General features: G+C 28.5%; 5 protein-coding genes across 16 annotated transcripts in view; 1 reads left to right on the top strand and 4 right to left on the bottom strand.

The window, feature by feature from the left end:
• Positions 1-2,385: 2,385 nt before the first annotated feature.
• LOC129972203 (CD9 antigen-like) lies at positions 2,386-96,087 on the top strand. Of its 2 annotated transcripts, none has more exons than XM_056086238.1 (7): positions 2,386-2,579; positions 86,886-87,077; positions 88,495-88,569; positions 89,695-89,793; positions 91,795-91,998; positions 92,680-92,763; positions 94,818-96,087. In XM_056086238.1, exons 1-7 carry the CDS (start codon positions 2,514-2,516, stop codon positions 94,875-94,877), a joined length of 780 nt encoding a protein of 259 aa, XP_055942213.1. In that variant the 5' UTR covers positions 2,386-2,513; the 3' UTR covers positions 94,878-96,087. The 2 variants fall into 2 exon arrangements, with proteins under 2 accessions (XP_055942213.1, XP_055942212.1); XM_056086237.1 differs by lacking the exon at positions 2,386-2,579 and adding an exon at positions 85,915-86,064.
• Positions 96,088-96,886: 799 nt separating this feature from the next.
• Positions 96,887-174,872, bottom strand: LOC129972810 (CD151 antigen-like). 3 transcript variants are annotated; one of them, XM_056087088.1, is made up of 9 exons: positions 174,791-174,872; positions 174,441-174,691; positions 142,624-142,718; positions 125,509-125,721; positions 122,480-122,554; positions 118,638-118,733; positions 105,182-105,379; positions 98,469-98,552; positions 96,888-97,283 (listed from the first exon to the last, which is right to left on the bottom strand). In XM_056087088.1, exons 3-9 carry the CDS (start codon positions 142,687-142,689, stop codon positions 97,239-97,241), a joined length of 777 nt encoding a protein of 258 aa, XP_055943063.1. In that variant the 5' UTR covers positions 142,690-142,718; positions 174,441-174,691; positions 174,791-174,872; the 3' UTR covers positions 96,888-97,238. The 3 variants fall into 3 exon arrangements, with proteins under 3 accessions (XP_055943064.1, XP_055943063.1, XP_055943062.1); XM_056087089.1 differs by lacking the exon at positions 174,441-174,691 and having other exon boundaries at positions 96,887-97,283; positions 174,791-174,813; XM_056087087.1 differs by having other exon boundaries at positions 174,441-174,859.
• A 19,716-nt stretch (positions 174,873-194,588) lies between these two features.
• Positions 194,589-209,461, bottom strand: LOC129972773 (uncharacterized). The gene is made up of 4 exons (XM_056087025.1): positions 209,326-209,461; positions 203,682-203,838; positions 201,092-201,555; positions 194,589-194,777 (listed from the first exon to the last, which is right to left on the bottom strand). The coding sequence occupies exons 1-3, from the start codon at positions 209,335-209,337 to the stop codon at positions 201,098-201,100; spliced, it is 627 nt and encodes a 208-aa protein (XP_055943000.1). The 5' UTR covers positions 209,338-209,461; the 3' UTR covers positions 194,589-194,777; positions 201,092-201,097.
• A 16,784-nt stretch (positions 209,462-226,245) lies between these two features.
• LOC129972922 (uncharacterized) lies at positions 226,246-232,612 on the bottom strand. Its single transcript, XM_056087241.1, has 4 exons — positions 232,492-232,612; positions 229,983-230,136; positions 227,464-227,707; positions 226,246-226,404 (listed from the first exon to the last, which is right to left on the bottom strand). Exons 1-3 carry the CDS (start codon positions 232,501-232,503, stop codon positions 227,487-227,489), a joined length of 387 nt encoding a protein of 128 aa, XP_055943216.1. The 5' UTR covers positions 232,504-232,612; the 3' UTR covers positions 226,246-226,404; positions 227,464-227,486.
• A 5,825-nt stretch (positions 232,613-238,437) lies between these two features.
• Positions 238,438-243,793, bottom strand: part of LOC129972271 (uncharacterized transmembrane protein DDB_G0289901-like) — a 23,459-nt gene continuing 18,103 nt past the window's right edge. For all 9 annotated transcript variants that reach the window (XM_056086341.1, XM_056086342.1, XM_056086345.1 and 6 more), the window contains 2 exons: positions 242,635-242,700; positions 238,438-238,770 (listed from right to left, as the gene is read on the bottom strand). In XM_056086341.1, the coding sequence (XP_055942316.1) occupies positions 238,517-238,770; positions 242,635-242,700 (320 nt within the window). In that variant the 3' untranslated portion in view covers positions 238,438-238,516. The remainder of the gene's footprint in view (positions 238,771-242,634; positions 242,701-243,793) is intronic.

Raw genomic sequence — 243,793 nt, 5'->3', positions numbered from 1 at the left:
ACAATTGCTGTCATTATCAAGAAAGTTGAATCCAAGATTAGAATTTCAAAGTCATTGCAAAAAATGTTAATTTTTTTTTTTCATTTTTTTAATATATATAAAACGTAAAAACATGTTTTTTAAAGCAGTTCGTAGCCGCAGAGAGAGGACACTTCGAATTTTTAAACTTTTATTCCGAAGCGGGAGAACAATTTACGTACAAGAAGCGCGGACAAAACTGTCGTCCGTTCACAAGCCCGAAATATTTATCCCCCATGATTATATACAATGAGATTCTGATAGGGATTTCAGTACACTTGTTGATTCAGGATAAGGAAATCTAGGTACCTTTTAAAAAGAATTCGATCAGCTTGACGATTTTTTTATCTCTTCACTCGGATCGTGGAAACCATTACAGAGCTTCTGTAGCATTAATTACATAAAAAAGATGGAATGGGATCAGGAAATAAGAGAACATTTTAGAATGAAGTTAATATGGGCTAAATTAAGATAAAGCTGGGAATTAAGTAGGATTTAATTTAGATTTAAAAATGTTATCACACACACACACATATATATATGAATCAATCAGGACAATAATTTCCAAGTGAATTTGAAAATACGGCGCATATCTGAAGAATAAAGTTCTGTTTAATATAAAATTCTGGAGAATGGCTGTTTAATTTGAATTTGAATATGATTGTATAAACAGCCCCTCTTGGATTAAACTTCCGTCGGGCGCAATGCAAATCCTAACACGATCGGGCGCAATTCATCTAGGAGATTAATGTACTCAATTAATGCAATTTTTGAATGTATGTTAAAAAAACATATTAAACAGAACTTTTCACTTACATTTGAGTATATTTAGTATGAGTATTTGAGTATATATGAGTACTCAATTAATGTGACTTCATCTCACAGATTAGTTGCGCCCAATGGAAGGTTAAACGAAAACACGAAATTAGATTACTCTAAAAATGCCACAAAATGCCCACAACTTTCTCGCATACTCTCTAACAAAGGTGTTATATCAGAAAATGCCTTGCATAGCATTGGCGTAGAAGAGTTAAGAAATATTAATCTTTGGCGTGAATTTCGCATTTTTATAGAATCTATAGTATTATCCTTAGCGAGTTATTTGGCGATTAAGCCTTCATGCGGTTAATAACACCCGAAACCCGAATTTGTATTTTTGATGCGCTTTTTCCCAATCTATCGAAACGAAAAAGTCTACACTTGTAGTCGCAAATCCTATGCCAGATTTAATATATATGACTCATTGCTTTTTTTGAGTTATCGCGTTTATATGTTTCTGAAAGTAGAGACAGACAGACAGATGGTCAACTCCTCAATAGATATGGCTCAAAATTTGAGAGGTATCTAAACTATAGCTGTTAAATGTGTGTACCGAATTTTATCCATGTAGCTCTCCCCGTTTTGTAGATATATTGTTAACTTATATTCGAACAGCCAGACAAACAGACTTTTCTGAACGGATTTTGCTCAAAGTTTGATTGAAAATATACACATTTAGTGCAAACAAATTTGTATACAGTATACCAAAATTCCTCCGCTTAGCTCAAATTTTTTTCCAATTCTTTGTCACAGGCAGACAGACGACATTTTCCAAAAATGTGTTTTTCGAACTCAAGGTGGTTTAAAATGTAGAGATTCGTCAAAATTTCGAGTTCGAATTTTTTGACAATTAATATACTTTCTCTATACTATGCAACTACTAAAGTAACTTTGGAGATTATTACTATTAAAGTAAAAAAAATCTCAAAATTAAAATTTTTAAAGTTGCCTACTTTGCCCATCTGTTAATTCAGTCCTGTAGGAACTGATTCGCTAACAGTTTTGACAAACCTGGTCTGTATTTAAATTATTTAAAAAGTTTTGTAATTTTTTACCACTTTATGTAAAATTAACTTTTAACTTTTTATAAGCGATCTTCTAAAGCCAATTCTTTTTAAAAATTTCATTTTGTCATAATAATTATTACTTAAGAGCTTTTTTATTTGGAAATTGAATTTAAAAAATCTTATTTTGACAGAAAAGGAAGGGAAAAGAATAGTTTCCGAAATTTCTTTTCATGTTTATTCCTTTTCTTTCTTCCTTTTTTTTTATTTTGTTAAAAAATCGTCAAAAGCAGAAATACCTCAAATGAAACTATTTATCTTAAAATCTCTGCATTGCGTATAAGCATTATTTTATACTACGCATAGAAAGGCTATTCCATTCATTTGATATTATTTACAGTTTGTTCTTCCGATTTCTAGACGTTTTATCGTTGAAATTTGAAAACATAGATGGCAGCGCGATCGATGGTGTAGGCGGTAACTTTTCTTCATTGCCAACCAATGGCGGTTCAAGGTAATCTGCTACACCCGCGCTTCCTAGATGCTCGGGACGAATTCAGCTCCCTTTGCCCGCGTCTTTATTGGTTCCGGCGACATCGTTGGTTAAGGTTTGTGTTTTCTGTGCACACGTGCTATTGTTTTGATACCTCGGAGATAACGTAGTGATCCATCATGGCTGTGAAAGGATGTCTTGCGTGCATTAAATATGTGGTCCTCCTCATCAACTTCATATTTTGGGTAACGTATTTTAAATAAGATGTTTCTTCAATTTTGATGGCCCTGACCTATATAGATCTTAAATTTGCTATAATAATTGTGCCAAAAGAAGTAATTATTTCGATATTTAATGAAAATTCCATGATCGTAATTCTTTTTTTCTAAATTCCAAGTCATACCACTGTTATGTCAATTTATATATAATAAAAATAATTTAAAAAAATATCGGTCCTTATTTTAATAAATTTGTTTTTGGTAATTGATTTTAATATGAATATGAGTCTATTAATCTATCATAAATGAAAGTTTAATTTCCTGCTTTAATAATACCTTCTTTAACCCTTCCCAAGTTTTGACACTTTTAAGAATAAATATTTTAAATATATATTTTATTGGATTGTTTCGAAACTGGATTAGATATTAACTAATCTATGTTACACTTTAATGAACTGTTGCTTCAATAGTGTAATCGCTGTCTACTTTTTGTTATTAATTTTTTTAGATTTATATAGTTTTTTTTTTGTTGTTGTTGTTGTTTTCACCTCATTCGGATATAATTTCGGACATGTTAGTCCATTCGATATTCGCTCGTTGATAATTACTGGTATTCAAACTGTTATTCTTTCTTTGAATTATTTAAAATGTGAACTGTTTAGCTTTTACTTGTATTATTTTTAGTTCAACTTAAAAACTATTTCTAAATTATTTATGATAAATAAAGATAATCATTAATCGCCAACCATTTCAAAGAAGCCAAAAATTTTTAAACTTCCCCGTACTTTTAATTGATTTCATAATGTTCGAATTTTTCTACCCCCCCTTATTAAACTATATATTATAATTTTGGAAACCTTGATGTTTTCACCCGTCTATATATTTATTATGTTTTATTTTACACACTGATTATCTGTTAAATAATTATTTAAAAATTTTTGTTTTAATTATATTATTTCTTTACAATTTATCATAATAATTAATTGCTTCTCTTTACTAGTAAGCTAATTATTAACTAATAATTTTGTTTATATTTTTTACAACATACCCATTAAAAATAAATAGATAAAAACATATTTTCACAAACATAAACCTTAGCTTTACTTGTAGCTTTTTAATGGCGATAGTGGTTTTCCTAAAACGTTTTCGCATATTCTCCAATAAATGTCACCTCCTTGGAATTATGGATTTTAAGTAAGGCCGCATTAAAAATATTAAAAATATATAGATTTTTGGCGTGAATCGAGCATATTTGTACTGAACCTATCGTGAGATCCACAAGTAATAGTTACTATGCTTAATCATAATAGAAATATTCGGTATTTTTATTTAAATAATTGCGTTTATATGCATGTGAAAGTGCAGACGTACGGACGGGCAACCATTTGACGGATTTACTTTGATAAGTAACCATTTTTTAGATGCTAAATCTGTGTACCAAATTTTAACTACATAGCTGTTTGCGGTTTTGTAATTATCGGATTCGCTCGCACTTGAACAGGCGGACACACTTTCTGCGACTGGATTTCCTTCAGAATGTGATAGAAACTTACAACTTAAGTCGTAATTCCATGTACCTAATTTCAGCCATCTCGCTCTAATCGCTTTTAGTTTATCCTGTTCAGAAGAAGACAAACAGACGTAATGCCAAAAATGTATGAAAATCGGACTTGGGATGGTCGGAAAGTGGAGATTCGTTATTATCTCGAGTTCTAATTTTTTAGAATATTATAATTTTTCCTCTATATTTCATACACGAAAAAGTTAAAATGAGCCTGAAGAAAATCATTAGTAGGTTGATTAAATTAAAATGGATTGAAATGTGTAAATAAATTGGCAATTATTAAAAAGGAGGCACTGCATGATCCTGAAAAATACCTCAAGTCTTTATTGTTTATATTGGTTAAATTTTCCAAAATATCGATTATTTTCCTTTCTGTTAAATCTTTTAGTCGATCATGTTTTTATAACCTCACTAAGCCAGAGCCAATTGGCTCCAAACTACGTAGTGAAAGTATTCTGGCATAACTTCTTTGCGGAAATGTTTACACAGGTGGCTATAAAAGTTGCACGTACGTGTGCTGTTTGTCTTTAGCGTACTTGGTTAACGCATTCAACGAACTGGAATAGACTGTCTAATTGTGTGTAGCCGTCAGAGAAGATAAGAATCCATGTAAAATGAATCATAACTGCATGGTTTAAATAAAAACACTATTATCTCTGTTAACTGACAACACCAAGACTACGCCTGGAATATGGGGAATTTTTTCGGGTAATTGGATGCATGTTTCTAGACCTGAGCTGTTTGTGTTTCATGATATCATCTATAAATTCTACTGCATATTAAATCCGTTAGTCATGCTCTTTTATGTAGGAGCAACATTAAAATCAATAAAATGGAAAATTATACAGTTTATTTAAAATTATAAACACATACACTAAGTGTGATTGATTATAATTTCGAATGTCTTCTTGCTTTTTTTTTTTTTTTTTTTAATCTTTCGTTAATTTTTTCAATTTTTCTTGCTTTAAAAATATAAAGCTTAACAAAAGTTAAAATTTACATATAAAGCTTAACAAAGCCATTTTTACTTTCTCGTAAATGGAGTATAGAGAAAATATAGTAATCGTCAAAAAATTCGAATTCGGGATTTTGACGATTCCCCATGTTTTAGACTTTCCTGAGTTTGAAAAACACATTTTTGGAAAATGTTCGTCTGTTTGTGACAAAAATAACTATAAAACGCTTTGAGTTAAATGATTGAAATTTGGTATACGGTCCTTACACCAAATTTGCAGATTTCTATCAAATTTTGAATAAAATCTGTTGAGAGAAAGTTTGTCTCTCCGACTGTTCGAATATAAGCTAACACGATAACTACAAAACGAAGAGAGCCAAATAGATAAGATTTGTGTACCTGTGAAAATTTGAACCAAATCCAACTACGGGTTGATTGTCTGTCGGTCTGCCTTCTATTAACATGTTAACACAATAATTCAAAAACAAAATGACTTAAATGTATCAAATTTGGTATGGGAATATTTGACTACAAGTGCAAGTTTGTGTCAAATCTTCTTTTAAATCGTTTGAGAAAAAACGTATCTAAAGCACGAATGGGCATACTATTAACGAACGGCATGCCATTGATTAATCACCAAATAAAATGGCCAAAGCTGACACGATAGATTTAGTAGTAAAAATGCTAAATTCATCCCAAAAATTAATATTTCGTAACAATTGTACACAAATGCCATGCAAAGCGTTCTCTGGCATGACAAGTTTATTAGAGGGTATGCAAGACAGTTTTGGGGAGACAGTTTTTATTATGCTGGTTTTAATACATTTTGGAAGGAAAATGAACATTCATGAAACTTCATTAGTCAAGATGAAAAAAAAAAAATATGTTTTTTTTTTGACAAGATAGTCGTCGACGTTTCAAAGATTTCATTACATATATAGAAATAAGTTTTACATATTCATGCGCGGAAATAAACATTGCTTAGGAAGTTTTACGAAGTTTGTAATTCTTCATCTACGTCCTTCCAAATAACTTTCTCATTCTCCTCATCTACCCCCCCCCTTTTAATTGATTATTTCGTCATCATCAGGGGAGTGTGGGATGGAAAAAAAATTTGTTGATATCCGTACTAACCTGCAATTCTTTTTTACTAACGTATTACAATTAAAAAATATATATACTTAACTATTTTAAAGTGTTTTTGATATGTTTTTCTCAAATGCCTAACTTTTGTATTAATATATTCCCTCTAAAGACTACTGGTTAAACAGGTGTTGGTCCCTGGAAATTTTACTCTTTTCTGATGTAAACATTGCTGTAGTTAGCTTTATGGTTCCAGACATACTTTTTTCCCTTTTTCATCATATTTACCTAAGAGAAAGTGAAATAATAATAAATAATGATAAAAACATTTTGTCATTGCAGCCTTTCTGAAGGCTTTTTCCCTAGGGCGTCATTAACCCTCTTGTGCGCCGTTCGCTACGCCCTAGCATTACTGTTTCTAAGAGAAAAACTAAACCATATCATTCGAAGTCGAGCTTTTATCAAATGGGATAGTTTTTAGATAGTCGGTGTGGTAACATCTTGAAAGTGTTTTTTTTTTCATTGACTAATTATATGTGTATTTTGAAAATGTTTTGCTAATAAATTGAGAGTTCGTAGGTCATTTTAAATGCAAGTGGATTTTATGTAATTTTTTTATATACTTATATATTTTTTTGTATATTTTTATACATATTTTTTAATTTGTAAACTTAAATATAAGATTTATATTTATGTTTACAAATATAAATCTTATATTTGTAAATTATTTTATTTGTAAGCTTATTAATTAATAATAATTGCAATAATGGATTTTCACCCCACCTCAAAATTAAAAAAAAAGTTACATTTTCAATGATAACAATTTCTTTGCCATGTAATCCCCCCCCCCACTTTTAATCAATTCTTTAAAAATATTTTGAGCCTATTTTACTACAAAATGTTTCATTGGTGATGGGAAACTCAAATCGTTTTCATTGTCGCTACTTTCTGTTTCAAGAATCCTTTTAATAAAATGTTTGAAATTTGGTTTTTCTTTTAATTATGGTTTAACTTCCTAAATAAGCAATTATGATATGTTTTTAAAGTGCATGAATTTTTTGAACGCAATTACACTTTTAATAAAATTGGATACATTGACAATATATTTTTCTTACTGCTTGAAAATTGTTTTCTTCTCTCAGCACATTAATTTTTTGTTGTTGTTGAATCAACGAAATTTTTATTAAGAATCCTCTGGATTATGTTACAAATATGAAAAATATTCTGTATTATACATAAAACTTCGAAGTTGAACAATTTTATTTCTTGACTCTATATTTTTAATTTGTTTAAGTTCATCAAGAAAGTTTTTGTATTAATTAAAGTTTAAAACACTTCCATGTTTCAAATTATAGCTCACTTTGCATTGCACAATGAACCGAATAGTTTAAAGTTTTTAAAACGATATGTGCCTCATTTATTTAAATTCTTACAAATTTTAAATTTAAAAATTCTTTGTATGATTCTACGTAAAATTTTAATTGAAAAATTTTACAACTATAAGTAAGTCTATTCGAGTCAGTCGCATAAGGCGGCTATTAAATTAATAAATGTATACGTGCGATAATATAGCATGCATGGTTTGACTACCTTTTTCACATTCAACAGTTTAGTCCACAATTGAATATGATTGATTGGGATTCTAACAATAGAATTCTATTCTCACATCATTTTATCAAAGCATAGTATCAGCTTTTAAGTAACAAATTTTCTGAAGTAGTCTCATTTGTAAGTTGTATCATAGATTGTTGAGTTTTTTCATTTTATCTTGTATTTGATTTATTTAGCTTCGATGTAAATTTGCATTAATTATCTAACACATCGCGTGGGAAATGGGCCGGCCAGGAAACGCAAATCATCATTTTATACAGCCATTAATCAACATTTTGCTCGGTTGAAGTAATTCGAATATTCATGCGATGCATTGTCACGAGATGTAGTTCGATTTTCCTGCCTTTCTCGAGTTGCCCGTTTTGAATTAATTTCCAACCTGTATGTGCGTTCGTTCTTGGCACTGCTTCGCTGTTTCCTTTGTTCTTCAAGTATCTACAGAAACGTTATTCATTCACTATCCAGTTTTTCTTTTTTCCATTTTTATTCACTATTCAATTTGATATTTTATTCTGAATGGATTCGTGAAAAGATTTAAATACATCATTTTCATTTTGAGTGGAAAATTAAATTCTTTGTTCTTAGTATAAAAACACAATACATAATGCATTTTATAAATATTCTTTAGCTGTAACCGCAAATGCGCACTTTATTGAGTTTAGAATGCCATCAAGTATCGTCTGCGTTTTGTGGCTGAAAGAAAAATAAAAGAATTGGAAAAATTATTTATTCAATGTTTATTTATTTATTTTAATATTCTTTACAATTACTCACTCAGATTGAGAATACTGATTGTTTTGAAATTCAGTATTACATTGAAATTTATTTTTTAATTTCATGGATATAAAAAATTTTAAAGGAAATCTATTGCGAAATATCATAACATAATAATGTTTTAGGCTTCATTAATTAATTTTATTTTATTCTAAAAATTTATTCTTAAATATATAGTTGTGATAATATCATGCATATCAGCTCAACACGCACGTGTAACGACGTAGTCATTAATACAATGAAAACTATTATAAATTGTACTTTAAATTATTTTTATGTAAGAAAAAAAAATTGATATCGCTAAAAAGTTAACTTTTTAAAATGTTGTGAAATTGGTTTGTATGCTATAATGTGTTCCGAAGTTTTTGAGGGAAAGCATTTGAATTTCATTGAAATTTTAATTAATAATAAAATTAATTAAATAAGAATTTTGAAAAACTCCTTTCCCACTGAATAAATATTTCTCAAGAAATAACTACTGAGAAATTTTGTAGCTCTAGGCTTAAAGATTTGCTCTATTAAATTTTTTCCGTATCGTAATTTATAAATAATATGGCAGACTATAAACATGCTAAAATAATTTATTTTAATGATAATGATAAAAAAAATAGAAAAAAGTTTCCATCAAATTAAATAAAGTTGTTTTTTTGTAATAGATTTTAATTATGTTAACATAATTTATAATCTGTATTGAATGTTTCTGTGCTTTTGAATTTTAATTGCATTAATTGATCGTTCACTTTCTCATAAAATAAATGAATTATTTTTTGGCTTTTCATTAATTTCTGAAAGAGTAAAACAATTAATCAGTAAAGAATGACCAAATTAATATTTTCTCGGTAATTTCATTAATTGAAATTTCCAGGTTAATGAATTACGCTGTCAATTGCATAAATTTTCTAATTTTTCTAAAGTGAATGAAGGGTGAATATTCGTTAACGACTATGAAATTTTAATTAATATTTTGGCGTCGTCGCGAACCGTGCATGGATATTAGGTTGGATGTTACTAATATTTATATTGACTGAACACGCATATTACTGATGCCAATGTATTGTACTAAATACTTGTGATAAAATAGTCCATGTAACATGTCTAGCTCATGCTTAAATTATGTTGGTTCAATTTTTTTCATTCATTTTTTGGCTTGTGTTGCAATTCATTATTAATTGTGGGGACAGATGTCAGTTCTGTTTGATGGACTAGCGCCCCATTATGGAGGCGCCCCAGGCGATCGTTTGAAATCACCTAATAAAAAAAAAAAAATTGTTTTTGCTACTTCGCAGTTTGAGTCGTCTAGTCTGTGAATGGAAATGTAAGCCAGCATTGTTATTGAGGCATAGATAGCGTTAGTTAGAATTATAATGGCCTCTGACAGTTAATGTAAAACAACTAGCGGATTTTCTTTTTTCTCCTCTTTCCCCAATCCTTTTATATCTCTTAATAAAAATGTAATGCATTTTTAAAGTTCAAAACGTTTTAGATTCGAAAGAATTTTCCTGTCGAAAAAATTTTACTTCCCATTTAGTTTGTTGTTTTTATAAGATTCAGCTTTCTTTTTTTCTTAAATTATGTGTGAACATGTTGTTTTGGTTTGAGATTTTTGAAGCCACAAAATACACGGGTAGAAAATTGGCGATTTATGGCTTTTGATGCATCAATTTTTCGCGTTTAGGGTTATTAGAAAAATAATAATGGAGTTTATTACATTTGGCGCCTTATCGCCAAAAAAATTATAACCTGGCGCGAATGTTGGCCGAGTACCCGATTCTCTTATCTGGCCAATAAATGGCGAGGTCGTAAGAAGTTATCGTCCGAAGAATCACAAAGAAAACGGGGATCAACATAAAATATCGAAAGGTGTAATATATATATATATATATATATATATATATATATATATATATATATATATATATATATATATATATATATATATATATATATATATGATAATAATAATATATTTTTTTTTAACTGTGATTTTCAATTTTTCTTGCTGGCAAAAAAAATTTTGGAGCTTGAGAGATTTTTGAGACGGGGGAAAAAACATCGCTTTTCTAAAAATTAACTATTGTGCAATACAATAGTCAAGTGATTATTCCAAACCAGTTTAAACCTAATATTCGGAAGGGGAAAAAGAAAAAAAAAAAAATCTGTCCTGAAAAAGTTTTCAAGTTCGATCGATTTTAAAATAAGGACAAAAAAACAAAAAAAACAAACATCGTTTTTCTAAATATCGACGAATGAATAATCTGATAGTCGCATGATTGTTTCAAACTGTTTTAAACTGGTTGATGACTTAAATTAATTAAGTTAAGTAAGACAAACAATGACTTAAAAGCCAATAATGTTCTCACATGATAATTTGAAATCTGCGATAGCAAATTTCAATTTTCTATTTTTTTTCTCCTTTTTTCCCTTATTTAAAATTCTGTTGCTGCATATCTATTGTTCAAGTTAACACTGTTATTGTTTGGAAATTTCTAACTTTGTGTTCACTTCCAAAGCAAGTTTCTTCTCGTTGTTTAATTTCATTTTTTAAACTGGAAATTTCTTTCATCTGAAAAACGAGTTTTGCAATAGTTACAAATACAGTTACGAAAGTGTTTTTCCATGAAGAAAGGCGGAAGAATGCATTTCTGTAATCATCTTCATGACACACCGCACGGCTTGTTATGGACGTCAACTTTATTCATATTATATTTAAATACAAACAGTTCGATTGTGTTGATTTTCAGAGAAATGGCTTTAAAATATCGGAAATTTCATGTGTTTCAGTAACGGAATGGAAATTTCTGGTGTTAGAAAATTTTGTTATGCTGTAAATGAAATTCGTACTTTAGTATGATTCTCTGGCGTCTCGAGGGAGATGCTTACTACTTTGAATGACACATCACAAGAGGAGTGTACTAAAATGATTTAACAACTAATTTTTATTTTCTGTTTTAGAGTTCCGTCTTTAGAAATGCTTTATAACTTACTTTGAAATCTTGAATATTTAAAATTTAATGTGTTGCATTTCGTGCTGGAATTATTTGATATTAAAATTATATAGGTTTTGGATTTTCTTAAATGGAATTGCTTTTATTTCACTACAGAAGGGAAAAGTGAAATAAAATAAGAGATTCCAAGATCAAGATATGATAATATTTCAAGTTTGTTTCCTTTCTATTTTTCCTTTTTCATTTTTAATACTTATTCTTAATTATATAAGACATGTAACATGCACACAAAAAAAAATAAATAGATTCTGTATCGTTGCCATGCACGTGAATATATATCAGGTTCCTAAAAAAAATATATATATATATATCATTGTAAAAGATTGTTAAAATATTTTTTATAATTTATTGGAGAAAAATAATTTTACGAAAATAAAATTGGTGCCACTGAAAAGCTTAATTTACTTTTTCGTATACGTAGTATAGAGAAAGTATAATAATCGCCCGAAAATTCGAATTCGATATTTTGTCGAATGTCTACGGTTTAGACCTCCTTGGGTTCCAAAAATATATGTTTAGAAAGTGTCTGTGATCAAGATAATTCAAAAACGCTTTGAGCTAGATGGATGAAATTTGGTATATAGTCTTTACACCAAATTTTCAGATTTCTATCAAATTTTAAATAAAATTTGATCAGAGGAAATACATCTGTCTGTCTGTTCGAATATAAATTAACACGATAAGTACAAAATGAAGAAAGCTAGATAAATAAAATTTAGTACACAGATTTATCATCTATAGTGTAGAAACCTGTCAAATTTTGAGCCTTATCCAACACTGTACTTTCTGTAACATGTAAACGCGATAATTTAAAAACACAATGATTTAAATATACCAAATTTGGTATGGAATTTTGTGGCTACAAATACAGTTTTTTGCTAAATTTTTTGTTTCCAGCGATCGAGAAAAACGTGCCTAAAATACAAGTTTGATTTTTCATAGTATTAATACATATCCAGGATGAATCGCCAAATACCTCGCCAATGATGAGATGCAGTAAAAATTCGAAATTCACTTCAAAAGTTAATATTTTGCAACTATTGTAAGTCAATGTCTTGCAAGCCGTTGTCTGGCATGACGAGGTTATTGGAGAGTGTACGAGAAAATAGTAAGATATCATTCGATCTGGATTTGAAATTTGGTTTTGTACAATGATATGCCTCAGTGTTTTGATGAAGAATATCAAAATTTCATAAAACCACTTTCTTAATGAGCATGTAAACACAAAAGTAATTATATGCCTAAATTAACAAGTTTCCAGCTCTTAATGTTTACGGTCTAGCCTTAAAGAGCGTTTGGAATGATTTTAACTATTTATCGATAGGATATAGCTTATGAATATCATCGTGTTTAAAACCCAAAGGAGTAGTCTTCCCAAAATTTTCTCGCATACTCTCTGATAAACTTCTAATGTCATAGAACGCCTTACCAGGTATTGGCGTTCAATAATTAAGAATTAAATAGTTGCCTGAATTTAACATTTTTACTGAATCTATCGTGCCATTCTTGGCAAGTTATTTGGTGAGTAATCCCAGACATTCGTTAATAATATCCAAAAACCTAATTTGTATTAGACACGTTTTTCTCAACAGATTGAAACAAAATATTGACACCGAATGACACTTGTAATCGCAAAATCTCGCACCAAATTTAATATCTTTCAGTTCGTTTTTGAATGATTGCGTTTACTTATTTCTGAAAGGACAGACCGACAACTCGTAGTTGGATTTGGTTCAAAATTTGACTGGTCTCTATCCTATGGATGTTAAATCTGTACATTGAATTTCGTTTATCTAGCTCTCTTCGTTTTGTAATTATCTTGTTAAATTATATTGGAAGAGCCGCCGGACTTCCTCCAAACATATTTGCTCTAAATTTGACATAAATCTACAAATTTGGTGGAAAGATCGCATGCCAAATTACAACGATCTAGCTCAAATCATTTTTGAGTTATCTTTGTTGCAAACAGACAGAAAGACACACTAGCGGATATATTCCAAAAATGTGTTTTTGGAACTCAAGGGAGGTCTAAAACGTGGAGATTCGTCAAAATCTCGAGTACGAATTTTTTTAATGATTGCTATACTTTTTCTATACTGGGAATACAAGAAAGTAAAAGAAATAAATGTCACTTTTCCCTTCAAAACATGCTCTATACGAGCTCAAACCTTAGATGTATATGATTTTATTTAACCTCCTAATATCCTGTAATATCTTATATGAAATTTTTAGTGAATTCAGTCTATTTATTAATATAAAGAAACATTGATTAATTGTTTTGTTTTATTAATATATTTAAATATAAAATTCTGTTTCTCAATGGACGAGTCAGATATACCGCTGAATGCAATGGTATTAATGTTTATATTGGACATAATCTACAACTATCGACTTTCTACCCACGTTTTCACAAAGACATTTTAAAATACCTCAGTCATTATAATTTTAAAGCTTTAAATCTTTATCAGCTGTTTATTTGAAAGTCGTTATCTTTTTCATTAGTGAAATGTGATATCTTAATGGTTTATAGTTTGGGTAAGGCTTTTGAGAGAGGATTTCCTGTTCAACTTTTGCGTCTAGACTAGCAATTAATTTATACAACCCAGTTTGTCTTGTCTGTTATAAACTTGAGTCGGACTAGAGTGGGAATGTTTAAGATATCGATATGTGGGTTAGGTTGTTGTTCTTCGTTCAGTTTCATGAAAAAAAAAAAAAAAAAAAAAAAAACCTAGCCGATATACCCACGAGTCTTCTAGTTCTTACTTATTTTGTGCGTAAGAAAAAGAACAACGTATATAATTTTAGGTTGTACAGTTTTCTAATTTTTATATCCAACCCCTTAAGTAATTTTAGAAGCTTCAATCTAAATTTGAATAGTTTTATTGCACAAAAATTTTGAAAAATTAAAAAAAATAGTTGTAAACTGAAATTTATGCCTCTGAAAACTTAATTTTTTAGATTTTAAGACAGTGTAAAAATAGTTGTGTTATGATACGTTTCGAAATTAAGGCTATAAAACATAAAATCACTCTACTTCCAATATGTATGCAAAATTTTGTTTGATTCTGCAAGGGCTGTGGAATTGTATAAGATTCAAACAAACGGGCATCCCTATATATGTAATGATATCTTTTAATTAATTTTCTAATTTTTATCATTTTGGCCCATATTAACTTTATTCTAAAATGGTCTCTTATTTCCTGATCCAAATCCTCCTTTTTATTTAATTAATTCTCCACGCGTTCTATAAAACTGCTGGTCTCAGCATTTTCTCACGCTCCGAGTGAAGGGATAAAAATCCTTAATGTTTACATCATTCTTTTAAAGATACCTAAGATTCCCTTTCCCAAATCGACACGTGTCAAAGAAATCATTATCAAAATCTTACAGTAAAATCACTGAAGAGAAAAATTTTGGTCTCTTCTGCTCTGGTGTCGCGATGTAGACTGAAGTATTTCTTATCATTTATTCTTTGTACGTAAATTTTGCTTTCCATGGTGAAATCGAAGTTTTAAAATTTTAAGTTTCTTCCATCTGTTCGGCCATGCAACTGTTAAAATATGTTTACATATATATAATGTAATATAGTCATTAAACGATTATAAAATGCATGAGTTTTGAGTGGTTTTTTTTTATGAGTTATTAGAATAGCAGGAATTAGACCGGCACAACCAAATATTTAATGTCTGGAAACATGGTTGAATTTTCGTTAAGGTTTTCAAAAATTTTGCCCTATGAAAGATCAGCTAAATTCATTCACATTCTTTTTTTTTTCCCTTCTTTTCTTTTTGCATTCTTTATTTTTTTTTAACTTAAAAAGAATTTAAGTCTGTATTTTTAATTTAATGTATTTTGAAAAAAAAAAAATTTTTTTTAGAAAATTAATCATAAATATTTGTTAATGATTTATTTATTTACAAATTACAGCATTTAATCATTACAAAGATGGATTTAAAAAAAAGATTCAAACACACGTACAACATAATCGCAACACAAACAAATAATAATAATTCGAATTAACAACAAAGCAATAAACAAATATAACGTTAAAAATAATTATTTTACACGACCTTTCAAATAAAACATAATCCCTATCAGTTCAAGGAATAATTAATATTTCAATACATTACATATAAGAAATTATTGAACTTTGATTTATTTAATGATGGTTTTAATTATTCAGGGTCAACACACATCGTAATCCTAATGGTTTATAATTTACATAATTTGTATTTTTTTAATAAATTTATAGATAACTTGGCTAATAACATTTGTTTTGTAACTGACCAGATTGCGGCCGAACCTTAGCCCAGCAGCCTAAGGCATCTGCCTGATTTTCCAGTCAAAAATCTGTTAATGATTTCAAGCATAATGAAAGATAAATAATCATTTTAAATTTACCATCATTCATACCTAAAAGGGTCACAGTTTAAATCCGGAAAATCAGAATCATTTCTTCTTAATTCTACGTGTGTATACAACGAGGATAAAAACTGAAATCGTGTATCTTGCTTGTCAACGGAAATTCATCAACAGTTTATTAATGAATCGCCAATTGCTTATAAAGAAAAATTCGTTTTCTTTTAATTTGCAGTGATCGAACCTTATTTCCATTTTCGAAACCTCGTGGAGCCGCAAAACATACTTATATAATGTCGTCAAATTTTCATCGGTGACCTTGACTTTAAATACAATAAGGAATATGTGTAGCAGATCCCTGTGGAATGTTTACAGTTGGTGGCGCCACTGCATTGGCACAGTGTTTAATGTTGTCATTCCGCATTCTAACAAAATTCGTTATCATCTCTACAAGGACGCCCTCCCTCACGTGACCACCTCCTCCCGGCACCTAGACAAGTCTATGCTCCTTTTTTCGAGTTGGAGCGCCTTGGAGAAATAAATAGTCCCGCGTGTTCCCTGAATGTAGAAAGTTCCGAAATAGCTAATCCTTGACTGACTATCTTCCTTCCCTAATGATCGCTCTCTTCTGATCCGTGAAGCGAAAAACAGCAACAACAAAAACATTTAGAAAAAGAAAAAAGGGCAACAGCAAAAATATCGTTTGCTGTGCAAGAAGATGAAATCTGGGTTGCCATATTGGCATTTTTAAGGCCAAATTTTGGAAATTGGACCTTTTTATGAAATGTTTTGGTCTCCTAAATTTTTATTTGGTCATAAATGTATTTTTGATTTATTTCTGTTTTATTTTCTCTAATACTCCTTTTGTATTATTTTATTAATTATTTGTAGCCTTTTATATAATTTCGTTGCTTTTCTGTATTTTTATTCTATTCGATCATTAGGCTAGCATTCAGCTAACAAATGAGACTAATTACGATTCTTGAAAGATTCTTCTGTTGAATTTCGACGTATTTGCTGCCATTTCTCGGAAGGTGATCGATAAAATGATTCTGGTTTGTGATTCGCCCACTTTTCTGTTGTTCATCCAATGCAGAGTTTCTTTAAAATCTTTTTTTCAGCTGCGACATCATTTCTAGGAAATAAAATTTTCACTGAAAGGAATGCTCATAAAGACAAGATATAAAACACTTATAGAAAACATTAAATGAAAATAAGTGAAGTTCTGTGTTAATAAATATTAATGCATTTTCACGATATAGTTTAATTCAAATATTAGTATATCTATCACATTAACAAATTGGTTTAATACAAAATGTTCTGAATAATTTTTGATTGCGACATTAAGCATGGATGAAAATTTGTATTTAACAAAATGGTTTAAGTCAAATATTAGTATATTTTTATGAAATGATTTAAGTCGGATATGGTATATTATAAAGAAATGATTTAGCTCAAATATAGTAAATTATAAAGAAATGATTTAGCTCAAATATGGTAAATTGTAAAGAAATGATTTAGCTTAAATATGGTAAATTATAAAGAAATGATAACTCAAATATAATAAATTATAAAGAAATGATTTAACTCAAATATAATAAATTTATAAAGAAATTATTGAACTGAAATATTGGTACATTTTAACAAAACGGTTTAGTAACAGCTATTGATTATTGGTAGTCTTTAACAGAACGGTTTAATATAAAATGTTCTTCTGAATTATTCATGTTGCCACTATATGCATGAAAGAGAATTCGATTAAGTTCGCACCGGTTCATTAATTTTTTGTGAACATTTTTCTCACGAATGTAATGTATATACATTAATGATATAACGAATTTAATATTTATAATGTCTAAATCTAATTAATTACTTAATATTTAATCTTATGTCACCTAAATCTTATATTATTCTAAAATCTTTAATTATTCTAAATTGATATTCTAATCTTATATTATTCTAAATTTTTAATCTTATATTATTCTAAATTTTTAATCTTATATTATTCTAAAATTTTCTCTTATTTTCTGATACAAGTCCCACTTTTATTTATTTAATTAATTCTAACACGCGCTCTAACATATTGATTATTGCAGTTCTCATGCAAGCGAAGGGATAAAAAAAAAAAAAATCCCTAACGCCCACGACATTCTTCCCAAAGATATCCAAGTTTCTTTTTCCTGAATCGTCGTCACTTATAGAAGAAATTTTTATAAGAATAACTCAGTAAAAGGAAAAAGCTTTTCACACTTTTCTTTTGCATCCCGATGCGAACAGAGTGCCCTACCAATTATTCCCGTGTATAAATCATGCCCTCCCGTGGAAAAGTAAATTGAAGTTATATCCACAGTTGTCTTCTTTTCGGCCTGACGTCTGCGAAAATGTTATATATTCAGCGATTCATTTTAGTAAAAACCGTCTTATTACTAATGAAGATTTAGTGAAAAATGAGAATTCATAAAGTGACCTGACGTACATGATTTTCGACTTGTTCCCAAATTCTGACCATTATTATTTTGAATAGTATTTTTATAGTATTTTTATATATAATAATACTAATTTAATATAATAATAATAATTAATATAATATTTTTTATATATTTTATTTCACTTCTTTTATTTTTGTATTAATTTTTTTTCTCTCTCATTTCCTTACTTAATGTGCCAGATTTTTAACACTTCCAACGCTACCGACGAGATATCTCGTCTTCCAGATACTTCCAGTTACAGGTTTCTGTGGGCTAAATTTTGTTTCTTATGCCAGTTTGGATAGGTTGAACATTCTAATACATATCTGAAGAATACCTTTACTTTTTTTCATTTATTTTTTTGTATAAAAAGTGTCACCGGAAGAATTGATATTTGTCTTTTCATGGAATTTTTATATAATTCATCCTTAGGAATAATGTGTTAAATATTTATATTAATTATATGTATTAATGTATTCTTGATTTCATTATATTATTTTAATCGTTTCAAAAATTAATCATTAACAGGAATTTTTATTAAATTTTGATTCCATACAAAGACACCACCTTGTAATGAATTTGAGAATTCATTTGGGATTTTATTATATTATAATAATGAATCATAAGCAAGTTTGAAAAAATAGAAAATAATTTAAACCAAAAAAAATATTCTTTTTAGTAGATTAATAATTGTTTTCAAAACTTACTTTTTTTAAATGTATAATTTATAAGTAACTAATTCGTATTAAAAATAAAAATAATTGAACGAGACTGATTAAAAATGATATACATATTTCTTTAATTCTATACATTGGATATATCAATTAGAAAAAAAGATATTAATTAAAGGACAGTGATCTTGAACTCAAGAAAACGTGGGACATTTGAGTAAAATTCTAAAAAAAACTTGGAGCCATTGAGTAAGATAGGGAAAAAAAAAAAAAAAAAGAACTGCGACACTTGAATAAAATTCGAAAAAAAACTTGGGGCATTTGAATAAGATACGGGGGAAAAAAAAACCCTTGGGACATTTACATAAAATTTGGGGGGAAAAAACAAACAAACAAACAAAAAAAAAACTTGGGGTATTTGAGTAAGATACGAAAAAGAAGGGAAAAAAAAAAAAAAACCCTAGGACATTTGAGTATGATTTGAAACAAAATATATTTTACGGCTTTTCAGTAAAATTCGAGAAATTCTGGGACATTTATTTAAAATTCGTGTAAATCTGGATCATTTGATTTAAATTCTGGAATATTTTATTAAAATTTGGAACAAATTGGAACATTAAATTACGACGAAGAACGAAATCGTAATGCCTTTTCAATCAAGCCAAAATTCAGGAAAAGTCCAAATAATGCGGACACCTAATCATCTTATTGAAAATCGAAGTTAATATTTTCAGCTTCATTTTTGAAGAAAACTGGCATTATTTTACCATTCTAATCTGGCAACCCTGGAAGAATCATTCTCGCTCCACGGGCGTGTGGTGCCTTCCTTTTTCTGTTTTCCATTTTTGTAGTCCATTGTGGCCTCCCCATTTCGGATGGATGAGCATGGGCAAGAACTCATTCCGAAACGCTTGCTCGTATCTTTGACCTACTGCAGCAATTTGCTGCTGTTCGTGGTGGCAGGTAAAAAAGGTCCTTCATCCTGCGTGCTTCGATGTGTACAATTTTCTTGTTTTTTTTCCTGGCCCCATTAGAAGCTTTTCTGTTCTTACTGTTTCTCACCTTGTTCAGGTGCTTAAAAATGCACGCTTTGAGGTTGTGGAATTCTTAGGGGATTCATTAACCCGGAAAGGGATGATGTTTGATTTAGCATTTTGTTCTTCCTGTGTTAGTACCAACTTGTGGTGGAAATGTATATTATTATGCAGCGGCGTTTATATTTAAAGTAATTGAGTAGCAAATAAAAAAAAATATTAACATGTTCCCTGATTAACGCCAAGCTATTCTGCATATCGGTACCTTTTCAAAATAGGTTTTTGCACAGAAGTTTCATATCCCCTGTTTGTGTACATTATCAATTTTAAAGGTTGTATTAGTTAAAAAAAGTATATTTCTTCTTTATTTATATATCACAAAAATATTATAAATTACCATGCATTTATATATTGCAAAAATATAATATAATAGTTAATGTTTAAATTAATTTATCAAAACATATATCTGTTAGCGTTGCGTTTTATTTAACTTTTTTTGAATTGATAAAAAATATGCATTTGTTGTTAATTTGATGCACTGTGATGTTACATATCAGATTGCAGCAATCTAAATTATGATTTATAATAAAGATAAATGCGACTGAACGCAAAATTTAACACTTTCTGATGGTTTTTCTCTGAATATTTTTGAACTGATACTCAAGTTTCTACAATATTATATAATCGTTTATTGAAAATCATAATCGTATTTTTGTTTTAAATAAATTAAAAACTATAAATTAAGTACATTTTTAGATTCAGAATGAAACAGGAATCAGTATAATCAATTCTTTTAATGCTTGCTAAATAAAGCCCTGATGTTTTTCAAAAAAAAAAAAAAATAGTATTATGAAATGAATTAATTATTAAAGTATAATTTTTTTTATACTGAGCCGCAGTATATTGGTGGTAGAATAAAATTGTAACATTGCTTATGGCACCCCCGTGAAAAAGTTGGGGTTTTCCTTTGCGCTGTGGGATTTAAAGTGCTCTAACTGTTCTGATTTGAGAAAATCATAAAATTTAGAATTCAAATAATGTTAATTTGAAATTAATTCGTACATATTAGTTAAATAATAATAACATAGAGCTTAGAATAAAATTTCAAAAGTAATATATAGGACATAATATATAAGATAATGGTTCCTATATATTATTTGGATAGTAATAATATATAGGACAGTGGTTCCCAATCCATAGTAGTCTGGTCTTCAAACCCAGAAATTGACTCACTTGCGGACCATCTCCAAGTTAAGGGACGAATCTTCCAGGGAATAAGAGAAATTTCCGCCGGCGAAATTTTCCCAAAGAGGGTGCAAATATCCCCTCTGAAAGTATTTGAAAATTAGGATTAAAAAAACACATTTTGGTACCTGTTATATGTTTTTTTATATGTTGTAAGATTCTCTCGCGTACCTCTCTCAGGTTCTTACGAATCATCTATGGTCTTCGGACCATTGGTTGGAAATCACTTTTGAAGAACCTAACATCAGTAAAGTTTAAATATTTAAAAAATAAGAAGTGAGGATTCGATTCAAAATAATGTAAATAGATAAGAATTTAGAACATGACATTAACCTTTCCGCCCTTTTAGTATTCAGAAAGTAATTAGATGCTTATAATAATTCGCTAGTCGCATTTTCTGGTGAAATTCCGTAAAAGGCCTTTAATTAACAACTAAAATTATATAGCTGCGATCCCAATAAAAATTTGCGGATATTATTTAAATAAAAAATATATGTCTTTTAAGCCTAAATTTTGCATAGAACCCTATGTCATTGTAACTACACCAACAGAGTGTCGAAGGTTAATTTAGAGCTAATTTATTTTATAAAGATAAACATCGAATACCAGTGTTTGCAAAAGTAAAGAGCTCTTCAATCCAGTAAATGCGTCACATATGCAAATTTCTTGACTTTAAATATTTATATCGATAATAATAGTCCCCCAAATGGGGTGTAATGAGCGGTAGACGTTGTTGACATGAAAGGTATATGAGTCTGTAATCAAGTTAATTGAAATGTTTCAATGCACAATCAACCTAATTGAAATGCTCCCTGGGGGAAAATGTCATGGAAAACGAAGGAGGCTCTCTTATGTTATTAAATGTTTTCCTCTATTTTTATGGTTCATCTTACTTCGTGACTGCAATACATTTGTTTGTGCATTGCTTGCTTTTTCTCTGTTATCTAAAAACATACGCAATATATACGGTGATTAAAAAAATAAAATGCTTTGCTATTATTATGAGTTTTGAGAATCATACCGTTAAAGAAAAGGAAATGAAATAATGGATGCATGTATTTTAAAGCTTATGCTAAAGAATAAGATAAAAAAACTACAGTTCAAATTTCCTAGTTGCGGTTATAGTTAAGTATCATAAATTTCAGTTGACAATGTTTTTTAAAATCATAGAGAATTAGAAAGAAATTTGAGAAAATTAGAAAATGAATTATAGTAAAAAAAAACAAAAAAAAACATGACTTTAGAACGATACCGACAATATTCAGAGGCTAAGAAAAACTTACCAACAATGAAAATCCAATCGAATTCTACTGCGGAAGAAATAAAATGAATGCTAAATATTCTAGCTGTATTCTGTCTCATTTTTAAAAATAGTAACTTTCGTATGATCTTATTGAGGTGAATTGTCAAAATTGGACATAAAAGCTTACACATCAGATATTTTTAGGATTTCTATAAGAAACTTCTTTATGTAAGACGTAGGCAAGTATTCCAGCATTTTAAACATGTAAATATAAATCAATTCAGTGAATTAATTTCATTCTTAAAATGTATACTCCATTTAAAAATAAGAAATTTAAAAGTACTTGGAACATTGAATTTTTATTTATGAATTCATTATTATGTAATTTTTAACTTTTTTGTATAACAAAATATTGAATGAGTCCGATTGACTCCATAAATTTAATGTTAAAAAACTGCTTCACAGCAACTTGCCTGATATTCTGGGGGAATTATTTGTCGTTTTAGTTTTTTATATTCTTTTATTTTACCATTAAATGTGTAATGTAAATAATTGGGTGTTTGGTTTGTTTCAAGTTGTAGTAGGCATTTGTTATCACATCATTCTGTTATTACACATTGTTCATTTTTGTTAGTTCACGTTGTTTGTACTGAGTATTTGTTTTCGGAGTAGACGTACGGAACATAATCAACAAAACGCTAAAACGGTAAACAATTATAAACAACCGTTTAAATAATAGGTAACATTAACATGTTATTTGGTCCGTCTAGCAGATGTCTGGAAGTTCTAAGTGCGCAATGGCGTTTCATCGCCTATTATTTGAAAAGTTTTATCAAATAATCATGACGTCATCAAGCAAAATAAAGAGGCGTATAGACATTGGCATCCAAAACGAAGAGTTACACAAAATGGGTAGATATTCTTTCAGCGCAAAACTCGTTTCTTGGCCTAAAAAATATAATTATTCCAACTTTGATTGTATAAGTTTAGTTTTTTCCCCTCTTTCTTTTCCTTTCAAAATATCATGTTTCGCAATAGAATGTAACGTCCGTGAAAACTAATCTGCTACCGCAATCCTTGTGCGTGAAATTATGAGTGGGCGACAACCGTTGAAAAGAAATTGCAAGTGTGTGTTAGCGCGCTTCTTTTTTTTCTTTTCTCTTTGTTAATGCAATCATAAGTCTTCGAAACATCTGTAAGGTGTTACCTCTCCATCCGTGATGACTCTTCAGTGTGCCTAATTACATTGTATCCCTATTTTCTGTGTGTTTTAAAAAGATCGTTTGATGTTCTGTATTTGTTGTTTTAATAATACGAAACGATTTTCATCGTTTTCGGAACGTTTTAAAATGAGACTACTTTTAATATTTTGATCAGTTGTAAATTTTATTTAATAAAAAAAATGAAAAAAAAAATGATACAGATGTTTAGTAAAATTTTATTTTATCCCGTAATCTTATTTATATTTTTTAGTATAAGAATTACATAAAGAAAGTAATTCATGAGATTTTGATAAATTTTTTCATTTTAAAATTCTGTGAGTCAAAAAACTTAACATTGATGTTATGTTAATATGTCCCTGAACATAATTCATCTGGAGGGTTTAAATAAATGACTTTTATTGATGATTTTCGTTTATGAACGCCAAAATGTCAGAAATTAGGTAGATGATATTTTGGTGTAACTTTTTATCGCCGAAGTTATAAATGTATGCCAAATTTTCGACCATATCCATGAAATGGTCTAGTTTAGTGTTATAATTCAAAATAGAAAAAGCGTGATCAATAAAATCTGGCTCGGAGTTTTGATACCAAAATTGCAGAACTGATGTTAAATATTGGACTCGGCATTTTGTCAAGAAAGAGTATCCAATTGCATGCCTGATTTTGTTGATTAATTATTAAGTACCTGGGAGCCCGTGCTTGGTTTATTAAATTTTTTGTAAAATCGTAAATACAATCCTACACAATGGCTCATTTTAAATTATAAACGAAATCTAATTGAATTGCAAACGCGAGATCGAACATGAGAAAAAAATGCACGGGAGTTCGAAGTCCTAACCACTACTCCATCTCTGATACGCTTATGCAGATCATATATAGCCACATGCCAATATTTAGTTGTAATTTTTTTGTGTGCAAAATCGCAATTTTTTTCATTAAGTACACCTACATAGATAAACTTAAAAAGCAAAACCTTATTCTAAATATAAAATTTCATCTAATTCATTAGAGACATTTCCGAGATACACAAAATTAATTTATATATCTGGGGGCACGGCAGTGCCCCCGCCAAGTCGAGCAAAAACAAGCGGCACGGCCGTACTATCCTTTTCTTGAAGCAGTTCAGGCCATTTTCAACCCACTATAACTTCGTTGTGGATAAAACTAGAAGCCTGAATTTTCAGTAACCAAGCAGGCATTATATAAACACGGTATATTTCAAATTTCATTAAATTTGAACCAGTAGTTTAAGAATTATAACTAGTCAAAGTTTGTAAATTTTGTCACTGACTGACTGACTGACAGATCATCAAAACTCTAAGGCACTTCTAGCAGACATAGAAGCTTCAAATTTAGAATACAATTAGTGTTTAGTGTATAAATCAAGGAAAAACTAAAATATCCATGTAATAATGGACGGATCGATAAATTTTTCGAAGTTTCGAGCATTATCCATTTTGTCGGCAAATTCGTCGCCAAGTCGCCAAATGGTCGCCAAGTTTGTCACCAAGCTCTCGTATCACTGGCTCGGCATCCGGCAGCATCCAATACAGATTACTGTAAAACGGTCTTTCATATGATGACACTATTCTCGCTGGGAAAAATTAATTAAATCTCAAAATTACAGGTTTCTAACAATATCTAATTTGAAATAATTCAATTTGAAGCTGTGGAAGCTGCAAACGCAATGGGTGACTTTCAGAGAATCAATCTGGTAGAAGAAGAGCAAACTGATCTTCAAAGTATGATCGCAAAACAATGCCGATCAAAAAAGAGTCTTCGATATGATCACAAATAAAATGGACACAACCGATAATAACGCTGACGTTTTACGCTGTTTTGTGAGTGGAACTGGTGGCACTGGAAAGAGCTTTTTAATAAAAACTCTGAAAATTTGGGTTAAGACTTATTTAAACAAAAAAAATGGCAGTTAGTACTCCAACAGGAATAGCTGACTATACATAGAATAGATTGACTATACATAGACTATTGCAACTGCCTGTAGAACACAAGCAAATACCGAAGTACAAACAACTTTCTGATGAAGTGCTCCTTATGAAATCAGATTTGAAAGAAGTAGTGTTGTTTATAATAGACGAAGTGCCGATGGTATCCAATGTTTAACATATATTTACTTAGGCTTATCTGAAATATTCGACACAAGAGACGATCAGAATGGGTAGTTTGGAAAAAAACATCTTGTAGTTTTCGGAGATCTCTTACAGCGTCCGCCGGTAAGAGAAAAGTCACCTTTTGAAAAACTCTCAACTGCGGAAACTAACAAGTTATTAGGTTCCCTCAGTGTACCGAATCTATGGACTGAACTGTTCATATACGATGAACTTACAATTAACATGCGACAGCTCAATGATTTTGACTCTGTTGAAATGCTAAATAGAATAAGATTAGGTGTGACTACACAAAAAGACAGCGACTTACTCTCGACTAGATTAATAACTCCCAAATCCAATTCAAATGAAAACAGATTAATTGAAATAATTGAACACCTCTCAAAACTTCCTGATGATATCGTTTGCTTATTATCTACAAAAAACATGTGTCAACAATTAAATACTGCAATGCTTAAATCTCTTCTACATCCCAAAATAAAACTTACAGCTGTAGATAGCATAAATTTCCCCAGATACCTAACAATGCTTCTATGACTGCAGGCCTGGAAGAGAACATAATTATAAAAATAGGAGCAACAGTCATGTTAAGGCGAAATATTGACGTGAGTCTTGGTTTAGTTAATGATTCTATCGGTATAGTGCAAAGAGTAAAGGTTGATCAGGAAAATACAAAAAATAATTAAGAAAATATACATTGCATTTAATAAAGAACATGTTTACGAGCTTAGTCCGGTCAAAACTAAATTTGAAATTATTAATAGAGCTTATGTTCATCGCAAACCGTTTCCCATATGTATAGCCTATGCTATAGCTATACACAAAAGTCACGGTCTGAGTCTAAATAATGCACTGATGGATATTGGTTCTACAGCGTTCACATCCGGTCAAGCTTACGTGGCACTTCCGAGAGTTACAAGTCTGGACGGCTTACATCTAATAAATGTCGACTTTGCAGTATTAAAGCGCAAGAATCCTCAATTTGTGAATACAACAGACTAAGAAGCATTTACCGTCCAGACTTGTCAAAAATTGTAACATCAAAGCTTACGAGAAAAACCCATAGAGACAAAGACTGGGCTTTGAGAAAAACTGTGGCTGAATCTCAAGAAGTAGTACCGGAAAAGAAAAAGGGGAAGACTACATACAAAAATAAGAAAAGGACTATCTACAAAAAGAAATGAGATGCCATCAAAAACATAACTTGTAAAAGAAACCAAGTCTCGCAACTCAGTTCTTCTATCGTAAAAAGTTGTGAGATCCATGTAATACCAAGTCGGTCTATTTATTCAGTCCCTACTTAAGGGTCCTTCTGTCTTAAGTTATTACGTAATTAGCTAACCTAACAACATCTTATGGTGACCATATCAATATTAAAAATCTTTTATGGTTTAAATAAATAGATTGACTTGGCAATCGCACTAAACAATCTAATTTAATATAATATGTTAATGTAATCTAATTTAATGTAAAGATACATTGTGTTTTCATGCGATGGCCAAGTCAATCTATTTATTTAAACCATAAAAGATTTTTTATATTAATATGGTCACTATAAGATGTTGTTAGGTTAGCTAATTACGTAATAACTTAAGACAGAAGGACCCTTAAATAGGGACTGAATAAATAGACCGACTTGGTATTACATGGATCTCACAACTTTTTACGATAGAAGAACTGAGTTGCGAGACTTGGTTTCTTTTACAAGTTATGTTTTTGATGGCATATATATATACAAGAATTGCTCGTTTAAAGTTATAGAATGTTGTAGAATCTGACAAAGAACCATGCTATACAAATTTTCACGTTTTTAGAATTACATTCGACGAACTTATTTGAAGTCAGAGCTCATAAAAGTAATTGTTGGTATGATTCAAAAATGTATCAGGAAAGTTTGGAAATTTGTAAGATTTATAATCTGTTTTATTTCGGAAAGATCTTATGAAATTTTAAAATCGTTTGCGTTATTTGAAACAATATTTATTGCTATTAAATTTTTATTATTTCATTTTATGAAATTTTAAAATCGTTTGCGTTATTTGAAACAATATTTATTGCTATTAAACTTTTATTAGTATTTCATTTTAATAAGTGGCAGTCTGGTCGTCTTTGTATCAGATTTAGAGTTGGATGTCAGTTTCTCTTTCTGGTTGATGTGTCTACTGTATATCACATATTGCAAAACTGTCTGCGCAGCGTACGGATAACCGTATTGATATTCCAAGGTCACATTCTTATCTCTTGACCACGGAATATTTTTGAATAAAAACGTCTGCTTGCATTGTGAATGAAAACAATTCTCGAAGCAGGAAGTGGCGGCAAAATGGTAGAAAGTGACTCGAGAGATTTATGAGACAATGTTAAGTGCACGTACTTTCAGTTAGAAAGTTTCATGTGAAAAGGAACTGGACTTCCCTGAGTCGCTACTGTTCTAAATGATTGCTAATGGTTTGGATATTATTTGTATGAAGATAGAAATCAGATGAAAAGTTAGTAACAATTTGTTTGCAGATAAAAGAATATTTGTAAATATGCCCTTCATTTATGAATGCAAAATAGATAAATAATTTACATTCACGGTAAAACAAAATATGAGCATTCTGCTTAATTTTTACTGATAATCACAATATATTGATATTTAATTTTATTTTATTGATAACTGAGTAAATTGAGCCATATTCTTCTGCTAGTCACCTTTTAATCTCGATATCCTTTATTTAGAAAACTATTTAATTTAATGTCCTCTCCAAGAACAACAATTCTTTTTCCATGATTAAAAAAAAAACACCGTAATAATATTTCAAAATATTTACTTTTTCGTTAAATTTAGCTAAAAATCACCAAATTACCTTCATCTTTCTCTGTATCGATCTTGGTTTATAAGCTTTCTTAATAATTTTGCTTAGTACCATTGTGGTGAAGCTTTAATGATCGTCATTAAAAATTTATTGCAGCATTAAGATAATTTACAAGCAAAGACTAAATTAATTTCGGTTTTGAAAATAACCTTTGATATAAATTCTCATAAATATTTGTACCCATTTATATAATTTTCTGACAGTAGTTATTTTTTAAACATTTTATTAAAAATCTAGATGATTAAATAAAAACCTGAGAAAATTTTGGGTTAAATGATAATCCAAAAAATATTGATTCTTATTTTAGGTCATAATTTCTTATTAATTTGGAAATTTTTATAAGTCACAGTATCAAATCCGATGTGAATACTAAGATTGAATAAAATAATTTCTGGTACTTTTGGATTATCGAAACCCGTAGACCTGTCAACGCTCGCGAAAATGCACCAATCTTTTCGCTACCTTTTGGCGATAATATCGGGTTTGGCGAAAATAGTCGACGGGGTAATCCCAAAGTACCAATTTTTTCCCCAAATTTTTTAATATGAAGAAAGGAGAACCGTATAATAGATATTTTACGGTTGCTAAAGATTTGAAGTTTTGATTACCTCCAGCGGTGATTTCTGTGATTGAAAGAAATTTAATATCTGCTAAGCTTTGCAATGCCAATAGTACTAAAAAAAGCAACCTTTGTCCTAACACCGCTCCTCGGCGAAATCTGAATGACTTCTTTATATTGGCAGGAAATCCTGTATCGTTTGGATAACTTCATTTGAGGAAATAGCTGCCCAGCTTGCAATTATAGCTTTTCGCCTGCTTCGAAGTATTTCTTAAAAGGACAAAAACATATCTTCACTTCCAAATTATGAAATTTGGTTTGTTTATACCGATTTTTCAATTCTTAATATTATCTTAAAAAATTGGAAAATACACAGACAAATTATTATTAATATCTGAAGTTCATTTAGATGACCCGAAAAGATTTGGAGATTTATTTTATATCATTCTCGTCTAGGTACAGGGTGTCCCACAAGGTATGCAGCGTCTAATATTTATAAATTCGAATAGAACACGTCAAAACGGATATTTTGATTTATAAGGTGTGGGGTCCCCGAATATAGCGTCATAGTCTGTTTAGACTGTTACAAATACATCAAAATATTCGTCTTGACATGTTCTATCCGAATTTGTAAATATCAGACGCTGCATACCTTTTGGGACACCCTGTATTTGAAGGATTTTGCTATGGCTTTAAAATATAATGTTTATGAAATTAGCTAACATTGCATCAAAGTTAGCAAATTAGATGAATTTGATTTGCATTTTAATCTTTGTTTTTATAATTTGTTCGATTTTTCTTGTAGAACATTAAATTTTCTGAATCCTTTCATTCTAAAACATCTGAAATTCTTGTACTTTACCGAATTGTGAATTTTCCAGAAGGAAATTTGTGCAGCATTGTAGTGCCGTGAGAGTCTCATCTCCCAAGTTTCTGTATACTCTTCTGCTAAAGTCCGCGTCATCTATTTATATCTTAACATTTATCTATATTTTATTGTTTGATTTATAAACAGATTTATGTTATTGATGTGAGGACTATATACCAAACTATTTAATTATTAGCTCTAGCTCCATAGCTATTAAGCTCCTAGGTCAAACGTTGTGGCCGGTAAACACACACACACGCACGCACGCACACACACACACACACACACACACACACACACACACACACACACGCACGCACGCACGCACGCACGCACGCAATACATCTTTATTATAAGTAAAGATGAATGATGATCTTAAAATGTGCTTTGCCGCCTGCTGATTAACCGAAGAATTACCAAATTCTTTGTATTAAGAATGAAAAGGAAAGCTTCAAGAAAGAAAATAAAAATCGGAAATAAAATAGAGCGCGAATTAAAGACACTATATGACCTTGCAGCGGAACGAAAGCGAGTCATTTGCCACTGTCCAATTCCTTTGTTATGCACATCGTTTCTGATTGCCTTGATGTAATTAATCATTTAGTTACGCATTTATTATTTCATCGAGATAATTGCATTCATACTTCCCCTCCAGAGTTATGTGTCATCTGGGAAGTCTGCCAATACAACCCGGCAGTACTTCCTAGAACTGTCTGATCCCAATATTTGAGTCAGTAGATCTGAATCTATTTACCAAAGATTACATTTATGTATCTTCCCTGTTTGTTGACCATCCCCAGAATTTAAAATTTATGTAATTCTTATTTTTCCTGAATTCGAATGTGGAAAATACACCATTTAACATAATGGGTGGGAATGTTTACTTCTTATCAAGGATGCAACATGTGTCACTGACTTGTCTTGAATTCTAATGAAATGCTTCCGATTATTCCAAATTTTTAATTAAATTTCCCGGATTGTCCTACATTAAAAAAAAGTGTCCCAAATTCTATTGTATTTTAATTAAATGCTTCAGATTCACCTAAATTTTAATTAAACGTACCGGATTGTCCCAAATTTTGATTCAATATACCGGATTGTCCCAATCTTTTTTTATTTAACGCAGCGAATTGTAATTAAATGTTCCAGATAGTCCCAGATTTTAATTAATTACCCCCACAATTGTCTAGATGTTTGGGGGCGTTCGGTTTTCGGTTTGATCAAATATTTCCGAATGTATCCAATTCTAATTAAGTGCTATTTGTTTGCCCTGCATTTTACATGCAAGTGTGTAGGTAATAACAATAATATAACACTATTTAATTTTTGAAAAATTAAATTTTAAAAAGTTATTTTCAAATCTTTTACTATGCATATAAATGACTAGACTTGCCGGATCAGGTAGAAAACTCCTGGCAGGTCAGTCTTAATTTTTGACTATTTGTTCTGATAGAAAAAAAAAATGTTTTTGATTGTTCCATTTTCATTTTATCTTGAAAGAGATCAGACAGAAAGAATGAAACTTCATTCATTTTTTAAAGTAGCTTCTTTAGAATTCTCCCTATTCGTTTAGTGCAATTGAACCAAATCTGATTCTTGCGCCATTAAGCCACAATAAACCAAAATAAATCAATTGCTGAATTTTCATTTCTAACTTTCAGTATCATAACTGTTGTATTACATTGTCAGTATCATTACATACCATAATTATATTAAAACGTCGTATTTCAAATTTATTGATGTTAAACATCTGTATCTAATGTCAAAATGTGAGGTATGATGTTATCATAAAACGCTATATTTTGCTTATGGTTGTTTACACAGGTTTTATTTCACATGTCTTCCTTGCATCATTTTTAGTATTCACATATCTTGTTTTATGTAGCTTTAGTGAGACTGACTTCAACGCATTGTATTTATAAATTTTGTTTACTTACTATTTTAATAAACTCATATGTAAAACAGCGTCAATGATTGAACCATAGTCATTGATTGATAGCAGCATTGTCTTTTACAAAGTGATTGTTAGTCACCGCATCATTTTCATGCTTCTTGATTGAAACCAATCAGTTCAATTATTCGAGTCGGAAACTAACCATGATGCATCATATTTAGATTTTGTTTACTGTTTGCTTTGATAAACTCATGCGTTAAGTATGACTTCCCAAAATGATTATTTCAGACTAACCATTTTCATGTATCTTGTTAGAAACTAACTCGAATGCATCTTATCTACAGATATTCTTTAATACTTGTTTTAATAACCTCATATCGAAATCAGTACTTTCGAAATTGATTATTCGAGGCTAAGCATGTTCATGTATCGTATAAACCAATCAAAATTTTTTAGATTCACAGCTTTAATTTACTACTACCTGGTACCTGGCGCGTTGCTGCTTCAAAAGAAATAATTTTGGAAATATCGTTTGAAATTAGAAATAGCTATTTGATTAGGAATGATTGGAAGAATGATATTTATTTTATTGAATGAACACATTCATAAAAATTGAATGATGTATAAATAATATTTATTCTAATTTTTCACTATTATTCAAGTATACTTTAGGGTAGACAATATTGTTTGTTTTTCGTCAACAGCAAAAGCAAATTTCTTGACTGTCCGACTCGTCAGCATCCAACACGTTGACAAAGTATTATCGCCACCGGATGAACGGTATGGCAGCGCATAAAATACGAAGAAACAAAAATTCATTTTTATATATTAGATATAATAATTGTACTATGCCTATAAATTTCGTGCAAGTGCAGGCAAAAAGTTGGTTAAAGTTGGTTGGTTTATCGCCACCGGATGAACGGTATGGCAGCGCATAAAATACGAACAAACAAAAATTCATTTTTATATATTAGTTAACAATTTCAATTTTCCGCGTAGAAATAAGCAAAATGCTTTACATTATCAAATTTTGTTTAATATTTATTTCAACAAACTTATTCTTTAAACAAAACTTAACGTTAACTTTGGTATCATAAACCTTAAACAATACTTCCCAAGATAATCATCTTCACCAAACCGTTTTTCTGTATCTTGATTGAATTCTGCGGATTGTATTGTATTCACAGACGTTGTTTCCGTATTTGGATATCTTGATACAAATACCCCTGCAGCGGGCAGCATCCATTGACAATTGGGCGAGATGGCACAGTTATTTCTCTCGTCCCCTTGACCTTTGGAGGCTTGTTTTCGGTCATGGTTGGCCTGGAGAGCAGAGAAAAAGGAACCTGTTTCTCTCTGTAAATGACTCGTCCTTCGCCTACGCAGAGATGCTGATCTAACCCTTGATGAGCTTGCTGCAGATTTGCTGGCCCTAACTGCCGGTGATAAGAGCACCATGATTGCATGGGGCTGAAACTTGGAACGATTTACTGGGGGGGGGGGGAGAGAAGTTTTTTGTGAAGAGTTTTCATTGCTTTTTATTTTTCTTTAGTTTTAAGTGTTGGAGAGATAATTGTAGATACTTTTTTTTTCCCTCTTCGTCAAGTTAAGTAATTGTTTTGTAAGATTTAGAGAGGATTTACAATGGTGTCAATGCATGTTCATGTGATACATGTACAGTGTGCCAGTACATTTTTTCATGCGCGTCTTACTGTTCTTAACGCTACAATACATAGAGCTACAGGTTATACATTTAGCTACAAGTTTTTATTTCCATTTATAAGCTTCACATGGCTTCTCAAGAAAGTGTCAGTTCATGTTCATGGAATACATGTAAAATGTTTCACGACAGATTTGCTGACCCTTACTGCCGGTAATAGGAGCACCATGATTGCATGCGGATGAAACTTAGGACGATTTACTGAAGGGAAAGGAATCTTTTTTTTTGTGTAATTGTTTCTATTACTTTTTATTTTTGTTTAGTCGAATGTTTTAAGTGTTGGAAAGATAATTTTAAATTTTTTTTCTCTTCATCAAGTTGAAGTAATTGTTTTATAAGATTAAGAGACGATTTACAGTGGCGTCAATGCATATTCATCTGATATATGTAAAGTGGGCTTCTTATTGGTCTTAACCCTACAGTGCACCGAATAACTATTTGGCTACAAGTTTTTATTTCCATTTATAAGTTTCACATGGGTGTTCGAAAAGGTAACAATGAATGATTGGAAATCCCTTTTTTAAAATGCTTTTTGATAAACATTTGTAGAAGAAACCCTCCAAAAAAGGAATCATAAACATGATTAGATTTCTAATTGATCATGGAGAACTGTTCCAATTAAATTAACCCTATCGCTTTTTATGGCATCATTTTATACACCTCTCATTTTATTCTTAATGTATCCTTAAGCCCCCTCAAATAACTAGTTTTTATTATATTTTCACTCATACTGTACATTATCGTGTTCATTCAGTTTTGTTGTACTCCCGATATTTTTCATTTTAGTTTTTATCATTTCTTGTTATATTATATATATTTGTATTTATTCATTTTTTTGTCAAATTGATTGTTGTGTAATTTTTTTAAGAATAAAGTTCACTTACAACTGTACCAAACCGGAAAGGGGCCACATGAGCTCTAGAAACGGATATGTGGTGTGGTGTTAAGAGTTAAGTAGTGGTAATAGAATAAGATTTAATTTAGAAGGTTGAAAAAATACCAAGATGGCTGTTGCATGAATAATTCTACCATTAAAAATATTAATAAAATATTTTTTCTTTGTATTGTAAGAAATATATCGATAAAAAGGAACTTCATTTTTATTGCAGAATTCTTATAATGTGATTTGTGTTATTGGGATATTGTATAATTCATAATGTAGTCATTTGGCGCATTTTATTTTTTTTTAATTTCACAAAAATAATAATTAAAAATTTTTTAAATATCTTTATTGACTTGTATGCAGTTATTCAAAACACACATATTTTTTGTAAAAGAAAATAAAAAAATGCATTCTAGGGTTAATTCTAAAAATATTTTTGCTATATGTATTTTGTATATTTTTTTAGTTTATCTTTTCTTTAGCGTTATAATGTTAACTTTGGAGGCTCAATGCCCAGCACGCTAATGCTCGCCTGATGAATTGCATAGTAATCCTCCCTGATTTGCTGTGCAAACCCTGCTCACTTCGTTCATTGCCATAAGAATACACCGTCCTAGCACAATTATTGTAAAAAAACAACTATGGTTTATCTTAATTCATTGACTTATAACTCATTAATTTAAATTAGAATTGAATAAAATTTTTTGGGCATTGGAAAAAGTATTTCTCTTGATTTTTGTAAGTATTTAGAAGATGTACGAAATTAACATAGAAAATGACAAAATAAAAGACAAGAGTTTCAGAATTATTTAAAGAGAACTCTGAAAACAAAATTCAATTTAGTATTTTTGTGTTGTCTTCACTTTTATTAATACAAAATAAACATTTTAAACCTTGAAAAGGGCTGTGTTATAAAGACAAATTCAACTGATGAATGAATATTACAGAAGTTTAAGACAAAATGCAGAGCTAATTTTTCAAAAAAAAAAAAAAAAAAAAAAACATGTTTGCAATCACGTCAATGATTTGTTGCAACATTGATATCTCATAGAATTTTGTAAAACAACCAATAGGTAGTCACGGAATTAATACTGCCATATGTCAAAGTATAAACTGCTCATTGAGCTATCTCATAAGAGTCATATGAGTGTTCACAGTATCTTTCTATAAACAAAATGGAACAAATCTTTGGTTAGAGAGGTTATTGTAATGCATTCAAATCATCTGGTCCTAGACAAACCACCATTTAAAATACTTATTACAGCATCCATAGATATGGAGGCTAATACTGCATTGTATTCGCGAATATGTAGCGAGTCATTACGGGATGCAGGTGAATCGGAGCATAAAAGCACTTTCATCAACTCGGTATGGTATGGTATGGTATTGTGAGATTTAATGGCGCAAGAGCCAAATATGGCCATACTGCGCCAAACAAATGGTATTAATAAATGCCAAGTACAATTCAGTCATACAATTTAAAATTAAATTCTCGTGATAAAATGAAAGACATGTAGTAATGAATATTAGTAGTGGTTTTAAAATTGCAACTCGCATCTCAGAAAGTAAATTTTTCCAAAAATGTTAAAAGATTAAAATACCAATGAAATTCGAAAGGTGCAACACTCATAACATTAAAACAAGTACAATAAGTTACAAAACCAAGTGAAAAAAAAACATCATTGTAACCTTTTGATCCTATGTTTCTTCAAGTATCTGTTATGAATGGGGGTACTTAAAGATTCACAGTGGAAATTTTTAAGATCAACCCATTGAACTTGACAGTCTTGGGGACTTTGTTTAAAAACAGTTTTATCAATTGTGATGGAAACGATAGAAGATCATGGATCAGGCGGAGTTTCATCAATTGTTTTATGAGGGTTATATTCAATTGCATTATCTGATTCTGTATCACTGTCGGTGTTACGATTGGACATATTTGTGGTCATGGTTTTATTATCTTTAGGCTTGGAGTTTTTCTTATATTTTTTCCTGTTAATAACGGTTTTGAAACTAGCTACGTTTTGTGAAGTATCAGGAACTTTACACTGTGGGATATCTTGAGAAGTGTCTTCCATAGGAATACTGGGTGAAAAGTCTTTTATAAATGATTCAGATTTGGGACAAATTTCAGAGGGTGCATAAGATGGTTGAAACGGATTATTATCAACATGCATGATTATAGGCATTATCTGAGTGCCTCTTGTTTCCAGCGTTTTCTTGGCAACATTAGAATAGCTGGATCCATCAACATGTCTACGAGCTTTCACCATTCTCTTTGTTTCCGGGTATGAAATGCCTTTCTTCACCTTTTCAGAAATCACTTCCTTTTCCAATATCGACGAGAAAAGGACGTGTGCGAACCTTTACAATTGAAGCATTTTTCCGGTGCGGTACAGTCAGTTTTCATGGCCTGTTTCTGCACAGCGGGCGCAAGTTAGAGATCCGCGGTAAGAAGCTTTGGAGTGACCAAAACGCTGGCACTTGAAACATCGCAAGATATTCGTCATATAAGGCCGGACTGCCAATTTCATATAACCAGCTTTAATGTATTCCGGTATTTTAGACGAATGAAATGTTAGTATCAAATGCTTGGTTTCAAGGAGTTGTCCATTTTTTCGTATTGTTATACGACGGACATGTTTCATCAACTCGGAGATGCTCGATAATACCGGAAGCTCACTTGCCATCGTAGCAGCATTCCATATATTTATTCCATTTTTCTTAAAATCAGCTCTACAAAATTCATTAGTTTTTGTCGTTATTTCGACAGTTTTCTTTAACCTCAATGCTTTGGTTATCCATATATATGCAAGCATATTGAGCGTTTTCTTGCAAGCATATTGAGCTACTTCTTCAGTGCCTTTCTGAACTTTTTTTCAGTTGATTCGCTTGCTCGTTGTATTCGTCTTCGTCGTCTTTCATTATTTTGTTAATACTTTACATTATGACTGAGGTTCATTTTAAGTTAAATCGATAAAAAATCGAAATAATCTTTAAACCAAAACTCACGTTTAACACTTCGGAAGAGAAATGACATAATCAAGTCTGAAGGTGTTGACAATCTTATCTCTAAATAAAGTATTTTTTTGGGAGCCACTTACGAGAATTATTTATATAGCTATTTTATAATCCGGTATTTAAGTTTATTATTCGTTTTTAATAAATGTCTGTTTTGTAACTTTCTTTGCTGATAAATATTAGAAAGAAAATATCCCTTTTCAATTTTTGTATTCAGAGACATGCCAGAAAGAGAATAGATTTTAAATTAAGCATTTTCCAGAAAGCTTTCTAAACCGAAAATGTCATTATAATAAATCTGAAAAATAAAATATATTGGATTTTTTAAGTATTTAAATATTTTTATTTTACCGAGAATGTTTTTTACAGTTACTGGTAAATAGAACCATTTAATGTTTATCAAGGACAGCTAAAAAAATCTCTAAATGCAATAAACGAAAGTGCATAAAATGAATTTATTCATTTACTGTAATGTAGATTTCTGTAACATATAATAAATATATTTAACATATAATAAAATATTTAATTCTTTTTCCTCCCATCTTCTCTTCTATTGCTTAGATTATTTTTATTCCAAATTTTTTTAAGAACAATACATTTTATTGAGACCTTCACAATATGATTTTCCTGGATGAATTATTCATTCTTTTTATTCATCCAATTATTTCCGCCAGTGAATCATTTTTGGCATTTTATCTAACACAACATCACAACCCATCACATGACTAAATTGTTTAAAATGCATTTGATGCTCTTTACATAATCTAATTAGCCATTCGACCTATTCTATAAGACATATCCTGCGTCAGAATAGAAAGATGGTTTAAACAGTTTGCTGACAAGTGAAAATAAGCTTAAAACATAGCTCTATGAAGAGCTGAGGACGTATGATCGCTGCACTTTTGGCGTAGGTTCAGAACTTACCTTGGAAGAATGGCCGAGGGAATGTGTTTTCTTTCATAAAGCTGTCACCCGGAATCTAGTTAACTTTTCCAACCGCTTCTGTGTCCTTGCCGATCATTGTTGATCAGGCAGAACTCGATTGCGCAATCTTCATGCGCATGGATTTCTCAATTATGAATGCTATTAAAACTTATTTGACGTGTATCCTTGACAGGTGTTTAAATCCAAATTAATGGGTTTGACTTAAGAAATTTTATTTTGCAAGTGTCGTATTATGTTGTAAAAGCTTTTATTTCAATTGATTGAATATAAGTTATTAATTAGTGCTAATGCATATTTTACACTTCGGTGCCATACCATTGTCCTTCAAAACTCAATTTTTGATATGAATTTTACTCAAATATAGAACACGATGATTAGAATCGAGAATTTCATCCATAACGGAATTTTTGTTCGTGTTTTTTGAACTTAGTAGTGTAAAATTCCTTTGAGGCTATTTTTTAATGGTTTACATGTTTTTTGACAAAAAAATCCTTTAACTGTTAATACTTATGATTTTTTTAAGGATGTAAATTAAAACTTTTTTTTTTTGTAAGAATTCAGATGGATTATTATACATGATAGAGAGAAGTTTAATTGAAGTTTTAAATCTGAAGTATATTTTTAAAATACAAAGCTATATTTGGAATCAAACTGAAATAATTATTTATTTAAAGATGACAGATGTTTATTTATCTAAGATATTCATTCAAAAATTCATTTACATTATGATCAAATTTCTTTTTAATAATTTATGAAATAAATAATCTTTCATTTAATTACGTAAGAGTTATAATTGCTTGTACAATATCAGCAATTAATAAGCTTATTATTACATAATTGGGAATTATAAATAGTTTTGTTATAAAAACATATTTATTATATAGTGAAATCTGTTGTCATTTTAAAGTGTATGATTTTTATTCAATGTTCTTATGACACATATCCGTTGAAAATGGCGAAATATATACATCCATTTATTCTTTTTATTAAAATTTAGTTTGTTTTTTCTGCTAAATTTTGGGCGGCCCTTTTATGTGACATTCTACTATTGCTGGAACAATAGCCAACAAATATTTCACAGATTTCAAAAAAGGCACGAATTTCGCATGAAACGCCAACGCATGTCTCGTATCACTGTCTGTTCAACCTGGGTATTGCAGGCGGTTCAACATTTTGTCCTTCGAACGAATTTACAGCAGGAAAACAACAAAAAATAAAATAAAATACATTGTCATTGTCATATTTTACTCATCCACTCGTGCGTTTAATTTATGCTTGGCTTAAAAAAAAAAATTCTAAATCAATTTTCAACTTTCTTCTCAAACAAAAGATTTCTACGATGGACAATAAATTGATGCTATCATCACTTCCGTAGCTGCCATTGCTTCGTAATAAATTCTTTCGTATTGTTGTTTATTCCTTGGAATGCACTTTGGTGTCATTGAAAGTTTTATTACCTTAAAAATACTTTTTGTTATTGGCCATTTCTGTTGAGAATTTTTCTCTGGCATTTGGCTTTTGGCGCGTCATTTATCTCCGTCCATTTATTGGCGAATTTCAGAAAATATTACTGTTTTATTGTAACTATGAATTTTATAGCATTTATGATGGATATTTGAATGTTTTTGAATTCTCTCAATGATAAACAAACGATATTTTTTTTTACTAATATTGAAAATTTCATTGCATTTATTCCATTAATGAAAGCATGTATAAAAATCGTTTTTAAAGATTTTTTAAAAATTAAAAATAGATTTTGTATCGGTAATTGTCATTAGGTAATTCATATGAAAACAATTACGAATTCATAATAATAAATACATTACACTGAATAATAATGATGAATGAATTCAATAATGAATACATAATTGTATTCTACAAATTTAAAATAGATGTTTCCCACGCGATATTGCAAGATTTTTCAGCGAGATATTTCAAATTATATTTAATGAATGTGAAATAATTTAAAATTAGAATAAGAAAGAAAAAGTCTTGTTTTAAATGTATTTGAAAAAGTTTGAATGCCATTTGATTTGTTTTTCATGCCGAAAAAAATTTATAATAGTAAATTATACTAAATAACCGGTAACACATAACTTAATTAATATTTTTATACTAGTTTATTATTTAGTATTGTGTTATTCAAATAGAAAGATCTGGAATATGTTTTAATTAAAAAATATTTTACAGCACTATTTTTTTGTACAAAAACACCTTTTATATTTATAAACAATCTATTTATAAATATAATAGTTGTTTTTATATATCAAGACGTGAATCATCTTATAACCTTGTACCAATTTAGTTTTGCTCTAATTTACATTCTTACGTCCATTAAGTGTCGTTAGCAAATTCATTCAATAAAAACCTTGATATGACGTGTGAACCTTGAAATGAAATTCATTTGATATTGCCGTAGTATTTTGAATCAGAATAGAGATTTGGTTATTATTTCTTCTCTATATAGAACATTGAAAGAAACTTTTTTATGTTTTCAATTAGGTTTGTATATTTACCATGCGATAAAATTTTTGAATGAGAAAAATAGATCTATAATTCATCTTTTAAATAATTTATCTAAACCATAGAAAAATTATTTAGAAATTATATTTTCATGGCTTAGATATTTTTTTTATTAAATAAAATATTTTTCTTTTTATTCTCTTATTTTAGCACATTTTATATTTGCCATTGTTAAGATTTGAAATTGATTTTTCTGGTAAGAATAAAATAAAAAAATATGTAAATTATTTTTATGTATCTAGGATTATTTTTGCTCTGATATAATTTTTAAGTGTTGTTGCCATGACATTTGTTTGACAATTTTAAGAAATATTAATAATTGATTTAAGATTCGTTGTTAGCTTATTAAGAAATTGAAGAAATAGTATAAGTAGTAACTTTCAATTATTTTTATGGAATTAAAAAGAGGGAAAATACTTTGATAAATTCTTATTTTGACAGAAGAAATGCGATCCATCGAAAATGGTTTGTAAAAGAATAAGTAGTTGCTATCCAATTAAAGAAATACTTAGGTGCTTTCTCCCTAAAAATAGGTAGAACTTTGGGTGTTACTTGCTAGAATAACATCACGGAACGTACTTTTAATCTCATATTATAGAAAAGCAGCAATTATCTTGAAAGAGTAAAGACTTAGCAAAGTATTTTCAATTAGAGAACTTGCATAAGATGCTTAAATAGAATTTTTCATGCAATTCTCTTATGTTAAAAGACTAACTTAGTAGGATTATATTGGAAATGGGTTTTTAATTAAAAGAATACTTTTGTTTCATTGTCATACGGTTTTTTTATTGTAATTAATTCGTTTTTAAATTAAAAAAAATCGGGCATGACAGTAAATTTTTAATTATCCAGCTTAATCGAGATCAACCTAATTCGGATAATAGAATATCCGGCTTATTGGATTATTGAGGAAAAAAAATGAAATTTGCATATGTTGTATTATTTTAAGATGATTATGTTTACATCTTGTTTATTTATGATATTGTATTAAAATATCACTTGCTTGAACGTACTGATGCTTCACTGTCTTACCTGTTTTTGTTAAAAAAAAGTCCTTTTGCGAATATCCTTTTTTTTTTTTTTTTTTTTTTTTTCTCAAATTGATGTTACTAATCAGAATTTGGACAATTGAAGCTCTGTTATATTACATTCCTGCATCCGTTCTTTAAAATTACATGCTGCATAACGAGAAGATGTTTTGCCACCTTTCTTTAAAATCTAAGTGGCGAACCATTTTTTTAAGAATCGACATGGATAATTATTTGCCTCATCGTTTTGTTCATAATTACAAAGTAGAAGCTACCATTTACAAACATATTGAGAGCAGCTGCTGAATTGGATTTTAATATAAATATTATCTTTTGGTTGTATGATAATAAAGAGTGTTTTAACTCTTTTCAACTATCAAAGAAAATATTTATAAACAATTTTCGCATCATTTGAATGTACATGAAGATTAAAGAAGAATTCGATAATAAAAAATTAATAGTTTTGCTTGTTTATACTTATTCTGTAACGATCTCAATTAATGTGAAAGTTTTCTTAAAAATTATTTTAAAGTTTATAGCATTTTCGATTTTGAAGGATTCCTGATTCATTTTTATTTTGAATGAAATGATTCATGCCCCAATTTTTCTAAGAATGAATGGGATTTCTTTTTAATTCCATCTTTATCTATTGCCATCTGCAGCTGTTTATATTTTACAATTGCAGCTGGAAGTTATGAAAACAAATCATTATTATTGCCAGAATGAAAAGACAAAACATCAGCAACAAATACATTACTTTGTTGAAATTTTTTTAAAAAAATTCATTAGACATTTTGTATTGAAAAATTACTATTATTTCATTATTTATGACCAAACTTGGTTTATATTATTAAATTGTTGGCTTTATTATTACAATAAACTTCATAAAAGGCTGGCTGTAATCCAAAACATGTCTTCATATTGAGAATTGATATTTTACAAGGTACGAGATGTAAATGCGATTATCGTTTACTTTATTGGATGATCTCTAAAAATACATAAAATTCCATGTAAAATTTCGTAAAAAAGAAAACTAGATTTTACCTCCCCTTTAATTTATATAAAATATTTAAAGAAAGTCTTACATAAGTAGAAAACTCGGCGAATTCATTCTAGAACATTTGTTCAAGCGTTTAACTCAAATGAACATTAACATTGCCTTTCCTATAAAGATAAGATAAATCTTGAATTGAAATTCATATAACATACAATTTTTAACAGAATTTTTTGAAATTTTGAAAATGAACATTCAGGCATTTGGTTAAAAGGGGATATGGTTCATAATCAGATTTGCTTTAAATAATCCCTTGCTTACAAAATGTTGTCATTTTATCTAAATTTCAAATGAAGTCTTAAATATTGATTTAAATCTAACATCAGTTAGGACCTTCAACAAGTTAGTAGAAATTACCATCATGCTTTAATATCCGTGTTTTGCACGTCAGATAATTGATCGATGTCTTTGATGATAAATCACGTCCTTCACCTTATCTTGGATTTCTGGATTTGAGCTATGCGTACATAAAATTTTGACTTCAATCTGACGCAACAAGTTTATCAAAGCAATAAATAAGAATTGTATATTTTGCTGAGTAAAATTTTAATTTTTCATTGAGCATTTACAGAGCCTGGCGTGAAATAAAATATAAAAAGCAAAAGCTTATTTAACATTTTATTATCAATTTGAAATTATGATCTTTATAAAATTCAAAACAAACCAACAGTATTATAAAAACCATTTGGAACTTTCTTGCTAATTCCATATTTTCATACCGAAGTAAAAATTTTCAGTTAATCTACAACGTGCAGCATTTAATTTTAATTGAAAAAAGAACTTGTATAAAAATTGATTCATAATTTAAATATTATTCCAAATTTTTTGTGAATGAAATCGTTTGCTTAAATAGAAATAAAATAATTCTAGTTAAGGAAACGATAAAATAACTAATCGTTTTTCTTTTCCAAATTCTTATTACTTCAATTATTCCTTTTCTAGTAAAGTTTATTTTGCGTTTTTTTGCGAATCTAATGTTCTTAAAAGAAATTTTCTAATCTAAATTTGAGTGAAATACTATAAATTCCGCACATACTATAAATATGCTTGTAATAATTGGATGTTTATTTTTAAATGCATTCTTTTATAAATGTTTGGAATTTTTAACCAAACGATAAACTTCTTCAGAAAAAAAGGCATCATATAAATTCATTTATTAAGCATTCAAAATGTTTATAAATCATCATAATGAGAAATGTTTTTAAAGAAAATATGAAACTATGCAATGTTGAATTTCAAAATGTCTGGAATGGGAAGTAAAAATGAAAAATCGCATTACTTTCTATACAAAATAATGAAAATTCTTTTCAAAACGAACTTAAAATTCCATCGTTCCATTCAATTAATCTCCGTCGTTTCAGACAAAGAGCAAAATATTTTAGCCCTCTGTGACCCAATTGCCTGTTTTTCTGCGCCCTGGCAGTAAGCCCCGGGTAAGAAGAAAGAAAGGAAAAGAGGGCAACGGTGGAGTTTAAAGGAACAAATTTCTTTTTCTTGTTCTTTGTATTTAAGCGTCACATTAATGAAAACCGAGATCGATATAAAAGGGTGCCTTTATCCTGTCTTTATTTGTTTGTATTATGTTATTTGAATATTGTTTAGATTGAAGTAATACAAAGAAGTGCTTTATTTCTTAAATAGAAGTTTATTCTCTGAAATTAATAATGTAAAAGGAATTAAAGATTAAAAAAGAACGGAGCATTTTGATATTGTGACTGGAAAATATCTTTCAATAACTAACTGCTTTTGGATGAAATTTCTTGATTTTAGTTTGTTTTCAGCAAGCATTAAAGCAGTTCTTAAATCAAATGACTGGAAAATATCTTTCAATAACTAACTACTTTTGAATGAAATTTCTTGATTTTGTTTTGTTTTCAGCAAGCATAAAGCAGTTCTTAAATCAAATAATAAGAGTTGTGTGCTTAAATCATCGACATTTTTGGCGGTTGTATAATAAGTTACATAAGTATAGTTGTTGAGAAAAAAAAGAAAAGAATTCAAGTGTTTGTTTCTAGATTTAACTAAAATAATTAATTTTGCAGAAAATGTGTTTTTCTCAAGGTATTTTTTCAAGACAGCAGTTTGTTTAAAAAAGGATTTACACCTTTTTGTTGTTTCTGAAAGAAGTAGATTTTTTTCAACAAATATTATTATTCGAATTTCTGCAAGCTATGCAATGAATTCTAAAATTAAATTACTACTATTCATTTGAAGTGCATCACGTGAGTTCGAGTTGAATCCATCAACCATCTGTTAAAGTTATCTACGATTTAACTGGATTAAGGAGTTAAGATGCTACCTCTTTTAATAGTGTTGATAATCAAAAAAAAAATTTTTTTTTTAAAGTTATAAATATGAATTTAGTAAAAAATAACAACCTGATTCATCGCAGGTAGAAGAGAAGATAAAAGATTGTATTCAAATATTGATGTGTATTTTAAAACTTTATTCAATTAATTTTTTTGTTGATGAAGAATTCATTTATTATTATTTTTTCTTTGTATTGATAGTTCTAGATAATATAATTTAAAAACTGGAAATATAAAAAAATAAAAATATAAAAAAAAACTGGTGGCCCCTTTCCCGAGCAAATTGGATCAAGAAGACAACTCAAAAAATTAAATTACGGTTCCGTGTAAACTGTTTAAAAGTTATTTTTAGTTGTTGAATTTTTTTAGTCATTTTATTTCTTGGTTTCATTGTACTGATGTACTGATAACAACAACAAAAAAACAACAACAACATGAAAACGGAAAGTTTTGAATATGAATTCATGTCAGAAAAAAATATCTAAAGAAAGAAAAAAGAACCGAAATGATCGGATTCGGAACACAACAAAACAAATTCATTATTGACCAGTTTAAAAAACAAACATTTGTCATTCTTTTAATGAATGAAAAAAAAAGCATTCAACACTACAAAACTATCATATCTTTGACGACTATAAAGGAATTCATATGAGTTTTCTAACAAATATATATAAAAAAAATCGCTAACCATTGGTTTAAAGGTTAAATACATGTTGGTAGTGTAATAATTTTTTATTGTTTTTTTAAAAATAATTTGCAATTTATTTTACAGTATATGAAAAGAATCGGTTAAAATTAATATTTTGCTCGAGTCGAGTATATTATTTTACTCTTAACTGAGTGAAAGGTCATCGTTTGTTGTTTTAACTGGGACAGATGCATTCTTTTTTAAGACTAGAGCAGAAATCTTGTCTTACATCAACCGTTTGTTGTGAATTATGCAGTTTGTATTTAGACCACCGAATGTCAAAGTCATCAAGGTCAGAATCTATTTTCTTGTACAAAATAAATGGAACAAAGTATCTATGATCTGTTTATGGTTTGTTTGTGACGAATACTTCTCGGTATTTTTTTTTAAAGGATAAAAATCTTAAAATATTTCAAATTAATTTTAAAACAATGGCTTGCAATCTGGAATACGCTTTTTCGATGATCTTCACCTTGACCTCATTCATTTGTTCGAAATAGCTGAGTTAAGTAATTTGTTATCTCAAGTCACTTGAAATTAGGAAGTAAAATAATGAAAGATTGCTATCAGTATTTATTTTCTTAGTTGTGATAATCTGCCTACTCACTTAATTCAAATTGCATTTTAAGAAGGTTCCATGAAAACAATGTTCGTTTAGTGTTCATTGTCTGTTTTTGGAATATATTTATGGTTTCTATTTATTAGTTTATATTTTTACAGACTTTTATTTATTTTGTTTCCAGCTTGTAAATATGGAATTTTTTTTTCGTTCACTTTTTAATGTGTATCGAAGCTCTGAAATTTTGTATTTTTCTTTATCCCATATGACATTATAATATTTTCAGCTTAATTAGTAGTTGACCTATTAATATTTAATTTTATTTTGATCCCATACAAACTCGCCATCTAGTTGTAGAATTGGGAATTAATGATTGATAATGAATTGTTAAATATATTATTAATGATTATAAATAGAAAATACGATTTTGTAAGCATATTGTTAAGTAGAAAATAATTTTTTACTTCTTATTCGAAGCATTCAGAAAATATTATAATCGTCAAAGCATCGAAGTCCTGATTTTCACGAATATCTACGTTTTAAACTTACTGAGTTATAAGAAAATATCTTGGAATTATATATGTCAATAGGTTTGTCAGCATGGTAACTCTAAAATGCTTTGAGCTAAACGGATGAAATTTGTTATATGGCCTTAACACCAAATTTGTCGATTTCAATAAAAACTTTGAGCGAAATCCATTCACATTAAGTCATTTTGTTCGGCTGTCCGAATATAAATGAATACTATAATTTCAAAATGAAGAGAACTAGGTAGTTAACAGCTAGATAGTGCCTTTAAAAAACTTTTTTGTAGAATTTAAATGCTACTTAAATGAGTTATATGCTGTATAGCCATGATTCAGGTAAAGCCAGCCTGATTTGATAAACATAATAATTTTTGCCATTTTTCTATTCTGACATGAATATAATATTTCAAACATTTGAAATACTAAAATACAAATTTTTGAAACTAATTGAAAACATTTCTTTCTGTTGGGAAATGTGAACGATAAACATATGAAAGGAAATGTGGAATGTACCTTAAAATAAAATCTTGCAGCACGATGTCTCGCAAGTACTGTTTTTCTTTCTTAACCAAACATTGCCCACTTTGTTTAAAATAAAATAGATATTCTTTTTATTAAATAATAAGCTTTTTTTACTATGCTTTTTGTAAGTAATTGTTATTTCAAAATGTACCCATATAATAGTACTATCATTTATTAGAAATATCAGATCTGTAAGCAAATAAGATACATTAAAGTTTAAAATTAAATTAGAAAACTGTTTGGTGTGGTTTTAACTTTAGACATTTATTTACAAAGGGAGTAGCTGTATTAGTTTTTATTTTATATACGAAATATATAAAATTATTTTAATAATTTTCAAAAAAAATTTTTTGACGAATCTTTACATTTTAGACCTTGAATGCGAGAAAAACAATGTCGATACAATAATTCAAAAGCACTTTTAGCTAGAAGGATTGAAATTTGATGTATGGTCATTGCACCAGATTTGTAAATCTCTATCAAATTTTGAACGAAATCTATTCAGAGAAAGTATATCATTCCGGTAATTAAGTTAATTCGATATTTAAAACACAAAGAAATCTAGACAAATTGAAATTTTTACACAGATTCTGCTACTAAAGTGTATTTAACTATCAAATTTGGGCGAAGGATTGATCGTCTTTCGGTCTGTATCTTCACAAGCATGTAAACATGATATATCAAAAATGCTGTGAGTTTAATATATGGATTTTGGCATACTATTCTGTGGTTACAACTCTGATTCAAATTTTAGTTTTAATTAGTCGGACTAAAGATGTCCAAAACACACATACAATGTATTCAGGTGCTTGTGTACTAACCGCATCCAAACGATTTATCGCGTATGATCGCACTCTAATAATTCGCAACTATTGTTAACTAATGACCTGCAATTAATAATATTTATTAGAGAGTATACGAGAAAATGTTAAGATGTTAATTTATCTGTACTTATTTGGCAAGCCTGTTGACTACGAATGCGATAAGAATATTTTCATTCGAGTGTTGAAAAAGAACAGAATATTTAATCGCAGAATCAGACATTGTGTATCCACCTTTTGAATGTTAAGCTTGAATTGTATATCCGCCTTTTGAATGTTAAGCTTGATAAATTACTTGCAGTGGCGATAAAAATAATTTATTCAATAATATTGTAATCTTTTTTTTTATTTTTACGTGACGAAGTATGAAAGTATTGTAGACATGTAAGAAAATATTTTAATATAAAAAAATGTGATATCGAAATTTTGATCTATCTTCACATTTTGCGAGAGAGATTTTTTTAAAAAATAATGTCCGTAAAAAAATTAAAAAAAAAAAAAAAAAAAAAAAAAAAAAACAGCAAGAGTTGAATGAAGAAATTCACAACCTAGTCTTGATTCTAAAACTATCGATCTGTTTTAAATTTTAGAAGAAACCATCAACCACCTATCAATGTGATGTGAACACGATTATTCAAATATGCTACCAATTAGATAGATAAAATGTATTTAATTTATAATTAAAATGTAATAAATTTAGTAAATATGTATTTTAATATGTATTTAATACTACATTGTTTAGTTATTGATATAAATACTATTCTGAAATGGTCTGTAATCTACTTTATATATATTGTGCTGATAAGTTATAAATATTCCCTTTGTTGTTATTATTAATTTTTCAGCTCATATATGCAGTGACATCTCTTAATCTAATTTAAATCCTAATTAATTTCCTAATTTTTATCTTAATTCAGCTTATGTTAACTTCATTATAAAATGTTCTCTTACTTATTGATCCAATTCCACTTCTTAAAAAAATTTAATTAATGCTACAGCGCTCTATAAAACTGCTAACATTTTCTCAAACTCTGAGTGAAAGAATAAAAATCCTTAATGCTTGCAGCATTCTCTTAAACACAACTAAAATTCAATTTCTTAAATCTACACGTGTCAAAGAAATCTCTACCAATACCCACAATAAAACTACTGAAGGGAAAAATTTCGGTCTCTTATGCTCCTGTGTCGCGATGTAGAGTGACCAATTTCTTACCACTTATTCTTTGTTCGTAAATTATGCCTTCCGTGGTAAAATAAAAGGAAGTTAAAAAATTCAAAAATTTCTTTAATTTGGCTGCTCAGTTGCTAAAAAATATGTTTACACACATATATAATGTAAAACACATATTTTTGAGCAGGCCGAAAAGAGAAGACACTTTTGGAATTTTAAAATTTCGCTTTCATTCCATTCCTGGGAAAGCATAATTTAAGTACAAGCAAGAAGCGACGAGGCATGTCAGTGTACATAACAACACAAGAGCGGGAAGAGAAAAAAAAGCAAACGAAATATTTATCCCCATGTTTATATGCTGTGAGATTATGATAGGGATTTCTTTCCACGTGTCTATTTAGCTAAAAAAAATTATGGGGATTTTTTAAAAGAATTTGTTTACATAGACGAATTTTCATCCTTTCACTCGGAGTGTGAGAACTGATTTACGCATTTTTACAGATCCTTTGTAGCATTAATTAAATAAAAAAGGTGGAATTGGATTAAGAAATAAGAGGATATTTTAGAAATTAATTAAGATTTAATTTATATATATACTGACCGAATATCTTACACAGTTTCGCCTTCAGAAATGGTTATGGATGAATAGCGTTTGTTTTGAAATATTACGTGATTTCATTTACATTTTTTGTCAGTGGTAGTTAATGTCAGATTTTATAATTTATGGCACAAAAAATTCATCGCAATTTTTGATAATGGAATTTTTTTCTTTGAAAAAAACACGATATATACACGGTTCGTTAAGTCATAATTCTGTTGAAAATAGCGTAGTGTGTCTTCCTCCAATTTCTGGAATCACACACCGTGTAAGAAAATCTATATAACCCACTGTAGCGAATCTTAAAAAAAGACAGATAGAGAGAGCAAAAGAATAATAATAACAACAACAAGAAAAGTAGAAACACGTAAAGTATTTTGAGAAAGTGTTCTTTTTGACAGTCAGTCATTCGAAAAAGCAAAAAGTGAATATCGTACATCATGCAAAGAATTTTAAAAAAATCTGTGAAGCATCCTAAAACCAACCTTGTTTTAAGTGTTGCACAACTAATTTCTTTTGGCCCATTTCCTCTCGCCAACATTAATGAATAAACAGAACACAATGTTGCTCCTAATGTAGAATTTTGGACTGCTTATATGCTCGGATAAAGCCCAGTTAGGTAGTGCAAGTAGGCGTGGTAGTGAATGGAGGAATACACTGTGACGTCAAGAGACCGGATCTGGGCCTGGCTGAGTTGCAGGTGGCCTGCTGATGTCAAGGCAACTGTTTTTTTTACCCTGGAACAGCAATCCTTTTCAATCTTTCTTTTTTTCATTGAGAAAAAAAAAGGGTGTTTTCTTCCTAATAATGTATATGTTAGAGCATCGGCAATGTGCCAGAATGATTATTACCTGTTGCTTCGAAAATGGAAGCAGCTTTCATCACGATGGATTGTCAAGTTTCTTCGAAATCGTGCAGTTGGTTCTTCCAGACATGTGTGCTTTTACTGACTGTTTGGTATTTGAAATGAATTAAAGGCATGCATATAAAATATATTTCCCATGGTTGTAAACAGATATTTGTATTAGAAAGTTGGTAATCGGTGCTTTCAATAATTTTCAAAGTTCATTGCTTTATTTGTTCATAATGCATCTTAAAGTCATCATATACAGAGTCAAGTGTTTTTTTTTAATATGTTTGCAATGCTACTAATCTTTTTAGTCATATGAGAGATTTAATTTACAATAAGTCGAAAGTCAGAAATGCCATAATTAATTATCTTTCTGGCATTAAACAAAAGATTTATTTATCTGTACTATTGAAAGGCTTGAATCTGCAAGTGATATCATTTTACTTTCTCGTCCATGTAGTTTAAGAAAAGTATAGTTTCGCCAAAAAATTCGAACTCGAGATTTTGATGAATCGCCACGTTTTAGAACTCCCTGAGTTTGAAAAACACATTTTTGGAAAATGGCCGACTGTCCGTGACAAAGATAATTCAAAAATGCTTTGAGCTAAACGGATGAAATTTGTTACACAGTCTTTATATCAAATTTATAGATTTCTGTTAAATTTTGAACAAAATCCGTTCAGAGGAAATTTATCTGTCTGGCTGTTCGAATATAAATTAACACGATAACTATGAAACGAAGAGAGCTAGATGGATAAAATTTGGCACATACATTTAACATCTACTGTGTAGACACCGATCAAATTTTAAGTCAAATCTGTCGGTCTGTACTTCTAGAAAAATATAAACACGTTAACTCAAAAGAGCAATGAGTTAAGTAAATTAAATTTGGTATGAGATTTTGTAACTGCAATTGGAGCTTTTTGATGTATTTTTGTTTCAATTGATTGGGAAAAATGTGTCTAAAGCACAAATTCCATTTCCGATAGTCATAACAGCATGCTGAGGATTAATTGCTAAATAACTCGCCAAGGATCACATAATAAATTCATTAAAAATGCTAATTTCACGCCAAAGATTGATATTTCTTAACTATTGTTCGCAATGTTATGTAACGCGTTCTCTGGGATCACTTCTGCCACTTCTGCAGAAGTGACTTCTAAACCACTTCTGCTGATTTGACTGGGTTATGCTCTTATTGTGTTGCCTCTGAATGAAACATTAATATTTAAATTCCTTTTCTAAATTCTTTTTAAAAGCAAAAAAAAAAAAAAAAATCTAAATTTTCCCCAAAGACAAAAAGTTATTTTAGTTTAAAGTTTTAGGCCAGTTAATTCTTATCCTGTATGTGCAAAATGTTTCAAAATCCATATAAATCAATATTGTAGTTAACTTGTAACTACAATAACGCAATATTTTATTCTTAAAATATTTGATAAGCTTTCTTTACATAAACTTAATTTTTGAGTCGAATGTTTTTTATTTGCCGTATCAGTCACTTCCTTATCACTCTAAAAGGAAAAACAAAGGCTGTGAAACGTTTTTCTCTGCGTTCAAACCGCTCTAGCAGTAAAGTAATCATTCCATAGTATTGTAATTGCGTACTGAAGTATATCTCAACACTTCAAATGCCACACAGACTTTTTTAAATATCTTTTATTAGATAAACTGATAATTAAATCCACTTTTCTGCCAAATTTTCTGGTTTGGAGATGATCATTTTTAGAGTTACAGACACATTGTTTCCTTCTTGGTTGGCAACAGTAAGCTTTTGCTAAAGTCCTAGTAGTTACAGAACACCAAATAAAATAATAAATAAATAAATAAAGGTAAAACTTTTTATAAACAAAAATTTGAAATAAATTAAATAAATTTTCGCCTATCAAATTCATTTATACTATGATTACTATTATATTCAGAGAGATCAATCATGTTATTTCTAAATGCCAATTCGGAACAATAATTTTTGTCTATCATGAAATTCGTGTTCATTCTTGCATTAAACGCACATTAATAGTGAATAAAAAATAACTATAAATTCTATTTATTTTAATGTGATTTAGGTAGTAACCAACTTAATAAATGAATAAAATAAAGAACATTCTTTTTAACCAACCTTTCTTTCAGTTTTCATGACCTTTTCGTGAATGCGTTATATTTTTAAACTTAACACGAATGAATAAATTAGCGTTTATTTTTTAATGTGTTAATAAACTTCGCCTTTGACAACTATAATCAGTATCGTATTTCTTAGTTATCAATCATGAAGTAATTTTATTTATGAGTATCATTACAGTTAAGTTACTTCGATGTTCTTATAATTTATATTTATGTGAGAACATAACTTTTGAGACAAACGATGCCACTAATGTAGTTGTAACTTTTTATTTTAATCCTTTTTATTGCTGCCGATTCTTATGAACATTTATTTCAGATCTTTTACTTTCGTTAGTTTTATATACAAAAAAGTTACTGATATTTTTCGAAAAACCCGAGTATTTAATGTCTAAGTGCTAGTTTTATTTAACACTGAAAGTGTTAATGGACATTTTGATAATAATAGTATAAATTAGCCACATGGAATTAATGCAAACAATGATTTTTCGTAATATTGTGTTATATCTAATGAACAAATTTAGAATTCTAGCTTAACTCTATGTGCTATAGCTGTTTTTAATTTAAAACCTACTTAATATAATTTAATAAAAAGATAAAGAAAGATTATCTTTTCAGTAATGAAATAAAGAATTTTATTTCATTTTCTAATATATTAACTATAAATCATTTTTTAAAAATTTGTCTCTTTTTCAAGACGGATCCGAATAAAAATACGTTTCTTTAAGAATTTTTGTAATTTTTTCTGAATTTTTACGAAGTCTTCTCTATTTTTATTTGTGTGTGCTTGCGAATGTGATGTTTTGGTATCTTTTAGATGAAGTTTGGGGAAAAATTTAAATCTCAAAACAATTTTTTAGAATATGAAATAAAAAAGATATTCAAAAATTTGTATTGCTTTCTTATAAAAGTGCTTTTTGCCTGTAAGTAGTTGATGTTATGTGGACGTTAACAGGGGAGGAGGTGCCAGCTCAGATGTCGTACTCATCATCTGCCTGTGACAAAATGATGAAGTTCTTTCCAAAATATCAATGTAACAAAAACTAAATTAATCTGCTCAAAGCAAAATATTCTATTCGTTTGAATAATATTAGTTAAATAACTGCATATTCATATAAACAACAATATGGTGAATTCTAATTAATAACATCATTATCAGTATGTTATCATAATTAGCCTATCAAATGTGCACGGAAGTGAATGATAAACTGTTTAAGAATATGCTATTATTAATTTATTAAATCAAAAATCAAGGAATCAAAACACAATTGCAAAAATATAAAATGCTTGTATAAATATTTGAAGTATAATCATATGATTATTAGTTTTTAATAAAAGTTTATGAATTTCTTAATCTTATTCATCGTGGCATAATTTCGTTTTTAAGGAACGAGTACAAATACTTCACGATTCATCCCTGATATCGGCAATCGAATCGGTAAATTTGTTATCATAATTGATTTCATACTTTTTCTATTATTTTTTGATTAAAAAAATCTATAAAATATTTTTTAAATTCATTATTTTCTAATTTATATTTTAAATTTATAATTCATTATTATAAATTTTATATAAATTGTTATTCTATATTTACTTAAGTTCGTAACACAACCTATCGCTATGTGTCCGGAATCAAAATTTGATACAAGTTAATCGATTAACTAATTATTAAGTGTAACTGAAAATATTTAACTGTGAATTGTTATCGAGATCCAGAACTATACAAAGTTCAAGAAATCACACAGTTCAGAATGTAAGAGAAAAAAAAAATCTTTTGCTGTTTCCAACTTCACATTAAACAAGTCAAGTTAAAGGTTTATAGCAGACGAAATAATATAGAAATACTAAAAGGGGAATCAATGCACGTGTGGTTGAGGAAATTACTGAAATGTTCTTTACAATTATGATTGTGTCATATCCCCTTAACTGTGCAAAAGCAGTATTATGCTTTTGTTTCTAATTAATAACTATTGTCTGAAATTAATCATGAAACCGGAATAAAAAGAATATTGTGATTATAATAAGATTTTCCGACTGATTTGATTTCACGGAGATAATATTAAGGACGAAAATCTAATTAAGTTATATTTTTTCAGAAACTGAGCCATTAATTCTTATTTCTTCTAGAAAAAAAATTTGATCCCCTTCTAGAAAAAAAAGATCCTAGTTCTTTCTTGTTAAAAATATTGCAATTTATTTCTGAAAATAATCCATTAAATCATTTAAGCACTTGATTAATTTTAAAGACATATTTTAAAGTTTTCTTATATTTTGGCAAAACGTTGATGGAAAAAAAAAACAAAAAACATGCAGATTTGAGCTTCAAAAAATCGAGATTTTAATTCAATTTTGTGCATTTTTATTTAATTATATATTTAATTAAACTTGTTTCATGTTTGTAAGGATGAAACTTATAATCGACTTTTTCCTCGCATTGTAACGTGCTAGAGTTTTCTAATTTCATATTTTTCTAATTTTGGATACTAACACTTCTATTTAAATATTTCCGAACTTAATTCTTAGTTAATCGATTAATTTATTTCAAATTTTAGGTTCTATACAAGTGGCGCCATCTAATGGAGAATTCGAGAAAAAATTTCAAAATTCTATAATAATTATTATAATACATTATAAATTAAATACTAAAATGTTGAGAATGATTGATATAAAAAATGCTTATTTATACGCTTATCTGTTTTTATTTAATGCTTCTCATGCAGTGCTTTTGATCTGTTTCGAGTGTGTATGGAATTTTTTATTGTTTTTCGCTCTTTTCTGTTCTGATGGCCCCACAAATCGTGTGCTTCCGATGGTAGTAGAATATTTTGATGTTTTCAAAATTCATTAATCACTGAGTGGATCAGTTTTAATTGAATTTTGAATTAATAGATAGGCAGATGCGCTAAGTACAAATGAATTTCTTGTAAAAATTGAATGCAAGGTTACATAAATTTATAATAATAATTTGAGAAATATATTAAGAACTGTAGAATCTGTAGAAGTTTTCAGGAAATCTTCTATGTCCCGATATAATTTGCATTGTCATATAGACAATACTATTAGAGAATTAAGCCCCTTTGCCAATTTTCATTATTATAATATTCAAGAATTCTCTAAAAATTAATTGAATTAATAAAAACATGTTTTTAAGTTTTATTATTTGAAATTAATAAACATCTTATCTGCATATAATTTTGATTCGGCAGGAGTTACTTTCTCCTTATTTATGACATTTAATTCCCACCCTGCTAAGTCCAATCATCTTTTGCAACACGCTTTTAGCAACAGCGCTTGGCTGAGTTCATCCGAATCACTTCCAAGGATTACTTTCACCTTGAGAAACGAAACTGAAAGCGAGTTGAAGGTTAACACAGCTGCTCGCTCACTCCGCGCTGAAAGTAGTTCTTACTCAGTGGCTGCCTTCTAACGCTTGTGCGTCAGCGTTTCTTATGGTTAGTCATTATGGCCGTTGTGAAACCCATTCTTAGAAGAATAGAAAATAACCGTTCATAGATAAGGTTTTGAAAGGCTGAACAGTTCCGTCTGAAAAATGAAGTCACTTGAAGCGTTTAGTTAATTATAGGTCACAGTTGCAGTTACGAACACCAAGGATTATAAAATTAATCTCTGTAGTGTCTATATCTCTTGATTGTCAGCGTGTAAAGCTTCCATATCATCTTATAAGTTGTATTGAAATTTGTAATTTTTAATAACTTGTTATATCCGAATAACGTATTTATAATATGGAATAAATTAATATGTAGATAATTGAAATTAAACTTGTTAAAAATAAATGAAGAATCTTTGACGTCATTATTTTATGTTAGTTCATAGAAATTATAATAAGAAGAAAATGAACCGTAATGAAGTCTATGCACTCGTGGTTAAACGCCATATGCTTGTTTAGTCTAGAATCCAATTTACATTTCCAGAAGAAGAAAAAAAAGACATCTTAACTTAATTTAAACAAAAATTCAGCACAAAACTGCACTTCTAGAAACAATTCCATACCAGATTTGATATATTTAAGTCATCGCATTTGCATATTTCTGAAAGTACAGACAGACAGACGTTCAATACTTTTCCACAAAATTTGTTGAGTGTCTGCACTATAGATGTTAAATCTATGTACCGAATTTTATCTATCTAGATTTCTTCATTTTGTAATTATTCTGTTTACTTATAATCGGACTACCTCTGTACAGATTTTACTGAAAAATTGATAAAAATCTGCAAATTTGGGTAAAGACTGTACATCAAATTTCAACCGTTTGTTCAAAGCGTTTTTGAATTATATTTGTCACACACAAACAGATAGACGGACATTTTACAAAAAAATATTTTTTTTTTCAACTCAAGGAGGTAGACTGTCTTGATTCATTGAAATCTCGAGTTGAATTTTTTTGACAATTACAATACCTCCTCTATACTTCGTATACGGTAAAGTAAAAAGTGAGTAGGTAATATGTAAAAGATACTTTTTCACTTAATGTTTCTAAAATATTACTTACCAAAACATTAATTAAAAAAATTTCCCTTATTGTATAAGAACTTTTTAAACGTTTAATAATAATAATGTTAAGAGGTATTATTATTTTTGTCTGATAAAAGAAAAGAAGGGGGGGGGGGAAACGTAAGCTAACGAAATCAGTTGCGCTTAGATTCATTTATTTCTTTATTCGAACATCTTTCACCTCCTAAAGCTTCTTTTAGGAGTACTAATAAGCAAATATGAAAATGTTAAAGACTGAATTGTATGGAGAATTTACAAGTGTAATTCTCAATTGAATATCATTACCAAACTAGATATTTAATCTGTGTTAAATTTCAATCGGTTTGAACGTTTTTATTCGTTAAAAGTAATCATTATCCATTGTGCTAGATACTTTGCATTCATTTATCGTGCTTGCAAGTAAATGAAATGAAAATATGAAGAATTAAACAGTACCAAACGATTATTCATATTTTAAACAACTATCATGGTTGCTATAGCAACATATAGTGGAATCGATGCCACTGTTAAAAAAATTCGTTTATAATTGATTTGCATTCATATTTTTTTTTTAAATATCTAATGAGATGTTTAAATTATATTTACCTTTTTTTTGTGAATTATATATATATATATAAATTTGAAAAATACGTTATGTAAGAAATTATGCATGTTGTCCGTATTCTATTAAATATTCATTTTATTTGATTTGATGTGCGTCAGATTTAATAACAAACTAAATCCCTTTTCTGCATAAAGACTAGAGTTATTTTTAACTTTCATGCCCGAAAGCTGTTTTTTAATTTCCCAGGAGCACCTCACTTAAAAATCAATAATATTCCCAGATGATCTTTCTTTTCAAAGCTTGGTACTTAAAGTATATATATAGCGTGGCTATAATAAGAATATTTTAAATTATTTTATGGAAGATTTATTTTATGTCTTGGGTATTTTCCCATAAGGTTCCAAAATTAATGTTTTTCTTAGTTGCACAGTTTAAAATTTCTTAGGTATTTGAATAATGAAATAAATCTATTTCCCCCTGTTTCTACAATGCCTTTATTGCCTTTTTTAGATGTTTTCATAACGATTTTGATATTGTTATATTTTTAAGTAAGTATTGCTGGTTTTTTCCCATTGAATGCCTGAAAATTGGGTTACAGTTCAAATGTTTTTCAACTATTATAGTATACGAATTCATCGGCATAACTGTATTATATTATTTTTGCTATAAAAATAATCTAAAATTCACTAATTTTATTGCAAAGCCTCATTAAAGAATTTAATTATTTTAATTATTAATTCATTAAAAAGTATAATTGTTGAAGTTATTTCTTCATTACAAAATTGCTAAATGGAATTACGTCTTCAATTTTCCACTAGAAAATGTATAATTTTATTAATAACGAAATTATTTTAATTCTGATAGAAAAATGTTTATTTTCGTCTTTAATTGTTAAAAGATTTTTCAATTCAGTATTTTATGTAACTTGGTATCTTAATAGTTTCTTCAGCAAAATATTTTTAAATTTCAAGTTTTGATAATCATATAACTCATACTATTTTAAAATTCTTATGCATTTGTGTTCATTGTACTATATATCTTTTTAATTTTTTTTCTTTATGGGTTTCTGCAAAATTTAAATTGAAACAAAAGTGATTAAACTTCAATGATGATGAAAATGCTTTTTGTTCTATAACATTTCTGGAAGTTATCGCGAAAAAGCGCTTTTCGCATGATTTTTATTATAAATATAATAAAAAATAATTTCGCTTGATTTTTTTAATGAATTAAATTCTAATTAAAACGAAAACTAAAAAAAATAACTCCGAAGTGCATATTCTCACCTTCTAAAATATATTTGTGCCAAATTTGGTTGTTCTAGGTTAAACTTTTTGGCCAGTAGAGCGCCAATACTCGCACATTCATTTTTATTTTAACTAAAGATAAAGATTGTAAAAGGATAGTTGTGAACTTTAATACAATCATCATTCAAGATGTGAGAATTTTATAAATAGAAAAGAAGAGCTGACCTTAGATTTTAAACCAATTGAGCTTTTGTGCTGAAAATGACAGATTTCTGTTTCCGTACGTTATTAATTTTTGTTTAATTGGCTTGTTTTATGTTCATAAATTTGAAATTCTGAAATCGATTTTTCACTCACTGTAAAATGTGCCGGAATTGTTCTCTTATATATTCTTGATGACAATCCACTATTTTAATATTTTCGGAACAATTATTAGTAAATAATTTAGATCATATACTCTTGCGAGGGGCCCCACCTGAAAATAAATAAGAAGATTACAAGATACATGATATTTATAATAATGTATTAAAAAACAATGAACAAAAAAAGAGAAAATATTAAAAGTATATATATATTTAATATCCTAATAAAATATCATTTTTAAGAACTTCTATAATTAAATCCATTCTTTGAAACGATCTAAAAATAAAATCAATTCATAAAATCCGAGGCTTCTTCTACATTTTTCGTAGTTAGGTAAGAAATACTACGGGGAATCCGTGACAGTTGGCAGGTCTGTTCACGTATGTCTGAGGTTTCTGTTCATTGTTTGTGTCTCGGTTCCAGGAAAGCTGAATGTATGTTAATAGAATGTCATAATCCCACTTCTGTGATGTCACTGTTTCAATTTCCGCTGACGCTCTCTAACAAGGACGTCTGGTGGCCTAACAGATTACGGAATATCCTGAAATAGAGTTGATGAGTGGCAAGCTTACGGTGAATTTAAATCACTATTCTATTCATTTTTTTTTAAAATCCTTTGTGCGTGGAATGAGTTTTGTTGGAATGAATCAGATTTTGCGTTTGTATTTGTTGAAAGCTGATCAGTAAAATATGCAGCCGCAGACGATTTTTCTATTGAATTGTAATCATTTGTTTGCAGAATGATCGGATCACACACATTCTTTTCAGCAGTCGTTCGTCGTAGCTGACTCAGAATTGTATTTATTACTTTAAAATATGAAATGTTTGTTAAATGTATTTAAATAATTATTTAGAATTAATGAAAACGGCGTATTAATGAAATTAATATCGATATCACTATTAATTCTTCTTGTTTGAATTTAAAGAGATTCATCAAAAAGCAATATTTATAAGTTTATGGCCACTCTTTTATTTGTAACTTAAAGCAGAAAGTGAAAGATTGCTAGAATTATATAAAAGAAAATTTATTATTTTATAGCATGGCTTCTCTTTTATTTGTAACTTAAAGCAGAAAGTGAAAGATTCCTAGAACTATCTAAAGGAATATAAATTATTTTATAATATATACAAATAATTCTACGGGCATCAGATTTGGCTATAAATCGCCATCGAAGATCAGCTTGTCAATATAACCATGCAGCTTAGTTTCATATTATATCAGGCGGATTGAGCTACTGGTTTATATACATAAAAGAACTGCCGATTTAAGGGATGGATCAAAGAGTGCATGAACGCGAAGTTTTTAACCTCCAGACATAGCAAATGAGGTATTTATGTGGCACTGAAACTATTAAGTGGTGTTCTTAGAAGTCAGCTATTGATCAGCACAAACACAGAGAAATTTTATTCTTTCGTTCTAATAATTTTAGCTGTGTCTCCCGCAATAGGTGGTGAATTTTTTTTACAGTTGTTTTCTCCTTTTTACTTGTAAGTATGTAAATAAATAGTTTCTCTTCTGCCTTATAAGGGTGCAGTAAGAGCCTTATAAGGGTTCAGGTGCTGCCTTATAAGGGGGCCTTATAAGAGTCAATTTCTTTCTCTTCTTAATGCAGAATAACTTCCCTCGAATCAGGGATCAGACCACTTAGAAAGGTTCAGTTTATGTGCGTAGTATTATTACATTGCTCCCCCACTTTGCTACGTACAAATAGCCAATAGCTTTATAATTTGGACATGTTATTTGAAATTGATTGAAAAACAGATTATAAATAGAAATAGCATTAATCTTATTATAAAACAATTTTTGACAAATTTATTTTTATCGTGTTTTTTTTTATTATTAAAAAGGATGTGAAAATTTTGCATTTAAATTAGATGTATGCATTTTTGTAATATTATTATGCTATGATTTGCCATTTTTTAAATGCAATATAAGCCAAAATACCGTATAATACAAAATACAATATAAGTCAAATTGTGACTTATATTGTATTTTGTTTTCAAAACAAGCGCGACGAATGCCAGATGATTACGATAGAAAATTCAGTCTTAGGGCCCAAAGCCTGCTTTTTATTCTATGCATAATGTAAAATAATATTTCTACGACTATTTATTTATATATCCTAATGATTACATCATTATAAATGATTATTGTTGCAAATATGTTGTTCATGTTTTTCTTTTGTTTTTTACCGTTTTATTTGGCAATAAATACAAAAAAAAAAAAATCCAGAATTTTTTTTTTTAAATGATAAAAAAAAAGTTTAGAGTACATTAGAGTATGCGCTTTTTTCTCGCACTACAAATAGAGTTAAAGATGTTAATGGTAAATGAACTGCCGTTATTATACATTTGTTATAAGCATTAAACCTTTTATCGGAAAATATATACGCATTTGAGATCGGGGAGGGGGGGTCGTGAAATCATTTCCTTTTCTCCCCTTACTAAGAATTGTTATTTTTAAAATGTTGGAAACATTTTTTTACTTCTTTCAACGTAGAACTAATTTTCACATTTTAATTTTTTTTAGACTTAAAAAAATACCCTCCCCTTCCTCCCCCCTCAAAAGGAAAAAGTTAATTTCTGAAAAGAAAAGTTACTCTAAAGTTCGACGGTTCATTGTCTTTATGTAACAACATTCTTCTTTAAAGATTCCTTTCACGTAGAACGATGCAATGCAGAACACGGAAATTGGCACCAAAAAATTCTGGAACTTTGTTCCTTTTTCAAAGTTGACAATTCGCCAAAATCAGTAGCACATCTGATGGGGACGAGTATGTGCATTTGATGGTTTATAAAAAGATACTTACTCGTGTGTGAAAAAGAATTCTTGATTTTATGTGAAAAATTTACCCCCCTTTCCTTAAAGATTTAGAAAAGTAAAATTACCGTTTGACCTACTTTATTCAGCTGCATTTGTTAACAGAGTCGTTGCTTTTCGCTGACATTTTATCGATTTCACTTTAGTTTTGATTTTTAGGTCAAACGTTTTAAGTAGCGATATTTTTGGAGTGTCCCTTTTCTCTTAAGGATTAGCATAAATGGTGACATCATATTTTACAACCCTTTTCGCGACAGAGCTGACAGTTATTTCTTTTTTCCGTTAAAAATACTTTTATGATGGGGGAGCTGCATTGTTAAATAATAATTTGTGAAATTTAACTTCAGTCATGAATTTTTTTATATATATTTAGAGCCATCGAAAATTCATATATCCGGAGAAAAATAGCGTATAGCAAAATAATTTAAAAATTCACGAATATTAAAAGATTTCAGCTTTAATCAATGAAATTACTGCAGATACACTTGACATACATTTTATAGTGTTTCTCGATGGAAATATTATTAATTGTTTTTGCTTTATTATTATTTCACATTTATTGTAGCAAAAAAAAAAAAATCTTTAGTTTTAAATTTACATCACAACAATATAAGTAACAAAATCTTGAGAGTTTTTTAAAATCTATAAAAGTACAGTAGACTCCCGATTATCCGCGGGCGGGTTATCCGCGGAGCGGATTATCCGCGCCTGCCGCACTAAGTTTTTTCTTGCTTCCAAGCAAAGAGAAAATGCTTCCAAAGCAAGAAGCAAACACAAATGACTGATTTCTTCAAAAAGGTGTAGTTTTACAGTTATGCTTTTGTAATTACATAATACATTACAGTATTAAAACAGTACATATGTATTCATTTTTCTGTGTATCCTTGACGCCTCTCGTAAGTACAAAGCACTTTTCTGTTTTTATTAACAAAATGCATTTTAGGTTAGTTTTGTGTGATATACTAAAATATTAAGCGTTAGTTAAACATTTTCTGCTGTTTATTTTACGTTTTATTCTACATAAAATGATTTTGCAAAGTTGGAAGGACTTTTTTCTCTTTTGCTATACCCGTTTTTAGCTTTTTTCGGATTATCCGCGATTTTTGTTATCCGCGGCGGCCGCGCCACCCAATTCCGCGGATAATCGGGAGTGTACTGTATCTTTTGAAGTATATAGAATCGATATTGATAGTATTTACAATTTATCCTATTTAGTAAAGAAAATTTATTAAGGATAACAATACAATTCGGATTATAAAAAATGAACTAGAAGTATAAACATATGTAGATAAATAATATTTTATCTACTCCCTAATATCTCGAAATAGGGTGGCAATGATTCATAGAATGACAGAAAGAAGGATAAAATCAATAAATAAAAAATTAAAAAAAATACTTTTGATTTTTTTTTATTTACTCTAGGAAACCTTTTCATACAACTATGACTTAAGAAAAAATAGAATTCGACACGTAAAAGTAATTTTTTTTCCTAAAGAAAACGTCATTTGCTTTTATTATTAAATCACTTGATTTTTTTATTTGTGCTTAATTGATATATCCGGCTTTGCTCGTGATAAAAATTCTTTCATGTATAATATTTTTAACATAGAAACTACTATATTATGTAAATATAATGCACAAATAATATAATAATATTTTATAAATAATATTATTATATATATATAAATAATAATATAATGTACAAAACCATTCAGAAAACAAATGTAACGAAATGAAAGAGAAATTTAAAAAAAATTGTAATAGAATAGTTCAACTTTTACCATTTTTCAACAAAGGAGAATCTATAAATTGCCTTCTTTTCTAAAATCGTCTGCATTAAATGTTCTAAAGAACTAATAACAATCGAAAGAAAATTGCACACAAATAAAATTGCTATCGTTAAAAATGTAAAACTTTTATTTTAAAATAGAGCAATTTTTTTCCTAGAATAATTAATTACCTGTGATGTTTCTGTGGAGGAAAAGAAGGCAAAATATTGGTTAATTTCTCATAGCTTGAAGCTTCAGCTGTCTTCGAATATCTGTTTCATTTTCTTGCAAAGAGTTTACTTTTCTTGCTTCCATTTTAATCATTGACTTTGCCTGCTTTTGGAATTATTAAATAACTATTTTGAAGCAAACGAAAATCTGGTTGATGTGTATGAAAATAAAACAGAAATAAAAAAATAAAAAAAAATAGTGGATTGAGTAATTAAAAGTAAACATTAATTTTAATGCATTTAGATTTTTTAAAAGTTAACAATTTGAAGAAATATTGTACAGAAATGAAATTTAAATCTTTAAAATAGAATATTTTTGAATTTAAGATAAAATAAGTTACTTGGAATAATTTCCCCGGGAGTTACAGTGAAAATAGGCGAAATTTCGATTAATTTCTAATTAATTGAATATTTAATTAATTTTTGAACTTTGGAAAGTTGACAATTTTTTTTCTCTGGTCTTAAATAATGTGTGCTAAATATCGTTGAATGCAATATAATTGCTTTCGAGGCGATACATACGTTTATATAATCATACATACCTGCAATTACTTTTTTAATATTACAGAAGTTCTGAGATAAGCGATAAACACTTTTTTATTTTTGCTTTTTGATGATTTTTTAAAAATCGTTTGGCTTTAATTTTTGCTTTTTGGAGACTTTTTAAAAATCGTTTGGCTTTAATCTTTGCTTTTTATTTCTCTACATTTTATTCTCCTTCTACGTAAGTTTTGTAATTTTTATTTTACTAATAAGGCCTTTGCAGGATTAATGTTTTCTCCAGATATCCCATTAAATTGTAAAATAAATATAGCTTGCTTTAATTTTTTAAAAAAATATCTTCTGAAAGAATGTTTCCCAGTTTTTATCATTCATAAAATACTGCTATATAATCTTGAGGGAAACAGATAAGAAACAAATTTATCTTTCAAAAAAGAATAAATATACAAATAGTTATAAATTGTTTCATTTATATTTCCTTTTTGCAATTTTTAAAATTTAGTAGTATTGAATATTTTGCAACTCCATATCTTGTATATTTTGTCTCTATCTTTTTTTCCAATATTTTGAATTTAAAATTTAGGGTTAAAAAACGATGTTATTTTAGTTTTTTTTATTAATAAAACATCAGAGTATTACTTTTACTCAATAATGCTTTCGGTCTTGTACTTTTATGTACTAACTAAATAAAAAATAAAATGGTCTCTTTTTTATAATAATTTTCCTATAAAAAAAAGACGTTAAAAAACAGCACGAGTGATTGAAAACTGTATTAATCATTCAAAAAGCTAGACTTTTTTTCTTCCCTACAAGTCAGCCACTAGGCTTTCTATTTTTAATGTGTTGTTTTTATTACTTACGAAGAATTCCGTGTTCTCCATTCTATTGGCATATACCACCTGATGAAAATGGCTTTTTCGTGGACCCCATGAGGGAATAACACTATTTCCCATCGATCTGTGAGCCAATTTTGTCCGCTCGGTAAACAGCCACGGAAGTGATATATGAATAAATAAAGTGACCAATAGTGAAAGCTCTTTTACCTTTCCGTGATGGGAAATCATTCTTCAAAGTGAGAACCCTGCCCCTTCCCGCCACACCTGTGCGAACAAATCTAAGAATTCTTTTCGTTTCGTATTGTGTTGATATGTTTTGTGAAAAGTCGTTTGGTAGAATGGAACTAAAATGGATTTCTGGGATTTGTTTTGGAAATTTAATGTAGGGTAAAATATGAAATATTTAAATCGTGTCAAAAGAATTTAGCAGTCATTATGTAATAATTTATTTCAAGAAAAAGCATCTCATTAAATATTGCAATATTGCTGCCAATTTTTTTTTCATGAAAAATGCTTTTGATTTTATTTATGCGCTGAATAAAATTCTTAAAAACGGAAAGTTTAGTATATATAATATTTCTGTTTTATATTCGGCTGCTATTTCTAATTTATATAAAATTCATATTGGAATTTCAAATTCGAAGTAAGCAGAAATCCCTTCAAATATAGAATATTAGAATTAATATTAGACACTTTGACTATATTTTTAGAAATATTTTTAAAAATATTTAATGATTCACATTTTCTTGTCTGTTTTGTATTTTTATTAATGAAATGTGATGTAGTAAGTAAAGAATTGATAATTTAATAACAAATTATAAAAAAAATTCATGTTTTGAAATCAATTTTTGCTGTAAAGTGATTTAATATATGATTTAAAATTCGTGACAACAGATTTGAACTCATGTTTGCATATTCAGAACTTCTTAGCAAATGTTTCTTATGATGATTTACTTTTTAATTTTAGTATTTGTGGTAATATTTCTTAACTATATTATTTTTCATGCAGAATTATTACCATTAGTGCACCTAACAAATTGAATTTATTGTCAGAAAATTCGTAACAAATATTGGTGTGTTGAATGTAAAGTAATCTCTATTTAGAAAGAAATTATATTTTAATTTACACTGTTAAAAATATTAAAATTAATTATTTTTAAAGATTTTACATTTTATCCTAGTTTCTGTCTTCTAGATATATCTTCCAATGGTAGGAAACTAAACTGCCTAGAAATGCCACAAAGTTTTTCATACCTCAGATTGATTTATTAGGAATTATATTTTTTAAAAATTATCTATTGAGAATTCGTTAATTAAATATATATATAAATTGAATATAAACAGTCGACTTTTTCATTAGATATAAATATATCATAATATTTTACCAAAGAATAACATAAAAGATAATTAGTTACTTACAAAATATGTAAAATAGCAATAAGAAAAAAAATTAATGTGACTTTCATAGAGAAGGAGTGGTTTATATGTAATTTCGCTGAACAATATCGAATTTTCAACTGAATTAAATGTCCAAGACCTTCATTTGCATCTCCATACATTAGACTAGTTCAGGAACATTCTTTATGAAAGCCTATATCTTTGCAACCATTTGTAAATCTAGAATATTTATTTTGATGCAAAATTTTGAAAAGGTGGGCCGATTTTTTATCTAGCATCGTCATTCATTTTCTTAATATGGGATGTTAGAGATTATTTGGTGAAAGTTTTTTTTAAAGCAAGAATGCTCAATGCTCAAATATAAAGATCGCGAATTCATTAGTACTTTTGTGTGTGTTATCACTGTCAAGATAATAATTACTCACTAGCGGAATTGCTTTAACTTGTTAGCTAAGTCTGTTTTAAAATCGAAGATTCTCTAATTCAAGACATTCCAACTAGAATCTGCTATATGCATAATCCAGTACTGGTTACCGTTAGAGGCCGAACATTCGGTAATTGATGTGGAAATCTAGTGAGTGAAATGATGTTTAAGTATCGTAGTCCCATCTGATTATAGATCCAAATTACGAAGTTGTATCTGCAGTAATTCTCTTATTGTTTCCTTGTAACTAATCTAATTTAATTTATGATATTTTTAGAAAATGAATAAAAATTATAAAGATACAGAGAAAAAAAGAATTCTTATTTAGAATTCTATTTTTGTGTTTCTTATATTGCATTTTAATGCATGGCTAATATTATAAGATCATTTTTTCCCTGGATTTTATGTCTGTAAGCTGCTTAGTTATGACATTGGCTGCATCATAAATAATTTAATTAAATGCCGTTTATTTTTGTGAGACGACATTTTTGAAAGAATAATTTCATGGTCATTATATTGAACAACGTCTTATAAATTAATTTTAAGATGGGTATTCTATAATTAATCGTTAAAAAATCTTCAATGTTAATTTTATTTAGAAGAATTATTTATACTTCTGCTAAAACTGCTGCTTATAAATGTTCCACCTATTTTGCGTTAACGAGAAAAACAATCAAAAGAATAAATTACTATCGATGTATACTCTGAGACAATAAGAAACGGAGGATACAAAAGCGAAAAAGGAAGGGGTTATAATGAAATGTAGAATTGATATTTACTTGTTAAATTGTATATACATTTCTTGACAATATAATAACAGCTATTTTAAAAGCCTCTTTTTATACAAATAATTGATTCCAAATTTATAATGTTAGTAGTATATATATGCCTGTTCTGGCGCACCTTAAGAGCCATCAATAATTTTAAAATAACATCAAAATTTAGAGCAAAAATAGTGTAAAAAGGCATAATTAGCACACCTTAAAAATCCATCAATAATTTTAAAATAACCTCAAAATTTAGAGCAAAAATAGTGTAAAAAGGTCATAATTAGCACACCAAATAACATCAATAATTTAAAGTATCAAGTCAAAATTTAGAGCAAAAATAGTGTAAAAAGGTCATAATTAGCACACCAAAATAACATCAATAATTTAAAGTATCAAGTCAAAATTTAGAGCAAAAATAGTGCAAAAAGGTCATAATAAAATAACATCAATAATTTAAAGTATCAAGTCAAAATTTAGAGCAAAAATAGTGCAAAAAGGTCATAATTAGCACACCAAAATAACATCAATAATTTAAAATATCAAGCCAAAACTTGGAAAAAGTTAACAAATTAACCGAAAGGCTATCGTCTTAAAATCAATATAAATTCATGCGTTGTTCACATTATTATACACATTAAAAGAAATAAAAATATAAGAATAAAAATATAAAAAAAGAAAAAATTATTCATAAATACTGCACGCACCCCATTGAAAAAAATCTTTATGTTCTGTTAAAGGTTCGCCGTTTAATTTTATACATTGAAATCTAAAACCATACCAATCTACTTTATCTTGAAATTCTCTTATAAAGCTTCACTTAATTTTTGATGTTCTGATATAAGTTTCCAATCTACTTTATGTTGAAATTCTCGAATAAAATCTTCACTTAATTCTTGTTCCCATGATATACCTTCCCAATCTACTTTATCTTGAAATATTCTTATGAAATCTTCACTTAATTCTTGTTTCCATGATATATTACCCCAATCTACTTTATCTCGAAATTCTCTTATAAAATCTTCACTTAATTTTTGGTGATATGATATACCTTCCCAATCTACTTTATGTTGAAATTCTCGAATAAAATCTTCACTTAATTTTTGGTGATATGATATATTACCCCAATCTACTTTATTTCGAAATTCTCTTATAAAATCTTCACTTAATTTTTGATATTCTGATATAAGTTTCCAATTAACTTTATATTGAAATTCTCTTATAAAATCTTCACTTAATTTTTGATATTCTGATATAAGTTTCCAATTAAATTTATCTTGAAATTCTCTTATAAAATCTTCACTTAATTTTTGTTTTATTGGTTTTATTAGCTTTGCTGCTAATATTCGTTTTTTATAGTCGGAAAGACTATCGTCTTTAAAATAGGTAGATGAACTCATTTATTTAGAAAAAAATTATAAATCAATTTCAGCTAATTTCTCGATATAAAGGTAAGGTTTTACATAAAATATCATATCTTCTGTAGAAAATTTATGTTGTATACTTAATGTTAATTTATCATCACGTTTACCATAAGCAAACAGGACAACCATTTTACTAAGATCATCACTGTATATTATATTATCATTGAGTTGGATATATAACAAATAATTATCATTATTTACAAATCTATCAGTTTTTAAAAAGAGTGTAATTTTCATCAACATATCAGTTGTAAGTTGCAGTTCATTAGTTAATAAAGTAGAACTGAAAACATTAAATTCAATCAAAGTACCCTCATGGTCAAATTCTATCTGTTGTTCTTTATTAGTTGCTAAAAATGTTGATGTTTTAGGAACATATAATCCATCATGATCTCTCGTCAACATATTATCAGGTTTTTTATCATTTATTTTTGTTTTTTTATCAACGTATTGTTTAGTAACTGCATCATTTTTATCTTGTGGATTAGGAAGATGTTTTAAAGGAATACCTTTCAAATCAAAAAAATTGTTAGCTTTTTGTTGTCTAAAATCTTCATTCAAAATTAAAGCATTATTTTCTAAATATTGTTTATTAACAACGTTCATAACATGAATTGGATCTTTAACATTTCCTATAATTTTATCTTTCGCATCAAAATCTCCATGTTCTGAATGAATTAAACTTCTTTTTTGTAATTCAACAATATGCGATTTTAAGCCTATTTGAACTGAATCAACATAAGATTTAGTCGCTGCATCACTAATTTCAACAGGTTCATCAACACGTTTTAATTTCTTCTTTTCCATATCATAATCACCATTATCTGTTAATTTAAATCCAATTCCTGGAGGTCCTATACGTCCTTCTGTCATTTCATCATCAAAAAGTGGATAATAAGCAGCCATTTATTATAGGATGAAAAGCGACTATCACTCTGAATGATCTTTTATACTAAACGTAAATTTATTCTCACGCATATTTAAGTAACATTTATTCCTTTCCTTCAAAATAAAATAAAATATATAATCTTTTTGGGTATTATTTTCTAATTTCCAATGAAATATTAATTCTCTGGAAGATACAGAAGTAAGATTCTTATGAGCAGATAAATCTATACAGAGAAATGGATATAATTCTCCAAAATCTTTATATCCAATCATGCAACCTGTTTCTGTATTATTAGCATTATATCCTTCTTTTAAAAGAGCTGTATATGCATTATTATAATTTTTATCCGAAAAATTTACTTTATAATGATATTCAGGATAATCTTGTCCATTTACAGTAACCCAATATTCAACTATCCCTAAATTATCAAATATTAGATTATTTTTAGTATAATCTCCATTTCTATCATTATATTGGGGAATTGCATAAAATGCTGAGACTTCATCCCATTCAGTTGAAAGTTTATATGATCCATATTTTACTTTTAAGTTTATACCAGATTTTTCTATTCTATAATGATCCCAATATATATCTATATATGAATTTAAAACTTTCAATTCTGTAAATTTCAAATTTGCGGCATTTCTAAACTTTACATAAGGTAAAAATAATGATATTTTCTCAACTTTTACTTTAAAATCAGGGTTTGCATCATCTGTAATAATCATATCCTTACTAGTATTTCTCGTAAATTCCATTCTAACATGAAATCCAGTCAATACTTTTCTGTATTCATTAAAGAAATCGAATATATATTTCAAAGGAATCCATATATTAACGGTTTTACTATTTTTTGTGAAATAATACCTTTTATCAAAGCCTTTGTTATAATTCTCATTTATTTTTAACTTATTAAAAAATTCAGTTATTTTAGTTGTATCTGTTAAAGTTCCATCATATTTTAATATATTTATATCCTTCGTATCTGCTGTATCTGAGTAAAAAAACATATTTTGAGCTTCAGATTTTGAATAATCACTTGTAAAATGAATATGTCTTAAAACTTGATCTAGAATTGAACAATTTTCATTAATCGATTCGAGTGTAGTTGAGCCAATTTGCAGTTTTTTACCCTTAAAAAAACCTCCTCCATTCTCAAAAGTTGCTTTTCTATTTCCAATATTTAAATCATTTTTATCAGTAATTTTCATTTCCAGATGAATATAGGCTCCTGAATAAAATATATTATCATTTTCACCTCTAATACTAAACTTATACGTTGCATTTTCATCATAAGCATAACTTGGATTTTCACATTCTTTTTCCTGATATTCAAATTGTTCGAGATCATTATTTTGAAAATAATGAGTATCTGTCAAATCATAAATCTTTTCCATTTATTAAGGATGAAAAGTGTAAAGGTGATAACCTGTCGGTTAAAAATCTCACTTGGAATACTTTTTAAAGCCTCCTCCAATTTTATTCTTCGATAAAATTTCTTCTACTTTATCATGAAAAATTTTCTTTGTTTTATCTTCTAATACTGGTTTCACTCCTTTAATAGCTGCTAGAAACAAATCTTTAAAAAATCCTTTTCCTTGAATTTTTTCTCTTTTAGATGAAAAGCTATCTCTTTTACTTCTACGATATAATCTATGTTTATTCATTTATTATAGGATGAAAAGACATCTAAGTGGATAATCTTTCATGCATCAAATTGTAAATTTTCTTTAAATAATTTCCCTCTTCTTCATCATATACAGCTACAAAATTATATTCAACTCTTCCTTTATTCAAATCTATTAGTTCATTATTTTGATTAGTAATTCTCATTCTTATTCTATATATATTCTTCTTTTCCACAGCTGAAAATATCCAATTATTAAAATCTTTAGTTATATTACCACCATGAGGAATTTTACTAACGAATGAATGAATAACATCTGAATCACAATTATTAATTAATGAACCTTTTACGATGTCACAATGAATATAAATATTATCGATTCCATGTGTAATATCTGCAATATATTCACCAAATTGATTTTCCTGATCTAATATTTTAGATTTAAAACCTAATAATTGATGAAGATTTCCTTCTGTTAAATCCATTTTAAAATTTTTCTTCAAATTAACAGAAATTAATTCTCTTTCTTCAATAATACCAAATTTAATGGGTGAATCTATTCCGAATAGTTCAATCATATAACGATTTAAACTTTTAACAGTATAACTACCATTTGGAATTTTAATGATCCTTTCATTGTTTCCTTCAATCAATTTAAACTTATTATTATTAAATTTTTCACTTATGTTATGCCAAGTCTTTTTAATAGAAAACGACTCTAAAGCTAACTTTTTAATCTTCAAAGGAGGCGAATATTCAACTGTAAAGTCTTCAGATTTTTCATAATTATCTGATGTCAATTTTAAACGACTCATTTATTATAGTCGAAAAGACTATCGTCTTATGGATGAAAGTCGACTAATTTCTCATTATAAGCACTTGGTTCTTGAGTAAATGAATATAAAACTTCAACAGGTGATTTTCCTTTATTTCTTTCAGTTATGTATTTCATGCAAAATAAACCACATTTTACAGAAGTAGGTTGTTGTAAAAAACTAGAATTATATCTGATTTCTTTCTTAGATGTTTTAAGATAATTTACAATATTTTTAGGAATATCACCTTCTTTGAATTTGATCCCTTCATATTCATATTCACCAAAAGAATCAAAATATTCAACAAATTTATATTTAGGATCATTATAATAACAGACCCAATGAGTTCCAGATCCAGTTGAAATATCAAAATTAATTATCCCATTTTCAAATTTTCTCATTATTTTGGGTAATGTATCTATTGTAAAAACTCCTCGAAATCCTTTCTCTTTTATCATATTTTCATTAATCATTGCATCGGATATTCCCTTGGTAGATATACTCCCTTTCCATTCTTTGGTTTTCGATTTTTTTTTTTAGGGTGCCAACCCTTCAGTCTAGGATTACCAGAGCCTGTTACTTTATCTAATACTTTTTTAGTGCCCCAAGCTCCTAATCCTGTTGCTGCACCAGTTAAAAGAGGAATAAGAAATTGTAAAAATCCCCCATTTTTATTCAATTGAGCTTTACTGATTGTAATTCTTTTACCTTCATTAATTCGATTAATATTTGTTTTTGTTAAATACAATTCATAATTCGGTGATTTAGATTTATCGATTTGTAAGGTAATTTCCTCATTTTTTCTATAAGCCGATTTTAATTTATCTTTCTGCCCATCACTTAAAAAGACTTTCTTTTTAATATAACTCATTTATTAAGGATGAAAAAAAGCGTAAAGATGTTAATTCCTTTTATAAGAGAAATTTATGATAATATCGTATTACTTGATCATTAGTCATAAATCCTTCTTTATGTAATCTATCTATTAATATAACAACTTGATTATATATTTTTGCAGGAATATCACTTTTAAATTGACAAATTTTATCTGTTAATTTATCTAAAAGCATCTTTTTATCTTCTAAACCTTCTCCAATATAATCTTTACCTAAGTTTATAAGACTCAGTGCTTTTATGTATTTTTTCATATTATTCATCTTTTTATCTGCATCTTGTATTTGATCTGTTTTCCTATGTTTAGACGCATTTCCTTTTGCTCGTTTATATTCATCTCGTCTATCTTTTGCTTTTTTTATTATTGTATTCAGTTCATCTGCACTTTTATTTACTAATTCTGACGGTAATTCAAAACCTTCATTTTTAATAAAAGATGTATCTAAATCTTTATTAAAATGCATCTTAAATATATCGTCAGCTCTCTCAAACATATTTGTAATATCTGACGAATAATCAGGCTCAATTTCTAAAGGAATTTTGGATGATTCATGCTGTGGAATGATTGAAAAATCACTTACAACATTTTGTATAGCTCGTATTTGCTCTTTCGTATTTATTTCTTGTTTCTGAAATTCTTCTAAAATAGGCTTATATTTTTTCTTTAAAGATTTTTGTATTCCAATTTCTTCTTCTAATTTTTCTTCATTTATTCTTCTTTTTTCTTCATCTAATTTATTTATATGTAATAAATCTCTTATTTCTGAACTTTTCTTTAAAGGGGTAATCTTTTTATTCGTTCTATTTAAAGGTTTAGATACCTTTAAGGTGATAACCTGTCGGTTTAAAGCTTCTTCATTTATTCTTCTTTTTTCTTCTTCTAATTTTATGATACGTTTTAAATCTTTCAAGTCTTTTTCATTCAAGTCTTTTTCATTCATTTATTATAGGATGAAAAGCGTAAAGGTTTGCAACGAGCAGAGCCATATTTGCAACGAGCAGACCTTTACACTTTTCATCCTATAATAAATGATAAAAATCAAAAATTATAGTGAAGAAGAAGAATTTACAGATGAAAACCAAAATCCATATATACCAAAACATCCATTTCGTTTATTAATTACAGGAGCATCTGGTTCAGGAAAAACGAATTTATTATTGAATTTAATCTATGATTATTTAGATTTTGATGCTTTATACGTATGTGCTAAAGATTTATTTGAACCTAAATATTCTAAATTGCAAGAAAATTATACATTGTTTCAAGATCTTCAAAAAGAAGATATTATTAGCAATATTAAAAATCATAAAAAAAGGGAAAGGTTATTAAAATTGTACAACAAATTCAAAAAGAAAGAAGTCTTATTTTCATCTGATTTGAATGAATTTATTACAGTGGATGATTTAGATCCTGCTATTAAAAACTTGGTTATATTTGATGATTGCGTTACAGAAAAAAATCAAAAATGTATAGAAGATTTATTCATAAGAGGAAGGAAAAAAAATGCATCAATTATTTATTTATCACAATCTTATTATTCTACACCAATCAATATTAGAAAAAACTGTAATTATTTCATTTTTTTCAATCTTCAACCAAGAGAAATGAAACAAATTATTAGAGAAATAGATGGTAAATTAAACACAGAAGAATTTAAACAATTATATAATAAGTGCATTCAAAAACCATATGATTTCTTTATGCTAGATTTAGTGAATCCAAAAATGAGATACAGACAAAATTTTGACTATATTAAATGGACGAATATTTAGAAAAACGGATCTTTATTTACAGAAAGAGCTATAATTGCTTTCACAAGATAAGCATTTCTTTATCTGTCAGTAAGTTTATTTTAAGTGGAACAGGCTTATCAGCATTTGTTTTTATTCCTTTAGCAGCATTAAGTTTAAGTGCTGGAATTGTTGAAATTATTGAAAAATCGTTAAATATTTTAGAAAGAAAAGAAGAATATAAGCAATGTTATAGATTTTATAAACAATTGTTAAATTTATGGAAAGCTAAAGCAATTTCTGAAGAAGAAATATATCAAAGAGAACAAGATTTTATTAATAGTTTAAACTATTTTCCTGTCGAAAAATATGTAAAAAAGACTCAATTGAATGGATATAAATATGTTAATAACGTATGATTTTTTATCCTTAATAAATGGTTTGTGATAAGAAAAAGACACCTTGCAGCTGTAAAAAATTTGTTATTGAAAAAATATCAAAAAATGGAAAATTTAAAGGATATTGTCAAAAATGTGAACAATTAGGTTCAGGTTTATTCAAACTAATAAGTAATCCGGAATCAGTTAAATATGGAAAAGGATTTATAAATTCAGCTATAAATAATTTACCATTCGAATTGCATTTACCAGGTCATAATTTTACTGGTCCTGGAACTCAATTATTATGGGGAAAACATAGATTAAATCCAGATTTATCATATAAAGATTTGAGTAAACCGATTAATAGAGTTGATAAAGCTGCTTATAATCATGATGTTTGTTATTTAAAAAATAAAGATACAAAAGTAAGAAATGAAGTATGTGATTCAAATATGTTGAAAGAATTGGATGATATTGAAAAGCCAACTATTAGAGAAAGAATTGAAAGAGCAATTGTAAAACCTATTATTAAAACTAAAAAAAGGTTTGGAATGGGAGGCGTTTTCATGATATATTGTGTAAAATGTAAAAAGGAAACAGAAACTAAAGATATGAAAGAAACTGTTACTAAAAATAATAGACCAATATTAAAAGGAATTTGTATACAATGTGGATCTAAAAAGTGTCGTTTTTTAGGGCTCAGTCTAGGGGGCAATCTAGGAAAGGAGAAAAAGCCTTAAAAGTCCTTGAAAAAACATATTATAATCCAGAAACTGGTTATTGTGGAATTAACGAGATAAAAAGAAAAACAGGGATAAAACAAAAAGAAATTGCAGATTTTTTACATTCTCAAGATGTTTATACTAGATATAAACCTGTTATAAGAAAATTTAAAAGAAGAAGAGTATATGTTTCTCATATTGATGATCAATGGCAAGCAGATTTATTATTCATAAAAAAATTTAGTAAATACAATGATGGAACTAATTATTTATTAACTGTCATTGATATTTTTAGCAAATATGCTTGGGCTATACCAATTAAAAGAAAAACAGGAGAAGAAGTTACTGAAGCATTTAAAAAGGTTTTTAAAGGCAGAATTCCTGAAAATCTTCAAACAGATAAAGGAACTGAATTTATTAATAAACATACTCAAAAGTTATTCAAAGATAATAATATTCATTGGTTTACAACAGAAAATGTTGAAATTAAATGCTCTATAGTTGAACGGTTTAATCGCACTATTAATACTAAAATAAGAAAATATTTAGCAGCTAACAATACTAAAACGTATATAAATGTATTACCGAAATTACTAAAAAATTATAACAATTCTTACCACAGATCTATAAAAATGACACCTATAGAAGCAAGTAAAGAAGAAAACGAATCATTAGTTTATAAGAATTTATACCAACAAAAAGTGATTAGAAAACCGAAATTTCAAGTAGGTGATAAAGTTAGAATATCTAAATATAAAGAAACTTTTACACGAGGTTATGATCCTACATTTACTGAAGAAATATTTCTAATCTCAAAAATATTAAAAACTGACCCAATAACATATAAAATTAAAGATTTAAATGATGAAGAAATTAAAGGAACGTATTATGAATCTGAATTGGTTAAATATAATAAAAAAGATGATGTTTATAAGACGATAGTCTTTCCGACTATAAAATTGAAAAAATTATAAAAAAGAAAGGAAATAAATATTTCGTTAAATGGCTAGGTTATCCCGACGAATTTAATAGCTGGATAAGTCGAAAAGATATAAAATAATAACATACCTTTTAAACCCCGACTCTCTGTATTATCGGAGGTTGATCCGTTTTTTATAAAATGCCCATATCGCTGGGTAAAGCGTTTAATTTCCTTTTTTCAACAAATATCCATTTTATCCGAATTAGCCTGAAGTAATTCACGAATACGCTTAATTTCCTCATCAATACTCTCATATTGTCTTTGATACCCTATCTTTATTCTATTAGCTTTTCATTTTCTTCACTAAACCTTCCTTAGATTTTTCAAGATTAGAAATATCAAGCAAAAGTTCTGATTTCTTTGAAGAATATTCACCGTATTGAAATTACTAAGCTGAGGGATTGACATAGCGAAAGTGAGAGGAAATAAAATTAGTTATGGAATTGGAGATAATATATAGCATCAGAGAAGCTTCTGGAGCGATAAGAAGTTTCGAGAAGTTTCTGGTAGAAATTGCAATAAGACACTTCTCGAAGCGATGATAAGAAACCAGGAAGTTACGTAAATATGAATGAAAAAAGGCGTCCTTCAAGACTTTGAAGGACTTTTACAAGGTTCGTCAAAAGCTTTTGAAAAATATTCGTAGCCGTCCATCTTAGTTAACAAACTGTTTAGTGGCTTCATCTTTTGGACTTTAAATAAATTAATATTAAAAAAATTCCACGTACACTAAAACAGTGAAAACCTAATAAATGAATACTAATTTTTTAAAAGACTTGGAAGAAGATATTTCTTCTGAATTTAGTGAAAGTGAAGAGGTCTCTGGTCATTATTTGAAAGTAGTTAAACAAATAAAAAATAAGGAAATGTGTTTTTTTTAAAAACAGGCTGCGTTATTTTAATTTAAATTTTACTAACGAAGCGGATGAATTATTTGTATATTTTGAAAAAATTAATTACGGTTTTTTCTTTAAAAAAATTTGCGAATTATGCAATATACCACACACTTTAAAGATGACTAAAAATGAAAAGATCTGGAATGATTTTATGAAAAGCCTTAATAAAAATGTGTCGTAATAAATGGAAGTGCTAAGAACTTGTACATACTGTCGAATTGTAAAACCATTAGATGATTTCTATAAACATCGTAATTATGGTAAATTTAATCGAGATAATATATGTAAAACATGTAAATCTGTATATAATTATACAAAATATGATTGTGAATGTGGTAAACAATACTCTATGGGTCATAAAAAAAGACATGAAAGTTCAAGATATCATATTAGTCGTCTAGCGCAAAGTCCTTTAAAAAATGTTTCCTAATAAATGGAGGTGCAGTTTAAGACGACGACTATTGGTGAACTTAGAAAAGCTGTAAAACAGTTAAAAATTAAACAACCTAGAGGTTGTAAGAAAGTTGAATTGATTAGATTATTAAGGAAATACATTAAAGAAACAGGTGAATATAAACCGGTTTTGGTAGATTTATTAAACTTGGATGTTACTGATTATTTGAATAAATGTAAAAAAATATTTAACAAAAAACCAGAAAAGCGTGATAAGATTAAAAAAATATTTGATTCTTTCGGTTTTAAAGTTGAAGGTTACTCCTTAAAAAATTTATATGATTTTGATAAAGGTGAAATTGAAGGCCAGTTTAATCTTGATAAGTTATTTACAGTGGAAGAAGATAGAAAATGTTATATATGTGGCAAATATTACAAAATCGAAGATATAGAGGAGCATATAAAAAAAGACTTAATGAATAAAAAATCAAAAAAGAAGAGAAAATGTATGATTTGTGGTGAATATTATAACATAGCACATTTAAGTAATCACATATCAAGTCGAAAACATCTAAAAGCATTATCAAAAATAAAAGATGGAGAAATTATAGAATATGACACTGCTTTTGAATCTAGATTAAGATCTTATAGAATTAATAATTATAATAATATTATAATCCCCTTAGAGTTTTTACAAGAGAAAAGAAAAATTGTAATTGATAAAATAAGACAAATTTTGAATGAATTTAATGGAATAAAGGTGAATTTAAAATTATTTTGTTTGTATAGGTTAGATGATGAAATTCAGGAATTTTAATTCAAAACTGAGAATCAAATTATATTAAATTCTAATGATTTACATACTTTTTATGATAATGCTATTGACAAATTAATTAATGAATCTGATGAATTTATATCAAAAGGATCTGGCTGGAGTCTTGAAGAAATTAGATTTTTGGAATTGAGAATAAATAAATATCAACCTTTGAGTGGATCAAGTTATATTGATTTACCTAAAAAAATTAAATCTAAAAAAGCTATAATAAATGTTAAAAATACAGATAATAAATGTTTTATGTGGTCTATATTATCAGCGATTCATCCTGTAAAAAAAGATCCTCAAAGAGTGTCAAAATATGAACAATTTAAAGATGAATTGAATTTTAAAGGAATTGATTTCCCTGTTTCATTAGATAATATTAAAAAATTTGAAAAACAAAATAATATATCTGTAAATGTTTACAGTTATGACAGTTCGATTTATCCACTTAGAATAACTAACAATAAATTACAAAATCATGTAAACTTGTTTTATATGAAGGATGAACAAAATGATCATTATTGTTGGATTAAAGATATAAATAAATTGGTCGGATCCCAAATTACTGTTGATCATCGAATATTTTTATGTGATAGATGTTTAAATCATTTTTATTCTGAGGAAAAATTAAAAATGCATGAAGAATACTGTAAAAAGAAAGAAGCTGTCACAATTAATATGCCAGAAAAAGGTAAAGTTATTCGATTTAAAAAATATAATCATAAAATGAGAAATCCATTTACTATATACGCAGATTTTGAGTGTCTTTTACATAAAATGGATACAAGTGAACCAGATCAAACTAAATCGTATACTATGAAATATCAGAAACATGAATCTGATAATTTTTGTTATTATATCAAATATGAAAATGAATATTTTAAACCTCCTATTCATTATAGAGGACCTGATGCAATAAAAAAGTTTATATCTATGTTAAAAGAGGATACTCTCGAAATTGAAATTTTTATAAAAGAGAAAACTGAAAAATATGAAAGTCTTAAATCAATGATAGATTTCGATAAAAATCATTACAAAAGAACTAATATTTGTCATATATGTGAAAATGAAATCTTAAAGGATTCTCCTGTTGATGGGGAAAAAAAAGTAATTGATCACTGTCATTTAACCGGAAAATATAGAGGTCCAGCTCATAATATTTGTAATTTAAATTATAAAATTCCAAAATTTATTCCAGTAAAAATCCATAATTTAACAGGTTATGATTCTCATTTATTTATAAAAGAGCTCGGATTTGATAAATCAAAAATAGATGCTATACCTAATACTGAAGAAAAATATATATCTTTCAGCAAAAAAATAGGAGGAATGAAATTGAGATTTATTGATTCATTTAAATTTATGTCATCCAGTTTAGATGAATTATCAAAAAACTTGAGAAAGATGCCTGAAAATGAGTTGAGTAAATATCCGTCAAAAATAAGAGAAATGAAATATATTAATTATTTAAAATCGAAATTTAGAGAGACATCATTACATTTTCCTGATGACAAATTAGATCTCATAACAAGAAAAGGTGTATATCCGTATGATTATATGGATTCTAAAGATAAATATGAAGAAACAAAATTACCTCCAAAAGATAAATTTTATAATAAATTGAATGAATGTCATATAACTGATGAAGAATATCAACATGCTCAACGTGTTTGGAAAGCATTTAATATAAAAAATTTGGGTGAATATACAGATTTATATGTTAAAACAGATGTATTAATTTTAACAGATGTATTTGAAAATTTTAGAGATGTTTGTTTAAAAACTTATAAATTAGATCCAGATTGGTATTTTACTGCTCCTGGTTTATCTTGGGATGCAATGTTAAAAATGACAAAAATTAAATTAGATTTATTAGATGATTATGATATGATTCTTATGTTAGAAAAAGGATTAAGAGGTGGAGTTTCGCAATGTTGTAATAGATATGGGAAAGCAAATAATAAATATATGAAAAATTATGATGAAAGCAAAGAATCCAATTTTTTAATGTATTTAGATGCTAATAACTTATATGGATGGGCAATGAGTCAATATTTACCTTATGGAGGATTTAAATGGATAAATACAAATGCAATACAAAATGCAATACAAAATATTCTTAAATGTCCTGATGATTCAGAAAAAGGATATATATTGGAAGTTGATTTAGAATATCCAAAAGAATTACATGATTATCATACAGATTTACCATTATGTCCTGAAAATAGAATTCCTGAAAATTCTAAACAAGGTAAGTTATTAACAACTTTATACGATAAAGAGAAATATGTAGTTCATTATAGAAGTTTAAAACAGTATTTGAAAATGGGTTTAAAAATTATAAAAGTACATAGAATATTGAAATTCAAACAATCGAATTGGTTGAAAAAATATATAGATTTAAACACTGAAATGAGAAAACGAGCAACTAATGATTTTGAGAAAGATTTTTATAAATTGATGAATAACTCAGTATTTGGAAAAACCATGGAAAACATAAGAAAACGAATAGATATAAGATTATGTTGTAATTATGATCAAGTTAAAAAATTAATTGCCAAACCTCATTTTAAAAGTCGAACTATTTTTGATGAAAATTTGGTTGCTGTTCATATGAAAAAGACAAAAATACTTTTTAATAAACCAATCTATGTTGGAATGAGTATATTAGATTTGTCTAAATATTTAATGTATGATTTCCATTATAATGTAATGAAGCCAAGATATAAGAATAATATTAAATTATTATATATGGATACAGATAGTTTCATATATGATATTAAAACAGATGATTTTTATGAAGATATGAAATCTATGATTGATTATTTTGATACTTCTGATTATCAAGAAAATAATCTATATAATATGCCGAGATGTAATAAAAAAATATTGGGTAAAATGAAAGATGAAAATAGTGGTGTTATTATGGAAGAATTTGTAGGTTTAAGAAGTAAAATGTATGCAATCAGACTAGAAAAATGTGAAATTAAAAAATCGAAAGGAGTTAAAAAATCTGTAGTTAAAAATAGAATATCATTTGATGATTATAAAAAATGTTTATTTGATAAAATTCATCAATATAGAACACAGAATTTAATTCGAAGTATGAAACATGAGCTGTATTCAATTCAAATAAATAAAATAGCTTTATCAGCAAAAGATGATAAAAGATATATTTTAGAAGATGGAATTCACACTTTAGCATTGGGTCATTATAAGACGATAGATTCTTAAAGGTGAAACCTTTCGGTTTTAAAAATAACTTTAAATAAATGGAGGATCTAGAACAACTTACACAAGAACTTATGAAACTAAATTCAAAATATTTAAGATCTGACTTGCATGAATTAATAACGAAATATGTCAAAGAAATAATTAATTCATATACAAATAAAATATCTAATGCATTGGAAAATATCGATTCAAACACACAATTAATCAACTCAATTGAAGAAATAATCGATTCATAAGATTTTTTATAGTCGGAAAGACTATCGTCTTAAATAAATGGAAGCTTTCAATAGACTTAAGCCACTTGTAACATATAGATTAAAAGATTTAAAGAATGGTGAATACACTCTATTATCTTTGAAAAAAATTCAATCTGCTAAATATGGATATATAGTTATTGCAAAATTACAAGTTGAAGGGCAAGAAAAAGAATATTTTCTCCCTAAACATAAATCTAATATATCTGATGAAGCAATTGATATAATTAATGAAGGCTCATATATTTTTGGTTATAGAGGTAAGGTTGATGGTAAATATGATGATTGCTATATCAAGAAAATTGAATAGTGAAACCTTTTTCTTTTTATATTTTTATTCTTATATTTTTATTCTTATATTTTTATTTCTTTTTATGTGTATAATAATGTGAACAACGCATGAATTTATATTGATTTTAAGACGATAGCCTTTCGGTTAATTTGTTAACTTTTTCCAAGTTTTGGCTTGATATTTTAAATTATTGATGTTATTTTGGTGTGCTAATTATGACCTTTTTGCACTATTTTTGCTCTAAATTTTGACTTGATACTTTAAATTATTGATGTTATTTTGGTGTGCTAATTATGACCTTTTTACACTATTTTTGCTCTAAATTTTGAGGTTATTTGATGGATTTTTAAGGTGTGCTAATTATGCCCTTTTTACACTATTTTTGCTCTAAATTTTGATGTTATTTTAAATTATTGATGGCTCTTAAGGTGCGCTAATTATGCCCTTTTTACACTATTTTTGCTCTAAATTTTGATGTTATTTGATGGATTTTTAAGGTGTGCTAATTATGCCCTTTTTACACTATTTTTGCTCTAAATTTTGAGGTTATTTTAAATTATTGATGGCTCTTAAGGTGCGCTAATTATGCCCTTTTTACACTATTTTTGCTCTAAATTTTGATGTTATTTGATGGATTTTTAAGGTGTGCTAATTATGCCCTTTTTACACTATTTTTGCTCTAAATTTTGAGGTTATTTTAAATTATTGATGGCTCTTAAGGTGCGCCAGAACAGGCATATATATACTACTAATGTTTACTAGTAAAATTTTTTAATTAAATAATCTTGAGTGAAAATATCTTTATTGTTTTCCTGAATAACCGTTCTACATTAGTCATTTATTATCTTTCAATTTTGTGGTCGCTACACATTATCACGTCTTTTTCAATGAAAAGATGATGGCGTGAAGATTTTTTTTTGAAAAGAGAAAAGGGTTTAAAATACCTATTTTTATTTTTAAATATATGATATATTTAAAAATTAAAAAAAATTAATTAAAATTTTAAATATATGAGATATTAAAAAGAAGAGGATTTTTTTCTTATCATTCGTCTCCAACAAGATTGTTGAATAGAACATTGCGTGAAGATGTTCATCATCAGCAAACTGATTATAATAAAGTATGTAAGAAGAGATTTTCGACAAAATACTATATTCAAAGACCTCACATAAAAAAAAAAGCACGTAGAAATAATCAAACTGTTCTACTGCCTGATTTTTTTTTTCTTGTGTGTTTGTGTATGTGTCGCGTAGCTTCGCATTATTATCTCTAGAACAGGAGTAAAACAACTCATACTACTTGTCTCCTTGTTTGTTTACAAACATTACGCGGAGTTATTTTTTTCGGAATGGGGGGCTTTTTGTGATATTCGAGTTTTGATTTTTGTGAACCCGGCACAAGCTAAGAATCCGTTCAGGAGCATACGCCGGAAAACAAACCTCATTCCTTCCTTCCTTTCGGAATGGGAATTACTTTTTTTTTTTAACTGTAATGCATGAATGCTTTTTCTCATGTTGGACTTGTTAGAAATGTTATTTTATTCCGTACCGCTAAGCAGCATTTGTCTAGTGTCATTAAAGAACTAGAAGGGCGAATTTATTAACGTTTTTCGCTATCGTCATGGCAAAGTTCAAGTATTGGTTAGTAACCACTTCAGTGAAATAATGCACTTGCCATCTAAACGGTCTCTTTTGGCGGTTGATATTAATTCATGTTGACTATTTTAATTAAACAGCATGTATTATTTTCAATTGTGTAAAGAAATTTAAAATGAATTTTCTGAAAGCTGATTATTCATCTCTTACGAAATATCGTAATACCTACGACAACGGACAACTTGCTGCTATTATTTTGTTCTTAGTCTTGGAAACAGTACGTATTTGTATTTTCCTAATTTATTAAAATAAATTAAAGCTAGTTGATTGCTTGGAGTCTCTATAATTTGATTATTTAATTTCTTGTCTTCTATTGGTATTTAATAAATTATTCATTTGTATTATTAGCTATATTTGATGTCAAAAAATAAATTTTAGTTCATTAACAGGATTTGCATCAGTAATCAGGACATCATCACAGTACTCTCATAAATATAATATGAATGAATGAATACCATATCATTAACACATTATTTTGAATTATTTGTATGGTTGATTATCTAACTTAAAATTTATATATTCAGTTTTATAAACTGTTTTTCAAGTAAACTTTTTCTTATCTATTTATTAATATCAATCTGTAATGAAATATCTGGTGTTTTTTCATAAATTTTTAAGTGTTGTATATTATTGTGTAGTTATTAAGACCATCCATGTGTTCTATACAAATATTTACTTAATTTTTCAAATATATTGTTGAATCAGTGTTTGTTCATAATATCTCGTGATAATGTGTTTTTAGAAGCTTGCAACATTTTTTAAACACCAGAATTTTTCTTAAAAGTTAGCTGAAAGAAGTGACAAAAATTAGAATTGTTAGTAACTCTGTCACTAATAATACTGTCCTATTTTTCTTATAAATAGTCATTAGTGTAATTTATAGATACAATTTTTCTCTAAAGAACAAATTATATGTTTTATATAATAAATCATGAATTTATATTCATTTGTAATATTGTATTAACACACTTCTAATTTATTTTTAGCTTGTATATTTTAATGTAAATATTTGTTTCAATAATTTTCATTTTCTTGTAGCTTGCTGGTGTCGCATTGCTCTCTTTATCAATATGGATGTATGTGGACACAGCTGCATATTTGGTGTCTGATCACAATGACAAGTTCTTTGTTTCAATTTACATATTGATGGGTGCAGGAGCTTTGATGACACTGGTTGGTTTCCTTGGATGTTGTGGTGCCATGCAAGAAAGCTCTTGCATGCTGGGCACTGTAAGTAATTGTATTATTGTATAATACTTTTTTAATTCTATATAAACCATTGAACTTTATAATCTATCTATGACTTATTTGTCATTCATTAACAACTCGGATTGTTAGTATATAGCAAGTAATGAACAACAACATTATTGGTGAATGGCATAATAGTTGTTTTTTGCACATCTGAAGGCTAGTGAAAGATCATCATAATTAGTTTTCTTTCAAATGTCAACTTTTATGGCACATAATACATATTGTAAATGTTTAAAGAGAAATTCTATTAAATGTATCAATTATTGTTAAATACATTTGAATCATAATCAGGACTCTTTATATTATTGTAATAATGTGTAACATTTTCCATATCCTTGAATCAGTGTTTGTTTATAATATCTCATGTTAATGTGTTTTTAGAAGCTTGCAACATTTTTTAAACACTAGAATTTTTATAATTAATTCAAATTATTGTTAGTTATTATTCAAGAAACAATACATTGTAAGATTTAAAAAAAAATTAACATTTTAGTATATTTAGCAGTTTTTTTTTTTTTTTTTTTTTTTTGCCTTCTGTCAAATTAACAGAAAACTGCCCATATCCTACTAAAAAGTGTATATGTTAAAATTCTGAAAATTTCATTATTTTATATAAAACATTTAAAGATTTCTAAAGTTCTTATTGTTTTTTTTTTTTTTTATTCGTTCTTGTAATGGGTAAATAAAGCATCTTGTTATGTTGAAACTGGAATATAAAGACTAGTGCTGTATTTGAAAGAAATGTAACTATGGGGAAATTTATTTCATTGGTTTTTTTTTTTTTTTTCCAGCTAACTTAATAGCAATTTTCAGCAAGGGTCCTTAATTACATGAAATATGACCATTTCGTTTTAGACCTGTAGCTTCTAAGCTGTTATTTAGTTTTTTTTTACTTTAAACTTTTACTTACTTTTCTAGATTTGTCAAATTTAAGGCAAAAGTTACTCATTTAATGCATTAGACTGCTATGAAGTTAAAAGAAAAATACTGTTTATTTATGCAACATTTTGAAATATACCAGGCATACTATGATTTGAAATTTATTTAACAAAATTTTTAAGCTTTCATAGGAATTATTTTGCTTGATAATGTATGCAGCCAAAATTTTTTGATATTTGTATTTTGAAGTCATATTATTATGAAATTAATTAATAAACTGTTTTAAATTAATAATGCAAGTTAGACCTTTATTTATTATTATTATTATTATTTGCATTTTTAAAATAATTTTTTTAGCAAATCTTTTTTAATACATTTTTGCATTTATATTTTATTATTCAAATGATAATATTTCATCTGTCTCAAATATCTATTTCAAATGTGTAATATGAATGTGTCTAATATATATATATATGTTCATATCATTGATGATAATGTATTGTTTTGTTTTTTTCAGTTCTCAACTTTTGTGATTTTGATATTTGCTGCAGAAATTGCTGGTGCTGTATATGGATACTCTCATAAAGATGAAGTATGTTTATAATTAAGGGGGGAAAAAAAGACATATTTAAGTTAAATATTTTAAATAAGAAATTTCAATTGTTTTCATGCCTTTTTATCCAAATTTTTCCATATTTTTTCATCTAATTTTAATCTCTGAATGAATTGAATTTCATAACACATTAAATAATTCATAATAAAGATAAGGGATCAAGAGTACTACTTCATTGATAGGTTTTAGACAAAACTTTGCTAAAAGTAGGCATTAATCATCATATCTTTGCAATGAATACATTTAGTAATTGGAAGTGATAAGGGGCAACTGTGACTGAATTGTATTAGATCAGGCATAATTTGAACAATGAAAAGTTGCTCTAAAATTTATCATGAAGATTATATATATCATATGTTGTGTTACACTAATATTGATATGGGAATAAATATTTTAGGAAAAAATAAACTCATGCAACTAGATTCTTGTATTGTATTGTGTCTTTGCTATTTTTTTATTAATCATACAACAATTAAATCAAACATAAATATTCAGAATATCTCCTTTCTACTAGTGAGTATATTAGTTATTAAAGTGTGGAAATGTACTTTGTATGAAAACCATATTTTGTTGTTTCATTTTTCATAATGGAAAGATGTAATGTATGATGTGTTTTATTTAAAGTTTTACTTAAAGTAATTCTTAGTAATAGGAGAAGTGGTATATTTAATATGCATTTCAACTGTCATCAGACAATTTAAAATTAACTTTCCAAGCAGACAATTCATTTTATATTTTCACCTTTGAGAACTGAACTTTGAACGAATTTCATAAAAAAATTATACTTTCGATATGAAATCAATCTTTGTTGCCTGAGAAAATTTTATCCTTAAAGTTTTATGAGAAAGTACAAATAAGTTGTTTTATAATTGAATGCTATAAAGAACCACTTTAATTGTTTGGGGAGTGGGTTACAGAAAATGTGTTATCTGTAGAGATTTCTATAAATTAAACATGAGGAAGTGCAATGAATATTCACCAAATCAAAGTCTCATTATTAGTGTTTTATATCAGTGTAAATAATACATGATAATGATGTAGCTTAAAAAACATGTTGGTCATTTTTTAAAAAATAGTTATCAAATTGTATTACCTTTTCTATAGGTAAAATCGGCTCTCACCAAAACAGTAACAAATATGGTGAAAAACGAATATAGTGTGCAGGATGCAGTTACCATGGGTGTCGACACAATGCAACAAAAAGTAGGTATTAGCCTTGTAACCAGATATTCAATATTTGTATAATATCTGCCCTTTTTATGACTTTCATTTAACATTAAAATAGCATTTGATGAAAAATGTCAGTATTTTTAAATTTTGTGCAAATTGTATGAGCTGTTCAAAACAAAATGCTTATAAAACTTTATTGTAAATGAAACAAAATAAAATATTTTTTTAGAACTAAATTTTAATTACATATATTTTTCACATACAAAATTTTATTACATATAAATATTAAATTTAATGACAATTTAATTAATTTTTGATATCATAGCTTGTTCTAATAATTATAATTAAATAAATATTTGAGTTTTTATAAATTTGTTTTGGTATTAAACTTCCATTTGATAAATCAATGACATTAAAAAATGTTTTTTTTTTTAAAAGTTACTTCATTTTTCTGAAAGTACTTGTTCTTTGAGTTTAATGTTTTAAGTTTACATTTTAAAATTGTAAAATTTGTTTCTTGTAGGATTAAGCAATGAAACTGCAATTTAATGCTGATGTTTTTAATGTAGACTTACTTATTTGCTATAAAGTTGGCTACTTAATTTACAATTTAAAATTTGGAAATCTGTTTCAAATAACTTCAAATGATTTTATTTTACATTATGTGTATACACCAAAAATGAAGATTTGGATTGATATGTTTACACATTGAATGGAGTTTATTGGTTAATTAACAAGAAGAAAAGTAAACATCGTTTTTTTAGCCTTGGTACTTTGCAGTTAAAGCAAATTTTAACTATAATCCTACTAATCAAGCTTTTTAATTGATAATTAAAGTGTACTTCTTAAACTTTTTCAGTGATAAATAGAGTTTACAACTCAAATTTCTTTTATTGATAGTTGATAAGTTTTTAATGGGGTATTTTTATACAAATGAAGGATTAATTTGCTTGTACAAAAAGCCCAATATTTTTGTAAACTTTTTACTATGAATTCTTTGCTTTCTTACTTACAACAGAAGCTTAATTTTGTACAAAGCCATGTTATTTGCAATTCACTTTTCTTTCAACTAGTTTACTTTCTCTTTCTTTTTCTTTTATTTTTCTTAACTAAATTAAAACTAGAAGAAAACGCTGTGAGATCACTTGGGTATTTTATTTGATAACACAATGACAGCGTATGAGTTTCAGAAAGTAAGCTTAATTGATTTGCGATTTCAATTCAAAATGCTGGATCAAATATTTATTTATCTTTCATATAAACAATTAAAAACTACTGAGTATGATTATCTTGTAAATAAAATTCTATTATAGCAATAACTTAATAATAATTGATTATTTATTTAAATGGTGAATTTTTCCTTTAGAAAATTCTTGGGACATTTGAAATATATTTGTGATGTTATTTCCATTTAGAATATCAGCCAGAAAGGATAGTGCTTATTTAAAAAGTTTATTTCTTTGGTTTGAAATGCAGACATCTTTTTTTGTATCTGATTTGTTAGTTGTTTGCTGTAAATTAATTTAAATTGTCAGTTTTTTTTATATATATAAAAAATAAGAATTGGCTTATATTATATATTTTTGTTTTTATGGTATAAAACCTGAATTACAAATAAATTTTGAATTACAATAATTATTCTATTGTGAAACCTAAAACCAACTGTTTCCTGTATTTCAATTTGTATTGATTGTTACTTATTTTTCTTTTCATTTATAAAAAAGAATTTACTAAGTATACATTTGAGAAATAAAAATTCTTCTCTATGACGGTCAATCTTTTTAAATTTAGGCTTATTTATTTAATAAATAATCATTTAGTCTATTATAGATTATTTGTTTACTGTTTCATAACACATTAAAATTTTTGGATTTGCTCTCAAATTCTTTGTTTTGAAGTTTCAAAATTTAGATAGATTTTCAGTGAAATATTTAGCTATTAAATGCATAGTATTTAATATAATAAATTATAAATTTTAGTTGATGTTGTCTATATTATAGTAAGATTTACTTAAATTTATAAATTTTTCTTCAGTTGGGCTGCTGTGGTGCAACTGGAATTAGTGATTGGGAAAATTCCAGTTTAAACAACAAGAACAAAGAATCTGGTATTCTTAGTGTTCTGAGTATATCTTATAAAGTTCCTACATCTTGTTGTGTTTCTCCTGATAGTATAGGTTGTGAAACAGCTACCAACATTGCTGCAGCTAACACTTTTACAAGTAGTCTTTATTCTGAGGTAAAACAATTACACTTTAATATTTTCTTACCAGAAAAAATATTATTTTCCTATAATTTTTTTTTTTTTTTTTTGATTCTGTTGTAATGAATAGGAGCCTGCAATATTATAAATATATTTTGCAATTTAAATTCTCTTCAAAATATATTATGTGATATTTTTGTTAATACTCTGACATGTAAATTGTATTTAACTAATTTGGGGGGGAGGCATAAAGCTAGTCTTTTTTTAATTTTTAATTGAAAATATTAGTCGGTACGCTTCACTCTTCTTTCAGTTGATTTACTAATAGAAAAATGCTGTATATTAATCTATAATTTATTATTTTACAGCTTTAAATTGATGTTTTTTATATTTAAAAACTTAAATTTAACTATGCATAGATTATCATGATTAATATACATCGACGTTTTTTATTAATTTCACTTAATTAATTATTTTGCATTGTCATGTGTAAAATGTTAGCATAGATTTCCAAAGTTTTGTTTATTAATATGTTCAATAAAAATTTTGTGATTTATTTCAGAAGTAAAATACTGTTAAAGACAAATCATAAGTGTATAAATGTGAAAATTTATGGAACAATTGCTCTTGAAATCATATGAAATTACACAGTGACTTTTCCAATTGTTTAAAAAAAAATTATGTTGAAATAAACTGCTTTTTTTCTTTAATAATTAGGGTTGTTTGGGCAAGATTACTGAGAAAATTGAGAAACATCTTTTCACTATAATTGTTGCTGGAATAACTATTGCAGTTATTCAGGTATGAATTTATTTTATATAAAAAATTATTCTATCAAATTATATATAATTCATTGATATTATGTTCTCTAGAACTATAAACAATTATTTTGAAAAAAAAAAAAAAAAAGAAATCCTGTTAAAATATGAAATAATTTGATGCCACATATATAAGGTCTGCATATATGATAGTTGATCATCACTTATAATATTTTGACTGTTAATATACAGATATGCTTTTAAATGAATATTAAATATTTATTGTTCGATAAAAAAAGTGTATTGATAGTTTTCTTATTTTGAAGTTATGTTTATAAACATATTTAAACATGCATTTTAAGTTCATCTTCCAAGCATGAATTTTAATAAAAATTACAAAAAAAAAAAAAAAAAAAAAGCATGAAATATGAATAATAACTAAATAACTTTTGAAAAATGGTACATAATGTGTGTAATGTGATGTAATGTCTAACCGATATATCTACAGGAATATGTGAACAATACAGCAAAAGACATATAACAAAAGAATATTACATCATTATAGATTACTGATGCTAGTATTTCTAGACAAGTGAAATATGAAAATGATTGATATAGATAACCATGGATAGTACTGTACAATTATCATTTAAATAAATGCTCAATACTTACAAATATTATGATAGCTAAGGGAATGTAATAAAACAGATAAGAATCGTACCAATTATAATTGATAAAGTATTAAAATTATCAGGAAATTTTACTATTCATAGAGTTTGTACTGTAAATGTAATTAATCTGGTCATTATGTATAATTACTGTTGATTGTTCATAATCGCTAGTAATTGATATTTACTATTGTATAGGTATTATAAATTTATTTATTAGACATCTAGATTAATAATAATTTTTATTTGATCAGAATGTGATCCTTTCCTCTTGAACTCAGCATCTTAGATCTAGGCTACTGAGTTGAATACATAATATACATTCGAAAATCTTCCATTAAGTGTATAAATCGAATATTCTGTAAAAACTGAAAGAAAAAAAAGTAGTATTTTAAATCTAATGCAATTTTTATGGATTTTTTTATTAGTATTATAATTAAGGTAGTATTAAATATTTCTTTTGTGTATGTGCGTGTTTTCAATTCAGAATAAAAAATTTTATTCCTTCAAAATACAGTTTTTATACATTTTACATTAATCACTCAATAAAGATTTTCTAATAATGCTGCTGGTTCGCACTAGACTTTATGAAAAATTACTATTTTCAAATCAGCTTACAGTATTGAGTATCATTAATTGTAATTATTACAGTATCATACTTATGGCATTAGACTATCTGCTCATAAGATATCATGTAGAGGAGAGGGGAAAAAATTGGTTTTCAGACTATAATGCACTATTAAAAATAATTGAGGGTTATGTAAACAGAAGTAAAAATTGAGATGAGATAATGCTTTTAATGCAATAATAACTATTAATTGATATGAATATTTATTATTAATGTATACTGGCTTAAAGGGAGAAAACATGCGAATCCACAAATAACTAAAAAAACTCTTATTTATTCTTGTTAAATTTATAAAAAAAACCAGAAAAGATTATTTTTTTAAAAATGAACTGCATTGGTTTCAGGAACGAACATACATAATGCTCTCACTACAGAATAATATTTATTTTTGTTAGTTGATGAAAATTACTTCAAAAGATTTTTTTTCTGTATTGTTCAGAGTCATAGATTTAGGTTTTACTGCTGCGACAAATTTTCATAATAAATTACCTCTTATTTATTTTGCAGGAAAAAAAAATTGTCCAAGATATTGGCACAACAACAAAAATTCACTATTATTTTATATACACTTAATTTCTATCCTTTTTAGAGTATTTTTTTCATTTTCATTTGTTTACAAGTATATGATTTGGGAAATAACTCCAGTCTTTTAAATCACCCTGTATTGCATAATATTTTAAGCAATCACTCATGGCTTACTTTTCTATTGAAAATTTGCTAAAATAAAGAAATCTTATGATTTACCTAAATGTTGTGTACTTATATTATTTCCAAGTCAATATTTATTAATTTTTATTATAGATTTTTGGATTTGTATTCTCCCTTGTGCTGTGCTGCGCAGTATCTGGCAGAGATTACTAATTCGCCCTTCAAATAAGACATTGCAGCTTCTTCAAAAAGCAAATCTGCAGCTCCTTTAAAATGTGTTTCTGTGAAGATTTTACATTTATGGACAAACAAAATTTTATTATCACATTATATGAATCTCTATTGGGAGAAAGGTTTTTAATTAGAAAGTTGTATTCATTGTATTGCTGAGGTTTCGCCAAAAGTAATTATATGATGGTCTCTGAGAGTAGTTTGCAGATATTTTTTTAGAGTTTTGAAAAGCATTACTTAATTGTAAGTTTCATTTACCATTAAAAATATCAGTTTTTAAATTTATTGTATTTGAAATAATTGCTTATATCTTTTTGATATTAAGTATCTTTGATATATTTTAATCATATAATTGTTGCATTACTATTAATGTACCTCATGTATCTTTCATTTACCTCATGTTTTTCTTCTTTTTAATGACAAAGACTGCTAGATTTGATTAAATTAGTGATGTAGAAAAAAAATATGCTCCGGCTTTACTATTAAAGCCTTCATATGGCATTTAATTTTTTATTTTAAGAAATCATGATTTTTCTTGACTTAATTTACTGTTAACGGCTCAGCTTATTGAAGACTGATATAGGTAGTTTTCAGTCTGATTTTTGTTTCATTTTCTAAACTATCAAGAAGTACAAGCAATATTTTGTTGATTTTAGTTATAGTTTTTATTGGTTGGGTCTCTTAAGTCTATTATACTATGTGTTCTTTTTTTTTTCTTTTTTTTTTCCTGAAATGAAATTTAGGCATTTTTTTAATCATTTATAATCCTTATTGTAATTTTGAAATTCATGAACAGAAGAATATTATTAAAAGTACAATTCAAAACTGTAAAATATTATTTTTTGCTATTGTATTTTCTGATATATTATAAGCAAAATCGTTGTGCCTTATTGAAATGAAAAGAAATACAATTATTTAAGTGTGCTATTTAAATTTTCTCAGGCACTGTACATGAATGTTACAAAAATTTCTGCTTTGTAAATAATTGAAAGCCCAAATAATTCATTAAACAACATGTATCCTTCTCTATATTTGTATTTATGGGTACGCTCGGATATTCCTGTGTTCATCTATTTCATATTAATTATCTTTTCAATCATGTCTATAATATGGCATTTCATATAAATTTACTGTATATTCTTTTCATGTTATTTTCTGTATTTTTTAATTAAATAAATGTATCTATAACTTTTGTCTTTGACTCATTATAAATTATCATGTCTTTTTTATGGCAAAATAAATTTAAGATCCATTCTAATTGTGTCCCAATGTTGTATTTCTAAATCATTTAGATATAACTATATGTTTTCAGTTAGGAATATTATATAAAAATATTTTTAATGTTGAAAAAAATTATGAAGTTTAAATTTCTATACATTCTGTTAGCCCTATTATATTTAATAAAAGTGTATCATGAATTACGTTTTAAACATTAAAAAAATTTCACTCTTCTGTTACTGGAAACTGATAAAATTGGGAATCTTTGAATTTGCTTTTAATCAATCAATGGTCGTCTTAAGGGAAAGCTATTTTTTTGATTAGCGAGTCATTTTGTAGGTAGTCATTCATGGTATTTAAAGCTTCGTAAACCACCCAGATTTAGTTTAAGAAAGAACTTTTAGAAGAAGTCTTATCATAAATATATTATTTAATATAATTAATAGAACCAGTAAATTCTATGAATTAAAATTCCATATTTTTTTCAGCAATAAATGAATGATTCAACTGTATATTTATTTATGCAATTTTAAGTATATGTGTACTTAAGATTTATAAATGAGCTATTAGGTCTCAATGTACAAATTCTGTAACAGAAAAAATCGTCGAAGATATGAAGGTAAAAATAATTTGCATTTTTTCAGATGGGAGCATAGTGAACTTTCACTTCATAGATAAAGGATCGACTGATTACTTAAACGAGATATATGCATTTAAAAAAATATCATTCATAGTAAAATCAATGGACATGAATTCACACAAACAATTTATTTATCAAAACTGCGCTACATTTAACTTCTAAACATGCTTATGTAATGACCAGCACATAACACATAAAATATTTAAGATATAAAAAAAACAATGCAAATTGTTAATTGATTTTACAATTGATTAATTTCAACATTGGAATTATATTTAATGATTCTGTAAATAAATCACAAACCAACATTTCAAATTTTATAATGCTTATGAATATTTACATTGAATTAAAGTAATGCAATTTTATGAAGATTACTATCATTAGCATCTTAGTGCAGGAAACAATATTTTAAAAAAAATGAGATTCTTCTCATAAAAAAGATATCACATTGAGCATTTGACTTCCTTGTCTTCATTAGATTCATGTTACACTTCTTTACATAAACAAATGGAGAAAATCATTCCAAATATCTGAAAGAAAAATAATAGCTAAAGTGAATATTATTATATTATAAATAATGAAAAAAGTTTCTACATGATAATATGAAATAAGTAAGCCAATTTTTCGAGAATAATTCATATTGTAAATAAATTGAAGCCACGCAGTTTACTGTATTTATCTTATTGTAATCGGAACTGAAGAGAAGTTCAACATATTCTGTTCTATTGTGTATGAAGGGGTAGCTCAAGCCTAGAAATTGCAATACCCATAACTTTTTTTTTTCAATGAAAAATATCATGAACAAGATTAAACAAATTAATCAATAACCTTCCATCATTCCTTTTAGAGCTTTGAATCTTCAGCGAAAATGCAATAAAAAAAAATGTAAGCCTTTTTTTTTTTTTTTTTTTTTCTTATAAAGAGAATTGCAGTTGAGAATATTTACGATTCCTGTTACCGCGCGCGTGCACTTTCAAAGCGAATCCATTTCATTATTGTTAAGGGAAGTGATGTTTTTCGAGAATATATTTTTCCCTTTTAGACATTTTAGATGCTGGATTTTGAATATTTTCCATTGCAGAATGGTTTTTTTTTTAAGACTTTCAATTTGTAGATAAATACAAAAAAAAAAGTATACTTAATAATATATTTAAAAAAAAAACTGATTAAAAGGAATGAACTATTAAAATTTTCCGAAAAAAATAAATAAAGAACATATTTATTAGTTTATTTGTTTAAATCAGGCAGTTTTATTATTATTTTTTAATTGTTTAGTTTGGTAAATTTTTATAAATCAGAGTAAAGATCTCAAGGGGGGGGAAAATGGAACGCATTTATTTAAAAATTTACTTTTTTAAATTAAATTCTTGATTTAATTAAAATATTCATGGCAATTTTCTACAAAAATTCACCTCTAAATTATCTTAATATTTTTTTTATCAGCTTAAAGCTTATTCTAAAGAGGAACTATGACAAATATGATTTTTTATTTTAGGGTTTGATATTATCTAATATAGATTTCACATTCAAAAATACTGATGCTGATTATGAAATACATTTTAATATTTGAATTTTTGAAATACATTTTTTTTATTTAAAAGTATTTTAAATATGCAGTTAAAAAATATTTTAGATTTGGTCTATTGCCGACTGTAGTTTTTTTTTTTTCGTTTTTTTTATTTTATTCTATTTTATTATTTCAAACACACACTTACCTCTAAAGCTGCTGCTCCACATCCTATTGCTACAAACAATATAGTAATGTCTCTTAGAAAATCTTCCAGTTTGTGTAAACAACCCTATAACAAAAAGACATTAATCATACTTTGGATGAAATCATGTTTAGAAAATACATCAAATTAAGATATCCACACGCAGAATAAAAAATTATATACAAGTTCCTCGAAGATTAGCATACAAACTTATAGGGAAAGTAAAATGCACCTAACAAATCAGAATCGGTCAAGAATAAATGGGCGAAAACATTGGCCGGATAAGGTAGAGAGTACTTAAAGATGTAGGAATGGCAATTCAATAATTGCGTGATAACTTTATTTGACAACTCTTGACACTTGGATAGTACATGCACTATTGCAATTTCACAGCAAGTGTTCAAAATTCTTAGCATTACTATTATCCATTTTTTTTCCCATAATTATGGGTCACGAATACGTGCCCTCTCTTTGTATTAAATTTAAAGGAGATTCTTCGATCCATAACATCATAGCGTTATGATTATATTATAGGCATAATTCTTGTACTTTAATTGTATTTCAAATATACAGTAGACTCCCGATTATCCGCGCCTAGTTTTTTTTTTTTTTTTTTTTTTTTTTGCTTCCAAGCAAAGAGAAAATGCTTCCAAAGCAAGAAGCAAACACAAATGACTGATTTCTTCAAAAAGGTGTAGTTTTACAGTTATGCTTTTGTAATTAAATAATACATTATAGTATTAAAACAGTACATATGTATTAATTTTTCTGTGTATCCTTGACGCCTCTCGTAAGTACAAAGCACTTTTCGGTTTTCATTAACAAAATGCATTTTTGGTTAGTTTTGAGTGATATACTAAAATATGAAGCGTTAGTTAAACATTTCCTGCTGTTTATTTTACGTTTTATGGTGCATAAAACGATTTTTCAAAGTTGGAATGACTGTTTTCTCTTTTGCTATATCCATTTTTAGCTTTTTTCGGATTATCCGCGATTTTTGTTGTCCGTGGCGGCCGCGCCACCCAATTCCGCGGATAATCGGGAATGTACTGTACTTTTAATTGCAAGTATAGCGCACAAAAATGTATTTAATATCGACAATACACGCGCAATAATCAATAGCTAAAGCAATGAAAAATGCCATAAAATACTTTTAAAAATTTAAAATTTGAGGAAAGTTGACAGAAATAAAACTGATATCGCAGGGAAAATTTTTTGAATTTTTAAATTGCGGGTAAAAATGGTGTTTGCTGCAATCGCATATTTCGGAGCTATCAAATTGGATGGTTCTAGATTTGTAGAATCATTTTAACAGTTTTTCATCATATATATCAAAACGCATGCATGTTCTTAGTATACAAACAGTATGCCAAGCTTATAAAAACATTACCATGCTATTGACTGTCATACTAACTCTGGTATCTCTCTGATATATACATGTGGTGAAAAGCTTTTAAGCCAGTTAAGAGCTACGAAACACAGGCAATTGCTTTTGTATTGTGGTCTTGTTACTCGGCTGCGAACCACAAGGTCCCAGGTTCTATCCTCGCTCAATTCATTTCGCTACATACATATATATATATATAGAGAGAGAGGAGATAGATGTCATTTGGAATCGCGCAGATATATACACCGGCGATGAAGAATCTTGCTGTATGATAGACCATCTATCTTATTTTTCAAAATCTGCTGTATATTCTCTAATGCAATCGGAACTTAAAATTATTAATGCTGATATCTAAATACAGGAACAGCGAATAGAGCTAGCTCTACGACATCTGGTTGGCTTTTTCTTCTGTACTTTTCTAAGCGATTTTGGCATCTGCATTTTTTATCTTGTAATATCTACTTTTGAGTTTTTAATCATCCCATAAAAAATGCTCCTTAAAATTATAAATTGGGATGTGGAATGCTGTAAATGCGATCTGAAATTTTAAAAATTCCATTGACACTCCCCGAGTTGTGCGGGATTACAGTTCATTAGGGGCGCAGACCCCACCATCTATTCATCTAGAAGGGTGAGATTTGGGAATGTTGAAGTTGACCTTAGCAGTTAATGTATGCATAATAAATAAAACAAATAAAATAGAAGCAGTTCAGAAGTAAAGGATTTTAGTTATTATTATCTTTATTATTATTGTTAGATTTATCATACGGCTCATCACCCTTTATCCATATTTTTCAATTTTTAACTGGAAACTTTCTGAAAAATAAAGCGATTATTTAAAATATTTTATTAAAATTCACGAAATAAAATAAATTTTTTTACTAGTAACGTTTTTGCAGATTATCTGCGATTGTAAATCAAAAAGTGCTATTAAAAAACTATAATCGCAAATTAAAATTACATTTATATTCAAAACAAACAAATGTCGATATTATTTTATTTATTATTATTTGCAAGAAAAGTAAATTAACAGCTTGTTAATACAGAAATAACTTACTAAGTTATAATTGTATATTAAGTTTTTTACTTTAGATAAAAAGAATTTTCCGGTAGATTTTCGGTCATTTTGCAAATTATCTGCGGCTGCCATGCCCCCCCCCCCAATTTCGTGGATACATTTTCTTTATTATACATTGAACAATCATTTATGATAAGCATTTCTTTCTTTGTATATTTTATTTTTCTGATTTATGCAGTAAAAAAACCCTTTCTGTAGCCCTGTAAGGATTCAAAATTCTTTTTTAAAGATTATAGAGTGATTTCAAAAAAATGCTATTCTGGAGAAAAAATAAGTCAAATTAAAACCCATTTCTTATAGTATTATTTAAACCAGAATCTTTATCGAGCTTACTTTTTAAATAAAGACGTCGCGGTAGTCAAAAGGCAATAATTTTTTAATAATTATTACTTGTTAAAATAACTTATTCAAATCAGTTCAGTGATATATCGTCAAGATTTTCCACCGCCGCTATTTTCTTGACTGATCGTCATTATATACCAGAATGATATTAATTTTCATTAACTTCTTTATAATTCTGGATTCTTGAATCATTAATGAAAATATTATCTGGAGATATGATTTGTCAGTATTTTCTTTATGATTTGTAATCAATTATGACAGATAATTCAACAGATGTAACTTCTCTTTACTACAACGCTCTTTTTTTTCTCTTTTCTCCATTTTATTGATCATATATCAAGCGATTTTAAATCGAAAGTAGAAATAAAGAAAGAAAAATGTATCAGAATTGTTGTTTTTGTATTTAACTTCAGGGCATATTTTAACCGACTTTTTGAAGCGAATACCGTTATATCAACTCATAGTTTATGCTTCAGAGATCTAATGGCAATCTGATAAAAAATTTTATGATGATTCCGATTTCGACGATCATCACATTGGAAGAAAAATAATATTCAAATTTTTTATATCATGTATATTCAAATAAGAGTGATAAAAATTCAGGGCGCAAAAGAAAGGCGTGCAAAACAACCTAATCGGAGTTTGGGCAACATCAAAACTCATGTCATGTCTTTCTTAGAAATTGATTCCTAGAAATTTAAATATGATTTGGTGCATCTTCTTGAATACATCTAGAATGGATACATCTTGATAAAAATGTATTTTATCAAGTCTTAATTCGTTTTAAGGATTTATGAGCAGAAAAGATATAAATTTTTTTGTAAACATTATAATGCACAATAAAAAACCCGAAGATGATCATCATGTTGATAATTTCGAAGCCATTAAAAGCCAGAGCGAATGTTTTCCCCTTGATTTCCTTCTAATAACACAAAATGGCACATTCTGCGCTTTTTATAAATAAGTATAGTATATCTACCCCCAAAGAGAAAAAAATTATGCATTTTGAAGATTTTCTTTTTGATCAGCAGGGCTCAGCATCTGGTACAAATTTATATTTTTATTCACATGGCCACATATCAAATTTTACATACTTAAATGTTTGCAGTTTTGCGATATCGTCACAAATAAACAAAAGATTAACGACCTTCGAATTTCATACCCATTTCTACGCCAGCAGATAAAAACGTACCTTTTTTACTTTCTCGTATGCAAAATATAGAAAAAAGTATTGTAATCGTCAAAAAATTCGAACTCGAGATTTCTAGTCTCTACATTTTAGACCTTCCTGAGTTTGAAGAACACATTTTTAGAAAATATCTGTCTGTGACAAAGATAACTCAAAATCGCTTTGGGCTAGGCTGATAAAATTTGGTATACGGTCTTTACAATGAATTTATAGATTTCTATCAAATGTTGAGCAAAATCCGTTCAGAGGAAGTCTGATTGGCGAATATACGTTAACACGATAATTACAAAATGAAAAGTACTAGGTAGACAAAATTCGATACACAGATTTAATATCTACAATGGTGATACCTGCCAAATTTTGGACCAAATCCAAGGAGGAGTCAACAGGTCTGTATTTTCCAAAACATGCAAATGCGATAACTCAAAAACGTCATGACTTAAATATATCAGGTTTAATATATAATTTTGTAACTATGAGTGTAGTTTTGTGTCAAATATTTGTTTTAATCGGTTGGGAAAAGCGCGTCTAAAACTCAAATTAGGTGTCCGGATACTGTAACCGCATGCCAGATTAATCACCAAACCGAATTAACCGGATTTATCGCCAAAATTAAAACCCTCGCCAAGATTTACACTAAATATTTCGTAACTATTGTACACCAATACCATGTAAAGCGTTCTGTGGGATAACATTATTAGAAAGTATGCTAGAAATTTTTGTGGAGACGCTTTCTCTGGTAAACTCTAACTATTAATTATAACTCTTTGAATTTGGTAGTTATCCTTTAACGTGGACGGACAAAAAGAATTTTGCTGATAGATTTAATACAATTTTTTTTAAATAAAAATCTGCAAATTTTGTTGCTTTTTTTTTATTCTCGTATTTGCAAACACATATAATTCCAAAAATAATTATTTTTGGAATATGGGAAACTTGAATTGCGCAGATTCATTAAAATTTCTTACTAAAGACTTGGCATTACACTAATCTGTATACTTTGCGTATGAAAACGCATTAATAAGGTTTAATTAAATAAAATAATAAATTTTAAAGAAGAACAAAGTAAAAATGTGTTTTCCTTTTTTGTCTTTGCTATATAATATAAAAAAAAACAGACATTCCATATTAAAAGGAGTTATCCAGATTTTAAACTTCTTTCTCAAAAAAAGCACTGAAAAGAAATTGGGCTAGTTAGGATTTTTTTAGTTTAAATTAAATGCCCTTGTTGCCACACTTTGTATTTATTAATTTCATATTTAAAAAGATTATCCATATTTCATATCTAAATCAGCGGGTGCAGTTTTTCCAAAATTTCATCATATACTCCCTAATAAAAAGGTTACCCCTCCCCCTCCTCTGCATAAGAATTATTGATTTTACTGCCATGAATCCTGAGATATTTATTATCTTAGGAATCAGACCCCCCCCCCCCCCCTCCTTCAACCTTTTTTAGACCTGGTTTAGCGCAGCAATGTTTTGTAGTATAGATAAGAAAACGAAGATGCGTCTTGGACACCTTTTCGGCCGGATGAAGCCAATATTTCAAAAAGAATTTTTTGATAGTATTACTATTTTACATATGAAAAAGTAAAAAGTAAACTTTTTCTTTTCTTTTCTTTTCCAATTTGTATTACATAAAATACAATTTCTTTAACATTATCAATGCAAATGAATGAACCTCAAAGAAAATAGTAAAAATAGAAAATTTATTAATATTTCTTTAACCTTCAACTCTTTTTTTTTAATAATTTTTATAAATAAAAGGGGGACTTTTTTGTGTCAGATTTTTTTTTTATTTCCCCTGGATTTTCTTCAACTTGCTCCTAGTTTTGAATTGTGCGCTCGGGTTATAGAACACTACCGAATGAAATTCAGAAAATCTGTCCACTTAAGTTATAACAGCATTACTGTGGATTTGGAGGCATTTGAATAGTTAGCAAAAACACATTTTGAGTTCAGTCATTTTTCGACGAACTTTCATTGTAACAAATACACACTGATATCATTAGCACTTTTTTTTTTTAAAGTATCTGTTACCAACAATATATGAAGAGCAAGTATTCTAAGGTGCATCTAGGTACTTTATAGAATACCAGAGGATTTTAGGTGAAGTATGAAATATGAGTATTATACATTTTCCAAACCCATTGTTTATAATATCTGGGCATTCTATAGAATGACAGATGCTATTTCTGACAAAGTAAGAAAAACTGGCCATGATGACGCTATTATTTAAACAATTTTATTAGTTTCGAAACAAAGAATAATATCATTTTCCTTGTGTTTACTAGTATGGACACAAAAGTTATAAATTTTTTTTATTAAGTTTTGTGCATGCACAAGTTGCAGACACGGACATCATCTAGATAAGCATGCCATTATCATGCTGGTATAATCTACATCCAATATTATACCGTTCGTGTTTTTTTAAAAGCTTCTTTTTCATGCATCAGAGATACATTTCACACTTTATCGGTTTAATATTTGCTATTCTATAGAATGTCTAAGATATCTGTAAAAAATTTAATCATTTCATTCAATGTCGGCTAGTGCTCGGTATTCTATAGAATGCTGGCTTTCATATATTGATTGTAGCATATTTAGAAATTTTCCAATAATATTGAAATTGTAAATTTTTCATTTCTAATTCAATTATAAGCTGGCAAACCACAATTTATGCACTTAAATTAACAACAACAGATGAACAAATTACCAACCTCTTCGTGTCGAAATTGCGAACTTTCTGTCGGTTTATCAGATTGACACCAGCTGCTGTTGAGTGGTTTCGGGTCCAAGTGATCCCCATTGGTGAGGATGCAACATGTTTTCGCCACGGCGTCTCCTTTCCCCAAATCTTGAGTCATCCAAGCGCTGCCTTCGTAATCTTGAGGGCCAAATATACCGCAGCAGTTGAACTGAAAGATTGTTGAAAGAAGAATGAAAGTAACCATCGGTAGTGAAATTGTGAAAATTTGGTTATAAGGTATTATAAATAATGAATGAATGATACGAGTGACTAAAAAGAAAATACAGCTCTCTCTCTCTCTCTCTCTTTCACTCACTCACTCACTCACTCACACACACACACACACAAACACACACACACACACACACACACACACACGCACGCACGCACGCACGCACGCACGCACGCACACACTTTTAATATTAACAGAGATCACAACAAAAACTCATTGAAGTATTTAAATATTGTGTGGAGCAATCAATTCATTCTTGCTCATTACATTTATTTATTTTGATATTTTCCTTTTTTTTTCTCTCGATTCTCATTTACACCTAGAGGGCGTCATCTAATTGGAAACCTATCAGATTAATATTAAACATTCAAGCAAACACTTCCCTCAATTGTTACCATGTCAAGAATATGTGAGGAAAAGTTATGACATTTATTATTCGGTTTGATAAACATTAGCTTATCATTACATTACTTAGCTTACATTAGCTTATGTTCATTTAACGAGTTCGATGCAACGTGCTTCAAGTAACATGATTTTGAATTTCATATAGATCATAATGAAACAGGCGCATCATCTCCACGCTTCATATGAACTGCAGAGGCAATGAAATTATTTCAGTCTTTTCTGGTATCGAAGAATTAAATAGAGTGAGCAAAAAAAACGGTCCTTAGTTTCAGGAGTCATGAAATTAATAGTTATTTGAATATTGTGATAAAATTTATATTCAAAGCTGAGTTAACTCAAAATTTTTCCGCACTTATCTTTTCAGAATCATCAGTTGTGATTGTGGTGACTAGGTAACACTGACATCGAAAAAGATGGAAGAAATCAATTGGTGAGAGACAGAACTTGTCGACACAAGTAACATTACGAGAGTGTAACTTGTATTTCCGCTACGTTTATTGTTGATTCACTTACGCACAGATCTATTTTGAACTGACAGTTTGTTTTCAGTTATTTTAACATCCCGTTTCCCCTCTAATTTTGAGGTAACACTAAGGTATTTTAAAACGAAGCTTGTAACTTTCAACCGCGACCAGAAAAGTAACATCTGAACTCGCATTCCCTTTTGCAAATTTCCGCTATACCAGTAGAATGACCTTTGAATCATGACGTCATATTTAACACACTCCAGGTTTAAATACATGATGGATTTTCAGTACAATCAGTCAGAACCTTCCGGTTCTGAAGCCAAGATCCGACTACAACCTACTTGGCCCTTTGAAACATCAGAAAGACAGTAATATTAGGATAAAAGAAAAAAAAAGTACATAATTGTAGATTGCGCATTTCCCTCTAACATTGTGAAATATGGAACATTAATTCATTTTTCGGCCTTCATTAAATACAAATTCTGTCAGGGATTGACAAATTCCTTTTGCTGTTAATTTCATTTTCTGCAAACAATATTTACTATGAAATATCTTTCTTTCAACATTGTTAGTTCGGACTGATTAGACTTTCGAATTCAAGTACTCTTCGAGCCATCCCTCAAATCGGCAAAGCTGCTCAATATATCTTAATCTTCGACAGGATCTTATAAAAAGACATTGAACATTTTTATCTTAGTAAATGTGTTCTGTTCTTTGTGCTTTCAGCTCTAACAGCAAGATTAACATCAAAGCTTCATAAGACATCTGGTTTTCTCCAATAAATTCTTTTTCTTTTTCATTTCCTTTTTCTTTCTAGCGCATTAAATTTGAAGAAATCACTTTAGATATCTCGCATTTCCTAAGGAATCTGCTACTCTATCTCACCACAGTGAATTTTTATTTATATGTTTGAGCTTTGTCTTCTCAGGCTTTTTAACACATCGGATTATTAGAGATAAAGCCAGTCAACTTTTAGAAAGGCAACAAACCCCAATCAACAACTTCAATTTGATATTTAAGTTATACTTTTTAGTTCTTGCGCTGTGCCTTAAAATGTAGTAAACATTTCTTTTAAATAAAAGATCGGTGGAAAAATTTCAACACATGAAGCAATGAAAACAATATAAAGAGAAAATTAAGCTAAATTCAAGTCAAAAGAAAAAAAATCTTTCATTTTTATTCAAAATTAAAATAAATCACGAATGTCACTAAAATTACTATTTTCTTCAAGTATTTGTTTCACCGGCTTGCAGTTTTACGACTTTTGCTTCAACATCAACATTTTTGATAAAGAAATTATTGTTTACCCTTTAGTATTCTAGTAAACGCGAGTTCTTCGAGGAACTTTATTTCTGTTGCTTCATTAATCTAGTTAATATAAAAATTATGGCTTTAAAATAAGTGTAATTCTGAGACGAACGTTCCAGATTCGTACTATCAAGCAACGTTTCATGCGTCTGTCGAATTTCATAGTCGCAAGTGTAGTAGATTTGTCTGACCGTTGTCGACACACAGAAAGATATACACACATACATAAATACTTCCTTTTATAATAAATTCCTCATAAAATTGCGTTAATATTGTCCTAATGCGCATTTTGATATAGCTATTAAAAAGTATTATTGAACAGTAAACTTAAAAAATATTTTTAAAATTCATTGAAATGGATAGGGGGGGGAGCTGAACGAAAATAATGAATTTGATACTATTAAAAATAAAAAAATTTTGTTGTCGTTCAATTATTTATACGATTATATGCTCCAAAGTTAATGAGGAAACTGTCATCACTGTGATTATTTTTTTTAATAAAAAATTCACAGGGCCGGGATAGCGTGGTTGGTAGAGCGTTGGATTCGCGTCCCTTAGGTTGCGAGTTCGAACCCCGCGTGCTTGGTGGCTGAAGCGCGTACAAATCGATCGTGATCACAAATTCCTCCATGTCGAGAGTAATACCACTGGAGGTACTGGATCAGGGGTGATCATTCTCTGATTCAGGTCTAAATTACGATCTGTGAATAAAGTCCGCCCCGTAAAAACGGTAGTTACGTGTGTGTAGCTAAGTCGTTCTCTTGGCCCTAGATGACGCTATTATAAAAACAAGAGACGTTCCCCCACCGGCTTAAAATCGTTGTCTTCGTAACAGCGTGCTTGTCCATGGCAAGTGCCATAAGAAATAACAACAACAAAAATTCTGAAAATATTTTTCTTGGTAATCAAGTAAAACGTAAGTCTACGTAAAAGTAACCGTGCGCAACATTAGCTAGTTTTAGGTCCAACAACTAGTAACATATAGAGCATTTTTAACAATTCTATATTCACTAGTCATATATAGTAACCAGCCTTAAGCGTTATTTTAAAAGAAAGAATTCTGAAAATTTTAAAACATTCAATTATATATTTTATCAGAAATTATAGGACAAATAATGTAATTATGAAAATTCGTTGATTATTTATGTACATAATTATTTATATAAATATTTTTTATCAAATTTAATATTTTTATATAAAATTTAATATAACTATTATTAAAATTCATTAAAAATAAATTTATATCATCATATATTAAGTAGTAAATAGTAAATCATATATTTATCGCAATTTGAAAGGAGTATTCATTTCAGATTTCCCTTTATTTGATTAAACACTTAACATGTTTAATACAAATTATTTTAATATATTCTAAGCATTTAATGTGTTTGTAGAGCATTTGTTTATAGAGTAAATATCTCGTACCAAAATACATTGCTTGAATAGTTGCATTTTTGAATAATCGTATTTGCAAACTCACGGACTGACTAACAGGCAGAAATACCATACATCTATTCTTCAATGGATTTAATACAGAATTATACAATCTATAATTTCGTCTTCATTTTTTTTAATTCTTTTATTCTGGTCTGTAGTGGTTTAGGTTTAGTTATATTAGCATCCCGTTTGAAGCAACACTAGGGCTATTTTGGAACGGACCTCGTAATTTTGAACCACGGTCAGATGACGAGGATGATACCTGAGCTGGCACCCCCCTCTCCACACCACACCACACCACACCAGCGGGAGGATGTTTGGTCATGACGGATTTAACGTGCAACAGAGCCCCTTACACGACGGTTCTTCGGTGGAATCGGGGCTCGAACCTGAAGCCCTCCGGTTCCGAAGCCGAGACCTTACCACCAGGCCACCGCGGCCTCTGGTCTGTAGTGGGTTTTTCTTTCGTTATTGCGTCGTATAATTACAAGCAAAGAGACTGACCTGTAGTGGTATAATCTTAAATTTGTTAAATATCTACAATTATATTGTTAAATCTATATACCGAATTCCATCTTTCTGCCTTCTTTCATTTATTGCATGTAGACATATGAATGCTTTTTGAACACGAGAGGCAGAAAATGCGACAATGAAAGGTCGAAAACATCGATCAAGATCTGGAGGTCGATTGTTTTTAACGTTTAAAGCACTTTCGCTTTGTAATATAAAACAGAAAGTATAAATGCAGTGCAAACAGCAGTCAAGTATTATAGGATCAAAGTGCCTCAACAGACAAGAATAAAGCACGTCATAAAATGTACTTTTCCCTCTTAAAGTGTATATTTATAAGCCGCAACAATAGATGTAATCAGGTTAAAAGTGTTTAATCCCCCCTCTCATCGCTTATTTCATTGTCAATCGACTGAACCTTTTGTTGTTTTGATGTTCAATTATTTTAAGTAACCCGAGACCTGAAAGTATATAGGTCTTTAGGAAATGATACAGTGATAGACTCGCATCTGATCCAAACACCCGATAGATATAAAGTCTATTACCATGTGATTACAAGTCAAGCGCGAAGAAACAGACGACTGAGCAAATATTTCTATCGATTTTTTGCTTGGAGTTCATTGTTCCACTGTCTTCTATTGCCTTGTAAAAATCCGTTCAAACAACGATGTAGCATTCGTGAGTAATTGTTTTACGTCGTAAAGCCTCCTTTAATCGATTATAATCGTATATTGTCTGTGACAGTTGATAAATTGAATTAAGTTAAATATTTGCTGATGGAAGTGAGGTAGATTTATAAGATGTGTACTTAAGATAGTCAAATACATAGCCTTAAGCCATAAAAATAATTATAATTGAAAGATTTGGTATAGTTCCTGCTCAAATATTTAGGTTAGGACAACGCATCTGTCTAAGCAATTTTAAAGTTTTTTTTCTAATTTATTATTTTTTCAGATTTTGGATTTTAAAATAATGGCTAAATAGTGTTTTTAAGTAAGTTTTAAAAGAACGGCCAAAATATGCCTTTATCGGAGAACTAAAATATAGAATATTTATATGAAAATAATCCTACGTTTAAAAAAGAACGTCTATATAAGTTCTACGTTTCTACCTCTATAAAAATTCTACATTTAAACGTCTAATTTATAAAATTATAAATAATATAAAACTTTTGAAAAATATTTTTGATTTGAAACCAGGTGGCGCCTTGAGTATGAAATGAAAATCCATTTAAAATATTCTAATATTGGAAAATTAAGTTTTAGAAACATTAAAATGTTATATTTTCACCTAGAACATATGATTACAGACAATTTCAAAGTTTTACCATGTGAGAAAGTGAGTAAAAAATCAATTAAAAATATTCCATCTATACAAACATGAAATAAGCCGAGTTAAATAAGACGATTATTCATTTGATCTCTCACACAATGGAATAATACGCTATTAAAATTTATTTTTGAGTTCGGTGGTTCTGGCTCTGAAATATTATAGAAAATACGAAATGATTCCTTCAGAAGTTGGAAAACATACCAGTTAAAGAAAAAAAAATGAAACGATTATAAGAAAAAATAATGAATAAACAAGTATTTTCCTCCCTAATTTTCATATATTTAAGAAAACTGAATATAAATATTGGATCTCTTGCTATTGAACAATTGGGTTTAAAAAAGTGATATATCTACAATTTTGATGTCAAGACCACACGGCAAATTTCTTTCAACTACTTTACTGTTCTTTTAAGTAACAGCATTCGCGTACATTCGGACAGACACACAGACAGTTTATTCTTTAATCAAATTATTTCTGTCCAAAATCATTTATAGTTGTATGATTTTCATATAAGAAATATAAATTAAAATTCATTCATTTAATGCCTTTTTTTGTTTTGTTTTGGTTTAGACATAGCTTTTAAATATGAAAAAATAAATAAGTCAACTACTCATTGAATGATACTGCTTAAAATTTTATACATATTTCCCATTCTGGTAATTTTATAATATACATACTTATATTCTAGCAGTACACACACTAATATTCTAGCAATAAAACTTTAGGCATGTTTCGATTGCTGTCAATTGGGATTTTGAGTTGTCGTATTCATGTGAGTATATGGGGATAGGCAGATTTCCGTCAAAGGATTTCATCCAAAGTTTGACAGAAAACTGGAATTCAGTGACAAGACCTCGTTCCAGATAGCATCCGTATAACTCACTGAACTTCTGTATGATCGTGCCCGCAGACAGGCAGACAGAGCACGAGAAGCGATTTCTAGAGTGAATCGAAAACGTGGGAATTCATCAAAATCCCGAGGCCATGATTTTTTTTTTACGATCGTAACACTTTCTCCTTCGTATAATTCGTTTAATGGTAAGTATTCACGGCCGAGTGGTTTCCCAAAATGTTTTCGGGCATTGTCTAATAAAGATGTTATCTTTCTGCCCTCGCATAAAATTGTGGACCTTGGACAAGGTCGCGGTTGCCATGAGTGCTCAGATTTTTATTTTCTGGATCTTACACAAGAGAATGTTGCTTCATAATATAGAAAAGAAAACTGCTAATTATTTATTAATTGAATGGCATTGGTGAACTGTAGTTACGAAATATCGATCTCAGTCTCGTGCAATTTTCGGCAATTAACCGCTGCTAGTTGGTTAATATACAAGCACCAGAAATCAAATACGTCTTTTGAAGGTCTTTTTTTATGACCAATTAAATAAAAAAAAATCTAACATAGAACTACCATCATAATCACAAAATCACATACGTAATTTCTTTTATTGATGCCATTGCTGTTTTTGAGTTATTTCCTTTATATGCGTACAGAAGTACAGACCGACAGCTGGTCAATCCTTTGACGGATTTGATTGCAAACTTGTTACGGATCTACATTTTAGATGCTAAGCTTGCATACTAAATTTCATCCATCCTGCTCTTTACATTTTGTAATTATTGTGTTCTTCTGCATCCCGGATAGATAGACTATGATTTAAAAATTTGAAATAACTTCGTGTAATTCTGGTGTAAATACCTTATATCAAATTTCACCGATCTGAAAATCTTTATCATAGACAGACAGACAGAACATAATTCCAAAAACGTGTTTTTCAGACGCAGGGATGTCTGAAATTTGGAGATTTGTCAAATTCTTCAATTTCTTTGGCGATTACAATACTTTTCGTATATTTCGTACACGAAAAAATAAAAACGAGCATTATAAATGGATAAATTTATTATTTTCATAGACAATATGTAGAATTCTATGAATTCCATCTATTGAAATAAGATTAACTTAAGTATTATCGTAAACTAATGGAAACAAGCCTGTAGAAAACTTTATTCTCAGTCATTCTCAAGGGAAAGAAATTGCAAAATTTTCTTCTCTGCACCTTCCTCGGTAAAACTTAGGACAATACAAACATTAAAAATATCGTTTATATGTTTTTTTTATTTATACGTCTTTTCATCACAATTCCGATATATTCGTGTCCACGGCTATGAAAAAGTAATTTCATTTATATGACGCAAAAAGCGTTATACATCATTTTGATCCTTTTCTAAAATTTGCCAATTTTCAGTACAATGATTATTTCTCCGTTACTATTAAGGATAAAATTTTTTATAGAAAGCGGACGAAACAACATTCTTTCCCTCCTTACTATTTAATTCCTTTACATGCTGATAACTGAAGAATGTGAAGAATATTTTCACCTTCGCCCGTCTTTTTATTTTTTTTATAAAAAGATGAAATGAACTATTAGTTTGAAAACTTGTGATCTTTTTTGTCAAAACATAGCTAAGAAAAATTGCATACATTTCATCCGATTCATAAAATTGCATGCATTTAGCACATTAGATGATGAGTAAAAGTTTTTAAAAATTAATATATATACATAAATCATAAAATAAATACATAACTAGTACGTCATATATGCAAAAAAAAAAAAAGATATGATTTCTCTCATTTTTATGACAATTTATTGTTTACAATAAATATAGCAATGTAATAGATATTTAAAAAAACTTTAAAGTTACTGTTTTTAAATGAATTTACATTATAGCATTAAGTTTGTAATATTTAAAATTGTTATTAAAATTTAATTATATGTTTTTTCCATTCATAAGTCATTTTTCGCCCATCTCTTGACAAATATATATATATATATATATATACGATTCTTTAGTGTATATTGAAAACACATGTCGAGTATAGAAAATGCAGCATGTAGATGATTTATTTCAAAATTTAATACTTATTTACAATTTTAATGTAATGACCTTATATCAAATTCCATCCATCTGACATTTTGTTTTTTACTCACCATCGTTGATGAATTTTCAACAAGGCGGACTAGGAAGTTGCTTATTAGCCATAAGAGTCGATTAAGGTACTTTAATTTTTTTAGTTGCCAAATTAAATAAGACAGTAGAAAAATACAAATTTTACAAATGATAAAACATTAGAATAATATCAACACATTATCAAATATAATTGGCCACGTTACTAATTATTTCATTATGTTCACTTAGTTATTAAAATATTAATGCAAAATAATCTTCATTAAATTGTGCACAAATATGGATGTCGTTCAGTCTGGAGTCATAATAGATAGATAAAAGCAAATATATCTTTACGAAATTTATACTTGCAAAATAAAAATATATCAACATGAAATAAATCATTAACTTGCTAAAAAATATATTTTGAAGCTAAATTGGCCATCTTGTTAAAAACAGCGTTCTAATAACGTACACTATAAAGGGCCTCAAAATATCAATCCGCCACTGAACAGCATGTTTACTTGAATAATAATAAACAAAACAGGCAGATACCGTTTGAAATTAGATACAAATTTCCAATGTTAACATAACCCCATTGGCCCGTCTAATTAAAGGAATTCGTGTTAAATTCCAATGCCCGGACCGATGCGACAGCATTGGCGGGAACAAGGGTTAAGTCTTAAGGGCCATACCGGCCACGGTACCACCCTTCCCGTAAGAAGCACATCACATCATCGATAGATGGGAGCCGACACCATTTTTGAATCCACCAAGTATCGAGAATCATCCACCGTACCGGAAGCTTCTCATACTCATTTCTGAGGTGCCCCCCTCATTCGGTGGGAGCCAATGTTAACATAAAGGCCGCACATCATTTTTTTCCTGCATTTTCCTGTTTATTGCATTTTTTAAGAATTAGTATTTATATATACAGGATAAAAGAATTCTTCAAATGCGATTATCGGACAGAAAAAAGTCTAAAATGAGGCGATAAAAATCTATCCATTTTTCCTTTGTATTCCATTTTTTTTTTCATTATTATTAAAATATTTTTCTCTGTATACTCGTAAATGAATGAGTAAAAATGAAAATAAATAAAAAGAAAGAAAAAGAGCGCTTTAATTCATGCCACACCAGTTTAACTCCAAGCGTTTTGAAGCGAAACCGGAAGTGGTGGTGAAAATGCATTCTTTTGTATATAACAGATAATTTATTTCACGTTTTTTTCTTTATTATTCATGAATCCGTTTTCTTTTTTTTTCATTGATGACATATAAATGCAGTAAATGTGGGAATGACTCTCTCACCAAAAATTTATGAGCTACAGAATGGGGAGAAGTATAATAATAACAATAAAAAAGGGGAAAATATAGGTTAAGAAAGTCAAATGGCTCACACGATCTGTCGAAGAATACATGGTCCTGAAAGAAAACAATGCTACCATCTCATTTTATTTTTTAAAAACCATTTTAAATATTTGTATGAAAAGCAATCTGCTTTTTGATTTGTAGAAATGTGTGTTTTTCTAAGATTTCTTTTAAGTGTGGTTATGATTAGGCGGATAGCTATTCTATCTAAATTATGCTATGCGTTCGTTAATACCAAAACCTCGTTCGAAACCTATTACAGTTCTATTCAACGTGTATTTATTTCTAGCTCAGTAGATATTCACTAAGATAAAATTTTTAATTAAAAATCAAATTTTTAATATAGGTGATTACGTTGAAATGTCGATTTTTTTTTTTGCGGAATTATGATTTTTTTTTTATCTAAGACTCTTAATATTTAAACAGTTTTTTTTTTTTTTATATAAAACCGCTTGAATTTTGTTTCTAAGTTTTAAGTTTATTTTTTGCTCTGATTTTTATATTTAAATTTACATACGTTTTAATACTAATTTAAATCTTTAGATGCTATTTTCTCAAATTTTAATCATTGATGGAATTTTCTTACGAAATACTTGATAAATTAAAATCTAATGCCTATTTTTGTTCAAATTTGATATAACAATTTCTCAATACGTTCTGCACTAGAGAATAAGTAATCTATTTATTCATTTAGAGATATTTTACAGTTGTTTTAGTGCTTTTACAATGCGAAAAAAGTTAAAAATTTCTTGTTGTTTATCAGCTGAACCACATTAATTAAACAATGGCTAGAAATACAGTTTATTTTTTTAGTTCATGAACTAAATTATATATTTATTAAACTTTCTGCAAAATTGTAAGTAAATCATTTTATAAACCTAAAAACTAGAAGATTTTTGCTTTATACCCTTTTTTAGAGGAAAAAAAGAGCAATTTACTACAATAAAATTTTTTTTGTACAAATATTTAAAAAAAATTATTTTCTAATGTTTCTAAAAAAAATTCAGTTTATCAGATATTTAGTCACATATTTAACAGCCACATATTTAACATTCAGTCACATATTTAACATTGTCTCTGAAAAAGGAGTATATATCTTACAACAATGAGATTTATTGTTTGCCAATTTTGATTCTAAAACAGGATTCTAAACATTATTCTTGAAACAGGATTCTAAAAAGCACATGCGTTAAGATGGGTTTAATTTGGGAAAATAGGAGTGAGAGAAAAGAAGAAAGGAGCAGATGTTTACATTTAACAATAAAGTAAATTCCGGAAATGGCGCATATCCTTCCGTGTGTCACCCTTAGGCAGGTAGAACCACCAAAAAGTGGTCATCGCAGAATATTGAAACGAAAGTAACTATTTTAAAGTAGGAGGAAAAGATTTTTCAAAGATGCCAATTTTATTTACATTTTTTTCCTCCGATTTAAAAAAAAAATTAAGAAAAATTAAGATATAGAAATATCTTTTACCATAATATTTTTCATTGTTTTAGTTAATGGATTTACAATCACGGATATTGCGACAGTATTAAATATATTTTTTAAATCTGCATTTATATTGGTATTATAACATTGAGATTAAATTTTAAAAATATAAAATAAGACGAACCGACATGCGAATGCTACAGTATTTCGGACAGATGGTCCAAAATTCTAATAACTATTTATTTTTTCTTCTTTGGAATGTTTTTTTTAAATTTAATTTTCATTTAAAATATCTTACCAAATGTACATCAATGTGTAAACCACTGATCAGATTATGAAATGACTGTGTGCTCTAGCAAGATCATCAAGTTCAAAACAAGAGCCATCTTTTGTCACTTAAAATAGAAACATTTAAGTCTGAAGGAAAAAGCTGAAGAAAAAATAAGATTGCATAAAAAGACCTATTGAGTCTATATATTGTAAGCAGAAATATTTTTACTTTTTCTTACACGAAATATACAAGGAGAAAGTGTTGTAACCTTCCCCCCCCCGAAAAAAAATTACCTCTATATTTTAATGAATCTTTACATTTTTTACCATCCTGAGTTCGAAAAAATTATTTTTTGTCCATTTTTCTGAACGGAATGAAAGAATTTATAAGCAATTGGATTAAATTAGTAATATGAATTCGTAATATGAATTTTATACGAAAATTGCAGACTTTCATCAAATTGTCGAAGAAATTTTCGACAAGAATTCTGTCTCTCCACTTGAGTACGAACACAATGGAACTGTACGTCGAAAGAAATTTGACATCTTGATTTCATAACCAGATTAGTTAGGTCTGTATCCGATTTTCGTCCAAATTCGTGATTGTATTTATTGACTGTCTGTCGATCTGTCTATTCATGGCGAACTGAATACGAGTACTCTGAAACCTATTATGCTTCATTTAGTATACGACCTTGCCATCAGAATTGTAGATCTATGTTGCATTGCCTAATATTTTATATGTAATAATTCAGGATTTCACTTTATCCAAACTGTAATGGGAAGAAACAAAATTTAAAAATGCAAGCTCCATTCTCTTCGTACTAAGAAGCTAAATACACAAGTCGCGATATTCTCAAAATATATGCGGCAGTCGAAGCAAAAACATTTTTTCAGGTTGCTAAGCTCAGTTCAATTATATTGACGCCCCATTTTAAAGCAACACTAGGGTTATTTTGGGACGGACCTCGTCATTTTGAACTGCGATCAGATGACGAGGACGACACTGACAACTACTTCCCCAAACTTCCGTACCACGCTCGCGGCAGATCGCTATTGTTTAATGATTATTATCGCTTTCATATTTTTCGGCTACATTAATATGGAGCCTGACCGTACTCACAAATAAAAATAAAATTGAAACTATACAAAATCATTTCTTCAAAGTTGTCTGTAATACTCCGAGGCACATTAAAAATTCTCTTATTTACTCGGATTTCAATATTGACACAACGCAAGATCACATCTAGAAAATTTCATGAAAATTGTGTAAATCTGAATAGCCTAATATTCTGTAAACTTTTTTCACTGAATGCGGTGAGATGGCAACACGTATCTCCTTATGCCGCAACAAAATACTACAACTGGAATTCTAAGAGAAGTCTTCTCTTTTAAATGCAGTAGATAATTCCATGTAACCAATTATACTTTTCCTATATATATGGCATTTGCATTTTAAATAGATGTGCAATTCCTCTCTAAAGAGCTGGTTCAATTAACCAATTATTTGTAACTGAAGATTCACATCGTCCCCCCCCCAAATATTGCATCGTTATCTGAATTCATTGTAGAATAACATTACAAGGAACTGGAGCTAGATGTGGTATTGAAGTCTTATGTGTTTCATGGTTTTATGTTAATTATCAGTTAATCGCAGCGACATTGATTTATTAAAAGTAACAGTGTTAAGAAAAATATTTGAAAAGCAATTTATTTTTACCTTCGTTTGAGTGAAGTCAAAGGCTTCTGTTAACTGTCCGTCTATTCCATACTCTTCTTTCAACAAAGTAGATAGTTCTCCCAAGCGTGTAAGGGTCTAGAAATATACCAAATGAAGTTTTAAATCTTAAATTTCAACTGAGTTAAAATGGATAAATCATAAAAATTAATAGCATTATAAAAATTTATTAATTGATTAAAATTCTTTTTGTGCCTTTATTTTTATAAACTGTACGTGTATATACAGGTTATCCACCCTAATCGTAACTCAATAGCTCATTTATAATCAGCTCGAGGTATAAAAATAAACTTGAAAATATGCTTTAAATGGTATAAATAATAATTATAGTTTCTGTCGTTTAAGTTAATAAATGCAATGCTAAAAAAAAGTAAAATATGTAAATTTTTATAAAGGTCTCTGGTTCTAGCGACGTATTTTCGAATAAGCAGACATACAATTAAATATATTACCAGCTTAGTTGTCAAACAAATAAATTGCTAAAAAAGACATTCTATGAATTATAAAATATTAGGACAATATGATTACTTTGTGAAGTGTACTTGTCCTGTCTGTTTCATTACGTTCAGTACATTTAGTCAATTTATTATTATTTGTTATTAAAACGTTATAAACATCGATATCTGTTTAAATAAAATTGTGTTCAAATATGAATGTCTCACTATTATTTACATTTTAACATTTGTCTAAGATACATTAAATATTTAATAATAACATAAACATTCGCATAATTTTGCTAAAATATAAAAAAGAAATAATCTAAAATAAATCATTAACATATTGATGAAATTAAAAGCATGTCGTAATGTGGAACTAAATTTACCATTTTTCAATTCCTACTATTAGTTCATACTCTCCCTATATATATTTATATATCTTGCTCAAATTTTCCATCGTTAATAAAATACTTTTTATTCATCCACTCAAGTTGAAATACATTTTTTAAAACTTGTAGTGGATGATACTTGATGTTAATGCATAATATTAATTCATTAATTATTAAATTTAAATACTTTTTAATACTTTAAATAGAGTTTTTGCAGTTTGTAATGAAAATTGAAATCAACAGGCAGGAGCTCGATCGGTAAAATGCAAGGATTTCAATATTTTTCACGTGAAGGTGACGAATGCGAGTTCAATTCTTGCGAACGTAGAGATTGACTTACATTTTTTTTATATTACTTATTTTTAAAAATAAGGACCTTATAGGATCTTAGTCTAGGGTCATATAACAACCACTGCTTGATAATTAGTGGTAAAATATTCTTGACACATTAATATGTTTAAAAGAAGAAAGTTCCACTCTTCTGTGACCAATACTGATCGAGTTATGACGCTTCGAACATCATAATTTTAGGTTAATCTTCAGTAAGTGGTCTTCTCAAGAAATCTGCTGACTGGCGATTCCTCAACTGGCGGTGTTTCACCGAGGCAGCCGTTGATAGGTCTAGAATTGTGGTAGGTAAAAAAAGTGAAACTCAAAGCTTCTTAATATAGACAGGTTTGTTCGCGGAAGAGTGATTTTTTTTGTATAAAATGTTAATGTGTCAAGAATAGTTTACTAAATATGATTAATACAACAGGGAGACTGTATAAAAACTGATTTCGTAATTTTTTTCAACGATAGGTTTATTGACTGAATAGCAGAGAAGCTTTGGATTTTCTGCAATTGCTTGAATGTGACGAATTTACTTTTACAATTATTCATACCGCAATAAAAATGTCATATAAGAGATTATCATTGTTCATCGGTAATGATTGAAGTTTATTGATGAAACTATTTCAAGATGAATCTGAATGATGAATCCGATTTGATATCTGAAAAATAAGACTCAATATTTGTATTAGTGTTTAGCATCCACACCATAGCTACTACTTTATTATTTTTTAAATTTAAATAGAATCTATTATTTAGCAAGCGTTTTTTTATGCTTACATATTCCTTTTTTAATAAGTTTGTAACTAATTTTATATTTAAGACACATGACTATTTCGAAAAGTCGAATTTTTGTATAAATACGATTTTTTACTTAATATTTTTGATGTTTGAATACTTTTCTTTATAAAACCATTTTTGGTAGAGTTTTCTTACGAAAGATTTCATAAATAAAAATCTAACACGCAATATTTTGTTCAAATTTTGAGTAATAATTCTCAATATGTTCTGCAGTTCTTCAGCAAGAGAATAATCTATTCATTTTATAATCTGTAGTGGAATGGAGATCATAATGATCCATGCAGTGGAAGCAAAAGGATGTATGTTTTCGGTAACAATCAATGATCACATTTCACACAAAACAGATTCAAAGACGAAAGACAAAACATGAATGCACGCACCTCACAGAACAGCATCTCATCTCATTATAATAACATTCGCAATGCACTATGGAATGCGAACCTAATCAGGTATCGCTATCAATTTTCCAAAAGAGTAATGTAACTGTTACATCATTTTATAATTATTTTGATGCTTCACACTGTGTAAAACATAGAAGATTTCGTGCTATTTATCGGTCGAACCCCAATATTTAGAGTGGATTGAAATACAGCATACTTTTTAGCTCAGGAATTAGGTAATATATTTCTTAAACTATCTGCAAAATTTTAAGCAAATCATTTGATACGCCTTTGAACTAAAATATTTTTGCTTTATACCTTTTTATAGCCAAAAAAAAAAAAAGCCCTTTTTCTCCAATTTTGTAAAAAATTTGTCATTTAATAGGTATATTTTGGTTTCATAAATGTTTTTTTATAAACTATAATTATTTTAATGCGTTTTTCAGAAAATTTGTCTCGAATGTAGTCAAATACTTTAAATCTGTATTGGGTATTCAGACTAATTATATAAGCCACAGAAGACAATTTATTCAAACACACATCGAACATTGAATAATATTTATAAGGGGTGTTCAAATGAAAAGGTATGAAACGGCACTGTGGGTGTAAATGAAGACTTTATTCAAAGTATACACCGTAGACCTGAGCACAACTATCCCATTAATTAACGAGCCGAAGGATTCCTTGTTCTCAGAATTCCTGTGGCCGTGACGAGACCCAGTCCTTCACAGCGTCCTTGAGTTCGCCGTCCGAGTTGAAGCGCTTCCCTTTCAGATGTTTTTTCAGGGGACCAAACACATGAAAATCGCAGAACGACATGTCCGGGCTGTAGGACGGATGGTCGAGCTGTTCCCACTTGAACTTGGCCAGTTCCGGAATGTGACCCTAGAGACGTGTGGACGCGCATTATTATGGAGCAGAACCACATCCTCCGTTAGTAGCCCCGGTCTTTTGTTCTTGACGAACCTGCGTAGTTTTCGAAGTGTCTCACAATACACATCGGATTTAATGGTTCTTCGGTGCTCAAGGAATTCAACAAACAGCGAACCTGCAAATAGGACGGCGATCTTTCTAAGAGCCTCTGCTCTCTTCTGAGCATGCAGGCGCCCGTGCATGTCCTGATCTACGCCGAAGACTCCAATCACATCCCTAGATGTCTCGTTACGTTCTCCCATAGAGGCATAGACAAATATGTTAACGATTGCATTTTGTACCATTTCATTTGAACACCCCTTGTATAAGGTTTAGATGAATTCTAAATTTCCTAATATTTATGAAACTTAGATTAATGAAGTACAGAGTTGCAAATAACTATTTTATGAACTACTAAATCCTAATTTTACACTCCAAGTTTTTTTTTAACATCATTAAACTTCTTTGAAAATTGCAATTTTCATATTTACAAATAAATTTTTGGAATTGTTTAAAATAAACTATTCCAAAAGACCATAAAGATGTTTTGTGTAATAATTTTCTTCGCAACTTACCTTATTTTGAAATATGACACTGAGGATACCTACTGCAAGTTCAGAGCCCATAATGAGAAACAAGAAAATGAAGTACTGTAGAGAAAAGAAAACCAAATTAAAATTACATATATTTTATTAAATTACTTCTTAATACCTACAGCGAATTAAAGATTCGTATTATTTCAAAATTGAAAAAAAAAAAAACTTTTGGCTACTTTAAAACTATAAATAGTGAATAAATGTACTTGAAGTTAATAATAAATAGTAATTATTTAAATTATTAATAAAAATTTTTAATATTTTTCTCCCACCTTGTTAAAATGGTGTATAATAAGGTGGAACATAATTTTTGTAATCTAAAATGTAGAAATCAAAACAAAAAATAATAAAAATGTGGGAGTTAAATAAGTTTATTATTGTGACTTAATTTTCCTCATCTTACGATTTATGAGTATGGTATGGTTTCATGTTCATGAAATACATTAACACTTTCACAATATGTTAATCTCGGAACATGATACAAATTTAATTCACATTTCATCGAAGGATAACAGCAGTGTCGGTTTTCTATCCTTGGATTAAAACTGGACTTGATTTAAATTATGTTTAGGTTAGTTGCATGCTTTTGTAATTAAATTGCATTTATGTTATATATTTTTTGTATATGCTTATAGTTTTAAGTACATCGCTTTTTAAGTAGTTTTTTTTAACCTGTTTTTAACCGATTATTTTAAACGATTTGTTTTATTTTCTAAGTGTTTGAGGCATTTAAAATGAAACATTGCTAATGAATCGATCTGGTCATGATGAATCTGAGAAAATTTTGTTGACAAATTCTTGAAATATTAGATAAGAAAGATATTCTTTAGTGCCCATAAAGTTTAAATGGTCAGTGACTGTTTTTAGTAATCATATTACAAAAAAATACTTTGTTTCAGTAAAAAATATTATTATATTAATTGCAGATTTATCCTTTCCGCTTTAATTTAAAGTATAAATTCTACGGGAGGTAACAGAAAATTAGAGAGATATATATTACGTTGTGACTGAAGGCGTTTATAATATTATGAATGAATTATATAACTCTCAAAATTTGAGGTTTTAAAATATTTTGATGAAGAAGCTATTAAAGCAGGAATTGCATAAAATATTTAATTATTAAAATTTTAACGAACATTAAGATTGGCGAACCGGCTGGTCGCCAAAGGCGGCTAGTATTAAATGACAAAGTCTGTTTTTTTGTCATAAAATATGTTTCTAATGAGCAAACTTATTGAGGTGACACATTAAAAGAAGTAAACAGAGCATATTATAAAAAAGCTGTCATATTAACTAAACTACAGCATGTTTTTTACAACTCTTAATAGCACCGTAAAATGTACTTTGAACCATTAACTTTAATTATATTTATTTTTCGAGCATTTTTTTTAATCAGCGAATAATTTTACATGAAATAATTCTTATAAAATGAAAAGGAATGCGAAATAACTCTAATTGTCAGTTTCGGATCAGTGGCTGCCTGACGCGACTTTTTCAGGCAGCACCTCCTTTTCTTCTTTTCATTTCTTCACATTATAGTTACATTTATATAAAATGCAATTATTAAATCCTGTTCCAATAATTCCTTTTTTCGAACAGTAATACGATTTTTTTGGGGGACAACTGCTTATTAGCTTTAACTTAACATATATGATTTTTTCCAATAGACAGACTCTAGAAGTTAAGCTTCACCTATTCAGAAGATCGTGGGAAATACTCTATTGGTCCAAATTGTCAGAAAAATTATGCTATAAGTATTTCAGTCGATGCGCTCACCATACATTTCATAATAAAATACTGAATTTCACCGATAAAAGGTGCTATACTGCACTAAATTTACCAATATGTAAATTAAATGTCTTTAATCCTACAGCACAGGTTTATGTACAAAATATTCCAATATTTCATGGAATAAAAAAAGGATATGAAACTTTGTAATAATCATATATATTTCAGCAGATGCTTGGACGAGAAGAAGAAACATTTGAAATTTTAAAACTTCGATTTATTTCTCCATGATAGGCATAATTTACGTAAAAAGAATAAGTGGTAAGAAATATGGCAGTCTACATCGCGACACAAGAGCAGAAGAGCATAAGACAGCAAAAGGAACAGAAAATTTTCCCTCAATGATTTTATAATGAGATTTTTATAGGGATTTATTTACACGTGTAGATTTAGGATAGGGAAAATTTAGGTATCTTCAAAAGAATGTTCTAAGCATTAAGGATTTTTATTTTTTCACTCAGAGCATGGGAAAATGCTGAAGTTTGCAGTTTTATACAGCGCCTGCTAAAAGTAATTAAATAAAAAGTGGAACTGGATCAGGAAATAAGACAGCATTTTGGAATGAAGTTAATTTGGATTAAAATAATATAAAAAAAATTAGGAAATTAATTAGTATTTAAATTAGATTTTAAAATATCATTATACACTAACATACACACTATATACATTTCTTAATTTTTATTATTGAAAATGTGTCTTCTTCCGAGATTCAAATTTGTATGAATTTGAACAATTTACATTTGAACAATGGTATTTATTATGACTTGTTGACATGTTTTTTGACTCCGAAGCTTCAGAAACGTCAGTGCATTTGTGATATAATATTTATGCAAAATGGTGTATTACAGTACATAATTTGAGTTAGACATTTATAATGACAGTTTTCAACAGCCGTTATTTTGCAACAGCTCAATTTAACCTCCTCGATCGCTTGATCTTACTTCGTACGACTTCTACTATGGGGGCTTGCCAAAAACCCGAGTTTATGATTAAAAAAAATCCTGTGTTTTTTACTAAAAATAATTTTTAAATATTTTTTGTATTATTATTTTTTATTTAATAAAAGGCAAGCACATCATTCGATATATTTACTATATCATTAGGCCTAACAAACCGCTTTTCATAACTTCCAATGTCAGAGAATTTTAATTGGAACATAAAAATGGTAAAGAACCTACTACATTTTACGTAAAAAGGATAAAAAAAAAAGATAATATTACTGTCACAAGTAGACATCGGTTCTCCCGTATAGCCCCACAGCATCCACAAAAGCCTCCAAAGAAAACCAGGCCCCCGATTCCGACGAGAGCCCAGGCCAGGTACTGATCCAGTGCATAGCCTATGTCAGGATCTGCGATCAGGTGGAAGAGCGTTATTTTTTCTTTATCCACCAACAGGTAGACGCCAACTGCAAAGATGAAGCAGCCGGAAACCTGAAAAAAAGGAAGATTTATTAACTCTTGTGGAATTTCATACATTATTTTTCATATGAATATAAAAGGCATAAAACCGAATTTTGTAGTATAAAAGACTTTTTAGCAGAATATTTGAACAAAAAGATTTAAAAGAGATTCAAATCATTAGTCTAAATCCTCATAGTATGGTAATACTCATTCTTTGCTTCATTTCTCTTCATGTAATTTTTAAAACTTGCGCTTAATTATGCAGTAGCCATATCGCACTAATAAAAAACGTATATAAATCCAATTTAAATGATGGGAAAGGAATTCTTGCATAAGCTCTAAATTCGAATTAGTTGTTTAATTTTCTATATTCACTAAAATGCAAATATAAAAGAAATATTGTTTAAAAGCATTAAATCTTGCGCTCTGGGTGAAGGTCTGGGAGAAACAACTCTCGATAGGTCTTATGAAACAATTTGACAAGCAATTTACAAAAAGGAAATGAATATTCTAAATACCTTTGTGACCAGTTCTCGGGATTATGCAAAGCAAAATTGAAGAAAAATGCGTTAAGAGGTTGCTTAAAACAATGTTAAGACTAAAAGGAAAATAAGCGAAAGAAATGCTTGGAAACTTTTAAAATTAGTTATTACTAGCTATAATGGAAACATAAAGAACTCAGATTACAAATCTATTCTAAAAGAGACGATAAAAACTTTCAAAATGTTATGTCGTCAGTATGATATTAAAGTTCATTTTCTCGATTCATACCTGAACTATTTTCCTTACATTAAAGTGCTGTTATTGAAGAGCGAGGTAATAGATTTCACCAAGATATAAAGAAAATAGAGAGGCGACATCAAGGAAAATGGAATGTGGCCGACAACTTTTGGATCCTACAAAGAGTTTAATTATATTAACATCCTATTTTAAAGAAATACTAGAGCTATTTTAGGACGAACCTCATAATTTTGAACCGTTGTCAGATAACGAGGACGACACCTGAGAGAGCATTTTAATAATCTTACATCCGTTTCATTTCGTAATGGAGTAAATGGATTTTCCTAATGAAATTGAGTCTCAAGACATCACAATGTCATTAAAAACATTATTGCCTCAGTAATTTCGTCATCAAATTACATATTTGTATTATGGTAATGTCATTTCACATTCTGCTTTTTCTTGTAAACTGCATGTAGGTATGCGATGTTTGAGATGATAATAAACAGAAGCTTTCAATTCAACAATGGAAGAAAATTAAGCATTTAAATATTTAACGAAAATACCATGAAAATAATACCATGAAAGACGAATTTTATCGTCACAATGAAGATTATAAAAAAAAATTTAATTATAAGAAAATAGAAAAAAAGTGAATGATAACTGAATTTTTATCATAAAAAAGACAATTTTTTGAATTTTAAAATGGTTTAAAAATAAGTTTTGCGCAATAATATTTTAAAGAGTTATCGCCACAGGGAAATAAAGTTCCATTTGATTAAAATCACATCTCCCCCCCCCCAAAAAAAAGAATAGAAAAGAAATAAAAAAACATTTAATACTGAAAGCAATTTTTTACGTTTGAAAATGGACATTTTATGATTTCAAAATTCTAATACCCGTTATGCAGAAAAGGTGCTTCGCTTTTTTATATAAAATTACAGTTGTTTGATACAGAATGGAATACCGAATGAAAACACTCGTTTTCTTATAAGAAAGCGTCTTTATTATATCAATGCAAACGATTATAATACTTGTTTTTTATAAAGGGTGCATGCAGTAAAGTGTTGGCAACGGTATTAATAAAACCCATTTGACAGTTAATAGGTTAGAATTAGTAAAAATGGAGCGCTACACGATAGAACAATACATTAACGCAAGATTTCAAATAAATAAAAAACACAGCTTTTCCTTTACATTGTTATATTTTTATTGAATCGCAAAGTACACAGGATAGGGATATGCATGGAATAACACATAGGACAAATGGCCTCCACGGCTTTGCTAGCACACACACACTCTTCTGTCGAAATTTTCCACGACCATTTTGCATAAACGAGGCTGAATTTCGTTCATGCAGCGTAGAACTTCCACCACCAATTCACACGTGGTTGTGGGCTTGTTGGGATAGACCTTTGACTTCAAAAACGCCATAAAAAGAAATCCAATGGTGATAAATCACATATCAAGGGGGCCAATTCTCAAATTTTAGAACTGTGGCCGCCAGACTTTCATTATTTTTGAAATATTGTTCAACAACGAAACTACGTTGTTCTATCGTATAACATTCCATTTTTACTAACCCTAAACTATCAGTTGTCAAATGGTTTTTTTTAGTAGAATTGTCAACACTTTAGTGCACAACTGGTGGAAAATTCAAATCTTGCATAATAAAGGGTGTCCCAAAATTAACGCAAAATACTACTATTGATTCATTTATTCGCTAATAACATTTAAATCAACTCTTTTGAGGCAGACGATATTACATATATTTATTTTTTGTATGTTTTTTTTTATGAATGGCATTTTTAGAAGCTTTTGAGTTGTTATTGTCGAGTATTTATGAATTTAAATTTGGGATATGTGTATATTTATAATATATTTTTAGTTTTTATTTTACATCTAATAAAAACGGCTATTTTCATTCGAAAACATGGAATGTTTGAATGGAGATGTTTTTTTACAGTTTTGAATATAAAATATGCCTTTGAGGCGGATATGCACTTATTATTTTACAGATAAAATAGGGCAGTAATTTCATTTGTTACGTAAATTGATTCTATTATCAATATGTCAGTTTATTTTGGCCTCACCCTACTTCCACTAGTTTATGTTTTTTCCCCATTAAGTAATTTAAATAATGAAAATTTATTCTCTACGAACATTTCCAAAAAAATATATTTGTTCAATAAGAAATATTTATTTTATGAGCCATCATCTGAATACTGATTTCAACAGTGTGTAATATAGCTTCCATGATTCACTCAATAAATAAATCTAAACAGATCTGTTTTGTTAACGTGATAAAGCTATATCCGGAAATGTAATGTTCTATTTCAGAATGATGAAAAGCTTTTTTTTTGCATCTGATTTCGTGATTGAGATAATAGAGCTGAAATATTAGAATTGCATGTCCATTTATTTCAGTAATGTGTACCTTTAAATTATTATTATATAGCAAGATACACTATCTAAATAAAACAAAACTGCCTATGCAAGAGAGTTGAAATATTGTAATATAATAATATTTTTTAAACCAATGATTGTACTTCTTAATAAATAACATTGTTAATTCAGGTTATTAAATCCAGCATCGAATAATTTTAAAATTAATGATTAGATATTAAATTTTATACCTTTTTAAGATCAAACAATATTAAAATTAATTTCTATTTATTCTTTGAAAGAATTAAAATAATGATGATATATGTAATGAAAATTACGAGATTTCTTTTTATAATTCAGATACATCTCAGACTTTTATACAAGCGATCGGCTTAAGACCAGTATAAGTTAGAGAATCGTATCGTTACGATTAATATTTTTAAATTTGATAATTGATATTTTTCAATACATTTTTCCATTAAATAATTTTTAAAAAATTATATACAAAGCAAACAATAGCCAATTAATTTATATAGAATTTTTGCACATATTGCGGAAAATGTTAAGCACTCTTTATACATATTGGAAACAATAGAAACCTGGAATGACAGTTTATATCGACATTTATTTTTGTGTCCGAAAATGCGAATAGTTTTAAATCACTTAGGTCATTATTTAAGGAGAAAAGATCTTTTTAAGATTTTCAGACGGCTGAAAATCTTTAAAAAATATAATAGAATAACAAGCTTCCATTCAAACATTTAAAAAAAAAATGTCACATTTTTGAACTTAATATAAACTTAATTTCCCACTTAATTAAATTTAATTTAAACTTATTTTTCTTCTATAATTCCCTTTTTTAAAGGATATTTTGAGATAACACTAACTTGTAAATTAAGGATTAAAATTCCAAAATTTATTGAATGAGGGTTGAACAAAAAATCTTTGGAATGAAAATTATTAAACAATCTTTATTACTAACAAAGATGAATTTGTATTTGCGTGTGTGTTGGTTATAGCACAGGCTATTAGACTTAGAGCTACCAAATTCAGCACAGATGCAGAATTGAGAGGACACCTCACGTTTACTTGATAAATGCGACACATTAACGGGAAGTGCAAACTTGTTTTCATTTTTACACATAACAAATGGTTTCATTTAGAGTAAAAATAAAGAAAAATCAACAAAAAAAACTTCTAAATTGAAAATTTTCAGAAGCATTTTAAATAAACATACGCAGAATTTTACCTCAAAAAATTGAGAATACACCAATGAAATTCTTGTAATATTTCGCATAGAAAGAAAGTGTCATTATTAAGTTGCATGTCTTTTGGCTTTTATAGTGTCCTCTAAACGTCGTGGTACCGATTCGACCCATTTTTGGTGGTATCTGAAGATATTTTATCCCATTCATCTTGCAACACTTGTTTTAAATGGGTTTTGTTTCTAATTTTGTGTTTTTGAACCACTTTTTCGAGTATCCCCCACGAATGTTCAATGGCATTGATGTCAGGGTACTGTGGTGGTGTGTGTAACTGTTGTTTACAATGAAAAAGACATCATATTTTGAAGTTACGTGTATTCTGTTTGGGGTCGTTGTCTTACTGGAAAATGAAATTTCCATCTAAACCCAAATTTTTAGCACTTTCCTTTAGATTGCTGCTACCATATGGTTCATCCAACTTCTTGCAGAAACTTTTCAAATCATAGGCAGAAGTGTAAGTGCTGAAACTGTGCTAAATGCCATTAAACAAGCTGGATATAAAAGTAGCATTGTTAGAGAGAAACCGTTCACCAGCTTGCAAATTCAGAAAAAGCATTTGAAGTTTGCAAAAACTCATCAATTGAAGACCAATAACCCTTGGAAGAAACCTCAACATTTTTGCCAGTGACGACCATCTTACTGTATGGAGAAAGCCTAATACTGCTTTGTAACCAAAAAATGTACATCCTACAGTTAAACATGATGGTGACTCCGTGATGATTTGAGGTTACATGGCTTCATCCGGGGTAGGAAATTTAATTTTTATAGATGGCATTATAAATGATACGGGTTACTTGGATATACTTCGCAGCAATCTAAAGGAAAGTGCTAAAAATTTGGGTTTAGATGGAAATTTTATTTTCCAGTAAGACAACGACCCCAAACAGAATGCACGTAACTTCAAAATATGATGTCTTTTTCATTGTAAACAACAGTTACACACACCACCACAGTACCCTGACATCAATGCCATTGAACATTCGTGGGGGATACTCGAAAAAGTGGTTCAAAAACACAAAATTAGAAACAAAACCCATTTAAAACAAGTGTTGCAAGATGAATGGGATAAAATATCTTCAGATACCACCAAAAATGGGTCGAATCGGTACCATGACGTTTAGAGACCATTATAAGAGCCAAAAGACATGCAATTTAATAATGACACTTTCTTTCTATGCGAAATATTACAAGAATTTCATTGGTGTATTCTCAATTTTTTGAGGTAAAATTCTGCGTATGTTTATTTAAAATGCTTCTGAAAATTTTCAATTTAGAAATTTTTTGTTGATTTTTCTTTATTTTTACTCTAAATTAAACCATTTGTTATGTGTAAAAATAAAATCATGTTTGCACTTCCCGGTAATGTGTTATTTATATTGAAAGTCGAATTTATGAAGTAAAAGTAAGGTGTACTCTCAATTTTTTGAGCCACTGTATATTTCGGAAGATGGAATAAGTGTATCATAGTGAATGTTTTGAAACTTTAATAAAAATTATTAATTGAAAATTAAACGAAATATTTTGATTGAACGAAGATTTTGCTATCATAATTTCTGATATTATGACAGTTCAAAAATTATTTTTACAACATCTTAAAATATTGTTTTACCAATCATTCAAGTTAAATGTAGTTCAACTTTTGTATCCATTTTTAACTTAATTTCAAAAATATTTAAAGCATATATTACAACAATATATTTCATTATTGTAAAGAACTTCAGATCGTATTCACCGTTGCAAATATATTTCGCCCTATATTATTCCTCCTTTGTTTATAATGAAAGAATGAAATTATGTCTTACTATATCGTAATGAGTTGTTTCTGTTTAAAATACTTTTTATTCACTTTTTGAAATTTATTGTACTTAATAAAAAGGCTCAACTATATAAGGAAGCGATTATTAATTTTTTTAAAAAAAGCGCATTGTTTTAAGTATTGTTTTTCTTTGATGTTATATAATTGGACGAAGAAAAATATAGTACTCGAATTTGCTTTAACATAGCTTTCTTATTGTCGCGTACTGAATTATTTTAACTGAATAACTCTTTGCGTTATAAAATGAATTATAAAAAATATGCAATAAACAAAATTGCAATGATTGTATTCTATCCTTATACTTTACATAAAAATATTTAATTCCAACTATAAAATTTTTGTATTATTTGAATGTTAAGCAATTCCATTTTTCTAATTACAGTTCAACTTTTAGGTGAGATTACAGATTATTAGACAATGAAAGGAACCATGTCAGGATTTTAAACTAAAACATCTATTTGTACAAATTATTGTACGATATTTTTAAGATGTTGCTGGATATTCTGAATGCCAGTAGATGTCAAGAAAATATTGAAATAATGTTCTTGCGTATTTTGTATTAATTAGAATGCTTAACAAATTTTAAGTTACAATATATTTTGTTGAAGAATCCATCAAGAACAAGCTACACAATCTGTTTAACTTAAAATTTTAACAACCAATAATCTCGACGAACCAGCTGGTAGCTAAAGGCGGCTAATGCTAATAATAAAGATGAATGAGTGCGTATATTGGCACTCTATAGATCAAGACGTCACACACTTTTCTAGGGCTACCAAATTTGATATATATACTTTGGACGGTGTGAATGTGCGCACCACAGTATTTTTAAAATTTTAATTATATTTTAAATAATTAAAAAGTAAGAAAAATTTTGGTGGTTTTCCACATTAATTCTTGTTAATATTACAGCACAAAGACGATTTTTACATCAAATTAAAATTTAAAAAATGTTTTTAATGATATTATGTTAGCTTTTGAGAATTTTTTTAAATCTTCCATTGGGCGCAACTAATCTGTGAGATGAAGTCACGAAAAAAGTCTTTAGGAACAATTTCATGATTTGTTCAAATTTATCAATAAAAACAGCAAAGAAAAATTAAAATGTTATCTAAAAGCCTAAATATACTCAAATGTAAGTGAAAAGTTCTTTTTAACATGATTTTTTTAACATACATTCAAATATTGCATTAACTCTTAGATGAATTGCGCCCGATCGTGTTAGGATTTGCATTGCGCCCGACGGAAGGTTAAAGAAATATTTTTAATAAATTTTTTTTTCTGTAGCTTTCAACAAAAGATCTCTTTGTTTAATTAAAATGAAATCTTTTTCGTTACTAAGAAAAAATATGTAATCTCGTGATTTTTTTTTTCCATTTCCAAAATCCAAGGAAGAAGGGTGATTCTGATTAATAATATGATTTAGATGACAAATAAGAAAATGAAGTTACAGCATTGTGGTAGAAGATGGATGGATACCTACGTTTTTAATGAATTTGATATTTGTCAAAATAACTTTGATATCTGTCTGCCCTTCTGTTACGGCTTTGATATTCGTCTCAATTTATTGCTTATAAATATTTTCTTTGAGGAATCATGAACATTAAATTATGATCAAGAAATTTAGTTGAAGGTGAACACAACCAATATTCTCGGTGAACCAGCTGGTCACCAAAAACGGCTAGTAATTAAATAAAGGCGATATATTGTATTTTCATATTTTGGAATTATTTTAATAAAAATTAGTTTACTGTTCCCTTTATTGCGCCAAGGGTGTCAACAGTAAAAAAATCGCTAATCAAGATGGCGGAGCATATAAATAATACTGTGAAATAGTTATAATTACCAACCATTTATATTAAAACTATGAGATATATGGATCACGATTGTTTATCTAAGAACACTTCATTTTAAACCTTTATGGGTCACATTTCTTGAATCTCCTTTGAATTCTGAAATAACAAAATTTTGCAAACCGGCTGCGCTGGTCTGTACCTTGGGCAATACAATTCGTACACGCGATGCCTTCGACATCTGAAGAAGGCGCTTGGAAGAATTTTTTTAGTTAGAAAAAAACTTGTAGCAGGAGCAGGAATCTAGTAATTTCTATTTTTTCCCGAATAACTCAACAGAAATTTAATAAACCGGGTATGCAATTCTTTAGGCTTCGGAAGGCACAAGGCATAATTTTTTTGTTTTATAACTTAAAAAATATCCTAAGGCTTCGCTAGTAGTAGGAACGGGAACTTAGCAGCTTCGCTAGCTGATTAAACTTAAGTATTCTGAGAATAACAAGAACAGCGTAAGAAAATAATGAAAGCCTCCGTTCCTAATAGCTTCGCTATTAGAGACTGGTGCCTTTCTTAAGAAGGAATAAATACACTTACTAGCTTCAATTAATGCTTTATTTGAACAGGGTACGATTTCCATAAAAAAGCAGAACTTTTCATATAAGCGTCATTCTATCGGCATCGTACATATATATCGAGAGGTAGAATGTAGACATCGAATTCACAAATACAATATCCCTCATAATATTTGTGATCATAATACTTCTAATTATCCCAATAATCAGACAGCGGATAATTGAACACACAAATTTATCGAATAATCACGGGAAATTCACGAAAAGAACAACACAATTAGCAATGAAAGAATTCCATTAGAATATTAAGATGGAAAACTCAAATTCAAAAAGCTCGAGCAGATGTTTTTAGTTTCTGTTCTGATAAAGTTCGTAAATAAACGATTTTAATTAGAATAAAATAATTCGGTAAAAATTGCAAAAGAATAAATATTTGTTTACAGTTCACTTTAAAAATAACACTGAATGTTTTATTATCAGTAATAATACTTTTGATTATAAAGCATTAATTAAAATCTTTAATGGATATTTGTCAATTATTTTTAATTTTTATTTCCTATAAAATTGCTGTAGTAGATGTACAACTCAACAAGCGTTAAAAATTGTAAATAAATCAGTACTAGGATTGCTAGGAAAATTATTCTGTCTGCTTTATTGGGTTACCATTTTGGCGACAAACCCGGGGGACACACTAAACTAGGATTAAATCATTATTATTAATATTATTTTTGGAATGTGTGCAATAAAACATCTATAAAATAATATTGTTCAATACTATATTTTTTGTCTTTATAATATTTCCTAATTTTCTCCTATAAAATTTTGATAAATCCGGAACACATCTATTAGCATATGATTAGTAAACAACTGTCATAATTTTGCTTTTCTTCCCTAAGAGAGGAGAAATCAGCCTGGAGTTATATTCCAGTTTTGCACTATTTGTTAAGCAAGAGTTAATTAAACCTGTGGTTCACAAGAACTGAAATTATTCGGGAATTCTGAAAGCGTTACAAATATGTATTCATTCAAATATTTCAAATTATCCATCATTATATTTTAAAACAATAGTATATTTCTTGCCAATGCAATTACATTTTTACTAATATCATTATATTATTTAATTTCTGTTGATAATTATTAATTATTTTAATCATTGTTGATAATTTAGAACGGTTTATATTCCGTAGTTTTATTTTTATATATTAGATGCGAGCAAATATAATTGAAAGAAGATACGAAATCATTGCTACAAAGAACTGCATCTTGTTCTTTCTTTCAAAAATAATTTTGTGCATTATTAATGAATAAATAATTACAATTTGTCCATAAATCATGGATCACAATTCATATATTTTGTAAAACTTAAATTTGATAAAAGGTAAATGATAAAAATAAGTTGAAAATTTAAAAAAATTTCATCCTGGTGCAGTTGGTGCGCGAATTCAGCATTTTACTTTTAATCTGCCCTTGTTGCCAAGTGATTCTGAAAATGATAGCAATCTTATTATAAATACTTTATGGACAAACGACAATCGGCGAAAAATATTGCATAGTTTTGATAATAATCGCAGCAAGGTGACCTTGTTGATTATAGATGAGTAAGCAACAGGTGTAAGGCTATAATAATTGCAGATTCGTTGGAAAAAGTTATTTGAACGAGATAGATTGCATGCAGATTGAGCGACATTGCGTCATGTGGTTTAGGATACTTACCGAATTTGCAGGTCGCACATAACTTGTTTGTTTACTTAGCTGTATGACATTTTCTCGACAATCTGAACAAACACGCAAGGCGACATGGTTTTTATTTGGATATTATCTTAAACATCAGACAGAATTGTCGCTCGTAAGCATTTGGTTTAAGAGTTTAATTTATGGATTTAGGGCAGCATTAGAGTAACAAGAATATTCAGAACTTTCTTGAATTCTATGGGTACAAGATTGCAATTAAAGGAGTCATTTACTGCTTTCGGAAATATAAAAGTTTTAACATGTTAATGTTTATAGGTTGTCACAGACTGGCTATAAATTGCAACTTAGGACTTAGAGCTGTTAGAGGACTTAGAGCTTTCAAATTTGAAAAATAATACCGCTCACTAATAAAAGGTTTTTTGAATATTCAATTAAATTTTAAACTAAAAATTGAAATTTCTGCTTCAGAGCACGAACGTATCAAAAAATAGTTTTCACATCAAAGTTCTAAAAAGGTAGTTTTTCAGTTATACCCTCCATTGATTTTGGGTTAAGATTTGAAGCACAAGACTTATTGCAAAAATTTAGATAAGATTTTGATAAATGTAGGATTAACATATATTGAATAAATTTGTATGTAGTAAGTAGCATTGGCATGGAAACGATCGTAGGAATGAATCAAATGTCTGCGTATATTGATTGTATAGTATTTGGAGAGTTTTTGTAATATTGACTGTATATTATTGGAGTTTGGCTATATATTATTTGGAAATAGACATTCAGAGCCAAAGGACAGTAACATGTCTAAATAATTTTAGACAAATATTTGTATATCATAAACAAACATTTATATAAATAGATATTGTTTTTTAATATAAGTGTACAAATTTTGATAATTTAAATTTATACTACAAAATGATCCAGCGTACAAAATTTAATCATCGTTTGGTCTTTTTCAAATAATTTAGAATAATGATTAATTATATAATTTAACCGTATAAAAATATTAATCCATTTTTTAAAAGTCATTTTAATAATTTAACTTTTATTTCAGAGTGACACACGCATTTGAAATATTGACGAATGGCATACAATACGTTTTAGATATTTAGTAAAGGTAAAGTCTAGTCATTAAGTTTTCTTCTGAATGTATGTTACATTAAAACTTTTGTTGATTCATTTAAAAGGCGAAGCGTTACTGTTTAAATAAAGTAAATTCTCAGAAATTCAACAGTGTATCATTCCGCCTCCTCTTATAGTCCGGCGATTCCAGGAACTTGAGTTTGTAGCATTTAAAGGAAGAACAAGCAGTGCATCCGTATTTCAATGATTTCTGCGCGATGTAAGCCGCAGAATTTTGAATTATGTTTTATAGTATTTATTATGCATTATGTATGCCAATTTTGGCAACTACCTAGTTCTTCGGTAATATTGGGTTTAAATTATTAACATGGAATTAACCATTACATTCATTTTAATTAGCCATTAAACTATTAATTTTGATGCATTTATTTAAAGTTTTACCTGCTAATTGAGAAGACTGAAAAATGTCAATTTAATAGACAAAAGCAAGCGATTGAATAATGAAGCAATGAAATTAATTTAAATTTCGTCAACATGATAAAACATTGTTTAAAAAATGTTTATCAAATTCAATTTAAAAACGTTTTACAAATAGAAGAAATTTTTATGACTAAAAAGTTAACTGTTTTAGTTTCAGAGTCGAATAAAAAAAATTCTGAGACAATATTTTTGAAAAATATAGATAAAATTCAATTAAAAGTTGCTTAATTTAGTTTACTTAACATATTTTAATAAAAGCAAAAATAGTAGATTTGTATAAAAGACAAACTAACATTTATCTTTATAATATACTAGCCGCCTTTGGCGACCAGCCGGTTCGCCAATCTTAATGTTCGTTAAAATTTTAATAATTAAATATTTTATGCAATTCCTACTTTAATAGCTTCTTCATCAAAATATTTTAAAACTTCAAATTTTGATTGTCATATAATTCATTCATAATATTATAAAGGCCTTCAGTCATAACGTAATATGTATCTCTCTAATTTTCTGTTAGCACCCTTAGAATTTATGCTTTAAATTAAAGTGGAAAGAATTAATCTTCAATTAATATAATAATATTTTTTACTGAAACAAAGCATTTTTTTTATAATCTGATTACTGAAAATAGAGTCACTCAGCGTTTAAACTTTATGGGCACTAAAGAATATCTTTTTTAATTTATGTAATATCTCAAGAGTTTGTCAAAAAAATTTTCTTAGATTCATTATGAGCAGATCGATTAATTAACAATGTTTAAATTTAAATGCATCAAACACTAAGAAAATAAAACGAATCGTTTAAAATAAACGGTTGAAAACAGGTTTTAAAAAACCTACATAAAAAACGATGTACTTAAAACAATAAGCATATACAAAAAATATATAACTAACATAAATACAATTTACTTACAAAAGCATGCAACTAACCCAAAAATAATTTAAATCATCCATTGATAACGGTTGTCATGACAACAATCAGAACAGAATGCGCATGCGTGAATTTTCTTCGCCAGTTACGTAACGGAAATACGTGATTTTTTCTACGCCAGTTGGGGTAACGCTATGCGGATTAGAAATTTTTAATTTCCTTTATTCTGTTTTATTTTAAATCAAAAGTACTTCAGAATGAATCTGAAAGATCGATTAATGAACAATGTTTAATTTTAAATGCATCAAACCTTAAGAAAATAAACAGAATCGTTTGAAATAATCCGCCGAAAAATCTTAACCCTAGCCTCATTACTGTTGGGAGAAAAAAAAAACTGAAGCCTTACTCATTTGGCGGTGGGGAAAATGGAAGATTTTTTTGGCGGAAAAGTTGGCGGTGGGGAAAATGGAAGATTTTTTTGGCGGGAAAGTTAGTTTTTAATTAATAATTAAAATTCTAATTAAAAATTCGAAAAAAGGAACCCCAGGTGCACATTCCCAACCTCCAAGGTATACATGTACCAAATTTGGTAGCCGTTGGTCAAACGGTCTGGCCTGTAGAGCGCCAACACACACACACACACACACACACACACACACACACACATTGAGCTTTATTATAAGTATAGATATAAATTTTTATTAAATTAGAACACTTTGCACAGTAAACGTAGGTTTTGCTATTCAAATGAAGTCTTTAAAATTGAATTTCTACTAATATGTTTATTGAATTGTTGAGAGTTTGTTGCAATGAGATTATTTTATTAATTGCTTCGAACAGCGCAATATTAAAAAAGCATTATATCCATTGTGCTTCAACATTTTTTACTTTAAAAAAGAAATCAACATTTTTTTCCATAAAAAATATACATTACTACCAATTTTTACTCCAATTTAGCTGTAATTTTTTTTTCAGAAAGAAATATAATATTCCGAATAGAAATAACGTAAAAATATTCTTGAAATTAATCTCGAAGTTATTATGCTGTTTTGAGATAAATGCTGCCATCCATAGAAAGAATTAATTTTGATCTATAAATAACAACAAAAAAAAGAGAGAAAAAATCAGAATATTCGATGAATATAAATTTTGCATTTCTCTCGTACAAAACTTATTGAATTATTTTACTGTGATAAGATTTAAAATTTGGCACAGTGAGCGCAAACTATATATTTTCAGAAAAAAATCATTCAAAATGCTCTACGGAGCAAACCATTCTATCTTGAGCTATTAAGATATTACGAAATACTTCTTGCATAATTGGATCAACTTTTTATTAAATAGTTTAATAAAAAATTTAAGTTTTTCCCCATCTATAACTTCGTAGCATATTTTATAATACTTTAAAATAAAAAATACTTTAAAATAAGCTCTTTAGTGGTGCCAGTTTTATTTGAATATAATTTCTATTCTATTTTGAAGTATAGTTTACAAAAATGCTTTTCAATGTTATAGTTAATTGTTTTATAATTACACACTTTGTAACGACATTAAAACAAACGTTCATTATTTTTGTATGCATGTTATTATTACTACTGCATATTATTATTATTATTATTACTGCATGTTATTATTATTATTTACTGCATGTTATTATTGTTATTATTTACTGCATGTTATTATTGCTTATTTTATTTTAAAAATTTACAATAATTAAGAGTAAGTTTTTAAAATAAAGTTAGACGAATAAGACCTAAAACATAATATTACTACGATGTTTCGGACTAAATGTTCGAATGTCTTTCTTTCAATTGCTTTAAGTAATTGTTCTTGAATAAATAAATTCATTTGATTAAAAAACTTAATAATTATGCCGAACACTTTTTCCATACTCAATCTATGAACTCAATATATTAAAATCTATATTTATTTGACTAGAGCACAGAAAAAAAAAATTATAACTCTGGACATTTTCATTTTTATTGTAAATGATCTGATGTGCCTAGAAACCACAAACGTTTTTCGAATATCTTCTTCTGCTTAGCCTAAATACATATATAAGAAAGGAGATATTATTTTGTAAATGTTAAGAGCAATTTATTTTATTTATATTAGTTTTACCTTGACTGAATTCTGTCAACTAGTTAATTTGTGACTAATATGAAATTTTCCGAAGGTGAAAACTTTCTTCATAAGTGTTGCCACACAATGAATACATAAATAGTGTCAAGGAAGGTTCATTTCTCATGTCACGTTTTTGAAACGGTTCGGTTGAAAAATGAAAACGCATTATTAAGTTGTTTATCATGCGTCAGACAGAACCAGATTTTATTGTATGTTTTTATTTTATTTTCTAAAGCAACGCTTAGAGCAGAAATTTAAAACATTATATAATTTTGCCCAAATAATATGTTTCTTTTGTGAAGATTGCCATAGATAAGCTGTAAAATGCTACGTTCGAGCTGTAATGAGTTGAATTGGGTTCAGTTGTTGTCTTGATATTTCAAAATGTAAGAAGTTTTTTTTTCTCAAAATAATTCGCACAACTTTGCTGTTAAAACTAACAGAACCTTCCCTTCATCTTTTGAGGAATTTCGTATTTCGTATTATTAATAGTAACTCATCCAATATGGTGATAATTGACAAAGCTGCGATTGCTATTTGCAGTTTGTTGTGAATTAAAAAAAAAAGAAAACAATTCTAAAACAAATGGTTGAATGAACAACATCAAATGTTATAAAACTAATATTGTTAAAATGCAGAAAATTAAGCAATAAGTTGAAAAGCTTATTAATTTTGGTTCAATAACAGTTAAAAAGACATTTTAAAAACATATCTTTTGTGGTATATTGATTTTAGAAATCACCAGCCATTGCTGTCTATAACAAAATATAAAATATATAAAAATTACCCATAAAATGTCTTGTAATTTATTTATTGAATTATTCATTGTGAGAGATACTATGAATTCTATTGGCACAGATGCTGTATCAGTAGAATCTTTTCTTTATTAGATGGGTTAGTGCTGTTATTGTATCATTGATTCATTAGTTTCACATACATTTAGAAGCATACATCTAGAAGTAGAAGGGCTTGTTTTCTTTACTTAAAGAATATGTACATATCCAGTATGACCAAATTAATAATTTCATGAAATTCCGGGAAATGATTCGTTTGTTATCTAATTCGCTAAGACGCAAGTTATCATCTTCAAATATGAGAATAAATTCAAAAATTAATAATGGATCATTAAAAGAAACCATAGATTTTATTTTCCATCTAAAAATGTTGAAAAATACTTTTATATCCTCTAGAATCCACTACTTTAAAAGGATATTTTGAAATTACAACACTTGCAAGACAAAAGTTTAAATTCCAAAATCCATTGGATAGATTGGTGGTGGTAAGCAAGTCATTAAATTATCATTCGAATTAGACTTGGTTAAAGCTAACCAGAAAGGTCGGTCCAAACTCTTAGAAACTGGGTTTTTATTTTAGTTAGTTTAATTTAGTAATATTAACGTCCCCTTCTAAAGTAGCTATAGGGCTATTTTGAGAAAACCCTAATAATTTTGAGCCGCAGTCAAATGACGAGGATGACTCCTGAGCTGGCATCCTCTCTCCAAACTTCCACACCACATCAGCGTGAGTGCATTTGGCCAAGATGGATTTTATCTGCACCAAACCCGCTTATATAGCGGTTCTTCGGTAGAATTGGGTCTCGAAGCTGAAATCATCCGGTTCCGAAGCCGAGACCAAATTACCAGGCCACCGCGGCTCTTAGAATCTGGGATTTGTAACGATAGAATATGATTTGCGTATTGTGCTGATTTATTGGATTTGCGGACTAATTTTTCTTAATTTAGTAGGATTACGAATAGTAGGTTTACCAGAGAATGCGAGTTGTCCCGTTATATAGAATTGCTTGAAAAAGGAATTAATCTGTTATAGGAACATGCAAGCCTTTTCTGGAATAGGAAAAATTAGAAGACTCAACGATTCAAAAAATATTTCAAATATTAATGTGATGGATATATGAATTTAATAGTTGAATGAATCTGTAGTTGCATTTTTAAAAGTTCTATGTTATCTTGTTCTAAACAGGCCACACATAATTCTTTAACTTTTAGACTCTACAGCGTGCCGTATTTTTTCCATCACAGATCTAAGCTACTCATCCACAAATTATGTTTCAATACTGTCACATTGCAGCTATATTAATGTTTTTCACTGATATAAATGATAATTTTACTCACCCAAAATATCAAATTGAAAGTGACCAGAAAACCTTTGGCACATCTTGCTCCACAAGACAACCCCATTTCTAATAGTTTGGATGTTTAATGGTTATCTGGAAACAAAATAATAGTATCAGGGGCAATTCTATGAAAGTTATAACTATCAGTTCAAAATAATAGTATCAGAAGCAATTCTACGAAAGTTATAACTATCAGTTCAGTAACACATACACGATTTTTACACATTTCAGAGAACAAGAAAGTTGTGATAATGCAGAATTTCTATACATCGATATTCCACAACAAATAAATATTCAATACATTACTACAGATATTTATAAATATAAATCCTTTAATGTATAAACTTATATTTAGTGAGCATTCTATGCAAAAATATTTTCGACAGATTACAAATACTATTTAAAATCAATATAAATAATTCCAGTTTTAGAAATAATGTATAAAGCTACATAAAATAGAGTTACAAGTAAATATTTAGCATAAACTTAAATAATAAGTATTCAACTTTTACAGAAAAAGTTTCAATGTTTTGATATAAATAAATATTAAACATTTTCTTTTAAGTAAATATTCATTACTCCAAGACAAATATGCAGCACTTTTTACAAGAATTCAATAATTCTCTAAACGCATATGTTGAATACTCAACAGTAAATAAATATCCAATACTCTGATATATAGTAACAAATAAATATTCAATACATAATTATTAGCGTTAATTGTACAATTATAACTATTTTCAAACTGCTTCCAGTGTCATAGTAATACATGAGAATTATACTTGCCGAAACTGTTAGGCTAACATTAGTTTTCAACTTTCTTACAATATTATTTTAAACCACAACAGACGACAGTGGCACCCTGAACTGTCAGAGAGCCTCGAACCGATTGTCAAGGGGGAGGGTGGAAATGGAAGAGGGGTGTTCGGGAGAAGAGGGTTTGGTTCTAAAAATAAGTTTTGTGTAAGACGACAGGAAAAGACAAGATCAAGATTATTTGAACGGGAAAGTAAGTTAAAATTGGTGTCGTTGTTTGCCAGGGATTTGATGAAACAGTTTAGTACTTTATTGTATCACATTCGAGATTGTTTAAACAAAATGATTTTATTGAAATGAATACTAGAAATGTATCACGAGAAACAATAATTACTTTTCAAAATTATATTTTGATAATTAATATATTTATGTAATAATTACTACATAGTATTGTAGCATAGTAATTTAATTTTTTATATATTGTTTTATCTAATGTAACGAAGGCTATATTTAATGAATGATATACATTATTTTTTTAGTACTTCAAAAATATTAATTGCGTAAAACAATAAGAAGCAAATCACTAAATATCTAATGAAAAATTGAACAGCTATGTACATTATGGATTTATATAAACGTTACTTCATTTCATTTATTATAAGTTTAAAAAGTATTTGTGTTTTTTATTTTTATAAACGAAAAATATGCTTTATGGATTAATTATCCAAAAAAAGCATAATGCAATTTTAGCAACTCAGTAATGCCTCATTTTTAACGAAATCATGATAGAAAAAAATGGAATTTTCATGTCAGAACAAAGGCTTTTTTTTTTTTTTTTGCATGTCAGAAAATGATTTTTTTTACTTGTAAGAAATCGATGATTTCTTTAGAAAATAATTTATTGAGAGATTCCAATGTTGATAATTTCATTTAAAGATTAGAAGAGATGACATTTTGTAGAAGATTAGCAATTTTTTAAAATAATTTGTAATTAAATAAAATAGATTATCAACAAGATGCGTGACAACAGATTATCAGAAAAAAATAAAAGCTCTTATTGCACTACTTTGAAATGGATCCAATACATGCCCACAAGAAAAATAATTATAGAATTTATTCTGTATATTAAAAAATGAAAAAAATGTAACATCATAACATTTGAAGAGATAAAGTTCAATTAGATAAAATGCGCAATTCTGGATCGCGAGGGTTAATTCTATGTTAAATGAGAAAAAAAAAGATATATTTGTTCATATTAAGAACTTAGCAAAAAAGGGCTATCATAATCAATATAATTGTAAATTTAGTAGGAAAATTGTCACATGTTTGTAATGATGAGCATCAAAATAAATGTAAATTTAGTAGGAAAATTGTCTCATGTTTGTAATGATGAGCATCAAAATAAATGTAAATTTAGTAGGAAAATTGTCTCATGTTTGTAATGATGAGCATCAAAATAAATGTAAATTTAGTAGGAAAATTGTCACATGTTTGTAATGATGAGCATCAAAATAAATGTAAATTTAGTAGGAAAATTGTCTCATGTTTGTAATGATGAGCATCAAAATAAATGTAAATTTAGTAGGAAAATTGTCTCATGTTTGTAATGATGAGCATCAAAATAAATGTAAACATATTCCCTGTCTGACTTTTTTTAACATTTTATATTATTTTGATAAAAGCAAGTAAAAGCAATAAAGTATACCACAATAGATAATGTTTCCAGTGATGCAACAACAACAAAAAAAATTGCTCCCAGTACATATTTACCTCTCTATTTTTTACTTTCTCGTACAAGAAGGATAAAGAAAATATTGTAATCGTCAACAAAATACGAATTCGAGATTTTTTGACAATCGAAACATTTTTGACTACTCCGAGTTCGAAAAACACAGTTATAAAATGTTTGCCTGTGACAAAGATATCTCGAAAACACTTTCAACTAGACGGATGAAAGTTGGTATGAGGTCTTTACACCAAATTCGTATATTTCTATTGAATTTTCACCAAAATCAATTAAGAGGGAATTTATCCATCGGACTTCCCGAATATATATTAATACGATAACTATAAAATGAAGAGAATTTGATAGATAAATTTCGATATACAGATTTAACATACATAATGTAGACAGACACCAGACAAAATCTGAGCTAAATACAACGAGGGATTGACCGTCTGTCGGTCTGTACTTTCAAAAATATGTAAATGTAATAACTCAAAAACACAAGGATTTAAAAATATATAATCTTTCATGGTATTTTATAACCACAAGTGTAGTATTGTATCAATTTTTTTTCAGATGGTTGAAAAAAATGCGTTTGAAATACGAATTCGATTTTTGAATAGTATTAACCGTACATCAGGAATTAATCACCAAAAATTCGCTGTGTATCGCATGATAAATTTAGTAAAGAAGCTCAATTCAAAATATCAAAGGTTAATATTTCATAAATGTTATACATCATTGCCACGTAATGCGCTCATTGGGATAATACTTTTATTAAAGAGTATACGAGAAAGTTATATGGAGATCACTCCCGTTGGTTGGAAATAAAATACAGACAATTTTCAGGAGATTAATCATATAAAAAAACCGAAATACGCATATCATTTAACAACTACGCATTATCTTATGTTATACTATGACAAATCTTTTTCCATCAGCTCAAAAATGTGCAGTGGATTCTGATGCTAAAATCAGCAGCTCATTTGTTATGCCTCATAGGACAATGAATTTCTACTAATAATAAAGATGAATGTATGTGTATATCTGTAAGTCCATGTTTCTGTGATTATGTGTTGGCGCTCAACAGGCCGGACCGCTTGATCTATATTGACATATATCAGCAGCAATCATATCTGGCACCTTCGAGAGTTAGTATGTGCACTAAGCAAGTTTTTGAAATTTTAATCAGAATTTTAATTAATTTAAAATTAAACTGTATTTTGATGGGTTTTTTTTGTTTTATAATTTTAGAAAATATATTTAAACAAAAATAATTTTTACATCGTTTCAGAATTTAAAAAAAATTATACTTTAATGATATCCATTTAACAGCTGTGCAAATTTTTCCTTAGTTTTCGGCAGTTTATAAAAGTAATTTTTGGTCTAATTTTCCAATACGTTACAACGTAGATCTGAAATTCAAACCATTTTCATTGTTTCATCAAATATTTAATCGCAAGGTTTTTTTAACATGGTTGAAATTAAGGAAGAATTCTGTTTAATATCTGTGCAATTTTCAAGACAAATAAAAAAAGTGAAAATATAACATTGAGAAAGTTAGAAGAGCGTTGTACTGGATAACTGTTTTTAATATTGCTATATTGTCATGGAACTGGTCCCTATTAGGCAAGTTCAGTACACATTGTATAAAATACATGTGAAACTACTACACTGATATGATTTAAATGTCTGGCAATTTGACGGAATCATGGCTATATTATGTCTAAGCGATTTAACTGCAATTAAATATAACCAGTATTCTTAATGAATCAATTAATCGTCAAATACGGCTGGTTATCACTAAAAAATGTGTCGAACAGTTAAAATAAAAAATAAAAATGAAGACAATTTACAAATTTTAAGCCTTTTTCAGTAATTTTTCAACTAACCAAATATAACAGATCTTTTTCAAAAGAAAAAAAAAGAAAGAAAAACTTGGTGATTGATTAGGATTTTACGAAGAAAATAAGATTAGAACACAGAAGAAACGTAAGAAGATTGAAATAATATGAATCTATTTTCTTCATAACAGATGTATTTAATCAGTTATGAAGCGATAACAAATCAGATTATAAGGAATTTAATCGGATTTTTGAGAATAAATGAATTGCCTATATTGAATAAAGAAAATATTATTCAGCAAGAAATTTTTTTTTTTGTATGCGTACCAAACGACACATAGAAAAGAAAAAAATATTTCAAAGATGGAAAAAAAAAAAACTAAATTAATTACGGCTAAAAGCGAGCCCACGCAGTTGGATCAGAATTTTTTCAATGCTCAACTTATTGAGGAAGTATTTAAGTAAGTCGTTGACATTTGGGTAATTAACATTAAAGGTCCGTTCTCAGTTCTTTTCTTTTTTTCGTTTCAGTTCAGAGAAAAGTATGCAGTAGGCGAAAGAGAAATATTCAATGCACTGTCACATTCTTGCAATGTCATTTACAAACCAACGGGAGTGGTCTCCTCAAAGCTTTCTCGTATACTCTCGAATAAAAGTAGTAGTCAACATTTCTGCAAAAATTTTGGACTATGGATAAAGCAGAGAATGCTTTGCAGGGTTGCCATATAATAGTGACGAAATATTAACCTTTGGCGTGAATTTAATTTTTTTTTCTACTGAATCTATTTTGTGATCCTTGAAAAGGTTTAGGTGGTACACAAATTGTGGCCCATTAATTAATTTTTAAATTGTTATAGATAGGCATGTACTTCAAATTATAAAAATTATTTAAAAATCGTATAGAATTATTTTGTGCTGTGTGAGCCAGTAAATTTATGGATAAAACAAATTACGGAATCTAAATTTTTATACAATCCCTTGTTCTTCTAAATCGTATTTCGAAAAACATTCTTGATATTCAAAGATTTTCTTCTAAAAAAAAGTTCCATTCTTTTATAACCGAAACTGATCAAATCATGAAATTTTAAATGTTTAAACTTTTAGACGGTTTTGAAAACTGTTTCCTTGCATAATTGCGCTAATCAATATGTAATGTCCTTTGATTTGTCAAAAAAAATGAATTCTTAATTAGAATTAAACCTTTTACCTCGGAAAAGAAATTCTATGCATAATTATTCACTTAATACAAGGGCTTATTTATTGCTTAAAAATAAATATATGTTTTAAGTTGAATTTCCCAGAAAACTTAATCTACGTCTTTGTATCATTCTGTGGGTATTTTTAACAATGGAAAAATAAATAAATAAATCGTCAAAAGTATGCACTGTCTTGAATGATAACTGAGAAGCACCATTCGAATGCAAAGGGTTAATCATTATATGAGACTTTTTTAAAATTTTATAATGCGAAAAATATTTTTCTAAGAATGATTAATACAATAAATATGAAATTGAATCATTTTTCAGCAACACAATATAATGATTGAAACAAAACTTTTTATAGTCATTTAAAGCATATTTCCATTCGAAGGGCTATGTCTATCTCTAAAGCTGTAAAAAATAGCTTTTAGGTCACATTTAGAGTGGACATCTTGTATATTTTTCAATTGGTTTTTATGGTAAGCACAATTCTAAAAACAATGGGAGTGATCTTCCCAAAACCTTCTCGCATATTTTCTAATAAAAGTATTAGGTACTTTTCCGTTAGCCGGGCGCAAATGTCGCCAATTGTGAACCAAAAGTGAATTTGGCAATCTATTTGGCGATTTTTCGCTTGCGCCAGGCTAACGGAAAAGTACCAAGTATTATACGAGATAATGCCTTGCATGGCTTTGACATACAATAGTTAAGAAATATTAACAATTAGCATTTTTACTGACATGTGATCCTTGGCGATTTATCCCTGACCTGCTATTAATAGCATCCGAAAATCGAATTTATGTTTTAGAAGTGTTTTCTCTGTGGATTGAAACTAAAACTTAATGCAGAACAGTCACAAAATCACATATTAATTCATCGCGTTTTTGAGTTAACAAGTTTACATCGTCTGAAAGTACAAAACCCGTAATAGTATTAGTCTCAAAATTTAATATATGTCTAAACTATAGATGTTAAACTTGTGTGTCAAATTTTATCCATCTAGTTCCTTTTGTTTTGTAATTATCGTGTTAACTTATATTCGAACAGACAAACAGACTTACTAAATACGTTCTGAAATATGCTGTTGACTTGAAGCTCTTGGATGGAACAGGAAAATGAGTACAGTTTAGTATTTAATCATGTTATTGCGACTATGTATAAAATAGAACCCAAGAAAGAATATGTTGGGATCTTAACTTAAAAATATCAAATGCACTGTGTAAATAATCTAAGATATTAAGTGAAAAAATGTTATTTTTGATAAACAATTCATAAATTACATTTGTTTTAGATTTTATTTTTATAGCAAATATCCCAAATAAGATTGCAGTACACAATAATCTGTAGGATAACAAATACAGAATATTCAAAGAAAACATCTTTAAGAAATCTAATTTTTTTTGCCATGACAGCATCCATATTTTGGAAAAAAAATCAAGTTGTATACCAAAAACCACATCAAGATCGAAAAGTGAATCTGAACGAAATAAAACAAGATTCTTAATTTGACAAAAGAAATCAAAAGTCGAGATTTCCCCGTGTAACTAATAACGCCATATTTCTCAATATTTCAGAAGTAACATAGTCCATGCATCACTTATACAAATCAAGATTATTTTACAATAAATAAGTAAAAATAAAAGCAATTGCATAAGTTAAACAATTTCAAATCGTCTGCAAATAAAAATATTTGAAGAAGTGCAATTAAAGTCATAAATAAAAGAAAAAAACTGGTGCGTTGCGGGACTCCAGAAATTTATGAGAAGCACGTTTATTAAAATAAACATATAATGTTCGATTAGTTAAATAAGAATGAAACTTATATATACAATTCAAATCATTTACTTTAAAAGAATTCAAAAATAAATCGACTCAAAGATAAGAGGAAAATCAGTATATGAGAAACATCAAGTTGACTATAATTTTCGAATGAAAAACATTGTGATACAAAATAAATTAGCAGAATGACCCAGCAGAAAAACTTTTTATACATTATAAATTCAAATATTTTAGGCAAAAGAGCATAAAATTGCAATAATAATCGATACGATATTGTTAAATCAATAATTTTTACAATCACTGATATCACCATTTTAATGATGTTGAAATGAATAGTTTTGGCCTTCTTTTAAACATCAGAAAATGCATCTGATTCTAAAAAAGTGTCTAAAAATATTAGAAAAGGATAAACATTTCTACACATCCTTTAATAATATAAGCATATTATCTACACCAATAGCTTAATAAAAGGTTTCAGTACCTCGATTCCCCAAAACACATCTTCACTATAGACAAGTTTAACCAAAACTACACATACGAAGCAACCGTCATTGATTCCATCATTTCTTTCATAATATTAGCATATACATAGAATTGAAATAATTTTGAAAAGCATGAAAGATATCTTTATCTTTTTTTTTTTTTTTGTAACACATATTACTGCAGAATATTTTATTCGGAAAAGGTCTATTCTTTAAAAGTGTGACTAAAACTTTTCGGATTCGGATAATAAATTATACAATGCAATCCGCAATGGATTTTAAAACCTTTGATAATATTCGAATATTCCTTTTTATTGTCTTTTAAGAGCTATTTTATAACTTTGTTTCATTTGAGTACTAAATGGAAAATTTTGTATTTATAGTTTCTGTAGGTAAAGTCCAGCTAAAACGACTATAAATGTTAAAAACAGTATTTATGTAATATATTTTATGTATATTACAAAAACAAATGATTGATAAAATATGAATGATAATGATTTAACAAATGATTGATAATGATTTTGATAAAACATGTGGTTACATGTTTATCAAACATGTAACATGTACATGTAAACATGTTTTTTTTAAAAAATCAGCTGTTTTAAAATCATGTTTCTAAATATTAACATTATGCTTATTAACATGAATAAGCACAAAATAAATAAAAACCTCAAGTGCAGGATATTGATTCTGGTCGTCAAAGAAAAATTACACTGATTGATTGAAATATCATTAAAGCCAATATTAGATAAAATCAAATTTTAATATCTTTTATTTCAATAAAAAATATTAAAATGGTTTGAATTTTAACGATTCATAAAATGAAATAATTCTTTTATACTTGGGCTTAAACGAGTATGGTCAAAATTATCTTTAATAGATAATCAGCAATAAAAAATATTTTCTGGAATGTAAAGCCTCTCAAAATAATTTAAAACTTATTTCCCAAGCTAAACCAGGTGACTAATGCATGATATACCAAAACAATTTTTGATATTTCAGAATGATCAAAATTCAAAGACATTCCAGATTTGATCCAGGAAAATCAATTTGATGAATATAAAACGCTTTTAACCACTTAACTGTTTTATTTTCTTTACTATCTAATAAGATGACACCTATTTTGGGAATATTTTATTTTGATTCAAATGGAAATGTATTGAATACTTATCTATGTATTCGAAATAAGTTTAATATTGAATTATAATCGTTATTAATTGTTTATTTTTTTGCTTACAACAATCAAAATTCGTTAAATCGATGCATATATGGCATACGGGCAAAACAGTTAAGGGGTTAATAGTAATAATTACACAGCCCTTTAGTTCACATGGACTTATTGTGAAATTACGGTTTTCCAAAAAATGACACATTATCAAATAAGAAGAATCAACGCATTAACAAAGCCTTATTTCAATTAAGTAAATAAACTCGTAATTTTCGGAAACCATGGAATTGTAAAAAAAAATCAGTTATTTTAATTTTTAACCTATAGGCATTCTGATAAAACAAAGTAATTTAATAATCCCTATTTTCTTTAAATGAATTCAGGTTGTTAAGGTATCTAATTTCCCTTTTAAAAATAATTTCATGAGGAATTAGATCATTTCTAAGTTTGCCAAAAGATTTAGAACCAAGACAAACTCCAGGCCATAAAGGTGCATCCAATAACTGGATGATCAGTGATGAATCAAAATCATTTTCGTAAACTTAAACTGGAACAAATGCATTAATCTGAAATTTCGTTTTAAATCTCGGAAATATATTTAACATAGGATATTTAAATCTAGGACATTTAAAATAGAGCTATAAATTTAAAAAGTTCAAAAATGTAGCTTACTTCGTTTACCAGATTCTGGAGTTGTAGCCTTGATTAAAAAAATTATATATACTTTTCTTTTCTGTACTCGCTACTTTTAAACTCGAATTCTTTTTTCAACATTGATAACAACTTTAAAATTCTTTTTTTTTACCATTTACTACAGGATTATTAGTTCTAAATTTACCTTTTGCCGGTTCTCTGTGCTACAGGAGCTTAAATATACACATCGGATTTAAATTCAGTTTTGAAATGTTCTTGATAAAATGGTTTATACGCCGATTATGTTGATCAAACTTTTCGGCGTCGATTTTTGGACAAATCTGTCTTGAAATATCATCAACTTCATTACAAATATATTTTCGGTTCATAGCAAATTCTTGTCTCAAATCGATTAATAAACCCATCATTGTTCGAAGAGAATCGGCTTCGCAATTGTAGACAGGAACAATTAGTTTTGTATTTCTTTTACATAGCAGACTTCTTTTCAATAATTTTACAAAAACCTCAAACATGCTGCAAAATGTTTCAGTATAAAGAAATCTTGTTCTCTCTTCCCGCTCAAAATCTCGCATGTCTTCGGTGCCATGTTGCCAATAACGCTAGCGGTCGTAATAAAGTATTGAAATAAATGCATGATATAGTTTAAAGTACCGTAGGACGAAATGGATTTTTAAAATATTAAATTCAAGTAAATTCCATTTAAAATTTGCAGGAACTCAAAGATTAAATATAATATTTAATCACAAAATCCTTATCTTAAACAAATTTAATAAATAAAATATAGATACATAGATGAATCAAGTTTAAAACATTGTCAAATTTCGATATTTCGGACCTGAGCTTCGAATCTGTTCAATTATTTTAGATATGCCATATTTTTAAATTAGGGTTTAAAAGATTCTTTGCTCGATAATTCTTTTAATATAAATTTGTTACATTGAATTCTGAGAGGTCTAACATCTGCATTTCAAAATATCGAGGTGGATTCTTTTGATATCTTATACCTTTAAATGAGAAATTTTTGTATATATATTTATTTCGGAAACGGCTCTAAAGATTTGGATTAAATTTTATATTTAAATAAGATTTTGCTTTTCATCTTATATGTGTGTTTCCTTAAAAAATGTCATTTTATCCACACAATAATTTTATAACTAACGATTAGAATAAGTTTATTTAACTTTCACGTTGTAGTGCAAACAGTGCTGTATAGTAGTCAGAACAACATACTTAATGCGTATGTTCCGGGTCCGCGGTTCGAGTCGCGTTTTTTTCTTTATTTTTTACTTATTTATTTATATTTAATATTTTTGTTTTTTAAGTTTATCTGTATAGGTGTCTTTCCTGAATAAACACGATTTTACACACACACAAAAATATTTTTATAACTAACTATTAGAGCCTGACTATCTGCTCTCAGGCTGACAATATCATACAGCGCCATTTAGGACCCGATTTCACCATGGTAAAACTGAGTGTAAGTTCAAAAACATAAGTAATGACATACAAACTGCGAAATGAATACTGTAATATAGCATATTGTTTCGAATAACATGTTAAACTAAGTGCATTCATGATTTTTTTTATTTATTTATTTAAGTTACCAGTTCATATGTTCATTGGAAAATATTCATATGTAATCAGTATGTGATTCGTATCTAAATATATTCTCCAAAAAACACAATTTTACAAAAAAAAGAAAAAAAAAATACTGCTGAAATCAGCTTGGTCTCCCTGGTACTTATAATAATTTCTCTTTCTTTATGAGAAAGTGAAAAGAACGTAATCTCCCAGAAAACATTTAGTTCTTAAGATATTCTTTATTTAAAAACATATATTTCATAGCAATTTTAGAAAATATTTAGCCTTAGAAAAGGTTTTCAACCTCGATAAATTATTTTAATCCAGAACTTTTACTGTTCATGACTTCAATGCGAATTCTTTCAGATCCTTGGAACTTTTTTTTAAACATAATATTGCATTGCACTTTCTGTTTCCAAATGAATAAACACAATAAAACAATAAACCAAACATTTAATTTTATAAAAGAGTAACAAGCTGGTTACCAAATTCTCAATGCGAAACCGTTTACAAATTTTTAGCACGCCTTCATTTACATGTGCTTTAGTGCTAACTGTTATGAGTGAGCACTGGATATGAATCTTCATGCTTCGCCAAACATTTCGAATTCGGGTCACATTTTAAGTTGTGACACATCGCACGGGTGACAACGGAATCCTAAACATGTTTCAAGTCCACTTGTTTTAGCGTGCTTTCAGGATGTGTTTGTCACATTTTGCGGTGTGTTTTCTTTTCCACAGCTGATAAGATGTTCTGTAACGTGACAGGCATTTTTGAAAGAAATATTTGTATTTTTTTAAGAAGATAATTTATAATTTGTCTTATCACAGCTTAAAGGGAGTGAAATGTAACTAATCTTTTGGTGATAAGATTATTTAAGTTAAAAATTCAAATAGAAATGGATATTGAAATAACTATTAATAAATGAATCTTTGTTCAAAACAATTACCAAATAATTGTTGTTCATCCTTTAAAATTTTGTAAAAATGTATAAGTAAAGCAAATTCGTTTCTTTTCGTTTATACACGAATATATTCAACGCATAAAATTAATTTGGTTGTTTATAATGGCACTTGCCATGGACAAGTTCGTTGACGAAGTCAGAGATTTTAAGCCAAGGGAATGTCTCTTGTTTTAGTAGCGCCTACTAGGGCCAAGAGTACGTCTTAACTACTCACGCATCACATTCGCTTGCACAACCCCTTTTTACAGGGGGGCACTTTCACATATATAACAGATGATGAACAACCATGCCCGAACCGGGACTCGAACCCAGAACGCCCAGGTCACGGGGAAGACGCGCTACCCCTATGCCATGACGCCGGCTAAAATTAGCTTTATATATAGCAAATATATTTCCTTGTTATAGAGATATTTTATATAGTAATGAATAAATAAAATTTTGCTTTATTTCTATTGATTATTTTAAATTCTTCATATATGAAAATAATAAGTGAGAAAACCGTAAAATTCAATTTCAAAATTTTGATGAATTCCCACACTATAGACCACACCGAGACGAAAAAAATCATTAAAGGAATTTTAGTGGTCAATCTGTGGGCACAAAAACTCAAGAAACTAGATGAATGAAATTTAGCATACGATGAATACTCCAAAACTGTAGATTCAAATCTCTAATTTTGGATTAAATATGTTTATTTGTAGGGTTTTTTTGTTTGAATATATATATCCTAGAAAAACATTACAAGCATCACGATGTCGAATATATTGACAATCAAAGTTTCCTTTCTATATTTGTATAGGAGACTATTAAAATATTCTATGATTCTATGAAAAAAAGTGTTATTCTCTGAATCTGAAAGATCCTCCATGCAAAGAAGCAGAGCGAAAAATCATTAGATGACATGCAAAAAGAAATTTGATTGATATTCCATTAGACGCAATCACTAGGTTAAATTTAACATAATGGCAAAAGCCTCGTTGCTGAGTTTATGAAATATTTGCCGTTTGATTCAGTTTGGTGATACTTATTGGTGCAAAATACATATTTAGTCCTACTGTGCCCCACATATGGTTAAAATAGAAAATATGGATAAGATGTCAATTCATTAGTATTTTGGTTAAAAAATAAAATTTAAAACAGTACAAGAATGAAAAAAAAGCACGGTAAATGTCGACAAACAATTCCCATTTTTGGTAATAAGGATATTTTTTCAGAATCATTGAATTTTTTTTTTCTGTACAGTCTTAGTTGATATTTTTTAGATGTAATATTTAGGAAATTATCACCTGAAATACCTTATACTGTATCATAATGGGCAGTTATTAAATTTCCGTGATTAAAACTTTGCACTCCAAAAAGTAATTTGATGCATAATTATTACTTAATACAAAGTTTGTTTAATGCTCCAAATATATATATATATATATATATATATATATATATATATATATATATATATATATATAATTGTTTTAAGTTGAATTTCTCCGAAAAATTTATCTATGTCTTTTTACCATTCTGTAGACATTTTTAGCAATCAAAATTGATAAATAAATAAATAAAATGCCAAAATGATGCGCCGTCTTGGAATGGCGAATGAGAGTCACCAATCGAGTGGAAAGGGTTAAAAAAGAGATAAACACATGTATTTATTAAATCGAAATAATATCGCTGTGTAGATTATTTATTCTTATTAATATTTAAGAGAATGATAGATACTTTCGCTTTCCATATTTTTGTGAATCAAAAATTCTTGTAAACCATTTCACTTGAGGTCAGTACCCAAACAACAGACGTTTTCCATAAACTCTTTTTTGCACTTTCCAATTTGCGAGAAATTTATGTAACAGGAACATAAGTTTGCTCAACTTTTGGCAATATTTCTTTTATTATACTTCAAATTTCTTTTTTTCGTCTGGTCTCACAGCACATTTCTCACCGATTCTGACGGAATTTCACATCTAAATGACTTCGAAATTATATCCGCAAGTAGAGTAAGCATATCATGCAATGACGCATTCTGCATCTAATCATCGAGTGAACCATGAGACGGCGATAGCGGCCGTCTCATCCAGCATCGTATAATTCAATGAGGCACTGGACAAGATAAACGATCACGTGCAAAGCGGGGGGATGCGTTCCAAATATGTCAGACAGTGGTCACGTTAGGTGAACCATCGTTATCGTTAACACATGAATCAGTAAGCGAAACAAGAATTTAATAAAAGAAAGTTTGCTTTGGCGTCTGGTTGTTTTTGAAAATTTCAATTGCATATGAGAAAATAAAAAAGACAACGGAATAAAGAAAAAACCCAAGATAAATGAAAACAAAAGTATTCTGCAGACTGGTTGGAAAAGGAATTCGGAAAAATACAATAACACATGGAAAAAATAGCTAGATCTCATTTCTTTATTAGTACGAATGTAAATTAACATGATAATTACAAAATGAAAGGAGCTAGGTGTTTTAGTTTACTTTAGTTATATTAACGTCTCGTTTTAAAGCAACACTAGGGCTATTTTGGGACTGACCACGTAATTTTGAACCGCGGTCAGATGACGAGGACGACACCTGAGCTTCCCTCCCCCCCTCTCCACACTACACAAGGGGGAGGACGTTTGGCATGACGGATTTAACGTGCAACAGACCCCCTTACACGTTGGTTCTTCGGTGGAATCGAGTCTCCAACCTGAAACCCTACAGCTCACAAGCCAAGACCTTACCACCAAGCCACCGCTGAGGAGCTAGGTGATATAATTCAATACATAGATTTAACGTCTACAGAGAATAAATACACTTGTCAAATTTTGGCCGAAAACCAACAACGGGTTGACTGTCTGTCGGGGTATACTTTCAGAAACATTTCAGAAACATAAATTCGATAATTCTAAAACGCAATAACTTAAATACGTGAAATTTGGTATGAAAATTTGTGTCAAGTGCAGTTCTGTGTCAAAATTTTGTTTCAATCAGTTGAGAAAAACGCATCAAAAGCACAAATTCGATTTTCAGATACTGTTAACGGCATGTAGGGGATTAATCGCCAAATAACTCGCCAAGGATGACACGATAGATTCAGTAAAAATGCTAAATTCCCTCCAAAAGTTAATATTTTGTAACTATTGTACGTCAGTGTAAGGAATTCTCTGACATGACAAGTTTTTAGAGAATATGCGTGAAAGACCACTCCCGCTGATTTCGTTGTTTCTCACAATAAACAACGATAGAAAATTTTTAAACTCAAGTTAAAAAAAAAACTATTACTTATACTTTGCTGGCTAAGAATATTTTCGCAATTTGTACTATTTCACAATTTTTTAATAAGTTTCTAGGTGCATCCATACACTTTTTCAATGAAATGAAAAGCATCGAATGCAATATTGAGTAATTTAGCAATTAAAGTTAATAGACATCTCTTTCCAGTTTATTTTGACTCTGACTTATGAATTAACTCGATTTTCACAGAAAGAAATAGATAGTGATTATTTGGATTTCCAAATAACCATGTTTAAAATGAGTTAATTGCGTCTGCAGTGCGCGATTGTTTCTACAGAATCCTAACTTCACTGAAAACTAATTTTATGAGTCGTTGCTCAATTTTTAAAATACTTATTAAATGCTGCTTTTAAAGAGAGAAATGTTCGATCGCGCTTTTTGAAATGAAATATTTCCTATGATATATAAAGTACCAAAATTTCCCTAACTACAGTCCCGTGCTACCTAGATATAGGGGATTCGTGCAAAACTGGGCAACTAAAACTAAGATTTATGTATTATTAATCGCAGAGGGATTTAATAATAATCTAAACAAGTAATATAAAAAAAATTAAGCCAATTCCTATTTTCGCAAGAATTGAACTTGCATTCTTCACCTTCACGTGAAAAATACCGAAATCCTTGCATTTTACCGATTGAGCTACTGCCTGTTGATTTCAATTTTCATTACAAACTGCTAAAACTCTATTTAAAGTATTAAAAATTAATTAAATTTAATAATTAATAAATTAATATTTGAAAAAACTGTATTAACATCAAGTGCCATCCACTACAAGTTTAAAAAAATGTATTTCAACTTGAGTTGAAGTATTTTATTAACGATTGAAAATTTGAACAAGTTATATAAATATGTATAGGGAGAGTGTGAACTAATAGTATGAATTGAAGAATTATAAATGAAACCAAGATATTAACTCTAAAATAGGATTGTTATACTACATAAGATGTCCCGAAATGAAATTTACAAATTTTAAGTGCAGCTGAATCATATAAAAACAAAACATTTTTACAAGAAAGATTAACAAACACAAAGGATGAAGGGGGAACACTTTGTAATGCGAATAAGATAAAATATACTATAATAAATAATTTAAATAAAATTTAATAATAAACGCAACAGTGCACTGGCCTGTTATTACCCAATATTATAAGTGAATACATAACCTGACAGATATAGTGGTAAATAGAACGCAGTATCAAACTCAAATTTTTGAAATATTTAAAGTAAATATCCAAAAGACTTGTCATTCAAATCTATACATCCCTAGCATATTGTTGTATTGCAATATATTCGAATTCTAATAAATCTAGTATATTTTGCCTATAGAATAATTTTCTTTTACATTACTGTCAAAGATTTCGTCGTCCCGATCGCCATTTCCGATTGCTATTCCATTTTTACTGCAAAAATACCATGTTTCTGCATGCCCAATAGGTCTTTAAAGATTGAAAATTACCTATTGAGACACCATGTATGATGATGATGCCGTGTCCGCGCTACCACGAAAAGGGGGTGCAGTAGCTTCTGAGGGTAAAGACCCCTGAGCACCCGAGGGCAGAAGTCTGTCTTCGAGCTCATATGAAGATGAAACTCACGCATTCGCTTGCACAACCCCGTTTTACAGGGGGGAGGGGGGGGGGTACATTCACATACCTCACAGATAGAACACAGATGAAGAACAACCATGCCCGAACCGGGATTCGAACCCGGAACGTCCAGATCACGCGGAAGATGCGCTACCCCTATGCCAGGACGCCAGCATCATGTATGACTAACAGTGGCAATAAGAATGTTTTTTAGAAATTAAATATATATAGAATAAATTTCAAAAATATGTATAATTATTCGCACGTTGGATTACGGAATGCCCAATGTTCGTAGTTACAGAGCCAACAAATACTAATTCGCTAATCGGGTACTATTAACCGCATATCACGGATTAATAGACACAAATTGTATGACGGATTTAGTAAAAATACTAAACGTAAGCCAAAAATCTATATATCTTAACTATTGTACGAAATAAAGATTTCGTACAATAGTTAACTCACGGTCTTATCCATGATCCACAATTTTATGCGGTGGGGAAGGGATGGCATCTTTATTGGAGAGGTATGTGGGAAAGTATCGGGGAGACTTCTCTTCCTAATTTTTCAAGATAACAGTCTTTTCTTTTTTTTTGTTGGAAGTTTAAACTAATGCTCAAACTATCTGGTTTAATAATGATATCTAGTTTCCCAAGGGTCTGATTTCCCAACTATCCGGTTTAACCCTTTGAGTATATTTGACGTATCAGAATGTTCCGTATTTGTTTGAATTTATGTTTCTATTTTTTTTTTTTTTTTTTTTTTGTAATTCTAATTAGCTTATCTCGGTATCATGTAGCAGTATATATTCTGAATAATAAGAAATAAATGAATTCTTACGTTAAAGCTACTGCTTTCATATGTTCAAAAAATTAAATGCTCGTCAAATATAAAAGTCGTTTCAAATAAATGTGTAATCAAAGGGGAAATAATGTTATCTGGTTTTTGACGGGAGTTTAAATTAATAATGTTATCTAGTTTCCCAAGATAATAGTCTTTTTTTTTTTTTTTTGAAGTTTAAACGAATGCTCAAACAGCGGATTAGCCATATTAATAGCACTATATTATCCTCAGATACCATAGAATTTATTTTCAAATATCATGAAATTATTTTGATTCACAATTTTATGTTAATAAAAACTCACCATGAATCCAAAAATTTATACAAAATCTTTGAAGGAAAGGTTTTATAGCAGATTTCCTTGAATGATCGAAAATTCACATTTGCAAGTTCAATCAAACTGCAAGTAGTAATTTTAACGTTGTTCGAATAAAACAACGAACTTTAAGGTTAAATAAGCACTTTTTTTTCAAAGAAGTGATTTTTAGGAACAGTATTTTTCCATTAGGAACCTGTTTCCTCACCTCATGTATTCTTCCATTTTAAACATCTGACCCCGAAGTATATGCAAACTTGATTTATAATGTGAAAACTCGAGTCCTCTGTGAACTGTTCACCTAAATAAGTGAGGCTTTAGGAAAAAGGACACACACTTTTAGTCAGAAAAAGCTTTTACGCTACTGAGAAAAAAAATATTTAAAATCCTCGATTTGATTCTTTTTAATTTTGTTTTTAAAGTAAAAATGTAAAGGATTTATAAATAAAATGTAAAGGATTTATAAATAAGTAATTTATCATCGATTTTAGGCATTTAACATTTACTATAAATAAGCAATTTTTCTCCTAAAAAATGCTTTCAAGTATTCTTTCTGCCAAAAATGCTATTCTAAATGAAAAAGGCATCCGCTACTGAGTATAACTGATTTTTAACAGCCTTTAATATCTGTAAGTTTAATGTGTTATTTTGAATTTACAAGAAGATAATTGAGATATAAAGATCGTAATTTTAAACTGATCTCAAATTTTGAGAACACCAGCTGAATCAACCCTCATTTTCCAGCCTGGCCTTCATGCCATCGTGTTTTGAAACTTTTAAAATATATCAAGCCTGCAAAATGGCGGATTTCTGCTGGGATGGAGTTTCGAACACAAGACTCTCCGGTCTGGAGAAGGAGTCTTAAAGAAAGCAATTGTGAGTGAATCGTATAAAATCGGTGATTCTACGACAAAATTTTTAAAAGAACAAATTCAAAAAAGAAAAAAAAAAAAAATACTGGTGATTCATACTTTTCTATTTTTTTATTTCTCAAATAGGATATTATAAAAATAATGTTAGTTGTTAATGCAAAAACTTCTCACATTTCAAATAAGAATTTATCTTTTATTAATAGTCCAAGATATATATTATTTACAACAAATAAGCAAGATTCTACACCAAACATTTTAAAAGAACAAATTGAAAAAAGAAAAAAGTCCCGGTGATTCATACTTTTCTATTTTTTGATTTCTCAAATAGGATATTATAAAAATAATGTTAGTTGTTAATGCAAAAACTTCTCACATTTCAAATAAGAATTTATCTTTTATTAATAGTCCAAGATATATATTATTTACAACAAATAAGCAAGATTCTACACCAAATATTTTAAAAGACCAAACATTTTAAAAGAACAAATTGAAAAAAGAAAAAAGTCCCGGTGATTCATACTTTTCTATTTTTTGATTTCTCAAATAGGATATTATAAAAATAATGTTAGTTGTTAATGCAAAAACTTCTCACATTTCAAATAAGAATTTATCTTTTATTAATAGTCCAAGATATATATTATTTACAACAAATAAGCAAGATTCTACAAACATTTTAAAAGAACAAATTGAAAAAAGAAAAAAGTCCCGGTGATTCATACTTTTCTATTTTTTGATTTCTCAAATAGGATATTATAAAAATAATGTTAGTTGTTAATGCAAAAATTTCTCACATTTCAAATAAGAATTTATCTTTTATTAATAGTCCAAGATATATATTATTTACAACAAATAAGCAAGATTCTACACCAAACATTTTAAAAGAACAAATTGAAAAAAGAAAAAAGTCCCGGTGATTCATACTTTTCTATTTTTTGATTTCTCAAATAGGATATTATAAAAATAATGTTAGTTTTTAATGCACAAATTTCTCAAATTTCAAATAAGAATTTCTCTGTTATTAATAGTCCAAGATATATAATATTTACAACAAATAATCAGTTTTCGTTTCCAGTAAAATTGCACGTCCGCACACGCACGCATTATTTTCTTTCATTAAAAGTAAAGAATTATAAATGAACAGCGAGAGTAGTTTCTCAGAACCTTTTAGCACACTCTGTAATACATATATATACTTGCATATTGTTAATCGCATGCCACTGGCGATCAAAAGTTACGAAAGAGCCAATTAGCATGCTATCTTCTTCGATTTTTTTTTGGATGATTAATTGCTAGGATGCAGTTAATACACTAGTATCAGAAGACAGAATTCACATTTTGGATCCTTTTTCCCCTATAGATTGATGCTAAAATTTGATATAGATCTACAACTGTAGTGACAAGCTTACATAAAAAAAATTCATATATTTAAGTAATTACGTTTTTTTAGTTATCATGTTACTTTATTCAGTTGTGAAAGCAAAGATCGAGAACGTATAGATTATCAATCGTTTGATGCATTTACTTCCAAATATGGCACACATTTTCACTTTAGGTATAAATCAGTAACCAAATTTTATTCAGTTTCTCTCCTAGTTTCCCTAGTTCTCTCCTAGTTTTGGAATGATCGTGTTAATTTGTATCTTAACAACCGGAAATTCAGACTTCCTTTTAATGGATTTTGTTCAAAATTTAATAAAAAGTACAAATTTCCTATAAAAACCATATATTAAACTTCACTTGTTTAGTTTAAATGGTTTTAGAGTAAGTATCGTTTTCACAGATATAGAGCGAAAAATGTTCTTTTGGTGAGGCTTGAAAGATGGTGATTAATCGAAATATCGATTGCAATAAAAGATAAAAAGCAACCTGGAAGAAAAGCAAAATTGAGTACAAATCACAGAAAGGAAGTAGCGTTGATACTAAAAGATTGATGTCAAATAATAAATTCAGAAAATTCCCATTTTACGCGTTTCATTTTCATGTAAAAATCATTCAAAACTTCAATAAAATATGAGTATTCAGTGTAGAAGTAATTAAATTGCCTGTTATGCAGATAGTTTATCAGCTGTTAAAACATCCGCTAAACAAAATTCCGCAATGAATTCTGACGAGGCCAGATTTTATGACTGCCTCTGTTAATCATATATATTCAGAATGTTCTGTATATTTTTAACGTCACTCCCTCCTCGCTAAAACACTCAGATTTGGGGAGAAGTATCTAATCCCTTTTCATCCGGCGCCAAAAGCAAAAAAAGACGCCAACCCCGACCGAAGAATATAAAGAAATGAATGTAATTTTCCGCCGGATACTCATCGACAATGAGTGCTAATTAGCGAAGTGGGAGATATGAAAAGGATTTAACAACTCAAGCTTATTATCTCAGCAATTCTATTGCGCCGCTGTGTTTTTAATCTTCTCTTTTTTGTGAATGAACTCTTTTATGCCAACACACAAGAGAGTGATTTAGAGGTTGCGTCTATTTTCTCGGTTATGTGGTGGATGGTTTCTTTTTCTATTAGCGACCCGTAGCTACTGTGGAAAGAAAAATGGCGTAGGGTGGTGTAGAACATAAGGAGAGAATTTTTAAGTTATGCGAATGGTTCTGGGAAAATAATCTCATCTTCCTTCTTTTAAGAAGCCACATTCTTGTTTTTTTTAGTGGAGAAAATTATATTAGAATTTTATAATTTGTATTTTAATTTATAATTTAGAGAATGGGACACATGAAATCATTAACAAAAGTGACGTTTTATGAAAAGAATGTGTCTGTTTTTCTTTGATTTTCTCATACAAAAAGAAAATAAAGAAACTGTTTTGTAATAGTCGGAAAACTCCGACCAGAGACGGGTTTAAGCATATTGCAATTTCAGTCCACATGATAAGTCCCCTTTTTAAATAGTTAGGCAATTTATTAACGCATTTCAATAATTTTTTAATCTAATAAATGTTAATGATTTATTTTAATTCAGTTTTTTTTACTTTATTAATTTTATAAGAATACATATTTCAAATTATTCTTATTGTATATGGTACTTAAAAAAACGACTTAAGATTAAAAGTCTTGATAAAATAAATATAACTATTAGTTAATGATTTTCTTGTTTACAAATTAGAGCTTTTATTATTATCATGGGTTGTAAATATATAATTTAGATGAGAAAAATTCATATGAATATAATATTAATAATTATTCCTCAAGATTTTTGATGTGGAATATACATAACAAGTTAAATGAATAATTCATATTCCAATGTATTACAAAAATAATCAATTATAATTTAATAGTTTATAATTCATTGTTAATAGTTTATAATTCAGCACTAATAGTTTAAAATTCATCGAATTCGTACTTTTCACAAGCACAATTATTTGGTAACTAATTTGGCAACATTTTTGAAATCGGCTCATCAACATACCAAAAATCCTAAGCAGCTGTTAGTTTGCCAGATTGTAAATTCGTCACTGATTCCGATCTCGATATTTTGATGACTTTCCAAGTTCTAGATTTTCATATATCCTTCCTCCCAAAATGCAATACATACAATATCTAAAAATGAAATCTAGTAGAAATGAAATTTGGTATGTGATTGTTATATCTACACTGCACATCTGTGAAATTTTTCGAGCTGAAATTAGTCTGGTTGTCTGCTCGAGATCAAGATAACTCAAAAATGCAATGAATTAGATGTATGAAATTAGTAATACCAGAATTGAATTATCACCAAAATTGAAGACCTGTATTAAATTTTGGGATAATTCTGTCAACCGATTAACAGTCAGTTAGTTTGTCTTTTCGTTGCATTTATTTTATCATCAGAATTGAAGGTTTGTATCAAATTTTGAGATAATTCTGTCAACTGGTTGACAGTCTGCTAGTTTATTATCTATTAGTTATCTATTGGTGGTTGGTAGTTGAGGGTTTTTGGCTCAAAAGCCAGATTTGGCCATACTGCGCCAAGCATATGGTATTATATAAAACTTGAAGTTGAAATGCAATTTAATTTTAAAGTTTCAGCAATTGAATAAAAACATGGATATAAAAGTTTTAAAACCTAATTAGCACAAAAGTAAAAAAACAGAATCCCAGCAAATAAAATTGCACAATCAAACACGAAGAAATGTTTAAAACAAGAGTTAATTTTTCACTAGGATTAAAATGCCAAGACTAAAATTTTCAAAGCAGGCAAAGAAATTTATATTTCGAACATTACTAAATAATTTGTTAGAAAAAATGGAAAAAAACAAAGTAGGCACAGACAAGCAAAAAAAAAAAAAAAAATCTATTGGTGGCATGCAATTTTTACCACAAGATTTGGAAGTTTATTTTTCAAATAGATACACATTCTTCCCGTTTTTAGCACCTATTTCGACGGCCATATTGGAACATGCTTACAATGCTAGATAATATTTCAGCTCAAGAAAGAGATAAGTTTTTCATATGTCATATATTTTACCAATGAGATAAAGTCCAAAAAATAGTCTCTATTTCGGTTAAAAGAGGATTAGAGATTTATTTTCATTCATATTTTCAACATATGAATGAAAATATATCTCCAAGAGCGATTAAATTTTTAATGTTTTCCAACATATCACATCTTTTCCAAATTTTATTTCAGCCATGGTTTAAATTAAAAATAAATATTAGCACAAAGTTCCAACTTACACTGGAAATGAACGAAGACCTGGGATGACAGCCTTTGTAGCTAAAAATCCCTAAATCCCCCTCAAACAAACAAACAAATGAACGAAGACAATATTCGGCATATCAAATACAATGCAATGAAATAGCTTTATTTTTCGTATTCATTCACATCAATAATATATAATAATACTTGTTAATGGCAGCTATTATCTACAATATATATAAATCTAATTGTAATATACTTTTATTTTAGCATCATGTAAAAGTCTTAACTACGAATATGATAAATAATATAATTTAAATTGTTTTATTCTTTGATTATAAACACTACATTTGGATGCATTTTTTCCTAATTAGAAAATGCTTTTATGGTGAAATATATTCCAGCAATCAAAAAGTATCCAAAATGGCTCATTTAAAATAATTTATGGTAGATGTCATCTACAAATCTACAAATCTTAAAAATGAATTTGATCCAAATGAGATTAATTTTGTCGATTTTCCAAAATGACAAATGTAATTGAGTAAAGAATATGAGTTAATATTTTCTTGTGCAAAGTAATCTTTTGCAACAAAAATACTTGTAATATTTCGAAAAGTCTTACAGATATTTTATTAAAAACAAAAATGTTTAAGTGGACCAATAAGATGTGAAACTCTATCAATACAGAAGGGCTCTAAATGTCCATTCAATGAAACTATGGAGGGCACCCGAGACATCTAGATATCACTGGGAAATTTCTGTCCCCTTTGATTAAATATCTGTGGCGTGTGCTTTGTTCGTTAGATATGCTCACCTAAGAGTGAATGGAACAGGAAGGTTTTCTAAAAACTGTCAACATCCTAAAACATCAACAACAACTGTCCTTTCAACATCAGTCTCTGTCAAATAAGTGTTGTCTGTGCGATTTTGAGAGGTTAGGGAATTTATCTTACTTTTGAAAGAGAAACTCGTGCGTTTCAGTATTCTGAGTTAATGATCTAGAATGGTCTTAGAGCAGAAATGAGAGGGTTAAAGAGGTAGAGAATTTGTTATAAATAAATCACGATCTCGAAAACCATCCACTTTGTCTTATCATCAATCGATCAGATCAGAGATCTGGTATTTATTGATTGCCGTTTAACAATTAGAGGCATATTTGAACTATATACTTTTAAATGAACTCTGAAAAAGTATCATAAAAACGACTTTAAATGAACTCTGAAAAGGTATCATAAAAAGTATATTGTGATGATTTGAACAAACTTGCCAGAAGTGCATTGCAGTAGGAGTAGATTATTTTGAAGCAGATACAATAAATTGCTGCGTTTGGTTTCATGACAATTTTTTTTTTATCAAAGTAATATATTTTTGAATATTTTTTATGAGATACAAAATTTGAAAAATTTGAGAATCTAGGCTCCTAGTCAATGCAAGATCTTGATATAACAATTAAAAACAACTGTTATCATTAATATTAAATAATATTGATTTCATCAGGATAAACATGATGAAAGTAAAACAATATAAATGGAAAAAAAAAAACTATCCCTTTTTCTTTAGCCAAAAAGGACGAATATAGGCAGAGGCGTAGTCTTCCTCAAAATTACTTTAAGAAATTTTTGAACTTAACGCCATGTCTATAAGGCTTTTTGGAATATGCTATCTACGTTATCATTAACAATAATTAACCCACTTAGTTGGAAGGGTTGTTAAAAAGGAAGAAATTTCAGGAAGACTTTTTTAACTCTCGAAAGGAACAATATATTTTTTTCTTTTGTGTTAACGGTCTTAATGAGTTTTAAGCGCAATTTAACGATGTTTTTTCCTTCCTTTGCAGCTTCCTTGAAATTTTTTAATAGAAAAAGATAAGCCGAAGAGATATAAACAAAACAGTATTTCCTTTCTTAACATAGATTAGCGAATATAATCAGTTGAAAACGATGCCACCAGAATTTTTCATAATCCAAGCATTAATTCGCCTCACATTTTCATAAAAAAATAATGAATTTTCTTTAAAATCTGTTCCTTACAGGTGTATTAATAGCATCAATATTCTATTATATTAATATATAATATTAATATTTTATTATATTAACATACATAATATAATACTTTATTACTGAATATATTTAGATGCAATATTAGTTATATACAGGGGGTGGCCGCTCAAGTCATGGTCTAATAGTTAATTTCTGAATTATTATAGGTAGGCATATGCTTCAAATTATAAAATTATTTTATTTTATGCAGCTTGAGCTAGTAAATATATGGATAAAAAAGTACGGAATCTCCATTTTTATACAGTCTCTTGATCTTATTAGTCATATTTCGTAACACATTCTTGATATCCGTTATGCACAAAATCTTGAAAATCATTATGCATTGAATGCAATGGCTGATGTAATCAAACTTAAAACATATAATCACAGGATTTCTGAGTAGATGTTTTAATTTCATTCTTTTCGCATTTTTCTTGTAACACGCACACACCATGATAAATTTTCATTTGCAATTAAACTCAACCAGATAAGATAACCGTAAATTTTGTGAACGATTTTACAAATAAAACAGATACCAGAAAACTAACTAGTGTTAAATAAATAAAATATAAATATTAGCAGTTATTAATAAATACAAATAATATTAATTTATTAAGAAAATGTATGTAAATAATGCAAAAAAAAATTATATTTAAAAAATGAATTTAATAACAATTGATGGTATGAGCTCTTTGTTTTGAAATATAGTCTCTTTAGTTATTTTATATTATTAGTTGTATTTTAAATGATTTTAGGGGATAATTATTGCTATTATAGCAATTACGTGTTTCTGGAAAATAAATTAATAACTTTCTAATAAGAATCGAATATTTAATGCATATTTTTAGATATTTTAATAATGCAACTATCACGCTTTTTCTTTATCAAAATTTTATTTTTGTGTGCGTATTAAAGATTTGTGGTGAATCGCATATAAGCTAGTAACAACTCTTCTACCCGAACGATCGTTTTGGTATAATTGTTAAGTTACTGGAATGTTAACCGAAAGGTCCCAGGTTCTATCCTCACGCGTCTCAAACCCGCACAGATTTTTTTCAAAAGTTTTATGTAAATTTCTGTCTATATTTTAGTTTTTAACTACATGTCTTTTTTCTCGTGAAAGCCAAAATTTATTTAAAAAGTTTTCAGAATATGGGTTAAACATTTTCGTTTCATTTCCTTTTTTCTTTTCTTTTTTTGAATAAGCAACTAGAGTAAAATTGCAAAATGTTTTGAACTTTATAAAGAAAAGTAGTATTCTATTAAAAAGATATGTATTTATAAAGCCATTTTTCATGTTTCACAAGAGTTTTGTGATCACGTGACCTTTATTTTGAAGGACAATCCTGTTTCGATTGTGCCCTTGGCCATTAATTGCCATATATTAAAACCTATTGTCTGCATGTGAATATTTAGTTTTTTTTTATTGCGTCATTTTTCCCCAAAAAATAATTAAAGGAACTGCAAGATTGTACAGAAAGTTAGAAAAAATTTCAAATATTCAAAAATCAGCACATTTTATCTTTCTGGCATACGATAATGGGATTTTAAGGAAGAAGTGCTAATCGTCAAAACATTTAACGATTTTTTTCATGAATATATAAATTTTGAGTCATTTTGAGGAAAAAAGAAAACATCGTTGACATGAAATTTGTTTGAGAGCCAGAAACACGGATGAAATTTGATATGAGAATTTTAAAATAAAAATTGTAATTATATTCAACATTATAAATGATATCCGTTAACTGGAAGATTGTCTATCTGAGTAAATAATGCCTTTTAATCCTGATGAAGTATATGAGCTTTAACATAAAAACTGTGATTATGTTCAATATTTTAACTAATTGAATTAATTAACTAATTGTGAATTATATTATCTATCTGTTTGTCCAAACAATACTAGAAGACAATTTAGATTTAATAAATAGACAATAAAAATATTAACTATATCAGGATTTGATTGAGTAAGAACAATAAAAAAAAACGAGATAAATAGAAAATATTTGGCTCGTTTTTTTAACGCCAACACTGTAGATATATGAGAAATTTTAAACACAATCTGCCCAAGAGAGTCGCAAATGCAGTTGAGTATAAATTTATACCTTGAAGTGTAGAAATGGGAATCTTACAGCGAATTTTTTTAAAATTTTAATTAATTAAAAATTAAGTTGAATTTTGGCTTTTTCTTGAGATAACGTTCGAAAATATTTATGGACTAAAATAAATTTTACACCATTTCAAAATTTAATGAATTGTCTTTTTAATGATATATCAATTTAATATTCGTTGAAATTTTTTTTTGAATTTTTGAATTTTTTTAAAAATATCTTTTTACCTAATTTTCAACAATATAATGCATTGTTGTCCAAAAATTCAAATCAAATTCATTGTTTCGTGAAATATTTTACCATGTGATTTTCTTCCATTGTTGAAAATTAAAAAAGAAATATTCTCTTTTAATTTTTGTGTAATTTACAGGACGAATAAAAAGGTGAAGTTGCAATATCGCGAAATAGATGAACTCTATGTTTTTAACCGCACTATAATGTTGTGGCACCATCTTCATTGAAAGGTTCATGAGCTCAATACTCAGAATAAGTAAGACAATTAAAATAACTTTAATGTTAAACAATTTGGTGGAAACGTGGACATGAAATTATATCTAAACGATTTATTTGAAAACAAATATAATTAACATTCCTGACGAACTAGCTGGTAGCATGAAACGTTTAGAACATAATTTTGAAATTATATCCAATGCTCAGTAAATTAATATAAAAAATAATTGCTCCAGCTGAATGCTTGAATCTATATATTTTTCATGGAAAAAGAATGACTCAACTCATTCTGTTCTTTTCAAATCTGATAAAAACTTAATTTCGCTTATTTAATTATTTGCTTCAATGCACGAAATGTCGTGCATCTATAGTTATATTCCATACAACTGGTGTTCTTCACTATTATAACGTTGCTTATAAATGTTCTCTTACTTTGTTGCAGAAGAATTTGAAATTATTCCCAAGCAAAGCGCATAAGGGAGAATTCTCAAGCATTGCATAAATAAAGAACTCAGTTTTATGCAGAAAGAATCGAGAATATTTTCCTTTTATCTTATTTGTATGCATTCACATAGTAATATCATTTATGAAATGTAATTAAATATTATTTTTCCAGAGTTGTACAATCAAACGTTTTCGACAAGCTTTGATAAATTTTCAGTTTCAAAAATTACTTTTCCCAATAGTAGTTTGTTGCTCTTCTTTTTTACTTTCTCATTTAAAAAATAACAAAATATTTTAATTGTCATAAAATTTGAATAATATTTTGACGAATCCTCATATTTCAGATTTTACTGAGTCCAAAACACGCATTTTTGAACTATGTCTGGAAACATGATTACTCAAACACGTTTTGAGTTGGACAGATAATATTTGATATATGATCTCTATTTCAAATTTTAATTTCTTATCAAATTTTGAACAAAATCCATTCAAATGAAGTATGTCTGTCCGTCTGTCCTAATATAAGTTAACACGATAATTACAAATAGAACTAGATAAATTAAATTTAGCCTACAGACTGAACTTTAAAAGCGTGGATATGCATTAAATTTGAAACTAAATCCATCAAAGGGTTGATAAACAGTCGTTCAGTATTTTCTTAAAGATGTAAAATCAATAACTCAAAAATGCAATGATTTAAATAAATGCAATTTGATATGTGATTTTGTGACATAGTTGTAGTTCGATATTAAATTTTGTTTTAATACTAGGATTAATATATGATATTAGTTTAATATTAGTTTTAATATTATTTTTAATAATAGTTAATATTTTCTTAGGAAAAAAGGCGTTCAAAATACACTTTCGATTTTCTGATACTTGTGTTTTAGCAACATCCCAGCGAATAATCTCCGTAGATCGTACTCGAATACTCCACTTCGTTAATGATGCGCAAGCATATTTATTAGAAAATATGCGAGAAAATTTTGGGGAAACGATTTCAGCTGGTTTAATTATGTACTTTGATCTTCTCAGGCGATAATTTTAGAAACATTATCCAAAGAAAACGATTTTTATCTTATTAAAAAATTTTCAAAAAAATTATCAATATTAGTAATTTGATTGCCTTGCCGTCTTTGCTTTGACGTATATGGTTTTTAGAATTTTATTTTCACTTATAAGCAAGATAAATTGTGCAGAAATAAATATATTTAATTTTTTTAATTGGACAAGATATCACTTGTAAATAAACTCAATAATCAAAACATCATGTAAGCTTTTCATGCAAAGGAGTGGCAACATATTAGAAAATCATTTTCCTACTATGGCTCTGTTTTGCTTAGTTTTTATTGCGAAAAAAGAATCGAATATGAAGTTTGAAAAATTCTTTCATTTTATCAGATTTGGTTGAAATTTCATTCATTTAACGCTCAGTGGGTCTGAATTACTCTATTCACAAATATAGAACAGAAAGATATATTTTTTTTCGAATTTAAAAGGAAATTAAAATAGAAAAATTCAACAAAATATGGATTGTAATATTTTCTCTATGTTTGGGCACAAAAGTAATTTTAAACAATTTAAAGAAACTGCTGAAGGAAATGACTTGTTATTTAACAATTCAATGTTTTAAGTTTAGTGTATCTCGGGAAAAATGCCCGATGAGCTGCTTGATTCAAATTATTATAAATTCTTCTATGTAAATTTTACTAGCTCAACAAATTTCAAATTTATTTTTAAGATAAGATTTCACTTTTAACAATTTTTTTTTCATTAAAGTTGTTTTTTAATTCAAAAATTTAGTACAAATCAGATAAAATGTCATTAAAGTTAGGACTGATTCCGAATCATTCACATTAAATACTGTTATTATACAGAGACAGCTGTCTCTAATATTTAGTTCATTAAAAGATCTATATTTTCTTTCATTTTGCAAAAAGTTTATAATGTTCGTCTTAAGTTATTTATTATTAAGTTGTCATAAGTTATTCATTATTAAGTTATTTAGCTATTATCTTTATGATATAAAGTCAGTATTTTAACAGAATCAAATATAAAAATTCTATTTAAATGGGACACTTTTAACGTGTTGCTTTATTGATTAAAATTATAATTACCATTTTGCACATTTAGAAGAATATAGTAGCACAAATTTAGAAGAGTACAGTTGCAGTGAAACATGCTAGTTTTGATTGCAATGAAGTTTATAAGTTATTAAAAAATGTTTATTAATCATTCGTTAAAATGCAGTTCTCGGATGTCTTTATTATGAGTGCTATGTACTGTCAAGGAAGAATGATACGAATTTTTTTTTTCCGATTTCTATTTCCAAGTATATTTACTATTTACAATTTTTATTACATTTTATTATTTAATTTTTTAAATATCTGAATAGATAAAAAATTATAAACAGAAATACTTAAGGCATCTTTTGCACCTCACATTACTTACTATTACAGAAAGTTACATATTTTTTAAAAATTTCTAATTTGACGAAGAAATGTCAAAAAAAGTTATAAAGGAAATATAATATCTGAAATATGGAACTGATTTCTATAAAATTAGGTTTGTTTATAATTTTAATGATCAGTAAAATATCTTGGTTACTTCAATTACAGCAAAAAAAATTAATAATCAAAGATAAAATGAGATAATAATATGCACCAATGAGATATGAGATAATATGTTATAAAAATCTGCACCGCTGAGATATGAGATAATATGGGATAAGAATATGCACCACTGAGGCATGAGATAAGAATATGCACCACTGAGATATGAGATAATATGAGATACGAATATGCACTACTGAGATATGAGATAATATGAGATAAGAATATGCACCACTGAGATATGAGATAATATGATATAAGTAATGCATCACTTTACTTACAGAGAACAATAGAATCTTTAATTCAGAAAAATAAGGATTTTTAATAACAAAAAAAATGAGCAAAGAAGTTCTATAGTTGGTCCATTATAATAATTTATATCCATTAATTATTAAATTTAGAATACTAAACTATTACCTTGCAGATAATATTTAATAGATATTTAAAGTTATAAATGATAAAAAGCAATTTTTTAGTAACGAAAACTCACCCAGAATCCATAGTAAAAGTAAAGATCATTCTAATGTGCTTTTAAACTTGGGCTTGTGGAAGCAGTCATAACAGTTTCCCGCTTAAAATATCCACTAGCAGTACGCAGACGATCTCAGTAGTCTGTTTTCTCTCTCGTCGAAATAAAAAACAATATTTCAAAACAGGTTTCAAAATCTAATGGCGAAGCACTTAGAAGCTCATTTCTATCATTAATGCACTAGTATTATTTTTTTCTAAAGCACAGCGAGTCTGAAAAAAATTTTAAGAAATAAAAGAAAAGTTTTTGACAAACGGTGAACGCAATGCAATAACAAAAGCAAACGATTTCGGTAGTAAAGCGCTGCTTACATTTCAACTCGTCCCAGTTCGAAGAGCATTCGTTGTTCGTTCTGAGGAGCGGAATTGATAGTGAGAGCTGGAATACCTCAGACGCGCGTGTTTCGCCTTTATTTTTTGTTTTATTATTTGCTGTTTGTTTTTCACGGAAAGAAATTAGGTCAAACGGGTTTGTGATCTGGTTTGCCTACTCGTCAGACCTAACGCCTATGAGTGCGAGTGAAAAAAGATGATTATTATTGACTGATGGAAAATAATTCGACGCATGAATTATTCATAAGATAAACGATCGCAAGTGAAGGACTTCCGAATATATAGAGATAAGATTTTTAACTTCCGAACTTAGCTAAAAGTTAGTGATGGAATCGTTTGAAAGTCATTCCGTTTGTCATGGTTTTTGATTGTCCAGATTAAAGAGAAATTGATTTATTTGATAGCAGAGATTAAGGCGAACTTGATTTGAATTCTCGTATTTAATCTTTTAAAAATTTGTTCAAAGAGTAAAATTTAAAAGTTATTACTGTTTTAGAAAAATATAAACTATTAATTAAAAGTGAAATTATCGTGAACAAAATATTTTAAGGATTCCAAAACTTTTGGATAAAAAGGATATTCGACAGAATAAGAGTTACATGAATTTCGATATTTGTATTCTATTATAAATCAATGTTTTGACTTATAGGTACTATATTTTTTCTTAAGTGTATAACTATTAACAATGTTTTCGTAGTAAGTATTAGTAAAAAGCATAATCGTAATCTAAACTATACAATAGCTTACTTTTGTTAATTGTTGTGAAATGCTATATTTTATTTTCTTGAAATATTTCTATTATAAAAGTTTTTGAAACTAATGTTTAAATCAACTTTAATGATTTGATAATTAAATTGTTTTGTTATTTTCTATTTGTGAATTTGTTAAGAAAACTCAACACTTAATCTAAGTGGAATATTATTTCTAAAAGTTTATTTAGGAAAATGCCCACGATATGATTTTAAAATTCATTTAATCTAAATATATTTCTCTATTTATCAATTATATCAATAATTTATGTCGATAGATGGCTTAATACTGCCTAATAAAAAATTTTAAAAATAGCTCAGATTTTTTTTTCTCTTTGCCTAAAATATGCACAAATTACATTTATAGACATTTTTAATTTTATTCAAAGCATATCGCCAAGTTCAATGTAAGTTATAAAAGTTAAAGAAAACTTTGGAGTATAATATCAAATGTCTTTGTTCCTCACGAAGAATCATATTTAAACTCATGCATTCTATATTCCAACATAGCTCCATATTTCATTTTACCTGATATTTCAAAAGATATTTTAGGTATTATATTATTATTATTAATTGATATTATTTAGGTATTATAGCATTTACATTCTGATGAAATTGTAATAATATTTCGGTATTCAAAAATGCTTTCAATTTAATATTTAAACTGGAATTATTTCCATATTTATTTAATGTTAGTTTGGAGACAGAAAAGCTGAAAATTTCATTTAATAAATAAATAAAATATTGAAATGAAAAAAAAAATATTAAGATGGTAAGATTCAATGGATGCATAATTTTTTAAAATTTTTAATCTCAGTCGTTCTAACATTATTTAATCCATATAGTGAAACTTGGCTAATTTTAAGCTAAAATTATTTTACTAAAAATCCTTTTTTCCAAAACTTTAATTCAAGAGTAATTGTGTCTAAAAATGAGTGCAATAAAAGAAAACAGCAATTTTTAAACAAAAAAATTATAGTAATAATAATTTATTTTTCGCACTTAATAGTTTTAACAAATAATATATAATTAATAAATCAAAGTAGCTACAAATTTTAATAAATAACTAATAATTATAATTAAAATATCTTAGTAATTAAAAAAATTTGTTGAATATTTAATTTTAGTGTATAAATTGAATTCAGCAACTGTTCAATAATATTTCAAAATAATAAGTACTTCATTTAAAATGCCCACATCTGTAAAACAAGATAGAGAAAAGGAATCATGTTTTGCTCAATTTTTAAAATGATGAACAATCAATTTTTGAATGAACAATTAAATTATATTTTTTATTATTAATTATTATTTTGTTAATGTATTTAATTTTAATGCATAAGCTGAATTCAGCAACTATTCAATAATATTTCAGAATAAAAGAAACTTCGTTTAAAATTCCCACATTTGTAAAAAAAAAAAGAAAAGAGAGAGAGAGAATGAAATTTTTTAATTCTTTTTTTTAATAATAATATTAGACAGCAAAACAGTAAAGTGAGTAAAGGGCCTTAAAATCTGATCATTCACGATCAGTCAGGACAAGAGGCAGAGACGCATTTAAATGATTATTTTTACAGACAATTTTAACTTGATTTCGATTGAATCTAAAATCGTTAACGATATTTTAATAGAAATTTTGAAAGGCATTTTAACATTATATTAACACAAAATTTAAGGGACCAGTGAAGAAATTCAAAATTAAATTTGAAAAAATAATGGCGAAGTACCATTGTATTTGTGTTTGTGTGATGTGAAATAGTGCTGCCACTTTCTGGGTAATTCAATGAATACTTTACGATCTCACAGCGGCGTTCTCAATTCATACAAATCCTCCTATTTACATTTTAAGCGGTCACAGATTCTAAGGAACCATGATATATACCGCTTTCCTCTACCCTATTTAAAAGTCAATTCTATCTGCTGTTGAAAGCGAATTTGTTATCCACGCTTTATTGAATTCCTGAACGCTACTCTTTACCACTAAGCGCTTCATTAATTTCCTAAAACAGATCGCATGTAGCTTATTTTCAAAGCGAAAGATAAACCTTCAGCGAGATCGTTTGGCGAATTAGTGGAGAATAATTATCCATTTTCTATTCCAAAACTCACATTTGTAATCTGAGATGGAACTATTAAAACTTCTTAAATTGTTTTCCAGATGTGGTAACATAAGGAAGACGGTTTTAATTAAAGAAGTCTATTAACCTAAAGGTCTGAAACATTATTTGGAGCAACGGTGATGTACTGCATATAAGAAAATTATGTGTGAAAAAAAATTGTATAAAAATCTGGATGAAATAAGCTGATAAAAAGAAGGTGAGATTAATACCTAAAATCTGAGAGAAAAAAAAATGCAAATCCCAGAGTAATCTATTATTTTCACTAGTTTTTTCCCATTTAAAATGCAATGCATCTATATTCTTTTAAAATATATTTTTTTCTTAATTAGCTAAATGTATTTATTTTTAAAAGGTCTTATATGTCATATTTTTGAAAACGATATTATTGATGCATTCAACATAGCTTTTAATATTTGTTTTAGATTTAACAAAGAAATATTGCAATTGGAATATAGTTACTGCACTCAAACACTCCTTCATGTTTGATTTAAATGAAAAAAGTTATTTCCCTAAAATAGTATAAATCATACAATAAGCCATATTTGTTTTTCTATAAAAGTTGCATAAATCTATCAAAATGTGGTGACTTGAAAAAAGACGATTTTAATTAAAGAAGTCTATTAACCTAAAGATTTGAAACATTATTTAGGACAATGGTGACGTACTGCATAATCTTTTATTATGTGTGAAAAAAAGTGTATAAAAATATGGATAAAAAGAGCTGATAAAAAGAAGTTGCGATTAATATCTAAATACAGAGAGAGAAAAATATGCAAATCCCAGAATAACTTCTATTATTTTCACTTATACACATTGTTTCCCATTTAAAATGCAATGCATCAATATTCTTCTCGAATATTTTTCTTTATTAATTAAATGCATTTATGTTGAAGGACTAGTCTTGTATGACATATTTTTTAAAATAAGTTTATTCGAAATTCAACATTCTTGTGAAAAGTTGTGTTTAGTTGAGCAAAGAAATATTGCAATTGGAATATAGTTACTGCACTCAAACATTGCTTCATGTTTGATTTAAGTGAAAAAGGTTATTTCCCTAAAGTAGTATAAATCACACAGAACAGAACGCCGTCTCATACCCCCGTATCCGTAACCATCCTGGTCACTGAACGGGTTAATGGTCATATTAATTTAATTTTATTAAATACCAAAATATTTACAGTAGAAAAAACAAAAATAACTATCTACAATATTTACAAACATATAAGAAATGATACTAAAAGGAAACCGTTTACAAAGATTTTCTACTTTGAAAAATTATAAAAACAATTATTTGGAACAATATTATGCAGAAAGGTAATATAAATGGAAAAAACACATGGATTCTGTGTTCACTTGTTAAAATGAAATAGTATTTGTGGTGGTCAACGCACTTCATAAAGCAGTTAAATATGATTCTCAGTATAAATCATTCAGTAAACCATTTTCGTCTTTCGATAAAAGTTGCACAAATATGCATAAAATGATTGTGACGATTGTATGCAAAATAAGTAAAAAGTTTAAATTTGAATACAACCTTTAATTGAAACTGGTAAATCAAAGGCAATGACTTTAAAAAATTCTTTACTTTCTGAAAAAATTTAATTGAAAATCTAATTATTAAATAAAGTAAGTTTCCAATATCAATTAAAATTATTCAAAATCAGTTGAGAAATGCAAAATTTCTTTGAACCAAATCTGACCCACAGCTCAGAAGTAAATTAATAAAGAAACTTGTAAAAATTAGGTTTAAAAATATCCAACTGATAAAAGATAGTTCTTCTCAGACATTTTGAAGTCGAAGCGGATGAGACTATCTGGATATCTATTTCCTGGATGAAATGCTATTTGGTTCCGGTATGAGTTGATATATGAGTTGATGGTATAAGTTGACCTTATTTTTTTTTTTTGTACTTTAATCTTGAAAAGATTTTCTTTAAATCTCTTTCTGTCTTTTTTCAATTAACTTTTTATATCAAATGAATCTTTTATATGTTTTTTGCAAAAATCTGATTTTTTAAGACGTTTGTTTGTTTTATTTTAGATCCTGGTAGATTCATCCGATTTTCTTTATTAATGTGTTTAGTCATTACTTTAATAGACTTTTTTTTCGTTTTTTTAAACTTTCATAATTGATTATAAAACTATAAAAAAATCATATAAACATTTTAAAATCGTTTTTATTGGATATGCAACCAACATTGTTCTATTTATTCGATAATATTCAATTTTTAACTACAATATTCATAATAAAGAATCATTCTTTGTTCTGAAAAATATATCTTTGTTTTTATTTCCAATTTCATACTGTGTAGCTTGGAGATTTATTAAATATACAATATACATCACCTACAATTAATAAATTTGGGTGTATTTTATTAGAAAATGTGTTAAAATTTTGATTAAATGTCTATATTTTTTTAAAGAAAGTTTTCTGCAATTTTTTTTTTGTTTTCATATTTTATCATTGTGAAATCTTTATATAATACAAATATGCAAATAAATTAAAGTAATTTTCAGATAAGAAATGTTACAAAAGATATAAATGTGAAAATGCAGCTATAATCAACATTATAATGTCAGTTACTGACATTATAATGTTGATTATAGCTGTCGATATAGTTATAACTGTATATAGTTGATTATAGTTAACATTGTAATTTCAAATATTGAAAAATAAAATTGTAAAAATGTTTCATTCTATTACTTATTTATCTGTTGTACTTTTCTTTTTCATAAAAGTTCTAACTTGATTTTCTGTTCTATTTATCTATTTTATTTAAATTTTATTTTGTAAACTTCTGACGAATCATTGTCTCATTTCTATTTCCGAAACTGTGATTGTTTTTCTGAATGTAATTTATACCATTGTTCATTATTCCTTTTGAGGCTTAATTTTTAACGATACAGTATTACAAATTTCAACTGCTCACGATTCCACAAAAATTTATTTATTCACATACCAATATAATTTAAAATTAAAAATTTTGCAAACATTTTTTTCCTATCAGTATAGCATGGACTTCCTTCTAAAATATACAAAATGATTTCATAACAAATGTATTTAATGAATAAAATTTGCAAAAAAAAAGTAAAATAAATTTATATGTTTAAGAAAAATATAAACTTGATTACAGAAAAATTCTGAATTTTTCTGTTTTAAATCATATTTTGATATTATCTATCAACAGAATATGAATATTCGATTTTACAATGAATGTGTTTTACTATGATTATGTACAAATTCAGTTTTTAGTGTTTTTTTTTTCCTACGATATTTTTTAGTATTTTCAAAAAGGCTTGATTCTGTGTATAGTATTTCATATTATATTGAAAAAAAAATCTCAAATTGCTGATAATATAACATGTCGGATATATACATTATACAGTATAAGATATTGAAACAATATTAAAGAGAAATGGAGAGATATCATATATAAAATATGAAAAAATATAATTCTTAAGAAAAAAAAACGGAAAAATTAATACACAATTAATTTTTGTTTCGAGAGAGTTTTGTAATTCGCATATTCTAGTACTATCAAAAAGAATTTATCAAAAAAGAAATTAAAGAATCTGAGAATTCCATCAGTGTTTCTTGAAATATTTAGCAGAAATATTAGGAATTTTATAAGACATCATTTAATCACCCAGTTTTAAAAAGATTAAAATCAGATATTATAACCTATTGGAAGCTTAAAATATTCATTTTACATTAAATGATTATTTAGATAAATTCGAACTTTTATTCTATATAAAAACGGGTAACATATAATCTGAAACAGGAAAAAAATGTATAATTTTTTTTCTTTAAAGAATTTCAAAAGGAAAAAAGTAATAAATTTTTGTAGAAAATATTTTTAAAAAATTTGTTTAAAGATTTATTTAAAATTGCCAAGATTTAAATTTTTACTGATGCTATTTGAAAATCAAAACGCATATTCTATTTTGCAATTCTATCAGGCAAAAAATAACTAATTAAAAAATTAAAGGAATAAAAACTTACTTTATTAATCCAGATATCAAAGTTAGCATTTTAAATATCCTTCTTCCAAATAAAATTGAAACCAGTCTTCAAGTTTCACAAAACGGTGAAATATAACTCAAATTCACCTAAATGTGTGCTTCAAACTCGCCTGAAAGTGCCAAAACTGAATTCTGGAACTTACCATTCATGGACATTGGAGTTACCTGTACCTTACTTCCGGTCAGTCACTTTTCAGGGTATACTTCAACCCTCATGTTTCCGTTTTCCGGCAAAGTATCTATTTATTTGCTTTCTCTGATGTACTCATACATAGAGAGTAGAATGACCAGTGAAAAACCATGATACCGTGGTTCCACTTCCATTTGCAGTTTTTCTTTGTTGGAGCCGGTGATCGAGATTCCTTTTATTTTAGCATCCTGTGAGGGAACATAGGTATCGGTGTTGATGTGGGATTGAAAATTTTTTTGGCTCCAACGGATTAACTTTATCTTTATTAATTTAAATTACAAGATTTATTAAAGCCGGATGTATCTGAAGTGGTATGTGTCATATTAGCAGTTCACATTTTTTTTTCTGCAGAAGTGTTTGATAGATGGTGAATTCAATGTTTAAGGTGTATGTACACACTTGAAACTTCGAAAATCGTTCAAAATATTGAATATTTTTTTATTGCTTAATAATGTTCTCTGATCCTTTAGCTTTCAAACGATACCAAGATGTTGTCAATATTCGAAATATGTCTCGAGATATAATTATTTTTCTTGAGGTGCTTTCATTAAAAACTCTAGTTACGGTTTTTTTTTAAAACTCGTTTTATGAAGAATGATATATTTCTACTTTGTTGCTTCATTCAAACAATCATAACTCAACAAGAAATGAACCAAATATAATTATTTATATATCAAAATAATCTGTATGAAATAGCGGATGTTTTTTGTCCCAATCAAAGTTATATTTATAGAAATAAGTTTTTAATAGCTATTTAAAAGTTAAAATGACAGAAAAAATCTCGCTTTTTCTATTCATCGTTGATGAAAAAATTGTTTAAAAAAAACTACATATTTTTATAACTTGATTGAGGCAGACAACATGAAGACTAATATTAGGCATAATTTCCACCTAGAATTGTGTGTCTGTACAAATTACAATTTAAGATATCATATTTCAAAAATATGCTAAATTAGATCATTAAATATTATTTAATTAATTAATAATTAGTGTAATATGGTTTTTTCTCACTGAAATGAGTTTAAACATATATTAATGACCTACTGTGAAAAAACTGGATTTTTAAAGTTAAAATTAAAAAAAAATCTTCTAGTGTGTACGTACACCTTAAAGCATTTACTAAAAATTTTTAGCGGTGCCTACAAAAAAAATCGGTTTATTTGAGTTCTTGAAAACTTTTACAATGTTTTGAATGTTGGTAAAAATAATCTTCTTTTAGAATGTTTGGTAAAAATAATGATCAAATCATTTTGACTTACAATGTTTCATTAAATTTCCAACAAATACAATTAAAAACTCAATTTTATTTGATACGATTAGCTAGTTATCAGAAAATATTCGTTTTATTTGATTTTAGTTATTTCATTTAAATATGACTTCATATCCATGATACCGTGAAATTGTAAGACATTAAAAATGTGTTACTTTAAATGTCTTACATATGTTCCGCTCATTGTATGCATGAAACCTTCTAATGGAGTCAGTCTGTTGACGTCACGACGGTATTAAAAATTTAAATCACCCATCTTATAAACGACGCATTTTTATTTGTTTTTCAAAGTATACAGATATTAAATAGAATCCTGCTTTTATAATATTACATATAAAGTTTTCATATATCATGAAATATTATAATTAATTCATTTCTTTTATCTATTTGATGGTTTCTTTGTAAAAAATTATGAGTTAATTTTCTGAAAAAATATCAATGAAAATTGCGATAATCAACAATACTGTATTATAGTAAGATTAAACATTCGTCCTTCCAATTAGTTGAATTGACATTTTTTTTCTTCTCCACATTTGTATCAATTCCTCATTTTGAAAAAGAAGTAAAGGTTAAGTTATTGCCAAACCATAAAATAACAAAACTCCCAAATCATTGCTTTTTTGAAGGATTTATAAAAACAATCGATTTAATCATCCTGATTAAAAAGAAGCTCCATAGTATAACAATGCGACATATTAACTGTCCTTTAAAGGAGTTTTCAATAAAAAATATAATTTATTAAATTTTTTTTTCACTTTTATATTTTTCAATTTGAAGTTCAAATAGCCACACTAAATCCCCCAAAAGGAAATCCTTTTGTTCGAAATACGGATCATTTTGGGAGATTTCAGGGTCAGGAAGATGGTTGTTTATATGTTGGCACGCAACTGTGACTTTTCCTTTCCCTCACGCTATCAGTAATTATCTGATTCAAGAAACAGAAAGTAATGGTCATGTACCCTTTAACAATAGACCTTGGATTTTAATGACCGACTGGATGGAATAAATTGGTTCTTATATTATTTCAATGATCATTTCTTTTCTAACATGTTTTTGAAACTAGCGATCTCTTTACTGGAGGATTTATATCACATATTTTTATTATCTTCTTTGTTTATAAAAGCCATTAAAGATTTTTTTTAAAAAAAGTGTTCATAATATCACTATCTGATATATCCAGTGTTGCTATGAATTATAACCTTTCAACTGTAGTATTAATTAAGATGAACATGAGCGTGTGGCTGTGTATATGTGTATGTTGGCGCTTTACAGACCAGATCTTTTGACTTGAAATGGCCAAATTTGGCGCCTCATTATCTTTTTGGGTGGGAATATACATCAAAGAGCAATTAAAAAAAAAGTTTTGTAATAAAAAAATAAGTTGAATTTTGGCTGTTTTCCACGGTATTGTGCTTAACGGAAGTTTCGGGATATACGAGATTTAAAAGCATGAAAAATTGTCTTTTTAATGATATTAAATTAAAATTTGTGCAAATTTTTCTTGAATTTCGGAAATTAAAAATTATTTTTTATTTAATTTCTAAAAATAGATTATGTTGTTGTTTTGATATTTAAACCGACTTTTATTTTCTTCCAATATTTAATCGAGTGAATTTCTTTCCGTTATTGTTGAAAACTAAGAAAGAAGTTTCTGTTTAATATCTGTGTACTTTAGAAGACAGATGAAATAATAAACCACACATTTGCTTTTTTAATACCCTGTCAAATTTATATATATATATATATATATATATAACCAATCTAAAGTAAGAAAAAGTTTGAAAACGAAACTAAAATGAAAACGAAACAAAACAGTTTCGAAATCGCAACTAAAATTTATTACCTATTTAAACTAAAACCAAAAAGGAACTTCATAGTATTTAGAGAGCGCAATTGTAGCTACTTCTAAAACACAGATGAATTGATACAAAAGTATTAGAATCAAGTTAATAGGAAAAAACAAAAATCAAATAAAAATTAAACCAAAAAAATTATTAAAAAAGGAATCAGGCCTGAAGACTTTTTCAAGGGTCACCCTCAGGCAGGGATTCAAATAAAGGGATTTTTTCTGTGAGGACATACAGACATTGTCTAATAATGATTCCTCGTGACCCGAAAATCCCCTGAAATTATGCTCAAGAGATATACCATTTTAACAGAAAGGAAATACAAAATAACAAATTAGAAAAAAAATAACCACAACAAAGTAAAAATACAATAACATTTATTGTATTGTATATTTATTGTATATTGTATATTGTATTGTTATTGTATTTTTACTTTGTTGTGGTTATTTTTTTTCTAATTTGTTATTTTGTATTTCCTTTCTGTTAAAATGGTATATCTCTTGAGCATAATTTCAGGGGATTTTCGGGTCACGAGGAATCATTATTAGACAATGTCTGTATGTCCTCACAGAAAAAATCCCTTTATTTGAATCCCTGCCTGAGGGTGACCCTTGAAAAAGTCTTCAGGCCGGATTCTTTTTTTAATAATTTTTTTGGTTTAATTTTTATTTGATTTTTGTTTTTTCCTATTAACTTGATTCTAATACTTTTGTATATATATATATATATATATATATATATATATATATATATATATATATATATATATATATATATATATATATATATATATATATATATATATATATATATATATATATATATATATATATATATATATATATATATATATATATATATATATATATATATATATATATATATATATATGTAATATTATTTGTTGCGAAGCATGATGCAGTTTGAAGACAATGAAGATACTTTTAATTTCGTGACGTCGTTTTATTTCATTTTGAAGAAGCAAGCATATGTACAAGCGACGAGCACACAGAACGACACAGAAAGGAATGAGGGAAGAGCTCTCGGACATTTTATCCCTGGTCTTATATAACCTATGATTTTGATAGGGAAAACATTTCTTTACAGTGCTAATGTATTATGAGATTTCGATAGGGATTTTCATTACAGGCGCCGAGAAGGTAGGGGAAACAAAGGGAGATTTTAAAAAAGAATTTGCTTGATCAGCGGTATGTTATCTCTTCACGCGTAGTGTGGGAAAGTTAGATTTTAGCTGATTCAACAAATCTTCTCTTGAATTAATTAAGTAGAGACAGTGGAATTGGATCAGGAAATAAGAGAATATTTTAGAATGAAGTTACTATGCGCTAAATTAAGATGAAGTTACTATGAAAATTAATTAAATTGAAATTAGAGTTAAAATATCATTACACACACACACACACACATATATATATATATATATATATATATATATATATATATATATATATATATATATATATATATTCAAGACCTATGTATTAAAATAAAAGAAAAAATTTAAAAAAATTGATAGAATTTTCCAAGTGCTGTTAATTATGGAATTGTCCTAGAGTTTCAGTGTCTCTTGTTTTGATATCACCATCTTGGGCCAAGAGTAGCGCTTAGCTACTCAAGCGTCACAGCCCTTTTCACTGGGTGGACTTCATTCATGCATTTTATTCACAGACCGTCATTTGGATCTGAACCAGAGAATGATCACTTCTGATCCAGTACCCCCAGTGGTATTGTCTCGACTTGGAGGACTTTGTGGCTACGACAGATTTATATGTGCACCAGCCACCAAATGCACGGGAATCTTCGGCCGGCGGGGTTCGAAATCATGACCCAAAGGATGCGAATCCAACTCCCTACCAATCAAGCTATACCGGTCCATTCTAAGTCTTAACATTGCCTAGCAGAATACCTATAAATTTCCTTATTTCAAAATTATTTATGTTAAATTTTTTTTAAAAAGTGATAGCAATTCAAAACAAAAATGCGAAAACAAAGAAAGAAATTGGCACCGTTGAAAATGCAAAGTGTTTTCATTTTAAGATTATGTGAAATTTTTCCCGAAATAATATCTTTCGAAGTTTCTGTGGAAAAAAAGCGAAATACTTATTGATTCATTTCTCATAGTCAGAAGCCGCCCCTGTCGTCGAACATCTGCTTCATTTACTCGCAAAATCTTAACTTTTTTTGCATCCGTTTGAGTGACTGATTTATTACAGATTTTAGGCATTGTTAAATCACTACTTTGAAACAAGTGAAATTACAATAAAAAAATGTATATTAAAATAAAATAGAAATTAAAAATACAAAGGTAAATTAATACAGAATTAACAATAATTTTAATACGTTAAAAAAATTTTGAGGAAACTAATATCAATGGAAAGAACTATTTCTCAGACATGAAGTTGATTTTCATTGAAATTGATATGAAGTTTAAATGATAAAATGTTGAATTCTAAGATGGTTTAAAAATGTTTCTTCTGGAATAATTTTCTCGTACGTTTTTATGGAAAAAAGCAAACTTTTGGTTTATTTTTTATTTAATTGAATATTTAATTAATTCTTGCTCTTTGAAAAGTTGACAATATTTTTATTCTTGTCTTAAATAATAATTATGAAAAATTTGGTGTAATTCGTCACTGGTGTTTATTAGAAAGCGAGGAACACACATGTGTACATAGACACTAATAACTTTTATTTCTATTAAAACTAAGTTGTTAAAAACGCTTTCATTCTTGTTCGTTTTTTTTTTCTGTGATTATATATCGTTCAATTTTCTAAGATTATTTTAGATTTGTGATCCTGAATGTGGAAAATGAATGTTTTTGAACGAAGCGTTTATCTGTTTTCTGCAAAGTGAATATTAACTACCATCGGAAAAATTAGTGTGACATACCATATTCAAATGCCAATTCATCAATGTCAATCAATATAATACACTTGTTCATATCTTTTCATCATTAGAACTGACTGTTTTAATAAATATATGTTTGGACCCATTCTGGAAAGATTTCCTCTATTCTCCAGGGTGTTTTTTTTTTTTTTTTTAAATCTCTTTCTTCTATTTGACCTTGTGTGCAAGATAAGAATTATTCCAATGAGCGAGGTTTATGCACATGTATTTAATTTTTAAAAATGAAATAATTTCAAGCAAATTCTAAAGCAATAAATAAATAATTAATAAATTTATTTAAATTAGGACCTTATGAAGAAGCACCGTGATTGTTATTTTGGGGTGAATCTTATAATTTTTAGTCATCGCCAGATGACGACTTGGACACAGGAGACATACTTCCACCCCCTGGTCTGGTCTCCGCATTGGTCACACTCGTTTCACTCATAAACACCTTTTATTCGGTAATCGAGCTCCTATCTGCTCTAGATTCCAAGTGATTTTAACCATTCTTCATCTTTTAATAGAATGTCCTAATTTTAATCATCATCGTTTGAGATTTTTTAATGCTTCATCAGTGGATATGCAAATGCTTGTGGGGGAACATCCCCACAAAAACCTTTTTCAATTTTTAAAAGCAATTGGATTTTACCATTTTATTTAACATTTAACTTTGTTGTTTTTACCTTGTTAAAATTTTTAAGAGTTACTGCTTTGCAATTTTATCAGTGTTTATTTAATCAACTGTAGGATGTAAAGTCTAAGACTATATTTTAACCATATGTCTGGCGCAGTATAGTCAGATATGGCTCTTGCGCCAATAAACACCAATATCCATCCATCCATCCATCCATCCACCCTCTACATTTCCAATATGCAACTTTTGAAACGTTTGGTTTACGGCAACCGACTTTATGTTGAAGATCCCCACGTACACTGTAGGTATGTTGTTGAATCGAATTTTCTATAATCTTATGGCAAATCACACTTTTTTTTGTCCAATTTTAAATCTCTCTAAAGTTGTTTTTTTTAATTTTTTTTTTTCTCTTTTTATAAAATTTTTGCATGAAAGAAGCATTTTTACTGTTACTAAATTGCATAGTTTTATTTAGTATGTTAACATTTAGTTAATGATAACTGTTTTTCGTAATAAAGAAATTCAACTATATTTTTGAACACATTTTTATAGGTTCTTCGGCATTTACGGTACGGTAAGTTTCATGTGAAATAATCTTGTTGATACAATACCGTAGATATAAATTTTTTATTACAATTAGGTCAACACAAGACATCACATCCGGCTTGTTTAATGTTTATTTTTTTAATGGACGGTTTTGGTTTAATTATAAGGATTTTTGTTTTATAAATCCTTATAATGTCTGTTTTTCTTGAAATGGGTTATATTTCAATTTTTGAGAAATAAATTTTGAAACGTTTTTGATTTTTGAATCGATGAGCCACTATTAAGATAGAAATGTTTTTCTTGGTGCAACAATTTGAATAATTTTAATTCAATAATTCTTTTAAAGAATTAACATCTTATTTATATAAGTAGGGAGATCTAAATTACAAGTCTTACACCAACACCAAACTTTTTAGATTGTTCTTTAGCACATAGAGTCGTTGATATCCGTGTCTGTTAGTGCCATTAAGGATATTGTACAGCACTATTCAGATATTTTTAAACATTCTCAATATTGTAAAAAGCATGTTAATATTGTAAAAATATGTTATTGTGAAAAATATGTAAAAAAAATTGTAAATGTTAAAATGAAAAAATATGTTAAATAAATAAATAAATAACAAAACAATGTTAAAAATATATAAAAAAAAATGTTAACATACTTATTTATCTCATTTTCGTAATTATTTGCAGCCGATAAAGTAAACAATAAGAATATTTTCATCAAAATTTCTTTTCTGTTGATATTTTTAAATAGATATGTTAATTGCATTTCTCATTAAGTTTATGTTCATTATTTTTTTTTTATTATAGACAACAACATTTGCAACACGCTTCTTTTCTATCAAGCTGAATCGTCTTCTGAGAAAGATTAATAATTTATTTCAAGCTCAACATTTTATTAAAGAACTTTTTCATGGCACATATAATTTTATGTTTTTATATTTTTGTTCCTTTCGGAAACAATTATCAGGTAAAAACCAAGCTCATTTTTTTTTTCAAAATTTCCTTGCTATATATGTACCTAAATGTATTTAATGCATGCTTTTAATACAGTAATAATTTTTTTATTTATAGCTGTATAAAATAAAATTATTTACTTTTTATTTATATATTTTTTTACCTGCTTAATGGTTTCCTTTGTCGAAAACTTTACTCTTTACTGCATTAGAGAATATGTACTCTAGACTTACGCTTTTAAAAAGTGTCCACAGATGGGAGTCCGAAATTTCATATTTCTGCAACCTATTAAAGAACTTTTTAAAAGTCTGTATTCATTTTACAAATTTTAAGGTGCTACTGATATTTTCTGTTAAGAAAAGATTGATTGCTTAGACTTCTAAGAAAAATATCGCTTGAGGTTTTTAAATTCCCTGATCTTAAAATTTATTAAAAGCAAACTATATAGATTATTTGTCATATTACCAACAATTTTCTTAGATCTTTTAACAAATTATATAAATTGACACTATTAATTTAAATGAATACAAAATAAAAATATTACATAGTATATTTGTCAAAAAAATGGATTTCCAAGATTGGAAAGTGACTGTTTAATATTTTGGAATAATTAATCTAGAAATCATCATAAACTCTAAAGTCAGTTTTAACGAATAATTAAGTATATTTAATCAGTTTTAACATTTTAAATATCGTATTCAGAAATTCATGCAATATTTGAATAGTTAAACAGTTAATTTCATCTTTTCTTCTAACATGATAATTAGAACCGGCCTTATGTATGAAGGGGCCCGGGTGCAAGAAACCATTTGAGGGCCTGAATTTATTGAAAGGTGAAAAGAAAGTAAACAAAATACAAATACGAACACATATAACTATTGCATGTTTATTTAATGCGTTATTTTGTTTTTGCTATTAATTACTTCGAGAAAACTACAATTTTTTTGCAATTTCTTTTTCTATGTTTAGTATAGCAAGTACATTTAAGCGTTGTGCTCACATGTTTGACCGGAGACAGTTTTTTATTATTTTTAATTTGCTGAAAGAGCCCACAGAAATTTATTATAGTAACTGGCAATGTAAAGAAAAGTTTTAACACTGTTAATACATTTTGAAATAAATCATTATAATTATTAATTAGTATATATTGCAATATGTGATGAGCGTTATTTACATCCGTTTCATTCAAAATCAAATCCCGTAGAAAAACAATTGTTTGCATTAGATTTCATCTGCATCGTTATTATTAAACGTTACAAAGTTTTTGGAACATTTTTCTAATTCGTGTTTTTGTAAAGTTTTTATATCGGCGATTAATTTGAAAACTTTTAAATATATCTTCTTTCTGTACAATAACAGTATCAGTTACAGAGTTAAAAAGTAATATCTAAATTTCTCAACGAGTTTTCTATAATTTCATCTTCATTTCTGAAAGATTCAAATTACATGCTATCACTTTTGCTTCATCTAAAAACCGAGTTAAATTTTGTTTTTAGATTTTGGATTTCAGTTTTAATTTTATTGACAAAATTAAAAATCCAGTCGAGAACAATTGTTTTTACTTGAGATAGTTTTTTGATAATGCTAATTTTGGACAAATGGTAAACCATGCTCTTAAACATAAAATAAAGGACATTTCTTGTATTGATTCCAATAGACTTTTAACCTACGATACTGCTGTATTGTTATTTGCATCAATAAATTCTTCTGGGGGATTACGAGTGTGTTCAAACTGTATATACATTGCTTATCCGTATCTATTTTGGCTTTCCAACGTGTGTTGCATAATTGTTTAAGAGAAATGCTTTTGTAGAATTTCCCATCTTTTTTGTAGATGCAGAAAATAAACAATATAAATGTTATAATATTCAAAAAAATTAATAAACTAAAAGAGTATCATAGGCAAGGTACCTAAATTGTATGAGGATTTAGAGTAATTATTCTAAATTGTTCACTTTTATATTTCCCTTTTTTGTTGCTACCTTTGCCGTATGCCTGTCCACTTCAATCCGTAATATCTAAACCAAGCTCACTTAATCTTTCCAATAAAACTTTTGCTAGTCCTTCTCCAGTCACTTTAGTTACTTCAATAAACCCAATAAATGACTCATTGATACTTAATCTTTTCTCTTCTGATTTACATACCTAATAAAAACTGAAGTTTGTTTTTTATGGGAAATATCAGAAGCAGAATTCATTTGGATACTGCAATACTTGGCTGCTTTTGTATCGTCTTTCATTTTGTTAAGAACTTCACTTCCTAAAGCAGGAATGCACAATTCTATTTTTGGAATTTTTTATTCTGTTTATATGATTCATAAGCACAGAGACGAATTTATTTATAAATTCGATTAAACTTAAAAAAATTCCATTATTAGGCGTTTCTATTATTTCATGGTTTCCTCGGAGTGGAAGATTATTACATGCTAAAAATAGAATCACATCTACGATTTTCTGAAATAGTAATTTAAATCGTTCCGTTTCCTTTTTATATTAACGATTTATTTTATCAGTAGTCGAACATAAATTTAGTCATTTCAGTAATTGTTTCTTTCAATAAATGAATTAAGTGACAAATAGAACTCTCGTGATCCTGAATTACAGTTGACGACTTTCTCCAGTTATTATAGACACATATAAATCGTGTAGAATTTTCATTTCCTCTGGAAAATTATGTACAGCAAAAACAAAATACCTAGTCTTGCGTTTTTGAATAAATCAACCAGTTGCGAAGCTACATTTTATCAGTTGGTGTTTAAAAAAAAAGAAATAGTAAATAGTGAAAAATGATCTATCTTCAGCATTATTAGCAAAAACTCCTTCATGTTGTACAAATCTGCTTTTAACACAAAACATTTTAAACTTTTTTAGTCATAATGCTTGTTAATAATAATAAATCTGAATCGCTTATGTGAACTTGATCACATTTGTTATTGTCATTTTCGTCGTTATTTTCTGATTCAATCATATTTGTATAAACATATGATTCTTCAGATTTTCACAGTTTCTATACTTTCATTGCAAGATTGTGTAGTTGTGCGGATTTTGCTCACAAGTTGAAACTTGAATTGTAACTTCTGAAGTCGAAGCAATTTCATTACCAGAATTACTTCGTTGACAAGAAAACAGATCTACTCATGACTTTTTGAAATTTAGTTTTTCTTCTTTTCTTTTTCTGCTCATTTTCATTTTTGAAACCAAGTCTTGGCACCTAGAGGGATATTTCCTTGTCGTGGACATGATTTCATCTAACAATATTAAACATTTTATAGTTTGAATTATCAAAGTAAGATGTACAATTTAACTTAACAGGTGAGGTAAATGACCATATTTTATAATCTGTTGCACTTGTGTTAAACTGTAATGAAATCTGTAAACTTCGTATATTTCAAAACCCAATGATTGTTCTTTTTAAATTTCTTACTCTCTTCTTTCCATCCAGCTATTATCGTTCAGAACATTATTTTAGTTCTTGATCATGTTGGGGTCCCGGTACATAGCATTCGCCGCACCCTCCAGATGGCCGGCATATGATAATATTTGTTGATATTTTATCTATCAGTTGTGTCACACGTCATATCTGATGAAAAGATTGTTTAAAATACTTTACAGGCAGAAGTTAGATCTAGGGCTATTAAATTTGGTACCTAGTCACGTCTTGTATTGCAGCATTCATTAAAAAGTGTTTTTCAAAACTTTAATGAGAAACTCCAATACATTTCTTTAACTCGAAGCTTTCGAAATTTCTCAGTATGAAAAAAAAATATGATAAAAAAATCTTCTTTAATATTAACTTTCAAAATTAATAGAATTATGTAAGACGCTTAAAATATAATGACATAGATGCAATAACAGAAAGTCATTTATTTTGCTTATAGATAAATGATTAAGTGATGATTTTCATATAAATAGTAATGAATTTTATCTAATAAATAACGACATTTTTATCCGTTATAATGCTTTTTAATTTAATTAATTGTCTCTCACTTGAAAGAAACCTTAATTTACTTTTTTAAAAATTGGGAAAGAAAAAAATAACAAATACGTAACCTGAACGTAAAAGTAGTAGCTTGAAACGTATTAATATTTAAAGAAAACACATGGGTAGAGGAAATTGCAAATCATGTTGAAATTGGACTAAATGATTGCAAATTATGTTAAAAACAAAGTAAAAGAATCGTGGTTTAATCTTGTGATGAAATTATTTTTATATACCAATTTTTAATAAAAATGTAAAGATCGAGGAAATTACATATCCTCGTGATTAATATCATGATCAAGTATTATATAAAGCCATGAAGAAAAAAAATCCTAGTTTAATCCTGTGATGAAAATTAAATCTGTAAATGATTCTTTATTCCACTAACATTATTATATGGTTTTGAAATATTATTATTTGATTTTTAAATCCCTAGAACGCAGCCAAAGAAATTAAAAAAATAACAACATTCATAAAAATAAACGACACTGACAAGAAAAGTTGATACTTTGTTAGGATTCATCATTTTCAGAAAGAAATAATTTATTGGAATGGATCGTGTCATTCATGACTTGCTAGCTTCAAAGTTCAATAACTGTTAGAAAAAAAACACAGATATATTGGAATTAGATTCGATTTTGTATGGCAAAGGTAGTGAATGCTCATTCTGTGTGGATCTTGTCGTCTTCTTTGATGCAGTTTCAAGAAAGGGGGTGGGGGAAGAAAGTAGATATCCTTACCTAAAAAAAGAATTAATAAAGGGTTAGAAAATGAAGTAGCAAAAAAAAAATGAGTTTAGATTAAAAAAATTATTCGAAATTTTAATACAATTATTTCAAAAAATATATTATCATTATCAAAAATATATCATTCATATCGAATAATGTCCTAATTTCAGGTACTGCTTTGTGAAATGTCTTCATGATTGTAATAATGGGATTCAATACTATAATTGCATTTTTTGTAAATATGATTTATTTACATACTGGCATAAAAGTGATATTCAATGTCAATTTCTTATTCTATCGTCTTCAATAAGCCTTCTGTTCATATATTTCCTTATAGAGATTTAATTATAATATGTTTTATATATACATAATAGCATATAAATGACAGCCCGTAATATTTTAATTTCTGTTCTTAGAATTATTATTTTTTGTATATAATTTTTGATGTATGCATTATCAATATACCACCGTATTGATGGCAGCCCATTACAATTTCATCTCTATATTTTGTGAGAATACATTTTGTTCACATTGTAACATGTAGATGGCAGCACGCAATATTTTTAATTTTGGATCATAGTTTTCTCAGCCAACTGCCTTCGAAAGAACAATATAGCTTGGCCTCCTCATTTATCTGCCTTTGTACAGTGTAAATCATCTTTAATTTCCTTTTGTGCATATATCAATAGTATTTTTCCACGTATGATTTAAACTTTACTTCAGTGTGTTTGCCTTCAGTGTGTAAAAGTATATACTTTGCGTATATACTTTTGTATTTGTATTTTGAATATTTTATTTGATCATGCTTCTTCAATTGTTTTATATCATTTACTGAATGTTTCTGTTACTATGTGAGCAATTTTGTTTCACTTTGCTTTTGTTTGTGTATCTACTTGTTTTCCCCTATTTTTCTTTCTTCTTTTTTTGCATTTGTGCCTGCGACCTTATATTTGAAATTTATTTAACTGTCAATTGCGTACTGACTTAAATCTCTAAGCCTTGTGGTATCCTTGTTGGCACACAAGGAATTTATACATAAAAAAAAATGAAGAGAAGATCAGAGACTGGAAAATTGCTAGAGTGACAGTGCCGGGATTTGATTGATGCGTTGTGTATGACCTTTGCCTAACTTTTAATACAATTTGTGTGCACTTGAGGCTCAGTTTCATCCTAATTATTGGAAACAAATTTTATGTGTTGGTGACTCTTTCTCAGTGTTTTATCAATTAAAGAAAATCAAGTACAAAATTAGATTTTAACGTGTGTAATAATAGTGTCTAAGACACTATATTTCTATAAAAACGTAGACACCCTTAATAAGTGATTTCATTGTTCTTCGCATAAATGAGCAGTATTTGAAGATTTTTGTTTATAATATTGAAAACATTCTTCTTCTCTATGTTATAATTACAAAATTCTGTTAAAATCATATTTTCATAAATGCCAAGATATAGGGAATTGATATATAATCACAAAACAAATATCATAAGCGACAGAATTAGAGACTAAATATTTTATTAAAAAAGTTTGCAAATTTTAAACAGATGAAGAATAGAGTAAAAAGAGTTAAATTTATTATTCATTGCTTGTTACTTTCGAATATTGGGTTTAAAGCAGATAAGGCGATTTTTTTTCAGCCGTATTCTGACCCTTGAGTCAGAATACAAATGAATATTCGATTTCGGTGTAGGTTTTATCAAAAACATTTTTTTTTTAATTATCACTTTGGAAGCAAGAACGATGAAAACCTTTTTCTACTTCAGATCACAATATTCATTAATAAGGATTAGCTCGAGTCTAACGAATATCTTTCACTTTGGGCTGATTTTTAAAAAAATTTAATTAATTACTGTAAAGTTAATTTCTCATTCTTTTAATGCGGCATTAGGTTAATAATCCTAGATATTATATTTTAATCAGCATCTGTTAATGGAAAATATATCCTATGTTTTCACAGTAAATTTTAGAATGTTAAAATTTTAATCTAATGTTTTAAAATTTTGACAATTAGGCATTATAAAAATTTTAGAATTTATTTTTTACCCAAATTTTAAATTGATTTATTTTCCTTCATTCTCCGGTCTTTCATTGAACATCTTGTCATTCATTTTTTTTATTCCGAATTTTAATTTATTTTGACTTTATGTTTATTCTAGGAGTCTTTTTTTTAAAATTTTCCTGGTTTCTTTATTGTTTCGCAGTTCGCAGTCAAGAAAAGTAGACGCTCACGTGGAGTGTGAGCTATCAGTAGTTCGCGATGAAAAGCAGGGAAAATTTATTTTAAGGACCACGCGGAAGCCCAGCAAATTTCTTGTGAAATTGTAGTTTATGAAGAAAATAATTTTTATTGTCTTTAAGAAATATTTGTAACAGTAATATGGAATTGCTTATCGGAAATCGTATAAAAATAAGGAATGGCTCGGTTTGAATAAATGGAAGACTATAATTTAGACACAGCACGGACAATAATTTAGGAAGCATAATTATTAGGAAGACAATAATTTAGGCATAGCATGGACAGCATAAAAATAAGCAAAAACAAAATTCTCAATAGTTTAATATTAATTCATTATTTATAGGACCTCATTTCCCGATGCATTCATAGGAGACAGATGGCTATACTTAGAGTTCTGGAGTTTCCAAACCGTTCAGATATATACTATGGTAGTGAATAGAACTGCTATACTTTCGGGGGGGGGGGTCCCCTTCCTTTCTTACAACTGCCGTATTCTGATATTTAAAAAAAAAAAAAAAAAAAAAAAAAAAAAAAAAAAAAAAAACGATTGTCGCTTCAATGTACAGAAAGGAATTCTAACTATATCCAAGTGAAATTAATGATGTTAAAATCAATCATAAATATGCATCAAATTATGTTGATGTCTTAAAATACATCAAAATAAGATGAAACCTCAAGTGCTAGTGTGATGCTTTTCATAAGATAGCATGATACAGTTATTAAAAAAATTCTTATCTGATTTAATAATTCATTGGTATAAACTTCTTTCCTTCTAATACTAGAACTGATTAATTTTCATGAAAACATTTTGATGCAATTTTACGTACTTAATTAGATTCTGTAACTGAGAATGAAAAAACAATAAATGTCTCAAAAACGTCGCGCCATCTAAGAGGCTAATGGGAGGAAATAGTTGAAATGTACGTCAAAAAATTATACAAGTATACTCTGTTTCCAAAATTTACTAAATCCCCACGCCGAAAAATTACCTCGATATGATTTAAAAAAATTTAGTGAATTATGTCTGTCTGTATGTCCGTAAGAACTATAACACTCACCAATCAAGAAAATAATCTGAACCATCAATTTCCAACCTTTGATCCATTACCCACTTGCGAGTTGCAGAACTGCCTTTTCATATTTATTTTAGGTGTTACTTTCTTAACATTAAAAGCAATGGATCAAAAATCCTTTTAAATAAGACTGCATAAGGGCTATCTCTTAATTGAATCATCCTGTGAGCAGAGTTTAAGATTGTTTGATCCCGTTCAGGTTCAATGTGCGACAACAGTATTCAATAATTTCCAAACTTGCGCTCAAGTATTTGATGGCATTCTAGACTATTTATTTATGTGAAGATTCTTTCTCATATATATATATATATATATATATATATATATATATATATATATATATATATATATATATATATATATATATATATATATATATATATATATATATATATATATATATATATATATATATATATATATATATATATACACACTTTGTATTTTTAATTTCGTTTTATTCTCTCCCGGGAGACAGACATGATTTATTTACAAGAAGCCGCAGTGCGGCACAAAAGCAGAAGCACGAAAGAAGAGAAGAAGCAAATGATCACTAGTATTATATAACATGGGACTTAAGGCCACGTGCCGATTGAATACATGTGTTGACCTTTGACAAGGGCAACGAAGGGATCACTTTCATTTGATACGTAGAAGTGATTGTGCAGTGATTTTTACACAGCTTCAGTTGAATTAATTAAACAAAAAGTGGGATTGTATCAGGAAATAAGAGAATGAAATTACTATGGGCTAAATTAAGATAAAGCTTTGGAAATTAATTTGGCTTAAATTAAGAGTTTAAAATATCATCACACACACACACACACATATATTCCTGTGTGTATGTGTGTGTTTACTTTTATATTTAGTTAGAGGGCCTCAAAGTATTTATAGAGAACAAATGGTCCACAAATGCAAAAAAGTTGGAAACCATTTGTCTCGACAGAAGATTTTTTTTTTTACTATATGGCATGCACCATAATTACAAATAAGTATCAAATATTTTACCAAATTTGCTGATGGTAAGACTGTCCATTAACTCTTCATATGAATGCAAACATGCTAATTAAAAAAAATGAAAAATTTATTTCTTTATTTTTTGCATGTGATTTTAAAACGATACTTCATATCTGTATGAAATTACAAACTAAATATTTCATTGGGAAAGATATTGTTGCTATATCTATACTCGAATCGCTTCACTTTGTGAAGGTGTTACGCTTAAAACCTATTACTCACGGTCACTCTAAACTATACCACTAGAGTGATGGTTCTCCGAACCACCCTATTTTTGGCCATCCATTTTGGCGAGGCATTCTAAATTACTCCTCATCACGCCTCAATCTTCTCAATGAATTCCTGCATAGAATATATTGCAAATCCACCCCTTACCCAAGCGTTCCAAAGTGTTTTCTACAATATCTCTGCTTCTCTCCCCGGAATCAGTAAGTGGTCGATGCAACTGAAATAATGGAAATGTTATTACTGTCGGGATTAGTTGCCTTTCCTAACCCCAGATGGCAGCACATCTCCGTTGTCTTGAAAGTTATGCAGAAAAGATTTCTTGTTTGCAGTTAAGAAAAGTAGAAGCTCAAGTGGAGTGTGAGCGATCAGTAGCTCGCGATGAAAAGCAGAGCAAATTTATTTTAACGATCATACGGAAACCCAGCAAATTTCTTGTGAAATTAGTAGTTTATGAAGAAAATAATTTTTATTGTCTTTAAGAAATATTTGTAATCGTAATATCGAATTGTTTATCGCAAATTGTTTAAAAATAAGGAGTGGCTCGGTTTGAATGAATGGAAGACTAGTCAAGAAAACTGTTTCCTGCTTTTTCTTGCTTAGAATCTCCTATTTTTTTCAAACAGGAACACAGGGTATGTACTCACGAACAGTGCAGAAATATTTCGTTAGGGAAATGTCCTCTATATTCGACATTTAAGGAAGATTTGGATATCCAACTTTCTAGTCCAATCCATTTCATTTCTGACGAGTTCTTCGAATTTACAGTAGATTCTGGAGTGATGTTGTGAGAGCAAGAATATTCGACTTAAAACGCACCGTATTATGAAAATATACGAAAAAGTTGAAATTTATTGTAACTTATTGTTACAAATCTGCAATGTTGCTTCCCAGCAGAGTTAGTTCAATCACTGGAAAGACCGTTTTAAATTCAGTTTTGTTGGATTCTGATCGGGTGTCGAATCAGTGATCCCAGACCTTGGCGACAAACTTGATGACGAATTTGGCGATTTTGGTGACAAAATAGATAACACCGGAAATTTCTAGAATTTTAGCGATTGAGCCAATAAGACGCTAGATATGCCTGATTGTTCCAGAACCTTTTCCACCCACCTCCAGGAACTATAAGTCGAAGTCCCAAGTCGAAGTCAGTCGTGAAACGAGGCGTGCATTGAGTCCTGGAAAGAGACGGCAAATAGTTGGATTAGTCCAGCGAAGCGCAAGCGTTGTGTGGAGCTCAAGCATTTGTTGAATTGAGCTGTGTGTCGAGTACTGACGTTTATTGTGGAAACAGCATCGAGTCGTGCGAGGAGTAGCCAGTCGTGTAGTAGTGAGACTGCAGTTCGGTACATCTAAAGCAAGAAGACAGTAGAGAATTGCAGACGTTTGGAGACGCCGTAGAGTTCACTACGTAGATTCCTTCCTCCTGCTGAATTCTATCTGGCCACCTTGTGTGCTGTGATCTTTATCACTACCTACTACTACTTGTAGACTACTGTTTATTGTAGTGTGCTGCCGTGTATTGTGTGTATACATCTCGGCTGTGCATTTGTCGTCTCTGTGTCTTCTTGCTTAATAAAGTCGTCGTTCGTTACCAAATATCTGTTTATTTCATCGACCGACAAACCTTGAAAGGACCCTGGGAGATCCGTAACATTATTTTTGAACTTCTCTTGGAAATAATTTTAGATCATACAATATGCCCGTAAAATCATATCACTTTCAACAAAAATTAATAAGACAGCAAAACAAAAATTTTGTAAAACTTTTCTTACCAACTTTTAACCTAATAATGGTCCCAAGAGACTTCCAAGTAATCCTCCGGAATTCCTTCCCTCAATGGCTCCTGGTTTAGAATGTGCTTTGTTGGTTTTTGGTATTCTAGTAACGAAAGGTGTAGGAATTTTAGGCGGTCGAACGACTGGTTTGGGATCAGGACGGGTCGGTGGTGGCCGGACAGGTTTGCCTTTTTGACCACCGCATGATCGGCAGGGAGGTTTAACAGGTGGACGTACTGCAGGTTTCGGTGGTGGTCGGACTTGAGGTTTTGCTGGACGTGCAGGTGGTGGCCGGGCAGGTCTGACCACACGGTCATGGCATGGCCCTGGTAATGAGCAGCCAGGTCTAACAGCTGGACGCACCTGAGGTCTTGCAGGACGATGTACTTCGACAATAGGGGCTTGATACCATGCTTGAGGTGGATATTGTCGTCTCTGGTATACCCCTACTGGAGAATTTCCTGTAAGGGAAATCCTTGGCTGAAGTAAGCATTTTAATAGTGTATTAGAAAGCATTTCGATACGCAGTCAGATTATGATCAGAAAAAAAAAATGCATGCGATTATAATGAACAAGTATCTCTAAATTTGGCTATTTGCTTATGTAAATGTAGTGAAAATAAAAAGAGAAAGCCATTTGGTTTGGTTTGGTTATATTAACGTCCTGTTTGAAGCAACACTAGGGCTATTTTGGGACGGACATCGTAATTTTGAACCGCGGTTAGATGACAAGGACGACGAGTGAGCTGGCACCCCCCTCTCCGCACCACACCAGCGGGAGGATATTTGGTCATGACGGATTTAATGTGCAACAGACGCCCTTACACGACGGTTCTTCGGTGGAATCTGGTCACGAACCTGAAACCCTCCGGTTCCGAAGCCGAGACCTTACCACCAGGCCACTGTGGCCCCCAAAAAAGCCATTTATCGTAAGGTAAAAGTTTTTTTTTTATTTTCAAAAAGGAAATTACAATTGATTTATAGCCTTAGAAAGCTATCGAGGCATTAAATCGGATTATGCTGTAGGGCAACTTGAAATTTTACCTCAAATTAAAACAATTAATTGTTAACATGTGGAGATACAGAGCAGAAATACAGAGCAACTTTTATAAATCAATAATTTTTAAAGAAGAAAGAAACTCACTAGTTTTGAAAAGACTAGAAATAAAACCAGAATTTATTCGTGTTGTAGTTTATAATTTAAGCCACTAGACAGTTCTGGAATTTCCAGAAAAATATATATCACAGAATATAACATATTGAAAAGGTAAAGGCCTGCAAACGTTTTTAGTGTTATCCGTTTTCAAATGAGGACATACATTTTTCGCAGTAAAAATATCACTGTTAGTGTCATGTAAGAACGTGAAAGGAAAGTAATGTTGCTTATTCCTGCATTTTTTATTGAGGAAAACATAATGAAAGTTACTAAAAATCGCAGCACACATATCAAATCCAATGAATTGTATCACTTAAGCAACTGAAAACTAATTTAGTGACTCAAATTGTACTCTCTTCAAATCGTTGAGAATTACCTATTTTTCGATTTGCCCAAGAATTCTGAATCATACAGTTCATGGTGACAATATTAGTGATACCAAATCTTTCCTAGGAAATTTGATCTCTTGGCTCATATTCAATAAAATCAGCCCGGACAATTTTTATGCAAAGTTTTCCCACTTTGGGATGGATACTGCAATATATGTTTGCAATGGGTGATGGCTGACAAAGTGTTTAACGAAATAGAATTCTCCATCACCGCGGAGGTTTCGTTCATTATTCTTGTTAGAGGAGGGGAGAGTTCCAGAAAAAGGTGGTAGTCTTACTATGCTCTAATTTTTTATTAGAAACGCTTTATTTATTTTAGTTTTTGTCTTTTATGTACTTAAATCCAAATATATATATATATCTAATAGATAAAGATTTCAGGTGCAATTAATACTTTTTTTGATATAAACATACATTTTTGCTTATTTGCAAAATATACGAACAGATTTTTGACTACATAAGCGATTCTTTTCAAAAACAATTTTTACACTTTCATCTAAAAAAAATTATCGATGACCTGTAGTCATGATAAATAAGGAAAAATGCTTAGTATAGTTTCTGTATTCGCTATTATATCAAAATAGCCAAACACAACAAAATGTATGAAATGTTGATGCAGTAAGATTTTTCCGTTAATGATATGTGGCATTTTGTGACAACATATAACATTTGCATATCCCACACAACAATTTGGGAGTAGAGGTTTTTGGATTTAGATCAGTTTAGTTATATTAGAGTTCCGTTTTAAAGCAACACTAGGGTTATTTTGGAACAGGCCTCATAATTTTGAATTGCTTTCAGATGATTAGGAAAAAACTGGAGCTGCCAACCCCTCTTTAAACTTCCATACAACACCAACTGGAGGACGTTTGGGCCAGACGGATTTAACGTGAACCAGACCCGCTTATACAACGATTCTTCGACGGAATCGAACCTCTAACCTAAATCCCTCCGGAACCGAATCCGAGACCTTACCAACAGGCCATCACGGCCCAGTCAGACAAGGGTTTATTAAAGTTTTTAAAAGCAAGAGTCAATCATACCTAAAGATGCAATATTTTCTCTATCTCCAAACACTCCAACCCTTGAAATGAAGCCCACAGGAGCTCTGCCAAGGGATGCTGACCCTGTGTCGAAAAACTGAGCTTCCGGCACCAGAAACAGAGGCGAGACGAAGAGAAGGACACGCAATGATCTAATCTAACAAATCAAACAAATTAACAATACAAATAAAATAAGTTATACAAAATACATTTCGATAAGTTATTTCATGAGCAGAAAGTAGTTTTTAATGAAAAATCTGGTGACTGACATCTGGTGAGAAATTGACAGTTACAGAAATGCGTCGATAAAATTGGAATTTCAATGACATGATAAAAATAATTTTATAAAGTTATTATTATATTCTCTTTAGAATTTTCTGTTCTTATGATTATTAGCCTTTAGAATTTTCTGTTCTTATGATATCCATTGTGGCTTAGTTTCTTTATGATATTTTATTAAATTTACTTTATAAGTGTAACTAATTTTAATTTATTTTACTTTTTAATGAGTATTTAAGATTTTTTTCTTATGGCGCTCATTCTGCAATTTTTTTATGGTCTTATTTTTAGTTCCTCCCATTTTTGTCAGTTTTCTTTCTACATCAAAAAATTTTTTTTATCACAAATTATTTTCTACTTTTCATTATAAAAACAACAATCTACTTTAGTTTAATTTAATTATTAGGATTTTATATTTTTTTGTGTGTAATGTATTTCATAATATTTTCTTTTTAAGTATTATGGAATTTTGTAGCCAGCTATTGTTGTAATTCATTACCAGATAAAATCCGAATTTTATTAAAATTAGTTTAATTATTTTTTAAATTTATATTTTAATTATTTAATAAAATTAATCAATTACACCACAATTAAGCTTTGAAAACATTAAAAACAAAATATTATCACAGTTGTTCAAATTTTCACATTTCTAGTTCACCAAATAAGGAAAATTCTATTTCAGAACTCTGACTTAACAAAAATTAAAACTATAAAAGGATATTAAATGTAGTATATGAAATAACATTCAGTTTTCTATCTGTAAAAACGAGTTTTTTAAATATTAATAATTCAATGACTTCGTTGGATATTCGAATTGCGGGCGAGTGAAATATTAAAACATCCTTTTCAAACTGGGATTCTATTTTCTTCCTTTACAAGCTATTGAGAAATAATACAAATATTTTTTTCCGAAAAAACACATGATACTCTTCAATATTTCTACCTTGGTCGATGAATTGCCTTATATCACATGCATAATAGAGTCGATCTGAATATGAGCATTATTATGATATTTTCGCGGCATTGAACAATATTCAAAATACTGCACAATATCCAGCATCTTTGAGTTAATAGGATTCCTACTTTGCATGAGTTGCATCTCTTTGATTTGCTTCATTTATGATTCATTAAATTTTCTCACATGAAGTAATGCAACAGAATGAAGAGTAAGGCTATTTACAAAGCGATGAGAAAATTATAAAGTGCAGCCCTAATGGTTTATAAGTACAGTATGAGATGTAAACATGTAGATATATCAGAGTGTTCAGGAACTAGAGTTCATCACAGGATTTTGTTTGAAGCAATAATTTCTAAATGACTAGTGAATATATATTGCTTGTGCTGGTCATCCCGACGTTTACCCTCGTTTTCCAACATGAATAAATAAATATGATGATGATGTCGTGTCCGCATTACCACGGAAAGGGGTGCGGTAGCTTCTGAGGGTGAAGACCCCTGAGCACCCGAGGGCAGAAGTCTGACTTCTAGCTCATATGAAGATGAAACTCACACATTCGCTTGCCCAACCCCTTTTTACAGGGGGGCACATTCACACACCTCACAGATAGAACACATATGAAGAACAACCATGCCCGAACCAGGATTCGAACCTGGGACGAGCAGATCACGGGGAAGATGCGCTACCCCTATGCAAGGACGCCGACAATAAATAAATATGAATATGAATAATAAAAATTTTGAATCTTGAGAAAGACAGTAAATGCCACAAGTGCTCACATTTTTATTATCGGAGTATCTCACATCAACGCTTGTGTTTTCTAATACAGTAGGAAAAAGGTATGCATTTTGGACACATTTTTTGTAAAATGATTGAAAACCAGAATTTGGCACAGAACTATAGTTTTATTAACAAGATATCACATACCAAATTTCATGTATCTAAATCATTGCGTTTTTGAGCCATCACGTTTATATGCATGCGAATGTACAGACCGAAAGACGATCGATATATTGACAAATCTGGTGTAAACCTGTATACCAAATGTGATCCATTTAGCTCTTTGTATTTTGTAATTGTCGTGCTCACTTGAAATCAAGCATACAAATATAATTCTAGTATATAGGTTTAAAAATTTAGTATTGAAGCCACTTACCAAATTTCATCTGCCTAACTCAAAACCTTTTTTGTGTGTGCTGTCGTGTTCACAGATAGACAGACTGACAGATAAATATAATTCCAGAAATGTGTTTAGTGTGTCTGTGATATGAGTCTGATAAACGGTATGAAAACGGAAAGTTTGAAAAAAATTAACTGTCGAATTTTTTTTATGAATAAAATATTTTCTCTTTGTATTCTTCATATACGAGAAATGATTAAGCAGAACGTCTAGCGATGAAGTGGAGAAAACAGCTATCATATTCTATCAAGTATATTACCGTAATCAACTAATCAAGATAATTGACTATCTGGTGTTAATAATTGGAGATAGGAAATTATTATAGTGGGGGGCTGAGAGTTGTATTTCCATATTAATACTAAGCTGCGGTAAATTTATTTAATTTATCCCAACTAGTTTGATGAATCCGAAGAGTCAATAAAATTATATTTTTATGTCATTTGGAACTTTGTCGCTTATTATAAGTGATTTGAGTAGTAAATTGCACAAATGTAAATGTCTTTTTATTAAGATGATCGAATACCATTCGATATCTCTTCGCGTAATGTTCTGAACTTTGTTTAATATGGATAAATAAATTTCAGTAACACTGAATTTCCTTTTGAGATCTATGCTTATTTATTGATCGTAATAGATCAAGAACTTAATCATCCTATTCATGACTTTCAATATCAAAAACGATCCTTTTCAACAAAAAAATTATTTGCGGTAATTTTTTTTTATTTCTTTATCATTATTATTATCAGTTTATCATTATTATGTTCATTCAAGCGCATTTATGTGGTTTATTCTTTTCTGTAAAAAAAAAATAATAATAAAGTAATCTTTGAAAAAACTAAAATCATCTTCAAAGATTAGATGAATATCCTTTTTATAATCTTTAGACCCCTGCCCCCTCTTCCTAACTAGAAAGCATTTTTTTTTTGGTATCATAAATGACTTTGAAATCGACAACTCATTAAAGAAATGAGATAGACGAATGGAACTTGTAACGGCGTCATTTCAAAGCAATTGCAGATTTCTATAAAATTTTAGATAATATGCGTTTCCTCCTGTCTTTTCTGCCGCTATAAATAGAAACATGATAGCTTAAAAAAATCCAAATAATTTCAGAAGCAGTTTTTCACACAAGTGCTGGAAGGCGCTTGCTGGTCCCTCGATATCAAAGAGGTGCCTCAAGTGTGATACTTTGTGGTGCACGGGGGATTTATAAATGTTCAATAAAAAAAAAATTCTATTCGATGGCATCACAAAACCAGTTGAAAAATTACGACGTTGCCAAAAGAGAAGGGGGTTTTGTGACAATTTTGCACTTGCAGCTTCAGATTGTCAAATTCACCACAGAACTATCCGGATACAGAAAGTTAAGATGTGAATTTATTATGAAAACTGTAGGTTTATATCAAATTTTGAATAAAATCCGTCGTGTGGTTAACCATCTGTCGATCTTTTTATTTGTATGCATATTATATTGTTTTAAAATTATATGAAGCTTGGTTTAAAAAATTTAAATTTGGATCTATGCATTAAAGTTGTTAACATATGTTCCAATATGGGACTAAATCCATCAAAAGGTAGACTGCTACTTGAGAAGGAATGTACTCAAAAACATAAGCAAAATATATGAAATTAAGTCTGTGGTTTTTCAGCATTGCAATTCTATGCCAGTTTTTGAATACAATAGATAGACGATAAGAGTTAAAAATGGAATGCAACGTTTATTTCACTATGCAACGAAGATAAACACAAAACTCGCTTATTGTTTTAGCATAAAAGGGGTAATAATAGAAGATTAAAAATTATAAACAACATCAAACTAAACAATACAACATCTTCTTTCCATTTCTTTTTTTCAGAGTATCTCTTGAATATATCAGGAAGGGTAGGGAAGAAAGTGGCAAACTCATAAAAGTCATAACAAAGTCCGCAAATAGAAGTTCCCCTTTCTTTCAAAATAAACACAATATAGCACGTTTTGTGCTTCGAAGTATATAAGAAAAAACCGCGTATTGATTTTGGACATATTTCTTTCAACTGATTGAGTCCAAATTTTAATATATATCCAAAATTTCAATCACAAACATAATACCAAATTTCACCAATCTACGCAAATACACAGATGATCATACCGTTACGGACTGGGTTCAAATATTAGTATGCAACTACATTTCTGAATATAAGAGTATAAGACTATGTACGGAAATTTTTCTATCTAGCTTTCTGCGCTTTGAAATATCGAATTCAAATTCAGACAATCAGACAGACATAGAACTTTCCTTTAAATGGATTATGCCCAAAATTTGGCAAAAACCTTTGATTTTCGTACCACATACCAAATTTCATTAATCAATTTTGTTTTATTATATTCACAGACAGATAGAATGATACCCAGATTTAATTTCAAAAATGCGCTTTCTGGACTCATGGAGATCTAACACATAAAAAACTTTTAGACAAATACATTGTTTTCCTTTTCTATATGAAAAGCTTAAAAAGGAAGATATGATCATTTTTAGTACTAAGTATGAGAAAATTTGCTTTTTTATTTTTCAACAAATATGACAAAGCGTATTCCGTCGTTGAGAAAATGCACTAAATAATTTCTTCTGAAACGTTGACGAATACTATGTTTCCCTTTCCTATATGAAAAGCTCAGAATGAAAGATACGATCATTTTTAGTACTAAGTATGAGAAAATTTGCTTTTTTATTTTTCAACAAATATGACAAAGCGTATTCCGTCGTTGAGAAAATGCACTAAATAATTTCTTCTGAAACGTTGACGAATACTATGTTTCCCTTTCCTATATGAAAAGCTCAGAATGAAAGATAGATCATTTTTAGTACTAAATATGAAAAAAATTTGCTTTTTTATTTTTCAACAAATATGACAAAGCGTTTTCAGTCGTTGAGAAAATGCACTAAATAATTTTTTCACAAACATTGGCGAATACATGGTTTCTCTTTCCTATATGAAAAGCTTATAATGAAAGATACGATCCTTTTTAATACTAAATATGAGAAAAAATTGCCTTTTTCTTTTTAAAGAAATATGACAAAGTATTTTCCATCGAAGAATTTACATTAAATAACTTTTTTCACAAAAACTTTTTTTATTAGAAGATTAACGCCTTCAAAAGAGTAAAAGATCCCAAATCTATTAGGTATTTTTTGATTAATTTGCTTTATTTAATTCATAATGCTAAAAAATGAATGAAAGTTACTTACTAATTGAAGCATTTTTGCTACATTTACTGTTGGGTTCCGTCAGTCCGGTGTCATATAAATTCACCGAATCACGCGCGGAATCCGTCGGGTCTGTTGTCCGTTTTACTATTAAATACACCCTATACATGCATTCTAAATTATTATTAACTTGCACTCATGTTTTTGTGCTTGTGTGAAACAATGCATGAACCTGAAGAAATATCCAGACAAATATTTTTGAAGGGCATTGTGAAATATCATAGTGTTGTTGAGAATTTGGTGCCAAATGACATCCGAAAATGCTGACAATATGCGCAATTGGATATGAAACAATATGATGCCAGACGGTGATGCCAAATTAGCAGTTTTTCAGTTTGGAAGCTGTTCTTTTATGATTTGCCACGTAAGTATATTTTATAGATTCAAAAATATCCATTTGTTTGTACAGTATGATTTTAATTGCATGTTTTATAGCAAAATAATTAAGATTATCGGGGTTTTTTCTTTGATACATTTTTACGTTGTACCTTTTAAATAATTGCAAAACTCTGTATTCTTTAAATTGTGGTAAAGTAGTTATAATTGTTTAATTAGATTAAAATTAAAGTGTGTCCCTTTAGAACATTGAAGAGAAAATTGTAGTTTTTTTTAGAGAAATAAAAATGTATTCAATTCTATTGGCAACTATCAGTTCTATTCTATTGAATACTTTTAGACCTTAGGGGTGAAAATCATAAGAATTCACCTAAAAGTAGAAGAATAGATACATCAGATAACCAGCGGGAGTGTTCCCTCCCAAACTTCACTGCATACTCTCTAATGAATCTGCCATGCCAGAAAATACCTTATATGGCACTGGCGTACAATAGTTACAAAATATTAACTTTTGGCATAAATTTAGCATTTTTACTGAATCTATCATGTCATCTTTCGTAAGTTATTTGGCAATTAATCCTTGGTATGCATTAATAGTATCCCAAAAACGAAATTTTGTTTTAGACGCGTTTTCCTCACCCGATGAAAGCAAAACTTTGACACAAAATCATATATAAAATTTGATATATTTAAGACATTGCATCATTGAGTTGAAATGTTTCTAAAAGTACAGACTGCCAATACCTTGTTAGATTTGACTCAAAATTTAATAGATGCCTAGATTATAGATGTTAATTCTATGTATAGAATTTTATCTCTCAAGCTTTCTTCGTTTTGTGGCTATCGTGCAATATTTACTCAAAATTTGATAGAAATCTGAAAATTTTGGTATAAAGATACCGTATGCCAAATTTCAAACGTAATTCAAACTTCAAGCTTAAAGAGTTTTTGAGTGAGTTTCCTTTGTCACATACAGATAGACGGACATTTTCTAAAAATGTGTTTTTGCGCCCTCAGGGAGGTCGAAAAGAGATTTGTCAAAATCTCGAGATCGAATTTTTTCTATATGTTATATATTTATATTTTCTCTATACCTCTCTTTGCTTTCTCTATGCTTCTTCTTCTTTCTATTTAATATACAGGAAAGTCAAAATTCTCCTTTCTTTTATAGAGAATTTAGTTCTGGGTCACATTTATTACGTTAATAGGAGTATCTTGGTATGTTACTTATTAATATATGAAAGATATTAATATATTACCTATTAATATATGAAAAGTAATGTATTAACCATTAATATATGAAAGATAATGTATTATCTATTAACATATGAAATATAATGTATTACCCATTAACAAATGAAAGATAATATATTGACTATTAATAAATGAAAGATAATGTATTATCCATTAATATAAGAAAGATAATGTATTATCCATTAACATATGAAAGATAATGTATTACCTATTAACATATGAAAGATATTAATATATTACCATTAATATATTGAAGATAATATATTATCTATTAATATATGAAAGATAATATATTACCATTAATATAGGAAAAATAATATATTACCATTAATATATGAAAGATAATATATTACCCATTATGAAAGCAAGCAGATTCCGAGAGAAGAAAAACAATAAATTTTCCTCTTGTAATTTTCATATAGGAAATAAAGAAAAATTTTGCAAAGAAAATGCAACATTCCATTCATTTAGCTGAATATTATCACAAAATTAATTCTTTTAAAGATTACATTAAAATTCATTCAATAGTTAGTCATAAATAGTCATGGCTAATTTTTAATGAGATAATCCAGTAATTTTGGTATGAGGGTGAACTTTCTGATGAAACAGAAATATTTAATATAAACTAAGTTTTTAGTTGAAACTTAGTTGACCTAAACTAAGAGTACATGGCTAATAAAGAAATGCTTTTTAATTAACATAGTTCTATATTATAAGTTTATTTGTTTTATAATTGCTTTTTGTATCTGGAAATGTCGCATATCATTAAAAATAATGTTTAACAAATAATAAAGTAAGTTTTATAATAAATTTAATAAAATGATTTTTTTAAAAAGACGTTTATTATTCTGCTAAAAAGTAGAAATGTTCATTTTGATTAATTTCTAATTTTTAATCTTTACAATTCATTTTATGAATATTATTAACTCTTAAAATCCTTTTTTCTGAAATGAAAAATGAATCGTTGGCACCTCGTATGGAATCAAAAATTTGATTTAGTTTCTTAATTGTTACTTATTGCTGTTTATTAAACTGAGAATATCAAAATATGATGTATTGGCTGCGCGAATATGCTAGTAAAAAAAATTCAAACCTAAGTTCATGAGAAAAAAAGTAAAAAAATATATGTAATATTAAATTTTATTTCTACAAATACGAAGCAAATCATGTTAAATAAAAACGTGCAAATATATTCCTTTTTTTTAATTTTTTTTATTCGACTATTATCCTACATTAGTGATCTTGGCTTATATTCAATAGCTAAAAAACTATTACAATTCAGGAGTCACCAATTTTTTTAAGTGAAAACATACATGCCGGGCATGAAGCCCTTCTTGAAAGATTTCTTAGATTCTTTGATAAGGCAATTTCTACAATTTTACAGCTGATGGATGAAGGCCAACCTTTTCTATGCATTTTTACAGCAAATCATAATGAAGTTGGAAGACAATCAAAGCAATTATAGTGACAGAAAAGATGTATCTGTTTATACACTTTCCTTATATGACACATATGATGAACATGATAAAATGTTGAAGGTCAATGCGGCCAAGGAGACTGATGATATAGTTCTTCAAAACTGAAGCTTGGCATTTTGTTGTATTCTTGGGAGACGTTGAAGATCAATGTGGCTCAGGAGATTGATGGTGTGGTTCTTTAATTCATTAAAACTAAAGCTTGGTATGTTTGTTGTATTCTTGGGAGATCTTGAAGGTCAATGTAACTTAGGAGATTTATGGTATGGTTCTTCAAAACTAAAGCTTGGTATGTTTGTTGTATTATTGGGCGATGCTGAAGGTCCATGTGGTTCAGGAGATTGATGGTGTGGTTCTTCAAAACTAAACATTGGCATATTTGTTGTATTCTTGGGACAAATGATCTTCAGCAAATCATATTAGATTTGGGGGACAATCATAGGAATTACAACGACAGAAGAGATGTATCTGTTTATGCAATTTCCTTATATGACATATCTGACGAACGCGTTGAAATGTTATAGATCAATGTGGCCCAGGAGATGGATCATATGATTTTTCAAAACTAAAGATTAGCCTGTTTGTTGTATTCTTGGGAGAAATGAATGCCAAGTATTTTGTCGATGAAATCGCTCCATTTTATGGAGACTTGGAGTTTGAGGATGAATATGCTTGTATAATTTCTTTCGCAATCAAAAATTATTACTAATGTATAAAATGTTTTTATATTTCAAAAATCGTTTTCTAATGTGTTTTGGGGGATGGGAAAGAGAGAGTTCGAATAATTTTAACACAGTTGACAAAATTGTGGATTTAACATATTTACTGAATCTATCACGTCTTCCTTGACGAGTTGTTTGGCGATTAATCCCTGGAATACGGATAATAGTTTTCGAAAATCAAATTTGTATTTTAGACGCATTTTCTCAACCGATTAAAACAAAACTTTGACGCAGAACTTTAGTTATAGTCACAAAATCACGTACCAAATTTTATACATTTGCCATTGCGTCTTTGAGTGATCGCGCTTGCATACTTCTAAAAGAACAGACAAACAGACGGTTAATTGCTCGTTGGATTTGTCTCAAACTTTTATAAGTATCTAGACTATAGATTTCAAGTCTGCATGTCGAATTTTATTTATCTAGCTCTCTTTGTTTTGCAGCTTCGTGTTAAATTATATTCGAATAGCCACACATGCATTTCTTCTGAGCTGAAATAATTCAAATTTTGATAGAAATCTACAAATTTATTATAAATACCGTGTACTTATTTTCATGCTTCATGATCAAAGCGTTTTTGAGTTATCTTTGTCATAGACAGACAGACTGACATTTCCCAAAAATACGTTTTTCGAACCCAGGAAGATTTAAAATGTGAAGGTTCGTCAAAATCTTGAGTTCTAATTTTTTGACCATTACTATATTTTCTCTGTACTACATATGCGATAAAGAAAAAATTATTTTATTTTCATTTTTTATTTAAATTTAATTTTTAATTTGTTTTGATGGTACAAACTTTTTATTTTATTACTATTATACTATTCAAAACTATTTACTTCTATTCAGCCTTCAGAATGGTCACATGATTATTATATACCTGCAATAGTCAAATTTTACAAAAATATTTTTAAATTTTTCTTTCATTGACACATTAGGCTTTGCAGATTTGCCGATTTCAGAATTTTATGGTAACATAATCATTGTGCATAACTGACACACAGACACTTTTAGGAACCCAACATAAAAATTTTTGAAATATTTTTATTCGACTATCTTGCGCACACAATGACATACTCAAAGAATACTTTTTGGTGTGGCAGGGCTTTTTGAATCCGCAAGTTCAGAGTACATTGAGGGTTTTAAAACATTTATTCCGCTAACAACTCTGGATATAGAGTTTCAGTAGGTTTTTGGCTTTTTAGTAACTAAAGTTATAGATATCTTTGGCGGTTGTACAACAGGTTTCTGATCAGGACGAGCCGGTGGTGGTCGGATAGGCTTGACAGGTTTGCCTTTTTGGCCACCGCATGATCGGCAGGGAGGTTTGACAGGTGGACGCACTGCAGGTTTCGGTGGTGGTCGGACTTGAGGCTTTGCTGGACGTGCAGGTGGTGGCCGAGCTGGTCTAACAGTCTTAACCACATAATCACGACATGGACCTGGTAATCGACAGTCAGGTTTAACAGGTGGGCGCACCTGAGGTCTTACAGGACGATGTACCTCGACAATAGGTGCTCGATACCATGCCTGAGGAGGATATTGTCTTCTCTGGTATACTCCTATTGGAGAATTTCCTGGAAGGGAAATCTTTGGCTAAAGTAAGCATTTCAATAGCATATATAGTTAGCATTAATACACACATTTATATAATCAGTCAAGGTTATGATCAGAAATAGTATGCGTACGGTTTGTTATGGATAAGTACCTATCAGCTGAGGTTATCTGGGAATGTAAGCTTGGAGGAAATAAAAAACAAAACTATTTTAATTTCATTTCTCATATTTTAAATGTTATTATTTACACAAAGGACTTTTTATTTGCTTTATAGCCAAAGCAAATCCTTGATATTAAAGTGGATTGACGGAAAAATAGTCTAGAATCCACTTTTGTGGACAAACTAGAATATACTTTAAGTTAAAAACAATTGTACAAATAGTTCCAATTCAGAAACCCTTAGAAATTTTATAAATTAGTAATTTTTAAAACGAAAGAAGTTTTCTTTTCTGCGCTAAGATTGAAAATGAAGCCAATCTTTTTTTCGTAGCATAGTTTACAATTTACGTTACTAGATAATTCTAAAATTTCCAGAGAAACGTGTCATAAAAAACAAGATATCGAACAGTGTTAAGGCTTACAAATATCTACATTTGTCGGAATACGGATATTCACAGTTTCAAGTACATTATTCCCTGAATTTTTGCCTTGTGATTTCCGAAGTATGGTCCGAAGAACGCAGGGTTGCCAGTTATGCACAATGGAGACATTATTACCTATACGCTTTCCTTCTGCATAGGCTGTTAAATTCATAGCGTGCATAGGTTGTTAAATTCAAAAATATAACAGGTGCCATTGCGCAGGTTATGCACAATGGAGACATTATTACCTATACGCTTTCCTTCTGCATAGGTTGTTAAATTCATAGCGTGCATAGATTGTTAAATTCAAAAATATAACAGGTGCCATTGCGCAAGTTGAATATGTAGTTTTTATTGTAAAGCAGTCAGCTAACTGAATACCTTTCTTTGTCACAATGACTCCTCCTGTCGTATTCTCAACATTTTTGATCTCCTGTTCATATGTTATTAATGCTTGGATAGCCTATTATTATTGCTTAGAATATCTAATTGGATTCAAACTTTGAACTGTGCTTGCAACAAAGTTCATGGGCCCTGCAAATGAACTTTGACTACCTCCTTCAGACTACCATTCCAAAAATTGTAGGTGGAATTTTGTTTTAACATGTAGTTTCGTAATTTCCTAAGCACTCTTTTAAATGTGGATAGTCAGTTTGATTCCTAAGTCCACAATGAATATATTATAACCTGAATTATTGTCTTTTTGTTCCTTAATTGTGAATAAACTGTCGGTTTCCAAAATACGCATAGCTACTCTTCATTCTTAGATTCAAAAGCGTCTGCGCTTTTGCGCATATGGCAGGATGCGTTTATTTAGTTAAAATGGGGATGAGAGGAAAGATGAAAGGATAAGATTTACATTTAATAATAAGGTGAACTCGGATTTCACACGGATTTAGAAGGCATCAAAACAGTGGATAATTCGTAATAGTTTCGGGAAAAGAAACTAATTCACAATAAAATACTTTAGAGCAATTTTTATTTACTGGAAGGGGCCTAAGCATTAAATGTATGTGCTTAAAATTTTAGTAATTCATTTTTTTTTTTTTTTACAAAATAATAATTCTTTATGTTAAAATATTTCTTTCTTTTATTTGTTATTGAATTTTTATAACATTTTGAGATTAACAGTGGTAAATAATCTGGCTTACCTTTAATGTTATTATATATTATATTCTTCGTGCCACGCCTGATAGCTTTTTTGGCACTTGAACTAGTTATATAAGCAATCAACACAATTTTGAGTTAAAATAAAACAGTATGGTAGAAGTAGAATCGTCGAAAACTGATAGTCTAGGGATACTGAAACAAACGAGACCACAATATATACCTGCATATGTAGTAAAATAAACAGTTTGGAGGCCTAACACTTCTCTAAAACAATGATTCATCATGTAACATCAGTTCCGTTTCTGACTTGCTATTTTTATGTTATTATTGCAAGTTTCGTAACTTTTTGTATGTTACCACGTTTATTTCAGCCGATTTTTTATGTGAAAACAAGTAATATAATTTTAAATTGGTGAATATTTTGGGAGGCCATATCTTGATTTAAATTGTTTTCAGTTAAGCAATTTCTAGTAATTTATTTTGAAAATGCTTCTGAAGACATATTGATGATATTCTGATTCTATCAATAAAAATTGTTAAAGCATAATCATACCTAAAGAGGCTATGTTCTCTCCATCTCCAAATACTCCAACTCTTGAGATGAATCCCACAGGAGCTCTGCCGAGAGATGCAGACTGTGTATCGAAAATTTGAGCTTCCGACGTTAGAAACAGAGTCGAGACGCAAAGAAGCACGCAGAGTGACCTAATCTATCAAATCAAACAAATCGTCTACGATTATAAAATAAGTTATACAAAACACGTTTCGACAATTGTATTAATAAATAGAAAATATTTTTTATAAAAAATTCTGGGTATCAAAAAATTATAAAAGTGTTAGGCACAGACAGAAATGTGCTAATTTAATTGGAATTTCAATCATTTTATAAAGATATTTCACTTTATAATGAGCTGTTAAGAATATTTTTTTCTTATATTCCTTGTGGTTTGATTTCCTTATGGAATTGTTTTTAGTCTTTCACATGTTTGTTTGATTTTAGTTTGACGCCTAATTTTTTTTTAAACTAAATTTTTTTTCCTTTTCAGTACGCTAATAATAGAATATTTTAAATTACTTTTGTAATTTTTAGTTTTTGATATATTTCATGATTTTTTTTTTTTTTTGCTCGGGAATTTGTAATCAGTTTACTACTGGATAAAATTTGTCATCTAATGTATAAAAATGAATTTTTGTTTATTCATATTTTATGTGTTGCCATACCGTTCAGCCAATTCGATAAAACTTTTCCGACTTATTGCTTGCACTTGCGCGAAGGTTATACAGTCAGTGCGCAATTATTATATCTAAAATATAAGAATGAATTTCCGTTTTTTCGTATTTTATGCGCTGCCGTACCGTTCCACCAATTGCAATAAAATTTCGCCAACTTATTGTTTTAAACCAAGAAAATCCACGTTTTTCACATGGCAAGTTGTATATTGGATGCTCACGAGTCAGACTGCCACGAAATGTATTTGTTTTTGTTGAAGATGGAAAAACAAAAAATATTGTCTACCCTAAAATATACTTGAATAATAAAGTCAAAAAGTAGAATAAATAGTATTTATACTTCTCCTTTATATAACATTCCATTTCATTGAGTGTATTCATTGTAGACAAGAAAATAAATATCATTCTTTCTATCATTCCTAAATTTTAAACGTTATTTTTTCTGTGGTAACAATGCGCCGACTACCAGCTAGTATTAAATAAAAATTCTATTAAAATCAAATTATTATCAGAAAATTAAATTTTCAAAAAATAAAAATTATTTATTGCCATGTGAAAAAAGGCATAATCGTTCAAATTTTTGAAATACTGACAAACAAAAACGTTTGTTACAAAATTTCATCATTACAAGTATAAAAAAATGCGATCGTGAAAGAATTTTGTATAAAATATGTTAAAAAGATAAAAAGATTTTTTTAATATTTACTATGAAATGCTAGTATTGGGTTTACTTCATTGAATCTATTAGTTCAGGAGAGGTAATTGTCAAAATATCCTTTTCGAACTGAGATTCTCGCGTAAAAGTAGGAAAGTGAATTTATTTTTTTGTTGTTATCAGATGATAACACCGACGGTTCTTTCCAAAAGCAGAATATATCTGACTACATTATTGCTCCAACGACTTGTTACTTGAATGGAACAGCGTGAATAATTTGACTACAGTCGTTAGATTTAAAAGTCGTTAGATCGTCGCTCTAATATACTTCTTTGTAACTGATGTTAACCAATGGCATGCGGTTAATAATACTTTAATACACTGGTTCATTTATTAGAGACTATGCGATTATGTTTCTGAAATACCCCTTCCTCTGATGCGATTAGTCTATTCAAGTACCTAATTATACAATATATTAAAAAATCACAACTGACTTGATGACCAATAACGGTATTTAATCTTTATACTTAAATTATAAACACATGTCTAATATGGGAATGGATAGACGGTTGGAGATATATGTCTAATATGAAATTTCATCAGTTATGGGACAGTGTATATATGTGCTATTCCCCTCACAAACGAAAAAATAGAGATAATTAAAGATGTCTGAAAGAATGAAAAACTCTCTATTCTACACGAAAATGGAGAGAAGACACTACAACTGGTTTTTGGATGACAGATTAAGAAGAACTGAACAATGGAAAATTAAATAATATGGAACGATTTTTTCCTTATTCCTTATCATTTGAAAGTAACACAAGGAAAAAAAATCGGGAGACAGCAAACCCTCTAAGGTTATAGCAAAGTTCTCAAATGGGAGTGCTCTTTTACCATGACATTCAGAGATATTTACACATAAGCCTTATTTTAAGTTTCGTAGTATAATGGGGAAAAAATTATTGCAAATATAAAACTTTTTTTTCTTTTATTGATTAATTGTTAATTCAATACAAATGCCCAATTTTCGTCATAATACCACATATTTGAATTATTGAAGCATTAAACATTGTTCAAATTGCTGGGTATTTGAATTATTAAATTCATATAAGCAGCAATTTATAGATCTATAGATGGCCACTCCGCTGATGTACTAGGTCCAAAATCCACTTTTACATTTCTGATAATAAAATTGTGTACCAAATTGCAACCATCTAGTTTTTTACTTTTTGAATTATCAAGTTCACATACACATGGATAGGCAGAGAAACTTCTATTAAGCGGATTTTGTGCGAAATAGGAAAATGCAATACTAGGATATCATTTTTGTAGCAAATTATTTTGTATCTTATCATTTTTGTACCAAATCTTTTCTTTTTTCGACTTATCATTTTTGTATCTTATCCTTTTTTGTATCAAATTATTTGGTATCTTATCCTTTTGTATCAAATCATTTTTGTACCAAATCTGTTTCTTTTTCGCCTTATCATTTTTGTATCTTCTCCTTTTTTTGTATCAAATTATTTGGTATCTTATCATTTTGCATCTTCTCCTTTTTGTATCAAATCATTTTGTATCTTATCATTTTGTATCTTATCAGTTCGTATCAAATTTCATCCCTCTAGCTGAACACGCTTTCGAGCTAGCATGTTCGCAGATTGACAAACAAGATTCTAAAGATGTATTTTCAAACTCTAGCAAGTCTAAAAAGTCATAATCATCAAAATATCAGGATGAATTTTTTTGACGATTATAATACCATTTCTTCGATTTTTCCATATATTAGAAAATAAAATTGAAAGGGCTAAATATTTTTAATTCTAAGGATGAAAATAAGATTTTCTGCTTTTCTACTAATAAGGTAAAGTGTTTTTTCCGCCATTAAAAAAATACACTAAATACTTTTTTTTTCTCCCTAAAATGTTTTTCTGTTAGAAGGTAAAAACCTTGATATCATCTAAAAAGTAAAATATTTCAAGCCGATTAATTAATTTTTTTGATACATTTATTCTATTTAATTCTTAATGTTAAAAAATGAATGAGAGAGTTACTTACTAACTGAAACATTTTTGTTACATTTACTGTTGGGTTCCGTCACTCCGAAAGTCCGGTGTCATATAAATTCACCGAATCGCGCGGAATCTGCCGGGTCTGTTGTCCGTTTTGCTATTTAAATACACCCTATGTACTCGTTCTAGCTTATTGTTTACATGTTTTGGTGTTTGCATAGAACAGTACATATATCTGAAGCAACACCCAGAAAAATATTTTTTGCACGGCATTGTGAAATATTACAATAGTGTTGAGAATTTTTCACAAAATAACATTTGAAAATGCTGACAGAATACCCAATCGGATGCGAAATGCACTGTTGCCAGACGACGATGCCTAATTAGCGGTTTTCTGTATGAAAAGGATGATGATGATGATTTGCGATGCAAGTATATTTTGTAGGTATTGTCGTATCTAATTCTTTGCTTTATATATTTTCAATTGTCATTGAGTGATTATGATTGGTTACTTTTGTCAAATTAGGTTGAAAGTAAAGTGTAATTATTTGAGCATTGCAGAAAAAGTTTTAAAATACCATATCGTAATGGAATGATTTTAAAGCGTAGAACAGCAAATAATACGGACAGACAAAAAAAAAATGTAAAATGGCAACAGCAGATAAAAGTACTCTTTTTAATTTTTTTTTCTTTTTTTTTTTCCCTCTTCTAACTTTTGCAGTTCATTTAGAAGATGATTATCAACTATTATCGTTAATTTTTTTGTAAGAAAATCCAGTTTGCTTAAACATACTGGCTTTCTATTGAAAGAAAAATACAAATCTTTTAAAGAGATGCTGTACTTTTGAAAAGTCATCATTTATTAACTGTGTAAGATATTATTTGTTTATTTTTTTGTGGTGATAATCATTTTGCCTCTTATATATAAATAAAAATATAAACAAAATATTAAGTATAAAAAAATTCTAAAATATATGAATAAAAAAATTTTACACGAAATTTTTATGACAATAATTATATTTATTAATCATCATTAAATTTTTATTTTAAATTATTTCACAAACACAAACGCAAATAACTAATCAATACTCAAAAATAAAAATTTAATGCCTGCAAAATTAAAATTTAAGTAAAATTCAACGATTAGCAAACTTGTATCCCCATTTTAAATATTATTTATTGATAATATATTTATTTTTTAAAAACATCCCCATATTCCAACACATTTCCGCGTTCTAAATCATAACCGGCCAGAAGTCAAAGATTTGGATTTTAATGCAAAATACTACACTATACTGATAGCTAATGGCCCAACAACACAGGGTTACAGGGAAGTGGAAGTCTGTCTGGCTGTTTGAGGCCTTATTCGGGTACTTTTTGCAAACTCCGCTGATTCGCTCGTTTCAGGCAGATAATATGTCAAATTGTCATATTATGGGGAAGTTTTCGGTCTATATAGTGTTACTTCAACGATTATTTTAAATGGGGGGAGGGGGAATCGGCTATTGAAAAGTTCAATAATTTTTTTTAATTCCAATTAAAATTATATACATTTAAAAGATGCCCATTCTTATTGAAGCTTGTAGCTGATTTATAAACCACTCAAGATAGGAATGTATTTCTAGTTGTAAAAATTGTTTTTTAAGATAGAGAAAATATATTTTATGCTGTTTGAATTAATAAATTTATTTCTCAAAAAATTACGAAAGCTTTTATATAGTCTTTCGATACCATCAGTCATAGTTAGCAAAAAATTATCAACTTTTTAAAACATACGATAAAAAAAAATGATTTTATAATGAAAGTTACCGAATTGCAGCTGCTCAACCTAAATGGGGGTTATATATAAATTTATTTTAGAAAAGTCTTTATTTGTACCACAACAGTGCATAATTTAAATTTGCATACGATTTCAAAATATCTCTCAAGGCTTCGAAATTCTCGTTTAAATTCGTGATTTGTAACTTTTCGCAAGTCGGAATTGAATTTGTTGAAAATGTTATAATATCGGGAATATTTTATTAAATATGATTGATAGGACTGGAGAACAGTTTCGTTTTTTTTTTTTTCAATAGATTTCGTTTTTTTGAGAAACGCATTCATTCCCAAACGATATAAAATATTATCGTGCGAAACAAGAAAAAACATTTTTCCAATTGGAACTATATGTCTGTCTCTAACGGTTTAAAAGCCTCTATAAAAGTAAATGCTCTATATAATAGCGCAATATAAGATTTGAATGCCCTGTAATAAAAATTGCAATAAAAAATGCTTACATTTGGTTACTGAAGAAAATGTTAATGTAATAAAAGCTCAATGATTATTTTTAATTAATTAATATCATCTTAAATTATAAGAATAATTGCATACTAAATCAGTTATGAATTCGATTAAAATCGATTTCTATCATTTTATTTTTCAGTTAAAATATATAATTTATCTCATTTTAAATCAAAATAAAATAAAATATTATCTTTTGTTAATCCTTTATAACGATAAATTAAACGATGTACCAAAAATGTTTAATCTTACTCATTTTTAATGACAATTTATAATTTCATTATTTAATCCTATTTAGTATTAAGCCTTTTTCTCATTTTCAGAAAGAAAACGAAAAAAGGAAATTAGTAATAGAATCATTTTTAATCAAATTTCCTGTTAAATTTCTGAAAAGTTTGAAACTTTCAGAAATGAGAACGTAATTCTTTGAACAAATCGCTTCAGGAATATTAGGAAGTTGTTTTTGTATTTTTTTTTTTTTTTTTTTTTTTTTTTGTTACACGATGCATTTGGTGGGGAAAAAAAACCCCAGTAAAACCGTGGTGGCTATTTATTCTTTGTGTTATTACATGTAACCCTAACTTGCGTATTTTACGATTCAATACATATAATAATAAAAATTTAAATATAACAATTAAAATACTGTGATTTTTTTTAAATTCAAACCTTGCGTTAACACGTTATTCTGTTGTGTAACGCTCCGTTTTTACTAACTCTAAACTATCAGCTGTCAAATAGTTTTTTAATAAGGTTGCCAACACTACTGCGCGAATCGAGGGAAATTCAAATCTTTCGTTAATTTTGGGACACCCTTTAAAATGTGGTAAGTATTATAGGCGAATAAGCTAGTCATCATTGGTAGTCAAAATAAAATAAAGAAAATATAACAAATAAAAGATGGAAAATGCATCAGAGAGAAAATCTTTAAAACTTTATAATTTTCCTTATGCTATGTTATTCATCACTCTAGCCTATTTTTGAAATGATTTCCTAAACTTTATGGCGATTTTCTGGAAATCAGGCTTACGTTCTACAAGCATTTTTTTTAATTTTCTTTTGTCGGCATTTTATGCATTACCTACATTTTTCTTCAACTTTTATCTAATTGTATCGTAATTTATTATTGTTTCTTCAAAAAATTAATTAAGGCACTTTGAAAAAAAAACATATAGTTTTAACTTCAATTGTGTCGTCCAAACGATTCAATATTTCATGAAATGAAATGGAAAATGCTGCCTTATACCTGGAAACTTTCAAATTATTTTGAATAATTTTTTTTCCTTTTAGTTGCCACTAGCAATACTTAATTAAATGCTGTATCATCCTTCAACAATCATTAACAACTCACAGGAAATTACTTTTGGCGTATCACGATAAAAACATGTCGTCAACAAAATTGTTTCAATATGATATTTAGGTCATACAAGAGTATCAGGAGAATCAGGCACATGGTAGTGAATGGAGCAAAGATATAACATTTTAAAATTTGTAGAAAAGATTTTAAGATTTGTCGAAACATTTTAAGATTTGTCGTTATTTTATACTAGCCGCCTTTGGCGACCAGTCGGTTCGCCAACCTTAATGTTCGTTAAAATTTTAATAATTAAATATTTTATGCAATTTCTACTTTAATAGCTTCTTCATCAAAATATTTTAAAACTTCAAATTTTGATAGTCATATAATTCACACATAATATTATAAACGCCTTCAGTCATAACGTAATATGTATCTCTCTCATTTTCTGTTAGCACCCGTAGAATTTATGCTTTAAATTAAAGTGGAAAGAATTTATCTTCAATTAATATAATAATATTTTTTACTGAAACAAAGCATTTTTTTATAATCTGATTACTGAAAATAGAGTCACTCAACGTTTAAACTTTATGGGCACTAAAGAATATCTTTTTAAATTTATGTAATATCTCAAGAGTTGGTCAACAAAATTTTCTTAGATTCATTATGAGCAGATCGATTAATTAACAATGTTTAAATTTAAATGCATCAAACACTAAGAAAATAAAGGAATCGTTTAAAATAATCGGTTGAAAACAGGTTAAAAAAAACTACTTAAAAAACGATGAACTTAAAACTATAAGCTTATCCAAAAAATATATAACTACCATAAATACACTTTAATTACAAAAGCATGCAACTAATCTAAAAAATAAATCATCCGTTGATAATGGTTGTCATGTCAACAATCAGAACACAATGTGCATGCGTGAATTTTCAACGCCAGTTACGGTAACGCAAATGCGTGAGTTTTTCTACGCCAGTTGGGGTAACGCTATGCAGATTAGAAATTTTTAGTTTCCTTTATTCTGTTTTATTTTAATTCAAAAGTACTTCAAAATGAATCTGAAAGATCGATTAATTAACAATGTTTAATTTTAAATGCATCAAACATTAAGAAAATAAACATAATCATTTGAAATAATCAGCCTAAAAATCTTAAGACTAGCCTCATTACTGTTGGGGGGAAAAAATTGAACCCTTACTCATTTGGCGGTGGGGAAAATGAATATTTTTTTGGTGGGAAAGTTAGTTTTTAATTAATAATTAAAATTCTAATTAAAAATTCAAAAAAAGGGACCCCAGGTGCACATTCCCGACCTCCAAGGTATACATGTACCAAATTTGGTAGCTGTAGGTCAAATTGTCTTTTCTGTAGAGTGCCAACACACACACACACACATTGAGCTTTATTTTATTTGGCGAAATTTGATAGGTCTGTCTAGAACATTTCAGCCTTGGCGAAACTCTGGTACCCGATTTTTCTGTTACCAATAACTGTAGCATTTGTTTTTATGTTAGAAGTATTCATTACTTATGAATACTTCTAATTTTTTTTAGAAATTTTGAAACTTAAGTAAAGGTTTGGGAAAAGGGTTGCAAAATTAATAAAACAATCATTTTTGGTCAATAAAACGTATAAAAATGTCTTTCCAGAGCAACATCTAATATATCAGTTTGTCTTTTATAATCTATAATCCAGTATATGAATTCAAATCTTCTCTGTAAATGATAATAAAAAAAATGATAAATGGATGCATGTACAGGAGAGTATTACAATTCATATCGTGGTATTTCAACACATTACTGGAAATTGTCGGAATGTGCAAAAATATCTATCGTGAACAATTTTTTGAAAATAGAGCGTGTATTTTTCTTTACATACCTAGATAAAATAATACTATTTTAAAATGTTACCTTTAGATTTTACTAATACTATGCAATGTATAATTAATATTGTGTAATTAATACTATGTAATAATGTATAATTAATACAATGTAACTAATACTATGCAATGTTTTGTTAATTCTTTTTACTATACATGAACGATACATTACATTTGTGAAATATGAAATGGCATACAAGAAAAATTGAAAAAAAATTTTTAACATAAATAAACAATAATAAAATTTAAAGCAAGTATTTAATAATGCATTTTATTTCTCGTAAATTGAAAATGGTATAATTATTTTTGTGTACTTCATATAGTTTTCTTTGTTGATCTAATATTCTTAATAAACAAAAAAAATGAGTTAATAAATCCATTTCGCAAGAGCGGCTCAAAGGTAAATAATCAAATTAAAGATGTTGATATAAAAAATGGAATTAGTATTTAAAGCAATAAAATGAAATGCAAAAAACTACGAAGAAAATAACAGGAATTATTTTATTTGAAAAGGCATCATTTACACGAGTTTCTTACTATTAACATGATGAAAAAAAAGTATCAAATAACTTTTAGGCTAGGTTTTTAAAAAATATATAAAGGCAGTGAAATTCAAATCATTTCTTGTTTTTTATTTTTTTTCGAGCAAAAGCGAATGAAGGAGGAATTCGAAACCTAGAAAAAAAGAATAAAATATTAAAAGATAGCATCATATAATAAAATACAAAACGAATTTATTTCATACCCTTATATTAAAAAATGCGTTAGGTTTGCATATGTAACCTTGAGGTTACAGTGCAAAGTTATAGTTATAAGTTATAATTACATAATTATAGTTATATTGCAATGTAGTTAAAAGGAGATGTTTTGACAATTTTCGATAAAATTCAAAGGAATGATTCTTGAATATATCTAACGATTTAAAAATCATAAAAACTTATTGAGGTAAATGGCGATTTATTACTTTCCATTTATAATCATTTGCTAAAATTCAATTACATTAAAAGATATTTAAAAATATCTTCAGAAGCTGCATTTGTCCTATCGCATTCATACTCGAAATTCATACATCCTGAATTTCCGAGCATAAACTCGGCCAATTATAAGACGGCCAGTAAGCAGCGCATGTGGGAAAAGGGACTGATTTATGTTTGCCACAATTTCATAAGATAGATACAGGCATTCCATGCTTGGCTATAAATTCCCGTTTTAGCGTCCCTGAATTTTTCACTACGTATCGTATTAGAATGATGGTAAAAAGATCAACATTCCTAAATCTGTAAAACTATAAAAAAATGGCAAATAAAATAAAATAAAAACTATGCATCAGAAAGCACAAAATGCAAAAAATGTCGAAATTTATCTAAGTAATTAATATTTTCACGCCAAAGAAAGCGCCAAATTCTACAAACGCATGCTCACTAAGAAAAAAAAATACAATGCAGCGGCATGTTGTTGTCTCGTCGGAACAATTACTTGCCATCGATTGAACAGCATTTTTCAGCCTTTCTGCGCATGCGCTTCTTACTGGCCGTCTTATAACCTAGCCGAGTGTAAATCCGGCATTATGATAAATTGATACTATTTCATTTCTTTGTTAATTCTCACAAAATAAATAAAAACGAATTTCTTTTCAAATATTCTAAAATTTACGTTTTAATAAAAGAAATTAGTCAGAGTTTTTTTTTCCTGTTTTGGGTTAAAAAACCCACAAAAAATAAATATTAGAAATACCTTTCTTTATTTTGTCACACACTTCATAAAAGACCTCCTAGAAGACCAAGTCCAAGAAGTCCAGATCTTCCTGAGATGCCACTAGGTTTCACTGAATTAGGGCGGGGCCTTACGGGGCGTGGCCTAGGTCTCACAGGTCGACGATCTACGGAAAATCGTGATGGAATCACAACAGGAATCCTAGCTAATTGATATAAAAAGGCAGGGTTCTGTTGCCTGCGGTATACTCCAACCTGTGCACCACCTGTAAGCAAGATCAAAATTTATAGATAATTGTTTTTAATGAAATCAATTTACAACTATCTCACAGGGATTAAGGCTTCTTTCTCACTTTCTTATTCTTAATGCTAATTTGCCTAATGCAATTCTTGATAAAAAAAAATTTAAAAAAATTCGATACATCAGAAATTACAGAAAATAGTGTCTGGATCTTTGATAATTGAATAACTGTTTTCCCTTTGATTTCTTTTGAGTCTGGGAAATAAATAACTGTTGATTGTTATTTAGCAACTGACGTTAGTACTAGTGTTACTATTGCGGTGACTAGTCATTGTGATACGAGAGGACATTATATCGTTACAGGAGAGGACATTATATCGTCATCGTTCATGTAAAAGTCACTAAGTCCAAAAATTCTTTTGATATAAGTCATGCATCGTCATTTCCAATTAATGCTATACAGTCATGCCTAAGTAATGTAAAGTTTGCACCAATTAATGTTCCCCAGTGATGCAGAACTAATTCAAAGTTTATACCGATTAATACTATATAGTTATGCTGTAGTAATTTATACACCAATTAATGCTATACTGTCATGCAGAAGTAATTTAAATTTTATATCATAATGAGAACTGCTTTGAATTTCCAATTCTGAGAAACAGATATATCTACATTTCGCTATTTTACACCACATTTCCTATGGTCACTTGTATCGTCAGGTAAAAAACACCCACTTAATATCATTTACAAGCTAAATGTCGATGTGTATGAGAGGATTTAGATGACCTAATATTATTGGGAATAGTAAATAGTGTCGGTAGCTCTTAAAGGTGAACATGGTCAAATGACCGGAATTAATTGGTGTTGCAGGGAGAAGGTCTATGAACAAAATTTGGGGTCAGTCACTCAGAAGACATTGTCACTAGCTAATATTGTTAAGAATAATATTTAGTGTCTATAACCCTTAAGGGTGAAACTGGTAGCCAAATGACCGGAAGTTGAATGGTGAATTCGGGATAAGTTCTTAGAAGATTTGGTGGCCATTTAATATTGTTGAGAATAGTATCCTTAAAGATGAATACTGGTGACCAGATGACCGTAAGTAGTTTTTGCAGCAGTGGGAATATCTGTAAACGAAATTAGGGATCAGTCACATAGAAAACTTGGTGACTTTCTAATATTGTTAGGATTTGTATATTGTGTCCATAGCCGTACAAAATGAACGCTGGTGGCCAAATGACCGGAAATAGTTGGTGTTTCAGGAAGACGGCCTGTGAATGAAATTTGGGACGAGTCACTTAGAAGATTTAAAGACTATCTGATATTGTTGGGAATAGTATGTAGTGTCGATAATCCTTAAGGATGAATGCTGTCGTTCAAATGACCGGAAGCGGTTGGTGCAGCAAAATTTGGCATCAATCATTTAGAAGACTTAGTGACTATCTAATATTGTTGGGAATAGTAAGTAGCCTGGGTAGCTCTTAAAGATGAATACTGGTGGCCAAATGATCGAGAGTAGTTTTTGAAGCAGTGGGAATATCTGAGAACGAAATTAGGGATCAGTTACTCAGGAAACTTAGAGGCTATCTAATATTGTCGGGAAGAGTATATTGTGTCTATAGCTCTAAGAGAGGAATACTGGTGGCCAAATAACCGGAATTGCTTGGTGCAGCGGTGGGAAGATCTGTGAATGAAACTCGGGATCAGTCAATCAGGAAACTTAGTGACTATCTAATATTGTTGACAATAGTAGGCAGTTTCTATTGCTCTTAAGTATGAATACTGGTGGCCAAATAATCGAAAGCAGTTGGTACAGCAATGGGAAAGTATGTGAACTAAATTTGTAGTCTGTCACTTTGAAGACCTAATAACTATCTAATATTGTTGGAAATAGCATGTAATGTTGATAACCCTTAAGGATGAATTCCGGTGACCAAATGGCCGGAAGTAGATGGTATTTAAATTTTTTTCAGTATTTACAATATTTCGTTGAGATTTGAGATAAGAGAATGAGATAAATCGATCAAAAATTCAGATGTACTTTGTCAAATTTTTCCCCCAGCTTTATGTTGATGCATAACTATCTCAAAATAATTATCTGAAACTGATCAATTAATTTTTCTGCTGAATTCACTCTATCTATTCAAAATGTTTATTAATATTTTTTAAGCTTTTGGAAGTTTGAAAAAAGGGTTTGAAACAGAATGATTTGAATTGGGAAATCTAATGAATTTGGAAGTGAATATATTTTCCAGGTCTTATAAAGGATTAAAATGGTATGTAGGAATAAAATATCTCACCTAAAGAAGCTAAGTTATCGCCGTCTCCAAATAAACCTTGTCTTGAATAAACGCCGACTGGGGCTCCTCCCAGTGACACTGCGTTATCTAGAAATTGGGCTTCTAAATGAAGAATTAGAAATGACATGCAAAAAAGCATGCCTAATGTTTTCACCTGCAATAGAGAAAAATTTTATTTTACCTTATTTGAGACTCATTTAAGAGCCATACTCATATAAGAGCCGAATCGACTTTTCTAAGATCAATTCGGCTCTTATATGAGTAAATTGTTAAAAAAAATTTTTTTTTAATTTTTATGATAGGTCTATTTACTTAATTCAGACACTTGAAAATCTTAAAAATGTGCTTTGTTATGTAACATAAATAAGACTAAAATTCCAATTTTCTTGACGTATTTCTATCTCCCCGCTTTTTTCTTTTTTAATTTACATTTTGGCACTGACAGTTTCAATAAAAATCAATGGAAACGATCTCCTTAAAGCTTTCTCGCCTACTCTCTTCTAATGTATTAATAATAGCTCGATTTCTATCTCCCCGCTTTTTGTGGTCTCCCCGTCTGTGGTGAAAGCTTATAAGCCAGTTAACAGCAGCACTGCACGAGCAATTGCTTTTGTATCGTGGTCATGTTACTGGGTTGCGAACCGCAAGGTCCCAGGTTCTCTCCTCGCTCATTCCAATTAGCTACAAACCCCTTGATAAATTTGGTTTGAGGTTTGGTATATATTTGCACTTTTGATATAAAATCTGTGTGTCGTATTTTATTTACCGAAATTCTTTTTATGTTAACTTATATTCGCATATGCATTCACTCCTTTCGTGTTATCTTATATATTCGGATATCTTATTGACATATGCAAATAGCATGACAGGTACACTTCTACAGAGTTGATTTTGTTCGAAATTTAATATAAATTTACAAACTTAGAGTAGAAATCAAATTCATCTATCTTGGTTAAAGCAGTTTCGTGTTGTCGTGTTCCCAGACGGACAGAAAAATATAATTTCAAAAAATGTGTTTTTCAGACTCTGAAACTTAGTCTGAACTTAATCTGAAACTTAGAGATTCGTCAAAATCTCGAGTCCGAATTTTACGATGATTACAATACTTTCTTTTTATATATTTTGCGCACGAGAAATTACAAATATTTTCCTTTTTTTTATTTTAACACGTATCTAATGTTTTCATTATTCTCTTCATTAAATATCTTCAATTCAGAAAATGTCCAGCAATCAATCAGCTCCGATAGCAGAAGAATCAAACTTTTTTGTTTAAAATGTTAATATGCTAAGATTATTTTATTGATTAGTGATTATTTTATTATTTACGATTTGTAATAGTGAGAGAACTATATAAAAATTATAATTTTTGCTTCAGTACATTCATTAACTGACATAAATTTTTAAAAAATTATTGTTTACTTCATTTAATGCATTTTTCTAACAAGGAATATATATTTAGCTCTGATAGCTAATATTAGCTACTGGAAATCCTAGTATAAAAATTTTCTTGCGAAACATAACTCTACAATAAAAAAATCTATAGATCCCTCGTTAATATTTTACTACCATTAATGTATCATTCTGCCACGAGCTCAATTTATTTCTCTGTGTAAAATAAATTGTCGATATTTAATATCGCTTTCCTACACTGAATTTTCAATATATCGAACTTTTTTTTAAATAAAATACTAACGGCTTTTCATTTTGCTCAAAACTTTAAAGTAGATGACTACCTTAAAATGTTTGCAAAATTATAAATAAGTTTGTAATTAATATTCTTAATGTTTGAATGGTTTCTTTATAAAAATCGTTAAAATTTTGCTTTTAAGTCTATTTTTTGGAAAATTACAATAATTTTTTTACTATCATTTACATAGATTTCAATGCTATTTTGTATCTTAAGATACTGTTATCCCAAATTCTAATCTTCTAAATTCTAATTCTAATCTAATAAAATTTCCTGATTAGGGACCTCATAAATGACATTCTAATACATACTTTTTGTTAAAATTTCGTATAATAATTTCTCAATATTTTCTGCAGATCTTGAACTAGAGAGTAAGTAATCTATTTATTTAGAAATATTTTAATGCTTGGCAATGTGAAAAAAATGTGAAAATTTCGTCTTATTCACCAGTCGAATCCTAATATTTAAAGAATGGATAGAAATACAGTTAATTTTTTAGTTCAGGAACTAGATAATATCTTTCTTAAGTTATCCGAAACATTTTCAGCAAATCATTTGATAAATCCCTAAACTAGAATATTTTTGCTTTATACCTCATTTAAGCACACAAAAAAAACCCTTTTTTTTCTAATTTTAAAAAAAAATATGTAATGGTATATTTTAGTTTCAAAGATGTATTTTTTTTTCAATCTTTTATATGCAAATATTCAAAAATATGACAAATTTCAAATATTTTTTTAAAAAATTTCATCACATAAGTTGTTACATACTTAAAGTTCTTTTTAGTATTAAACACTAAAAAAGTGAAGAAAATCTACTTACTGATGAAATCATTTTTTATAGAATTCCTTGTTAAATTTCACTTAGATTTGATATTACTTAAATTCTTGGAAGTGTGAACGGTATTCGTTGAATATGTGATTTCCCGAAGCCGTTATATATACCTAATCCACGTGCCAGTAATATTATGTGACTGTTTATGTCATTTGTGATACACAATACATTTCCGTAAAAGTAAATTAAATTAAAATATTTAAAAACATTTTGGAACACAATACTTTTGTTAATTGTCTCGTTTCCAACAGAGCAGAATGGCATTCGGATATGCTGAGTGAGACAAAAACATGCTGAAAGCGAAATAGGATGAAATCAAATGGAAACTGTCCCGTTTGCAATTCTAGTACGGGAAGCTTGGTCTTCTCTGTGTTGCTTGGTAAGTAAATTTTGATTTATTAAAAACATCTCAATTTCAGAAAAATACTTACATTACAATTTGATTGATTGATTTAATTTAGTTTATTGTGCTTATAAAATTAAAATTTCAGCTCTGAAAATTTTAGTAAATATATTTTGACTATATATTTCCATATGAAAATTATATTCATTGTAAATTACATGTTTGAGGATGAAAATTTGATTATCTGTCTACTAATGAGAATTTTTTATGCATCTTTTAACATGCTTGTTTAAAGTTATTAATAATTATATATTTTAAATTAGTATCTCAGCATTCCATTGCAGCTAATATTAATGAAATTATTACTCGTACAAAACACTTTATTGAAAAAATTTTCTGTGTGTTTTAGCTTCGGTGAAAAAATAATTTTTTTTTTTATTCGAACCAGTTAATAGCCATTTCTGGCTACTAACTGGTTCGGGAAGAATATTAATTATGTGTAATATCAGATAAATTATTTAGATTAAATTTCATGTCCGTCATTTCGTCAAATTGTTTTGATATTAATTGTCAAATTCAATTGTCTTCAATTGTCTTATTTATGTTCTGTTTACAGTGCACATGACCCTTTTTAATATAAATCAGTCCCATAATGTCATAGCGAAATCAGAAACAAAACTTTATGGTAAATCTACATTCTAAATTTAACTGTAAACAGAACATATATAACACTGTAATTTCACTTTTTTATTCATTTTGTAACTACACAGAAATTAAACAAAATTCTCCTTTCTTAGCTTTCAACAATGGTAGAAAATCACGCAATTAAATATTTGATGAAACAATGAGTTGGTTCGAATTTCAAGACAACAATATAATCTATTGCAAAAAAAAAAGGATTTTAAATAATTTCTAAAATTTAGAAGAAATTTGCGTGGTTATTAAACTGATATCATGAAAAAGACAATTTTAAAATGGTATAGCATTTATTTTTATGCAATAATATTTGCAAAAAACTCCGAAATTCAGCTTAGTTTTTAATTAATTAAAATCTTTATTATAACCCAAAAAAATCGCTCCGAGTTGCACATTCAAACCCTTCTAGGTATATTTTCTAAATCTGTTAACTGCAGATCAAGCGGTATGGTCTGTAAAATGCTAATACACACACACAATCAAAGAGTAAACTGTATATTCATTTACCTTCCATAGATATGATAACGCAATAATTCAAAAATATACCAACGTCGAGATCAGAGATTTATAACAAATTTTGAGTATATATATATATATATATTTCACTAACTGTACTACGAAGCTAAGAAAAAATACGAGACATACATATATGCAAAAACGGAGACTTATTTAAATTAACAAACTTATTAAACATGAAGTATAAAAACAGAATTTCTTTAAGACTACTGAAGTTGATAACTCTCAATGTGATATTTTTTTGATTTTGCATGATATGCTTAATTTCAATCTATGCGTTTACTAGCACTTGAGGAGTTATAGACTGAATAAAAGCTGTGATGCACTCACTGTGTTAAGCCCCAAAAATGACTGCAAATTCACATAATCTTATCATAAACCCACATGAAAAAAATTACAATTAAGAAACTTAATTTTGAAAATGATATGATATGTTATATATCAAATTATCATCAGACAATACATAGCGCCATCTATCGGATTCTGAGGAGTAAAAATGTTTCAAAAGAAAATTTTATGAGCCATGATAGTAATATGCAACATAGAAGAACGTCATTATTTTTAATTATTACTTTTTGCCTAATATAGTAATGTGTTTAAAAATACTCATATTTTTGTATTTTAATTGTATCATAAGACTAGCAAGATTCTATATGCGCAAATTTATTATCAACGAAATAACCCAATTCTTTACATATTTTGTAGTATTTTTAATGACCGAAAGAAGTAACTGAAAAACAAATTATTCGGATATTTCAAAGTACGTTTTCCTTACCCATAAATGTCTAACGCTCTTTTTATTGGATAATCATATTTTTCTTTCGTGGCTCTTTTTTTTTTTATGGTTTGTATGCTTACCAAACAATTTTCAATAAGTATATGCCAGCCATCAATCAGATTTTGAAATCAATATATCGCCATTTTATATTTTTTATCTTGATTTTTTTTTTTTGAGTAATGAAGGAATACTAAACTAATTTTTATTTTTTGATATATATATATATATATATATATATATATATATATATATATATATATATATATATATATATATATATATATATATATATATATATATATAATTTTTGCGATACTTTTCTAAAACAAAATTCTGATTTTATTTTTATAGTTATTTTAATCTTGATGTTTGAAATGTAATTTAAAATAAATTTACAGAAATCTATGCTTTAAATTAATGTGAACGTTAACGATTTCATTGCCAATTTTTTCACCATATTTTAATTTTATTTGACAAACTTTTTAGCATTGAATTTTTTTTTCTATTTAGGAGTCATCAAGTGCTCTATGATTAAAAGAAAATCAATGGAGAAACTCAAGTTCAACATTTTGTGTGTGTTTTTGTTTGGGTAAACTGAATGTCTCTTACTGTGGCTTCCAAAATGGCTGAAAATTCCACAACCTAACATGGATAGTATTCACATAATAGCTTACATTATGGTAAATAATTTTTATTCATTTTCTTATAAATAGGAATTAGTAACAAAATTATAATTAATTTACAAATTGGATAAACATTAGGTTTAAATATTAAAAGGATATATATCTTATTTTTCTCAAATTTTGGTACGCATGGAAAAAATTTTCTCAATTGAAATTATATAAAATCTTATATTAAAATATTTTTTTAAATTATGCATCCGTTAAACCTATTTTTATTTACTTGTGTGCAGTAATAAAATTTTAAGAGATTATTTATATTGAAATATCAATATTTTTTTTAAATTTTCGCATTACATTATAGTCAATATTTTTTTTAATTTTTATTATAAGTATATTAAAATGGAAATATGTTTGTTACAATTACTGAACCTGCATTCGCATATTGCGATTATTCAAAATAAATTATTTTAATCTGAATCCTTTTTCCTGAGAGTATCGATTTCAGGCTGTGAACTTGAAAATTGTCTAATTTCAACGCATTATTAACTTGCCGTTAAAAAACAGTTTACAAAAAAATATTTTTCTTTTGCCTTACGATGAAAGCTAATTATTCTTTCAATATATATTAAATTTTACATCAGATATAAAATTCCTTTTCAAGAAAAAACCTTAGTTATTACTGAAATTTTGATAAGTTTTGTTGTCGGGATCGAACCAAAACCCTTAATCAGTTTCTCTTGTGGATGGCTTCTATGAATTTTTTTTCTTATGATACGCAATGTTGGAATATGCCATTGTCTATTGTCTATTCAAGATTCCCTTGAATGTACCAGATGATTGCACTATTTAAGAGTGCTTTAGTGTAATTCCATAGAAAAAGATCGTAAATCTAGGATCTGGAATCTTAACCAGCTGGAGTGGGCTTCCTAAAACTTTCTCGCATATTCTCTCATAAATGTGTCATCCCTGAGAACGCCTTACATGGCCTTTAAGTACAATAGTTACAAAATATCAACTTTTGGCGTGAATTTAACATTTTTATTGAATCTATTGTGTCATCCTTGGCGAGTTTTTTGACGCTTAATCCCTGGCATGTGGTATCCGAGAATAAATTTGTGTTAAAACGATTAAAATAAAAATGTCACACAAAACTACACTTGTAATCACAAAATCTTTTATAAAATTTGATATATTTAAGTCATTGCTTTTACATATTTCTGAAAGTACAGACCGACAGACAATCAAACTTCTGTTCGATTTGACTCAAAACTTGATAAACGTGTTTACACTATAGATGTTAATTCTGTGTACCAGTTCTGTGTTATCTACATAGCTCTCTCCGTTTTGCAATTATCGTGTTAATTTATATACGAACAGCCGGACTGAAGGATTTCCTCTGATCAGATTTTACTCAAAATTTGATAGAAATTTGCCAATTTGGTGTGAATGGTTTGGTTCGTATATCGAAGTTCAACCGTCTAGCTCAAAGCATTTTTGAGATATCTTTGTCAGAGACAGATAGACAGTGGGATATTTGCTAAAAAAGTGTTTTTCGAACTCTGGGAGATCTAAAATTTGAAGATTCGTCGAAATCTCGGGTTCGAATTTTTTGACCCTTACTATACTTTCTTCATACAACGTAAACGAGAAAGTAAAAAGAGTTCACTTGTCAACAATTGAACCCTTTTGTACCCGCACCCCGATGTACATATTGTACATCGGGGTGCGGGTTTCCCAATAGTAAATGTTTATGTGTGACCAATTCTTAATCTAGTAATAATTGTATCAAGTTTTCTAGCAGGCAAACAAAGATGATATAGTAAAATTATTCATACATTTTCAGTAAAAACTCTCGTTTTATAATAATTTTATTTTCCCCTTAAGTCATGCGAAAGTGCAATGTTTCCTTGTTCAATCAGTGTGCCTTGCGCTTTTTCATAATTTGATTTTAAAGTGTGATATGGGTATTAAATGAAGCTTTTAAATTAGGCTTTTATCAACATGATGTCAAAACACTGATAAATAATTTTTGTTAAACATTTCGAACATTTAGCAAAAGAGTATTTTAAGTTTGATTATAGAATAATATTTAGGATTCAGCTGGAAAAAACGATAAATTTTGAATTTGTAATAAAAGAGAAAAATTCGATTGCAAAATTTTTATCTTCCTTAAACCATGAACGTACTCACGTTCTGTCTGTCTACAAAAAGCGTTTAGAATAATATTTAAGAATTAATTTGTAAAAATTTAATTTATTTTGAAACTGCGATGAAAGACACCTACGTTATGGTGTGCAAATGAAAATATGATATATAGAATAATACACGAAATATTAAAGTTTGCGATTGATTCTTGATATATATACCTTTTTAAGCAAATAAAAAAGCTCCACTCCACTAAATTTCACTGAGTTATGAAACTTTGATTATCATATTTTGGATCATTTCGTTGGTTGTTCCTCCCAAAAAATCCTCGCAAACAGCACTCGTTTAAGGTGGCGGTTGACTAGCTCAAAAAAAAAAAAATGAAATTCGAAACTTCAGAAATAATTAAACTTTAATCGCGGAAGAATGTGACTTTTCTTTATTAAAATCATCGATGATATTTTATATAATAATCTTTAGAAATATCATGTATAAAATATATAAAGAATGGGAATAAGTTATTTAAATATTCTTAATACAATAGAAACGTTCTGTTTTGTAATCTCCATGCAATTTTTAGACCTCTAAATACAAAAGATATAAATGTTAGCATCCTTTAAATCCCTAAAAGCATACTTATATGCAGACATGTATTAATTATTGTACTCTTTCTGAACTATTATTGTATTTTAATTTATTTTTTATACACCATTTCAAACCATCAAGAAAAAAAAATGAAATTCAACAAATATTTTATGAATTTCAAAATTGTCAACTAAATGATAAGAAAAAGACAATATCCAAATAATATTTTTATTTTAGTTTTTCAAAATAGTTTATTAATATTCATTCCTGTTTATTATGAACATAATCTGGATTAATATAAAACATTATCCACGCTCCCATCTTGATTTATTTCTTGATCCCGTTTCTCATCACTAAAGTTCTCACATGCTCAGTACCTCTGTTGATATCATCCGTAACCCTCCGAGAATCGGAAAAAATATGATGCAACTTTCCATCTGGATTTGCAAACAAATTAAATTCAGGAAAGGCTTGAAGGCGCTTCTGGGAAAATATATATCTTCCATTCTGATTGCCTTCTGAATTTTCTAGAAATTTCTCTGCTATCTGCCGTTTGTGACGTAAGCGAAGATTATCACCACCTACAATATGAAATATTTGAATTATAGTTTCAAAAATACAATATAGTAGAAGTTTTCATACATTTTCCTTTTTAAATTATCTTATTTAATGTTTGAAAAGACGGAATTTTCCCTTACTTACCTTCCGAGTTCGAATCCGAAATTTTTAATATTTTTGCATTTTGGATAATAATAAAATATTTTAAACATTTAATAAATATATCATAAAATATATTACATAATTTAAATATATAAAATATAATAAAATATTTATTGTATTATTTTATTGTACTAATAATCATAATTTGATTATTAGTTTATTGTTCAATTTAATTAATTTATTGGTGTCAATAAGTAGTCAGTTTAAAAGAAAATTTATTTCAAGACTATAATATTTATAATAATGAATTATGGATTATTCATTAAAAGTAAAAAGAATAATATTAAACAACCGTTTCTTTAAAGGTTTAAAAAAAAGAATGGTAGTCGTATTCTAAAAAATTTCTAGCATGAATTCTAACAAAAATGTTATTTCCCTCTTCCAACATAACATTTTGGACCTTGGGTAAGGCCTCTAATGTCTTGATTGAATTGGCAAATAATAATAACGCAATATTGATCTTTGGTAAAAATTTAGTATTTTTACTGAATCTATCGTATGATTTTTTGGTTGTTTTTTTTTTGGTGATTAATTTCTGATATGCGGTTAATAGTTTTCGAAAATCGGATTTCTGTTTTAGACGCGTTTTTCTCAACCAGTTTAAACCAAAGTTTGACACAGAATTATAATTATTGTCAGAAAATTGCTTTTCAAATTTGCTTGTGAAAGCACAACCGACAGAAAGTCAACCCCTTGATAGATTTATTTCCAAATTTAATAGGTATATAAATTTTAAAATTTTTGAATCTAATTTCATCCATTTAGCTATAATCTTTTTGGCATTTATAGCGTTAAATTATATTTTGGCAGTAAAACAGACAAACTTCCTCTAAATGGATTTCGCTCAACACTTGATAAAAATCTAAAAATTTGGTATAAAGACTTTCAAAGATCTAATTCAAAACATTTTTGCATTATCGTGTATACAGACTGGCAAAGTGTAAAAATTGTGTTTTTCGGACTGATGGAGATCTGGGACGAAGAGTTTCGTCAAAATTTAGGGTTTCAGTTTATTTGACGATTACCATTTCCTCTTTACATACTTCTTATACGAGAAAGTTAAACTATTTTTTATTATGATTATTTTTTGAAATTGTTTGATCAACTTACGAAAACGATAATTCAAAAACGGAATAACCTGGACAAATAAAATTTGATATGTGGTCTTTGTACTAATTTGCAGATTTGTGTCAAATTTTGAATGAAGTATGCCAAAGTGTTTGTGTCTGTCAGTCCATCAGGTTCCTGCATGTAAGGCATTCTAAAAATGGCCCAATGGCTAATTTCTAAGCCATTGAAGATAGGCTTATATATTCTATTGAAAAATTTCTGTAAATGACGTCATAAGTTATGTTATTTTCTTATTCTCGTTATTTATTTTGTTTGAGTTAATAAATGGGCTTTCAAAAAAATTTGTGAAATTAAATTTTTATAATGTTTTCATTAGAAATCAAAATTTTATATAGCCAAATAGGAAAAAAGACGTGTCTGTCCTATCATTATAATGCCAAACGCAAAAAAAAAAAAAAAAAAAAAAAAAACGTTATTAAATTAATGAAACAATCGGGCGGATTTTTTTGGTGTCTAGATCCATATTCTTCTTGGTAATATGCTTGGTAATTTCACCTTGCAGAAAATTACCTTCTATTAATATATCTTGATTTATCAGAATAAATATTCTTTATCGCTTTATTAATATTCTTTTTGAAGAATAATTATTCAAATTTGCTTTATTAGTATTATTATTCTAATTCTTATTTTCTTACAATATTTTTAAAAAAAATTACATTACATAATTATTTATCAAAAATATGCGCATTAAACAAAATTATAAAAGCATTCAAATTCTGATAGTAATATATCTAATTTTTAGCCTTTACAGAGATTCCTAAGCTTTACCTCTATTTTTAGATCTAGCAAAAAAATGTTTAATTTTTACATATATTAGAATCATTAATCTCATGTTGTTGCGTATTGGACACTCTATCTTTTCACAATAGATGGTCACACAGATATTTGAAGAATATAATGAATGACCCAAACTTCAATTAGTATACGTTTAAATCATTGCATCAGATTGAGTAGATTTTCGTTGAATCAGCTTCAGCTAAAAATTTAATTGTCCAGAGGAACGAGACTCATTATAACTTCATTATGAAGGAGATGAACATAACAGACGAGTTTCAGGAAAAGTTATTTAATTATTTTCTAAGTTCCATATTTCACAAGACAAAACAAACTCGGACACGAAAATATGCGACACTCACTTCGAATATAATCTAATAATAACCCTAAAGAAGGATTATGGGAAATATACCTTGATGTCAATAAGGTAACGCCATCTGTTGTATCAAAAGAGAAAGTAGTAGAGTTGTGTAACCGCTAAAATTGGAATTTTTATCAAAAACGAAATACGCTTATTTTTTTAACGAATATCGATGAATTCCTTTCTCAGGATAAGACTTGCGTCTCAATTTCTTTTGGAATATTGTTTTATTTCCGATTTACAAAAATTCTTATTTCTTGCTACAATAACAAAACCGTGTTTAAGTAATTATTTTTAAATTATTTTCTACTTTCAGCTTTTAAGATACTTCATAATTCATGATTATAAATATTAGGAAATCTACAACTTTATTATATGGTTAAGGATTCTAAAAAATTTTAAATAATATTATAGTGCCATTGAGGTTAAATAATAGAACATTAATTCAGAATTACTGCTATAAGGGAGGAGTGAAAAATCGATTTCAAAATCCCACCTTAAGAAACATAAAAAAACAGTTAGGTAAAAACATTTTTTTTAAAGGAACGCTTTTTATAATATGAAAGAAAACAAATAACTTCTCATTTTAATAAAAAGTTAACATGAATTTATATATTTGTCATTGAGAAATAATGATCAACGGCAATATATCTCCTTCTACTTTATCTGCATCTACTAAAAATGAATTAAAATTATTTTGAGCATTTTTTTTTATTTCGATGTGAAAGTTTAAATAAATTTTAAATATTTATCTCTAAAAGGTATTGATCTAATGGGCTGTTACTGACTCGCCTATTATCTTTATTCTTGATCTCCATGTATTAAACATGAATTCAAATCAATACGACTAATTTTCTCTGTAATTCTAAATTTGAATAAAAGCTAAATATGTAACTATTATGGAATCTGAGAGGCATCTTGGTTTTGTCCTCTATAACTCCATCTACAAAACATTAATTTTACTGCTTATGAATAATTTACATTTTAATTTTAAAAAATTAAGTGAATTGTTTATCGATAAAAAATCACAGAATGATTAATCGAGTCTCCTTCTACTATATCGCCATCCACCAAACATAAATTTAAATGGTTAAGTATTTTAAATTCTAATGAGAAATTTAAATGAAATCTAAATGTTTATTTTTGTTAAATACAGAACGAGGATGTTCAGAAAAGTGACTTGATTCTCCTTCTACTGTATAGCCATCCACCGAACATAAATTTAAATGACTAAGTTTTTTCAATTCTAATGAAAAAATTTAAAATTCCTGAATGTTTTCTGTTGATAAATAGGATGTTGGATAGTTGATAAATAGGATAATAGGATAGTTGATAACGAGGATGTTCAGAAAAGCGACTTGATTCTCCTTCTACTGTATAGCCATCCACCAAACATAAACTTAAATGACTAAGTATTTTTATTTCTTTTGAGAAATTCAAATGAGCACTAAATATTTACCGTTGATAAATGCAGAACGAGAACTTCCAGAAGAGCGACTTAATTGTCCTTCTACTGCATCGCCATCTATCAAAAATAAATTAAAGCGATTATGAACATTATCATTCACGGACAGTTTTAAAACATAGAACTATCAAAAACGTATTTTTATAATCAAGCTTAAAGTGATTTTCTTCCAAAATATTTATACAGCAATATTTTAGTGGGTGTTACCACTAAAAAAACACATTAAAATTTTTTATTGATGGTTACAACCGTCATTTGTATTTATGGTGCAGTTAAAAAACATATATGCAAACGACGGTTGTAATCTTGCCGAAGGCGATTTGATTGATGTCTTGGTTCTCCTTCTCCGAGATATTAAAAAAATTAAGCTAATATATAAAATTTTTCAGTTTAATAAGAATTTTAAGCAAATATTCCATATTTTTCTGCCAAAATCATTGGCTCAGAGTGATCTAACTAGAGTCTGATCTCATATTCTACTGGATTCATAACTTAATCAGTTTTACTTTCATTCAAAATGAAAGTTAAACTGATTTTCAATATTTTTTATATTAAGTAAAATTTTAGAAAATAATTCTTATTTATGCATAGTCGTGAAAAAAAGATCTACCTAGTTTTATTTTGCCATTGTTAACTATGCACTCATGAAAAAAAGATATTATTTGTCTGAAACTAATATTTTGCAATAACGGAAGTTACAAATATGTAGAATTACATGAACATTTGGAGTGATGTTCTGTGATTTGCGTTCCACTTTTTTAGCACACATATATTTGTATACATGTCTTCATAAAATAAACGCTTTCACAATCAAAACGCATTTACATGTAATATTAAATTACCAATAAAGCATGAAAAATTAATGATTTACATTTAATAGTGATTGAAATTTTGCATTGTTTTTATATGTTCATAAAATAAAATGGTATAATATTTCATGCTCATTTATGAGTAATAAAGAATGATAATAGAAATAATATAAACTGAAAAATAAATGTAGCAAAAGGATAAGAATGAGCAAAAAGAATAAAATAAAAGTAAGAATAAGAATAAAAAGAATAAGAATAAGAATAATAAGAATAAGAATAATAAGAATTTATAGAATAATAGAAAGAAAGAAAGAATTTATGATATAAGATTAGATAAAATATAA

The sequence above is a fragment of the Argiope bruennichi genome, chromosome 6 (genome assembly GCF_947563725.1).
Source record: "Argiope bruennichi chromosome 6, qqArgBrue1.1, whole genome shotgun sequence".
Taxonomy (NCBI): Eukaryota; Metazoa; Arthropoda; class Arachnida; order Araneae; family Araneidae; genus Argiope; species Argiope bruennichi.
The sequence above is the reverse complement of the archived record's forward strand: the minus strand, read 5'-3'. Positions and strand labels throughout refer to the sequence as shown.

Excerpts from the sequence above, each read along its gene's own strand:
- LOC129972203 (XM_056086237.1), top strand. The coding sequence starts at position 85,963 with ATGAATTTTCTGAAAGCTGATTATTCATCTCTTACGAAATATCGTAAT. Across the intron at positions 86,065-86,885 it reads TGTTCTTAGTCTTGGAAACA|CTTGCTGGTGTCGCATTGCT; the intron begins GTACGTATTTGT and ends ATTTTCTTGTAG. Across the intron at positions 92,764-94,817 it reads TAACTATTGCAGTTATTCAG|ATTTTTGGATTTGTATTCTC; the intron begins GTATGAATTTAT and ends TTTTTATTATAG.
- LOC129972810 (XM_056087088.1), bottom strand. The coding sequence starts at position 142,689 with ATGGGGTTGTCTTGTGGAGCAAGATGTGCCAAAGGTTTTCTGGTCACT. Across the intron at positions 98,553-105,181 it reads CGCAATTTCGACACGAAGAG|GGTTGTTTACACAAACTGGA; the intron begins GTTGGTAATTTG and ends TTTTTGTTATAG. Across the intron at positions 97,284-98,468 it reads GTGGAGCAGCAGCTTTAGAG|ATATTTGGAATGATTTTCTC; the intron begins GTAAGTGTGTGT and ends TTTTTCTTTCAG.
- LOC129972773 (XM_056087025.1), bottom strand. Across the intron at positions 201,556-203,681 it reads AGAAAATATTGCATCTTTAG|GAAATTCTCCAGTAGGGGTA; the intron begins GTATGATTGACT and ends TTTCCCTTACAG.
- LOC129972922 (XM_056087241.1), bottom strand. Across the intron at positions 227,708-229,982 it reads CGATAACTTAGCTTCTTTAG|GTGGTGCACAGGTTGGAGTA; the intron begins GTGAGATATTTT and ends TCTTGCTTACAG.